The sequence below is a fragment of the Chelonia mydas genome, chromosome 15, assembly GCF_015237465.2.
Source record: "Chelonia mydas isolate rCheMyd1 chromosome 15, rCheMyd1.pri.v2, whole genome shotgun sequence".
Classification (NCBI taxonomy): Eukaryota; Metazoa; Chordata; order Testudines; family Cheloniidae; genus Chelonia; species Chelonia mydas.
The window spans coordinates 30,503,863-30,792,220 of NC_057856.1; the positions used below are offsets into that span (position 1 = coordinate 30,503,863).

Genomic DNA, 288,358 nt, shown 5'->3' on the forward strand with positions numbered 1-288,358 from the left:
GGGTGGACTTGGGGTGGCAGGTGGGGGACGATGTCCCCCTCCCTCATCTTGCCCCCATATAGAATTCCCCAAAGCTCTCCCGCCTGCCAGCTCATTTGGCTGTGGGCCTCGGAGCGGCCAGTCGCCTCACTCAGACCTGGAGCTGGCCTTTATTTTTAGCAATGACATGTGTCAACTCAGCTGCTGCTATCGCAGGGGGCGGGGGAAGGGGAGGGGCGGCCGGGGGGTGCTCTCTTGCTCTCTTTGCTTTTTCTGCTTGGTAGGATCCTTTAGCTGCTAATAGAGCCGGGCATCCGTCTAGGACTTTAACTCCCTGAATCCCGCAGCGCCGCTTGTACGAAAGGTAGAGTCTCTGCTTGGCTTGTTTGGTTGGCTGGTTTGGTTTGTGTCCCGAAGGAGACGTGTGTTGCTTTGGGATCCAAAATGTTCTTTTTTGGGTGTGCTTGTTGCTGGGCTCTTGACTCCCAAAAGCGGGTGGGGGGGCTATTTTTAGCCAGCTATGAAGGGCTACAGTAACAGGTTTGCCTTTGGTGGACTGCATCCATTGGCTGGTTTTTCTCTCCCAGCAAACAGAACTTGTGTGTGGGGGTGTGTGTGCACGCGCGTGGGGAGGTGGTGTGTGTGTGTGTGTGTGTGTGTAAGGACAGCACAGTGTGTGTCACTCTCTTGGTTTTTAGACTGCATGATTCATTCACCAGGACTGCTATTTTGGGTACTTGTCACCACTATCTGCCCTGCTCTCCTCCCCCTCCCAGAACCATCGATTGCAGTAACGCTGCAGGGGACTGAACTCGTGGAAAGCAGAAACACGCTGCTTTCTGGCCAGAATCTCATGTTGAGAACTCTTGCTCATATCTGTGATCCTTCTAGCCCTGTAGCCTGTCTCTGACAGTGGCAACACCGGCTACTTCAGAGGAAGGTGTAAGAGCCCGGCAGTAGCAGTTATGGGATCATTTGCCCCCCATATTAGGTCTCCAAAAGCCAGAGATTGGCTGAACCCCTAAAGCATGGGATTTAATAGCCCTTCTGCTTGTTATCCTTGATGGTAGCTTTGGAGAGAACTCTGCAGTGTGGCTGCTCTTAATAACAAGTTTAGTGTAAAACACCCGGGACCAAATGTCCTGCCTGGCGTAATTATTGCTTGTAGGGTTCGCAGTTCGAAGCCGCAGGACAGTTTCAGTGACTGTAGCACCTGGGTTTCATATGTTAGTTTTGGAAGCTGTTTCTCAACTTCCTGTGTGAGCTGTTTGCTTCCGAATGAAGTGTTAACTTCGCCAGTAGACGTGTGGCCATAACGTTGTGAAAACGTTTGTCGTGTGGAACCCTCGCTCATGTTCAGCCTCTCAGCAGAGTGATCAGCAGCTCAACTCACTAAGGCTCGCAGCTCAGTGGTGCTTTTCCAGAGCCACAGGATAAGGGAGGAAGAATTTTCATTTGCTCGGAGGTAACATAAATTGCTGTACTGAAATGTCCCCCCAAGGCGTGTGCCTGGTCTGCCTCTGGGTTACATTCTACTAACCTGTATTTAGAAGCTGCTGACGGTGCTGCCTTGAATATGAAATGCATAACAAAAGGGTTAAGGAAAGTTCTGACTGGGGAACCTGTCATGCCCAGATTTCAGTCTGTCAGTGGGGGCTGGGGGCATCTCCCATTCAAAAGTCTGTGGGACAATTCATCCCAATTTGCATATTAATAAGCTCCCAGTGCAGTAGGCATCAGGGGAGCAGCACAGAATCTTAACCTCCAGCACCCCTGTGCAGCTCCCGGCTGGGCATGCCACTCCTGCCAGCCGTGTGGGGAAATGTTAGCCAGGACTGCAGGAGTCCATGGGACGGACGCTGCGGAGGGGTGATGTGCGCGGCTCAATGTCCCATGGCGGGGGGAGCTGCTCTCCCCAGATTCAGAGCATCCCAGCTAGTACCACACTTTGTTGGAGCCCCTCCATGCCGATAGGCCTGGGAGGATTCATGGAAAACCTCAAAGCCACTGTTCTAGAGAGATCTCCATTGTTCTCCCCCTCGCTGTTCAGTGCAAAATGGACCCTGTGAGGCAGGGCACGACCTTCGCTGGCTGGGAGCTCACAGGGCCTCACCTGGCTCTCCATGCAGTCACGAGGAGCTCTTGTCACTGGCTTCAACGCAAGGCCAAACCTCGAGATGAACTGTTGAGAGCGGGGAGGGAGGGAGGGTCAGGAGCTGGTGGCAGATGAGATGGTGTTGCCCCTCCTCCTGGCAGGGGTGTCTGCTTTGAACAACCAGGGTGACCATGCTGGTGTGCAGTGACTGTGCTCCTCACACAGCTGAGGAAGTGGGGAGGGTGGTGCAGTGAGCCAGGACTCCTGGGTTCTGTTCCCAGCTCCCTTGCTAAGTGCTAACACAGCTGTAAAATGGGGATACTCTTCAGCTCGCTGCCATGTTGTGAGGCTAAAGTCATGTCTGTGCAGCCCAGAGAGAAGTGTTATGTCTGCCAGTTCCCCAGCCTCCCCTCCTGGCCGGGGAGCCCAGGGGAAGGCTTATGCCCGTGCTGCACCCGAACATTTAATGGACTCATTGGCAGCCCGGGGAAGACTGTTGGGATGGCTGGTGTAAGGCCCGCCCCTGCGCCAGAGGCCCTGCTCACACCAGCAAGCTGAGCCTGTGCTGGAAATGGCCCGGAGGGGGACAGCCTAGCGCCATGGCAGGGCGGAGTGAGGACAGGGCTGGCCAGGGATGTCTGTGTCACCCTTAATCAATTGTCAGTCCCGGTGCAGGCAGAGCTGATGCCAACAGCCATGTCCGGCCTTGGGCTACCCAGGCCCTTTATCTGCCTGCAAAGAGCCTGGGGATAATTCAGAGCCCCCAGGAGAATGGGAAAGACCCTGCTCTGCTCGCTGACTCCGAGCTCTGAGCTTGTAAAGAGCAGCCCGGCTCGAGTTCTGCCCTCCTGATCTACGCTGGTGTCAGTGCCAGGGGCCTCTTGCCATCCACTGCCCAGCACCCCCCGCCTCACTGAAAGCATGGACAGTGCCGAGAGCCGGGACTGGGAGTCAGGACGCCTGGGGTCTGCCCCCCATGCTAGGCGGCAGTGCTGCCGAGTGGTTAGAGCGGAGGGCGCTGGGTCAGGGCTCTGGGGCTCAGGCAGCCGCTGGCATCTTAACTACTGGTTTATCTAATGGTACACTGGGCAGGCCGAGCCTGTGTGTGTGTGTGTGAATGTCTGTCTGTCTGTGTGTGAATGTCTGTGTGCGAATGTCTGTGTGCATGTGTCGGTGCCTGTCTGTGTGGGTATCTGTGTCTGTGCCTGTGTGTGTCTGTGTCTATGCACGTGTGTAAGTGTGTGTGTGTTTGTGTGTGTGTGTCTGTGTCTGTGGGTGCCTGTCTCTGTGCGTGTGTCTGTGCATGTGTGTGTATGCGTGTGTGTGTCTGTGCCAGTCTGTGTGACTGTCTGTGTGTCTATGCATGTGTGTGTCTGTCTGTCTGTCTGTGCCTGTCTGTGTGGGTGCCTGTCTCTGTGCATGTGTCTATGCGGGTGTGTGTGTGTCTCTGTCTGTGCCTGTCTGTGTGGGTGTCTGTCTCTATGTGTGTCTGTGCGTGTGTGTGTGTGTGTGTGTGTGTGTGGATGTGGGTGCCTATCTCTGTGCGTGTGTCTGTGTGTCTGTGCGTGTGTGTGTGTGTGAGGGTGCCTGTCTCTGTGCGTGTGTCTGTGTGTCTGTGAGTGTGGGTGCCTGTCTGTGCGTGTGTCTGTGAGTGTGTCTGTGTGGGTGCCTGTCTCTGTGCGTGTGTCTGTGTGTGTGTCTGTGTGGGTGCCTGTCTCTGTGCGTGTGTGTGTGTGTGTGTGAATGTCTGTCTGTGTCTGTGCCTGTTTGTGTGGGTGCCAGTCTCTGTGCGTGCGTGTGTGTGTGTGTGTCTGTGCCTGTCCCTGTTTGTGTGGGTGTCTATGTGTGTGTGGCTGCCTGTCTGTGTGTGTGTGTCTGTGTGGGTGCCTTTCTGTGTCTGTGCCTGTCTGTGTGGGTGCCTGTCTCTGTGCATGTATCTATGCGTGTGTGTGTGTCTCTGTCTGTGCCTGTCTGTGTCTATGTGGGTCTGTGTCTCTGTGTGTGTGTGTCTATGCGTGTGTGTGCATGTGTCTGTGACTGTGTGTGTGTATCTGTGTCTATGCGTGTGTGTCAGTGACTGTGCCTTTCTGTGTGGGTGCCCGTCTCTGTGCGTGTGTCTGTGTGTGTGTCTATGCACATGTGTGTCTCTGTCTGTGCCTGTGCACGTGTGTGTGCCTGTGTGTGTGTGTGTGTGTGTGTGTCTGTCTGTCTGTGCCGGTGTCTGTCTCTGTTTGTGTGTGTGTGTGTTTGTCTGTGCCTGTCTGTGTGTGTGCCTGTCTCTGTCCGTGCCTCTGTGTGTGTGTGTGTGTGCGCGCGCTATAAACCCCAAACACTGGCAGCCACCTGTGCCCTCCCTATGCCGCTGCCCCCCTCCCCGCCCGCCGCAAGGCAGCTCCCGCGGTAGCAGCGGCGGAAGATTCCAGACGCGGCCTGTGACCCTCCGGCCCCCGAGGACTCCCTCACGCCTCCCCGCTGGGCTCGTTTCAGGCAGGCCTGGGGGCTGCCGCGGCAGCAGCAGAAATAGCAGCCAAGCTCAGGGAGCAGGAAGAGACGCCCCGGGCCCTCCCGGCGCACGGGAAAGTGACTTTCTCTCCTTGGTATTTGTGCTGCGGAGAGGCCAGGTGGCAGGGACAGGCAGTGAGCTCAGCTCGTCGAAATGTAACCAGGAAAGGTCAATGCCTCCCCTGGGGGCTGGGCTAATCCTCCCCCTTCTCCTCCGCCGATTGCGGGGTGCTGTGATTCCCGCAGCCCCGGCCCCTTGCAGGCTGGGTGTCTGCGCGCAGAGTGTGGCTGGCTCTAAGAATGGAGCGAGCGATTAAAAACCCACCCCGGAGAGCAGGGAGCCTGCCGCTGGCGAGGGACCCCCAGGGCGATCGGGAAGGGCCCGGCAGCCTGTACAGCGATCCTTGGGAGGAACCGAGTTACCGAGCCAGCTCTGCCCAGCGTGGTACGTTGCACCGAGCAGCCTAAGGTTAATCCGGAACTGGCACAAAGCAAAGGGATTCTCCTTCCGCATCACAGTGAAGCGGTTCAGCGGCTGTCTGGGGCTGGCCGGTGTGGTCCATGGCACTGGCTCACCCAGGACAAAGCTTCGGTCTCCAGTCCCCGGTCCCTGTAGAAGAACCGCATTGAGTCTGGCCTCACCCCGCGGGGGCTGCGGCTGCCGGGGTTCTGTCTCCAGCTGGCGGCGTGGGCCCTGCAGGCTGTTCTCTCTGCCAGGTGTGGAAACGTCCCATCTTCTAGCTCGTTGCTGTGAGCAAGGGGGGGGAGCAGCTGCCGCCCCATCCCGCAGCCCCGCTGGCTGGAGTTAGCATGCGCCAGCTCCAGCACCTGGGCGCCTCATGGTGCAGCGCTAATGCCAAGGTCACGGTGTTGGTTTGCTTTTAAAAGTTAACAGTTAAGCAGGAGGGCGGTTCCTCTTAGCACCAGGGCATCAGGGACCCGTGCAGGGAGTCTCTAGCCAAGGGCTTTGTCCCAGGCACCAGCACACCCTGCAGGGCAGAGAAGTGGATGGCTGGCTCTCTTCCTTGCCCCATCCAGTGCAGCCGAAAGACTCCCTTCTCCGCTGGCGTGGCTCAGTGCAGGCCCATGCCCTGTGCTGAGGGCGAGCCCCCGGGGTCTGGAAGCACTCTCTGTCACAGTGCTTGCCCGCCATAATGTTGTGCCCTGGCAGGCCTTGGAGAGGAGAGGCCCCCTCACAGCCTGTGTGCAGTTTGTAAAGTGCTTCGGGATCCGTTCTGTGCCAGGGCTGGTTGGGAATTTCACAGGAATGATTTTTGGACAGAAAATGCCGTTTCTACTCAATCAGATTGGTCCACAGGAAAATTTTCGATTTTGCCAAATCTTTTTCTTTTTGTGTTGGGAAAATCAAAACATTTTGTTTCGGGTCAGCTGGTGGCTCTGGATGTGCTTTTTGGACAGGCCAGCTGGGCACCAGAGCTGGGTGACAGGCAGCTCCTGGGTTTAGAAGAAGTAACTCCATTGCAGCATGTCTGTTCCTTAATTGGACCCTGGAATAAAATGAGGAACTTTTCTGCATCAGAAATATCTGCAACTCCCGCCCCCAAATATTAGCATGCTTTGGAAGTGGCATTGCCTCGCTCAGAAACCACGTCCTCCCCCCTTCCCCCTGTGTGTGTTTGCCTCTTGGGGGCAAAAAAGGTGGGAGAAACCCACAGTTGTGGACCTGTGTTTTTCTTCTGAAAGTTGATCACCCAGCAAAAACCTGGCCCTTAAGGCAGTGCTGGCGTCACTCATGTCAGCGTTGACTGAGAGGTTCCAGGTTCCTTTCTGAAATCTCCCCACCAGGCCAAATGCCAGAGGGAGGAGAATAAAAAGAATAGCCTAGGATCCAGATCTGTAAGGAGGCTTCTAGCAGTCGTGAGAGGCTCTGGACGTGGTTAGGGATAATGGGGCTTAAAACAGCTGAGTGGTCAAAGTGGAATCCAGAAGCATTTTGCAGCTGGTGTAAGTGGTTAGAACAGGTGTCTGGGAGCCTGGACTCCTGGGCTCTAGTCCCAATTCTGCCGCTGACTCACTGTGGGCCTGTGGGCAGGTGACTCACCCCCCCTCTACCTCGCTTTCCCCAGCTGTGGAAGGTGGCAAATAGTCACGAGCGCTCCACCGCCAAGGTACCTTGTGAGGCTTAATTCACGCATGCTTGGAGAGCCTCAGTGAAGAGGTGCTGTAAAGACGCAGAGAGTTACTTTGATTTGCTCTATGGAGAGGCTGTATGAGATGAGGGCAACAATTCTGTGTGGGAGGATGGGGTGTTTGTCTGAGCATTTGTATGAACGTGTCCATTGGATTCTGCTTCACACAGACAAACTCTTCTTGAAAAGTCTCTCTGAACCAAGCAGGAATTTCACCTGCACCTGGGATTCCCGAGGGTCTCTCAACTGCATTCACTGAGGCCAACACATGGGAGATGCAACTGCACAGATTCTTCAGTGCCTTTGTGCCCACCCTGGCGTGTCATGCCAAGGCGGTGGAGGGTGGCGTGTGGGATGTCAGTGCATTTTGGGATGGGGCTTTCCCTTTTACAAAACTAGGAAGGAAACCCATTCCTTGAGCTGTTTGAAAGCAGCCCTGGAGAGAACCCTGCACTGACAGTGTCATAGTCCTAGACAGGCCTTTTGGATACAAAGTCCCCATCTGAATCCCTCCAGCATGAAGGACTCCTCCACACTGCAGTGCTTTAGTTAGATCCACATCATAATTGCCAGACTGGATCAAAGACACTGTCCAACTAGCTCTGAATCCTGCCCTCACAGTGCCCAGACCCAGCTGCCTCTGAGGAAGGTGTAGGAACCCTGCAGTTGCTGATGTGGCATTATCTGCCCCCCACACTAGATTTCATCCTGGTGTCTGATTGTTAGAGGTTGCCCTGAAGCAGCAGATTTAATATCCCTGCCAAACTGCTAATGTTAGTTAAATAACTCTGCATATTCTTGATTTTCACAGAAATGCCCAATCCCTTTTTGAACCTTATTGACTTCTTACCCTGAACAGTGTCATGTGGCAGTGAGTTCCACAGCTTAATTACACATTGTGTGGGAACGGTATTTCTTTCTATCTGTTTTTAATTTTAATTTCACTGACTGTCCCCCTTGCTCGTGTGTTATGAGGGAGAGAGAACGGAGCTGCTGATCTCTCTTCTCTGGACCAGTCAGTATTTATAGACTTTTGTCATGTCCCCTCTGCTCCATCTTCTCTCTAAGTAACAGTGGTTTCAGTGTCTTTTCAGAGAGTTTTCCCAGGCTCTCACCCCCCTCTGAACCGCCTCCATTTCCGCCATGTCCTTTGTGAGCTGGGCTGCCTGGTGCTGGTCACTCAGAGGGGGCCACCCCATTGGCTAGTACAATGTAGGTATAATGTTCTCCATGTTTCAGAGTAGCAGCCGTGTTAGTCTGTATTCACAAAAAGAACAGGAGGACTTGTGGCACCTTAGAGACTAACCAATTTATTTGAGCATAAGCATTCGTGGGCTGCAGCCCACTTCATCCGATGCACAGAATGGAACATACAGTAAGAAGATATATATATACACATACAGAGAAGGTGGAAATTGCCATACAAACTGTAAGAGGCTAATTATTTAAGATGAGCTATTATCAGAAGGAGAAAAAAAACTTTAGTGATAATCAGCATGGCCCATTTAGACAGTTGACAAGAGGGTGTGAGGATACTTAACACAGGGAAATAGATTCAATATGTGTAACGACCCAGCCACTCCCAGTCTCTGTTCAGACCCAAGTTAGTGGGATCTAGTTTGCATATTAATTCAAGCTCAGCAGTTTCTCTTTGGAGTCTGTTTTGAAGCTTTTCTGTTCTCCATGTCATTCACCGCCCTGTTCCCTGGGCCTCCTCACACCTTGTTAGCTCGTTAGCCATAGCTGTGCACTGAGCAGAGGCCCACAGTCGGGCCCAGGTCCCTTCCCGGCACTGCCATGGTTAATTTAGACGCTGTGAGAGGAATGAGAAGTTTAACGTTTTCCCTCCCACGGTCACTACTTTGCTGTTGTTAACAGTGCAGTTCCTTTGCTGTGGTGTTGCCCATTCACCCAGCGTGTTGCCGTCTGTGAATTCCTCAAGCCCTCTCTGGCCCTGATTAACCTCGGGAACTTTGTGTCATCTGCCTGAGTCCTCTACACTCACGTCAGGGCTACTGGCTGCCACGGATTTGAGCTGACTGGGCAGAGACCTTCCAGGGTCTGCCTCTCCCCCCGATCTCCGGAGCGGCATCACTCATTGCCAGGCTATTTACTCCCAGCTGGGAGGGGCCTGCTCAGCCCGCTGGGTCGGACCCCGTGTAGCGGGTGAGGTGGGGCAGAGCAGCTTGTGTGTTTCATACATCTCTTGCTCATGGACTAACAACATCTCTGTTTTTTCTCTCCTCCCATCCTCCTATGTATGTGTGTCTGGTCCTGGGCCCAGGTCGATGTGTCATTTGTCTCCATAAAGCATCATTTCTTGTATCACACCCGAAGCACTCCAGCCCTCAGGCACTTTCACGGCAGAAGCATGGCCATCTCATCACGCCTGGCACTGTGGGAGCAAAAGGAAAGTGACGACACTCAGTGCTGCTGCAGGGGCAGGGTTCCCTCACTGAACGTGGCATGTCTCTCCTGGGTGCGGGGCCTCGGGCGCTTAGAGGGAGCAGATCATTGAAAGGAGCCAAGGGTTCCCAACTGTACAGTAGCGGCGCTTCCAGCAGGCGGGCAAGGAGCATGCCTGGCTTTAACCATTTGCTAGCCAGCGCGGTCCATTCCTTTGGATTCACTTTACCCATAAAGATTTGGCATCTCATTGTCAATGGCTCGCTTGTCGCTCCCTGTGCATGTCCCGCTGCCTTCCACGAATGCCCTTTCTGAGCATTCTAGCTCTTAGCACGTAGGGGGCCAGTTGTGTTTTGTTTTGTGAGCTATTTCTCTGCTGCCTTGGGAGCAGATGGCTCCTGCCAGTAAATTCCAGGTAGAAGAAGAGAGTTATAATATGCTTGAAAAGTAGACTGACTATCCTCACCCAAGGTAAAAGCCACGTGCGGGTGTGTGTGAGAGGAACACCGTGGGGTCTGAAGTTCCAGTCTTCTTTCGGACAAAAGTAAGAAGGTTCAAAGGGCCGAAACTGTCAGAGCTTTCCCTGCTTTCCAAGCTTTGAAAATGGGAATGTTCCTGTGCCTCTTTGCGACAGCCACATCCTCTGCAATATGCGGGGGGCCAGATCCGAAGCCCACTGAGGGCAGTGCAGGTCTTTCCATTGACTTCAGTCAGCTTTGGAAGAGGCCCTTAAACGTGTCCACTCTTGTAAGAGGAGGAGAGGACAATGGTTTATGGAGGCCTAGATCTGCTTCTGCAAGACATCCTTGGGGCTGCTTTGCCAGGGGACGCTAGAACGTTGTACAGCTGGTACTAGGCATAAACAGATGAAGCAATTGCTTAGGGCCTCAAGCAGCTCAAGGGGGCCCCCCATTAATTATTAGTATGTGTTGTGTGTGGGGGGAAGGCCCCCAAAATATTCCAGCTTAGAGCCCCCCATGGGCTTGCACCGGCACTTGTAAAGGTGCTGGATATGTATTCTGCCCTCCGCCTGCATAAAGGGGGACAGATTAAAACTCATCCAGCCCTTCTTTGTGTCCTGCTAAATAGCTGGTGGCTTTTAATCAACTGAAGGTAAAAAAAACCCCCAAAACAAAACCCAACTGCACATCTTGTTCAGCACAAGTGGGGACACGTGTAGGAAACGTTTGAAATGTCATAAGCAAAGGAGGGAGAGCTAGTTAATGGGGCACTGGTTAGGCTAGATGACCCCAAATTAGACCACTCCAGCAGAGTCCCCAGTGATTTTCAGAGGTGCAAGGGGGAGTTGCATTGGGGGATGTCACTTAACTGCCCTTGGTCCTTTGGAAATCTCGCCTGCAGTTCTATGTGGGGTATTTCCCTTAAATTTGCTTAGTTTTTTGGAAAGAAATTGGTGCTGCTAGTCTGGTCTTCATGAATGACCCTACGACTAAACAGCCATGTGCTCCAAGGCAACCCCACAACAACCCAGCAGGTGCAACCCCAAGACTCCCAAGCAACCCTACAATAACAAACCACATGCACAGCCCCATTGCTCACGGCAAACCTGTAGTAGACACAGCCAAGGGGAGGGAATGAATTCAGCAAGGGGAGGGTGCAGTTCCAGATCATGAGCGGTGGTGGTCTGATGAGCGATGAGAACGTCTGATTGCTGGAAAGAGCTCTGCAAGCCCCTGGCCACGTCTCTCTCACTTTGCTACTCCCGTGTGATGCTATAGCAGAGTGCGGGACTTGGCCTGCCATACATGAGCTTGGTTGCGTCATGTATGCCGACTAACTGCTCTCCGAGGGGTTTGTGATGCTGTCTGAGCCTGAAGAGCAGACCTCTGCCGGGGCCCATGAGGTGTGACATCGAATAATGTAGCCTCTGCTTGTGCAAACAGATCAGGGAAGAGGACCGGAGTCCGCCCCCTTCCTCACCACCTCCACTTTTCTCAGTGATTCCTGGGGGATTCATCAAACAGCTTGTTCGGGAAACAGAGAAAGAATCCAAGGTAGCTAAACGGAAAGAGAAAGGCACCTTGAACTCCAAAGAAGACGTAAGTATTGAACGAATTGTGCCCTGTGTTCAGTATCCTGGGGGTCAGCTGTTGGTGTAACCTCCATCATCGAATGTGTATGGCATGGCCCCCACAGTTGGCTGGGCCAGAGGATACCAGACTACTACAACTGCCAGTTAGAGGAGTTGCTCCTTTAGCTCAATGGCTGGTGCTTTTAGTGCTGGATGTCCCAGGTTCATTCCCCACTGAGAACCTGAAAGGGCCCCAATATCTGTGCATCTGGGATAATGAGTACATCCTGAAAATGCCCCTGTGCTAGAAAGGCAGAATGTTGTTGTCCATGATATTACGAGGGCTAAGATTTGGGTTTAGTGAGGGCTGCCAGGGGCAAGAGGGGAGAAACCACTAGTTTTCTTGTTTGCACAATTGTGTTTCTAACAGATCAAAAGTCTAGAGCCTCACTGCAGGGGCACCTTTTCATATGTGAGATAATCCTGGATGAAAACACTGGGAATGAATCTCGCTAACAGAGCTACTTGTTAATAGACAATAGTATCAAAGTGGTAGGTAAGCTTGCAAGGCTCCTCAAACCAGGTTTGTAGTTGGTCCACGAGCAATGCCAAACCCAAAGTCCCCAGTGTCTTTCTACAACGGCTGCTGTCACTGGAGTGAAGCTGGATGATATTTTGGTGCTAGTTGCAAAGTTTTTCACGTGAGATGCAGGAATCAGGATCAGGGCAGTGTCTTCAAATTGGTAATAAATGGATAAATTGGAGAGGGTTGAGAGAAGAGCCAAAAAATAATGAAAGCGTTGGAAAACATGCGATAGAGTGATCCATTCAGCTCCTTAAGTCTATGTATCTTAACAAAGGGAAGGTTAAGGGTGATCACAGTCTGTAAGTACCTACGTGGAGAACAGGAATTTGCTAAAGGGCTCTTCAGTCTAGCAGACAAATGTTTAACAAGATTTAATGGTTGGAAGTTGAAGCCAAACAAATTCGGACTGGGAATTAAGTACTGTACACATTTTTTACAGTGAGGGTAATTAACCACTGGAACATTTACTGAGCGTCGTGATGGATTCTGCACTGTTGGTCATTTTTAAAGCAGGATTGAGTGTGTTTCTGGAAGTTCTGATCTGTTTCAAACAGGACTGAATTCAGTGAAATCCTGCGGCCTGTGCTATGTAGGAGGTCAGATTAGAGTATCACAGTGGTCCCTTCTGGCCTTACAATCTATTAATCTAATCAAAGCTATTTGGGCAGGGGAGCCTGCGGGGGCCAAATGCTGGCCTGACTTACACTTTTTCCAGCCTTGGGACCTACCCCAGGAGGTCCGGCTTGCCGTTCAGACCAGCTGCCTTGATCCCAGCTAGATTCCCAGGGTTCTTAGCAGCCACGACTGTGGGAAAGGATCAGCCCCATCAATAAAACCACCCCCCAGATCCCAAAGAATCTCTACTGTTTCTAGTATGCAAAGCAACCTGTTTGGATGGGTGCCCTGGTGGCAGGGCCAGACCAGGTCAGTCAGGAGGCAGCCAGGGGACGTGTACATTGGAAGTAGCACTTCAAATGATGATACCAAGGGGAGGCTCCTCGGGAAGGTGCCAGGTGGCCTGTGGTCACCGGAAGGCCGTGCTGTCCTGGACTTTCCCTGGAAGTTTCTGGGCTGCCTGGCTCCGGTGTGGAGTTTGCTGGGTAGCTATGAAAACAGAGAATTAGTCTCAGCGAATGCCAGCAGACTCCATGGGCAGAGACTGAGCACCATTAATGTACAGCTGAGGCACCTGTGGCTTTGCTAATGCAATTAGCTGCCCTAGACACGCTTAACAGCCAGTCTAGAAATTAGGCAAAGTGAAAAATTCTCTGTGGTGCACATTGATCCCTTGGTCAGTGCCCAAAACGAATGGCTCAAAGGCATGACTAGCTGGCGAGGGAAGCGCAGAGTCTGTTCCACGGCAGCTCCATCCCCGAGCCAACAGACCTTCTTCTGGGGGAAGAATTCCGTTTTCCCCAGCTAGATATGACACCAAAGGGTAATGGATGGATAGGGCCAGGTGACAATGCCTTCCTCAGCCGGCTGTTGTTAATGTCCCCCGCCATCACCTCCACTGCCCGAGTCACGGACAAGCGGCGCAATTGTCGAAGGAATGGAGCTAGACCTCGCTGCTCAGTGTAAGCGTCTAGACTGGACATGCTAACAGGGAGTGCTTGGAAGGAGAAACAGACCCCTCTCTCAGGATGTGGGCAGCCGGGGATGCGACAGGCCTTTCTGCAGAGGGCCCGCTCAAAGCCTCTGTGCTATTTAAGCCCCAGGGGTTTGGGCTCCAACTCATATATTCACGTTAAAGCAAGAGCTGCGTGCGTCCCTGGGTCAGGGTGAGAGCCCTATGTCCCTTGCAGGGATGAGCCCTAGGTGTCCAGTCCTGCCAGGCATTCAGCATGCTCAGCTCCACTGGAGATGCTGGCACCGGGGCTGGATGAAAACAGCTTGCAGGATTAGGCCCTGGGTAACATTGTCAGAAGGGCCAGGTTTTCACAGGTATTTGGCACCTGAAGGAGCAGATGGACACCATGCGGGGTTTTCCAAAGCACCTGGGCACCTAACTTGAAAGTGAAATCAATGGGAGTCAGGAGCCGGGGGGCTTTTGCAAATCCCATGAGCTGCCCCTCTGCTCATTTAGGCACCTAAATAACTTCAGAAATCTGGCCCTAGGTCCCCCTAAATTAGGGGGCTAGGAGCCAACATCACTGCTGAAAATGGGACATAAGAACAAAGCTGCTTTTTAAAATGTTGCCCTGAGTGCATATTGCTGTTCCTGCGATTTGTGATCTGACCCTGCAGTTTATCCCTATAAATTGGAAGCTACTTTTAGTTGCTCCAAGTCTCTCTCTAAAATCAAACCCTCCTCGACCCCCAGGTGAGGAGAGCAACTCACCAACCCCCTGTAGCTCTGCACCTGAGGTGAAGCTAGGTCCAAGTTTCTGCAGAGACCCTGGTGCCTGTTGGCTGCCAAATCCAGGCTGATGGATTCACCGAGTGAGTTGTTTCTCTAGCATCACCAGGCTTAATGCTAACAGGCTCCGCTTCATCTTGATTTTGTTTTTAGCCTCCTGGGAAGGACAACCACCACGTGCAGCAGTTTGTGACAAAGGATGAGAACATCCTTGAAGTAGGAGGAGAAATGGCAAGTGAAGGGCAACTGCTGCAGAATGGCCTGAACGGAGAGCAGCACGAAGGGGAAGTGGCCGCGGAAATTGCACCGAGAAAGCCTCTTCCCTTCAAGAGAGTCGTGAAGAGGAGCAACATCATGAAAGCCACCTCCCCGGCACCTGAAAAGGCAGCGGCCACTCCCAAACCAGGGAAGACAATCCCACCAGATGAGTCCAAGGTTGCCAGACTTCCAAGTTCTGAGCAGAGCCCTAAGGAACAAAGTAAAGGGGAAAATGCCCCTGCTGGTGCTCCAACAACCGGTAAGGATTTTCAGCGCCACCGTGAAGATCCTGCAAAGGAGGGCGACGCATTGAGGAGAAAATGTCCTGAAAGTTCAGGGAGAGAGAAGGTGGTAACGAAGAAGCAGTGGGAGCCCCAGATCAAGGCTGAAATCAAGAAGGGGCAAGGGGAGATCAAGGAGAAGCCAGGGGAAATCAAGGCGGAACCAGTGGAAATCAATGAGGAACAAGGGGAGGTCAAGGAAGAACCAGTAGAAATCAAGGAGGAGCAAGGGGAAGTCAAGGAGAAGCCAGGAGAAATTGAGGAGGAACCAGTGGAAAACAAGAAGGAGCCTGGAGAAATCAAGGAGCCAGGGGAAAGCACAGACTCAGACAAGGTGATTTGGTGCCCTGTCCATGTGTCCTGCTGTACAGCTAGAGTATGGTGTACAGAGTCCTGCCCTATGGAGTTAGAGTAAAAACCCCTCTGATACAGGAGACCTGAAATAAAATAAAAGCTGTTTAAGGTCCCAGATCATTGTATTATGTAGACTTAAAAGTGACAATTTGATTAGAATGCATGCAGATGTTAAAATGTGTAAGAATGTGCTTAGTGTTTAAATGTCATGAAAACCGGGTGGGATGTTGCATGCATTGTTTTCATGTACCTGTACCGAGTTATAATGTACTAGCAGACATTTGCGTTGTCTGTACCCCTGTAACTAAGTAACCCAGCAAACGGGAAAGAAGCCTTGTGGAATGCAAATGAAGAACTTTAACAGGAAAGTGCTAATTCCTGTGGCTGGAAAGCAAATTGTCACTGTGTGTGAGATCAAAGGTCAAAGACTTTAAGAGATCAGATCAGAACTGCCTCTGCTTCCCTGTCTCCTGCTGCAGGAACATGACTCTCTTTTTGTCTCCAGGTTCATGACGACGTGTGGTATGAAACAGAGAAAGTTTGGCTTGTCCAGAAAGATGGATTTACACTGGGTAACTTTCATTTTCTCTGTCTCCACTCTGTGATGTCTAAGATGAGTAATTTGCTTTGGTGCTGTTTGGAAGGGAGATAAACCCTCCAGCTTTGGGTGCACCACTGGGGGCTAGGAGGAAACCTCCCCGGGGAAGCTAATCCAATCACTACAGGCTACAGGGCTTCTTCCTCTGAAGCAGCTGGCACTGGCCACAGCTGCAGCCAGGATGCTAGACTAGGTGGATCTCGGGTCTGATCCAGTCTGGCTATCCCTGTGTGGCCATTGCTGAGGCTCAGACAGGAGAGGAGCCTCTCCTACGAGCTGTGACCTCCTCCTAGTCTGGCAGTTACAGCAGGGGCCTGGGAGCGGGGCTCTGGTTCTGTGCTGGGCTCCGTCAGGACTCACTGTGTGGCTTGGCCAAGTCCTGCTGGCCAGGTCTCTAAAGTGCCAAATGCCTGCAGCTTGCATAGCCCCAGAAGGGTTAGTGGGAGCTCAGCCTGTCCAGAGACTCACCCATTAGGTTTGGATGACTTGCTTCTCTTGATCTGTGAAATGGGTTAAACCTTGTCTGGCTTTCTCACAGGCAGGAGGGTGTGAAACAGGATTATTGTATGCAAAGGGCCATGCAAGGTGCAAGTGCCACTAAGCCTGCAGCTGCTAGTGGGGAGAGGCAAAATATCACCCTTGAAGTACAAGAGCAAACCTAATGCCTGGTGGGATCTCTTTCCTGTTGGTCGCGCTCATTGAAGGCTTGCAAACACTGGAGCCCGTATTGCCCTCCCTTGTAACGTTCTTCCAGTACAGGCAGCGTTTGGTATTCGTTAAGGCAGTGTTTCCCAAACTTGGGACACCGCTTGTTCAGGGAAAGCCCCTGGCGGGCCCGGCCAATGGGGGCTGTTGGAAGCAGCGGCCAGCACGTCCCTTGGCCCGTGCCACTTCCCGCAGCCCCCATTGGCCGGGCACAGCGAACCGCGGCCAGTGGGAGCCGCGATCGGCCGAACCTGCGAACGCGGCAGGTAAACAAACCGGCCCGGCCTGCCAGGGGCTTTCCCTGCACAATTGGCATCCCGAGTTTGGGAAACACTGCTCTAAGGTATTTCCCATGATGCTTTTTCTGTGGACACTGTTGTTAACTCTCAGAGTTGGTTTTAGAAACCAGTCTGAATCTCTCGTTTGTACTGCGGCCCCTTTACCTCGCTCTGGCAGCGTGTGTACATAACGTCTCCTCTGCGAGTGGAGGTGTGGCTGCAACGTGGGGCGACTTATCTCTGCTAACTTGAATCTCGTTAGCATGGGTGACCACAGCGGTGCTGAACCGGCAGAACAGGCTTCGGCATGGACTAGCAGCCAGAGTACCAGCTGGCAGGGACCCTTCGTCTGTACTCTCGTGCTAGCCTGGGCTGCAGCCTGCTCTGCCACCTCTACACACACTGTTACCTGTGCTGGCTAGAACAAATGCGCACGCCTGCCCGTGCTGCCATTATGTCTACACTTGCAGTGTCGGCAGAGCCCTTCGGGCTGTGCGCACGACAGGGGTGTGAGTTCTAAAGCACGGGGCGCTGCTTGGACTGTGGAGACCCTGCCGGTGCGCACAAGAAGTTCCCGAGTGCACAGTCCTGGGGTGAGACCAGAATCAGCCCCTCTGTAGTTCTCTGAACAAGAACCACACCTTGGGCAGGCCTGTTCAGCTACCTCTGTAATTAGCTGCCCCTTATTTAGGGAAGAACTCATCTTTGGGCTTCCCTTGCAGCTACCGTGCTGAAGCCAGATGTGGGGACCCCGGAACTGCCAGCTGGGAGAGTGAGGATTCGCTTAGAAGCTGACAACACTGTCACTGAGGTGGACGAGGAGGACGTTCACCGGGTGAGTACCCAGAAATAAAACCCCACGGATGCTGTCAAACCTGCTGGGAAAGCCCCTTCCTGCATCCCAGCTGAAATGGTCTCTCTGCCCCAAGGCAAACCTCACTGTGAGGTGGGGGCAGCTCTGCTGAAGTCAATGGAACTGCACCAGCTTATGCTGATATACGCGGGCCCCCATCCCTAGTGGATGTCCTGTCTGGTGGCTGGAGATTCTCCTTGTGTTTACGAGACTTTTGGGCTGCTCAGTAATTGGCTCTCCTTTGCGACTGGCGGCAGTGCTTGGAATCTGTTGCACGTCAGGCTGCAGTTTGCAATAGCAGGGGTGGAGTAATGCTCTGGCTGCCACATGGCTCCTGACCTGCTGCAGCCCCGTCCCCTCCGTTCATGGACCTACTTTGCAAGACGCTACCGAGCTCTACAATGATTTTGGTTCCTGCTCGCAGTTAATTGTACTGTACTCAACCCTATTAAAATGTGAGCTCTTGGGGAAGGGCCTCCGATTGGTTTGGAAAGTGTCTAGCACATTTTGGATGGTATGTCCATATATATATATTAATTTAGCAGCACCAAAACTGACCTCTGCCCCAGGGAGTCACATCTTGTGAGGTCTCTAACTGGGCACCCTCCCCCCATTCCAAGGGTGATCACAGGAAACTCTGGATTGAGCTGGAGAAATGTTAGGTTTCCCAGGTTATCAGTGTTCTCAGCTGTGCACTGCGAGGAAGGAAATGAGTCTCTCCAGCACAGAGACTCATTATCACGCATTATCTTTTGTAGACCAATCCCTCCAAACTGGATTACACGGAAGATCTTGCTGCACTTCTCAGTCTGAATGAATCAAGCGTCATTAACACACTCCAGCACCGGTACCAGTCCCAGCTCTGCAACACGTACGCAGGGCCCAGCCTGATTGCACTCAAGCCCAGCTGGGCCACTACGAGCTACTCAGGAAAGGTAAGTGGTGGGCTGGCCCTGGGACATGTCTCATACAGAGGCTACGTGATGGTGTGATGTGGTAGATGGGTTCCCTGGCTTGGATTTAAGATGGCTGCAAATCTCACACCATTGAATGCTCAGTTTATGGCACGTATTTCACAGGGAGCTATTTTAGAAGCGCTGTAGAGGGTTTTATTTGTTTACTTTGGAAAGTGATCTTCTGTGAATGTCCTGTTCCCTGGCGGCCTTTCCGAGGAGAATTCCGTGGATTCCATCAGTGTCCAGTAGGTGGTGCCATGGACCCATCCTAACAACAGAGAAGGGGCTGGGAAGCAGAGTGTGCGGGAGCTGTGCTCAGCTCGTATAGGAGCTCCTGTATCGGCTGACAACAGCACACAGGGCTCCATTTTCTGATCAGCCCACATGGGATTTACACACCTGAGCCTCCTCTCTTCTTGTGGTGGGATCAGAACCTGGGTCCTTCTGTACGGCAGGGCAGAGCAAACTGAGTGGGGGTGAGACGTGTCCGTCGTGAAATGCAAAGCTGCATGAAAAATCAAGGGGGGAGGTTGTCTTGCATCAGGCACTTGAAACTAAGCCCAATTCACATGAACTTTTCAGATAAAAGCGGACCCATTTCGAAGCAAAAGCTGAGTGAGGCCGGCCTTTTCTTTCACCTTTCAGATGGTGGTTCTCATTAGACGAGTGTGCTTGCCTGGTTTGAGTGAGACAAGAGCTGTTTTGCTAGAATTGCAAAGAAAGCGATGTATTTTGGAGAGGTGTGTGCTGAAAAGGGAGAGGAAACTGTGAAATTCTGCAAAACAGGAATTGAGTTTCTCAGAGCTCTAGGAAATTGGGCCAGTGGGTGACGTGAAGGGGCAGAGAGGGGAGGAATCCCGTTAACGGCACAGCTGCTCATTAACAAATGGGCTCATTAACAGTGGGCTCTCTCTGCTTGCATGCTCCGATCCTGTGACCTGGAACTGTCCGTCCCTTCAGTCCGAGCGTCAGCCAGGCTCAAGGCAATGCGGGGGGTGCTTCAGGGAAGGAGGGTGAAAGGGCCTGCTGCTGGGAAGCCCAGTGGGGTTACAAAGCACAGCCTGAATGGAAACAGACAGGCTTGACGTTAAACCTTCAAAGTCTTTCATGTCTGAGAACCCCACCGGGCGACTCCGTGTTCAGCGAGATCATTAGAGCAGCTCCTTCACGCGGCCCTCCTGTCTCTAGGTGTTCAAAGGGAAGCGAGACAGCATGCCCCCTCACATCAGCTCCGTGGCACAGAGAGCCTACTGGAACCTGCTCATGCACCGGCAGGACCAGGCAATTGTGCCCCTGGGGAGAAGCGGTGCCGGGAAAACAACCTGCTGCCAGAGTGCTCTGGAATACCTGGTGGGCGCCGCCCGCAGCGTGGACAACAGAGTCTCAGGTACAGCTGGGGAGACTGCCAGCGGGTGGCTATGTCTGCAGATTATTGTTCTGGGTATTGCAGTTGCACCTAGGGAGCCCACTGATGGACCAAGACTCCACTGTGCTAGGCGCTGTACAAACACAGAACAAAGAGACAGTCCCTGCCCCAAACAGCTTCCAATCCAAGTGCAAGTCAAGAGACAACTGGTGGTGACAGACGAATGGCTGGGGGAGAACAATGAGACGACACTCTGCACTTGTGCTCCCCATCTGTCTGTCTACCTGTTGTGTCTTGTCCAATACATACATTGACCACTTAGAGAACTGGTCTGAAATCAAGATGAAATTCAATAAAGACAAGTGCAAAGTACTTCATGTAGGAAGGAAAAATCAAATGCACAAATGTTACAAAATGGGGAATTACTGGCTAGAGGGTAGCACCGCTGAAAAGGCTCTGGGGTCTGGATATGAGTCGGCAATGTGATGCAGCTGTGAAAAAAGCTAAGATCATTCTGGAGTGTATTAGCAGGAGTGTTGTATGTAAGACAGAGGAGGTAACTGTCCCACTCTGCTCGGCACTGGTGAGGTCTCCGCTGGAGTACTGTGTCCAGGTCTGGGTGCCACACTCTAGGAAAGATTTGGACAAATTGGAGAGAGTTCAGAGGAGAGCAACAAAAATGATACCAGATTTAGAAACCCTGAGTTATGGGGGAAGGCTGGGCAAGGGGTACCTGAGAACAGTCTTCACATGTGTTAAGGGATATTATACAGAGGAGAGTGATCAATTGTTCTCCCTGTCCACTGAAGGTAGGACAAGAAGTCATGGGCTTAATCTGCAGCCAGGGAGATTGAGGTTAGCTAGTAGAAAAAACTTCCTAGCTGTACGAGTAGTTAAGCTCTGGAACAGGCTTCCATAGGAGGCTGTGGAATTCCCATCACTGGAGATTTTTAAAGACACGTTGGACAAACCCCTGCCAGGGATGGTCTATTTACTCAATCCTGCCTCAGTGCCAGGGCCTGGACTTGATGAGCTCTGGAGGACCCTTTCAGCCCGACATTTCTACATTTCTGTGTAAGCTGTTGGGGGCAGGGGCCTCTCCTGTGTTTGTACAGTGGAGCCTGGTCTCTAACTGGGGCTGCTGGGTGCTGCCATAATACAGATTGTTATAATTAATTTTAGTTTGGCTCAGCATTGCAAGCAGTGGGCTCAGCATACTGCAAGAGTGAGTACAGGCCAGTTTTATGAATTTACCAAGGTGCTGATGATATTTTGTTAAAGCTGAAATCTAACAAACTATATTTTCCAACTGGATAAATGTGACAGCCACTATGTGAATGGAATGTAATAAGGATAATTCCTTTGTATTGAGTCCTGGGAGCAGTAGCTCATTAGTGTTAATACTAGGTTCTTTTTCAGGTCTACTTTTACCTTGGACAATATTTCCCAGATCAGGACACTTAGTTATTCTGAACCAATCACCAAGTTTATTACTTCAGTGAGAACCACATGGGTCTGTAAACGCCAAGGTTTTATAGACTTCAGGGCAGAGGAGCGTGTCAAGGAAGGATATGGAGGAGGGCAAGGAGGTGGCTCTGTGTGGATGTTTATGGGGAACTTCTCCCATGTGTGCACAGAACTGATCACAGATAGGAATGAAAAGGGCCGGACAGTCCTCTCCAGTTATGCGAGTGGAATCCCCCAACCTTTGTGTTCCTGTTCGGGCGAAGTCCTAGCACCATTCTGACGAACAGAGGTTCTCGGAGCCTGTGCTTCTGATACATGAGGTTCTGGGTGCTCTCCTGGCCGTTGACTGTGAAGTCGATGCAGCTGCAGTGTGATGGCTGTGGAATCTGACACTGTGTGGTTGCATTTTTTTTTTTAAATTTTTTTTTTGCACAAAGGGGAAAGGAAGAATATGTATTAATTTATCCCTTCTACATGTGTAATGTGCCTGTCTCCAATGCTCCAGGTGCAGTAACATTTTGGAATGATTTTAGAATTTGCTCCCACACCCCGTTTCCACAGAGCCTGGGTTTGCTAGGCTTTCCAGCATCTCTTCCCCTCCCTCTGGTAAGGCTGTGGAGGAGGGTGTGGATTGAGATGTCTCCATTTATGGATAGTCCCTGGTCTACATTTACATTGTATTGTTTGATTGCTGGGGCAGGAGACCACAGTCTGGATGGTGCTACAGATGACTTTTTAAAATCAAATAAATAAATAAATTAAACATTTTCTGATCTAGGTTTATCCAATGGCCTGGCATGCAAAAATGAAGGCCTTCCTAAGGGATAAACAGAATGATGAGCCAGCAACCTCCACTGTGTCATCACAGTCTTCCCTGCTAAGAGAGTCTGTGCCTTGCGGGCCCATCAGTGCAGGACCCAAAGAGATGGCCTTGGGAGTTGTGACTTGGAGGAGGGTCTGATTTTCAGTGAAGAACATGAATGCTTTTGGGATAGCAGCAGCCATGTATAGCTGTCGCACTGGGGCCCAGGGAGATGGAGAGCTGGGGTTCGAACAAGGCAAGCATGTTACAGTCAGCTTGTTGCAGACCAGATTGTTTGTGTTGATTTTTGCAGTGGAGAAGATTCAGGCCATGTTCACAATCCTCAAAGCCTTTGGGACAGTGACCACCTGTCACAACAGCACTTCCACTCGCTTCTCCATGGTCATGTCGCTGGATTTCAACGCCACAGGCCGAATAACAGCTGCTCACCTCCAGGTAACGCTGCGTGTCCCTGCCACGCACCCAGGTCAAGTGCTGCACAGTGCCAGGCTCTTCCACTGGCAAGGTGGGAGAGCTCAAGTGACCAAAGGAGACCTACTGCAATTCTTTGATGTCCTTGTATGCCAGGTGCAGGGTTGGTCCTCTCTGGCAGCACCACACAGTAATCCCCGTGGTCACCCAGCTGTCCAGCAGTTGTGGAAATGCACGGAGTTTCCTGCTGGGGGCATGAATGGGTGGAGGTTTATAGGAGGTAAAGGGGAATGCAAGTGCTGCCCAGTAAAGCATCTCTATAAAACTTCTCCCTTACTTGTGGTCTAACGGGGTGTGAGAATTCTGGGGGCTATTCCTGGACCATGTGCATGGCAGAGCGGTGGTCAGCTGCTTTTCATGCAGACCCCTTCACTCCATGGTTGGTACAGCCATCATCCGACTGAGTCCTTGCAGAGCACTCTTCTGGTGTCAGCTGCTTAACCCTGGCAAACCCCTGCATGGCGGGTCAGCATTGTCTGGAGGCCAAGGCAGAGGGGAGCAGCCTGCCCAAGGCCACTAGGACCATGGTTAGAACTCGAGTCCCTGCTTTGAGTCCAGTGCTTAGTGCCCGGCGATGCCGAGGGAGTGTTGCCAGACCCGGTTAACAAACCAGAAAGCGTTTGCATTGTCCTGTGGAATACGAACCCTGGAGAAAATAAGCTGATTAAAAAATGGATCTGAAAGCAAGGCCACCCCGGCCACAAGGAGTGTCCTGGTGGAACATTCAGTTAATGGGCAACAAGTAACATCTGCACCCGCTGTCCGCGGCTCTGGATTCTCCGCTGCTCTGCGACAAGCCAAAGCACCTCAGAACCTGGGGTGGCGGCGGCGGCCTGAGCGCTGACTGGCAGCTGGTTTCTGTGTATTTAATGGAAAATGGCTCTACCTATTTGCTGCCAGGAGGGACAATGGCCGCTGCGGCCCTGCATGTGTCCCCCGTCTCTCATCTGTCCAGCATTAGACTTAGGTCATCCAAATTCCTGCTAAGCAGGAGCTTTTCAGTGACGCCGCTGGGCCCCACAGCAGCCAGTAACCAGCCACCTCGTCTTGGGGAGACAAGCAGAGTGGGACTGGTGTGAAATATGCATAAGTAAATCTATAATTTGGCATTTAATTAGCAGCACCGTACATGTTGACCGTGAAATTAAACAGAAGCCTCTATCTGCTTTCATTATCACTGCCGTTAAGGGAAGCAAAGCTCTGCCCTTGTTCTCAGGAGCTGAGCTGCTTGGGTGGGAATCCCAGGGACCAAGAATCAAGCAGCAAATACTCCCTGCATGTCACTGGCACATGCTTCCTACGGCTCTGGCCCTGCCGCAGAGCTAGCAGACCTTGCCTCGGGGCTGGAACATTCCCGTGAGTGCACTGGCTGGGCCCCTCTGCTGAGCCGCAAGAAGGGAACCAGCCCTGCAGCTGCCTGGGGCGGGGAAGACTAGAAGAGACACCCCTGGTGCAGCTTAAGGCTGATTTTGGCTCTCTCACGAATTCCATTTCTAATGCTCCCGGAAACCCGCTGCATCAGTTCTTCTTCCGAGATTAAGTTCCCTGAATTTGAAAAAGGCCAGTTATTGTGTGCACGGAGAGACACTCCAGGTGATGGAGGCTTTTCTGTCTGTCTTTTCCCTTCAACTCACCAAGGTGTCCATGTAGCAACATAACCCCCCTTGGCTTCCTGCGTGTACAGGTCAGGTTGCCAGGGCTAACTGTGGATGAGTTGGGAAGTTAACGGCAGAGTGGAGAAGGCTGTTCCCAGCATAGAGGGGAGAGCAGCAAGGAGTCACTGACCAGGAGGGTCCCCGATTTCCAAGAGCAAGTCTTTGTAGTAAGCAGTGATGGCGAAGCTGCCAGGCTCCACCCCCGCTCTGCTGGCAGGATTGGCTTGGCTCGGCTCAGCACTGAATGTGTGGGGAGATGTGTCCAAGCCATCTGAACATGTGCCGCTCTCTGGCACTGCATAGCGGATAATCATCTGCAGCTCTACGGGGAAACCATCACAAGAATTGGCTCTTTGCAGTAGGTTGGCGCTTCAGCTGCCAGCTGCAAAGGCAGGAGCACTCAGCCATAAAAAATAATAAAGATCAAAGAGTTTGGTTCAGGCTCATTTCCAGTCCTGGAATGGTTTGCCTGTCCCTGGGATACAAAGGAAAGTATCATTTGAGTGGTCGTTAGCGTTTTCAACAGCGCCTAGGTGATGTAAAGCCCAAGTTCCACTGAAAGTCCCTTACATGCTATTGAAAGTTTTACCCCTTCATGCCTTGGGCTAAATCCTCCTCTCAGTTACACCAGTTACTTCGCAGGGGTGTTGGGCTGGTGTAACCCAGAGAAAAGTTTGGTCTCTCAAATAATCCATTTTCAAAAGCTTTAATCTTTTGTCCAAATACAAAATATGTAAAAAATCCAGGTGGCATCATCCTATCCCCAGGTCGGTGGGTCTGGCTCACTCCTCGGTGACTCTGATCTGGCCAGTGATGGGTGTTTGGCATAAAGCACCCCTGCCGTCACAATGTACGATGGTCATTTGGCTATTCCCAGCCAGTCTGGGTTTCACAGCCTCTGGGCTCGGCTGGCCCTGGGCGGGGATAGCAGGCTGGGGAGTGGGTGCTGACCTTCTCTTTCTTTCCTCTGCCAGACGATGCTGTTGGAAAGGGTCCGTGTCGCACAGCAACCAGAAGGAGAGAGCAACTTCAATGTCTTTTCCCAGATGCTGGCAGGCCTGGACATGGCTCACAGGTATAGCTGAGGCCATATGTGTGGGACGAAATCCGGTGTGTCTGTGTGCAATAGCTTTCTGCCATGCACTCATGGCTAGATGCCATGGTGATGGGCCCACTCGAAGTGACGCATCCAGCACAGACTGGTCTAACAAGATTGGATGGGGGTGAGGGAGTGAGACATGTTAATATCCACCCTCCCCAGGGGACGGGTTCATGAAGACAGACTAAGGGACAAACGGTTCCCTACAGCAATGGGACCAACCTCAGCAAGGTCATCGCGTGCAGCCAGGGAGATGGAGGTTTGATTTTAGGACACACTTTCTAGCTGTAAGGGTAGTCAAGCTCTGGAACGGGCTTCCAAAGGAGGTTGTGGAATCCCCGTTACTGGAGGTTTTTAAGAAAGGTTGGACAGGGATGGGCTAGATAATACTTGGTCCTGCTTCAGTGCAGGCGACTGGACTAGATGACCTCTTGAGGTCCCCTCTAGCCCCACATTTCTACGATCCTGAGTGCACCCAAGTAAGTCCCTGGAGGAGGTTTGCTGAGGACGGGATCGATCACGAACCCACAGGAATGCACGGGGGCTGCCAGAGAATGCGCAGCAGCAAAGCGAGGGGCGAGGAGGAGGCAGTGATGGGTGGGAGAGGACAGCAGGCAAGGAAAGGGCTAGTTAATTCTTGCATTGGAGGGGACTGTAGGGCGGGATACTAGGCTCTGTTCAGAGGCTTCCAGGCAAGAATGGAGCCTGTGAGAAACACATATGGACTACGGGGGATTCTAGCAATCTCTCTCCTGTCTGTTTCTGTTTGTGCTGAGAGCTATTGGTCTCTCTAGCTGGGTTACCAGTCAGGGAAAGATGAGCCTCTCTAAATAAATAGGCTCTGTTAGCACTTCCTGGCAAACAGTTCCTATTATGTGGTGAAAAACACCAGCCAAGGGACATCAGGATCTTGGTGCTAATAATCTGTTGCTGTGTCTTGTGCGGGGTAATAAACCTGTGTGAGAGAGGCACTGCTGGAGGAGACCCTGGGCTGGGGTCCTGTCAGGGCTGAGGTCTGCTAGCTCCTCAAGGAGCGCTGGGGTCCAGAGGTCAGACTAACCCGAAGGACTCCCTTTCTCCTGCGCTGGCAGCTGAATCCCAATGAAGAGGGCGATTTCTTTGCCATTGTGGGGCAGTGATGTGTGTGTTCAGCTCTCTCTTACAGTCAGTCCCTTTCCAGAGAGAGGAATGAAAAGCAGTTCAGTTCTTTCCTCCCAGCTCCTGCAGGAATATTCCACAGGTTGAGTCCAGGAGCCATTCTTCAGGGAATGTCAGGAAAATCCTTCCATGGCTGTGGGAGACAGAGGCCGAACTCATGTTCTCTAACCAGTAGCTGCCGGTTGAGTAACAATGTACAGAAGTTACGATCTTGCAGTATAGCAGGTCAGGAGGAGATCTTCACTGCATAGGTCCATTTAGACTCTTCTAGCCAATTGTGCAAGCCCCTCTGATTACACCCAGAGAATGGTTTTCAGGTATAAGTTGTAAAAAAAGGCTACAAACCACAGCATTTCAGTGTGCTGGTCACTTGGGTCATCCCTTGTGGAGGTGCAGTACTGTCTGTGAATATAACCTCACCACTGCAAACCTCAGCACACTAGACTGAGATCTTCCACCCGATCAATATTTCTTACAGCACATTTCCCCTCACTTGCTCCTCCGACATTCATTAGTAGTCAGCTGTACCATGACCCAGTGCCTTTGAAGGTACCAGTTCTCGGCTGGGTGATGGGCACTGTGGTTTCCATGTCCCTTTATTATTACAAAGAGTCCATTTCAATAATGAGATGTATCCCCTGGACAGAAGGGTGGATACATTAGACTCTTCAGCAGCTAGACGTGATGAGGTTTCAGCAGGGAGCTGTGTGTGTGTGTGTGGAGAGAGATGCTAGATAAAAGTGACGCACTTAGAAATATGGGTCAAAGGAGTGTTACACCAGTGAGAGAGTGGGTCTTATTCTCCTCTTGTGTACACGGGTGTAAATCGAGAATATAGCCAGCTAGGTCGATAGGCGCTTCCATGGCACAAAATGTGTACAGGCTTCAGAAGAGTCAAGCCAGCGATTCTGAGATGTTTCTCCTCAGTCACAGAGTTGCTAATGGACACAGTTGGCAGATCTGCATAGCCTTCTGTTCAATAACTGTTAGACCATTGGGATCTGCTTCCAGGCTCCCCTGTTCCCCCCACTATTTATACTCAAGAGCTGCTTTGTGAACAGTGTTTTCCAGTTCTCTGTGATGAGGGATGAATACAGAACAGAGACTCTTGGAACGTATAGTGCAGATCATCCTGGGTAGCTTGCACTAAGCACAACACTTCTGTGCTGATAAAGAAGGTGAAAAAAAAAATCTGTCTGGCAGAGGCTTTGTTGTAAAGGTCTTTTGACAGGATTGCCCTTGACCAGGCTATTGTTAGAGGTAGATGTATTGTTATGGGCTAATAAGGGAGACTTTAAACAAGAAATGTAGGATCAGACAAATCAACATGATATAGTCAGGGGATGGGAATTAGGCTCTGGAACCGTACTGAGGGACTCTGATTTCCCCAGCAGAGGGAGCAGAATACGTATGAAATGATTTCCCGACACAGCATTTGATTTTAGTTTTGGCCTGTTTGTTAATCTGTTGTCTGATAGAATGAGATTGGACAACAAAGACACATAAGCAACAGAAATCAGGGCATTGTATTATAGGGAGTTTGTTTTCGGGTGTCTTCTTAGGGGAAGTGGGCAAACGTCAAAGGTTCCGGGGTGTGGAGTGATCACTTTCAGAGATTCGAGTGTGCAATTGAGGGAGAAATCTTCAGAGAACAGGTTCGGGCAGGAGTCTTCTGGCACTTTTGCATCTTGGCTAAAACCACGATTGGGCGAATCAGAAGAAAATGAAAAATAATTCCCAAAAAATTCAGTTAACAGTTTAACACACACACAAATAATTGAATTCTGGATGCCAGTTTGGGTCACTTTTCATTTTATCTGAATGATTTCACCTCCCACCTAATAACTCTGGGCTGCACCCGACCCAAGTTAATTCGCCCTCTGCTACAGAAATAGTCCCACTGACTGTTAACTCCGCTGGCAGGGACATCTCCCCTCGTACCTGCAGCGCTCCATACACACCAAGGAACGAATGCCCTGGAACCCAGGAGGCCTGAGCTCTGTTTGCTTTAGTTGGCCCATGTGGTTCCTGGAATTCCCCATCTCCCTTTCACAGAACCATGTGGGCACCCTGGTTCGTATCTGCAAAGCTGGGTTGTGACTGCAATGCTGACCCTGTGCGATACCGTACAGCATGGTAGTGAATTCACACTACAACAGAATAGCTCACTAGCGTGTGATTTGTATTGTGGAGTTGGTAATTGCAGGACTGGAGGTATAAACCCGTACATGGCTAGGAGCCTTTATTAATCACCTCGCCTCCAAACCCAATGAGTTACTTATCAAAGGGAGGGAAAGGAAGTGTCAAGTATGTTTGTACATCTTGTGCATGCAGGATGGACTGCAAGGGGGGAACTAGCACTCAGAAATCAGGAAACAAAGACGGGAATTGGAGAGAATTTGTTTTGGTGAAAGGAGTTGAAACTGCTGGCCAGTGAAGCCCAATCCTTTGGGCTTGATGATCTCGAAAGGGGCACAGAGAAGCATTTCCAATAGCACGAGCCTTTAGAAAACACACCTGAAAACATGAGTTTAATATGCCCTCCTCCCTCGAGAGCGACATGCTCTCTCTCTCTCAGCGGAGCAATTGGATTATCCAAGCTCCTTTAGTGGCTTTGAACACTACTCAGTGCCATTGCATTGGGTCACATTTTCATGCACCAGATCCTGCTCCCTCTGGAGAGCAATAAGACCTATCAGGTAGCACTGAGATGTGGTTTAATTTTCATTTTTCATAACTGCTTTCAGGACGATGCTGCACTTGCACCAGATGGCTGAGAGCAACTCCTTTGGAATTGGGCCGTGTTCGAAGGTAGGGCATTACCTCCTGCTTTGCCTGTATTGCTTTTCCCTGGACTGCTCTGTACAGCGCTGTTTGGTGTGCATGGCTTTGTTCCGATGCACCAGGTGACAAGAGTGTTCTCCTGGGCATGAACCTTTGAAATGACACTTCCTCTGGTTTTAGAAATATGCTGCAGGTGGAGAGTTTGTCAGCTGTGCATTAGCAGAGGAATACCCCTCAGACGAAATTACCTGCCCAGCCGAGGTGGACCCTTCCCATGTAGTGTCATGGAGGTCTAAACAGGAAATTTAGGGGTCATCATGTGATGTATGGAATGCACAGACCCTGAACTTCCCTGAGACGTTTTGAAGCTAATGTGGCTCCTGAATAGGACCGGCTGGAAAACAAGAATTTGGCTTTGTGAAAAAAAAATTTAAGTTTCCATATTTGTTTTTGTTCCACGTTCCTATAAAAACCAGAGAGCGAGTGCTCCTGCTTCAGAGTCAGGACTTTCACTGGGCCTCTCACATCCCAGGGGAGTGCCCTCAAGGCTACTGGCCATTGTCTCTCTCTCTCTCTCTCTGACCAGAAATATCCTGGACCTGAGAAACCTCCCCAATGACATTTTCATTGACAATGACACTTTTCCATGGCAAGTTTTGTTTTTAGTGATTCAACATTTTCTGATGAAAAGACATTTCATTGAAAAATTTGGACTGGCTCTACTTCTCAATTTCAGAGTTAGGGTGCAGGGGTCTGAACCAAATCCTGGGAGCAAAAAACCTCTGAATTATTTGCACAGCACCTCCTTCCTTGAATGGACAGTTCATTTCAGGATGGATGGACTATACATTTTCTCTAAAATACAGCTGTCTCTCTTGGGAGGCTCAAGAACAAGTGCCTTCGTCACACCCACTGGCTCCCAGTTCAGATGGACTTTGCATTTCTCCTCAGTCATGGATGGCAAAGGGGGTGGTGTGTCATTAGCTTGGGCGCACAGGAGAGCAGGCGAGGAGCCAGGGAGTGCGTCAGAAGGAGCTGAGTTTATTTGTCAAATAGTGTGAAAATGGTTTTCTGGACTGCAAGACCCAATCTCTTCATACCGCTCTGTGGGAAGAGAGAGGGGTGACTATGGAGTCTCCAGTGGCCTGATTCGCTGCTGGCCTGTCCCAGGCCCATACCATGACACCAGAACGTCGACTCCCACCTCTGATCAGCCAGCGGTGGCAGCCTCCATCATCCACTTGGTACACTTCTCAACAGGCACCTTTGTGGTTGCTTCTACACGGCCCCTCGCACTTTGGAGGAGCTTCCCATAATCCCCTGCTAAGCTACCTGCTTCAAATCCCCCCGTAAAACTCTCCGTTACCAGGACGCGTACATAAAACCTGACAATGGCTAGCCCTGGGTGTGCTGAGAGCACTGGATATCGTGCTGACGGATACTGTGTCATTGGTTCTGAGTGCTCCCCTCGCAGTATCTATCTATCTATCTATCTATCCATCTATCTATCCATCTATCCATCTATCCATCCATCCATCCATCTATCTATCCATCTATCCATCCATCCATCCATCCATCTATCCATCGTCTCTTCTCTTGTAAGCTCCTTGAGACCGGCCCATCTGTTCACTCTGTCTGTACAGCACCTAGCACAACTGGGTCCTGGTCCTTGGCTGGGGCTCCTAGCCGCTCTGGTAATGTCAATAGTAAATACTAGCAGTAACAGCTGTAGTAACGCAGTGCGCCTTGGCATCCGGCTGGCTAGTTAGGTAGAAGACCTTGCAGTGATTGGGACCCCCCAGTCTGGAGCTGTCCCCTTGGTCCGAGCACACAGTGACTTTGACACACACTTCTCGTTTTGGCTCCCAGTGCTAGAGACTGCGACAGGCTCCAGAACGGCCCTTGTCTTGTGCTGGGTTATGCTGAGCTCTGTTGGGGTGGTGAGGGATGAGGCAGGGCAGTGGGACACAGTGCAAGTGAAGGAGCTGAAATTCCTTAGCACAGCTTTACAGTGGGTACCCGGGAGGCACTGCTAGCTGATCTGAGGGAGAGCTGGTGAAGGGAAGCAGAGGGAGCAGGCAGAGACTGGGGGATTGTGGGCCACTGGTTTCTTGGTGTCTGTAGTGGAGCAGTCTAGCATCCTGCTGGATTAGAGTTTGTCTCAACCTTGTATTTCAAAATTCAGGCACTCACTGCAGCACCTTTAAGGAAATATGTCGGCCTCTAACATCACTGATTCAGTTAAATCAGACAGAACGTACTGTTCTAAGTATGTGTGAATAATTCCTGATATTTCCTTGCGACAGTAGTTCTCAGATGGGTGAGATCATGCTTCGGAGAACATCAGAATAATATTTTTAGGGGCTAGAACTACACTTGGTTTTCATCATCTGCTCCTTATTAGTTTTAGCTGTTTGCGGGTATTAGGCATTTTACCAATGCACCAAAGCACTGGCATGAATCCACAGCAATTTACAGTTATATCAGCTTTTGGTACAATTCAATTTTCAGTCTTCATTATGTAGCTGTTAATCAAATCCAAGGGCCAGACAAATTAGCTGCTCTGCAATTGATCCGTTGGCCACAGGCTGGGTGGAGTTTCCAGGTTTGGCAGGGCACGGCCTGTTATTGATCACTGCTAATGCACCAGGCAACGAGCTCAGCTATCACAGGGTTAAAATGGAAGCTGCCTATTTCCCAGCGTAATGACCTTCTTTCATCATTCCTTCCTTCTGTTCCAGAGTGCCCAGATTTGGCTAGAACTGCAGATATCCTCCCCGGGGACAATTCCTCTTAATAGTGCTGCTGGCTCATTTTTTTCAGCCCCACAGTGCATAACAGGCAGATGTGAGTGACTGACCAGCTCCCTAGGTGCAGTGTATCTTTGGCAGCCCTGGGTGGGGAGAGCAGGATCCACCTGCATTTGTGAATCTGAAATTGACAAGGAAAGGACACAGGGTTGGGGTATTTCTTTTCTCCTTTCTTCATTGTTGCTCTGCTGCCCATGGGATTAACAGGGATTCAGGCTGTGATCTCTGAGACGCTGCACCAGGCAAAGGGCTTCTTGAGTTACATTTTAGTTGATGCCTGTGTCACAAAACCAATATATGATGCTCTTCACTGTGCTAGCTGAAGTCTTTCAGTACAAAGTGGGGGATTTTTTATTCCTTTCTCCCACTCACTGATCTCTCTAGGTTTCACTTCTTCCTCCCTAGCACTGTTAATGTGGCAAATATATGAAGGAAAGTGACCTAATTAACAGTCAGTATAGAAAAATGAAAATGGTGCATATTTAAGCCAGCCTGCTAATGTTGCCTCAATTCCGTCAGTGTACTCTTCAGTGTGCACATTTCTTTAGTCTTAGCAAATCAGCAAAGTGAAAAGAATTAAAATGCAAGGAATCTCCCTGGAAATGCAGGCAGGATTCTGACAATCTCTGGGCAATGCATCCAAGGAGTCTACTGGCTCCTTCAGAGCTCTAATGAGCCTCTCTGCCAGTCTGTGCTATCTGGGACAGTCAATCCGGGGATTAGTGGCTTGCTGGACTGCAGCGGCATTTGCAGATGCCTTGTGGTCCATGGTGTCAGTGCCTGTTTGAGAGCTTTAATCTGCAGATGGCTGACATGCTGCCCACCATGCAGTGGGAACTCGTGCACTGCAGAATGGGTTTTCTAATCTCTGACCCATTCCAGGTGCATGTGTGTAGGGGTCTGTGGTCTCCGATAACAGGCAAATGTGGCAAGACAAACAGAAATGCACGTCCTCTCCATCAGCTTTTCTTCCTGGTCAGTGAGATCAGTCGGGAAACTTTCCCTGCGTTGCAAAAGGCCCTTTTTAAACCAAATTGAGATGTTAGGCTTGGACTGGGCTGCAGGAGCATCCGCTGCCAAGCACCACCAGATGGCCCGTGTGATCTTTGGTTGGGTTTGGAGCTGGATCTGTTCCTGAAACGATATCGCCTTGTTCTACGCAGACAGAGCTCCCTGAGGCCTCTTCCAGCTGCTCAGCTCCTGGCTGCATAAAGAGTTAAGGCATGCCCAGGGGTGTGGAAAAGAAATTAGCAGGAAAGTCACAACAGCCATTTCCCCAGGCAGTTCCTGTTCCTTTCACAGTGGCTGAGCCACCAATACAAAGGCATGACTCAGACAGAGCGGTGACTTCCTAGGTACCAAGAACTTCCCGATTTCCAGTGGCCAGCCCAGTGGTTGGATGTGCTGGGTTGTGCTCTGCAATGGTGCATGCTGCGAGAGAGCTGGTGTCCTAATGTGGATGAAGCAAAGCCCAGCTGCATTTCTGGCTGTTGTTACAAGCCAGGGCGTATATTGTGCCTCCTATTCAGATTAGCACGGTCCTGGAGGAGAAGCAGACAGGACGTCTCCCTCAGTGATGCTTCATATTTCTCTGTGGTGGCTGTGAATACTGCCGTTGGGGTATCAAGGAAACAACACGGATTTATGCTGATTGCATACTACGTGTGGCAGACCCAGGGGCTAATAACAAAAAGGAAAAATCTTCACACCCACCCCTAGCAATTGAGGGCGGGGCAGGGTTATTTTTAGATTCTGCAGCAGGATGAGCTGAAAACAAATTGCACCATTCTAGACAGTGCAGCTTTATGATAGCGATGCAGTTGTTAGGGTTGGAAAGACACTTTCATTATAAGCTCTTATGCCAGGCATGTACCCTTTGGCCTGAAATCCTTCGTGCTTGTTCGCAATGTAAAGGTGACTCTTCCTCTGGGACAGATCCATTAGGCTGTTTTTGAATTAGCCAAGCATAAAAATGAAAATGTGCGTGACCTTGTTTTGTTGTGTGCTGTTTTATCAATGGAATAAAAACCTGGAGTCCTTTTTTGCTTGGAGATATCTCAGAAATGGCTTATGTCAAATGTGCTCTAGATTTGTAGGCTGGGTCTCCAATAGGCACCTTTGAAAGTCCTAATCTGAGGCCGTGTAGTGTGTGGGAATAGGGTAGCATCTCTTTAACTAGCTAGTGAGCCCTCTAGCGGTGCTCACCATGTTCTGGGTTTTAGCAGCCGCCAGAACCCTAATGGCAGAGCAATGTATATGCAGCTAAGTCATGCATGTTGTATATATCCAGTAAACACAGCTATTTGGAGCCCGCTGTGCTTGTGTGGGTCCTTCATGGTACGTTTGCCTAAAAAATAAAAGACACAGCTATCCTTACTGGGGGTAACCGGCTTTGACATGTTTGAAGTAAAAGGAGGATTGTATCAAGCTGGGTAATTGTGTCAAGGTGAGTTTCTCTGGGGAGACTGTAGGGAGGCAAAAGCTGGGCAAACTCTCGGGCAGTAAAACAGGAGTTCCATGTCTCGGAATTGTGCATAATTCGTGTTTTGGACGGGGTGGCACTCTGAGCCTACGTCAGGGATTATTTGTCAAGAGATTGAAATTGGGCACCAATTAGCGCTGGTTGATTTATTGTGTGTTGTGGTCAGTTTCCAAAATATTTGCTAAAACAAGGGAGGACTAGCTCCCTGGCTGCCACTTCCTGTTGAGATTATAGCTATGTGTATATATGTGGTGTATAGGTACGTATCCGTCTACAGCATACCTCTATGTCTTTATTAAATATATCTGTGAAAATCCCTTTCCACCTGTATATCCTCCTGTCCCTGGGACTGAACTGCAGTGACATTCAAAACACAGAGAAGCTTTTGCTTTGCTCTTGAGGTGCAGATGGAGAGAGACTAACGGGTGACATTGAAACAAGGAACTAGAGACACTGCAGCATGCACGTGGCACCATGCTACTTATCAGAGATTCCTGCAGAAACTGCAGCTCAGGGGAGGAAGCCCGGCAAGTATTCACAAGCTATCCCCTGGGACCAAGAACTAAATACCCCATGAAGTCAGGAGGAATCAGAGCTGTATCCTGCAACTGAGTTCCCCTCTGAGCCACCTGAAGGCTGGTTGTAACCCTTTCCCAACATGACCCAACCCTGAATCAATACGATGGTTTTATTAAGTGAACATAAAGACTGGCTAAGTCCCTAGGGCTGGTTTCTGATCTTGCCTGGTTGCCTGGTCTTGATTCCTGCATCCCAACCTGTTCTAATTCAAAGCAAAACTTCTGGTTGCAAACGAAACCCAAACTTCACCCCAGCCCCGGCAAAGTTACAGTGCAGCTCCATGGACGAGTGATGGGAACTGGTATGAAACAAAATGAGATCGGCTGCACATGGTCATATGGCATTAAACGCTCAGGGAACTTTGCATTTTCTCCAGGTAAAGCCCCCTAAAGTTAGCCTATACACTGCAGTCCCTTGCTGATTCCCTGGCCTCAGTGAGGGACCTGTGTCCATTGCAAGCCAAGCAGGGCTGCTTAGAAATTTTCAGGTGAAGCAGATTTTTGTCAACAAATGCCAGTTTGTCAAACCCAAAATGTTTTGTGAAAAAAGTTTGGGGAATTTTCATTGAAATGCAGGTAGAGGGGTGGCGGAGCCCTGTCTGCCTGGTTCCCTGCCAGCTTGCCTGGCAGGCTGCTGGGCACCCCAGGGCATTGAGGTTCAGGGCTCTGGGGTAGCCTGCCGTGCAAACTGAGTATTGCTTTCAGCAGCTGGGGGCCTGGGGAGCATAATTTTTTTCAGAATCACCATTCGTTGGTGTTTCTGAAACGTGACTTCTTTTGAAGTTCTGCTTTGTGGGAAATGTGGAAAAATTTGGTTTGGTTCTGAAACCAAGTGTCAAAATATTGAAACGCCCTGGGAACCAGAATCGCTGCCGTTGGCCAGCTGGCCTGGTGCTGTCGGGCTGTAACAGTGCCTGTGCTCACAGCTGCTTTCGAGAGCACAGCCAATGGGACGGGCAACCAAGCAAGCCAGCTTGAGGGGTTGTGTTGACCTCTGCTCTGAGGGAGAAGGAGCCCAGGGAAATGTCACTTGTAGAGAGGGCACTTAGTGTCATGGTGGCTTTCACAAAGTAAAATCACTTTGAATCAACTTCCACGCATCGGCTGCAGAGCAGCACTTCACAGCATGGCACAAGTCAGGTTTTTTTATGGCCAAGGTATAAACCCCTAGAAAAAAAAGGATTCGCTTCTGATGAGCCCAGCGCTGGCCATGCCCATGAAGCCACTCTAAGAAGGAGAGAGAAGAACCAGAACTGGTTGACTTTGCTTTTGTTTCTCTGCGCCGGCGGGGAAAGCTGCCGAGCTTGCTGATCTCGCAGAGCATGTAGGGCTTCTTAAGTGACTGAGCTGAGTGGGGAATGAGGGGAAGGTCCTCCAAGTTTCTTGCCTATTGAGAATAAACTCTTTTAAATCATTCGGCCTTATTAACGGGGAGAGAAAACCCCAGCTGTGCCACTCAGCCGGTCACTGCACCAAAGGACATGATGCGTTGCCATGCTATTGCAACATGCTATGCTAAACACAGCAGATTGAAAGAGAAATGAGGCATCAGGTATTTCAGAGGCATTGACTTGCATAAAATCCTGAAGATTGAGTCTGTTTCTGAAAACCGTGGTTGGGTTTAGGGGAAATGACACTACATTACAGGAATCTCGTAATAAAACAAAATAAGTCAATTAAAAAAAAACCACCAACAGCTCCCCGCCACTCCCTTTTTTCTAACTAAAGCCTTTCCTGCAGTTTATAGTTTGTACAATGAGAAAGCCAATGGCCAAGATTCCCAAAAGTGCCTGGTGATTTGGGGTATCTCAGGTTTTGAATGGCCAGTCTGAGACACCTTTCCGTGGGCCTGATTTTCAGAGGGTGGGTGCTTAGCCCGTTTTGAAAACCAGGCCCCTGTAAGTTGTCTCAAGGAGGGTATACACAATCACGGAGCGCTTTTGAAAATCTTGGCTAACCTGCTGGCTGATCATCACAGAGACATGTTGCCATCAGAACTGCAGAACTTTAAAGGCTGCATCTGGAGCACTGAAGAATTTTTCCCATTTTTTATCATAATTTGGATGATGGTCACCTCCAAAGTGTTACTTTGCATGAAATTTGCAGGGATCCATGATGGCTATTTTCATAAAGTTCACATGTGAATGTCCACGTGTCGGAAGCAAAGCCAGTGTCACTGCAACATGGATTTATTTAACTTGAAACTTATTTAATCCACAGAATGATTCACACAAGTGGTTCTACGTGTGCTTGAATTATTGTTCATCCTGCTGTTTGTTTATACCAGTCCCAGTGATGCTCTTTGCTGCAGTTTGTTTTCTCCCACAGTAATTTGTCTGTCTACTTCGTATTCTCTTCTCTGCTTTCAAGGCCTTGCATCCTTCTTCTTCTACCAGCTCCTTTGTCATATCACGGATTTCTCTCTAGCCAAGACAGCCCAGCTCCAGCCACATGTTTGGAAAAACGGCAGACTTTAACTGGGTTTTCTCATCAGTAGCCTTATCATAGGCAACAGCAGCACAAAGACCCATTAGATCAAACAGTCTATCCACTGCCAAGGCAGGGGCACTCCCTCTAGACGCTCCCAAGTGGGTTTTTTTTTTGCCTTTCGGCTGCATATGTCTGGATCGAAAATCCTCTTTAAAAGGAAAAGTTATGTGACATCACCAGCATCTGCATGGCTCTCCCAGGGGTTTGGTGGTGTTTTTTTTTTTTTTTTGTAACAAGAGAGAGGCACCAGCGAAATTCCTCCCTGGTGCAACTCTGTTGGTTTCAGCAGAGTTGCACTGGGATGAACCTGGCCTGACAGTCCAAGGTAAAGAAGAGTTTAGAAACTTAATAAGGACTGGAGCAAAGGAGGATTGCGACCAGCTGTGGGATGGTGGCAGCAAGGAGAAGTCTGCTCTCCTGCCCTTCTCTGGGGTTTGACATGAGACAGGCAGCCAATGGCTTTGCTCCCAGGATTTCCTTGCGGGGGCAGGCGGGAGTGGAGAATGATACTTACAGTGCCATGGGAAGCTTTTTGTAGGCTGACACAATGGAATTAATACACTAATGTGTAAGCTGCGGATGCCTGTGGTAGGCACTTTCTAGTAGATCGTCATATGGAAATAAAGGAAGCTCACAGAAGTTTTCCTGGTTAGCTTCTGTGACTGTATATGCGAGCTGCTATTCTTCCCATTGCCCGCACCCCCGCTTCCAGCAGCCTGCCTTTGTGCTTTGAGCCCCTGCAGCAGCCTTAGCGATCCCTAATTGGCTCCTTGATCCTATATCAGCTTATGGGGTGGACCAGAAAGTGTCTAGGCAATAACATGGCTCCCGAGCGAGCTGCTATGATGGCCCTGCTTCTCTGCTCCTGGAGCTCTGACTTGGATTCTGATCCCTGATCAACCTCCGGAACCCGAGCACAGGCCCTGATCCCTGGTATTGACCCTCGGCCCGACTCTGACTCCGGCTTGATCCTCAGTTTGATTCTTGACCCTGATACTGACTCTGACCCCTGTCTTCAGTTCCTGACTCCCAAGTGCCTGCCCACTTCCACCCAGGATCCTAACAACTAGGGACATGGGTCTGACAGCTACAAAGGGGTGAGAAAGAACGTAGGGGCTTCGTGCTCACGAATAGCTCACAATCTTTGCTTTATTTTAATGCTCACTGCTCACGAAGCTTCTCCCCAGTTTTCTGTTTGGGGGTTTGCTTCTCTAGCAGGGAGGTGGAGGTGGAAGAGGACAATACTGGGGTTGCTCCAAGCCAGTGAGCTGCTGCACCCTCTTGCTGCTCATGGCAGGGGAGCAGCTACCTCCCCTACAACTTGCCAGCACTGCCTGTTTTCCCAATTTTTTCTACTTGAAACCCATTTGCCTGCTGCCATTGGAAGCGGCCCTTGCAGGGAATCCAGTCCGTGCTTATCCTGGGTCATTGGCGTTTAGTTTTTCATTGTGGGTGGCAGGAGCTGGAGCCTGGTCATTCAGTTGCATGTGAACCCTGCCTGCTGCATCCATCGGGGGACCTCACCACCTCTGGGCAAGAAGTGACGAGGGGTGGGGTGGGGGGTTGTTCCTGTTTCCCTTCTAAATGGCTTTCCCAGCCTCTGCCGGTCCCTGAGGACTGCCTGGCTGACTTCTTGGACAGTGGACAGACCTGAACAGGGATATAAAATATGGTTCCCCATACAGCAATGCTGGCCCTGTCATGCTGAGATTTTGTGCCATTTTATTATTTTGATCTGGTCCCACGCTGCTACTATTTGGAATGAACTTTCCTTGGAAGTGTGTGTATAGATAGTGTCTCTTCTGTTTGCTAAAGCTATTTCATTTCTGCAAGAAGCCAACCCACCATTTATTTATATGCTTCTTTAATCTGCATTGGAAACTCACTCACTCAATCTTTCACTGACAACCAAGATTTATATCCTCAGTAGATTCTGTTATTTGGAGAAAGAGCCAGAATAACCTGGTGATGGCGTTAGAATGGGAACATTCTAACGGTCTCTCCTCCCGGTTCTGGGCATGGAATGCAGCTCGCACTGTGCCTCTGTGGCAGTCTCTGTTTTTCATCACAGTGTGGATTTTTTGCCATTCATCCCATCAGAAAAATAGAAATATAACTTTCTCTGAGGCTCTGGCATTCGTCCATTTCTCAGTTTGTGACAATAAAGCTCCTGCTTAGATTTAACTTCTGGAACAGGGAAAGGGAATTCAGGTTTGTCTTATTTGTTAATAGCGCATCATGGAAGTAAGATCTACAGGGCAAATAGCATATTGGAAATGAACGGATAAGGGTGTAGTTCAGGCTGCTGGGTAGGCTGAAGCAGGCTGGAGTATTTGGCAAGAAGAGAGAAGTCCAATGGTTAGATTCCAAATTGCTGTGGCAACATACAGAATTATATAAATTGTATGAAAATATAAATCAGCTGATTAAATCAGTAACCATCCCTCCTAAATACAGGGTTTAAAACAATCACACAAAACATTTAATTAAAATCTGTGACTAACTGTGCATTAAAATTACAATTTTTGTAGCATTGGAATTGGGTAACACATATATTTGACTAATAATAATTGTGTAACTAATCATAATAATTTTCACTTCTCTGCAAATCCCAGTTGCAGATACTTTGCTGAGAAGAGTCGATGATTCTTTTCCCCACAGATTCATGGCTTTTAAGGCCAGAAGGGACCACTGTGATCATGCAGTCGGCCCTTCTGCGTATCTCAGGCTGTTGGACTTCCCTGAATTAATTTCTGCGTCAAGCCCAATCGTTGTGAACCCATGCCTGGAATGAGGTGCCCAGGCCAGGTCAGATGGGGGTGGAGGTGCTGCCCCCTTAGACTCAGCAGACAAGAGGTTAGGGCACTCAGCTGGGAGGTGAGAGACCTGGTTCGAGTTTCTGCTTTGAATAAAGCAGAGTGGGGATTTGAACCTGCCGCCCTCACCCCAGGTGAGTACCTTCACCACTGGGCTATTGGGTATAAGAGGAGCAGCTGCAGCACCGCCTCCCCCAGGAGTGGACTTGCAGCCTGCATAGGGCATCGGGCCCCACAATGAGCTAGCGAGGAGAACGCCTCACTTGTGAATCTGTCTGGGGCTTAGACCCGCGCTACGTGGTGAGCAGGTCAGTGGTGTCAGAACCTAGATACCTTTGCACATGCCCCTTGGCAGAAACAGGTGCCTACAGGATTTCACTGGTGGACACTTAAGCACCAAGGGAATTTAGGGTGAGGTGGCAGCTGAGAGGTGGTTTTGTGAATGCCAGTGACACCTAAGGGGGCCGTTAGGCGGCTCAGTCCCTCTTGTGAATCTAGCCCCAAGTACGGATATTACTGGTTGGGACTTTGTTTTGTTTGCCCATCACAACCGTCATCAAGTCACGGTCGCTTACCTCTCAGCAATCACTACTTGTTAGTTCTCAAGCCCCCAGTGCTGAGGCAGAACCAAGTATACCCAGACCAGTGGTGGGCAACCTGCGGCCCGTCTGGGTAATCCGCTGGCGGGCTGGGAGACAGTTTGTTTACAATGACCGTCTGCAGGCACTGCCGCCTGCAGCTCCCAGTGGCCGCGGTTCACCATTCCCGACCAATGAGAGCTGCGGGAAGCGGCGTGGGCTGCAGGTTGCCCACCACTGACCTAGACCATCCCTGGACAGGTGTTCATCTAACCTATAAAACCTCCAGTGACGGGATTCCACAAGGATACCACACCTCTCATTGACTTCAGTGGGTCCTCAGCACCACTCAAAATCAAATCTATGGTTTTTAATCATGTATAGCAACCAGGAGCCTTTCAAAAAAGATTGTACAGCAGTTTCTTTCTCTGTGAAGAGCATAAGTAGGATTAGCTGCGTATAAGGAGGGTAGTTGGATTCTGAAGGGTCTAATAACCGTGGTGAAGATTCCTGTACTAAAGAGGCAATGGTGCTGGGTTCAAAGGTGTCTGGCCAGTCCCAGGCACTGTCTTAGCACAGCTATGAGTGCGGTTGGCTGGAGGACTGAGTAGAGAAGGGCAAGGATAAAAACCTTACAGCTTCATTCCCCTGAGCGGCAGAAGTGCATTTTGGAGTCCAGATCCGGATCTGACACTTGTAACTGTTTTCTCACTCTCCTGCTGTGATGGGCTGCAGCCAAACCCTGGCTGAGGCCTGTCCTGGTCTTTGGTGGGGCTGGAATTGAGATTCAGAACGGCAATGTGCAGCCCATCCCTCTCCATGGCAGATGGGAGTTTTTGGCAATGTCTCCCCACAAAACACGCCGCATGTGCTTTCCCATGCTCTGAACATTAGCAAACTGACAGTGCAGCAGTGAAGCCAGCCAGCCCAGTGCCACCAGGGCCTCTGCTACATGCCTAGTGTTCGAGGTGCCAGCTTGAATCGGCACAGACATCTTCCGGCTCTAGGGGGAATCACTAACATGCTGAGCTTGGTGCTTGCGGCAAAGTTCCGTTCAAACGCTCGGGCCCAGTTTGCGCTGTGTTTGGCAGCAGAGCCAGTCTGAGGTGAAGACCAAAACGACGACAAAATCCAAGTCGGCAGGAATTGCCCTGGGCTTGCCACTGTTCCTGCCTGTCCCGCCTGCACTGAATGAGACCTGACTGCCCAAGGCAGGACTAAATGTGCAGTCGCATTAGCAGGCAAAGTGCTGGGTACGTGAAACCTCCTTCAGCCTGGGAAGGAGAATGAGCACAGGTTCCTTCGGCACCAGGGCAGGTTTACTCAGATGGCATCTCTGCACATACCAGGCTAATTGCGATCTTTAGAGCTTGCCAAAACGTGGAATTTCCACTTTGAAATTGGTTTTCATTCTGATTCAGAATGAAATAAAAACAATTCAAAATTTCCCCAAAATTTCATTTTGGATCGATTGAAACATTTTGTTTAGATAACATTGAAATGTTTTGTTCCAATTCCAACTTTTAAAATATTTATATTATAATTTATACTATTTATAAAATAAATTTTGAAATGGAAAGTCATTTCAAAGTGAAAAATCAAAATGCTCTCTCTCAAACTTATCAAAATTCTTTTTTTCAGTTTTTTTGTCCCAGAACAAAATTTTCTCCAAAACAACACGTTCCCATAAAAAGCTTCATTTAGGACATTTTCTGAAGGAAAAATGTTTGGATGGGAAATTTTCGAGCATCGCTAGTAATTTTCCATCATTTCCTCTCTTGGCATTCTTGGTGCCTTTTTTAATTTCCCACCAGGGTTGACTCTGAGTATTTGTGTTTTCAAGAATCCCCTGCTCTAACTTTAGAGACAATTACATTTCTCTTGTTGTTTCTTTCCCCTCCCCCCCCCCCCTTTAGACTGAAGAGAAGCAGAAGGCTTCTGTGGCATTTGTCCAGCTTCAAGCTGCTATGGAGACTTTGGGAATCACGGTGGATGAGCAGACTGCCATTTGGCGTGTGTTAGCAGGGATCTATCACCTGGGAGCAGCAGGGGCATGTAAAGGTAAAGGAGTGCTTGCACCTCTCATCTTCCTTGTTTTCCTACAACTCTTACCAGGCTGCTACTTGTGCAGCGGGAAGAGGAGGGGGAAGGCAGCCCAGACAGATACAAAATTTGACCTGAGAGAAAAAGCTGTAATTAGATTGCATAGACCACACCTTACAGTCTAACTAGATTTCAGTTCATTCCTCCTCTGCTTCTGTGTGCTGGTCTTTCTGTGAGTTTCCTGCTTTTTAATTGTGAGGTCACAATGACAGGAATACAAGGTGGAGGTGGGAGTTCTGTCACCTGAACTGAGACAGACTGCAGCTCTCAGTTACATGATCATCCTGCCATCTCCCTGACTTCATTGGCTACCAGGGGGTTGAACAGGTGTTACTGTCTCAAAGTAAAGAAATAAAGGGCTACGGGCTGGGCCGGGGTGATAAGGCTCAACACAAACTGCATGCTACAGATTATAGATAACAAGAAGAATGAGGAGTACTTGTGGCACCTTAGAGACTAAAAAATTTATTAGGGCATAAGCTTTTGTGGGCTAAAACCCACTTCATCGGATGCATGCAGTGGAAAATACAGTAGGAAGACATATATATATATATATATATATATATATATATACACACACACACAGACACACAGAGAACATGAAGAAATGGGTGTTGCCATACCAACTCATCAATTAAGTTGGGCTATTATCAGCAGGAGAAAAAAAACTTTTGCAGTGATAATCAGGATGGCCCATTTCAAACAGTTGACAAGAAGGTGTGAGTAACAGTAGGGGAAAAGGTTTCAGAGTAGCAGCTGTGTTAGTCTGTATCAGCAAAAAGAACAGGAGGACTTGTGGCACCTTAGAGACTAACCAATTTATTTGGGCATAAGCTTTCGTGAGCTAGATACAGCCTAATGCAGCTACCACTCTGAAACCTGTCACCATAGATAAAAAAGGCATTTCTTTTGTAGATCTCCATAGCAACTCCTAGATAACAGTGCCCTCAGCCACATTGTGGTGTTAGTTAGCAGGTTTTGGTACAGGGCCCAACTCTCCCCTCACACAGTTTAAATCCATGGCATCATGCTGGTGTACAACTTGTGTGAGTGAAGAGTCAGGCCTAAAGAGTCCATTGTACTGTGTCCTGGCTTCAGAGACTTTATGTTCTGGATAGTAGTATAGCCTATACCCTAGACAGTTACTTCTAGTCCCATCATTCATCCCTTTCCTAGGCATGTTCAAAAGTATACGTTACTTTTCGCCAGAAACATGCCATTCCCAAAGCAATGGGAGTATGAAATATGTGCTGCCTTCTGTTACAAACCTGTGACATGCTCAGAACCAAGAGCCCAAGTCCTCAGCTGCTGTGAATCGGCAAAGCCCCACTGAAGTTCAGTACTGGAGTCAATGGAGCGACACAGATTTACACCTGCTGAGGACTTGACCCGTATATCTCCAGCCGTTTGCCACATCACGTGACTTAAGCATTCAGGAAGTAACACCTGCTAGGAAGCCTTTGCCACTGGTTCATCATTTGTGGGAGTTCCTTGTTAATTATTTGGGACCTGAATGTTGATTGTGGGGCTGGGGAGGGGAAGACACAAAGACAGGCTACTGGAGGAATTCTCTGGAATGTGTTACTTCCTTGTGCACCCTACCAAACACAGCCATCAGTACCATCAAGTGGTCCAGAGAAATCCCATTTATTTCTCTCAGCCAGGTTTTGCCAGACCCACCCATTATACTAACCCCACTGCCTCTTGTCTCCCTTCCAGTGTTCTGCCAAGTTTGGGAGGATCGGTATACATGTATGGAAATGAATTGTCTTTATTGAGCTTGTTCACATTCATGGCCTTTGTCTTTGACAATGAAGGTAGCTGTTTCTCCTCACCCCAAATTGCTGTGCCTGTCATTCCTTAGCATTTTACCAGTGCTCCAGGGAGAGAAGAGGCATGGTCACTGAAGGAATTATCCATCCTGGCTCGTAGTATCCTACGGTGGTTGTGTGGAGCTGCAGGTTCAGTTAGCGATTATTTTAGCTTCTCTAGAATGTCTCATGTAATTGAATTATAACGGTAACAGTGTGAAGGAAGATTATAAAGACATCATTACTACTTGCATACAGAAATTGTCTTTTCCCTAATGAAGTATTTAAGCTGTGTTCTAACCTATTCTAGAGACAGCCACACATGATTTACACACTTCAATTTATAGGGGTTTAATAATGGGTTGCTTTAAAATCAGCCATAGGTGTCAGTAGAAGTCTCTGCAACATATCATAACACATCTCAGGGTAATTTATGCCATTCATCATTTATTAATTATTTTAAAAGGATGAACTTTTTCATCTCAAGTGTGTTCTCTCTCCCTCTCCCCACTCCTTTCCCACTTGGTAAATCTGTTAGCTCTATTTCTCTACAGTGCAGCAAAGTCTAGTCAGCAAGGACACGTGTCTGACATTGATTTGAGCTCTCCCTGTCCTTTGGGACTAGGATCCTCCAGCCTCAGAGTTCCCAGCAAAAGACAAAATTGGAAACAGTGACCTCTCATTTAAAAACTAAAGAACTTAGCACAAAGCTACACAGGCAGATAGGTGACAGCACTGCCCAGGGAGTCAGATAGTGATAGAAACATTGCAGTCTCATTGTATTAGAGCTGACCAATGGTCCATCTAGCACTGTACCTTGTCTCTGCTTCAGAGGAAGCTTCTCTGTAACCCTGGGGAACTACTGGATGAAGTATGCACTGAACCTTGAGGGTTTCTATCACTTGCACCTTTATAGTCTTCTGAAGAAATGGTGGGCGGCTCTTATTGTCCATCTAATTGGCTGCTCCTGAAGACGTCCTGTTTAAAAAATACTGCCCATCCATTCACAGTTCTGAGTAACAGCTGTAGAGTAGGGAGGGGTGCAGTCTCTGTTTTAATCGAGTGACTATTGTTTGGGAAGGGGGAAGGGAAGGTTTGCAACCGTCAGGACCTTGGGGGAAACTCACCCTGACTTTTTAAAATGCTCTCAGTTTGGAACTGAAAATCACTTAATGCCAACACAGCAGACTCAGAATGGCCTTGTCTTCCACTTTAGTTCTTGAGGGTCACAGCTCTTGAGCCAACTACGCATCCCTGTCAGAATATACAGAGCAGCATATCTACTTTATGAGGATGGGAAAGGCTTTAAAATTCCCTCCTATCATAGCTGGAGTTGATTTACTCAAACTTATTGAACTTTCAGCAGGGGCCTTTTGTTCCCTGTGTCCTGTGAGTCAGTTTAAGGTCAAGGGACTCCTGTGTTTGAAAAATCTTGTAGCTACTTGGGCAAGAATTGGAGTATTTAATAACAGTCCCAGACAGGGCTTGTGACTTCTCACAGAAGTGACTCAGATACAGGATTAAAACCCAGAGCATGTCTCAGCTCCACTCACTCTGGTATCGATTCCCCTGTCATGTGTCAACAAAAGGAGAGAAATGAAAGGAAATGTGGATAAAAAATGGATCAAAGCTGGTTGGAGGAGGAGTCTCTGAGGGGCACTCTTTTAATGTGGTTAAACCTATCACCCTGATAGCCATCTTTTCCCTCCCCCTTCTCATGAACTTTGAAGTTATGTATTCGAAATCCTTTGCTTTTGGAAACGTCACCAAAGAGAGCTCATCCACGCCTTTTCCATTCACGTTCCTGAACGCAGCCAGGCACTGCAGCCTTGTGGAACTGCAGGAGCAGCGGCAGCCTCCCTTATCTCAGAAACAAAGGCGCTTAACTTGTGGCACACACTGTAGTCACCACAGGGGGATGCGGGATAAATCATTTGCTTTGCAGATTGTCACAAATTCAGTTTGCCCAGGAATATACAAGAATAGACAAGTGGCATCTATTGCTGCTTGAGAATGAGAAACTAGTTTGTAGCTCTAAAGACAACAACAAAAGTAGGACTTCAAATGCCTGCACCATTTGGTGTCAGCTCTTCTTGTTGCCTTTGAAATACTGTGACATTCCCTTTGTGGGAAACGAGCATGACATCCAGAGGCCAGCAGGCCTCCCAGAGGCCCATTCACCTAGGCATTTTCAGTCCCCTTTGTGTGTCCCAGTCTCTTACATGTTTTCGTGTATTCATTATGCTTTAAGCAGGAAGGAGGTTTCAGGTGCAGTTGGAGGTCTGGAGTCAGCCCATTCTCAGTCTGTCTGTTTTGCTGACTGGTATAAAAATCACAGCCTCAATGTTCTCTGAGCTAGGGCTTCCCACAGCTTACTATTAATAAACATGGCTGTGTTTCCAAGGGCTGTCTCTGAGGGGAAGTCCAGGGGGTATCTCTGAGATGAAATCTTTCTTGAGGTGTTTCTGTCCCTGTTGCAGCATACTGGGCATTGTTCTCTACCCTGGGCACTCTCTATCTCCCGGAGGTGCTGAGGGTGCTCGTCTCGAGCACTCTTAAAGCTGCATCCTTTGTGGTTGCTAAGCACTGAATTTAAACTTCAGGTGCTGAAGAAAGGGATTAGGGAGCCCTCTGAGGCAGGGATTATTAGGTGGCATTGTACAAAGGCAGTCCATTTTCAGTTTGTCTGCCAGGTTCCATGGCCTTGGTTGGTGTCTGTAACAGGATGTTCTGCTTCTTTACGGGCAGAGGCCTGGGGCCAGCCCACCCTGTTCATTCATTCAATGCTGCTACAGCGGGGACAGATGTCCCCTATAAAGAGTGGGGCTGTCATTAAGGTGCAGGAGAGAGGAGTTTCCCTGGAGTGACTGCCTGGGTCTCCTTGGGAGGGGCGCATTGGGAACCTGCTGGGGAAAGGGGACTGCAGCTCTGGGAAGCAGGACTCAGCCTAAGGAATCCTGCAGATCCTGGGAGAAGGTGCAGAAAGCATGCAGAAGGGGTGCCCAGGAAAGGGGCTGGATCGATGTCTTCCTGTGGTTAGTAAGGACACGGAGAGCCCATTGTTGAAGATCAGCATGGAAAGGAGTAAATGACCCAAGTTTTTCCAGCAGACTGATCCTGTTTGAGACTGCTGCCTCAGTTGCTCCCACCACTTCCCCTTTGGAAAAGTGAGCTGGCCCAGATCTGCATGGGACAGAACATTACTGAACACCAGGAAGGAAAATCTCTGCATCTGTCTTTTCAGTGTGTTTATTCACTTTTTTAAATATTAAGAAAAGTTATTTTTACGCCTGGAACAGCCCGTCATGGCAGGACTTCGCTACAGGTTTACTTTTTAGTCTTTGATAGAAGCAGTTTATTTTCAGAGGAGTATATTCTGCACAGAATTGCACTCCACTGAAGTAAGCAAGGCATTATGGACTGCTGTTTGATCTCTTCCTTTCTGTCTATGAATGCTTTGAGAACATCCCCAGACATCCATGCCTGGCACATGTCAGTTAACAGAGTGTATTTCACTCTTTGTTCTGGGAGAGCTGGAAACTGTTCAGTGCCATCCTGTACGTCAAGTGCAGCTCTGTGTAGAAAAGTGATTAACATTTCCACTTTATTACTGCCCTAGCCTGCTTTCTGCAATTACTCTGGGTCATAGCCGCATGGTTTCATGAGAAAACATTTCTACCACCAGCCCTGTAGAACTCAGTGGGGCTATGGAAGAGTGAGCTGGTTTCCACACTTTCTTGTGTATCACAGAGAATATTGCCAGTAAAATTCTGCTCCCAGAACTATCTATTGGACATGAGGAGGAGGAGGATGTGCAAATCGGGAGGAACCCAACGTGGTTTTCAGGTACGAGATTGGAGGTGCCCGTAATGAGAAAAATCTTGCTTTGTCTTATCCAGGAGTTTTGGGATCTCCACCTAAGTGCTGCAGAAGTTAGAATTCAGGGCTTAGAATTGTATCTGCATCTTAATAGCAGTTCGGGTCTCGTGTCTGAATCAAACTGTTTTTGTGCTATGTCTATCAGGGGAAGGGAAAGGAAACCTGTGATTAGTTCTCCTGAATACATCCATTGGAGGTACAGTCCTAGATTATATATTGAAATCTAGGCTTTAGATTATCTACCTAGGTACGTACTTATTGTCCTAGTCCCATTGCTGTAGTATCTGAACACCTCCTGTCTGAGGCAGGGAAGGATTATTATCCCCATTTTATAAATGGGAAACTGAGGCACGAAGAGATTATGTGACTTGCTTCCGGCCACACTGGAGGCATGATGCAGAGCCCCCCACACCTGGATCCATTGATGTGAAATAATCTCTCAAATGCCTAAAGGGAGAAGTGACTGGCAGTGAAAATGAGCTATAGAAACCCCACCTGAATACCTCTTTTAGCTTTTTAAAATGGAAAGTTTCCAGAGTCTCTCAGAGCCATTTAGATGAGTAGGGTAATGGGGATGTCAATCAGAATGTTAGAATGAGGGCAGCTTGCAGAATCAGGCAGGCACTAATTACCCAATTTCCTGTGAGCACGAATGCCAATCAGGAATGGCCCAGTCTTACTTATCTCATCCTCACCAGTAGTAAGAAAATCCTTAAACTTGCATTACAGCTGCTGTTTTACGGCGGCGGAGATGTAGTGACCTTTCAATAATTGATGTGGAAATGACACTTTCTTAATTCCACCAAGGCTCAAAACCCACATTTACCCAAATTTGTCATTATTGTGGGTTGCTAAAAGGATGAGGTCTCCTGAATTATCACGGCTCAGAGGCTGCCCTTTTGTGATAAATGCAATATCAGATGTATCCCCAGGAGGGTGGTAAGGGAAGAAATCCAGCATGTTTTGGTGTCATCTTTAGCATGTTTCAGAACGTTTATCGTTGTCCCAGCTAAAGTTTGGCACCGGCTGTCATCTATGCAATGGGTGGGAAACTCCAAATGAAGAGAAGAGCCCAGTATGTGAGAGGCTGGGTTTTGCATGTAACTTCATAAGACTTTACACAGAGACAATTCTTCTCCTACCAATGTTTTCAAAGAAATGTTTAAGGCTTAAAATCTTGTTTTAAAAACAGTTTTAATCCTGTTTGCTGGAAAGCCAGTGCCAGGTTAATTCTCTGCCAGCTGAATTTCAGGAAAGGGAGAGGAGAGCCACTGACTTGCTAGGAAGCATGAATAATCTCTAGCTTTCTCTGACTCCCTGAGCTTCTTGCACAAGCGCCAGGGCGTTGAGTGGGGCCCAGATCAGAACAGTGCTGGAGTGGAGAGGACAGATTAGGGTCTCAGGTCCAACCACACCTGGCCTTGCAGTTTTCATTCTGACTCAAATGCAGCCTCAGTGAGCAGAAGTCTAGTGAGGGCAGACAGCTGATACAGTGAGATTTTTTTTTTTTTTTTTTTTTACCAAAGTCAAAATCTTTATAGAACAGCAAGAGCGTTTTCATCACCATCAAGATCCATCAGCCTTCAACTGTGGGAGGGTGGGGTTTTTTTTGTTTTGTTCTGTTTCTGTAGAGCTCGCTCTCCTGATGGTGATGCTAGAACATTAACATTTGGCTCAGCTAAATCATATTCTGCTGTGTCTCATCCCATTGCAACGTCAGTGAAAAGGCTAGCTACCTCTCTGGCTGGGGAAGGGTTCTCCCTGCTTCCTGGCATCACTCATGAAGAGGCTGCTTTGAAAAATTCCATCTAGGCCTGGTGTTTGAATCTATGAATCTCTCCATACGTTCTCACATATTCCTCTCTTCAGCACCTGGGCTTTCTTCCTTATGTTTTTTAAAGGACAGGAGCATGTTGTGTCTCATCTACAGGGTGCAGCGAGATCATTCCTGTCTTATACGTTGCAAGCTCTGAAATAACAAATCCACACAGGCTTCATGGGAAAGGTCTTAAAAACCACCTGAGAACAATCTTAGTGGATTTGTGGAAACCTGCCGAGCGCAGCGCTGAAAGGAAGGGGGTTCTGAGCTTAGTTAACTTCCATTTGTTTGTTCACCTTGGAGCCAGGTTAAATTTGGCAGGGGGAAAGTGCCAAGAGAGAGCCGGTTGCTGTGGGGTGTTTAGGTATGTAATAGCTCTCCTGATGCTGCCCTGTTGAGTGATGATAAACACCTGGTTTGTTGGGATTGCCACACAAAGAGACAGGGTGGGCAGCAGCTTTTCCTCCAACATCAAATGATCGGTCACTAGGTCACAAGTGACATGAGTTTTATGTTCTCAACCCTTGTCCCTAATGGATATTCGTCCCTATCACAAAAGCCATGTGGTCTGCCTGGCCTGGTAGCACCTTGGCGGAGCTGTGTAGCACAGAGATCTCCAAAGAGCATGGCAAGGAAACTCACTATGTTTTAGGTTTTTCATGGCAATCCCGAATCTCAGCTTGGATTAGTGGAAAAGTTTGCTGAGGTATGTGAACCTGGGCCTCATTCTGGGTCAAATGTGCACTGCCTTTCCCACCTGTGGCAGAGGTGGGGTTGGTTGTTTAAGATTTTGAGTGGGAACCATGCAAAACTCCAGGACTTGGGTGGAGTTTGTGCTTTGAGTCATTTGAAACTTAAAGTCCAACTCAGGAGGTGGAAGGCCCATATAAACAAAAGCCAAAATACAAGTATGGGTCAGAAACCGTGGTTAGACAATAGCTATAGATTGGATAAAGGGTTTTATTTGAACCTGCCACCTTGAGTGCCCTTATTCTGCCCTGCCTGCTATCCAGAGAGAGGGCACCTGGAGACAGTGTCACTGCGGGGAGCATACAGGTCATTGTGGTAGTGGGTCTCTCACATTCCTCTGCTGTGTTTGCACCAAGGGCGGGTACTGGTTATACCTGAACCTCTCCTAAGGGGGCACCTTAGTGTTTCAGAGCATGAGAACAAAAGCAGAGAAGTATAGGAGCAGTTGGAGAATTGACAAATCTGCTGGTTTGCAAATAGCTCTGATAGATTAGAGCTCACTCAAGCCCTGGACTGGTGTTTACTGATCAGATCTGCACTCGCCAGATGTATTATCATCTGGGTGAGAAATATATCAAAGCTGGAAATCAGAGAGTGTGCAGGAAGGGAATGCAGCCGGAAGCTCCCCCTGATCCAGTGTACGCCCTCAGCTACCTCTGCTGGCATGGCTCTTGGAAAGCCTCTGACTGTGACTTAAAGCATCTCCCTCTGCTGAGACCTCACACAAAGGGGAGGTGACAACAGCTCCACCTGCCCTCCCTCGCAGTGCATCCCCCTACACAGGTATGGAGTACTCTGTGGGTCAGACTGTGGCCACACCTTGGGCCGATGCAGCTCTGCACTCATCCTTGAGTCCTCCGCGCTGGGTGAGCTGCAGCAGCAGCCCTGGTGCTGTTCCCTCCTGAAAGGGGCAGGGAAGGGGAAAGAACGGTGAGTGGATGCTCCCCTCTCCTCCATACAAGCTGGAGCAGCAGGGATGCTCCTCAGGAGCAGAGGCCCAGGGCTGGTGTAGCTGCACCTGCCCAGGGCTGGTGTAGCTCCTGCAAGGTCTGTAACTTTGCCACAATGTCGCCCGACACAAATATTTTTTCCCAGTCCAAACAATATCGTTGGTGGCCCCGGCTTGGCCAGGCCTGAGGATTCCCACCGTGATGCAGTCAGAATACGTTCTCATTTCCTGGGCTGTTGTAGCCGATGCGATGAGCTCTACCCCGGCCCTCAGCTTCACTGGCTTTCTCCTTGTCTCTGAAAGACTTTAGCTGCCTTTCCTTCATCCATTCCCCTTTAGTCCTACAGCCTGGCCGTTCCTATTGCCGAGGTACTGGCGGTGTGGAGGGGTCCGACTCCAAAGGCTTGTTACTATTGACATTGTTTCTCCTTCCTGTGATTGTTTTTTTTTATTGTTATCATGGCTCCTCAGCGGGGGCAAGCTCTCTCTCCTCACCCGGAGACTTGGCATTATCCCTTCAGCACACTGACATCTTCATTACAAACTGTCTGCGAAATGCAGCCCTAATGGCAGATTTCTTTCATTATGCCATTACACGGCTCTTCCCATTGTTCTATATGTGCGTTAATGGGTCATACATTAGCCCCAGGGTCAACAGAGAATAGGCTGCAGAATTTAGTGGAAGACAAATAAATTAAACATCCAAGCAGGGATCAACCCTCCCTGTCCTCCCCCACCCCCCCAAAGCCATGAAAATGGACATCTGGGTTAGTCCCATTATCAGTAATAAACAGAAAAGTTGTTATAAAATCGGTGGAGAAAGTGGCCGAGGTGACAAACTGGCTCAGCTGCTCACGGGGCACTGTGGCTGAACTCTCCTTTCACAGAGCTGTGGAGTCCTACAGCATAGATGAGTGCTATGTACAGCGAGAGAGACATTATACCAATAGCTGGAGGTTTGAAACAATAGCGAGCACCCCTTACAGGCTGCAGGTCCCTCTTAATGTTATGTAATGTTTAGAATGAGATGACCCCATGGACTGCCAGTCCCACTCTAGCCATGAGTATAGAAGCAGAATAGTAAAATAAACCCATCCCTCCGCAGGAGCCATCCTATCTCTGCTCCATCCCCAAATTCCTGTGATGGGCATTGCAGTCTGGCCTGTGAGCTACCAGAGTCCATCTCCCAGACTATGGGAGTGGAGTGGGTTCCAGGGTCAAGGACCCCACCCCGTGAATGCCAGGCCAGCACCTCCCTCTCTCCTACGTGGAGGATGCTCCATCTCAAACACCTCTGTGGATCCTATCCATGGATTATGGCACAGGGAGGAAAGTGTCTCTCATATAACTAACTCCTGGGTTTCCTCATGGGAAGCCAGGGCAGGTCCTGGAGCACTGGGAGTTGCTCTTGGTATGAAATTCCACTTAATGAGCAGCAGCTGCAACCCTCAGTTTCTGGATGGTCTCAAGGTGCAGCACAGAGATCCCAGCTTGAGGGGGCAAAGCTCCTGAATGAGCAAGAAAAGGCTGCACCATTCTTAACTGGCACTGCCGAGTAAAGGGCTCTTGGGTACAGAAGCTACCTGGACATCCAGCAGCAGTGCAGGGTCTGGCAGTGTCCCCCACGCTCCACGCCTGTGCCACGAAGGGCTGTCACAACCCCCGAGTCAGGAGCACTGATATATGTCCTGGTGACTGCTCTGGCTGCTTCTCCCAACTCACTGGTGCCTGAGTCTCATCGGGATTGAGCCCCATCCAAGTCCCAAGATCATCTAGATGCTAGGTTACACAGTCTGCTGGACCAGACAAGTCAGGCCGTGTTCCCTCACTGCCCCTCCCAGCACCCTCCTATGGGGCAGGTGGCAAAGCAGCCCCCCATGACACCTAAAAGCAAAGGGGCAATTGCCCAGTTACCCTCTGAGCCCTCTCAGAACCAGAAGTTTTATTGTCATGAATGGCCAGCCAGGGGAGTGAGTGAAGCAGCTTATTCCACACAGGGGCTGATAAAATCTCCACCACTCCCCTGCCACACTCTGGCGTTGCTTGTCTTTTCAGTTACTGTTCTTTGCAATGGCTTCTAAGTGCAGCCAGCAGAACAAATGCAGCAACCATGAGCCATCGCAGAGGAAACCGGTTGACATGTACAAACTATGGCCCTGTCTACGCAGCAAAACAATGTGTTTTCCACTCCAGTTAGCTCAATGAACACTCCGCCCCACAATGCCTCAGGTACATGAGTTATCACCTTTAAGATCATCTAAGCTGGCCATGGGTGCAGCCTTGCTGGATGCTCAGGGGGGTTTCAGTCCAGTTAAGCCAACTTGATTGGAATAGACACCATTTCTGCCCATAGGCCAGTCAGGCACAGTGTTTAATCAAAACCCTTCAGAGTCTAGCATGCAGTGCATGCTGCCCAAAGTGCCCTGATGCAGGGCTCTGGAAGGCTGCTGGGTGTGGGGATGGGGACTCATGCAGGCAGCAGCTGTCTGCTGGGAATGTCATACTGCCTCTGCGGTGTACACGCACACGCTTTTGCTGGCCTGGCTACGGCCCAGCCCCAGCGACCAGAATTCCATTTATCGAGACCCTACTCCTTACCGTTCATTTTCAGATACGTCTCCCGCCCTCGCTTTCCCTCATCCACATAGCGAGCCAGATCTCCAGCTGGTGTAAATCGGCATTGAATTCAATGGGGCTGTGGTGATTTATACCAGCTGGGGATCTAGCCCTGTTAATGTCAGTGGAGTTGTGGCTGATTTGCACCAGCTGGGCATGTCGCCCCTTGGCATCGCATCCCGACAGCATCATAGAAGTGGAAGGGACCTCTAGAAGTCATCTAGTCCAGTCTCAGGGCAGGACTAAGTATTATCTAGACCATCCCTGACAGGTGTTTGTGTAGGCTGCTCTTAACAATCTCCAATGACCATGATTAACCACCTTGACAGTTAGGAAGTTTTTCCTAATGTCTAACCTAACCTGCCCTTGCTGCAATTTAAGCCCACAGCCTCTTGTCTTAACCTCAGAATTTAAGGAGAACAATTTTTCTCCCCTCTCCTTGTAACAACCTTTTATGTACTTGGTGGATGGGGGTGTGGGAAGTGATAGACATGGTATATCTTGACTTTAGTAAGGCTTTTGATGCTATCGCACATGACCGTCTCATAAACGCAAATGGCCTTCTCAAACTGGGGAAATACATCCTAGATGGAGCTGCTATAAGGTGGGTGCATAAATGGTTGGAAAACAGTAGTTATTAGTGGTTCCCCATCAAGCTGGAAAGGCATATCGAGTGGGGTCCCCCAGGGATCGGTTCTGGATCTGGTTCTATTTAATATCTTCATCAGTGATTTGATGATGGTATAGACAGTACACTTACAAAGTTTGCTGACAATACCAAGCTAGGAGGGGTTGCAAGTGCAAGTGAAATTCAATAAGGACAAATGCAAAGTACTCCACTTAAAAAGGAACAATCAGATGCACACATATAAAATGGGAAATGACTGCGTAGGAAGGAGTACTGCAGAATGGGGTCTGGGGGTCATAGTGGATCACAAGCTAAATATGAGTCAACAGTGTAACACTTGCAAAAAAAACCGCAAACATCATTCTGGGGTGTGTTAGCAGGAGTGTTGTAAGCAAGGCACGAGAAGTAATTCTTCCACTCTACTCTGCCCTGATATGGTGTCAGCTGGAGTATTGTGTCCAGTTCTGGACACCACATTTTAGGAAAGATGTGGACAAATTAGAAAAAGTTCAGAGAAGAGCCACAAAAGTAATGAAAGGTCTAGAGAACGTGACCTGTGGGAGATCATTGAAAAAACTGGGTTTGTTTAGTCTGCAGAAGAGAAGTAGTACTGTAGTCTGCCTGACCTTCCCTAGGTATGGGGAGTTAAGGAAAAGTTATGTCCACAAAGCAGATGTTTCACTGGGCAGCAGCTTCTCAGAGCTCTCCCTGCTTTTTTGGTTCTCAGTGGGATTCCCATCTCCCACTTGCTGTCTCTGCTCTTAATTAGTCTGCGTCTCCTCTAATAGCCTGGTAGCTAGGTGTTTCGTTCCCCAAGCACGTTCTAATTTCCCTTAATTGTTTCCCACATGCACTGATTAGAGTCGAAATGTTAAGCATGCATGTTCGTGACTAACTCCTGATGTCTCCGGGCTCTTAATAATTATTAAGTCAATACATTGTTGGTGGGGTGAACTTCAGGAACTGCAGGGGGTATAAGGCAGGTGGCTGGGAAGGCTGATGTTTTCACCACTGAACAAAGTGATGCAGCTCTGCGTAGTTACTTCTGATGTAATTATCCACTTCCATTATAGAAACACCAAGTACAGTTTAAAATACCCAATTGCTGCCTACCCCATCCCGGCCAGGCTGCCTATGGAATTAAGATGAACTCGGTGTATGCAGAGGCTTCTGAGTATGTGTGACAATGAGAGCAGCGAAACAATTGGCTTTAAGACAGCTGGTCTCATCCGTCAAGAGCCCTGTCTAAGGAACAGACGTTGCCTTTGAACTTGCAGTGCTGCTCCATGGGTTTTCACAGGCGGTTTGAGCGGCGTAGGGTGTTAAATCAGACTTGAGTGGTAGATGCTTGAGGTGCACTCTCTATTAATATGTTTCTCTTGGATTTACATCTCAAAATTCCTGCTCTTGTCCCCGGACTGGTCACAGTTTGTTCCATTTTCGTTGTCTTCAAGAGTAACTCACCACACGCCAGCGGCATGAACTGGCAGGATACTGCTGTGAGACGAGAATCAGAGTCATCCTGATTCCAGGGATGTGAAGGAAGAAGGTAGTGAGTAACAAGCCTGGCCTTGGGGATGGAACCACTGGGTTTAGGCTTCTCCCAGGAATACATGGAATGACTTCGCTGCAATGCTATAGAAATACCACCCTATCAGTGCTCCAGAAATCTGCCCAGATTAGCGCCATCGTTTTGCTACTCCACCATGTGTTGTTAATGCCAGAGCTCGTTGCAATGGGGATTTAACATTAAGGAAAGGTTAAAAGCAATGGAAATCTTATTAGACAATTCCCACTTGCATAAGGCAGAAAAAATAACTCCATGTCTGGTCACCTCTGAATCATCTGGCTTTTCCCCGTAACTTTGCCATATGGTCTTCTAGGTTACCTGGAGACCACTGGGTTATGCTGTTATTACGTGACCAATGAAGTGCCAGTCCCGTGATTTAATAATAACAACAACAACATTTTCAAACAACAGAAACAAACAAAGCTCACATTCAAAGAATGAGTCAGGGGCCTCAATTTTATACTATGGGAATGTCCTATGGCCTGTTCTATGGAATATGGTAGAATTTAACTGATATTTTACCATGTTGGCGTGCATGCTGTGTGCACGCCTGCATGTAAACGAGCATCATACTGACAGCATCGCTTCCTATTGCCTCTCTCAAATATTAAACAGGCTGAAATAATTACCTTTTACGTGCTGAAGTTCAGATGTTGTACAATAGGCAGATGACATACCAAGGCGACTGCACATTGCTGTTTTTATTTATAATTTATGAAAAAGCCTGCTTAGCCCTACACACAGAACAGGCTGAAAATAGAAAAGAAAATTGCTTCACAAATCAATAGGCACAACACATGGAAAAAGTACCAAGCAAAGCAGGATTTCTATGAGGATTTTTTCGTGAATGTTAATTTGCTTATTCAGGGTATGTCAATCAAGTAAAGTTGACGTGCCATTTAAGGAACATCTTTCAGTGTGAAAAGTAATAGCAGTATGAAGAGTATCTCAGAAATCATTTACCGTTTATTCAGATATGTTCCTAGAACAGCCTCCAGAGAGAGAATCTGAGGCATGAAGTAGAGAGTGGCTGGTGTATATTAATAACTTAGTAACATTTCCCTAACCTCAAACAATGTGTACATTATAGAGCAACAGCTTTTGTCTCATTTTAATAAGGTTTAGTGTTCTCCCTCTTAGGGTAGCTGCAAGACCTTACCAGATGAAGTAGCAGAAAGCAGGCCTAGAAAGAAGTCCAAATACTTCCAAAGTATCTCACGTGAGCTAGCCATCTTGTTATGTCAAGATAAACATTGTACTTATCTGTCCTGGGACCAGCACGGCTACAACAACACTGCCTGTGGTACGTCATTGTGCTTATCTGTCCGTTTCCCCCTTCGTTTCCAGAAGAGGACACTAAGCAGAACTGCACAGAGTTTGCAGGTTTCAGTTTGAAAGAGAGATTTATCTGGCGCTTGGCTTGTGAGGGAATAGGTGTGAACAGCCTCCTCAAGCTTCCTTGGACGTTCAAGTCTGATAAACTCAGGCATCCTGGGAAGCAAGCCTTGTACATTGCAGTGTTGTTACGCAAGGGTGTTTGTGCCAGAAAGGATGTTTGAAAGAGGAACTGACATATGGGACGAAGGATGCCTTGCGGTTAAGGCACTGCATGTGGAGTTAGAAGGCCTGGCTCCAATTGAGGAAGTCACGTAGACCTGATAGTTAAAGGTATTTAGATGTTGTGCCGTTCAGTGTTGCGACTCCTAACTGATGTAGCCTAAGTCTCACTGAAAGTCCTTGTCACAGATCCTAGCGAGTGTCCCTTCCTAGGTCGGCTGTGAAGGGAACCCAGGCCTCTGTGTGCCGGATCCCCTGGGCAGAGTTAAAATTCTACAGCTTGAACAGAGGCCAGCCACTGCCCTCATCTTGGGGTCCCGCAACACACTCAGAGTGCACGCCTTGATGTCTGAAGCTCTTCATCAGAATCAAAAATAAGGGAGAAAGAAATGTGCACAGAGAAGAGTGGAGAGATCCTCTTGACTGTGCTTTGCTAATTGTTCACACTGTATCTTGGACCCAGCACTTCTACCTGGTCTGAGTCATTCCTTCACTTCCCTTTTGCATTCACTTTCTGGCCACAGATGACGGAAAAGCCTAGTCTAATCTATCCTTTACGGCAACGATAAGTCCCTGTGGGACTTTGTCTCTTTCCTTTTCTGTTCATTTCAGCGCAGCTTTGCTGTTTTTCTGCCAGCTTGCTGTCACAGACGCATATATTTTCCGTCAGTTATGAAGGGAGGTATTCTGTATTTTGCCTCCTTATGGATTTTAATCATTAAGATGGAATCACTGTTGTTGCATATAAATAATTGTCATTGAAAATATATGTCAGCTTAATTTGCTGTGGGAGACAACAGCACTCTGCCCTCCAGGGCTGTGGGGACTGCAATCATTGTTGAGCTTGAATAAGACAATCCTAAATTTGAAGGGATTGATCGTGAGCTCATCAGCGTCCATAAACACATCTGTTAGCTCAGTCTTCTGAAGCTCTTAAGCTATGCAAGAAAAAGCTATTTTAGCCTTTGCCACCAGCAACTATTAGATCGTTACAATCGCAATTCAACCCCCCCCCCCCCCTTCTTCACTCACTCTGAACTTTTGGAAAATAATTTCCTTTGGGCTTGACATTTTCCTTGCTTCGTCTCTGCCCAAAGGCAGAATCTCTCTGGAAGGTTTGAGCCAACTGCATGCATATTGTTGAGTTGCTGTCTATGTGGTATGCTTAAGCAGGGCGATGGACTAGATGACCCCTTGAGGCTCTTCAGACCCACGTTTCTATGATTCTGTGGTTCTGTTCTATGATTCCTTGAAATCAATGGGACCATTCACAGTGCCAAAAGGACAGGCCGATGTCTTTGCAGGGTTGAGGCTGTAGCTTGCAGCCAGCTGTGCTGAAGGCAAAAGATGTCTTTGCTAGACTTGAAAAGTTAGTGGTTTTAAATTAGTAAAAGTGTGAACCGTCTGAAAAAAACATCAGGAGCATGACCAGCCAGAGAAATCACTTACATCTAGAAGTTGTGTAATTACAATGCACCATTAACTAAACCAAATCCTGCAATCCTTACTCAACCCAAACTTCCATTAATGCCAATGGAAATTTTCAAATGATTAAGGAAAAACGCTATACTGTTTATTATTTTATTTATTTATTTATTGTTATCGCTGTCAGAGGTAAAATTAATGGATATAGGGCTCTAAATATAGACAATATTCTGCATATATTCATATTGTAAGCTTTTTGGGGCAGGGACCATCTCTTGATCAAAGAAAGACAAGATGCTTGGCAGCTAAATGGAGGTGTGGGATTATTACTGAGAGGGGAGAGGTGTTGCTTGGAGAGGTTGGTTATAAGGAGGACTTTAAGGGCTAACTAACTTCTTGGCTGGCACACAGACCCATTGGCATTACTCTGCAATGGGAGTGCAATCCTAGCCCCTAGAGTCACTGTGAACATCTGGGCACTGGAATGAGAATAGAAAGGATTGGCTTTAAATGAATTGCCTAAAGCTGAGGGATACCTCAGTAAAACTGCTAATGTTAGAAATTGAGAACACTTTGGTTGCAGTCTTAATAAATGCACAAGATCTGCTGTAATTGGTGGCTATTAAACAAGCTGTGAACTTTAAAAAGCAAATTCTAGTTTTGATGTAGTTTATATATTTTATTTTATTTTTAGCAGTGATGGCCTCCAAGTTCAGCTCCAGATCGGAGGTGACAGGGTTTCGTTCTGTCTTTCCAGTCTGGGCCCAGGACTAGTATTCTAGATCCCTTCCAATGTACCCAGCAGAAAGCTTTCTGGGTGAAATTAGCTCCTGTGCAGAGGGGCCAGCACAAGCTCTGTGTGCCTATTAAGTCCCACTTAAGACCTGAAAATATTGGTGAGCGGGGACAGAAGTAATGCATAGTCCTAGTGCTGGCCCATTCCCACGGAATGAGGGGATGTCAGGATTCATATGGAATATGCATATGGAATAACTGAAGGCAGTAATGCAAATGACATTCTAGCATCTGCCAGGTCTGAGGTTAACTCACACAGAGCTAGTGTTCGTGGGAAACTCACCATCTCCTGGGCTATTGACATTCAGCAGCACCCAGGCTCACCCGGCAGCTGTGTATTATTTCTGTTTGTGGGCACCTGTGCTCCGCACTTCAGAGATAGTCAACGGCTGGGTCAGATTTCATATTGTGGTGACTGTGTGCATCTCCAAAACCTGTTCAGAGCGGAGACCTGTATTGCTGAAACATTTTTTTTAAGGAGGCTGGGGACTGGAAAATGAAATATTAACCTTGACATTAAAAACCATACAAAATAGATGAAAAAGATGCTTAAAATGTCTAACTTGGATTTCTGTCAGTTTTGCTGGTCTCCATCTCACTGGCACAGTTTAAATAGGGGAAGGTCTTCGGTTTCCAGCCAATATCCTACTTTCATTGTTCAGATTTCTCATGAACTATCTGGCAAACAGAATTCAGAACCACACCTACCCCTGTTATTTTTGCAATGGCAGTCCTACTCTGTGTGTGTGTGTTTTTTTTTAAAACCAGCCTTGTAATTGAAACTGGCTGGGTTGCAATAGGGAAGGGATTTAAACAGCTTTCATGAAAGATCTGATTTGACAAGAAAGAGAGCATCCAGATGTTTTACTAGAACTCTGACTATCATGTAGAATTGCATAGACAAACCCCACTGAGTCAAAGCGCCTTTTGCCCAGTTCTCCCAGACCTCCCTGTCAAGGCTGCACTTAGAGCAGGAAACACATTTTGCTTATTATCAATGCTAAGGGCTCTTCTCCCCATGAAACGTTAGTGTTGTGTCATTGGAAGTGATGCGTAGGGACCTTCCTGGGCCCTGTTCAACCGGTCATCTTGCTTTGCCTTCCGAGAGATGCTTGTCACATCCTCAGCGGGACTCTGCTTTCAGTGCCATCCGAGAAGCTGGAACTTGGGTTTTATTTTTTGCAAGATGTGACCATTTTTTTTAAAACGCCTCAGTGCTCATTACAATCTTTGAACAAGATTTAAGTAATTAAAACCATTTAAATGAGCTTGTAATTAATAACCAGCTTGGGGTCAAAGTCTTCTCCCAGTTAGTTATGCTGGTGTAAATCCAGAGTAACTCTACTGAAATCAGTGGAATGACTTCTGAGTTACACCAGTGCAACCTACCCTGGCAATTCACTGAGCTACTCACTGGATTTGCTTGAGTCCATGATCCTTGGCAGAGATTGTTTTACTGATGCTATAGAATGGGCCTGGCTGATGGCCACTTTAGGTGATGCCAGCCACTACCCTTGCATTGGATCATGATGCCCTGGTAGCTTGGTCCTCTTTGCCTCCCCCAGCCATTGGATCCCACTCAATCCTTGCTGAAGAGACTGATCTAATAATTTTTTTAAAGCCTGGCCCAGTTCCTCCCTGGTATAATTCTATTGGTTTCTCTTTGGACTTTCCCCAGAGAGGAATTTGGCGTCGCATACTGCAGTGTAAGGTAAATGCACAACTGCCGTCTACTGGACAGAGTTGGACTTGCTCAGCTGGGTGTCGTAGATTCTAGACAGCTATTACAAAGGAACTTCTTCAGTAGCTCAAAGGAAACAGGGCTGGAGAAGCGAGGCCTGAGTCTAATCCCAGCTGCCTCTGTGACATTCCAAGCAGCTACGACGTGTGGCATAGTGACCGAAAGCAACCTGGGTTGCCACTGGCTTGCTACGGTATCCTCTCTAACTGCCTCCAGTGCCACGTTCCTCCCTAGTCACCATGGCAGAGCTCGTGCTCCCAGCTTGTTCCCGGAGCCCAGGCCCTTGCCACTGAGCTGGAACAGGAACTTGAGTACTGAGACGTAAATATGAAGAACAAGCAGCCTGCTGTTCTTTAGCATTGCTATCTGCTGTGCTGAGCTGAGGAAGGCTCCTGAGAGAGGCTCTGGGACACTTTGCTCCTCTCCAATTCCCTTTCCTCCCCCTCTCCTAAGCCTTTTCAAGTGCCACATTTGCCCCCAGTGCAGAGACCTATTTAACCCTTTTACATCACAAACACACAGTCCGTGATTCTTCCCAGACTGAATGGTGCTGCCCTTTGCAGTTGTCACACATGCCCCTCTGCAAGCCCTGGGGAGCAGATCGAAGGGCGGTTTCTCCACTAGAGGTGAGGCTACAGGGAGAACTGCAGGGAGTGCTGTAGCTTGGGGGGGGGGTGCTTCTTTCCAGCATTTAAAATAGGAGTGGGTTTGCTGCAGCTCCAACTATAAATACAGGTTCTAAAATATAAAGCACTGCGCGGAGGTGAAATTAAACCTAATTATAGCAATCAGTTTTATTCTACTCTGTATTCTTTATGAATGGGTTCCATCATGTTGTAACTAATTAGCTCTGCCATATTACACCTGAGCAGCCATTTGTTTTAAAGTACTTTCTGTCGAAAAATCATTTCCAGATCACACGACCTTGCATTTGCAGATTTTTCCCAATCTTTGTTTAGTGTGCCAATGTTATAGCCTATGACCATCTGCCCCATTTCTTTTGTTACTTGGTCACCGCTAAAATCTTTACCATTGTAATTTGTGAGTAATTAATATTACCATGGTATCTATAGTGTTCCCTCCACTGGGTGCAGGGAATAACAAGATAATGGTAATTAGGCAAAAGGTAAAATTATTAATGGCAACCACTGTTTCAAGGTGAAAACAAGAACATTTATTTATAGCCTTTACCTGAGCATTTGTCACCATAATGTATCTCAGAACATGAATGTGAGGTAGGCAGACTCTCATTCCACGCTCATAAAACATTCAGGTCAGAGGGTCGGGATTTGTTTTGATTTTTTTTTTGCCGGTTTCCATCTGGATGAATTCTTTCCAGCACCTTCCCTTGCATGTGAGGAACAATTTATGTATGCAGGGAAGGATGAAATCAAACATTTCTTTCCTTGGTGGGGAAAAAGTAAATAGGTCTCACCCGGAGGATGACCCAGGATGTTCTTCCACCCCATTCCACCCTTTCCATGGTAAATGGTAGGTTTGCTTTCTGTATCTATGGTCGGACATGAGTTGGGAATGGAAGGCAGTCAGATGCAGCTGTTCGTGATCTTCTGGCTTGTTTTGTGTGATTCCATTTTCTTTTCTCCTCTCTTGTCAGTTGGCAGGAAGCAGTTCATGAAATTTGAGTGGGCTAACAATGCTGCAGATGTACTGGGCTGTGATTTTGAGGAGCTCACAACAGCAGTCTTCAAGCACCATCTGAAACAGATAATAGAACAGGTCACATCTGGAACGAGTCGGCTGAGCAAAGATGAGGAACGAAATGCTGGTATCAGACTTTTCCACCCTTTTCTTATGTATAAGTGATGTGGAAATACTGCCCTGTGTGTTGTTCTTGACTTTGATCAAGGAATAGTTAGAGTATTTGTGGAGCATTCTTGAGAGAGATACTTCAGCCATCTCTCACCAGTGCTGTGATCCTTTAAACATAGTTATATTAAAGAATTTTTTAAAGATAATTAATGTAACTGTCCCCAGTTTATAATACAGATCATACATGTCACTTCTTCAGAGCATCTTAAGGTAATTAATCCTGACAATCCCACTGCAAGGAAAGTCAAGTAACATGGTCTAAAAATGAACCTATTTGCAAAGCGAAGACACATTTGTCAGAGAGACCCTGTTCCAGTGAGACCCTGCTGGAGCCCAGCTAGCAAGGGCACACGCTACTTCTCCTCTTCTCCTGTAAATTAGGGTGAGTTAGATGATATTTGTTCCGCCATCTGCATTATCGGATGTGTTGAACATCTCCAAAGTCGTTAGAATCTCTTGGACTAGGCTCTGTCCTTGCCATCTGCATGATCGGCATGTCATTCACACTTTTCTTTGTATGTCACAAGAAGAAACCTCACGACCTGAACAGAACAGGCAAACGAGCCCCCAGAAGAGGCAGGGACACTCCAACACAGGCTAAAGCCTTTCCCAAGCCCAGCAAGCTGCCACACTTCCGTCATTTCTTTTGTAACTCACAGGGCAATTTGTGTGTTTTTGTAACAATTTTGCATTGTGCTGAGACCAACAGGAGAACTATTGAACGTGCACTTGCCAGCTATTTCCTGCAAGGAGGCTGAAAAGCAGCAGAGGAGGAGGGGAGCATCAGTCCTAACAAACTGTTATTTGAATTGTAAATGTCAAATATTTTTAAGTAGCAAGTGGAAATCATTTGGCTGAGAAGCCAAGAATGTTTTGCTCCCTGCTGACATCTGGGCACTGAGTGTAATTCACAGCCAGCATCTCTCTGATTTCAATGTGTCTGTTTTATTTTTCTCCCTTCTTTTGGTGATATTTTCCTTTTGAAAGTTATTTTTCCCCTTTGTGTGTTTGCAGCCAGTGTTCACGGTTCTCAGACTCTGACATCTGCCATGGAAAGGACTGTCATATTTGAGAAAGGTGCTAGGAGGCTATTTGTTTCCTAGCAACCAGCTCAGGTTCCAGGGTTAAGGGAAGAATGTAAAATGTTTTAAGAGCTATCCAAAAAAAAAAATCCGTATGTAAAGAGAGCCTCTTTTCATCATGCTGCAGCATGAAACAGCACTGCAGATTTGTTGCAAATGCCTGTGTCTTTCTAGAGAAAATTTGGGTAAATTGTATTTACAGAGCAAGCTCAATGAAGAGCAAGTACAAATATGTGGTCTGATAGCATTAATGAACCAGTGCATAATTGGAATGAATGGAAGAATGAATGGAGCTAATTTGGGAAGGCAGGTTTAGAGTGTGTGTGTGTGTGTCGCTCTCTGATTTCATGCAGATTAAGAACCAGCCCATACTCATATGAGTAGTCCTTACTGACTGGAGTGTAGTCTGTTGACTCCAGTAGGATGTACTTGTGTGAGTAAGAGTTTGCGAGATCAGTCCCTATATTGTAAAGCCTTTATTACAAAATATAAATCAGGTCAGAGACATTGGAGCAGTTCAGGGCAACTCATGTGAATATTTATTCCTCATGTAAATGGATTTATATAGTGCTTTGGACATAGGAATTAGGATTGGTGCAAATTATACTCTACAGGGAGCAGGTGATGTAGTTATTATCAATTCTGCCTATGGAAGATCAAAAAGGATTGAAAATAAATCATTCACTGTCTTTGCTCTGCTGTCCTCTCTTCTCTTTGTATCCTCTAGGGCCCAAGATGACAGGGGTGGAATGTGTGGAGGGGATGGCTGCAGGTCTCTATGAAGAACTGTTTGCTGCTGTTGTCTCTCTAATCAACAGGTATTGAGTTTTCCGAAGCCAGGCAATTAAAAGAACAAACAAAGAAGTCTCTCATGGGCTAGTAGAGAGTGGAAGGCTGTAAATACATAGAAATGATTCGTGTCCATTATGTTTGTCCCTTATGTCCCCCATCCCTGACATCAGTAAAGAGAAATCTTCACTTAATGCAATCTGAAGAGATGTATGTGGCATGTAGCCCCTGGTTGCTGCAGAAAGGTTATCTGAAGAATATCTCTGTAACAGAAGAAAGTTATCAGAAAGTCAAAGAATGAACTTCTTAAAGGATACTGCAGCATGCTCAATGGATGGTTCTGCGCATCACCAGCCCGGATGTGTTTGGCCACCTAGCGAAGAAGCAGGCGGAAAGTCTCCTGGAGCACAATGGAGCAGCTACTTGCTCACGGCCGTTTTTGGTTCCTTTCCATGCAGGATGTTCTGTAGCTAGGGTCGGATTTTCAAAAATAGCTACGCAACTTCATCATTTTCGTATCTATTTGTTTGGATTTAAATGATAAAAGATGGTACCTGAACATCATGGCACTTAACTAACATTACAACTCCATACCCCAGCCACATTTACAGGACAAACGTTCAGACTGGAATACAGTGCCGCTCAGCCAGCCAGCGATAAATAGCTCCTTTCCACACCCCCATCAGTCCAGGGCCTGACTCTCAACGGTCCTCAAATGGCTGTCAAACAGATGGCTCCTCCGGCATGCTCAGCAGGTCACCAAGGCTCTGGGACAAGGGGGGGACAAATTCCAGCGTCCTGGGGCCCCGACAGAGAAGGTTGTGCTGGCAGCCCTTTGTAGCATGAAGGATTCAGTTGAAGGGCTTGTGCTGATCACCGCTTTGGCCAGGCTCTCCTCCAACAGGAAAGGTGCCAGCCTCTGGACCAGATGCCAATGGTAAAGTGTCTGGATTATTGCTGGGATGTGATCATCCAACAGCAGCTGGGCATCTAAAATCACCCCTCAATTGTGAGCCCTGGTAACTAACGGCGGCACATTCCCCCATACAAAGGGATCCGCCGTCTCCTCCTAGGAGCATAAGTCCTACTAAAAGTCATTGGAACTCTTTCTCCTCGGTCATGTCAGTGCTTTCAAAAATCCCACCCTGAGTCCAGAATTTTCAGAAGGACTCAGCCCCCAGAATTGGAGTCAGATTTTCCCAAGAGCTCAGTGCGCTGGAAAGTCTGGCCATAAGTGTCACGTTGAGGGGTGCCGGGAACTGAGTGCTTTGGCAGATCTGCTCGCAACTGTGGATATGGAGCACCTGAAAATCCGACACAGAGCTTGTGTGGTCCTTAGCAGGTAGGAAGCTGCAGTGCCATGGGCTGACAGTGAGTAGAAGGGATGTTTCGCTAGGTTAGGCAAGCGCCCCAAATGTTCAGAGGTTTCTCTGATTCTTATTTGGACTCTATGGGTCTTTTGAGTCCTTTCCTCGGCTCCTCAGGCTCCCAGTTGTGCTGATCAGCCTAGCACTCACTGCTTATTACTTGTATTTTGCATCGTGGTAGTTGGTGGGAGCCCCAGTCCCGGACCAGGACCCTGCTTTGTTAGGTGCTGTGCTACTTCTGTGCGACCTCTCTCTTCTCTTCAACTTACTAGCGCTTACTAGTTTTGCAGAGTCAGCCTGAGACGTTTCATGATTTTTCTTGCTTTTCCAAAGCTTTCTTCATAAGCCTAGGTGGAAAGAACTCCCTTTCTCAGTACTACAGGAGACCAGCTCTGACTTCAGGATCTTGTGTTGCCTTCTGATGCCCCATTATGAGTCCCACTTTGTAGATCATTTGCCCTTTTTCAGCTACATTGCGTCCTTTCTATTTTAAAATATTTCATTTTATTAAAACTGAAAGGGCAAGTTGTCAAGATCACAAACCACGGCCTACAGAACTGACTATTTTACAAGTGACATGAAATTAAAATTAAGATTTTACCAGTTTACCCATACTCACACCCACCTTTAGTTCAAAGCTTTCCAAACCTTCCTAATCCCGGTGATGTGAAATTGCCTCTTCGATGGTCATGTTTATGTGGATTTTGGTCTCCAGAGGATGGTAATCAGATTATTTTTTTCTATGACAAAAGTACATTCAGTTCTGTTTCTTATCCAGTGTGCATCTTGGAGAATGGAATGACCAATTAGCACATTTTCTGCTGAGGTGAAGTATTCTCTACAGTCAGATGGGCCTGTTCCACTTGCCTTATTTCCCTGTAGATCACACAGTCATTGGAGCACTGCGGTGTTGAGAACTGGCTTGTTTACTTGTTAATAATCGCTGTGACTTTGCAGGATTGAAATCAAGGTTACCAGTATGTATGGAGTAATAAACTGGTTGAAGAATCAAAGACTGAGCCATACAGATTGCTTGGTAGGATTCATTCTCTACTAAAAAGCTTGCCTGCGAGCTAGCTCTCAGGAATGATAGCGTTTGTATCCAAACTCCAAAAGTAGCTGATGATTACTGGACATTTAATCAGCCTCTTGTCTGGGGCTTCTAACAGTTATAATGCTGCCTTCTGGCCTGGAAACCCCAGCTGCACTATCCCAACATCTCCCACTTGCTTAGAATCATAGAATCATAGAATATCAGGGTTGGAAGGGACCTCAGGAGGTCATCTAGTCCAACCCCCTGCTCAAAGCAGGACCAATCCCCAAGTTTTCCCCCAGATCCCTAAATGGCCCCCTCAAGGATTGAACTCACAACCCTGGGTTTAGCAGGCCAATGCTCAAACCACTGAGCTATCCCTCCCCTCTTGAGCTATCCCTCCCCTCTTATGATGCTACAGTTGCTATAAAAGAAGGAATCCTGGGAACGGGTTCCTGTCTTTCCTATCCTGGTGTAAATCAAGGCCAACTCTAGTCAAGACAATAGAGAAAAGAATCAGGCCACTGAAGTCTCATTGTTTTTCATTCTGATTTACAGCTCAAGTTGTCAAATCCAGAATCTAGATTCAATCGTGTGACTGGAAATACTCCAGATTGTTGCTTCTGATTTATTTCAGCCTGTCCAAAGATGATTCTCTGAGATCTCATGGAAGAGCAAAATGCCACTGGCTGTCTAAAATCCTGAATAATGAAGCATTAGCTCAGAGAATGTGTCTTGTATTCCTCCGTTCCCTTTAACACCAGCTTTGTTTCGCTTGTTTTTGTTTTTCAAACCAGCCCATCAAAGCCTTTTAAGCCATTCCAACAATGATACAGTATGTCACAGTGGAAAACGTATGTTGCAATGTAGTCAAGAAAATTTTGCTGACTCTCAGTGAGTTGATGAGGTACCATGAATTTAAATCACTTTCAACTTGTACTACAATTTTGGAATCACAGGACATGTCAGTGGTGCTAGGGGAAGGTGCTGATAGGAAATTCTTTAAGTGAATTCTAAAAATACTTTTGTTTCTTCCTGCAAACTTGTATTTTTCAGGGAGACTTCAGGATGCTAATACCTGGCATTTTTCCTTCCAATTATTTTCAGCCAATTTCTTCAGTTGGCATTTGCCATCTGACAGAAGTACATGCTCTTACATCTCACCCATGTGCAGAACATGCAGCTCCACAAGTCATGTTGTATCATGCCATGGGAGGAGGAGATGGGAAATGACATAAAACAATGCATCTGAGGAGAGCAGAGTAACTCAACCTTTTCAGAAATAGATATTTGAAAAAACCACAGAGCTTTCTCCAGGTCATGTTCCCCAGTTATTTTTAATTGAAGTATTTGGCATGGATGGAAGCAAAACTTGGAAGAAGTTGTTGGAAAGATGGTTCCTCTCCCAGCGATCTACAGTGTGGCTCTCCCTCAGAACATGCTTGCCGCGCTCTGCGTTTGCGGTTCTACATTTTCCCAGCATTCTTTCACAGGAGCAATATCACACTCTTTATTTTCCTACAATCGATATTTTGGAACTTAAAACTGTCATTAACATAGTCAGTGTGGATCAATTAACCATCTTTTAGGACCAGCTCTGCCACCCAAAGTTAAGACGACTTAGGTCTGAGGACGCCATATTTCAGGTATGGTGCCTAAGAAGAAGCATCTCATCCCATCATCAGTGAAATGTTTATTCGTCCAGGTCAGGAACAAGCTATGCCAGATCTTCTGTTCTAGGCTGGAAGCACTCACAGAAATAAATAAAACAGGGGGGACTTGGATAAAGTTCAAATTCTAAAGGACAGGAAAATATCACTAGCTTTATGTGGTTATTAGCACTCTGTTTGAAAGACACAAACATTTGCCAACCAAATAGTCATTGTTGAGTTATTAAATGTGTTGTGGTTATTGCTCAGGGTCATAGGACTGTAATGATTAAAAGTGCCTCCTGGAATGATAGTTACAGGAGGAAAGAATATTTACGTTTGGGGAAGGAAATAATTTCAATAAACCAAATAGGACTCAGATATGTTCTTGTCTAAAGCTTCCATGCTATTTTTACTGTGTTTTCTCAGGTCTTTTTCATCCAGTCACCTCTCCATGGCTTCCATCATGGTGGTGGACACCCCTGGTTTCCACAACCCTCGACACCAGAAGAAGGAGCGAGCCGCTACTTTTGAAGAACTTTGTCACAACTATGTGCATGAGCAGCTGCAGGCACTGTTCTACAAGAGAACATTCATGTCCGAGCTGGAGAGGTACAGGGAGGTGAGGCCCCTGCTCTGACCCTCACTAGGATCTGAACTGCTGTTCCACTTGCTGCATATCAGCTAGAGAGTCCATGGCTTTTTAAACACTGGCTTTTAATGAGAGAAGTACTGCTAAAGCATCCCGAAGTCTGAATAGAGATCGAAGTCTTAAGCAGTGTCCCCCTCCCACCTTGTTAGTGTGGTACTCCTTCCCCATCAGCTCCTTGTGGTCCCAACAGAAATCCCGTTAGAGTTCATCACTGGCTTGGACTTCCCTTTGAGTCCCTTTGTCACACCGGAGGTGGCTTGAGGAGGCCCTGCTAGTGACATAGCTGAGCACTTCCCTTTGTATCCCTTTGTGCCAGGTAGAGAAAATAAAATAAAATGTTCAATTATCTAGGAAACAAGTTGATGTAAAATCCATAAACAATTGCAGCAAGTCAAAAATGAATCTGCATTTAGATTCTGAAGTTACTTGCCTCGCTCACAGAGTTCAGGCACAATTTGTCTTGATATCAGCCTGCGGTTTTAGTGTCCATTTAAATCTGGGAGCCCACATTGGAACTGGTTCCATCTCAGTGTGTGGATGCAGGTCCCGTATCTGAAATCGCAGTCAGCTGCCTCACTCAGTTCTCATGGAAAGACATTAGACCTGAATTCTGCTGAACACCCCCCGAGTCCTCTGCTGCTGGGGCCAGGAGCCACTTAACTCCCGGCTGCCCTGAGCATGAAATGGTTACATTAGCTGCGCAAAGTCAAAGCTTGTGTGTAAAATGATGTTTTTCAGAAGTGCTGAAATCCCCTTTGGGGAGCGGCATAATCCGATGATGTAGCACAAGGAAGACACTGTCACTGATGAATGGCTGGCTCCTGCCTATGTGGGGCAGTGAGGCTGAGAAAGTCAACAGCTGTAGAAACAGGCACCTGATAACATGGGTTTGTTGGCTTAGAATTCTCAGCTCAAGAGGAAAACTGAATAAAAACAATAAAAAGCCTGCAAGCTGCAAATTAAATAACTGATTGTTTTCAAGATGCCCCCCTTTATTATCACAGCCATTATTTATGCAACTTCTCTGACATTCACCCGAGCCACTGCAAAAGCCTTGTAAGCACCCTCATCGGGACAGCATTACCCAGTCATGTCAGCTGAGGGTTTGACAGTGCAGTCCGTTCAAAGGCTTCTGATACAGGAGCTTTGGTCAGCCAAATTCAGGCTGTCACTCGGCAAAGGTGGAGAAGGAGCAGACACAGTTTTTCTTCTTGCAAGTTTATTTCCTCTTGGATTTCAAATGTCAGTTCCCCAATGAAGCAAACTTCTCACTAATGTTTTCCAGGAAAATGTCAAGGTGCCTTTTGATCTGCCAGAGCTCTCTCCGATGGCCACGGTGTCTGTCGTGGATCAGAACTCCTCGCAGGTAACACGGCCGGGAAGCAGTAGCGACAGCTGGTTGCTCTCTGTCCATCTCCATGCTGGCGGGGAAGGGAGTAAGTGCTGGGAATGCTGCTGGTTGTGGATCTTGCATTTCATGAGGATTAGTCTCCCTTTCTCGATGGACAAAGGATTTCCTGAGGCAATGTGCAAACATGAGGTGCGCTGACTTTGGGGTGACCGGAACGGAATGGTGACTCGGGAGGCTGGAGCAAAGGCTGCAGTTACGTTCTTAACGTTTCACGATGTGTTTCCTGTGGCTGCTTTCTTAAGCTATGGGCTAGTGCTAGCGAAGGGTCCAAATAACAACCAGATACTTCATTCTGTGTAGCTATCCCTAAAGCACATACAGCGTGGGGGGCAGCAGTGCCTGCTTCCCCACACACACTACCTGGTCCATGCTCCTCAGCCCTCACCTGGATGGACACCGTGACCAAACTTCACAGGGACCTCAGTCTCGATGGTCCATTCAGTTGGCCTGAGACAGCAAACAGACTGAGCAGCAGGGCTCATTAGTGCCTGCTGAGTTTTTGGGGATATAGATACATAATCCCAATTCATTTTACATAAGTGACCGAAGAGCCATCACTAGAGGGTAATGTAATGCCTCATTTAACAGGGCCAGCTGAGCTCGCATCTCCGCTTGCCTCCCCTGCTCTCCTCACTCCATGTGGGAGATGATCTGATGGGTTGTATCATTGTACCAGCTGCAGGTGCCGCCTGGGGGCCAGGCGGAAGAGCCCAAGGGCTTGCTCTGGATCCTGGACGAGGAGGTTCTGATTCCGGGCTCCAGCGACAGCGTGGTGCTCAACCGCCTGTGCTCGTACTTTGCCAAGAAGGGCACGGCGAGTGAGGGTAAGGCACAGGGGGCTCTGCTTGTAGAATCTGCAGAGGCGCTGGGCGCTGCCCCTCCGTTGGCACCTCCCTTGGGCTTGGGAAGGTTCAGAAATCATCTGGCCAATCAGATGCCTCAGTGGGCTGCACTCTGCTTGGGGACCAGGGGTGATCGTTTCGTGGCAGCAAAGGGCCGGGCTCAGCCTGGGTGTGACTCTGTTGGCTACCACGAGCAAATGTGACTCTCGGGATTTTATCTGGGGGGGAACGACCGTTGTTGAGCTGGGGGAGACGCTCTGTCCAGTGGCTGTTACCTGCAGAACACCTAGGGTGACCAGACAGCAAGTGTGAAAAATCGGGACGGGGGGTGGGGGGTAATAGGAGCCTAAGTAAGAAAAAGCCCCAAATATTGGGACTGTCCCTATAAAATTGGGACATCTGGTCACCCTAAGTACACCCTTCCCCTGTCCTCTCAGCTTTCTGCCAGATCTCTGGGCGTTTGGTGTCAGAATGCATCCTCGGAAGTACCCTGTGAAAGGGCACAGGGAGGAGCGGAGGCCTCCGAGTCTCTGACTGTGCATTCATTCTAGACTTTCTCCAGTTGGTGCTATAACCTCTTCAGGGGCCTCTCGCTGCACTTGATCAAACCTGAGCTATCTGTGGCAGACTAGAGTCATTTCCAGCTGCCTTTGCATCTCTTGAATACGATTAATAGCAACTGTTAACCAAAGGTCAATATTTACAAAGGAGGGTGTAATGGGGGAGCCACAAAAATGCACATAGACCCACTGGGCTCGCAACACACACATTAGTGAGTAGAAGCAGGCACCTCTTTATGTTGGGTTGGGTTTTGTGGGTGCACATGCATTTTTGTGGGCTCACCCATCGTATTCTCTGACAAAGTGGCCCTAGGAGCCTGTGAAGCTACTGTGATAGCATTTTGGACTCAACATATAACCTCTTAATATTATACTGCCTGGCCTAACGTCTCGCCCATACATGGGAACCAACAATCTCTCCATCCCTAGTGACCAGCCAGCTTGCCAGGCTGCAGTGTCATTCCTGGTGCTCTCGAGCAGACATGGGATGGGATGGGCTTGACTTTAATGGAAGTTCCAGATTTTGATGCATGAACAGTATTTACCTTTGCATCATTGAAGAAATCCTCAACAGTGGAACTGGTGATGAAATTTTGTGTGAGTAGATGTACAGTGCCAGCTAAGTGCATTTACTCTAATCAGTGGATGCTTTGCCATTCACTTCCAGGGGAGCTGGAGCAGACTAGAGTCAAATGAAATGATTAAGGTTGGTGTCCGAGTGATGGTGCATCTAGAGAAAAGTCAGTTTCCATACCCAGTACCCAAATTATTTCTGGGTAGGTCAAGTATAGAAAGGATTACCATGTGTTCAGGACATCTGTAGTCACCCCGTTGATATGACAATCATACAGTGCAGAACAGTCTGGCAGTGCTAAACCAGACAACAAGACTGAAAAATTCCCAACGTTCTCATCTTGTGAAACTGCCCAGGTCAATGGTGGTAGAAGAGTTTGTGTCAAATATCAACACCGCTGAGAAAATACTTTTAGTTCCAGCACAGCAGCCTGCTGGATTCCTTCGGTTAGCTGCAGCATGCGCCTCTGACAGCGCCTTTGGAGGTGGGAACAAGAAGTTCTTGCTCTCAATAGTGTTTCAGACCCAGCTCCAAAATAACTTAAAATCCAGGCAGCAAACTTAAACGTATCGAGCCAGAGCCTCAGCTGGTGTGGGCTGGCGTTGAAGTCAGAGGAGCTGGGCTGATTCACATGAACTGAGGAGCTGGCCCATAAACGCTGTCGTCTCTGCAGTGTGCAGGGCTTAAAGAAACCTTAGTGCTGCTAACCCCAATGACCCAGAGAAGAGACCTCTTATATAATACGTGCAACTGGCACCATTTATAAATAGACAGGAAGCTGGAGTCTGCCCAGGCAACAAGCATGAGACCGTGAGCATCTCCACCTCCCTGTCTGCTGGCTTGGTCGGGGCCACATTGTCAGCAGAGGCTATGCCTGGGCATGCTATGCCCTAAGGAAAGGCAGCAGCATGCAGGGATGGAGAATGGCACAGGTGGCTGAGTTTTTCCAGGCTTCACAGCTGCTTTCCAGCTCTATCGTTTTCCAGAAGTCAGCAGAATTGCACCATGGGAAAGGCCAGTGTGGTACCTGCTTGAGTATTTTAATTTAATGTGCATCCGTATGACACTGCACTTCACTAATCTGGCTACCTTCTCTGTTGGGACAGGGTTTGGGAGGGGTGCAGGACAAGGTCAGGGATACAGGAACACACAACCTGCAGACAGAGTCTCTGCCCCTGCTTCTCTTGGACAGGTGCAGCTTCCGGCACATAAAGGAGGTACAATATACGTTAGCTGAAAGGAGCACTGGTATGTCAGTGCCACCCTTCACCAGCCTAACGCTACAGGGTTTCTTCCTATACCGGGCTACCTCAGCTTTGTGCTAATGGACACAGCCCATAGAAACCCCATTCATATTAGCTGGACAATCGGCCCCCTGTGTGTAGCTTTGCTGACTTCACCCCATTGACCTTGAATAACCGCTGCTTGCTGGTGTATCGACATTCCAGAGGAAGGCTTCCTTCGCAAGTGTGAGCAGATGCTGCAGTTTGAGATCTTCCACCAGCTGGGCAAAGACCCTGTTCGCTACGATCTCACTGGCTGGATGAATAAAGCCAAGCTGAACCTGTCAGCCCAAAACTCCATTGAAGTCCTGCAGCAATCCAAAATGTAAGTATCAGGAGCAGACGCCCTGGGCAGTGTGCAATAGAGAAGCAGATAGCTCAAGCAGGGCATCTTGTGACAAGGTAAATCAGAGCTAGGAAGCAGGGTACATCCGCAGTGCGCTCTCTGTCACTGCAGCAATAACAATAATAAACTTTGACAATGAGAACTGCTCTGGGGATAACATCCGTCCTTAATGAAACAAAGTGCTTTAACTGGGACTGGAACTTGCAAAACTTTTCCCTGGGGCTAAAGCAAAGTTAGCGGAGGGGAAAGCGATTCCCTTTTGGAGGCAAGAAATTCTGCTTGTGGTTTTTCCTCCCATCTTGCGTTAAGCCTAAGAGAAGATGGTGAAGCTCAAAACACTTTTATGGGTATTTCTGAACCAACTGGGGATCATAAACTGGAAATTATACCTTTTGTAGCATTTATAAAGATACCCCAAAGTGGTTGGCAGGTCGTCCTCGCTGCTGTTTGGGTAAGGCTGGAGAAACAGGTGCCAAATTATTTGAGGTTCACTCATTGGTAGTCTGCAATGACATCAAACACCCTAAGATTAATCAGCAGCTGGGTCCATTAATTTGGATGACATACAATATAGAATGAATAGACGTGTATAGAGCTGGTCGCAAGTTTTCCATCAGAACATGCTGATTCAATGAAATGGGTACGTTTCACGGGAACGTTTCAGTTTCACCTACATTTTCAAAGGGAAGCTATCAAAATGTTTCATTTCATTGAGGTTGAAAAGTTTTGTGTCAATAAGATTGAAATGCTTCATTTAGATGTTATCATTTTGATGATATATGATAAGATCTAGTATTATATATTACATTTCAGATCCTGCAGTCCTGAGGCAAAACTCCCATTGGTCTTTGGCCCAAACTGAGTGCCCAGGCCGGGATTTCGGCACCGAATGAAATTCATTGGGTCTTGGGCATCTGACTCTCTTCAGGCCCTTTGAAAGTCCCAGCCTGAGTCCCCACTGTGAGCTGAGGTCATTAGTGTCTTCAACAGCAGTTTCAAAATGTAAACATCCTTTCCAGGAATGGATCTTGGTCTCCCTGACTGCCCCTGACCAGGGGTGATTGATTCCCGACTAGTGTAGAGAATGGATGAGTGTGAACATCTCCAGATTCCTAGGGGCACCGGGAGCAGCTACTACACACAGGACTGTGTCAGACACCAGGAGTCAGATGACTAACACCATTCCTTCTGTCTCAAAACCACTGGGATTTGTATTGTTTCCTCTAGCACCCTGGTACACTAAATTGAAATATAATCAAATAGTTATTCATGTCTTTACATAGGCAGTAACTTTAACCTGCTATTAAGCCCCCTTCAGCTCATTGTGTTTGGGGTTCATTTCAGTGAGGAGGTTAATGGCCATTAGCCATGATGGATAAGACACAGAGATTAATAGAATGTGCTCTGTTCACAGCCAGGTTTGTCTTATGTAGGCCGTGTTCGATGTGAGCCCTGTAACACATTCCCTTTACCTGGAGTAGAAAAGATTCAGCTTCTAGAGGAGGGGGAAGTTTGCTGTTGAGATACCCTGTGCCTGCCTCTAGCATATGTGCTGGGATACAATTCCTGGTTAAACATCCAGAAGGAAACTCAGGTTCTTGGCACATCATTCCAGGAAATACTGAATTTCAGACAATACTGAATTTCAGAATGGCGCAATGTGGCAGCTTGCCCATGGGTAAGGAAGCTACAGTATTGAAACGCTTCCCTTAGCAATGTGCTAGCCAGAGCACAGTCACGGTTTTTATTCCGTTTTGCAGTAAGTTGAAAGGAAAAGGTTTTCCATTCACCTTTGGGCCATTATGATGGCATCTCTGTGAATCAGCCCATTTGTGACAATAGCTGATTCATTTCACTGTTTCATTTCTGACAGAGATGCTCTGAAGAAGCTGTTTCTGCTTCGGTCCAAAATGCCCCTGATTTGCCGATCAGTGGCAGGTCTGGAGGGAAATTCCCAGCAAGCTTTGCAGCGTACCGGTTGTGTGAGGAAGACCTTCACCAGCAGCTTTGCAGCTGTGAAGAAGAAATCTGTGTGTGCTCAGATCAAACTTCAGATGGTGAGTAACAGAGCTGTCTTGATACCCTCACGTATCGTAAGGGGTGGGTCAAAGTGCCGTTATAACATAGAGCCCATTGCTCCTTATATCGTGATAGTCTCCTGACGCTCTGGCTGGCTCCTTGTCTCTATTGCACTGGCATTGTACAAACACCATAACTGACAGCTCCTGCCTCATGCAGCTGACAGGTCAATCAAACAGTGACACTGATTTGCTGCCATTTTTCTCCACTGGCTAGTTCAGTTTCTGTTTCCTAGTTATTTGAAGAAACTCCTTGTATGTGGCTGAAAAGCCCATCAAGAGGTGGAAAGGGAATTCCTGTTCTTCTGTTACGTCTGAGTTGGGGATTGAAGTATCTAATTCATCTTTTATTTATACCGCAGGATGCTCTCACAAATCTGGTAAAACGATCCCAGATACACTTTGTCCATTGTCTTGTTCCAAGAGTGGGAGCAGAAGGGAAGCCCTCCCAGCCCTGCGTCACAGGAGAAGTAGGGCTGACTTTGGACGTACCAACTCTGAGAGTTCAGTTGTCTGGGGCCCAGCTGTTAGATGCATTACGCCTGTACAGGATCGGTATGGCAAGCCTACGCTGTGCGATAGTTTTTAAGCATGTGTTTGTCCCACCCTCCCTTAGCCGCTGTCCTCCAAAGCAGTTCAAGTTTGCAGTTACTAATACGTGGAGGGCTGCTAAACTCCTCACTCCTCCTGATTAGCCACTTCTCAGCATGTCCTGTCTTTGTCTGTCAGAGTGCAGTGATTGCCCACTTGTCTTTACTTTGGCCACGGGAAGGAGGTGGATTTATCCTGGTTTCTAGCTCCTTCACCACAGGCTGAGGTTCTTCAGGACCTCTCCACCCCCGGACAGCAGTGCTGCCTACTCCGGAACGGCAGTCCCCTCTGCCAGTTTACAGTCATGGAGCTGTGCCCGCTGAATTGTCCATAACCTCGTCAGTCCTAATGGCTGCTTCTCCCTTATTCCCCCACTGAGATGGATGAACGTGACATGCTCCCAGCTGAGCAATTGGCAACACAGATGTGTCAGAGGGGAAAGTAAATCAGGCCAGGCCCTGCCTGTTCAGATTCTCCTGCTGAGCAGAGCTCTCCTTATTGAGCTTTTACTTTAAAAATTGGATCTCCTGTCATTTAAACAGTCAGAACCAAGGCACAAAAACTGCCAATTCCATCCACGCGTCAAAACCGGCACTCCCTTGGCTCTGCAGTAATGGAGGGCTCCAGCCAATGCCTGCAAGAACTGCAACCTAGAAGGCTTGCAAACATTTTCCCCACAACACTAGGCAGTTGTGCCAAGGGGAGCCACTAAAGAGCTGAGGTCTGTGTAGATTGTCCCGGTTTTGAGGCTGCATAGTGCTGAGACCAACTTCCACTCAGTTCTGGTGACTGTTCTATTTATCTGGATGCATCTTTCATCTCCCCTAGAATGTGCCTGGACTGGCTTCCAGTGGGGCTGGATTCCAGGGGCAAGTAACTGTTTCTGAGTGAGTCCCCTGCTTCTTCTGACTCATGCTAGTGTTATCCAGCAGTGTCCCTTCCAAGAGCAGTCGCCATGGTGGAGGCTAAAGGGGCAAGGACAGCAGGGGGCCCAGGCTATTTAGTGCATTGTAGAGCTTCCCCTGGCAATGAAACGGCTTGCAGTGGAGAGTACAGAGCATAGACCGTCTATGTTCTTGGTGCCCTGCTGTGCCCACAAGGTGGGGGGCACGTGCTGCATTAGATGTAGTTTGTGCATGGCCTTGAGAGCTGGGCACAGGTGGGGAACCTCGCAGTGGTCTAGATTTGAGGTGTCCAGGGATAATCATCCTTATAATCATCTCTTCCCACGAGCCAGGCAGTGTTATTGACTTCCAAACCACTGCAGTGTCTTTAGCGACAGAGGTGTGGACAGCAGAATGCAGAGACTATTTGAAGGATATTATTCACTGCTCCGGGTACATGTTTGTTAGAATTATTGGGCTAGGTGGAGAGTTTCTGATGCCGAGTAAATCCTGGCTCTGCAAGCTGTGCGGATACCTCTCTCCTGCTTGTTAATAATAAATATAACTGGATTCGAAAGCACTTGTGAGAGCGAGCGTGAGCATTTGGTATAATCAGGAACAAAGAGAAATTATTCCTACTTTGGTGCCTTATTGATTACTGTTTTGCTGTCTTTGACATCAAGCAGAATGAGCCGGGAGCTGCCACAGGGAAATATTTCTAGCTGAGATGGCAGGCTGACCTGCTGGGTGACAGTCCGTTTCAGATCAGGAGCTGGGACTCTGTTACACTCTCTCTCTCGGCCAATACGGCGCAGTGAAAAGCTTTGGCATATATTTTAAATTGGCACCTCATCGTGTTAGCACAGCTGTGGAGTGGAGATTTGGCGGGGTGAAGATGGTTTGTATTACGATACTCCCTAGAGGTCCCACACGACACCTGTTGTGCTTGGTGTTGTAGGAGGAGACAGTCCCTGGTCCTGTGAGCTTACAGTCAAACAGACGAGACTGACAAAATAAGGGAGAGAAAGAAGCTCTGATCAGTCCCTACCTAATGTGTGGCGGGCCGGAGGCACAGAGAGAGTCAGTGACTTGTCTGTGGGCAGATCAATTGTGGCAGAGCTCAGAATCTCCTGAGTCCCAGTGCAGAACGTTAACCAAATGGCCAGCCTTCCTTTCCGGGGCTATGGCTTCTGTGCACTAAGGAGGAAGGATGGCCCAGTGTTTAGGGCACTGACCTAGCACTCAGGAGACCCAGGGTTATTTCCCTGCTCTGCCAAAGGCTTCCTCTGTGACTCTGGGAAAACCACTTATATTCTCTGTGCCTCAATTTCCCATCTGTAAAAGGGGGATAAGCATCACACTTTCCCACCTCATCACTTGATTGTGAGGTGCTGAGATGCCCCAGCGATGGGGGCCATAAAGGTCTCTTTAGTAGCTGGCGGTAAGGTTGTTGCTACCTTTTAGAATGGACAATAAGGTCTATGCATCTGTAGATAGAAGGTGAGCAACGCTGGCTGTCACTCCATTGACAGGTTGTGGTGATGAGGTAGCATAATATGCTTGCAAGCCCATGGCCCTTCTTGTCACCCAGACTTGCTTCATGGGGAGTATCTCCAGGCCTTGTTTTCTCTCTTACCATTTCAGTCCCTTGCACTAGCATGTTCTTCCCTGCGCTCCCCCCTCCCTCTGCTTTTTGGAAGGCTTTCTGTAAAACAGAAAGAAAGTTGTGTTATTCTCCACCAGCCACCCCAGCATAGCCCGTCACCCCAGGTGGAAGAGAATTTGCTCCCAGTTTTTTGTTTTCTGTAGAGATTGATGGAATTGCTCCCATTCTGATTCACTGATTAGCTAACGTGCAGCACCCCCCTCTGAAATCTGTACCCTATCTCCTCTCTGTCTCTCCCAGGTTACGTGGATCGCATGGTGCTGACTCAGTTCCGACGCCGCTTCCAGGTGCTGGCTCAGCCAGTGATGAAAAAATACACATCAGCATATGAAATACCAGATGAGAATAAGGTGTGTGGATTGCCCACAGTGTGTTGCTGGGGAGGGAATGACCCGCAGCCAGATCCATTCTCATGCAGTGTTCCCAGCTGCAAGCAGTCAGTCACCAGGTGGAAAAAAGAGTCAATTTGGGGTTCTTGTTATTTCTCTCCTGGCTTCTGAGCCTTTCAGCTTGAACTCACAAAAGTGTTCAATCTTCTCTCTGCAGCCACCAGGGCTGGGAGCTTGCTTTTATTACACAGATGAAAGCTGAGATTCTCAAGTAAGGACTTGACTGCAGGAGCTGGGGCTTTAAGAAAACACCAAATACAGCAAGACTGACTATAAAGTCACAAGAGCTGGCAACACTGCGAGTGAAGTGACAGGCCCATGGATCTGCCGAGCCAGCCCATGTGTTGTACAGGCAATGACCTGTCAGAGCCCAGTATTCGTAAACAAAACTTGTGGAGGCTGCATATGGGCTGGTGATGGCTTACTGGGGTGTGGCTGATTTTGATAAACAATGGGCACCGTAGCGAAGGAACCGAGATTCATCTGCTAGCTTCCTCTTAGCCAGCCATTGATTCAGCCAGAGTATTCATCTCAGAAGCCTGAGACGTTCTAATTTCCCCCTGTAGTTCTCAGCTGAGGATTAATCACAGGGAGAAGAGCGCCTGAGTTCACGCTGCTTTCGTGTACTGAAATCTAGATACTCCGTGCAACGCTCTGGCATGTTTCACATGGCGCAATGCAGAGATGGGGATTAAATTGCCCTCTCTGGCTCGTGGAGGGCAGCTCTCCATTCTTCTTGGCTTCATCCTTCCCTTTTGTTAATGAGGTTGTAGTGACCTGGGTACTTTAGCATCTGTCTGAACTTGACTGGAACAGCAGCAAGGATCCTGGCTAGTCCTAGTGCTTCTCCTCACTAGAACTGGGTTTTCACAAATGCAATAGACAATCTGAGTACTGGTCATGCTGTCAGCATTTGCCCCTGTTATTGCACAGTGGAGAGGCCTTGGAGAAACCAACTTGGAAATGTAACTTGCTTTGTTCGTCCTTAAATACCAGAGAGCAGTGTTAACTGATTTAAAAGTCCTGCTTATGGGGGGCTGGCTGGTGCCCTATTCTGCAGTGGTCTGGGCTGAAATCTCCTTACATTACAGTGTAACTTTATTTTGTACAGCAAGTTCCATACGCTCTGTGGAAGGAGAAACGGGTGGGTGGGTGGCTGGATGGTCTCAGCTTGCTTTCTGCACCAGTTTCAGCAAACAGCCTCAGCATGGAGCGGGCAGAGGGGGTAGACCAAAGCTCCCAGTTTGTCTGCCAGAAATAAGCTTAAAGGGTCACTGTCAGGGAACCCCTGAGTGCAGAGGGACTTGTTTTGTTAGCCCTCAGCCAAAGAGCAGCCTGTGAAGAGACCCACAACTGCCTCCGAGATTGTATTGAGAGAGCCATAAAACTACAGTGGCATAAGCTTCATCGAGGTGATGCTTCCTCCATCCACCTCCCCAGCCTGGCCTGTGCAGGAGTGTTGTATTGACTGACGGTAGCACCGCCTGTCTCTTTAGCGTTGTGACAAATCACCGCAGATTCCCATTCTCCCTGCAGTGATTGGGCCTGGCACCCTTTCCCTCTGCCTTCACCCAACACAGAAGGAGAAATCACCCATGGATTCCCTCCAGCTGTGGGTGTCTCAGAAGAAAATAAGATAGCGTTTATAGAAGGGAAGGTGGATAATTTAATCATCAACGTCTCTCTCCATTTGTTCTCATTAATGGACATGTCAGTCACACACTTGCCTTTTGCGTAGCCCAGACTTCACCAAAACACTTCTCGTGGGGTTCATCAGTTTTAGAAGTGTTATGGGATGGGGCTGGGGTCTGATCTGATGGAAAATGATAAAACAAGGTCAGCCTGTCGCCACGTGCAATAAACACAGCAGAAAAGTGAAGCTGCTGCTCTCTGTATAACCAGAGCGGCTTATCAGCTGAGGATGGGGACTTCCAAGGATGTGCCCAAAGCCCATTAAAATTCTGTGGCCGTTGGAGCCAAACTGTCTTAGGAGCCTATGAAAATCCCAGCTCCAACCAACTCTTTCCCTTCCCTTAAGAGGTATGAAAGGAGAAGGATGCTCATGAATAAAACCTACTGGTTTATTTGCTTGCAGGTTTCATTTGCTCCCACATAGATTTTGAGTGAAAATGGGGGGTGAGGGAATGTAACTTGTTATGAAAAAGCTGATAAATATTCAAAGTCTGGAAAGGCCGATAGGAGATAAATTATACATAGCCATGTGCTCTGTTGTGCAAACTGTCAGTCTGCAAAGTCAGTTCAGACCTCTGGATTTTATCAGACAAGTTTGACGGCTGGAAATGGTCAATATTGTTATTAAATGCTGTAAGAAGACAGAGGCTGATGAGTCAGCAGAACGTAAGCAGGGGATTGGAAAAATTCATCCTCCCTAGTGCTGGCTGTAATGACATTGTGTTATAGGAAGTCTGCATTAAGCTGCAATTAGTTGCATTAACTGAGCCACTGGAGCAGAAGAGATGTTTTTCCTTATTCTTGAGTCTTGAGTTCAGTGTACACACACACACTCTCACTCTCTCTCTCTCTCTGTAGGACCCAATCCTTCACGAACTGAAGTTAACGGGAGTTTTATTGTTGATTCAGGGAGCGCAGCATTGGGCCTTTGCAATAGAAATGTGTATTCTGATTCCATCTCTAAACTATTCCCACCATGCAGTAACTAGAGCTTGGCAAATAGCCGAAGTGCATTGGCAATTCCAAAAAATTGGGGGAAAAAAGTTGTGTTGAAATTTAAAAAAAACTGTTTTGGGTTGAATTTAACATTTTGGTTGGGTTTTGAGCATTTTGAATCATGTGTATTGTTTTTTAAATATGGACATTTTGAACCAAAAAATCATTTTGATTTTTTTTTAATTTATATTTACGGAAACAATTAAGTGAACCAACGCAAATTTGCAGAACATTGGGGGGTCACCTAATCTGTGTTTTTCTCTGAAAACATGTTTTGTACAAAAACTTTGCCCAGCTCTACCCATAGTACAGTATTCACTCAGCTCTAGGTTATTGATTCCCAGGCGCGGTCCCCCCTGGCAGTCTCGGTCCCTCACTGTCATTGTTATTAGTTCTGTATGTATTTGTTTTACAGCAGCTCCTAGAAGAGTTGCCCAGGCTGGGTCCCTGCTGTGCTAGGTGCTGTATAGACACAGAAGACAAGACAGTCCCTGGCTCAAAGCGCTGACAGTCTTAGACAGTTTGACTCTCACGCTTGGCCACAGTTAATAATCACTTACGCATTTAAAACTCACTTGTGAGTGTACCACTAAACACAAAGTCTCTCCCGCCCCCACACTTCCCAGCCCCAACAGCTTGGAATGGAAGGAGGTTGCATTTGCTGAGCATGTCCTGGTCTCCATGCCTGACCTCAGTCAGATATCTTGTAGCCATGTTTCAGTGTTGTCTCATTCAGCTTAAGAATGGGCTTAATGAGGAAGAGGAAGCAAGGATGTGTACTTCAGAGAATCCCCCGGAAAATTCAGAAACTAGCACCAAAGAAAACATGCCCTCTTGCTTTTCTCTGAGATTTTATACATCCTGGCTCCACATGGAAATTTGCGTTGTTGCATCCTCAGAAATGAATAATATGGTATCTAATTGCATTACATAGTGGGTCTGACATCGCCCAGAAAGCTTATGTCAGACTTTCATGGGCAAATCTGCTTAGCTCTTCACAGAACTCCATACAGATAGATCAAAGCAATGCAGATTTCAACAAAACACCATGCTGGAATGGCTTTGTTAGACTTTGACACGTTGCCTTAACAAAGATAGGATCTCACACACATACAGGCCATGTGCGCACTCACATACACGCTAGGTCGGTAAGATGATGTCATTTTTATACGTGAATGAAAAATGATGGCACACATAGGAGTCCCACATAAATCTGCAGGGCCTCAGAAGAAGTGTCAGTTAAGTACTGATATGAAACCTTCAGTGATGCAAGATAGTATTTTTTGCCAGCTGTGCTAGAGAAGAGGTATTGAAAATACAGGATACGTTATGACTGAAGGCAAAGGGCATCACTGAGAATTAACCAGGCTTTTATATCTGTATCAACTGTGAAAGCTCTTTGAAATACTGAGCAGTTCAGCGGTGCAAGTACCTGCAGGAAAGGTGTTAGGATTAACTAGTGATGTCATCATGGATGTTGGGTGGGATTTTCAAAATCACCTACGTGACTCAGCAGCACAAATTGTATTGACGTCTGGTGGTGCCTCAAGGAAATTAGCAGTTCGGATTCGACCTTTGACCTCGGTGTGTTCTTTGGTTCCCATGTCCGTTGGCAGGTTTTTCTGCTGCTGGTGGTTTCAATTCAAGGTCACTTGTATCACTCAAGGACCATTTCTGCTCCTAATAGAAAGATACGTTTTGTCCTGTGTATGCAAGTCAGGCCCTGATCCCATGTCCGCTGAAATCCATGGGAGTATTTTCATTGTCAATCAGACCCTGGAAGACTGGAGTAAAATATGGAGAGATCTATAGACAAAGAGCAATTTCCACCCAAGATACACCCAGCATAACAAGTTTAGGCTCCCTGTCGCTTATCTGGGAATGCTCTCTCGTAGTTCTCCAACAAGCACTCTGGCAGATCTTTCAATACTCTCTTCTGCTCACATGAATGAGAGACTGCAGCCACAGAAACATTACACATCAGTGTTGGGTCCGAACTCCTTGAGCCTTTATACTCCCTCTCTACTCTTCTTGTTCTTTTTAAATAACTTTACTGCCGGATTCAGTTCAGTTCACAATGTTGTAATGGTGCCTAAATTAAATCAATAGCCATTTTTATGGGCTTTTGACGTTTTCATGAATGACTGATGAAACCTTGGCTTTGTCTGTGATCTTGCAGATTGCAGAGCATTTCAAAGGAGTGAGCCAAAGGTGTGACTTTTGTATTTTTTATATTTTGGGAACCAGATTCTCAGTGATGTTGTTTTGTCTTCAACCAGTCTTTAACGAACATAAGAACGGCCCTGTATACCAGAAGGCTATGGAGCGTTCCAGAGAGGTCACATATAATGCTGTGGCTTTTAAATATTTCTCATACAGATGTGTTTTTCTAGTGAAAGAGGGGTGCATGTCTGAATTTAAACAAGGAGGGAGACTATTCTGGGAAGGTTTTATGTGGAACGTTGTTTTACTGACGGTTTTATAGTTAAAAACTCCCTGAGGTCTGGGATTTTCAAGCAGCCCCTCTTTTAGATCATATTCATCCTCATCAGGATGTGCACTATGTTTTTTGGCCCTTTGTTTTTCACTAGTTTATTATCTTGACTCAAAGACCAGAGCATCTGAGTTCCATGCTTTTGATAATACGTGAATATCGGTATTATTGAGAGGTGCTCTGATCTGCACTAACCAGGAAATCCTCCATCCTCCTCCTTTTATGGGATTTGTGAAAAATATGGAGCTGTCTCCTCAGACTCCCTGCAGCTCTTCCTAAATGTGTAGGTTTTTGGTAAACAAAGAGACGAGCGTCCTTGGAGCGTCCTTGGAGAGTTCTTCTAAAGACTGTAATTAAAAGCTGTCAATCTAGCCTCTGAAAGTCCTCCTGCTTTCCCTCTGAAGAATATGTCACATTTTTCAATTGCCAGCATGTCAAGGAGCCTTTCTGTACTGCAGAAAACAACAAAAACTTGAAGACACCTTTTAAGACAGTGCAGAGCTCCATCCCCTGATATTTTCAAATAGCTCTCTCCCTCCGAGGTGGCTGAGTGGTCTCATCTTACTTTGCCTCGTTATTACAGAAGTCAGCTTCAGAGGCGCCTTTCTTGCTTTGGTCTTTCTGCTCTCCGGGGAGTGGAAGTGGAATCAGTTATCAATTCTCATTTCATGTCAAAGGAACTCAGAGACACGATCCAGGAAAGCCCATCTACAATGGCCCTGTGTGAACAGCGTTGGGGGCCTTTCTTTCACTTTTTAGGGAAAGGGTTTCTGAGTAAAAAGAAGTATAAAGTACTCAGATACATCCCTCATCTCCCGACTGCACATCACAGAAGGCAGAACAGAAATAGTGGCTTGTGGGTGCCCAGTCACTGGGACGTTTGCAGAATTCCCGAGACACACTACTAGCATGTTCTTACTGGATTCCATTTACATTTTCACAACCAAATTTCAAACCACTGAAGCCTCCTGGGTTGAGGGCTTGTTACAAACCCAAATCGTGAGTTAGGTTCACTGCAGGATTTGTTAACATATGTGAGCCTGAGCAAACTTGGCCCTGTTTATTAGAAATAGTCACAAATCCATTCGAAGTCACTGGGAGCCCAGGTTGGTCATCCCAGCTGAAAATCAAAGCCGTTGAGTTTCGGGGTGAAATCGTACAAACTTCAGTTGTTTGGGCTGCATTCTGCATGATGTTTGGGGTTCGTTTAAACTCCAAACTGAATGGAAAGGGGAGGTGGAGGGAGCTTTTCCTGAAATCTCATAAACCCAGCCCACCGAGCTTTGCATGGCATTAATTTCTACACATTTCAACTGTAATGAGACACCGTCTTCTCTTTGATAAGACTAGCTTGGGTTTGTAAAAGTTCCCCAACAAGCCGTGATTATGATTTTCATAGTGGAAGCCCTAAACCTAAAATAAGTTCAGTTACTGCTCTTCTCATTCTTGTACCTTGTGATTAATAAGTAATGTGAGCAGACACAGGGAGCAAAAACGCCTAAAACCAAACTGCTTATTTTTTCCCTGGACAGGGACATGTATTGTTTGATGCATTATACTGTAGCGGCAGTAATAACAGCATGGTTGAGATTGCACAGCATAGCCAGAGCTGAGAGGTAATGAGAAAGGAAAGGGCATGTTCCTGGTGCATTGAGTACTGGGGTCATTTCTGCTTGCATTGCTTTGGAAATATTTTTAATAAATGTTTTGCAAGTCTGTGAAGCCAAAGCCCAGCAGGGGTGAGAGGATGAAATCCATCTAAGAAGTTGCTGTGAGACCGTCAGCCTTTTTTTTCTTTTTTTTGCAAAGAACTAACAATTATTTTTCTGACAGGTTAAATTTTAAAATAAAAGGTTGTTTAAAGTGCATCCTTGCCAGAGACCTAAGGAAGAATTCCCTCTTTGATATTTGCATGGTGGGGCCAGGGTGCGTCTAACGGAATCATTTCAAGTCGCCCAGGGCTAGAGTGGACTGTAGTTCTGGGTCTCGCTTTCTCTAATGTGCAGTTGTGCTGTACTTTGATGGGGAACTGTCAAGGTTCCTTCCCCACTCAGAACTCTAAGATACAGATGTGGGGACCTGCATGAAAACCCCCTAAGCTTATTTTTACCAGCTTAGGTTAAAACTTCCCCAAGGTACAAACTATTTTACCTTTTGCCCTTGGACTTTATTGCTGCCACCACCAACCGTCTAACAAATATATAAAAGGGAAAGAGCCTGCTTGGAAACGTCTTTCCCCCCAAAATCCTCCCCAAACCCTACACCCCCTTTCCTGGGGAAGGCTTGATAAAAATCCTCACCAATTTGCATCGGTGAACACAGACCCAAACCCTTGGATCTTAAGAACAATGAAAAAGCAATCAGGTTCTTAAAAGAAGAATTTTAATTGAAGAAAAAGTAAAAGAATCACCTCTGTAAAATCAGGATGGTAAATAATTTACAGGGTAATCGGATTCAAAACATAGAGAATCCCTCTAGGCAAAACCTTAAGTTACAAAAAGACACAAAAACAGGAATATACATTCCATTCAGCACAGCTTATTTTATCAGCCATTTAAAAAAAACAGAATACAACGCATATATAACTAGATTATTTACTAAGTTCTAAGACTCCATTTCTTTTCTGTTCCTGGCAAAAACCAACACACAGACAGAGAGAACCTTTGTTTCTCCCCCCTCCAGCTTTGAAAGTATCTTGTCTCCTCATTGGTCATTTTGGTCAGGTGCCAGCGAGGTTATCCTAGCTTCTTAACCCTTTACAGGTGAAAGGGTTTTTCCTCTGGCCAGGAGGGATTTAAAGGTGTTTACCCTTCCCTTTATATTTATGACAGGAACATTTAGCTCTTCGCTTCTAAGGACCAGTCCTGAAGGGCTCTGAGCATCTCCAGGCCCAAAGCACTACGGAGTTGATTCTGCTCTCCCCTGAATCAAAGGCAAAACACCTGTTCACGTTGTGGTGAGCAGGAGGGGTCCCAACCTTTGGGAGCAACCCTGAAAGAGGCTAAGCACCCCTAGATTTCAGAAGGAATTGTGGGTGCTCAGCATCCCTCATGTGGGACACTGGTTGTCCTCTAGTGCTTATGCACCAAAACTGTGCACCCTGTAGACTAACACCATTAATCTGGCCACACCCGTCCCCTCAGCACGACACTGTAGGCCTGTTATAATTGCAGCTCTCTGTCAGTTTTAGTGGAGGGTAACTTGGGTCTGATTTGGCCTGAAGAGTATAATATATGCCAATCCCCTGTTGTTTCAATACAAGTCAAACCCAGGTCTCTGTGGTCAATGAATTCACCAGTCCAGTCCGTAATGTGCTCTTTCTCTACAGGCAATAGAAGAGCTCTTCCAGGTACTTGATCTGGAAAAGAAAAGTGTAGCAGTGGGACACAGTCAGGTATGTTGTCCACAGTCCTTGTGTCGTAACAGTGTAAAATCTAGGCTTGTGACCAGGAGCACTTTAGATTCAGAACTTATTCTCTAGTAACCTAATACAGTGAAAGACATTTTTCTTGCTTCCATGTTGAAACCTGGGAGTCTAAGTCCCGATGGAAATCAATGAGACTTAGGCTCCTAACTCACTCAGTCACTTCTGACAATGTTACTTGATGTGAACTATACATCAAGCCATTAAGATCCTACAAGCAGGACATTTCCAGATGAATAGTTGCCATAGTAACACTTTCAAACTTAAAGCTAATCACAGAGATAAATTAATTATATATACACTGCTGCCTCTATCTCAGGGATGCTATAGAGAAAAAATGTAATTCATTGAATTATTCTCAGGAGAAGAATAACCTTCTTTCGTCCTGCATACAATAGTTTGCAATGATCTCTTCTGTGAACCCCTCTTATTTTATCAATAAGCACGATAGCAGCACCAGTCAAATCTTGTTATATCGGAGTTCATATTTTCGTCACTCTGAACATTGATTTTGTACTGGATTGTGAAGTTAATATAGCCATTAATGAGAAAATCAAATGGGGTGAAGCAATCATAGCATTATCTCAAGAAAGCCAGGTTTCTTGGAAATGCTCTCTTATACCATTTTGGTTCTTTTAAAATATAGATTTCAATTATATTATAAGGCTCACAAATACAGTTTTATTTTAATTTAATTAGTTTTCAATATAAAAAGGGTAATATGGAATATTTAAACCATATTGGTCAAAGCACTGAGCATTTTGCTTGACTAAGGAGTGGAACAGGATCTCTGAATTTAGCCTTCTATTGATCTTTCAAAATACAAATACATCAGCACAATCTATATTGTTTGAGGCATGTTTGTAACAAGCTCAGGTAAAGTAAATGACATAATTGTTTCTTCCTGACCTGCGTTGGTACGTGGGTTCCATTGTTACCGCATCATGCATACACTATTGCAAATGCATTTTGCAACAGAGAGTCCAATGTCATCTGCCCATAAAGCAGGTAATGACCAATGATCCATAGTCAATGTCTCAACCCCATGCAGCTTTGAGTAGGAGTTAGGGCATGAACCTGTAAAAGAAAGGGCGGTGTAGACAGTAGAAATGGTGAGTGAACTGCAAGTTTGAATACAATGGGGTCCATTAAGGCTCCCGCAACCAGAGCTGGGAGGGCAGGTTCACTGCCCTACTGACAGTGGTGGAGATGTTATGTCTGGAGAGAGCAAGAACAATGCCTTGAAGTGGGGTGGGAGTGGGCCCTCATTCTTAGTCACTGAAAAAACATAGCTTGTGCTTCCCTCCGACAGCATCCATCTGGGGTGAGGATTTGCTGGGCCCTGAGGGGCCATCAGGACATGACCATGGCTACAGCATGCTCAGCTCTGAGGGGTTCACTGCTGCCCTTTCCCTTTGTGCTGGGGGGACAATGACGGCAGAACCATGGCACACCAGCCCTGGGCAGAGGGGGGACTCTTCCCACCCACTGTATATGGACCATTAATTGTTATAGACATAGGGATAGAGTCTGGAGACCCACGTGTGGAACTCCTGCAGATCTCAGAGGAAGGCTGGCGGGCGGGGATCAGAAGCCAGAATATGGCCTATTGGCTTTAGCGGGGTGGTCACTAAGCCACAGTTAAAAGAAAAGCTCTTATTTCCTTCTGGACAAATGCTGGTGAGAGGCCACATTTCTGGCAGTGAACGATTTCCATCCATTGCCCCCAGGTTTTCCTGAAGCCGGGCATAGTCTCCAGGCTGGAGAAGCAGCGGGAGAAGCTGATATCCCAGAACATGATTCTGCTCCAGGCAGCTTGCAAGGGCTTCCTCTCCCGCCAGAAATTCAAGAGATTAAAGGTAACCGCCTTCCTGTGCTCCTTTGCTTCAACCATGCTACAGGGGTCGCCCACCTCTTTGGGAGAACCCAGCTGGGCCGGAGGTGACCCGTGGATCTGCTGCTTCACGGCTGGGCTGGGCATTCCTGTATTCTCTCCTGTTGCCCTAGGTCACCCTGGGCAGGAGAGAGGTCTCATTTCCCCAGGCAGTACGTTGTCGGTACCTCTGGAAAAGCTTGAAATGATCCTATTGAATAGGAGATGGAACAAACGTTTGCCCATTGATCATGGGCCATATTATGACCCCTGTACTTCTGTTGAATAGCACCGTGAGCAGCCCCAGTGATACTGGGGGGGCAGCTCCTGGCATAAGGTACTGCTTAGCGTGAGTAGGGTATCCCATGCTGGCTCCTATATTTCAGAATTCCTGGGTCTTGTGTAACGTTAACAACAGCCTCTCGACATGCATGCACACACATGCATGCACATTGTATTTAAAAACACAGCTCATTATATTTAAAAAGTTTGCAGGGTTCATTTTTAATTTGTACATTCTAGTTTTCAAGCTAAATCTTGCAAAGCCAAATGAAACTGAGCAACTAGGCACAGGCAGGTCAAACCACGGCTCAGGGCCATGTGTACTGACTTTCGGAAGTCAAGCAGCACAGTCCTGTGCAGCCTGGAAAATGAACAATCCATTCCCTAAACCACGTATTGATGTTAGTTGGTAACACCCTTCAGATCTTCTTTAATACCAAGCTCTTTGGCCTTGTCTCTGCTGGAAGCGGCACGGTCCTATGCCCTGTTTCGATTCTGGCGAAGTGCTCCATTTTAGCACTCATCTGGAACTCTTGCTCATATCTCACTATACTGGAGTGAGACTGATGTCATTGTTGGAAGAGTGCCATTGTTTTTGATGCTCTAATTTCAGATTCAGCGCTTAGCCATTCGGTGCATCCAGAAGAATCTGGCGGTGTTCCACGTGGTGAAGGACTGGCCGTGGTGGCAGCTGATGAGCTATGTTCGGCCATTGCTTAGTGTGAACATAGTGGAAGACCAGCTCCGAGTCAAAAACGTATGTAACAGTAGAGCAAAGACACTGAATGGGATGCTCAGCATGCCAGCCAGACAGGAAGTAGGTTTTACTGCCAGAAGAAAGACACATTTTGTTGGTCATACCCAATTTTTAAATCCTGTTTCCAGTCCTGCACTGTGTGAGCTGGGTAATGTGTTTTCAGCTTGTCCGAGAAATAAGAATAAGGCTTTTCAGGGACACCTGGGGAAAGTGGGAATCTGAACCTCAGCTTAGAATAAAACGAAACACACAGGTGACAAGTCGGTCTGTGAAATTAAATTCAAGCCCATTACAAAGGCAAGACCAGCTGTTTGGCTGCAAATACAGGCACTGTATCCCATCCCAGTCCTGGCTCTGGACAAGAGGCCCTTTCTGGCTTTGGTTTAGACATGGCCCCATCACTGGGACGTGAGAGGGTCCAGATATAAAGTTCTGGAACAGGCCCCTCTCTAACATATCCGAATGGAGAAGTGGGAAGCAGCCCTCAGCTTGCCTGGAGAAGGGGCATTTAAAGAGGGGGACTTTTCTATGCGCCACATTCATGGAGGTTCTTTTCCAGGGGCCCTAAACAATCTAGCATGGAGCCCAGACTCCATACCATGAAAATGTACTTTCCCGGGACCCCCCCGCCCCCATGCTCTTTCCAACTCCAAAGGCTCCTGAGGAACCACTGAAATATCGGCCTTCTGGTAAGCAGACCACCTAGTCCAGGGAGGGACCATGTACAGCAGCTGATTTCTGGCTGCCAAACACTGGGCTCTGCAGTGATGAACAGGGCTAGCAGGCCAGATTCACCCCTGGCAGACCAGGCTCAGCTCTCTGATGTCAGTGGAATGATGCCTGCTCCAACCATAGTTCCATTTAGAATCATAGAATCATAGACTATCAGGGTTGGCAGGGACCTCAGGAGGTCATCTAGTCCAACCCCCTGCTCAAAGCAGGACCGATCCCCAATTAAATCATCCCAGCCAGGGCTTTGTCAAGCCTGACCTTAAAAACTTCTAAGGAAGGAGATTCCACTACCTCCCTAGGTAACGCATTCCAGTGTTTCACCACCCTCCTAGTGAAAAAGTTTTTCCTAATATCCAACCTAAACCTCCCCCACTGCAACTTGAGACCACTACTCCTTGTTCTGTCATCTGCTACCACTGAGAACAGTCTAGAGCCATCCTCTTTGGAACCCCCTTTCAGGTAGTTGAAAGCAGCTATCAAATCCCCCCTCATTCTTCTCTTTCACAGACTAAACAATCCCAGTTCCCTCAGCCTCTCCTCATAAGTCATGTGTTCCAGTCCCCTAATCATTTTTGTTGCCCTCCGCTGGACATTTTCCAATTTTTCCACATCCTTCTTGTAGTGTGGTGCCCAAAACTGGACACAGTACTCCAGATGAGGCCTCACCAGTGTCGAATAGAGGGGAATGATCACGTCCCTCGATCTGCTGGCAATGCCCCTACTTATACATCCCAAAATGCCATTGGCCTTCTTGGCAACAAGGGCACACTGTTGACTCATATCCAGCTTCTCGTCCATTGTAACCCCTAGGTCCTATTCTGCAGAACTGCTACTGAGCCATTCGGTCCCTAGCCTGTAGCTGTGCATTGGATTCTTCCGTCCTAAGTGCAGGACTCTGCACTTATCCTTGTTGAACCTCATCAGATTTCTTTTGGCCCAATCCTCTAATTTGTCTAGGTCCCTCTGTATCCTATCCCTACCCTCCAGCGTATCTACCTCTCCTCCCAATTTAGTGTCATCTGCAAACTTGCTGAGAGTGCAATCCACACCACCCTCCAGATCATTTATGAAGATATTGAACAAAACCGGCCCCAGGACCGACCCCTGGGGCACTCCACTTGATACCGGCTGCCAGCTAGACACGGAGCCATTGATCACTACTCGTTGAGCCCGACAATCTAGCCAGCTTTCTATCCACCTTATAGTCCATTCATCCAGCCCATACTTCTTTAACTTGCTGGCAAGAATACTGTGGAAGACCGTGTCAAAAGCTTTGCTAAAGTCAAGGAACAACACGTCCACTGCTTTCCCTTCATCCACAGAACCAGTTATCTTATCATAGAAGGCAATTAGATTAGTCAGGCATGACCTACCCTTGGTGAATCCATGCTGACTGTTCCTGATCACTTTCCTCTCCTGTAAGTGCTTCAGAATTGATTCCTTGAGGACCTGCTCCATGATTTTTCCAGGGACTGAGGTGAGGCTGACTGGCCTGTAGTTCCCAGGATCCTCCTCCTTCCCTTTTTTAAAGATGGGCACTACATTAGCCTTTTTCCAGTCATCCGGGACCTCCCCCGATCGCCATGAGTTTTCAAAGATAATGGCCAATGGCTCTGCAATCACATCCGCCAACTCCTTTAGCACTCTCAGATGCAACGCATCCGGCCCCATGGACTTGTGCTCGTCCAGCTTTTCTAAATAGTCCCGAACCACTTCTTTCTCAACAGGGGGCTGGTTACCTTCTCCCCATGCTGTGCTGCCCAGTGCAGCAGTCTGGGAGCTGACCTTGTTCGTGAAGACAGAGGCAAAAAAAGCATTGAGTACATTAGCTTTTTCCACATCCTCTGTCACTAGTGAGTCTATTTCAACAGGGACTCACTGCCCCGGTAAAACTAGCTTTTAGTCTTTCTCACAGTTTGTGGCTTGTGCTAAGTCCTCAGCATATCTTCCTTGGCTTTGGCTGTTCCTCCTCCTCCCTTAGTGGGTTTTAACTGGGGATGTGTGAGCTGGATCAGATAAAACGAAAACTGACCCCAGCCTTTGCTTATCTCTCAAAACTTGTTGGAGGTTCCAAAAGGCCCTGCCACCCTTTGGTGTCTGCATTTAACCATGTCTCTGCACACTCTGGTTCTGTTCAGCATCGGACATCAAATGGTCAAGACACTGCAAGGCAAAGTTCTTCTTTCAATATTGTTAACCTGCCTGGCAAGAGGAAAGGCTGGGATCTCACAAGTGTGTGTGCGTCTTCGCAGCTGTTCCTGCCTGATAGCTGGCCAGGGTTTCAAGAATATTTATTTGATAAGCAGCATTCAGGCACTTGGATGCTCATCCAATGCGTCTGAGGTTTGCTTCTTTCTAATTAAATGTGTGCTGTGCATACACCAAAGCTGATGTTCCCTCCATTTAAATTAGTGTCAGAAACCACATTCCAAGCAATTAACAGCGATCAGCCCTTAAACTCGCCCAGTAAATTTTCTTAATAAGGTAATTATGTCTCTCCCACTTATTTTTAACAGAAAAACTAGATTTATAAATAAACAAAGGAGGCTAGAACTCTAAGTTTGTGTTTGGCAATTTTATTTAGGAGGAGCTTGCAGTGCTAAGAAGAAAGCTCGAAAAATCAGAGCAGTCACGTAGTGAGCTTCGGCAGAACACAGAACTGCTGGAAAGCAAGGTAAACCCTGACAAATTAACTCTTTGTGCCTCTTTCCTATATGGTTTTATTAAATCACAATTACAAATTAAGGTGTGTCCCAAAAGATTGAAGTTGAATTGTATTGGCTATATGAGGAGTCAGACAAGTCTAAAACCTGCTGGTGTATTCAACACAAGTCTGGGCTCGAGCCAGTTGTCTCCCTGTCATTATCTTGCAGATTGTTTAGAGAGAATACTGTGATGCCTGTCCACATCCATCTCCTCTCCACTGTACTCCTCTCCAGCCCGACTGGGAGTCGAGAGCTGGGTTCTGAAAACCTTCATGTTGTCATTTTTGTACATGGGTTAACAATCCTTGAAGAGCTGATTTTATATTTAATCTACCAAGAAAATTACCCACTGATTAATTTTATCAGGTCAGGTACATGCAATGGGCCATTTGGGAAGCCGGCAGCTTTTAGATTCATAGATTCATAGATATTTAGGTCAGAAGGGACCATTATGATCATCTAGTCTGACCTCCTGCACAACGCAGGCCACAGAATTTCACCCACCACTCCTACAAAAAAACCTCACACCTATATCTGTGCTATTGAAGTCCTCAAATTGTAGTTTAAAGACCTCAAGGAGCAGAGAATCCTCCAGCAAGTGACTCGTGCCCCATGCTACAGAGGAAGGCGAAAAACCTCCAGGGCCTTCCAATCTGCCCTGGAGGAAAATTCCTTCCCGACCCCAAATATGGCGATCAGCTAAACCCTGAGCATATGGGCAAGATTCATCAGCCAGATACTACAGAAAATTCTTTCCCGGGTAACTTGGATCTTACCCCATCTAAAACCCATCACAGGCCATTGGGCCTATTTACCATGAATATTTAATTACCAAAACCATGTTATCCCATCATACCATCTCCTCCATAAACTTATCGAGTTTAATCTTAAAGCAAGATAGATCTTTTGCCCCCACTACTTCCCTCGGAAGGCTATTCCAAAACTTCACTCCTCTGATGGTTAGAAACCTTCGTCTAATTTCTAATCTAAATTTCCTAGTGGCCAGTTTATATCCATTGCTGTTCTCTATTAGGATGTCTGCGTACGGATGGGTGTTTTCACTCCTAGCAGATGGAGGAATCGTTGTACGCTGCCTGCCATTATTTTGGCTGCTGAGCAATTTTAGAGGCTCCCTGTTATTTTGAGGGACTGGCACTGATGCCAGCTGACAGACCATGAGATTAGAAGTAACTAGCAGGTAACCAGTTCATGTAAGAGGAATGGGCCGTGTGCTGCTGGGGCCCCAGGGGCCAACACAATGAGCATGACCAGTGTTAACAGAGTTCTCTGGTACCATCCAGCTCATAGGGCCAGTGTCTCAAAAGGAGCTTCATCATGGGCCACTTTGATGCCCCTTTAATAAATGCCATCACAAATCTACATCTCAGCATTGAATGCTCTGTTGGCATTTCCTCTCGTGTCTGCTTTAGTGCTCACACATCTCTGGGCCCGGCCCCTTTACCTTCCCCCTGCTCCCCCCACACCGTCACACAGATCTCCCCCTGGTTTGCAACCTCAGTGCCTGGCTGCCGGGGGCAGCCTAACAGCTACGCACCCAAAGTGAAGGATAGTGAGGAAGTGGCAGCATCCCCCTGTAGTCACAGCTCACCAAAGACACGGGGTATTCGCGTGCTGAAAAACGGCTGGAATCCAGCCCCCTGACAAGGACTCTGATCAGACTAGAAATTGTACACAAATCTAACATGTTCTCATGTCACTCTTCAGACAGCAGTCTCAGCAACCTCTGCAGACAGCAGGGCTGGAACAGTTTGTGTCGTGGGGAGCCATCGAACCAAACTGTAAACCCTGCGTATGGTGGAAACCACTGAGAGCCAGGGGGTGTGGCAGCCCCCCCTAGTTCCAGCACCTCTGTCTGCAGATACCAGAAGTAGCTTCGTTTAATGGAACAAATGCTGACAAGGAGAAGAGGAGGCAGGCTGTAAAATAGCCCACCAACCTGTGGGCACAGTGAGTGACCCCATTGTGAGCTGTGGGTGTTAAAAGCATTGGAGCAGATATCAGGATTCTGGAGACAGCAGCTGGGGGCAGGGTTATGCTGCTTCAGAAAGAAGGGGCTGGGAGATGTACTCAGGACAAAACAAGCCTTGGCTTGGGCAGCATGTAGGAGTCTGCACTCTGGTCCCAGACTCGGCTCCACATTGGGAGTGTGTGAGATGAATAAACACCTGGCCCTTGCTACTCGCCGGGTCTCTGAGCTGCTTATCTATAGATTCTGCGTTGTCACAGATTGAATTCACTTCCCGAAACTACACTTGTTCCACTGCCGGAGCCACGTGTACAGCCCTCCTGCAAGCTGTAAAGTGCCTTAAAAGGTTTTCCAGGAGGCTGTCAAATAGGGGAAGGAAATGGTTTTAAGCCTGCATGTTTCCATCTTTTCTGATTTTCTGGACAGTTTGTAAGAGTCAATGATCTGTTTGGAACTTCTACTTCTGGAGCCTTCCAGCTGCCTCCAAGGGAGCCAGCCAGCCAGGTCTGGTTGCAGGGCCAGATGCTGGTCAGATAGACATTGCAGAAAGGGGAAATCACGCTTTCAGTTAATGTCTTAGTCCTGTAGCCACATGCTGATTATTTCAACTGGAATTTAACACTGGTCAGTCTGAGCAGTGAGAGCAGTGTGGAACCCTGATTAACCCTAATCGCAGCGCCCAGTCGATGTCGTATGGTTTCCGCAACGGGCAAATTGTATGAAAATCTTTGCTCCAACAGTTACTTGCTTTCCAGTGTGTAACTGCATGACCGTGTGTAGCCTCAGTCCTCAGCTGTTCTCAGCATCCACTGGGCGCAGCTCAAGGGCCGGAAGGGAAGGGGTCGTTTGCAGTTGGAGCTGGTTCAGCCCCAGAACTGCTCTATATGAGGCCTATCTGGCTGTGGTCCCGAAGGCCAGCTTGGGGATAATCCGATCACAGTGAACTCCAGCCTGTCCTCCTCTTCCTGGCAGAATTCCTGGCATGTCCCTTTGCAGGGGAGAGGGGAGTTACATAAGAGTCAGCTACAGAGCTCTATGCCAGCAGGGGAGCGAGGTCTGGGAGAAACCTGGGCTCCACTGAAGTCAGTTAGAGTTTGACTATTGACTTCAGCGGAGCCAGGGTTTCATGCTAATGACCGCAGTAGAGCTCAGGCTGAGGTCATGGCACGTGTGCACACGTGCATGCACATAACACTGTAATGCAGCGTATTGCAATGCTCAGAGGCTGAGGAAGCATCAGTAAATTGGCCAGGCAGATAATGAGTATTCGCTTCGGGGATGACAGTGTTTTCATGTGAGCAGCAAAGAACAATTTAGCTCTCTCGGCAGAGATGTTTTTCTGTCATTATTTACACAGATCCCCACTGTCCCCTAGGAACGGGCTGAAGGTTTTGTTTGGAGGCTGACACAAGTTTGCTGTCCCTAGGCTCCCACCAGTGTAATTACCATGTTAATGAATTAATTGCTCCAAAGTGGCGTTTGTGTGAAGTAGAGAGAAGCTGCCCAATTTATGGCAAGTCGTTTTGTAGAAGCAGGGTCTTTTCCTCCACTGCCTGGCACCTAGTGCTGTCCTCTACGTCTTTGCAAAGGGTGTGAAACACAGCCACAAGGAGCAAAACAGAGGAGGCTCAGACTTAAACCTTGGCCAATGCTTTCCCCTCTTCTCTACAATCCCTGTGGAGGAGCAGCCAAGTGCATTTCATGGTGGAAAATCCTTTATCGACTGCTCCTTCCCTTCCCCCCTTCCCCTTGGTGGTGAATTGGATTGTTGATCACAACCATCCACCCCGTGTTGATTTAGTCATTAATGGCTCGTGGGAACGTTCATGGGCGTACACACACTAATCCAAACAAAAGATGTGGCACTAATGGGCCATGTGCCAGTCACTAAACCAATCACATTGCTTGTACGCCATATCCTTTGCTCCTGCTTTTTTTCTGTTTTTGCAATCGGTACATTGTTTTTCTGTCTGCGTAGGGCCGTGCACATTTTAGGGGTTACTGTAATATAAATAACTGGTTGCACACATAAGCCTACATTAAAAGAACATTATTAAAATTGCCATTTTCTAGGTTTAGAAAACAAACTGAAAAAATAGAAATTCCATCAGGTGGGATCACATTGGCACCCATGTGCGTCATCAGCTGGGTTGGAACCTTCAGCTCCTTCATACAGACCTCTGCCATTTGAACTAACAGAGTAAGCATTAGTGGTAGTAAGTTGTCATCCTCTGTGTGGACCGGCACTAGAGGGGATGGGACATTTTGCCAGTGGGTTTCACAGATATTTGCTGATGGCAGAGGGATGGTGAGACTCAGGGATCTTGGATTCAGGCTGTGAAAGGGAGTGTGCTCTAGTGGGCACAGACTCTTCTGCTCATTTCCACCAAGCCGGACCCTTCTGCCCCATCCTCTCCAACCTGTCCCATCTCTTCTGCTTCCCTGGATGGTCATCGCAGTCCCATTCTCCTCTCCGAGCCAGTCCTAGTCCCACTTCTCCCTCCACACCCAGATCCTTGTCAGATCTCTCTCTTCTTGTCCCTCTCCTACTTTTCCCATAGGAATAGCCAAAGGCACCTCCCTGACACAAGATCCACCCACCTGCCAAATTTCATATCACTGCTCCGAAGGATGGAGATGCTAGAGCTTCCCAAAGAGAAGGTTGCCAGATTTTTTTTAACGTGGGCAAAACATGTTTTCCCCAGCTTTGTTCTTGGAAATGGCTGAACTGTTTTGGCTGAAAAATTCTAGTAAAATTCAGCGTGAGGCAGATACGTGGCATAGAAAATTTCAGCTCAAACAGTTGTAGTTTGGCAAAGTTATAAGCTACTGAAAACAGGGTCTTATGAAGGGAAGTGTCCGGCAACACTGATAATAAGTGATGTTCCCAGCCCCGCCTGTAATAATCATTGTATGTCAATAAAATACTTTCCTGACACAGTCTGCAGTACAACTAACTGGGGGACTGAAAGGGAGCTAAGAACATGAGACCAAGGTGCTAAAGTACAGATTGGATTAACTGGGCTCGACCCAGTGGGTTTGTAGGGCGTATGGGAGGATAGACTGAACTGTTATTGCGTCTTTCAGGACAAGGGAAGGTGAAAATATAACCTAGTGCAGTCAGCAGAGTTCTGAGCATGGGCACATAAAAGAGGCAGCAGGTGGTACAGCAAATGCACAAATGAATATTACCGCAGGGAGCTTCTGCACTCAGACAATGCCAGCTACTGCGCTTTCCAGCTCGTCAGCACAAGGCAGTCTTCGGTTCTAGCCAGGCTTCCAGAGGAGGTAACAAGCATGTTTCCAGGAGGAGAACGAGAGTCAGTCAATACTGTGCATTGATCCTGTCTGCAGAGAACAGGCGGGGAAGCTTCAGAAACCAAATCAGCTGTTAGTACAAGTCAGTAGCTCGTCGTCCCCATGTCAGTTATGCAGCCCCTGCCCCCACCCCCCCGAGCATGTTCAGCTGCCCAGATAAACCCAGTTCAGCCAGGGCTCTGTTAGTAGTCGGAGAGGGACCACATGTGACTGGAAGTGACTCTTGTTCCAATCCAGGCACCTCTGTTGGCTTCCCATAGAAGAGCGCTGGTGTGCTTGGCCAGCTCCGACTTCACTTTGTGTTACACTCCCCCAGATCTTAGACTTGACAACTGAACTCTCGGATGAGCGGTTCAAAGGCGAAGTGGCCTGCCAGGTCCTAGAAGGTGAACGGGCTGAGCGGCTCCGGGGGTCACGAGAGATAAAAGAACTGCAGGTGAGTGTCAGGCTTGACGAGCTTGGCATGTTTGTGCTCTCCCCAGACAGAGCAGCTCCTAGCTGAGGGCAGCCCAGCACACACCTCCGGCACTGAGCAGTGCGGCCCCCTTTCACTTGGACCAGGAGAGCTATCACTGTGTAGAGGGAGCCCAGCCATGGGGCTCAAGTCTGCGCTAATGGGGAAGTGCACTCTGGGGGCTGGTTATTAGGGCAAACACAGTACCAGCCATTGTGTACCGAGATGTGTGAGAAACATTTGAAAACCTTCACTTCTTTGGGGTGAGCAGCCTAATGCAAGCATGGCCTGAGAGGAAGGAGACCTGAGTTTTGTATGCATCTCTGCCACTAACTCACTGGGACCTTGGTCAAGTCACTTCTCCCCTCTGTGGCTCGTGCTCCCCACCTGTAATATGAAGACAGCACTTGCCCATGTCTGTGAAACACTTGGAAATCCTGGAGAAAAGGCACTGGGGATGAGTGCATATGATATCATTATTATTTATTTCAGTTTCATACTCGGTTTCACTCAGACTGCTGAGTGTATGAATCCAGCTGCCAGGGCTGGAATCTCTTATTTCTGATTAAGCCAGATATAGTGAAAAAGCGGGCAGTAGTGTGACCTTTCCTGTCAGGATCACAGCTGGAAGTGTGGCTGCCCTGGGGGAAGACAGTTTTGGTTCCATTTGGTCTGTGCAGTTTGCTTGCAGCTGGTAGGAGCTGACCCACTTCTTCCTTTCAGAGTAAATACGACCAAGTGCAGAAGAAATTGGAGTCAGTGGAAAAGCAGCTGGAAGAAGCTCAGCAGCAAATTCAGTTGCGTGAAATTGGGATAAGTGGTGCTGCTGGAGGTAGGGAGCACTAACCTTCAAGAGCAGTGATGTGCTTCAGAGACAAACTCAGACTGGCTGTAAATGGCTGCACCCCTGTTGTGTTCAGTGGGATGTCACCTCTGTAACCCAGGTCTGAATGGGGCCCCCAGTGTCCTGTCAGTTTTACCCCATTTGCATCCGTCTGGTTGTTGGCAGTTTCAGGACACCCCAGTGCTATTCCCTTCCTAGAACTTTGCCACCAACCACCTTTAACCCATCTGCATATTTACCACCATCTGTCACTCTAGATTGCCCGGTCTGACATAGCTTGGGAGTGACACCTCTTTTCTCCCGTCACTGCTGCTACGGCTTCGGAATGCAGGATGAGCGAGGATGGAGATCGAGTGCCTCGGCCCAAGTAGCTGTTGGTACTTCTCTTTGCTGCCCTGGAGACTCCACACTCCAAAAGTGTGAGGAGTATTTAAACCAGAGGGTTTTACAGACAGTCACATCACTTGTGACGTGGTGAGGGTACAGTTAAGGTTACTGGATGGGGAAGGCTTAGCTCCTCTAATCCTGCCAATGGTGCTGAGTGCGGTAAAAGAACCTATCTAGACTAGACTGGGATGTCCAAGGACTAAAGACTGTGTGTATGGGCGGGGGGGTCATGGGGCTGGTTTGTGTTTTACTTCAGCTACTGAGGATGAAATAAAGTGAAGGGTCCCAGAGTCAGGGCTCCAACCTGAGCCCGAATGTCTACACCCAATTTTACAGCCTTGTAGCCCAAGACTGAGTCAGCTGATACAGGCCAGCTGCAGGTGTTTAATTGCAGTGTCACATACCCGGAGAGTTTAGTGATACACATGAACTCCAGGAGAGACATGTTTTTATGTCCTTGATGGGTCAGCACTGCGCAGTGCACCTGCATCGTGCCAGTGTTCTCAGTCTGGCTTGTCTAGCTGACTTGTTGAATACAACCCTTTACTCATGTTAAAAGGGAATTAGCCTTCTTAGAGTGCTTGCTGCCTGGTTCCAGGCTGCTACCTGGGCATGCTTTCTGTTTACAGAAGAGGAGTGGCATATGCGATTTGACTGTGCTCAGATGGAAATCACGTTTCTCAGAAAACGCCTTGCACAGTTTGAAGAGAGGCTGGAGTCTGAACTGAACTGTAGGAAAGAGCTGGAGCAAAAGGTAAGTGCTGAGAGGTCAGCGCTGTTCCTGTTCTGTTCTGTACGTGAGTGGGGAGCTGCACGGGTCGGGCGAGCAGAGAGGTTAACATCCTGAATGTCCTGATCTGGAAGAAATCTGTTGTCGTGGTAAAACCATTGCCACTAGTGATGGGGGTTGACACAGTCTCTAGAATTTGTTTGCAGAGCTTTGGAGCCGCCTCTGTGCCTATCTGACTCCATGGGGCTAGTTGCATGAGCAAGGATTTCTTCTGCCAGTAAGGGTTTGTAGGGTTGTGCTCTTCAGTGTGTAATAATAACATCTCTCCAGTCGCACTCTTGCCCCCCAAGAAAAATAACCAAGTCTTTGTTAATCTGAGAAAAAAACAGCCATTTTGTAAAGTTGCATTTACACAAGAATACGTCAGAATTCAGCACGGGTCAAATGTGAGAATATGCATAAAAAGATGCACGTACATACCTGCAGGGCCTTAAATTCTCCGTGAGTACTGGTTGCGTTTGGAAAATGTGGCCCCGGTTTTAAAAAAATGACAAGTGGTTTTGTGTGTGCTTGTCACGATTTGTGGGTGCTTGTCTTGAAGAATCTAGAAGGCCCTGATTTTCAGGGGGTGGGAGACAGCCTGCACCGCCTCTCAAGTGGAGCACCCCAAAATGAAGGCAGTCAAAATTACTGTCCACTTTTGTACGTTTTGGCTTATGCTGATCAAGAAAGTACAGCAAAGAATTGAAACCTGAACATAGCAATGTCCTGGGGCAACGGAACTAGAGTCCTCTTCTTCATGCAGCCCTGAGCCCATGGCCAAGCTTCCGCACATCTCTAAATGTATCAGCTCCTTGATGCAGCTCATCGCCACATCTTCTTAGAAACTGGAATGACATTTGACGTGCTAAACTACATTAAAAACCAAACCCACAACTCTTCAATGTTTGATCGGGGCATATTCATTGCCATAGGCCTCGCGGACAGATGTTAGCTCCAAGAAGAGTTCACAACGCCATAGAAGCATTCTGAGAGTGTGGTTCTCGCTTTACAACAGCCTAGAAAATCAGCTCCCTTGCCATTAGTAGCAACATAAAGAAATAAATACCTTCACGGTACATTAAAAAGTTATAATATTGCAACAAATTCTTAGGAGCTAGGGTAAAAGAAAATAGCCCATTTGCTTTCCAATACTTAGTTCAGAATTACAGGCTTCATTAACTCAACATTTTACTTATTTAAAGTTATTCTTTAATGACTCCACTTCATCTGTGAGTGCTCTGGGTTTCTCTCCTTCCCAAGCCCAATGCGGATCCTTAGTGGAAACGTTTTTCCACTTTAGTAAGTTAAAAGGCTCCCTTTCACATCAAAGGTGGGGTTCGATGATCTTAAATGTCACAGACATGAGGGGACTGGGTCCAAACTGGCATTTATGCCACCCTGAACTCACCCTGATAGACACACAGAGTGGCAAGGGTTAAATCATTTTGAATCACTGCTGCTGGAAAAGAGCCCTCAGTGCAGTGAAATGCAGCCCTAGATAGAGCGCTAGCACAAGGCCTAGCACCACATAAGTCCCACTTCAGCCCACAGGGATGTGGTGTCTTGGCCTTGTTGGATTTAAGTGGCACCTAGTTAGCCCTTATACTGGGTCTCTGCACAGGATGCATGTCAGCCTGGGAGAGCTTTGCCAGGAGAAATAGGTCTGAGCTGCAAAAAAAAGCTCTGAATTTCTCACCAAATCTAGAGGGTGTTTTGTCCTGAGGTTCAGGTTCAGCCCATCTGAGAGGTTGGTGAGCCGGCTGCAAAGTTCAGAGCAGAGATCCAACCTTCCCACAAAGACTGAGTGCTTTTGGACTGGGGTGTTTGGTTCAGGCTTCTCTCTCTCTCTGATGGACTGAGGCCTTAGTCAGGTTGCATGTTGGGAATCCCCTAAATGGTGAATTTCACACACCCCCTCCCCGGTTATCACCGTGCAGAAATTTCAGCTTGATATGTCTCATTGCTGTTTGCCCTGCAGCTCAGTGAAGTGCAAAGCACCTATGAGGTTGCCAAGAAGGTGGCACAGCAGATGAAGAGGAAGTGCAAACACTTGGCCTGTGATCTGGAGGACACACGGGTCCTGATGGAAAGTCTGCAGAGCCGCAATCATGAACTGGAGAAGAAGCAGAAAAAGTAAGATAGTGGGGACCCACCTTTGGGGTCTGCCAGCAGAGGCAGCTCTGGCTTTAGAGCTGGCCTAGAGATACCTTATCCCCTTGAGCTCCACAATGCCCGGAGGTGCCCCAAAAAGCTTCTCCCCAAGTGATTCTGCAGGGTTAGAAACGTATTGTGTCCATGGCCTTTGGAACCATCACTTCCCTGTCTGTCAGTTGTCCCACATTTCCTTTTCCAGCTCTGCACCAGCCTGGAAGAAGCCCTAAATTGTACCATTGTTTTAAACTTCTCTGACTGTGTTTGCTGGTGAAAGATTAGTCCTTCATCTGGGGGCTAGTGTCTGCTTCCCCAGCCCAGTGCTGAGAGCACGCACAGAATTGGTCCTGCTTTGAGCAGGGGGTTGGACTAGATGACCTCCTGAGGTCCCTTCCAACCCTGATATTCTATGATTCTATGAATCCAGACTCTTCCCTTTCAGCAGCCAGACAGCCTGTGCCCAGCCTGCTGCTAGAGGGAACAGGAGACCCCATTTCTCAGAGTGCAATGGTTTTCTCCACTGAAGCAATAAGGAAGTGTGTGTGTGTGTGTGGGGGGGGGGACTTTGTGCCAAATCCTGGGATCGAGACCTTCCCAGCAATCTCAGCGCTAGCCAACAACCTGAGGAGGTCAGAACATTTCAACAACCTACCACTTGTCCCCTCTTGGGGACCCCAGATCTCTGATCTATATACTGGGCTCCGCTCCTAGAGCAATCGGTGTTAAGCAGAAGCAAAACCAGCCATCCAGCCACTAAAAATGGGGCTGGAGCCTACGAAGTGGATAGTGGATAGCAAGACGCCCTCACACAAAAAGCCTTCCAAGCAAGAGTTACTTTGATCTCTGAAGATATGACAGCTGTTTACCCAGTGAGGCAATCACTGTCTTTTCTGAGAAGAATAGTAATGAGGCGACAACATGTAAGTTCATGTATAGCCAAAGGCTGCTAGTCATATGAGGTCAGGAACATCTTCTTAAGGGAACCCCATGGAAGGCAGAGGCTGCTGCTGTGATTCCTCTGATACCCAGAGTTTAAATATTATCTCCATTAAAGGGCACCAGGCAACAACCCTGTAGCATGTAGCAAGCGAATTGTGAATCCTAAAGTAGGCCTCAGACACTGGTTTTTCTTTTGGGGGCTGACATTCCTGTTTATTTTCACCTGCTTTGAATGTTGGATATTGTGCCAGGCAATACGTTCTGTTGCTGTATAACTGTAACACATTTCCATTATAAAAATTGTTCTGTAAGGAAAAATTCAGAGAGCTGCATACTACATTTTAAAGTTCATGGGGAAGGTGAGGCAGGATAGGCACACCCTTCCCTCAAAGGCGGTGACTACTTCCTGAGATGCAGCAAATAGAATTTGCATTTCAGAGGAAGTGGCCAGGACCTGGAGATCTGCGTGTGTTAAAGATCCATCATTAGTGAAGATCCCTGGGTTTGCCCCTAGCTGTGTAAGTCCCCCAGGCTGGAAGCAAAATACTGTATGTCCTTGAGTGGGATGAAGGAAGCCCTGGAGCTCATGTTCCAACTCCTGAACCACTGGCACTGTTTTCTCGCCAAGAAATGGGTGCAAAGCAGTTTAGTGTTGCTACTTATTGTTTGGCCAAAGAGGTGTCTGTGAAGGAAGGGGGGGGGGCACTGCCTCCTCCCAAGGAAGTGAGAGACCAAGACTGAGTCTTCTGCATCACAGCACAGAGAAAAAGAGAATGTCCTTCGGCTGCAGTATCAGCTCCCTCTGTGTTCTTTTCAAAACACTGCACTGCCACTATCCTTCATTTTACCATCTCCATGGAGCTCAGATCCTGAGTTTAGACCTGAGGGGTTTGGGTCAGACCCATATCTACTAACAAGTCAAGAAGGTTTAATCACCTAATTATGGCTGTGAAATCCCAAGGTTCGTAGCACGGAAAGGGCAGCGCGGAGTCCGAGGGTCAGCGCGAGAGGCTGATCTCTGAGCTGCCTGCAACGTTGTGTGAGTTCAGGGCAGGCTCCACACACAGGCTTACTCTGAGTGTCTGAGTGTTTTAAAGTGTTTTACATCAGTAATGGCCACGTAGAGCTCTTGTTAATGTTCTGCTCTTTGCTGAGTGCCGCTGTAGGTGCGTATGTGCAAAGGGCTAAATGTGCAGTGCTGCTGTTCAGGAACCTTCAATTTCATGAGGCCAGCACTTGAATGGAGTAATTAGCCGTTCACCAAATGACTGCAAGACTTTGCAGATTCTAGATCCATTATATAGCCCCTGATGAGTTGAGTTCACCTTGGAAGCACTTGGCAAGTCCAAGGCCAAGTGGATGCTAATTGCCACCTTCTTGCCCTCTCCTTTGGAGCTGTTCCCCTGCTAATGCTCACTTGTGGTTGTCCGGGCTGTTGTCCGCAGAGCAGTAATGCGGATGTGTCACGTGTGGCAGGTTTGACATGCAGCTCGCCCAGGCCTTGGGAGAGTCAGCGTTTGAAAAGAGCCTCCGCGAAAAAGTGACCCAGGAGAACACCACCATCAGATGGGAGCTGGGTAAACTTCAGCAGAGATTAGAGGTAAGAGGAAAATATCCCACTTTACCCTTGCCTAGATGGCTCCTCTGGAGAACTGGCATCTTCCAGCAAAGCTCTTATAGTTGTAATTACAGTCATGATAATTAGACACCAATCACTCTGCTAGAGACATCTTTATTCTGTGATTTCTTCCAGCACATAGCAGGATGCATAGGGCTCTCTCATATCAGGCTCCTCTGAAAGACAAGGAACCCAACTGCTACACAGAAACGCACTGAAGTAAATAGAGCTCTGCCCAGATTTCAGGGTCTGTCCGTAAGTCTGTCTGTAACAAGCGGCAGGACTGGGGCCCCAACGCATTGTGGGAATGAACTCAGGACCAAAATCAGCACGTCATTGTTCCAGTTTTATGCTGGCGTAACTCCGAGTTTGAAGACTGTGTAGAATGGGAGCGACCTACTGTTAAATCAGCCCCGGTTGGTGTAAAGAGAGAAGTAGAAGAAGGGTATTTTCAACCTGAAGTTGCCCTTATTTACTTGGAATGGGGTGTAAATATTGGGGCTGCCCAGTAATGCAGTACCCCAAGCCCCGAGGCTGCCAGGTGTACCGTGAATTGGAGGCACGCTCTGTAGGTGCTCCAGCTGCTAGACCTGGTAGATTCTAGCCTTGGTGGGTTCCAATAACCACTCAGGCACATGGCTAAGGGAAGGGTATTTTGCTAGGGCTGGCAGAAAAGGGGAAGGTTGCAGATACCCTAGGTAAGAGGCGTAGACAGAGTTCAAAGTGAGAGATAGTAGTTCTGGTTCGGGTCCTGGGGGCCATCCAACTGATGGCTCTTCAAAGCTCTTCAGGACTGCTGCCCTGGGGTACCCTCTCCAGTCTATTCAAGCAAATAGCAGCTTGCAGTTTCTCAGACCAGACTCACTGGGGCTCCTCTGCCCTGGCTTCTTGCCCAGCCACTGCTGCTTCCCCATAAGTCCCATGCAGACTTGCCTCCAGTTGAAATGTCTGTCAGTCACAGCCGGTTCCACAAGCAGCTCTGCACACAGTTCCTGGAGAATATTTTTTATTTTGTCTCTAGCTTCTCTGCAGCTCCTGGCTTGCCATGTGGCTGCCACTTCCAAACAGAGCCTGGCCTCCACCTGGTTCATGATCTTTGCCCTTACCCAGCCAGGAGGAAAGGGACATACAGTGGGGACGGGGCTGATGGGAGCTGTAATCCTTTATTAGCAGATCCATGATAGGGGTCTCTCTAAAAAGATCTCTAGCTTTAGTCAAGGGTGTTGGTAGTGTTTGTTGATACGACGTATCTCTTATTCTGGAATCTCAGAGATGCGATAGCTGCTTGGAAACTTTTGCAGTAAATGAGGGTATTCAGAGTGCCAGTTAATCAATGAGGCAGGTCCATCAAAGCTTGTGATAATGCAACACAGCTTTATTTTGTTAGAGAAACTTTCATACCCCTCATGTCCCAAAATTCCTTACAGAGCTGAGAACTACAACGACGGAGTTAGAGAACAAAGACCAGCAGAGGGAGAAGGGAATTAAGAGAACTAGGCAAGGGAAAGAGGGCACGCTTTCAGTGGAGAGCTGAAATGAGATGCAGGTCCAGCAATGGAGAGAAGTTAGCACCAGATGGCAGATGCTAGGAAGGCGCTGTCACACCCACAACAGTGACCTCCTGTGGGAGTAAGAGAAGAGGTGAGTGGTGGGCGGCCGGAGGGAGTTAGAGAGGAGTAGAGAGAAAGAGACAAAAGGGCTGTTCAGATGAACTGGTATGAGTTAGGTGCTGTGGGTTCCTGGAGGGGGTCTTAAAACGAGAAGTAGATCCTGCAATGAGTGGGGGCCAATGGAGGAGTCTGAAGAAGTGATTGTTATTTTCATTGAGTGAAACTGCTGCATCAGATAAGCTCCGAGTCCACCTCCCATCCCTTGCAAAGGCCACTGTGTCATGAGTTGAATCCCGAGGGTATCTGTAGCAGATCGCAAAAGTAAGGTTAACGGCGATCATTATTGTTGTTTAGATGCTGCATGAGAGAGAATGCCTCGTCCCTTCGCTGTATCCTCCTTCATTGTGTGTCACTAAAAGGGAAGTGTCAAGAGGCTCCTAACAAGCCAGGTTGCAAATTTTCCAAATTTCAGTGAAAGCTATTTTTTCACATTTTCATTTAAATTATCCACACACCCGCAGCATGTTCTGACCAGTTCTGGTTTCTCAACTGGGAGGTTGTTTTCTTGGGGAAGCAGATGGCTTCATTGCTAATGGGGCTAACGAGACTACCTGGACCCTCTACATTTGTGAACTTTCTTTTTTCCCCCCCTGCACAGCAAAAGGACTTGGAAACTTCCGATCTGAATCAGCGAATTGCAGTGCTGGCCGTCCGAGTGCAGGAGCTCACCTCACCGGAGGCCTGGGACAAGGATGCTGTGGCTGCCCTAAGGAAGAAGCTTTGGGAGCTTGAGTCCAGTGCTGCTGAGCAGCAAAAAGCACTGAGCCGACATGCAAATGCTGTTGAGCAGCTGGAACAGGTAAGATTTCCTCCTCCTGACGCTAGTCTATCCAGGAGGTCCAAAGTCAGTGCCGTGGTCTCCAGCCAGCCTGAGACGCACAGAACAAGTAATCAGCTCCCCAGCTTGAGAGTGATTGTTAGGGTCTTCTGCAGCCTCTCGCCTTATTGAAACTCAGTGTTCAGCTTATTGATTCTTCTCCTTGTTTAACAATTTTAATATGGTTCACTTGTTTCATTGTCAAGCCTTAGGCTCAGAACCCCCTTCCATTGATGGGTAACAGGTGTTTTGCATTGCAGTGGCTGAGTCTTGCAAGGTGATAGCAGCTCATCCCTGTGAAAGGCTGACAGCCTGCAGGTGGTAACTTCATCAGCTTGCTGCTTGGAAATGTTTTGCTCCTGGCAGGTTCTGTCATTCGAAGTCCCCTGGCAGTGAGGCCTGGGATCTGAGATATTTTTTAGGATGTGATAGGTCGTTGTGCCCCTCCCATGCATTTGAGCTGCATGGGCTGCCCATCTGGCATCCTTCTGAAATCTTCAGAGGAAATGTGCTGCAGTTTCCTTCCTGGTCAGTAAGCTGGGGAAGCTCTGGGAGAGTTTGTAACAATTCCCCCAGCTGACCTAGAGCTCTTTGTCTTGGGCCTCCTCAGCTCCACATGCGGCTTGAAATGGAAATAGAACGGATGAAGCAGATGCACCAGAAGGAGCTGGAAGACAAGGAAGAGGAGCTAGAGGATGTTCGCCAGTCCTGTCAGAGGAGGGTAAGTCGGCAAAGTATTAATTGGGATGGGATTCGCTGAAGGGTGTGACCAAGGGACTCAGGGTGGGATGCGTTATTAACCCGCCTTTGGGGAGGAGATTTAGAATTCTCTTCTGCATGTGGCTTTGACTGGGGAACAAATAAGGAATTAGGCCCAGATTTTTACAAGTATTTAGACATTGCACTGCTCAGTGTTGCAAGGCCTAATTGATTCAGACAGAAAATGGGACAGAGCAAATATAGCTTGTAATCTAAGTGCAATATTCGGAAAGGTGCAAACCCCTATGTTTAACATTGTGTTGACATGCTGCTTTCAAGCAGATAGTGTGAGCCATGCATCTTGAACACCCTGTTGTCAATAGCAAATGATCTCTGTTGAGGGTGAATGTATCTGTGCTTTTGCATAAAACAAAAAAGAGGAGTATGTGTGTCAGGACACAACAGGAAGCAAACACAAGCGGCCTCCATCAGTTCCACAGCCAGACATTTGTGGAGGAGTCGCATGTGAAGGATGTTTGGGTCACTGACGCATGTATGACTCCATTATTGTCAGGGACATGGTCCCTGCAGAGAGACCCCCACCCCGGCATATTACAATCTGCTGGTGGAGAACCACGGACAGCGTCATAGAATCATAGAATATCAGGGTTGGAAGGGACCCCAGAAGGTCATCTAGTCCAACCCCCTGCTCAAAGCAGGACCAATCCCCAATCAAATCATCCCAGCCAAGGCTTTGTCAAGCCTGACCTTAAAAACTTCCAAGGAAGGAGATTCTACCACCTCCCTAGGTATCACATTCCAGTGTTTCACCACCCTCTTGGTGAAAAAGTTTTTCCTAATATCCAACCTAAACCTCCCCCACTGCAACTTGAGACCATTACTCCTTGTCCTGTCCTCTTCTACCACTGAGAATAGTCTAGAACCATCCTCTCTGGAACCACCTCTCAGGTAGTTGAAAGCAGCTATCAAATCCCCCCTCATTCTTCTCTTCCGCAGACTAAACAATCCCAGTTCCCTCAGCCTCTCCTCATAAGTCATGTGTTCCAGACCCCTAATCATTTTTGTTGCCCTTCGCTGGACTCTCTCCAATTTGTCCACGTCCTTCTTGTAGTGTGGGGCCCAAAACTGGACACAGTAGAATCATAGAATCATAGAATATCAGGGTTGGAAGGGACCCCAGAAGGTCATCTAGTCCAACCCCCTGCTCAAAGCAGGACCAAGTCCCAGTTAAATCATCCCAGCCAGGGCTTTGTCAAGCCTGACCTTAAAAACCTGTAAGGAAGGAGATTCTACCACCTCCCTAGGTAACGCATTCCAGTGTTTCACCACCCTCTTAGTGAAAAAGTTTTTCCTAATATCCAATCTAAACCTCCCCCATTGCAACTTGAGACCATTACTCCTCGTTCTGTCATCTGCTACCATTGAGAACAGTCTAGAGCCATCCTCTTTGGAACCCCCTTTCAGGTAGTTGAAAGCAGCTATCAAATCTCCCCTCATTCTTCTCTTCTGCAGACTAAACAATCCCAGTTCCCTCAGCCTCTCCTCATAAGTCATGTGCTCTAGACCCCTAATCATTTTTGTTGCCCTTCGCTGGACTCTTTCCAATTTATCCACATCCTTCTTGTAGTGTGGGGCCCAAAACTGGACACAGTACTCCAGATGAGGCCTCACCAATGTCGAATAGAGGGGAACGATCACGTCCCTCGATCTGCTCGCTATGCCCCTACTTATACATCCCAAAATGCCATTGGCCTTCTTGGCAACAAGGGCACACTGCTGACTCATATCCAGCTTCTCGTCCACTGTCACCCCTAGGTCCTTTTCCGCAGAACTGCTGCCTAGCCATTCGGTCCCTAGTCTGTAGCGGTGCATTGGGTTCTTCCGTCCTAAGTGCAGGACCCTGCACTTATCCTTATTGAACCGCATCAGGTTTCTTTTGGCCCAATCCTCCAATTTGTCTAGGTCCCTCTGTATCCTATCCCTGCCCTCCAGCGTATCTACCACTCCTCCCAGTTTAGTATCATCCGCAAATTTGCTGAGAGTGCAATCCACACCATCCTCCAGATCATTTATGAAGATATTGAACAAAACCGGCCCCAGGACCGACCCCTGGGGCACTCCACTTGACACCGCCTGCCAACTAGACATGGAGCCATTGATCACTACCCGTTGAGCCCGACAATCTAGCCAACTTTCTACCCACCTTATAGTGCATTCATCCAGCCCATACTTCTTTAACTTGCTGACAAGAATACTGTGGGAGACCATGTCAAAAGCTTTGCTAAAGTCAAGAAACAATACATCCACTGCTTTCCCTTCATCCACAGAATCAGTAATCTCATCATAGAAGGCTATTAGATTAGTCAGGCATGACCTACCCTTGGTGAATCCATGCTGACTGTTCCTGATCACTTTCCTCTCGTGTAAGTGCTTCAGGATTGATTCCTTGAGGACCTGCTCCATGATTTTTCCGGGGACTGAGGTGAGGCTGACGGGCCTGTAGTTCCCAGGATCCTCCTTCTTCCCTTTTTTAAAGATTGGCACTACATTAGCCTTTTTCCAGTCATCTGGGACTTCCCCCGTTCGCCACGAGTTTTCAAAGATAATGGCCAATGGCTCTGCAATCACATCCGCCAATTCCTTTAGCACTCTCGGATGCAACTCGTCCGGCCCCATGGACTTGTGCACGTCTAGCTTTTCTAAATAGTCCCTAACCACCTCTTTCTCCACAGAGGGCTGTCATCATTCTGTCCAGGAAAATTAATACAGGGAGGTTCAACGGTTGGCCACACTCATCACATTTTATATGATTCTCTCTACACACATCCCCTCTTTTTCTATTCCTTTCTACTTATTCTTGGGCCCAATGGCTTTCAATTGCTGGGCATTATCACATTGTATTCCACTCGGGAATCCGGTAGTCATAGTTCCCAGGCTTTGTCTGTGTTTGTTTTGTTAATTGCCCTCCATGAAGGGGTAAGATAGTGTCAATTTCACTGAAAAAATTTTGAACAGGTTCCAAGGCTGCTCTCAGCTGAAGAGAGATTTTTCTTCTTTTCCCTCCCTTGCCCCAAATAGACTGAATGTTTCTTTTCTAAATGAGTAAATGGCAGAGACTCTCAAGAGGGGAATCAATATTTAGTATCTCGCTTGCTCACTTTTCCCTTTTAAACCCAGCTGATGAGCAGCTTTTCAGAGATGCAGAAGGAGGCTGGTGCTGACTTGAGAGAGCTCTGATGAGCCCTGCCAGCCACTGACAGGTTCAGAGATGGAGTCTTCTTGGCAAGTTTGCTGCTCTAGGCCAGGTCCTTCCAGTGGCTTGAAGGAGCAAAAACCATGCTGTGAAATAAACCATTCTGATTTTGATTTCCCCACCCCATTTAGGGTCTAGCTGGTCCTCTGTCAGTCATGCAGCAAAGCTCTGAACTGCTCATCAGGATCTTGTTTCGTTGTCTCAACAAGAGGTGATAAGTGGTGCCTAGAGAGGGGCCAGATAAATGAGCCCAGTTCGGTTCCCCTGACACTTGCCACTTCTTCAAGCCTCTCCCTCCTCCATCGGCTGTACAAACATGGCCTGATTAGTCCTCACAATACCTCTGTGAGCTCACTGTTGTGACCTCTTCACAGATGGGAAAACTGAGGCACGCAGGTTACGTGACTCGGGCCGAGGTCACACGGCAAGTCCTTGTCAGAAGCGCAGGGAATATGGCCCCCTTTTCTCTGGCCACAGTCAAACTAATTCTCAGGAGCTGCTGTGGCATCTCTAGGCCACCTGAGGATTACCTTGCTGGGGGGAATCCCCTGTTGTCAGGGTAGGCTCTCACTAGAGCTGGGCAGAGCAGCCATGAGGAACTGGAGCATCTGGTCTGTCTGCCTCTCCCAAAGCATGAGGAAGCAGAGCAGACACTGATGTTTGCAAAAGAGGGTTGAGGCAACAATAATTATAGGCATGAAAGGTGCTTCTGGCCATGCACTTCAAGTGCACTCTGGGTGGCATCACGGACCAAGCTGGAAGTGGCCCCTGGAAAGCTTTGTGGGTTGGGAGGAGGCCTCCACGTCTCCCTCTCCTTAGCCAGAAGTGGTTGCGTTGCCAAGAAGACACTGGGGCCATCTCCCCAATACACAGAAGGTACGTCTACACAGCCCCAAACCCCTGTGGCAGTGAGTCTCAGAAAAGCCCAGGTTGAAGGACTCAGGCTTGTGGGGCTCGCCCTACAGGGCTGAAAATAGCAGTGTAGACATTCCTGCTCAGCTGGATCCCGGGCTCTGAGATCCTCGCTGGGTGGGAATGTCTACACTGGTCATTTTAGCCCCTGAGTGTGAGCCCCATGAGCCCCAGTCAGTTGACCCAGGCTCTGAGACTTTGCTGCTGCAGGGTTTCTTAGCAGTGTAGACATATCCAGTGTGTCTTTAAAGGGCAACAAGTCTCCCATCCCTACTAGCATTGATGGGAGTGTTCAGCTGGCTGCCAAGCTGCTGTATGTGTGCCAGCAGGAGCCATTACTTAGCTGCTGCTTTGGCCATGCCCTGGCAGGCCGCACCATTGGGCCATATTATTATATTTTCAATCAGAAATAAGAGACTTCATGTAAAATGGGACTGTGATTGCCTTCACCTTTTTAAACGGAAAGGTGCAAACCGTTCAGAGACCGCTGGAAGGAGCAAGCAAAGTAGTGTCCGGGAAGTAGTTATTAAGTTGGAAGCAATCCCCGTGGCCATCTGCCGGCCTCTGCTGGGGCAGGAGATTGCATTCTGAGCAGTCTGTGTGCTTCTCACCTGTGTGCAGCTTCGTCAGCTGGAGATGCAGTTGGAGCAGGAATTTGAGGAGAAGCAGATGGTGCTCCACGAGAAGCAGGATCTGGAAGGGCTCATTGCGACCCTCTGTGAGCAGGTAGGAAACTGGAATCCATCAGTCAACTTATTTTACCAGCTCCTGGGAGATGGCTTATGAAACTGCTAGCCAGACGAATGTGTGTGTCTCCAATCCTTGGCATTCCCACCTTGCACTCGGCATGCCCCCACCCAAACCACTATTGCCTTTTTTTATTAATATGGGACAAGTTACAAAAAAACAAATGAAGCCAGAACCAGAACACAATGAGCCCCTTGCTATCAAACATGTTGCCAAGGGGCAAATCCCAGCTTTTCTTCCACTAAATATTACCCTGCCTATTGGAGCAGTATCATTTGCCATAGCAGTTCGAGTGCTGGGGTCCCAATATAGTCTCAGAACAAAGGGGCTGGTCCCATAACGGGATCTTGGAGGTGCAGCTTTATAGTTTTTCTCAGAATAAGTGTCTGGATAACTAACCATTGGAAAGAAATGCTTTCCTTGTACTATTTTTGTGCGAGAAGCAAACAAACCAAAACAAATGCTGGACCAACTCCTTCTGCCCAGAGAAGCCATTATCAGATTGTTATTTACTGTAGATGTCTGTCCCTACCACATTCATTCAAACAAATCTTTTGTCACCATCTAATGTGTGTAGGGCGGTGATTGAAGAGCATGTGCTGGAAAAAGCATACACAGCTCTTTCATGTTAAATTATACGATAAGGAACTTGAACGTGGCTTCATTAGACGAAATTTCGATGAGATGACATACAAACCTAGCCATGTTTGGAAACTCTCTCATGCACCATGTCCTTACCTGGGTGTGCAGGGTAAGGGCCAGACAGAAGAGCAGCCTCACTGGACATTTAGACATGCTGTCTCATCACTTCTGTGTGGAAAGACAGCGAGACTCAGGGCTGTAGCCCAGTGAGCTGAGTCTTTTATGCTGATGTTTTCAAACTGCCTGTGGACAGCTCAGCATTATATTGCAATTAAAATAGCTTTAAAACAAGGGCACGCCGAGGAGAGTGGGAACTACTTATTTGGAGTTATGGTCATAGGCTAGCATAACTCCTGGTCATTGGAATAATCTGGCTGGGGTTCATGAGGTCTGGCACTTACTATGTTCATTACGTTTTGGAGAGAAGATGAAGAATTTTGGAGTCTAACAACACTGTGCAATGGTGGGGAGATTTCAGGATAGATGTAAAATTGTGTAATGGGGCCTATCCAGAACTTCCCATAGGCTTTCAGCTCGTAAAATGCTTGGTAACTGGCAGAATAAACACTGCTATATAAATGCAGGGTATTGTTATTACTACCACCAGTCAATTCAGTGTGTTCCTTCTGTTTGATAGTTTACAAAAATTAACACAGATGAATGAATATAGTATATGAGCTGTAGAGAGAATTCAGTGCATGGGAGTTAGGTAGTGTCAGATTGTCCTTACCAGAGGATGCTGCCCTGCTGGTACCCCACACAAGGTATTGCCAGGACTGTATAATCTCTCTCTCTCCGTGCCCTGCACCAAATGACCACGTTCACTGTTGGGATTCTTCATTTCCTATTGTGATTAGCGGAAAGGAAGAGCAAACGTGGGCACGAAAAACACTGTATTAGTCAGCTTTTCTGGCCCTGATTGCAAGTGAAAAGGCACCTGTCGGTGATGACAGAGGGGGCAGGCGGAGACTGGCGTTCTCTGTGCACTGAGAATGGCAAAGTCAATAAACCCAATTTGTATTTATGACACAGAATTCATCTGCTGTGGCAGATGAGCGCTGAGATAGGACAAACAGTACAGTACAGCGTCCAGGAGAGAGCCTGCCCGTGTGGGGAGGGGCGGGGAGAGAGAATGGGAGAAAAGCGCATCTGCTCTGCTTTCGAGTTATTAGCGCTACAGTCTGATTTGCAGTGGACAGTATGCTGCAGACCTTCTTATCAAACAGCTGAAAGCCAATTAAGGAAGCGGAGACGCCACCAGTGTTTTCAGGTTACAGAAAAATGCCAAGCAGCTTTAAAACAGGTTCCAAGGTCAAGTCTGCATAATGAATTTTAACCAGTGAACAGATGATAGGAGGCTAGATCTGAGAGTAGAGGAGACACATAAAGGAATATTTAGAAGCACAGAGTGCAAGAGCTGTCGTATTCCAATTAGTATGAAATCAAACACTGGGACCATGTCCTTGTTTGCTTTTTTTTTCTCTAATTCTCTTATCTTGTGTCCGTGGATACTCACAAATTCATTTGGGTGTCGAATATTTTAAACTCACTACTTCTTTAAAGGGCTTCAGGGTAATACACTGGCACAAAATTAACTGGTGAGGAGCCCCCATAATAACACAAACCTCTACCTACAGAGCAAGGGACACAACTGAATAACTGTCATTTGCAAACAGTCCTTTCGCTATAAAAACAGATGCTCTGCATTAGCGCTGTGGGAATAATTCATACTGAACATTTATTTGGTGGGGTTTTTCCCTGGTTTTTTTTTTTTCCGATGTGGAATTTTCCAGATAAAATTGTATGTTTTCTTGATCTTTTTTTTTAATTCTTCAATAACTTGTGATAACTTTTTAATTTAAGCTGTTCAATATTTGAGATTTGAGATGTTGCTTAATCATGATTGGGTCATAAAGCACAGTGGGTAGTTTCTGTTCCCTGATTGGATGAGTGTAATCCTAGTAACCAGGTTTTAGGTGTGAATGCCTGTAGAAATCAGAGATTCAATTTCCGTGAGTCTCCATGTTAGTAATTCTCAATTGCACCAGTATTAACAGAAGGCCAGTGTGCAAGGGGCAGAGATCCAGGCAAGGCCAATCCATTTCAACATTCAAACCAGGATTTGCAGGACTTTCCCCTCACTGTTGTTGGAATTCACCCCTGATGCCAGCACAAAGCCTTGCAGAGAGGCTGCATGGATGATCTGCAGCCTGTCTTATGGGGTGGGGAATTCACCTCCCAGTTGGTTCATGTTCCAAGGGTGTAAAGCCTGAATGGTCAAATCTGCAGTAATGACAGTGACAATGAAAAATACATTTTACAGTCCTCCATGATCCCAGACTGATATTCTGCTGCATTGCTGTCTTGTTCTTCCTTGAGCCACACTGGTTTTTCTGTATTAGTATCCTTGGTAAAAATGTTTTCTAGCTCTGAGAGTGGGATAATGTTGCTGTAGGCCTCTTCCTACTGCAGAGGAGCGATAGCTCGTGCCTGGTGCAGGGTTTACTCCGATGTTTGTCTGGGTAGGAAGCAGGGCATTGGAGAGCAGCACCTGGTGTTTCAGATCTGCAAGCTCTAAGTGAGGGCAAGGGTTATAGCCGTCTTTTGATGGGCGAGCAGTTCAGATGGCAAAGCCTGTCACGTTCCGATGGAAGATACCCATAGAGCTTTCGCTGGCATCCGTCACTGCTGAGTGGGGTCAACAGTAAAGATGAAATCACTTAAGGGCGGCGAGATGGTGGATAAAGTCCGGACTCGCTGTGGATCTCAATAACCACTGTGCACACGTGTTATATATAGGGAATACCACAGAATAAAGAAATTTTAAAGCACCTGGGTCCTAGACTTTGTCGTTAGTTATTCATTTGAACTGTTGGATCACTACAGAAAGTTTCTTTGCTGCTCCTTTGAAATCTGTTGTTTGACTGGAGACTGAGGCAGACTGCATCTAACAGAAACTAGATCTGGTCACAGATTTTCTAACGCAACAGTTTTCTACTGGGAAATGTAATTTCATCAAACTCAAAACGTTTTGTGAGGGCAAGTTGATTCTGACAAAGTTTTGTTGAACAACATGTTGAAGTGAAACATTTCAACAGTCCAGTTTGAAATGTTCCTGAGGTTTGGTTCCATGGGAAATTTTGAAATGTCACCTTTTCATTTGATTCTAAATAAAAAACCCTGAAATGTTGGAATTTCCTGCAGAATGGGGGACTGACTCTAATGAAAACCTTTCTGCCCCCAGATTGGTCATCGGGACTTTGACGTAGAGAAGCGGCTTCGGCGGGACCTGAAGAGGACACACGCTCTTCTCGCAGATGTGCAGCTCCTGCTGGTGACAGCGGGAGAGCCCAGTCCGTCTGTCAGCAAAGAGGAGCTTGAGAACGTTCGCAGTCAGGTCAGAGACCTTAGACACATTTGGTTTTCTTTTCTTTTCATTTGGCACCTCTCTCTTTGTTATGCTGGGATGCTGGAAACGCTCTAGCACCTCTACACGCACAGAAGTAAGACGCTTGTTACAGGCCTATCCCAAATACATGATGACATCACTACACCCAACTGACCAAGCAGTCATGGACCCTCTTCTGTAAACATGCGCAGACATTTGGCCAGTGCCCTGCCTTAATGATTTTGGTGTGCATTAATCAGGGCTAGGAAAAAACAAGCTTCAGCTCCAGTAGGACTAGACTTTTGTAGAGTCATTAATGGAGTTATATCCCAGCTGTTTTTCCACAGACATGCACCCTACTGACCCTGTTAATTCTGATATTTTACAGCTCCCCTTAATATCTAAAATCTTGTGACCTGTGTATTCTTGGCCTCCCTGCTTTCAAACTGAGGTAGCAGAAGTAAGAAAGGGAGCTGGAATTGTGCTCCAAAAAGTAATGTTTTGTTATGAGGAGTTTAGTCAGGAAAGCAAAGCGAGGAGTGCAGTTGCTGTCTTCCCAGGTTCTGTTTGCTGCCAGGAGCTCTAGAGGAAAGATGGGAAGTGTGTTTGCATGTCGGACACAGAGTGAGCTCCAGCCAAATTCTTGTGTTTCAAAGCACTGTACCTTTTACTTTCGGGGAGATCTCCCCGCTGAGACTAAAGTGCCCTCTGGGATTGACCCTCTAAGTGGGCATCTTTAAAGACAGCGTACCTCTTTGTGTGACAGGCTTTTCACAAGCACCCCTCAAAACCCTCAGTAACACAAACCTCTCACGGCCTCAGAAAATCTCTGGGCTTGAAACTCCTTTTCCATCTCTCTCCCATCTGAAATAATACAAGCTGTCCCATGATGCTTGGGCTCACTCTGTGGGCACTTACAATTCAAATCAACAGGCATGAATGTGACTTTATGTAATGGGGCACCTCTGATTTTAGGGTTCCTACTCATGGTTCTCATGAGGGGCCCAATCCAAAGCCCACAGAAGTCAGTGGAATGACTGTCAAAGGGCTCCAGCTCATGCCCAGAACCTGGATTTGGTTCTGTGGGATTTCCAAAGTAAAGAAGGAATCTAGTCAATTCCACAGTCATTCCTCTGTCTCTCGACACTTACTAGTTACTAGTCACATCTACAATGGAAAAAATTGTGAAGAAATAGAAAACTTATTGAAATCAGCCTGAGAACCGCTTCCAGCAAACTTCATTCACGGTGCACAAGATGGAGGCTAATGGCTGTTTTAGGCTGTCCATCGTCTGTCTAATGAACAGCACTATCCTGACACGGCAAAGCCTTTCTAGCATTTCCTGGGGACATGATTTATTTACCTGACCCAAAGTGAAACTGCAAGATTATATGAGTTTTTACAGAACTTTCCTTGTTAATTGTGCAGCAAGATAACGGCAGCCTCTACACACATGCCTGAGCACAAAGAGCGTTTCCCTCAGACCTTTTCTCCCCTCTCCAGCGCAGACTGGCATCTAGTCTTGGGAACAACGGGTATCTAAGTAAGGCAACTACAATTAAATAAAATGTTCCATCTTTCTTTTTACAGCCCATGTTCATTACCTTCTCCGCAATGTGTTTTTCTACCGTTCTTGCAAATGAAATCCCTTTCCATATCTGTTGTCATGGAAATGGTGATAAGTATTGTGTGTTGTATTCTAATCTGTGCAAGAATCAGAGTTTAATTTGCTTCTGTTTTAAGCACAGACATCCTGCATTCCATAACTAGCGTAGAGCAGAACAGAGGTTAAATATACACACACACCTTTCTTTATTCATTTTTGACTGCTCCCAAAGAATTGAAAATGGTGGTGAGGGGGAAGAGAATGAAAGGATGGATAAGAGTCTTTCTAACAAACTTCACCCAAGGTCTGTCAGCAGAGTCTGAACACTGGACCTCCAGCACTGAAAGCATTAACTTCGACTACAGAAACTCAAGGAGTAGCTCTTTTACCTGGTGGCCATAGTAGGTTCTTATCCTCTATAGAGATTAGCCACTGGAAGGGAATATGACACACACAGCCTGTGTGTTGCAGCTTTGCAATGATATAGGGGTTGCTGCTTTCGAGAAATTGATCTCATTGTTATAGAAATGGAAAAGACCTGTTAGGTCATCTAGTCCAGCTGCTGCAGCCGGTGCAAACCTGTTTCCTATAGTGCATTGGATAGTGTTTGCCTCAGTATCTTTTTAAAGGTTCCAAGTGATGGGGTTTTCACCACTTCTCCTGGGAGACTATTTCCCCATGCTCACAAATCTCCCCGGGAGGAAGTTCTTCTTGAGGTGCTGCTCCCATTTCCCCAGGCTCATTCCTAGCCTCTCCCCTGGTTATGTGATGCTCAGAGCCCCCTGGGGCTGATGCAGAGAGACAGAAAGGAAGCTCCTCACCCCAGAAAAAAATTAAAAGCCTGGTGGAGCAGCCCACTAGCCCATGGAGCACTCTGCTTATATGGGTGTGACTTTTGGCATCTGTCTCTCTTGGTGTAGCTGCACCCAAGGAGCAGATGCAGAGCAAGTGCCCTGGATGTTCTGCTCTTTCAGAGGTGGCTGCTTGCCATGCCGAGAGGCTGGAGCAGTTAGTGCAAGGAGCTGGGAGACAGCTTGAGAAAATGGCAGATCCGAGTGAATGGGCTGGTGTGAAAAGCCTTGGCACCCTGGCTAGACTGCTTGACTATACCAGTAAGAAGATAAGGGCTTCCTGGCCTTGTGCTGTCATTGGAGACAATGGAAATGCCATTGGAAATGCGTTGGCTTCAACTCCAAAAAACCCAGCAAAGCAGGTATAACAAGTTGTGCCGTTGGGGCGTGGAACCTCACCCTAACTATCACCTGCGCGGAGCTTGCTAATGCCGCGTTGGTATCTGTTCAAGAAAACAACGCAGAAAGGAGAGGCAAGAGAATAATGATGATTTAATGACACCAATCTTCAGAAGCCATTTAGTAATTAATCCATGCTGTACATTTCCACTGGAAACAGACTAAGCTGGAGACATAAGCGATTCCAGCAACATACATACATAATTGAGCTAATAGTTCTGCATAAATAACATCTGTGAGCTGCAGCTGTTTCCACCTGGGGGAATGGAAGGCGATCTTGGTTTAAAGCGGTTCTCTGTTGGCTGAAGAGAAACATCTCTAATAAAGCAACTCATCAATTTCTGGTCAGCAGCAGGGAGCAGAGTGAGCATCAGCGGAATGATTTCTAGTGGTACTCAGTTCCCCCACTACATCCTGCTCCATGGGTGACGGTACTAGCTGTTATCGTGGGGTTTGGGAGGACACAGGTGGAGTTTGAAATGACGCCCACGGGTGCTTGAGACCGTGAACAGCCCACGCCAGTTGATGCTGAATCAGAAAAGCCAACGGAAGCTCAGCCCGTATCATTCAGCACCTCTTTCTCTTTTTGACCCGGAAGGTCCTTGTTTTAGCTGACAAAGGGGATTAGAAACAATTGAGAGAAATGCCCCCTGTGAGCAGATGTGCAGACCCTGCACGCTGCATGCCTGAGTTACTGTGCTAGCTGTGTGAGTTACAGCCGTTAAGACCTGTCTCTTGGTTAAAGATCAAATATCCCCCAAGCTTCTTCAGCCACGTCTGGGAGACAAGCCTGGGACTCTCCCCACTCTTCTGGTGCGCAGTGTCTTTTCTAGTCTTCCTAGTAGCCATTGCTCTTTACTATTGGTGCCTTTTGTCTTGGAAATAACACACTATGGAGCATGCTGCTCAGCTCTGTCTTCCTGGATCCATCACCAGGGTCCATCTGTGTGGATTGCACACGAGACCTCCCGCTTTGTGAGCATAACCTCTATCCTTGTGGTGAAGGGGGGAGTCCATTACCTGCTATTGATAGTAGCCTTTCGGAGCGGGTGGACATATAACACAGACTGAGCCAATGGGTCCCGCACATGTTCATCCCAGTCCTAATTCCCCAGAACTCCCTTAGTTAGAGTATCAACCGAGGGACACCCATCGTTACCAGTCCTCGGAGTGACTGGCCTCTGGATACAGCTCTGCTACACTCGCACTGTACAGCCCACACAGTGTCCATCAGCATCACTCGTTATTGTACAGCCCCCAGACGTGTGCTGGCTGCCTGCGGCAAGGGGAAGGAGGCACAATCCCTGCCTCACACAAGCCAACATTTGGACATGATTTGGGGGCAGATAATTTGTGGCTGGTTGGTGAATCTAACTAGTGTTAACAACCAGTGATAGGAAAAGCTGCTCTCCTTTTTGCAGCCTGCCCTGCCCTTGGCATTTTCAGTGTGGGCGACCTGAGGCACCTCGGGTCACAGTAGTAACAAACCACTAAAAAAAAATTGCTATCCAGTGCGTAGAGATTCTCTTTCTCTCCTGTGTCTGTATGGACCCAATGCTGCTGGAGGTGGGGCAGGGTGGGGTGGGGGTAAATGTTTGGCTGATGCTGATTATTAAAATATGGGTGTTCATGATTTTTAATGTTTCATGAAATTTGCCCTGAAAAACAAAGCTTTCCCCTATTAAAAAAACAAGCCGGAACAGTGTGCTTCTCCTAATGCTACATCAGAGCCTCCCTTGGTGGGGAATGTCGTCCTGCCCTCTTTTTGCTGGTCCCCCCACCCTGCCCCTCCTCACAGGGGTTAATGGTGGCCGGCTATCAAATTAGTGGCAGGCCTGAACTGCAGCTAATAGTCTTCAGGGCCTGTGTGTTTTCCTCCCCGTGTGCACACATGCGGCTGCTCTCACTCAGACGTACATTAATTCTGTCACATCATTTATTGATCCCAAGATGCAGCTGTTTCTTTCGGATTTGTGGGGAACGGGCTGGCTGCTCGTTTCAGAAATATTCAACCAGCTGCTCATTTCCACGTAAAACAGAATAAAAGATGAAAAGTAACATAGGCGCTCAGGGAATGTGGCGGTTGGAGAAGGTGCTGAGGCATAAACAAACAGAACTGGAGGAGACCTGTGGCTCTTTACGCATGTGCTGTCATGTTCTCGTCCCCGTATTTGCCAAGGAACCCTGGGAAAATGCACACATGCCTGACCCTATGCTGTGACAGTCCTACACTCTTCATCAGGGATTGTCAATGGCCAGAAGTTTTAGATACATCTTACTTAGTACGCAGCCATATTCCGAAGTGAGAGATACCAATTGCATTGTGGACAGAGCAGTTAATACAGAATAAAGCACTTTCCCCACAAAATTGGCTGGGTCTGTCCTGCACAGAATGTAAAGCTCCTTTGAGTATTGTTCTTCTCATGTTGTATCATAAATGAATCCAGTCTTTGCTTTCCATGCCTCCCAGTCCTTTCTGAAGGCAAGCTGTGTCGGTGGTCTAATCTGGCCTGCTTTGGGCACTCAGGATTCCTGTTGATTGCAAAGGGGGCAGCGTGGTTTCCTTGCTTGGTCGTACAAAGTGCTCGGGCTGACACAGCACAGCCTGGCACTGCTGTTCATTAGGACTGGCGTTGATTTCATGCCAAAAGAAGTACTTCAGAGTGGCAGCTGGAAGGAGTTTGTAAGGAGTTGACACCTGTGGGTTAGCTCTCGCGGTACGTGATATTGTTCACTTAGGAGGAAATCACATGAAAGCAAAGGGCTCTTGAGTCAATGGCTGCAGATCAGATATAGCTGCTCTGCTCAGGAAAACTCACTGTTCAATATTCTCAATGGATCCCTTTCTTTTAACTAATAAGTTCTTTCCCCCAGACATTCACAAGCTATTTTTCTACCATTTTTCCCTGTTGTAACACCATATTTAAAAATGAATCCCTAGTAGTCTCTTATATCCACTTCAGTGCTGAAGATAGATGATGGTCATTGACTTGCTTCCCCCGCCCCCACCTCTAGTGTTCTTAATTGGGCAATTTGTCACCATTTTGACAAAGACTTATATATAGCATTTTAAAGAATGAATCACAGTAACCTGAGTAACTGACCCTTACACAGAATCCTTTCACATGCAGAGGGAATAAATAACCAGGCAAAAATGGAGATTGCTGACTGCAAGAGGGACTGAAATGTGCCACTTAACTCTTTATTTGTGCATAATTGTTGTACCACCCCTTCAAATAAATCGATTCAGTATTACCCTGGGTAGAGGGGTTCCCATGCAGTAGATAAATATATCATATATAGCTGGTTAAACCCAGGATTCCTTCCAAATCCTCTAATTTAAGTAATGACATTTAAAACCACCAGTAAATAAGAAAAGATGCAGTGATATTAAGGGTATGTAAGAAAACTGTATTTCTGAATGAAAGGGTTTTTAGTACCAAGAACATGCCTGCTAGACAATACAGTAGCGACTGGTTGGGATTTATGGATTTGTTGAGGGAGTAGGAAATGCTAATGTTTATATCAACGCTTCAACAAACCCCAGGGACTCACTTTGCAATTCAGAAGTAATGTCTGCACCCAGGATCACCTACAGACTGTTGCTCATACTCTGAGGGCCACTGGCAACTGACAGATAATTACATGAAGTACCTTTGAACTGTGAAAATACCTTTGGCTCAGTGGGAATACAAAGCACAGAGAAAGGAAGAGAAGAATCCTGTGTAAGAATTCTACAGGACATCCTCAGGGACAAACCAGGCACCTTTCAGCTTGACAGGATTATGTGACAGTGCTGGACTGACAATGAAGACATTGTGCTAACCTCCCACTGTGCCCAGGGAGACACTTCAGCGTTCTCCAAATGGAACTGAGAGGGCAGAAGGGTAAACTAGCAGTGTATGTGAGCGATTTCAAACTTGCAAAGGACTTACCTTTGCTGAAGCAGCTGGAAGCTGGTTTTCTGATTGAAGCATCAAGCCGGATATGGAAGGACTCCGTGGTGTACACGTGGGGTGGAATGTCTGTGATGGATGGAGTTTTCTAAGTTCCATTCGGTGTTATGAAAGGAGGATGGTCGGTAGAAGTTATGCAGCGGCTGGGGAGAAGTATGTCTACCAGAGTCAAGGGGTCCTTGCTATGCTGGACTAGAGAGGAAGAGCCAGACATAACCGTCTGCTCTAATACTGTCAGTGCGGTTTTTCCTGTCTTTTTTGTGCTGCTGAGCTAGCTTTTACAGTGTACCAGTCGGTAGCTCCCACCTCTCCTCCTACTGGCAGTGCCAAACACCCTTCGCCCACTGCCAAGACAACTTCACCCTCCAATGGGGGTTGGCACTTGCAATATAGAATGGGGGGTGGCCAGTAGTGATGCATCCTGGCCTCGTTAAAGTGAGGAAGGGAATCGCAGAGTATGTCAAGGTTCCTTCCCCACTCTGAACTCTAGGGTACGGTTGTGGGCACCTGCATGAAAGACCCCCTACGCTTATTTTTACCAGCTTAGGTTAAAAACTTCCCCAAGGTACAAACTTTGCCTTGTCCTTGAACCCTATGCTGCCACCACCAAGCGTGTTAAACAAAGACCAGGGAAAGAGCCCACTTGGAGACGTCTTCCTCCAAATATCCCCCCAAGCCCTACACCCCCTTTCCTGAAAATCCAGAAGTTCAAGTATTTGGGAGCCATTCTCATGAATGTGCAGAGACCTTTCCGGCTATTGATGCAGATACAGTCCTCCTGCGATAGCTGTTCTCTTAGGGTTTGCATCATGGCCCCTCTTCATTGTTTGCCTTTACTTTAGGGGCTGGTGCCTGCCCTGGAGACTAATGTTCTTGAGAGAGAGACTTGATACTGTGAATATTGACTCCTTAATGTTCTGATAACACTGTGAGGCAATGCATGTATTAAAACAGCCTCATGATTACCCCTTTCCTCAGATTTCTAATGTCATGCATGGCAAGGCTTTTGAAATCTAATAAATTCTACGACCAGCTCCACAAATCACTGGTAGAACAAAAACTTGGAACAAAAATGCAATATTTTAGCAAAACCTTGCATGGTCTTGGAGTGTAGTTTGGTATCTTAATAAGTCTGAAGCATCCATTTTACACAGGTATTTAACAGATGGCTTAGCATAGCAAACTAATGTTATTCATCAGTTCATACATAATGCATTTGTGACGGGAATTTCAATTTACTTTCCCCAAGTGGGAAAATTCCATCGCAGAGAGAACAAGGGAGTTGGGTATTTAATGAGAGACAGTGGAGACAGTCGAGTTCAGATAGAATGAAATCTATGTTCATAACCTGAATTCAGGATGGGGAGGAAGCCTTCTGGAGAATTTCTAACCTATTTAATTTGCCTGGGATTGGACACTTTCAGCAAATCAGAACCCGTGAAAGCTGAAATGCCATTAGAAACACCACTGCCTCCTTTAGGCGGGGTAGTAGGGCAAGAGAAAGCAAGCCTGAAATATGGGACAAGAAGAGGTTGTGGAGGAAGAGCAATGAAGGAAAGCCAGGCCTCTGTGAAAGAGCAAGTTAATAACAGTGAGCAGAAGACGAGGAAATACACCTCAGCAGCCCAGTTGCCAGAAAAGTGTAACACTGATATTGTATGGGCCAGCAGACACAGAGAAATCATGCTGCCCAAGGCAATGTCTTCACGGAGTTTGAGGACTTTCCCATGGAAATCGGGGTGACTTCATGAAAAGTGCTGACGTGTGTCTGTGAGCACTGAGATTGTGTTTGAACATCACATGCTGTCACAGGGGTGAGCCATCTTTTGCCTGTGAGATCTTCCAGGGCACACCCGGCACTACATACAGGAGGAATGGTCTGTCAGGAGTGCAGAGAGCAATAAGACACACGTACACCATGGTTTTAGAGAGAGGGGAAGAATACCTCCTATTGCTACCATGAAATACTTCTTGGCCCTCCCTAGGAACTTAAGGACTCCACACTCTCGCATCATCTCCTGTTCCCATCGGCTTGCTTTACTGTACGCTTAGAGGCAGGAGAATGAAGCATGAAGTAGGAATGGTGTGTTTTGCACAGCAAAGGCGAAGAGCTGTTATTGCGAGCTCCAGACACACAGCACAGACGCAGGGAATGTAATGCGCATGCAGCCCTAGTACAGGAACTTGGTCTGTAACCAATGAGCGACCCCCACGTCCCGATGCTGGGTCACCCGTGGCACAATTTCAGATGTTTCTATTTTCTAAAGAAATTAGTGCTATACCCTAGGCATCCTGGTACTTCCATCCCTGAACTGAAACTCATTAGAATATGGAACCACCTATTATGCCATGAATATGTTATAACGCTGTTAAAGGAATGCCAGGAGGAACGGGCTGGGTATCTTCGCATTCCCTTGTGCAAAGGAGAGCCAAGCAGCTGAGAAAACGAATTCCTTTCAGAGAACATAATCTCTCTAGCAGAAACCCAAGTTCACCAAACCTGTATTACTTTCACCAGACTTCTGATCTTTGATTTTTTTTTTGGTAGTACAAGTAGTAATTGAAATTTGAAATGAATGATGTTTAACTCCTTCCAGGGTCCTTCACTTAGGTAATTTCAGTAATTTATTGCCCAAGCTGTATGCAAAATGTAGACACTATCTTGAGTTGTGGGGGAAAGGAAATTCACAGAGCCTCACTGTGAGACTTCCTCAGCAATAACTCTTTGCAGACACATGCTTGGACTGATTGTAGACTATTAGACAGTTCATCAAATTGGACTGACTTTAGACACGGGAATATTGTTTTAAGAAGAGTTTCACGGGACTTGAACCAGTAAGTGCCTGGGCCACTCATTTCCCGTTGTATTTCTAGCTGGTATACATGCCTGGAGGGAATCCCAAGGAAGTTTTTTTATTTTACTGGAATGATGAAGATGTTACGGCTGCGACTGTGAAGGATTTGGTCAGTGTCCCAGCATAGCGGGCTGTATTACTTCATACAAGTGTCAGCCCAGCCCTTTCCGTAGGGAAGGGAGATTTGGTGTGCTCTATTTACAGCACTTTGCGCAGAAGGAAAGGATCAGCTGGAGATGACTGATTTTAGATAAATGTGGTGACCCTGAAGCACCAGAAATTGAGATTTTGAAGGCAGGAAAATGCCAGGCCAAATCTGTTGATGAAATTCCAGGGCTGAGTGTGCCCCATGAAGACTGCAACAGCAATGCCATCACCAAAAACTGGTGAACCATCTGGTCCCCTACTTGAAATGTCTCCTGAAAACCCACCTCTGCAGTGATGCCCACTAGAAATGCACCAATCAATGATGGCTCCAGGGGGCAGATAGGGAAAGCTGAGAGTTATTGTTGGTTTTGCAGTCGGACTTGGTGCCCAGTCAAGGATCAGAGCTGCAAAGACACTCACTGCCCCAGAGAGCTGTGAATCTAGGTGTGTGACAAGATGCAATGCATAAATGAAACAGAAAAAGGGATGTGTGGAGGGGAAGAAGATGGCTTTGTGCCACAAGCACACCTCTCTGCTCAGTTACTTTTTTTAATAAAAACTATAGTTCAAAAATGCAAATGTGTACCGAAATTTTACCCCTCTTCCCCGTCCTCCTTCTCTCACTTGCCTTCTTACATTGCAGTCTCCTTGAGGTATGGACTGTGTCTTCCTAGGTCTTAGTATAAAGAGTCCTAGATCCTGATTGAGGTCTCTAGGCACCATTGCAATGTGTGTCACAAAATTAACAATAATGTGGTACCCCAAAAGGGAAAAGAGATGAAGGTTTTTTGATTTCTACGAGGAGAAAGCTCAGCAGGTGATGCATGTTAGCAGCACTATTAGAGAGATTAACACAACATTCTGGATACCTTTGGATTTGCTGTGGCTTTAAGTAGTAGGAGTCCAACCTTGTGTTTGCAAGTAGGAGAGGAGGGTTTTTTTCAGGTTGAAGGAGCTAGAAATAGGAGGAAAGGGATGCAATTAAGTAAATGCAAATGTAGAATGAATATCAGGACCGTGAGTCCCCTCTGAGTGTGGAAATGGTGGTGGAATCTCAGCGCCTGGGACGCTGAAAACAAGACTGAACATGGCATCGAAGCATTCAGGATTGTGGCGGAAGGAACAGTCCTCCAGCAGGGGGATGAACTGAATAAACTGATAGATGAGTTTCATCATTAATTTCCTTTGCATCTCACAAGCAGTTTAAATCCAGGCCTGCAGAGTTTATGAATTACTGTGACACCTGGCTGCTGCAACCTATCAAGACATTTGCATCTCTCAGATTCATTCTGAAAGCTCAGGGGTCTATTCAATCAACACTTCTCTGGCATAGGCAGATCTTAATGGTTTGACGTGGTATTTCTAGGGGCCCAGTAGACATAATCAAGAAACTTCCAGTGTGTGTGGGTACTCTTCTGAATGCATTTCACACGCTGTGCAAATATCGCATGGACTTGATCCCTCGGAAAGACGGGAAGCCGCTATGAAAATCATAATGCGGGATTGGTGCTATGGGTGCCCCCAGACAGTGGAATAGCACTGACCGACAATGCACTGCCATTTCATCTCACTATGTTGCAGCGTGTTCGAAATCACGCTGGTGCTAGTTATGTGAAAAGAATGAGAGACTTTAAGGGGAGGGAACAACAACTGGCATTCAATTTCCTCTGAAGATTAGGCCCTAAGGAAGCAAATTACCTATTTCTGCCTTCAATCCCTTTTCCAAGTATGTCTCCATCACCCAGGATTATTGAGCAAAATGAACTGAGAAAAGCTGTCGTCCCAATACTTTATCATTCTCCTTTTTGTGTTAGAAGAAGAAAAAAAATTAAAACGTTTTTGCATTTTGAAAAAATCAAGATGTTTCTCTTTCTTTAGCTGTTATAAAACCATTGGCTCCTGGCACAGGAGTTTTCACGCATTAAACAGGGTGGTCCTTACGTCAGTACTAGAAAGAGGAACTGCCAAAGGAAGCCTACCTGTAGCAGGAAAAACAAGGGGGCAGTTCAGTAGGTGGTGTTCTTATCTCTGAAGCAGTGTTGAAGCAAGGCCTCTGCATGATGCTAGGGAACCCTGATATAGGAGCTACCATCTTTTGGAGGAGATCCAGACTGCTGCTGCCATAAGACATCCCATGGTATTTTTTACAATAATTTTTGTGTTAACTGGTCTGAATAGGGCCATCACTGTGCGTTTAATACATTCTGCCCTTCTACAGTTTCATCTGTGGTGTGAATTGGGATGTCATTTTTCTTCCCTTTCTTTCCTACACTGTTGGGTGGTGGTATCATTCATTGTTCCTAGCTGCTGTGGTTCTGCCCACAATATCACAGGATGTGTAGATGTGTTTTCATAAAACAGGCGCTAGGTTCCGACTGGATCGGCGGAAGGAGAGTGGGATCAAACATGGTTACACAGTAGCTTCCTCTTTGCTGCAGAAGACAAGTATGGTCATGCCAAACTCCACTTCTTGACAGCTAACTGAAACAATGAGCACACGTATGTGTGGACAGAGAGGATGGGCTTTTCAAAAGCTCCCAGTATTGACTTAACTCTGCTGACATTGAAGTCAGCAGTAAAACTCCTACTGACTTCAAAGGAAGCAGAGTTAAGTCAATGATAACACCCTTTCACATCCAAGCCGGAGTGTGCTACTGACTTAACATGGCATTAGTAGTTCTAAAAACATTTCCAGAAGAATCTGCCAATGTCAGTGCCAAATGGTAGGATCAGCCAAGCCAGAGAATGCAGCAATGGGCAGGAAGGTGCATGCAGCAGGAGATAATCTCTTTAGACACAAAATAAGCAAAGAAACAAAAGGAAAAAAGAAAGAAAAACCCAAACATAAAAGGTGACAGGGAAGCTGGACTTTACCCTTACTGTACTGGGAGCTGGTCATATACCCTGCCCTGAACTGCAATTGTCTTTTGAAAGATTTTAGAATGACATTATGTCTTCCAGATGTCTGTAGCACATTTAAGATCATTGTGGTTTTAATAGCTGAGCAATAAAAATCACGAGCAAATTAGCATTTGTAAATGTGATCTTTCATGTGTATTTGCAAATGCAATTTACACTACATGAAAAGCCCATTTGCATACTCCAAATCATGAATTGCTCTAATCACAAATTAAATGTAATTCACATAATTTTGCAAATTAATGATCCCAGCTCTACCTTACTACACAACTGCAGAGACAGACAGTAGAATTTCAGTATGAGGCGCTTGCTTCACTACTCAGCAAGATGGGGATTTATTTGAAGGCTTTCCACTTATGAAGGGAATCGAATGACACCTGAAGCAAGTGGTACCGCCGAGAGAGAGTAGCATCGCACATGTTATTCTGGAATCTTATTTCATGGCACTATAACCAATAGAAAGGAGCCATTTTTAGTGTAAAATAGAAACTGAATGCCTCAAGAGCCACATACATTTGAAAAGGCTGAGTACAATGTATTCAGTGGGTGAAAACACTCTGGGAGTAAAATGTAAATAAACATTGCTGTGCAGCGAAAGGGGAAGACCGATCAGTGAAATGACGTCTGGCTGTTAGTGCAATCTGATGTAATTAGGGTCTTCCTCAATTCTTCACAGTGGGAAGAGAGCAAAGCCCAGTGTGCAGAGGCCCAGAAGTCCCAGACGGGGATGGCTCTGGAGCTGGAGAACCTACATGTGGAGCTGGAGACAATCAGCAGGAACAAGAACTTGGTACGTGCCCTGAATAACAGACATTACTGAAACTGCTTATTACCCACCCAGCACCCCAGGGCACTATGGTGCTTTTGGATAGTTTTACATGTTTTATGGACTTCGTTATTTAGACTCTGAGAGCCTCAGAGCTTGGACTTGCCCATGTCGTTTCCTTGTAAATTACTTTAAATTGTCCAGCCTTTCAGGGGGACCCAGCCCAGGGGCCTTTACTGTCTCCAGGGACATGTAAAAGTGGCGCCAATTATCGAGAACACACAACATGCCGTAAGCTGTCTGCAGAGATGTGGTGAACACCATTAAAGGCTTTTTTGCCTCTCCCTGCCAGCATTCGAAGCACACGGACTTTCAACAGTGGAGTGGAAATGGAAAAGGCCTTTAGTGAAGTGCCACCGCTGAACGCGGCACGCCTGCATGCGAGGCAGAGAATTACAGCACTAAAAGCCCACCACTTCCACCGGCAGTATTTGCAACTTGTCTGCACCCCAGTGTAATCTCTGAGTGAGCAGCGCCCTGTTTGTCCTCCGCAGGTTGACGAGCAGCTATATCAGCTGCAGCACGAGAAAGCTGATCTCCTGAAACGCATTGATGAGGACCAGGAGGATCTGAACGAACTTATGACAAAGCACAAGGCTCTGATTGCACAGGTAAAGCGTGTGATGAGGAGGAAATGTATGTGCATAAATACACACAGGCACATCGGGTGAAAAAGGGATTGCTAGAAAGATATCCAGAGGGCATCATGGCTTTACACCACAAGGGAGGGTTAGAAAGATAACGTGCCACCTGCTGGAATCGCATAGACATATTGCTAATACTTTTCAAACAAGTAATTCTAATGAGCAGTGTGAACATGCGTACCCAGACACACGTGGAGAGTCATTCCAATATGGTTTGCACCAGCTAGTTGATTACTCTACTGAAATCATGGTTTTTAATAGAAATGGCAGCTAGGGATCCTTTATCCAGTGTTAAACCTTGGGTGTCTATGCAAGTAATCAAAGTAACACCTCAAATCCATCCATAAAAGTTGCTGATTAGAAGAACAAACTGGCTCGGAGTTTGTTGGTCATGAAATTATTACTTTTTCACCATGAAAAATGTCAACAAAATTGAAAAAAATTCAGGTTTCCATTGAAAACCTCAACACTGGTCGTTTTTCTCGTTTTCAGTATCCAAACTGCAAAGTTGTTTAAAACTGAAAAAGTTTAAAACTGAAAAGGTTGTTTTCCATTTTCACTGGAAATTGTGTGATTTTCACTGAAAAATTTTCTTGGAAAAATTTCAATTTAAAAAAACTTGCAGAAAAAAAAATTCAAATAAAAATGTTGACAAGCTGTGTTTGGAGGTCCTTTCTGGGTCCTCAGCCTTTAACCCGGGAGAGACTGGAAGAGGACATTGATGTGTTGAGGATACTGGCTATGTGCTGCCAGTCTGTATGGCTTTTATTTGAATAGCTTAAACATATTTTGACAGCACCAGTGATCCGACCTGTCTCAGTGTAGAAAAGATCAGAGACTTCAAAGGTATAGAAGGGGCCCCATTTGGCCAGAGGTCCAGTATTTTCCAGAAATTTCCTGGACCATGAAAGGTCCATAGTAGCTTTGTGGGAGGAAAAAGACTAAGGACTTACAGAATCAGCATTTGGGGATGACCCTGGTGATGTCATGGCTGATCAGCTCTGCAAAGAGTTGTTCCCAGAAGCTGAGAAATCGGGTGCGGTCAGTAGATTTATGCTTGATTAATTCAGGACAGGAGCAGCTGCCAATTCAGATGTACTAGAAATTGCCTTTCCCTTGCCAGTCTTCAAAACAGAACTTCCTTGTGCATTTCCAGTTCTGCTCCAAGTTCTTTGTTTTGTCGCTATTGTTGGGGTTTCTGTTTTCATAGTCTGCAGTGGACATTACTCAGATTCGAGAGCTACAGACGCAGCTGGAGGAAGTGAAGAAAGAGAAACAAAGTCTTCAAGAGAAAGTAAGTCCTCCCCCTTCCCTTTAAGGCTCCAAATATCTGGCAATAAGGTACATCTGCCCAGTTACTAACTCAGACCTGGAGCAGACAGGCAGTGAAGGGCTTCAAGAATCACTCTGTCCTTTGGCATCTCATTGCCAATCCCTTTATTGCCATAGATCACTGGACTTAGTGAGTATCAGAGGGGTAGCTGTGTTAGTCTGTATCCACAAAAACTTAGTGAGATACTCCGATCCCCTGGAATACTCTCATACGTAGGCATGTATAAGAATCCACTGACATTCTGAGTGTCAGTCCTGAAATATAGGCTCTTTGGTGAGCTCATGTCCTTGGGGTGAATTCAAATGAAATGTTTACTTACTTATTGTCAGGAAATATCTCCTCTGTACAATACGACGGTCCCACTCCTCTTCCTAACACACTGTCTACGTCTGTAAGAGCAATAAAACAAGCACAAATGTAAAAGCCTCCTTTTAGCTGCTGTAAACACTGCTTAGTATTGACTTTCCTCAGGGCAAAGGTGGGAAACTGGGTCAAACTGCATGTTCAGGAAATCTATGGAAACCTGCAAGTGAACTTTCCTTGGGACTGGGGAAAATTCACACTTAAAAGATTTTTGGAGAGTTGCAGAATTTACTGCACATTCTCTTTGCTGTTGCAGTTTCTTGAGTTATGATGTTCTCTGCGCAAGATGACAAGCCAGCCTCGTGCTGGGCACCACACCAGGGACAGAGGGAATATACCTCCTTCCACAACCTGAGTTGGGGACTGTTCTTCCCTGGTCATGGCACCATGGCTCCAGGCCTGTACAGCGAGTCTTTAATAGTAGTCACTCGAGGAGTGCCATTGACTGAGTGCTTTGCTATCCCAGGCATCAGGAGTCGGACTCACTCACTGTAAGACAGAGTGGTGGGTTTGACAGGCAGTTGGAGAAAATAAGAACTATTTCCCCTGTCTGGGCCCAAAATAAATTTTAAACCAAACTTTTACTGAGGTTTGAAAAGGGCTGGTTAATTTCCCCCCTCGTTGTTTCTGAGCCTTGGTCTAATCGTCTTTCCAAGGCTGCCTCTGCAGTTCCAGGTGCCAGCCAAAATCCTGCCCTGGGACCAAGTGCACAATTTCACACATGCACTGTCCTCGAAAGATGTGAGAGGAGAAAACCCCCACCCAGCTGGGTGAAAATTTGCCAACATTTTTCTGTTTGTAAAACCACAGAATGTAATGAATTGTTTTCACGATCTTCACACAAACAATACCACAGGAAGCTTGGGAGTATGGCTGCCATCTCCGAAGTACAAAAAAAGCGGGACATCAGGGATAATCCTGAGCCCATAAAACTGGACAGCTGGCAGAGTGTAGTGAGGGCCCTTACAGATTTTCCAGGTCAGTTACCTCAAAAAAGTGATGTTCCTGGGAAACCCTGGACAGGTGCCGACCCCACTTGGGCAGCAGCATCTTTCTGTACAGCGTGGCACCTAAATGCAGCCCTTGCACTTCCAGTGTGCTCTGAGAAGGAACTGTTGGAATCTCTCTACCCCTAGTGGATCTGGTGCAGTCATGAGAAGTCTGCAGGGCAGACAATAGGGCAGAGCGGAATTATGAGCCCTGCCTTTCCCCCACCCTCTTCTCTAAAATAGCTGCAGGCGGCTCGGGCCCGGATTGCGTACGTGGAGCAGTCGATGGTCGAACGCTCCATCGTCAGTCGACAGGAAGCGCTGATCTGCGACCTGGAGAACAAGCTGGAGTTTCAGAGTGTGCAGATCAAGCGGTTTGAGGTAGGGCGTATTTCTTAGCCTCTTGCTTGCCTCTGACACACAACGGGAAAATCCCTGTGGGAAAAAAGGGGCTGCCTTTGGGACAGGCATGTGCGCTGGGAGTGCTTCCTCCCGTCCCTCTCCTGCAATGGCCTGTCCTGGGGATCGATTGGCCTGCACCACGGTGTGCTCCAAAGCCAGGCAGCCCCATCTGGTGTGGAGGGAAGAGGCCAAGTGGCTCACAGCATCGTGCAAAACAGTAGGGCGAGAAGCTTTGGATCCAGAGCAGACTCCTAGCCTTATGAAAGTTGCAGTGGGATCTTTCCTACCCAGAGCAGAAAGCAGCTCATGTGGTCACATCTGTAATGCCCCCAAAGCATGGAACCCTCTGCATTGCCCTTGGAAGGGTGAGAGCCCGAGTCAGCTCAGGCCTTCGCTTTTGGAATCTGTGGCTCTGACCAGTCTGGGTATTTCATACCAGTGAGGTTAACTATTCATGCTTTATTTTACTGACGTATTTACCGCAAGCCAGCAGCATGCTCAGTGCTATAAAAGCATGGAAGGAAATACGGCCCTGCCCCAAGGTGTATAGCAATATACTTATTTACTACGTAGCACGTTGATCAAAGTGCCTTTCAGAAGGTGTCACAGGACTGTATGGCATAGTCCAAAATCCAGCACATTAAAACCGGTCAAGGTATGGTAGGTACATCAATATACATATAGACCAATCTAGGCGCTTAAAACCCGGGACTATATTTGTTTATGCTCACTTCCTTTCATGTCATGAGATAAAATATAAATACCCATTCCCTCCCACCACCCACTTACATGTGACTAATTGAGGGGAGGCCAAGAACGTGTAGTAGGGTCACTTCACAACGATGGCAGACTAAGACAGCCCTGAGCAGCTGAGCATGGCCCAGCGGGAGAGCTGTCTCTAAAGGAAAGGCATTTCTGAGTTACCCAGGAGGCACTGGTGGCTCTTTATTTCCTTCATGCTGCTTAACCCTTTGTGTCTGTGAACCCCAAAGCTCATTCTCTGGCAGCCTCCTGTGAGGCCATTGCCATCACTAGGGTGTCCTTGGTGCGGATCCCCTCCCATCACCTCCTCTTTGGTCCCATCCGTCCTCTGACACCTAAGCTGAGATACAGACACCAAGAGGCCTCGGGAAATGACAGGCCGCTTCTATATGGGAGCCTTTCTGGTCACATTGCCACAAGCCTTGCTTTTATCCTCCCTTCAGTTCCTGCCTATCTGATCCAGAGTAGCAGAGTCCATCAGCTGCTCTGTGGTGAGATGTAGCTAGAACAGGCTCTGTGACCTGGACTCCACTGAGAGTTCCTGGAGCGATTCTTCAGAGATCATGCCTTCCATCATTCTGCATTTGCCAGTTACACTGCGCAGTGCCAGCTTCCAGTTAGTCCTGTCATGGGTGCTGTGATTGATCCTGGAGCTGAAGGCTGGGAATGCTAATGTGAGCTGTTGTTTTAAATGAAGGATAGCTGAGAGATCAAAATATTTGTACAGTACCATGTGTTTATCTCAGTCTGGTGAGTTCTAATGTGTCTGCTTTAAACATGGAGTGGGGTGGAGGGGAAGGGAAATATACCAGCAGGATGGGAAAGGAGAGAGGAAATGTAATGCAATGCGGCGCTTGCCTCCCAAATTGTTTCGCTGCTCTAGGCGTTGGGTAATGAATGATGGGACACTGGGTCTACCCTGCATTCCACACAAGATTGCAATGTGATTGGAGCACTGCTGAAGCTCTCAGGGTTCTTAAAACTGCCCCCAATAAGTGCAGTGGGCTGTGCAATGAAATTAAAGAGCCATCATTTTAAAGCCAACCGAAGGAAACAGTGCTTTGAGTAGTTCACAGTCAGCCTGTATGGGATTCATTGCATCGCAGGGTCACTGAGACAAGCACGGGCTGCTTAATATCATGACCATTATGAGCATTGGTGGCAATGTCTGATACAATAAGTAGTATATATAAACTTCATGCTTCAAGGCATCAGCTGACTTTCTGTAGGGGTCAGAAAGGGAGAGCATTCCTCCAAGTACCTCACTATAAAAGATTAAAGAAGGGGAAAAAACTCTTTGTAATCCTTTATTTAAGAAAACCCCTTTGCCTTTTGTCCCCCTCCCTATCACTCCAGATGCTTGTCCTTCGGTTGCGGGACAGTGTAATAAAGATGGGAGAGGAGTTGGAGAAGGCTGCAGAGTCGGAGGCTCGAGAGAAGGAGAACACCAAGTATTACCAGATGCGCATGGAGGAGATGAAAGCAGATATGAATGAGCTGGTGCAGAGAGAGCTGGAAGCCAGTCGCAGGCGTATGGAGCTGGTAAGAAGAGGAGTGGGCTATCATATAAGAGAGGGTATTGCCTTGTGTCAGATGCCAATGGACTCTCCTGGGCTGGGGTGCTGGGAAGGGCGCATTGCGGCATCAGTAGCTCTTTACCCCTCATGGATATGGCCCATTTTTTTCAGATGGTCATGTATGGTTATCACTTGACCAGGTCTGCATTGTTCTGAGGTATCCATCACTTGGGTGCTTAGTTACTTGGCTGGATTTATTCTGGACTTGTGTTGCCTTTTAGTGGTTAGTTAGAACATAATTGCCAGAGTGCGTGTACGGTCTGGTGCATGGGAAGCAGAGACATGCATGAGCTGCCATGGCAGATGCAGGTTTAAAATTCATGCTGCCTCACATCTTGGGGCCTTCTAGATATAAACCGATTTCTATCCAGCAGTCTTTCAAGTGAGTGCTGCTCTATGAAATCTGATAGTTGGCACATATAACAACATACACTGGGGGGATGCTGTGATGCTGGAAAATAAATTATGTCCTGAGCTGTGCTACCTAATTGGCCTAGACTAGCCAGTTTGCTCTCAGTCACAGCATGCAGGGGGTGTGTGGGGGGGTCCTGTAGAGTTTGCAGCACCCATTGCTGTCTGTTGCACACAGTTTTTTCTTTGGAAGCCTCCCAGTAACCTGCAGATTGGCCCAAGGGTCCCGGAACAACAGGTAATTTTCTGCTTGATGTTCTGTGTGCTCAATATTTCGAGATAGGTCTAACCAATTTATTGTTAGAGTTAGCCCTCAAGCAGGATAAGTCATGTTTTACGGGCCACTTCCTCCCACTGCTTGTCCTGGATTTCTCTAATGTCAGCCACATCAGGTTAGGTTTTGACAAGCAGAGCGCTGCGAGCAGTCAGCGCAGCTCGCTGGTGGTGCTGTATATCGCTGTCCCTCCCCTCTCGTCCCCAAATCATTTAACTGAACCTGTTGTTCTGGCTCCCTAGCATCCCACTCTTCATGTAGGTTTGGCCAGTGCAGCTAGGGCAGTCCCTGTACTCACTGGTTTGATCAGATAAAGGAATTGCTTTGCTTGCTCAGCTCCAATAAATACTGAGAACGTTAGCCAGATGAGTGCAGGTTGGGAATTTTCCAGCAACACAGAGTTTTTTCAGACAACGCCGATCTGTCAGACCTGAAATGTTTTATGGAAGTGTCCAGTTTCGATGAACTTTCATTGACTCGCAGGCAGGATTTCAGGTGGACTACAAGGTTTTGCAGCTCCAGATCATCCCTGCTGTGCAGACTGGGGCCTGCTGGCCTGAGAGTCTGCAAGCCCTGGGATAGTCTGCGTGGCGGAGCTGCCCTGAGGCCATGGGCTCTGGGTGCCCTGGCATCTGCTGACTGAAACTGATAATGATTCTTGTCTGTTTACCGGCTGCCAGTGGTGAAACTGAGCAGAATACGGACGATCTCCATCAGGAGCTGCCAGGGCCCCGGGAACACATTTTGTTTCAGAAACACTGTGTATCAGTGTTTCCAAAATGAAAAGTTTTCAGAATTTCCAGTTCACAAGAAATTTTTTAAGAATGTGGTTTATTGGACGAGGACCGAGAAACGGATGTTGCAGCCTTAGGCCAGCACGTGTGTAATCATGAGTGCGGTGCCCTCGGCCATCCACCAGCAGAGGAGCTGGGAGTAGCTGTGTTTCTGCCATCACCCTGCAGATCCTGAACGTTCGTGCATTTGCAGTATCATAGAGGATGTAACACATCATTTCCTGTGTTAATTTTCAAGGGAAGGGGCGGATTTGGGGGATGTTACTTCATGAGTGATTATTATTGATGTAATATTTTATTACAGGCTTTCAGTAATAGAGTGTGACTTGTTGCCTGGTGTGACTTGTTGCGTGGTATTCCCTTCTCCTCTATGCGAGGGGGGGATGCTTTCTCATCCTATTCATAACTGTGAACCCCACATACTCTCCTGTTCCTCACTGCATTGCATCCCTGGCAACCAGAGCAATTGCTTACATAGAAGAGTAGACCTCCATTCGTCACTCTCCCAGCATGTGTTCTGTTGTAACATGAGGTCACAGTATGGAAAAGGTTGCAAACCGCTGATCCAGAATGATCTATAGTAAACTGTTCTATTCACCCAGCTGCCCTATCCCTCCTTCCCCATCTCGTGGTGTTGAACAGAGACACAACTAGGAGCCATCCACAATGGCCAGTGTGTCTTTGTGCATTGAGAGAGGAAGGGAGAAATTTGAATGGAAAGAGACTTAACTCATGTCACAAGTTTCCCTTTTGCAACCGTTCATCTGAACTGTACAGCCCGCAAAAGAGAGGACTTTCTCCATCCAAGTAGCACATTAATCAGTTGTGATGAACAATTCACCTGCTCTAAATTTACAAAATCATGGCCAGATTTAGACTGAAGCTAAAAAGAGAAAATCAGGGCAACACTGATTCATTTTCACTTTTCAGTCTCCTTCAAGCTTTTATTTAACAGTGAGTGACAAACCCACCAGGACAGGAAAAGGCATTCATAAAATACCTGCTTCTAATATGGCTGTCATCCCAGCAACTTTTGATACCTGCCAGACAGCAACGGTTCCCTTTGTTTTCTAAAACAACAAAGTAGATTTCATCATTTATTTTAGCAAAAGTGCCATCCCTGATGCCCCCAGGAAAAGGTATTTTAGTCTGAGTGATTTTTGTTGCGGGGGGCTCAAACACACTTTGTCTTAGGTATGTTTGTAGGCAAATTTTGTATAGATGGCCAGAAAATTCTGTCTAGAAAGGACCCACTTTCCCCCAGGAATGAAAGGAAATCTATCAAATGTTCCGATCAATTCCTTAACTGTATCTGAACCAGCTCTAGGCTGCACTCACAATTAAAGAGCATTGGATACTTGGCTAATTCCAAGAATGTGTATTTGCCATTTTTGCAGACTCTAGTGGTTCAGCTAATTCAGAAGGGCAGTCAGTAGAAATGCATCATTTTTGAAACCTTGGATGTTGTCTTTTAGAAGAGTGCGCAGATTCTGTTAATTGCATTTGGAAAATATAAGCATAAACATAAACAAAGGATTTTTGAATGCTTCATGGGGACATTTATGGGGCTGATGTAACACAATACCTGATACTTTAATTTATAGGGCTCGGTTTTGAAGATCCTAAGTCATCGGAGAGAATCCTAGTTTAGATGTCTCCCTGAGGCAACACAAAAATCCCGTAAAAATAACAGAGCCATAAGCAAAGGCTAAAGACATGTAGGTTGATTTAAATTTACCCAGATACCAAGATATCTGAGTTTGTCTGACATCAGCTGCACAAATGTATGAGCCTAAAGGAAAGCAGTTAAGGAACACTGCTATGCTGGGAGGTAAGGCCCTTCAGAAAGCATTTAGGCATATCCAATGCCCATTGCCCAGGCTAGTGAAATGAGCCAAAAAAAATTCTCTTCTTCTGGTGGAGGTGGGGATGGACCATCGTGTGTGGAGGGGTTGGATGAAGACCTTCTAGTGAGTTATGTTGGAATCCAGTGAGTATTTTGAGCAAACACTAATTCCCTGAGAGCAAGAGGCTTTATGGCAGCAGAGTCTAATATTCCCTGAAAGTGAAGACATTCCTTAGGACTGTGTGTACTTTTAATAATGTTTAAATAAAACATTGCAGGAGAGCTGTGATCTCAGTGCCCAGCCATGCTTGTCAACTGGTGGTGAGAACATAAATAGTGAATAGACAACCACGTATGGCTCTGCTCCTGCTAAATCCAACATAAATTATAAATCCTGCATGAATTTTTCACTTAACAGTACTTAAGCCCTAGTCTGCACCAACCAAAATAAATAAATGAAATAAACACATTTCTTCCTTTGTCCTATGTCACGTTTGGCCCCTCATTCCACTAAGTGAATTGGAGAAATGGATGGAAGAGACTTACTTGTTGTGCAGGTGGATTTTCAAAATTCATTGTTCCTTCTAAGAGTGCTAAACAGTGCATTTGCCATGCTCAGATATGTGTGAATACATAAAATGTCAATAGCTCACGTCTCGCAGTGGGGAAGCCATATGAAAACATTTACGTGTAAAGGGAAATTGTTTTCCATCATTCTACTAACTTAAACCAGTGGCAAACTTGCCCAAACTCACTGTTTCCTCATGGAGATTTTTTGTAAAAGGTCTGTACAGTGGAACAAAACTGATGCTCTGTGCGCAGAAGTGCAGGCTGGGAATGTGCTGCTTTATTCCAACTGCATCATAAAAAAAACAAAGTAAGATTGAATGTGCTGGGGGTGCGGGAGGGGGAATGGCTCCCACTGACAAAGAGGACGTAGGGAGGACTGGAACATAGATACATCCTCCTAATACTTTGGGTAATCCAGTTTTCCCTATGGTGACCACTTTACTACAGAGTTCAGATTAAGAAAAGGAGGACATGACCCTTAGGGACTAACAGATTTATTTGAGCATAAGTTTTCGTGAGCTACCGCTGCTACTCTGAAAAGAGTTCAGATTGGTATCAGTGCCCTTAGTACTGACTTGTGCTTTGTGGGGGTGCTACCTTGGCATCTGAGCTGGGCCGAAGGGCTGGAATTTCAGTCTGAATCCACAGGCTCTTGGTGGGTGACTCAAACCTGGACATTTCGGGGATAAGAGCCTCCAGGTCCCTATTCCATTATCCATTGTGGAAAATTCAGGCAATGCGCAAGGATTTGTTGGCCCCAAGGCAAAAGGGCCAGGAGTCATAACATTTGCTTTGCTTTATTAATCCTCCACACGAGAGGGCCTTATTTACAAGAGCCCACTCTGACTTTAGTTTTTGGTGCTTGCTTCCTCGTGGAGTGAGTGGCATGTGCTCAGGGGCCTCTTGCTCTCGTCTTCTGTTGTGTGGAGGAAAAGTATCCTCCCAGAAGCTATGTCTCCTCCTCCTGAAAGATGGGGATCTGCAGGACGTGCTCAGGGCTGCTGGCTGCTTCTCTTCTCTCCGCCGCAGTGCTGAGCACCCAGAGGTTAAAAGGGTTAGTCCCAGCCACCTGCTCTCTCTGTGCTACAGCGGAAACTGAAATCCTCTTCTCTTTTTTGACATGACCCTAAGTTATCTGACTATTTAGAATAAACTCTTGGGAGCTTAAAAGCCAACCCAGCTCTCTTCTAATCTTATGTGCACGCTCGTTCATTAGGGGCTTGACAGGGGAATTACAGGGTGAAATTCTTTGGGCTGTGTTATACAGGAGAGGTCAGAGACTAGACAATCATAAGGGTTCCTTCTGGCCTTAAATGTTATCGGGCAGATCTTCAGCTGGGTTAAACTGTCATAGCTGCAATTGAGGCCCCAGTAGAGCTATGACAGTTTACATCAGCTAAGGACCTGCCCCGTACATCTATTAGTGACTGCAGGTTACCAGGCGCATGGTGGTCAGGTTCCACGCTGTGCTGTTACACAGGGGGATGCGTGAGTAGGGGTCGGCTGTAAGCGTGCCACGAGCCTTAGAGAGGCAGTGATGATTTTCAGGACGCCTATTCCCAGCTACCCCACTCTGAAGGTGGGTGCGAAGAAGCCCGCAGTGCCCGAGCATCCCAGGAGCAGCTGCAGGTGTCAGCTCTTGTCTCAGTAGCCATCTTTGAAAGGGCAGGGTCCTCTGGCAACTGCTGCGGGGCGTCTTCATTGCGTGCCTTGTCCTGGCCCTGCAGTTTTCAGGGCTAGTTTGTGCAGTGCTGGCAGGGCATTCCCCTTTGCAACTGCAGATTTTCTAGCACAGAGATGGCTAAATGCATGACAGTGAGACTTTAATTATAATAACTACAGGTTTCCTAGATCCGCGTTTAATTATTCATCCTATCACTACAAAGGTCATGTTAACACGCAGTGAATGCAAAGCATTTGTTGAAAGCACACCAGAGCGGATGCCTTGCAGTAGAGGTCCTCTTGTGCTTCACGTGGTTACTGACTGAACTATTTACAGCTGCTTGTCTTTTAAGAGGGGAAAAAAATCTCCCTGCGGGCTGGGATTACAGCTTGAAGTGCAAAGAGGCCAACAGCACCAGTGGGAGTTTTCCACACGCTAAAATGCCCTCAGAGGCCACGCCGTGCCATGAAATTCCCTAGCGGAACAATCAGTAGCCATACAACATGCCCAGCTGACGTAACTAGGGCCCTACCAAATTCATGGTCCATTTTGGTCAATTTCACGGACATAGGATTTTAAAAATCGTAAATTTCATGATTTCAGCTATTTAAATCTGAAATGTCAGGGTGTTGTAATTGTAGGGGTCCCGATGCAAAAAGGAGTTGTGTGTGTGTGGGGGGATCACCAGGGTATTGTCGGGGGCGGAGGGGGGGTTGTGGTACTGCTACCCTTACTTCTCTGCTGCTTCTGGCGGCGGGGGAGACTTCAGAGCTGGGCGGCTGGAGAGCGGCGGCTGCTGCCCGGGATCCCGGCTCTGAAGGCAGAGCCACGGCCAGCAGCAGCTCAGAAGGAAGGACGACATGGTCTGGTATTTCCACCCTGCAGAGCTGGGCGCCCGGCCAACGGATGCCGCTCTCCAGCCGCCCAGCTCTGAAGGCAGCGCAACACCCCTAAAATAACCCTGTGACCCCTCTGCTACTCTACTTTGGGTCAGGACCCCCAATTTGGGAAATGCTGGTCTCCTCCATGAAATTGGTAGAGGATAGGGTAAAAGCCCCCAAAAGACCAGATTTCATTGTCTGTGACGCGTTTTTCATGGCCGTGAATTTCGTAGGGCCCTAGACATAATAGGCACACTTTCTTTCCCTAGGCTGGGCTCTCACCATGGTCCTGCCTCTTCCCAGGAGTGTGGAGGTACCCCTATGTTTGGGAGGGGTAGCAATGAGAGAGAAGGGGCACCCTTTTCAGAGTTCATGCAGGACATTGCCTCTCTGTAAGCTGACAAGTGTCTGGCAGTCAAGGGTAATGGTGCAATCAGATAGAGGCATCCTGGAAGCATTTGTGTAACTGTAGTATCTGTTTCAGAGTAGCAGCCGTGTTAGTCTGTATCCGCAAAAAGAACAGGAGGACTTGTGGCACCTTAGAGACTACAGCTTATGCTCAAATAAATTTGTTAGTCTCTAAGGTGCCACAAGTCCTCCTGTTCTTTTTGTAGCACCTGTGAAGTTCAGTGGAAAGCCTCCAGTTTTTCACAGCTAAGAGTCAGACCTAAGCAGGACCATTCTGCACATGCTGGATGTGTTGCTAACACGGCCCTTGTAAATAAGGAATATGGTAAGCTGTGATCTGCAGGAGAACTCGTCTGACCTGCACATCCCGGGCCACTGAACCCCACCTACCCCCTTGCACTGAACCCAATAACCTGAATTAGACGAGAGTATTACAGTCGTTAGGCGACTGCATTATTGTGTGCTATGGACAGACAATACCGTCAGTGCCTGAGGCCCCTGCAATGGCAGGGAACTTCTTTGGTGAGGTATACCCAGATGATCCCAGCAGTGCTAGCAATCTCCTGCCCTGCTTCATCATCCCGGGCCCAGACTTCCATGGAGCACCCGCAGAAGGGCCTCAGACGGGAGCCTGGGATAGGAGTCAGGGATGGTGCTGACTGATAGCAAGCTTCCCATTCTCCCTGGGTAAGGGATATCTTGGGTCAGGATCAGGGAATCAAAGAGAACGACAGCTGGCAAGAGTGTTCTCCAAGATGCCGTGTGTGCTGTGGCGGGGGAATGACTTGCTAAGTTAGAACCATCTAGACCTGCACTGAGGCTAAAGCTTCCAGGCTGTAATGTGGATTCCTGGTGTAATAATTAGTCCTCTGCCTCAGGACCTGGTTAGCAATGTCAGCCACTGCGTAGCCTTCCCCTGGCTTTCAACAAGTTCAGCAGCATGCAGGTGGCCAGATTCTGATCTCAGTTAAGGTGCTTCTGAGATGCTGTTGCTCCCACATCACACAATGTGGCAGAGACGAGAATCTGACCTTTATCTTAAAACCAAGCATGTACAAGTTTACTTTAATGTTTCTAAATGTTTCTTCTATTAATAGATGTGAAACTTTGAGCACTGTTAACTATTTTAAGTGAGATCTCAAGTATTTCTTCAAAAAATCCCATCTGGAAGGTATTTTAGGCTACAGTCACAGTGTAAATAACACCTTTTACGGTTCTCATGACAGAAGATAGCCTTCCTAATTACAGTAGTGTTATCAGTGTGCTATCCAGAACGGCTTAGCACATTATAGCCTTGGTGTTTACAAACTGTTTTCATTTGCAGGGCTTAATGATTTCTCAGTCTTTGCTGGGAGCTTGATAGAAGAAATACAGGATATTTATACTTGTAGTGAGGTGTATGAACTGCTCCTGGATTCTCAAAGGGGTTGCCCTATAAAGCAAATTAAAGGACATCAACAGAATTTTAACTAAATGCTTTGAACAGCCAATGACCAGCTTACAGTCCCCATCTCTGAACATTTCTGGCACAGGTCTGTTGGAGTTGTGCCTTTCCCTAAAAGCTAATGACTTTAGCTAAATTTAACCACAGATGATATCCAGCAAAGTCAAACTCTCTAAGCCTCACTGTGAGATGGGAGAGCATGATACGAAAAGCTTTTATTGGGCAATCTACCTTAGCATAATTAGATCCATTGCATATAAGACGTGCGATTTTGTTTCGTCACTGGGGAAAAAATTTCTATAGCACTTAGTCGGCCTTTGCAGTTGCTAGTACCAATTGCAAATAAAGCCTGTGTTTGAGAGGTTAGAAACAGATACTCATCTTGTCTCCCTTGAGACTTAGACGGGAAATTTTGTCACGTCAAACTTGCTGAAAACCTCAAAGTTAATTACTTAATTAAAAATAATATTGATTAATGAATGCTGCAGGTGTACATTAAATTATTCAAATAGAGCTGATCCAAATATCTTTAATTAGATTACACTTCACTTAAAAGTGGATGGGAAATTTGACAAAGTTTATGTTGCGACAGCAGAATACACACAAAAACAACAGAGAGACATGAAGGAACCGTAATGCATTTTCCAAGTCTTCTGACCACAAATCCATTATAGACTAAGCCACACAAAATTATTTCACTTTGGCTAATCTCTGGTTTGCTTTATCTTGAAATGATTTTGAGGCCAATTAAACACCATTTGAGTTGTAAGAAAGAAAGGCTTGTAAGTCCCTTTTCAGAGCCTTGGAGCTGGCTTAGGATGATGAGGCAGCAAGTGGGATGGGCCGGTAGGATGTTGTTCTTCGCCATTGCCTGGGTGGGTTATTCCCATGCAGGTGACTGGAGACTCCCAGTGGAGAATTGCCCCTGTGTAGGGAGAATCTGCACTGGTGTGGAGCAGACATAGTCTGGGGTAAGAGTGGCTGTGCCATGGATGGGGGGGAAAAGACAGTTTGGGGGTGCCAAAGTTGAGCCCCACTCCACCCACCCTCCCCCAGCAAAAGGGACCTGTCTCCAGCGCTGTCAGCAGCCTGCCTCAGAGCGGGCCCCTCCTGCTGGCCCGGGTGGCTCTGAATAAGGAAGCTGGAACCTCCTCCCATTTTTCACTGCACCTGAGCCTGGCTTTGACCGAGCAGAGAGCCTGTGAGCCAGCACTTGCAGCTTCCTTTTGATCGTATCCTGGGGGCGCTGCCCACACACCCTGCCCGAGGGGGCCTTGCCAACGTTAACTTTCTGGAATTGCCACCAAAGTCAGCGTGAGCTCCCTCTCTGGGTGTGAGCAGGCTGAAGCTATGGAGAGTGACTGCCTCTCTGGCCCCAACTCCTACCACGGCTTCCCCAGGCCCAGGTGGTTTCCCAGCCCTTCCACCCGGTCTCTGCCTGGATCCATCCGATTTTCATCTCTTCTTTCCACAGAGGCAGAGGGGGAGGATCTGTCCTCCTGCTACAAACATACCTGTATCTGGGGTCTGGCAGGTCGAGCCACAGTCAGGCCTCAGCGTGGCTCAAATCTAAACATGACCCAACACCACGGGTGGTTCTCACCACAGAAAAAACATCTCGCTGTCTAGCAACAACTCTACGCGAGGCTTGAGCTTGACAGGATTGTTGGCCCGGCCCTCCCACTCCCACTGAGAAACAGACTTCCAAGGGGGGCTCTCTGTGCCAAGAGGATGCTATCTCGCATCCAGGTCTTGACGACCACAGTGAATGGGTGTAACTCAGTCCAACACAAGCAAAGGAAATGCAGAATAGGCTTGTGATTTGGATTTTCTCCTGCATGTCTGTCAAAACTGCCATCAGGTGTCAGTAAATAAATGTCTTATTAGTTTCCTGATGCCTTGACAGATCCAAGCAACTCCATTTGCAGGCTCAGCAGGATTCTGTCATTCCCTATTTATGGTTTCATCTGCAAGTGACCTTTAGCATTGGACAGTCCAGTCCAAACTTTGGTTTTAGGTACGGAGTGGGCCCTTTGGCTGGTGTTCTCCCAGCCCACTGCAGAGCAGAGAGCTTTGAGGGAGCATTTGAGCAGTGGGCATGTCAGAGTTATAAACATTCATCTGGTGTACCCAGCCCAGGAGTGACAGGCTTCCTTTTATGGAATTTGTATGTTTCTAAACCATTTCTCCCCAATAATTTTTAAACACCTTGTTGCTGTCCATTTGTTATATTTGTTAGAGCTGTGCAAATACTGCAAAAAACCTAAATATTTGTTCATGTTTTTAAAGGAATGTGTTTTGTCTGAGTTTTGCCTTAGTAGTGTTTTCTTTCTGTGATTATTTCAGCTGTTGATAAATTGTATAGTCAATTGCTTGACCACACTTTGGGCCATTATGAAATATACTCTAGAGCCCAAATAACCAGTGTCAGTAAGGTTTATTAATATGGTGCAGGAAAAAGATTCTACCAGTCTACGAAGAGCAATACCGTGGAGTGATGGTGCTTTCACCTTTCATAGAAGGTGTGATTCCCAAAGTTACAGCCCTAAAGCCATCTTTATATACCCTATTTGTGTACCAGTAAAAGGTACTATATATGTGACCTGAAACTAGATTCAATTAATCAGCTTTTTACCTTGTTCATTACCAGTACCATGGTGTACTGCCCATTCATCTTTTGTTCTGAACCCATGCATGGCAGGTAATGGTGCAGCCTTATCTTTGTTCTGGGTACAAGCATTCCAGGCGCTAAGGGGTGTGAAGGCAGCTCCTAGGCTGGTACCAGGATAAAAAGATTTGTGAGAGTGACTTCCTATCCGTTGTAACGAGGAAACAATTATGCATCCTGATACTGACAGTTTTCCTTTCTTAAGACAAAGCTTACTTCAGCTACTGCAAGGTATTATGGGATACTTAGCATAAGTGAACATGATTATAATAAAGATACAGACCAGTCTGGGCTATATAACTGCTATATTAATGCTTAATAGCATGTATGCTTAAATGCTTGGAAATATATATTGTGGGTAGTATTATCAGATAATATATGTGTATGCTAGCCAGCATATAGTAGTCAACATAGCCACTGTGTTCACTGGCAGGAATGTTCTTGGAGAGAACATGTGTTTAAGTGAATATTGGAGACTGTGGAAAGCAAATTCTGAATCTGCAGTCTTTGCTATTCACACCAGAAACCTGACTCTAAAAGTTATGCTCCTCCAGTGGGAGGAGCAGAAACAATACCATGTGACCTACGTATCCAATCAAACCTGAACATAGTTTGAATTTCAAATATGGAACATTTGCAGCGAACTGCCAACAGACAGTTGACTCCCCAAGAAGATTTTGTTGAAATAATTTCAAATGACCTTGAGAACGTCAGGTGCTCGTCGATAGGCCATGAACCATTAAATGTGGCAAATTGTATAAATTATCCACCGCGAACTATTCACTGTGCTCTGATCATGCTCTTCTTGTCATCCAACCCATTGCAGCTGAGGGCATGAGCAGTTCTCCCCCTTTTATTTGCAGATGCCTTGGTCACTGCTGGCCTTGCTTTGCCTTCCCATTTCCAACACATAGAGGAGATTCTGCTCAGCTCTTGTCTTAGCTGGATTCAGTCGTGATTGCAAAAAGAAACCCAAAGCACAAAGCACCTTCATTTGGCCAAGTCAGGAGCACGCTGTGTTCTAACAAATTGCACAGCCTGGAAAGAGGCTTATCACACAGCTTTAAATCATGTCGTCTTCTAGGCACTGGAGGTAATGCTGCATAATGTTATCAAACTCTAGAGCAAAAGCGCCAGATTCTGATCTCCATGACACCAGTAAAGGCAATGTAGTTACTGCTCTGGATTTACACTGGAGTAACTGAGAACAGAACCTGACCCACAATCAATAATTAAAGACTTCAAGAACCTCCAGCCTGGAAAGCGTTTGACACTGACAGTGTTTCAAGCATGTTATCATGCATAATAAAACCCCATTGTCCTCGCATTCTCTCACTGCCTGTTGTACACAATGCACTTGTCTGTGACGTCACTGCTTGCTGCCGAATGGAAGGAAATCGCTGGTTGATCACTGGTTTGCTTTCACGGGTTTCCAGTGAAGCTAAACAGAGTGTGCTGCGTGACTTCCACTCATTGAACCTCGCGTCCCTATTTTTTTTCTGGAGCATTCACAAAGCGGAAACAATATTTTCCCAGCACAGCGTCTCTCTTTCTCTATGCCACACTGGGAGATGCGTGGCGGATCAGTCTGGGAATCGCAGTGCCCACAAAGGACAATATGAAAGGGGACGTTCAAAGGAGTATTTGAGGCGAAGGGCGATCTCAGGGGAAAAGCATTGGGCTCATTTTCATAACTGAGCAGCATTGACAATTGCATTAGAAGGGCAGAGTTCCTTGCTTTGCTGATGACATATATTGCCAGAATTTTGATAATGTTTAATTAGATCAGCAGTAAATGGTCTTATATGAAATCTTATTTGGAAAATGTCACGGCTGGGAACTTTAAGCATGTGACTACAGTCACAGACCCACCAGATTGGAATGAATTGCAAAATTTTCTATACAGATTTTGAAGACAAGGTTTCCTCACTGAGACACATAGCTTTTTGCTACATATGGCTTTTGTTATACAATAACAATGGCAGCCTGAATTCTCTTCCCTGTTATCTTGGAAGACTTTAATTCATATTCCAAGTCGGGTAATATTAACCTCGGCTTTCTAAAATAAATGCTTTTGAACTATTGACTGTACAGTATTGTACAGGTTTTTTTTGACAGTGCTGTACATTAAGGCAATTTATCCACCCACGTAGTTGGTAGGAAAATCCAATTTGGGCCACTTTGCATAAATAGATGGTATATCTATCAAACAAAGTATATTTTAGCAGGAATTACAGTAATAATCGGGGTGATTTCCATAATTAGAGGGTAAATACACATGAGATTAGTACAAACAGGAGACAGATTTTTAGAAAAGCTGCAAATATGGAACGGTTCCTGCATCCCTTTAGCATCTCAAGTCATCTATAGACCAACCCACTACAGGCTAGTGCCACCTTGTCAGTGAACACCCAGCATCTGTCCTGTGCTTTACTGCAACAATTCTGTCCTCCATACACCTTCAACAAACTCCTTCTCTCCGCTTCCCCTGTTAGCTCAGCCAGCTCCCCGGATCCATCGCCCTTTGCAATCCCAGCAGCCTTGCCTGCTTCCTGAGGTTCCAGTGGCCCTCTCCAACTAAACTGGTCACCCTTTGGCACCAGATAGGGTGCTGCATGGGACAGTTCTGTCCTGAATGAGAGGATGGACAGACAGGAGCTGATTGGCCATCTCCCCTTCTAACCCTCTGTGAAGCGGGAAACACAGCCAAAGGCAGAAAGAGCTAAGCTAATAACAAAACAACTGTCAAGCAGCAGAGCCTTGTTCGTCTTTGCCAGGGTGTGGCTGATCTGTGACTAGCCATTGGCTGGTTTCAGGAGTGTCTGGGCTCCGTGCGGCTGCACCGTCTGTTATCTACAGCTTCCTGCCGTGGCAGGGGATCGTCTTTGCTTTTGTTGGAAAGAGAGAGGGAGAGAGCGTTTCCCCTGGCAGGCATGGTGCGCTGATAGAGAAGGGCATGGGCATAACAATCCCACAGCTCAAGTCCTTCCAACCCAGAGCCCCATGAGTTATTTCCTCGTGTCTGATAAGTGTGGTGATACGCACTAGAGCAAATGGTCCTTTCAGCTGCGATATTCGTTCCGTCTGTGCTCCTTGGTGTGACTTGAGGTGACTGAATTGCAACGCAAACCACTGGGGGCCATGCAGGCAGCGGGAGCGGCTGATTAGCGCAACACGCATGCGCTCTAAATAGCCCGGGGTTCTCAGCGTCGCCTCTCGGAGTTTTTGAATGGAGAGGGTTGATCCGTCTTCATCAGTCTTGCTTGCAGAACAGTAGGTGATAAGAGTTTCCAGCCTACATCGCTCTGGAGAAGTGTTTCTCAACCAGGGCTACGCATACCCCTGGGTACTCAGAGGTCTGCCAGGGGGTACATCAACTCATCTCGATATTTGCCTTGTTTTACAACAGACCACATAAAACGCCCTAGCGAAGTCAGTACAAACTAAAATTTCATACAGACAATGACTGGTTTACACTGCTCTATAGACCATACACTGAAATGTAAGTACAATATTTATATTCCAGTCGATTTATTTTATAACTGTATGGTAAAAATGAGAAAGCAAGCCATGTTTCAGTAGCAGTGTGCTCTGACACTTCTGTATTTTTATGCTGATTTTGTAAGCAAGTAGTTTTTAAGTGAGGTGAAACTTGGGGGGTACACAAGACAAATCAGACTCCTGAAAGGGGTACAGTAGTCCGGAAAGGCTGACAGCCACGGCTCGGGAGGCCTCTGCCCTGTAAAGTGCTGTGCTGAATTACACTCAAGCCAAATTGTTCTTCAGATCGAGAATAGCACTTCCTACCTGAAAGCGCTACAGCCGTGCTTCTCCACCTCTTTACCATTGTGGACCAATACGACCCGTATGGCCCTGAGGATGTCACGTGGGCCGCAGCTCTGTGCTGATCAGGCTGCAAGCGGCCTGCGGGCCGCAGGTCGAGAACCTCTGTGCTACAGGAACGTCCTGCAGGAGCACTGCCGTCTCACACTAGGACACACTAGGACTATGTCTGCATCGAAGTGAAGCGGTTGGGCCTGATGCGAGCAGATGGAACTGAGCCTCCTGTCGGAGACCCTGGCCCGAAATCAGCCAGGAAACCCGGAGAAAGTGTCAGAGACATTGCCCACCCCTGGGGGTGTGTATTGGGGTGGAGTAAAGAGCTACAGGTGAGCGTAAGAGGGAGGGAACCGACAGCTCGACGAGAACAGCTGCCATGAGATTTCCCAAAGGAATGGGTGGAGGAGGTGCCCACACTCGGGCTGCCAGCCAGAAAGGTAGAACAACAGCGCCAGGCTCTGGCATCCTTCAGACTGATGCTCGGTCTGCCAGGCTTTATTTTTAAAGTGAATTCACTGGAGATGGAAGGAGCTGGCCTGGCAGCCTGGGGAAGCAGAGAGGTGATCTATGCCTAGGACAGGTACCACATGGGCCATGGCAGGGCACACATTTTACCCTGCTCGCCGATGAGCCCTGGAGGCAGTGACTGCCGTCCATGTCCAGTCAGACCTTGGCCTGTCTTCTGGGAGCCATTGTGCATCACCCCAATTCTATCCACACTGCACAGCCTCGCTTGCATCCTCTCTTTCGGCTTCGCACCCGATTTCTCACACAGCGTGCAGAGCTTTTACGGGCTGACAGGACAGTTTAAATACGCTTGAATGGTGAGATACGTAAGAAAGAGACACCCCCGCGCACGAGCTAGCCAAGCTGGCTGTGCTCCCTGACTGTTGGGGTACAGCTAAGGTCACCAGGAAGGGACGGCATGTTTTGCTGGGGGCAGTGTTAAGGTCACGGCGGAAAAACTGAGTGCCATGCTGAGAGCATGGATGGGGTGTTTCAGAAGTAACTGGGTGCCCTGCATAACTGCCCAAGTTGTGCAGAAGAGAGGGCTGTTGTTGGGCTTTGTTGTCTGTTTAGTAAAATGCTCCGTGTCCCACACTGACCTCCTGCTGGTGGTATTTGTTCTGTCTCACCCACCTCTCTGACTGAGATGTTACAGGGGCAGCTTTCTCCCCACCCGTTTCTCTTAGATGCCATGCTGATAGGTGCTGTTAACCCACAGAGCGCTTGCTCCATGAAGAATGCAACAAGAACGAGTCATGTTGAGATGTGTCTGGAGGTGCAGAAAGGCCACAAGCAAAACACAGAATCAAAATGATGCTGGAGAAAGGAGGATGGTGTGGCTGTTTTACATCTCTCCGCTGGTGAGATCCAGCTTTGGGGCCAGCAGATCTGGCCCCAGGAGGATCACCCTGCTGGCACAGAAGGTCCTAAGCTATCTCCTCTCCCTGCCAGAAGGGTCTGAGGATTTCCTAGTCGGCTGGCTGTGAGCTCCTCCTGGCTGCTGCTGCTCATCTCCTTGGATCTTTCTTCCTTTGTTTCATGACCATGAAGGATTTGTCAGAACAATATAAGTGGGTGCTCGCTGCATTTCTCAACAAACATGTTTCTAAGTTTCTTTGTGTTTCTTCTCAATAGGAAAGTCAGAACCTCTCTACAGTCCATTCTCAATGAGTATTTTAAAATTAATGGGGGTTAGTGTATTAAAAGGAAAATGCTTCTTGCATTTACATTCAAATTTGAAACATGATGTGTCAAAGGTGTCTTTCTAATTGCTACCTGGAATAATGGTGTTCTGATGTTGGGAACTTTATTGTCAGTTTATGCAAAGAAGATAATTTTTGCATTTGAAATTTAATTATGTTGATATAATTATTCCTTTCCTCGAGAAAATTGTGTGGTACAGATATGCCATGTTTGAATTTAAGTAGAAGGGCAAAATAGGTACAATTGTTGCAGGCACCAATTATGTTGATAGTAGCTGAAATCCCAGGCATATGCTAATTGGAAAGCCCAGTATATGCTATGAATAGCAGTTTTAGGATAGCATCATCCATTTGTGGCTTAAGGAAAGATTGTCCTGCTTGAATCATCTGGAACTTGTTTCCTATAGAATGTACTTAACTCCATTCCTGTGGACTGGAGAGAGAAATTATGCCATAAATGTTGAGCTTTGACCTGCTAAACTAGGGCTACTCTCAAATCCACTCTGCAGACCTCTTATCCATCCAGATCACTTCCGTGCTCTGTGCATGGAACTCCCAAGGGTGCAGCTGGAGAGCAGAGTGTACACTAGAGACTCACCATGTGCAGTATACAGCATTTGGCTGTGTCTGCTTCTACCATAGCTTGTCTCTAAAAGCAAAGGTCTTGATTCTGGGCAATTGAAGGTAATGGGAGATTTGCTATTGACTTCAGTGAAGGATCAGGCCCTCAATGTATGTACAACATGGGATAAACTAACAACTTATTAACTTGTAGGATGGAAAGCTATGAGTGTTACAATCTCTGAAACCTTCCCCAATCCATCATGTCTTCTTTTACATGGTTTATTTACAAATTCAGCTGTCCCCGTGTAAGGATGTGTGAATCAGTAGGGATAAAATAAGACCAAACCTAGACCTTTGCTCAATCCATAAACAGCAGATCTTCTGTTTACGCTTATTTGGTTCTGTTCAAGCTGAGCCAATCGTTTACTTGACAAATTTCTTCTTGTTTTCTGTTTACAAATTGCCTACTGACTGGTCATGAAATTCTCAAATTCCTTTGTTAATTCTTCAGAAAGTGCTGAATATTCTCAATTCATGCTGAGTGACAGGTTCCATAAATCATGTAGTATTGTTCTGTTCCCACCGCACATTTCTGTAAGTGAATGTAAAATTCAGAGTTAACTTTCAGTGAAAGGTGGAGCATTCAGACTTAAAATTCACTTTTCACGTGGATTTGCACAAGTGAATTACTTGAAGGTTAATGAAGAGCGAACACAAATTTGCATGAAATTTTTTCGCAGTATTGGAAGAGTTCCAGTGCCTCTAATAATAACAATAACTTGACAGCTCTTGACTGTTAACCCATCTGTTTTAGGGACAACGGTATTGTTAAGCCCTGCTGCCAGCATTCATTAGAAATCTCTGTTTTCCAGCCTACCATTAAATAACCACTCTGGCCAGAAGCTGCGAATAGAATCCCAAGCTCATCGATAGCATTAGCACGGTGGCAGTATAATGTATTAAGTCACCTGCTCAATACCATCCAATGTTAACCCCCACTCCCCACAAAATGATTGGTAACTTTGCACGTCTCTGGTGCCTTCGGCCACTGGCTCTCAGAGCTCTTTACTAACATGAATTCCTCCTCGCACAGCACCTGCTTGGAAGGTGAATTGCATTGGCCTCTCTGGGTTTCCCCAACAGTAAAAGTGACCTTCCTAAAATCACCCCCAGAGCAAAGTCTGGCAAGGTGCTGAATCCTCCCCTTCCACTGAAGTCTCTGGGAGTGGAGTTCATTCAGCACCTTGTAGGATGAGGCCCAGAGTCCTTTAGAAACCAGCTCTCCAGCCCTGCAATGGAACCATTTGAACGTGCAGGCCTAAGATGTCAGAGGAAGGACCAATTTCAGCCCCACGTAGAGAGCCAGCGCAAGACCTAGGCACCACTTAAGTTCTACCTTACCCACCAGGCAAGATTGTGTCCTGGTCCTACACAACCTTGCAGGGGACCCAAGGGGGCATAGAACCGATCGACTTTGTATGCAGCTCAGTAATGGGGTGGGAGACGGGTAGAGCCATGGGTCTTCCCTCCTGTCTGCCAACCAGCAGAGCCAACCAGCTGCAAGGAGAGAGGTAAGCAGTACTCCAAAAAGGAGTTTAAAAAAGGGAAGAAGGAGGATCCTGGGAACTACAGGCCAGTCAGCCTCACCTCAGTCCCTGGAAAAATCATGGAGCAGGTCCTCAAAGAATCAATCCTGAAGCACTTAGAGGAGAGGAAAGTGATCAGGAACAGTCAGCATGGATTCACCAAGGGAAGGTCATGCCTGACTAATCTAATCGCCTTTTATGATGAGATTACTGGTTCTGTGGATGAAGGGAAAGCAGTGGATGTATTGTTTCTCGACTTTAGCAAAGCTTTTGACACGGTCTCCCACAGCATTCTTGTCAGCAAGTTAAGGAAGTATGGGCTGGATGAATGCACTATAAGGTGGGTAGAAAGCTGGCTAGATTGTCGGGCTCAACGGGTAGTGATCAATGGCTCCATGTCTAGTTGGCAGGCGGTGTCAAGTGGAGTGCCCCATGGGGTCGGTCCTGGGGCCGGTTTTGTTCAATATCTTCATAAATGATCTGGAGGATGGTGTGGATTGCTCTCTCAGCAAATTTGCGGATGATACTAAACTGGGAGGAGTGGTAGATACGCTGGAGGGGAGGGATAGGATACAGAAGGACCTAGACAAATTGGAGGATTGGGCCAAAAGAAATCTGATGAGGTTCAATAAGGATAAGTGCAGGGTCCTGCACTTAGGATGGAAGAATCCAATGCACCGCTACAGACTAGGGACCGAATGGCTAGGCAGCAGTTCTGCGGAAAAGGACCTAGGGGTGACAGTAGACGAGAAGCTGGATATGAGTCAGCAGTGTGCCCTTGTTGCCAAGAAGGCCAATGGCATTTTGGGATGTATAAGTAGGGGCATAGCGAGCAGATCGAGGGACGTGATCGTTCCCCTCTATTCGACACTGGTGAGGCCTCATCTGGAGTACTGTGTCCAGTTTTGGGCCCCACACTACAAGAAGGATGTGGATAAATTGGAAAGAGTCCAGCGAAGGGCAACAAAAATGATTAGGGGTCTAGAGCACATGACTTATGAGGAGAGGCTGAGGGAGCTGGGATTGTTTAGTCTACAGAAGAGAAGAACGAGGGGGGATTTGATAGCTGCTTTCAACTACCTGAAAGGGGGTTCCAAAGAGGATGGCTCTAGACTGTTCTCAATGGTAGCAGATGACAGAACGAGGAGTAATGGTCTCAAGTTGCAATGGGGGAGGTTTAGATTGGATATTAGGAAAAACTTTTTCACTAAGAGGGTGGTGAAACACTGGAATGCGTTACCTAGGGAGGTGGTAGAATCTCCTTCCTTACAGGTTTTTAAGGTCAGGCTTGACAAAGCCCTGGCTGGGATGATTTAACTGGGACTTGGTCCTGCTTTGAGCAGGGGGTTGGACTAGATGACCTTCTGGGGTCCCTTCCAACCCCTGATATTCTATGATTCTATGATTCTAAGGGTACAAAAACTTACTTCCCCCTCCTAGAGCCTGAGCTGAGCACAGGGGAGACTGTGACTTGGGGTGAGTTTTGTCCCACTACTTCTGCAAGGAACTGCCCCCTCCCAGGCTGACCCAAGGTTCAGTCGACCTCTACAGCTCTGAGTGGGACTTATGCAGTCGCCTTGTGCTGGCCTTGGTATATGGATGAATTTCACTCAATGGTCTCACTTCCTTTCTGCGTGCCTCACTAGCATTTCTTTTAATGGGAACGGGGGGCCAGATCCCTGAGAAGCGGCACTGAAAATTGCAGCCTTCACATTTTATAGACGCTCATTAGAACATGTGAACGCAATGTAAAACAAGCTGATATACACGGCAGCTGCCCAAGGAGAGAGAGCGTCCTCACAATGCAAGCTGCCGAAATTACGTTATTTCTTAATATTTCACCTCTATAGAAGACTCCGGGGCCTTTCATTTTCACCAACTTGAGTAAGAAAGCAGCTGAATTCCCAGACAGGGAGAAGCAATTTCATCCCACTGGGCTGGGGGGGAGCGCAGTCCCCCATCGGTATGTCATGAAAATAATAGAATACAGCAAAACCAGAACGCAGCCAGTGACCTACATGTAATCGAGTCGCATCTTCCCGGAGCTGAGGAATTATTTTAATTAGGGCTGTTATCGGGATATCTGCGGGTTTGCTTTTTTATCAATAGGTTGTTTTACTGCTGGTTTTATATTTACAAATAGCTGATTACAGACGTGGTCGCGAAAGCTCTGCGTTTTCTCCCCGTGTGATTTAACACTTCACTGCCTGTCTTCCCAGCCTTTTTCATTTGGCTGCATCTCCCACCTCAGTTGTGTAGTGTCTGCTACTGTGTGGCCTACAACACCACAGGACGGGAGCAGAAAGCCATGTCCCGGAGCCCTTTCCATACCCCGCTGACCTGCATCGGCACGAGGATGAACAAAATGACCTGCTATGTCCTTTCCCACTCTAACTCCTAGGCTGGGGAGTTCCCTGAAGGGAACCAGTCAGACATCCACTTACATTTCCCCCCTAATAGATGGGGAATAAAAGGCCTGGAAATACTAGATTTGAAAAAGATCTGGGTGGCGTTAAAGTCCCTACAAGTATCGGAGCATTCCCAAAAGCAACTATGATTGTGTGCAGTCCAAACTCAGACATTTCTTTGCATGTTTTATGAACTGAAATGCTATTCCCCTTGGGGCTGCTCACCCTGTGATACCAAGGCTTTCATTATTTACTCTGACAGGCGGCTGGCTCCTGCACTGAGGCCTGTCGCTGCCTGCACTACAAATCATCTCTCACCTTGTCACCACAAAGACGGCAATTTTACAGCTGGCACCTTCCATCAAGTTAAATTTGCAGCTTGCGCGCTCTGTCTCTGTCATGTGATGGTTTAGGAAAGCGGGCTGAAGAATGCCTTTCCAGCTGTGATCTGAAAAGACTCAAAAGCAAATTAAAACTGCAAAGTTAAGACTGTGAGTGGTTAAAGAGTGAAATTCCCCATGTGATGAGCGCCAGCTCAGGTGGCCATTATTGCAATTATGATGGGAAAATCTCAGCTGCGGCTTGTTGCTGATGTTGACGGTGAACAATAGAACCCAGGATTGCGACACTTTTCCAACCCGTGGTTTAAATTGAACTCCTGATTTTTTTATAAGCTGGCAATGTTTCGGAAAAGAGCTTCATCTTTAAGCAGTTTGTACCATGTTATGTAAGTGGATAAGCAACCCAGAAATACACAAAAAATGTCCCTTTGGCTCCTGCACTCTCAGCAGGTCTGTTCCCAGATTAGTCTTATGAATGAGCTGCTTCCTTCCTCACATCTCGCCTGGATAAAGCACAATTTAACTGAATCTTAAAACCTGAGCGTTAAGAGAGTTGTGGTGGAACCAAATCCAATGAGTCAAAGACTGAAAAGGTGGGAAAGGCATCCTAGATCATGGACTCTACCCTCTGGCCAGACCAGTGTAACACCGCCATAAAGAGAGCGCAGGTACAACTGCCAGCTGCACCCAGGAGGTAGAGAGAATCCTGCATTTGTTTAATTTTATTTTGGGGGATAGAAATATGGTCAGTTAATGCAGTTCTAAAGGCTGTTTCAGCAAAACCAGAAAAGAACATGAGGCCAAAACCCAAGTCAAAAGCCATCAGAGGACGTAGCTCTGTTAGCATTCAAAACAAGAGGAAATGTTCAGGAGTTTGGGGGTCTCCTTACAGGATTTGGGGTGCACTGTAACCTCTGCCATAACACCGCTGCTCTTGAAGGAAAGAGGAGATAGACTAATGGTTAAAATCATTAGACTCGGCAGATCTGGGTACAGTCCCCAGGTCTTCTACCGACTTCCTGAGTGACCTTGGGGAAGTCACTTCACCTCCCTGTGCCTCAGTTTCCCATCTGCACATCAGATACTCGTGCTTCCTTTCTTCCACCCTTTGTCTGGTTTATCTTGTCCATTCAGATGGTAAGCTCTTTGAAGCGGTGACGGCCTCTTATCATGTGTTTGCACCTGACTTAGCACAATGGGGCCATTATCTTGGTTGGCACCTCTAGGTGCTACTGGAATAATAACAAATACATTCTATAAGAAAATACATCAGTTAAGTGAATGGTTTGTTACCCATCTCAGACATTTAGGTCCATGGCTGAATGTCTGCAACTTTCCTGAACAAAACCTAATCTTAACGTATGTTTTTCCTAGGAGAAGCAGGTGGATGAGCTGTCTGCAGTGAGGCAGACCTTGCAAGCTGACCTGGAAACCTCGATCAGACGCATTGCGGATCTGCAGGTCGCCCTTGAAGAGGTGCAATCCAGTGATGAAAGTGATACAGAAAGGTATCTAGACTAAAACCAAAGAAACAAGACAAAACAAAGAAGGCCAGGTTCATTCCTGGGGGAAGCATTCTACAGCTGGTGCAGATACACTAGCGACCACTGGGCCTGATGTCTCTAATTGTGACGGAAATAGTCTAATCACAAAAATCATTGGTCCATTTTCTACGCTCATGTAAATCATCCCACTTAGCATAGTTTGTGAGTGCCACCTATTATGCAAAATTTTCCGTTAAAAAAAAAAGAGACCGTTTATCAATGAAAAAAGACTTTGGGTTCCAAAAATCCCTGTTCAGTTTTTCACCAGATGCATGGTTCCCCTCAGGGAGGGGATTCTAATCCCTTGTGTTTGGTGTCATAAATATAGCTGTGAGTTGTGTTTTTTCAGAACATGAGGGCCTGCTGCTCTGTGGCTCATGGCTCTTCACCTTGTGCAGTCATTTGAATCAGTGCAAAATAGGGGTTGAATGCTCCCAATGCAGCAGGGCAGTGTTTTAACACAAGTGGAATTGGCTACACAAGGTGCAGGGTAATGGGAAAACCAGGCCCTAATTTTGCCTCTGTCTTTCAGCCTTTTCCAAAAGAGCTGGTCGAGTTAGTGGATAACTTCCTTTTACTGTGTCACAGCTGAAGTGGATTTAGGCCAGGATTGAAGGGGGTTAAACTTAGTTTTAACTATTCAACACTGATATTTTTATCATTATGTGCTTAATTTTTAAAGTTTTCCTCCTGTTTGTTAATCAGATATTAAAGCCACTGGGAAAAGCATTTCCAGTCTCGGGTGGGATAATCGTTTTAGTGCCAGTGTCACAAAATGATCTCACTTTTCAGAAAAACGCATGTTCCCAGCAGGAGGCTCAGAATTGCCAGTTGGAATTGAAATCTTTATTCTCCAACACATTTCACATTTCCTTCCTGCAGAGAAGTGCTTGTGACCTTGTGCTTTCAGACTGTTGGGCAAAATGAGTCCAGTGCAAGTCAAATTTACCACCTAAAACCCTTGACAATGAGCCTTTAAAAAGGCTGTCATCAGATAAATTTAAAAATATAATTCTCTTACAAATTAATTAAAATTAAAATTACAAGGCAAAATAATTCCAGCAGTAAATTTTGTGCTCAACAAAACAAGTGACCGAATAATCTCCAAATCAGGGGAATTTCCCCCAAAACCCATGATGCCCTGCTGTCTCTCCAGTGCTAATTGTCTAACTACTCTTCCCAGATCTGTTTTTGAGAGACCTGTTCTTACTCAGCTAAAGTCATTCTTTTCCCCATAGTTTTCACAGATACAGTCAAATATCTGAAATGTTAGTCTGAAACCTCCCTTCTGTTACTCATCTTCAGACAACTCTTAAATATTTGTTCTTTAATGGTAAATCAATCCATTGCCATCTGTCTTTCTAACTGCTTTTTAGTCTCTTTGACTGCTTCGGCGTGTCTCTTTCCCAGACAGCCTCCAGACAAGGCCATTGCTCCTGCAGCAGCAGATCTAATAGGATGGTCTTCCTGAAAATAAATCTGCTTTGTCTCCTCCTGGCTCTCCTTGCAGTGAATACAGGGCTGCTCTCTCTTTGTAAGAGGAATTCTCCTGGAAAGCCTCAGTCTTAAAGGGGAACGCACTGGGCTACACCAGCCATAGCTGCTAATGTGAGAGAAGGATGTTTCCACAGATCATCTAATTATCAGACTTCTGACAACTAGATGCTCAATAAATTGAAGTTATTGATTTAAAAAACCAGACAGCCCTGTCACGTTTACTTGCCTTCAAAATCGAGGTTGGATGGGGAGAGAGAATCCGTTTTTGCAGTAGAGCTGGTTGAAAAATTTTGACAAGAAAAAATTTCCATTCAATTGCCATTCCCCGTTTCTGGACTTGCTTCATTCTGATGACTGTTGTTCCCTCCTTTCCCTCATTGCTAAGAGGGCATTATGACAAAGAGAGAGAGGGGTTATATATACACACACGCACACACTCCATTCTTTGAAAAGATATACTTATTCAATATTATGTAAATATTATATATTTTAAAAGAATGGGGCATGTGTGTATATATACATATATTTTGACACCATTCTTTGAAAAGATGCAGTTCTTTCCCCAGTTATTAAATGGGGTAAAACAGGGTGAAACCCAAGAGCTCAGAAATGCTCTTTCTAATCAAAACTGATTTCAGATACAATTCATGCTTTACTTCGAGATGAGAAGTACTTCTCAGTAGGAACTCTCCACGCTGCTGTGCTGAGGAAAATGGTGTTCTGCCTTTTTACAGTTATTTACCCCTCCTCTACATCCATGGCTTCAGATTTTCTCATTTCCCTGCAGTCTTTAACTTCTAACCAGTGGGTCCTAAAAACAAGCCCAACCTGTTACTAAGTTGAATTAGTAAATTCAGTCCTTCTGGATCTATAACAAAAGGCTTATGATGCATTCCAGGGGGCTCAGATTTACAACTGATCAATGCCTGATGATGTGTGTCACCTCTGACTTCAGTGGAGTTAATTCTGATGCACAGAGGCGTGAGAAACAGCATCAAGCCACAAACATATTGCATTAAGTAAATCCTAGGAAAACCCATATGTTCTGATGCAGAAGAACTGCAAATAGCATTGTGGCTCACAGCAGGCATACCATGTGCTTGTCACATCAGTCCCTGTAGTCAGCCTACAGATCTGGGCTATGTGTTTGAGCATGTTACAGGATAGTTAGCCATCCAGCTGGCACAACTTGCATTACCATCAGTGGGCTCTGGACTGGCATACATCACTCTACCAATATACCACCCCCCAGTGTGCACAATGGTGGTGTGTGTGTGTGCGCGTGCACACGAGTGTGCATGCACGCATACCCATGTACCTTTCTTCTCTGGTGTGTCTGATTTTTAGGACATATTTTGGACAGAAAGAAAAACGCCCTGGTAGCTCTGCTCCTCCTTGTAATGACAGCTGGAGGAGAAAGTTGTGTTACAATGAATCTGAAATGTTTTTGATCTCCTCAAACAGAAGCTGATCCTCTGACTTCCACTGTGGTTTAGTAAAGACAGCACAATCCATCGCCAAGTGTAATGATCTTTTCTTCCTTCATTACAGTGTCCAGACAGCCCTGGAATCTGCCTGTTTAAGAATAGATATGTAAGTGAACCCTAAGATTTGCTGGCTGGTTAAAGCTTTTCACCTTTTTTGTGATATTGACTCATAGTTGTCAAAATCTCGTTTGCCAAGGAGATGTCAATACCTGGTGAAAATGTGACCATGTTCCCATTAGATGTGCTTTGATTAGTATCAGATGGAATTTCAGATGTATTGCCTTTACATACGCTGCAGCTACATTGATCTTCCACATTTTCCCTAGATATTCTGCCTGTTAATTCAAGTTAGATGGTCTCAATTTTTTTTTCTTTGCCGGGTCTGATGTGAGAATATTAAACTGGCTTGTACTTTTAAAGGAAGTGAATCTCTTAAAGGGAATCAACCTATCACCATATCAGGAGTGGACACTAATCATAAATGAACACAAACCCCTAACATAGTGTGAAACCCTTTTGGAAGGTTTGTGCCCACCTCTGATACAGACCTGGAGGACTGGTTCAAATGTGTTTTACGATGAAAGCCACCATCCCAGAGCTGAAGATCCAGTGAATCAGATGGGGATTGTGTTTGCACACCACCAATCCAGGGTACAGAGCATTTCCCCAGCATACGGAGAAACAGCCAGCTGAAGGGGCACTTGCGTGAAAATCAGGGTGCCTGGAAAAGTTTGTTCCATGTGCACTGCAAGCAGACTCTGAGCCAATCTGAGCTGACGATGTGAAAGACCAGAACAGATTCTGTCCTCTAAAGGTGTAAAAAAAAAAAATGATTAGGGATGAAGGGACCAATACAGATCAAACAAAAGCCACCCCAAATTACCACCCTAAGAGAACCCATCTAGGTTTTAGTCATCTTTGCCCCGCTTCATTTTTCATGTGCATGGCTTGGTTTGACCTGGGTCTGGAGTACAAATTCTACCACACAGTGAGAGAGGCTGGCCATGTGGTTCTTTCAAGTCAAGGGAACCTGCGAAGACAGGTGAGATAACCCTGTCAGGATAAGATTTTCAAATACCCCGTTTGCCAGCTTACCTCAGATTTCTTTGCTGTCTTTGGGGAACGAGGGCATGCCAGAGTGAATACAAAGTAAAATGGTGGTGTGTTCTGCTTACAGGGACAATCAGTCTAGCTTAGGCTCCACTCTAAGTCTGGAGCCAGAAGAAAGCATCAAATCCTGGATGGGGTCTTCAGTGGGCTGGTCATCACCTTCAGTTCCCAGTGTGGCTGGAAGTCTCTCAAGGCAATCCCTGGACAGCCACAGCACCCTGAGCCTGAGGTAAGAGCTGTCCAGAACTTTCTTAGACTAAAAAAACATCTGTGGTAATGGATGGTATGTGCTGCAGGTCGAGTTGTGAGAAACAGAGAGCTCACACCAAACATATCCTCTGTAGAAACTTTAAACAGTAAATGCCAAGTGCAACACACAGCAGGATGTATAGGGCACAGGAGCCAAGAAAACATAGCCTTCCTAGGGCCTTCAGGAGCTACTTTTTTTAAAAAAAAAAGCCATCCAGATTTCTGATTTTGCGTGCTTTTAAACTTGGCAGATTGCAACAAGACAGCAAGGCACTATTAGGCTAATGGTATTTTAAAGGTACAGTATTTCCTGTGTAAAGCTGCATTTCTGCATCTTTCCCTCTTAGAATTATAAAAGAGGCAGGTACAAAGCCAAACCATGTCACCAGCCAACATCAGCTCTTCCACACCAGTACCCCTTCACTTGACCAGACCTCCAAAGCAATGACATTTAGTTGTGACATTGGTTACTATCTGATGTCTATTTCTGATGATTGTTCATTGCCCTTTTAAATATAAGGGACTGCATTCAGCTGGGTAAGAACTACTGACTGGTGAACATTAAAAAGCTTTGGACTTTGTGTTCGGATCAATATCCAGAACTTTGAGTCACAATAAGTTTGGGAAAACTGAAGAATAGTATTCAGAGTTCCCCGTTTCATGCAGTCTTAGTCACATCTTTATCTTTAGTACTCCCTTCATTACTGCCGTATCATGTTAGGACAGTGGCTCTCAGCCTTTCCAGACTGCGGTACCCTTTCAGGAGTCAGATTTGTCTTGTGTACCCCCAAGTTTCACATCACTTAAAAACTACTTGCTTATAAAATCAGACATAAAAAATACAAAAATATCAGAGTACACTATTGCTGAAAAATTGCATATGTTCTCATTTTTACCATATAATTATAAAATAAATCTATTAGAATATAAATATTGTACTTACATTTCAGTGTATAGTATATAGAGCAGTATAAATCAGTCATTGTCTGTAGGAAATTTTAGTTTGTACTGACTTCACTAGTGCTTTTTATGTAGCCTGTTGTAAAACTAGGGAAATATCTAGATGAGTTGGTGTACCCCGGGAAGACCTCTGAGAACCACTGTGTTAGGAAGTACTCCATGAATTCTCTAAATTTATGCTCCTATTGCAATTGGTAGCTGCCTTAGCACTATTAGCAATGGGAATGTTATGCAGAGCAACAGAAAATGGTGATGTTAAAGAGAGACAGTAGCAGATACTGAATGAATTGGAAAACCATGAACTAACATGAGAGGATTTCACATTACTTGTATTGGACACTGTAATACCCACACCTAGATGTTCTCAGATGTATTTACAGTAACTGTGTGGCTACTCTCCTTCAAAGAAGTAATGGAATCATGGGGTGAAATCCTGGTCTCATTGAGGTTAATGGGACTTTTGCCACTGACTTCAGTGGGGTCAGGATTTCACCCATAGAACCTGTGTTCAGAAGCTTGGTGCAGGTGGAGATTGTGGCACGAAGGAAATGTGTGTGAATCATTGGATGGGCAGGCCATTTTTGGTCAGATCACCAAGCACGTCACAATACTACTGATCCATTCCACAAAAGGGAAAATAGGAATTGTGGCCTACAGCACACACCAAACTGCATTTTTTAATTTAGACTTCCTCCACGGTGCATTTCACCTCGTACCTGAGCACTTCACCAGCGTGCCAGGGAGGGGAATATTATTGTCTCTGTTTTACAGATGTGGAACTGGGGCACAGAGAGTCTAAGTGATTTATCCAGCTCTCCTGAATCCCAGTCTACTGCTTTAACCACAAGATCTTTCTTCTACTCTTGAAGGAGTTCAGTGGCTGTTTGACAGCCCTTGCAATGTAGGGCATGCTTATTCCAAGCCCTTTCATTGTGGATACTTGGTCAGATTTGCAGCAGAATGAAGTCGGCAATGGAAACCATATCTGGCAGCTGCCACTGAAATTTCTCTCTGTTTGACAGGACAAGGTAGGCTACATGGACATCTCTCAGTGTCACAGACCATGTATGCTTTGCTGGATGCTAATGAGGGGGGGCGCTGCCAAGCTCAGACTACTGCTGTACCTTCTGTCAATGCAAAATATCTGTCAAGTGTGTACAGACAGAACGGGCCCCATAGGAGAATATAGGAAGGAAAACTCAAAATCAGAAGTGCCACTCTGTTCTCAGTGTGGATTGTTAGGTCTGGACTGGAGTGTGGTGCAAACACCGAATAGAATACATGGGATGAACCAGCTGTCTAAAAAGACAAATGTTATCTGTAGCTGGAAGGTAAATCCATGTCACGGACAGGCTTAACATTGCAGCAAGCCATGCAGCTCCAGAAGTTGTATCCATAATAGTGTCCCAGCGCTTGTGACAAACAAACGAACAAGACAGACTTTGAGCAAGAACCACGGAAATGTCTACCACGGCTTTTTTAAACCACATTTTGGAACAAGCAAGCTATTGTTTTTCTTCTTTGAGAAAACTTTAAAAGTTCTACTGAGTAACAGAGAAGAACAAATAGTAAATACATGGTTTTGTTACTGGATCTGGCTGAGGTCCATTTAATTGTTTCCTACTGGGCTTTTTCCTCTAGGTCTCACAAATAGTGGTAGCTGTCTATTGTCTCGTACGGGGCTTAGTGAACAATCGAAGAGCTAGAAGAAGAAGAGACGCTGTGATCGCACTTGTTGCAACCTTGGAGGAAGAAGCATGATATCTTCTAGAGAAGTTGCCTCCGCTTCTGTGGCTGATCTCAGCCCTGGCTTCACATGAGCACCCATACTCAGGAGCCCCTGCACCTTCTGTTTGGCTGCAAGCTGCCTATTCTGATGGAGTGGATATTGCCTCTGACTGACACAATCATGCCACTGAAGCTCAGCGGAGCTCAAGGCTCTCAGAGCAGGCGCACACTGAAGACACCTGGCCCAGACTCTGATATTCTGGTGACACCAACACGTTCTGCAGTCCCCTAAAGAGCTGGTTCAGGTCTAACATTCTGCACCTGTTGGGAAGTGTGCAGCAGCCATTCACAATTTGCTTCAGGAACAGCTTGTTGTTTGTGGAGGCATCAGGGATGGCGATATAGCCACAGCTGTGAAGCAAGGAGTAGGGAGAGATGCTTGGGTCTCTGTCTGCGATTCAGACTAGTGCTGTGATGCCAGTGGCTTGTGTTTGGCCTTTAGCAATCATATGCCTTGTCAAAAGCTTTAGCTACAACGGGAGACACATGCAAACTCACCCATCTAGGCAGAGAAAAATGACACTCTGAATTATGTGCCATTGTACATGCAGTTATGGTCTGCATGACTCCATCTACGCCCCCTTTGGCGGTGGGAAAGTAAAAGGCTTAGGGTCAGAGTGCTGTCTACTGCTGCTCCCAGAGACTCTAATGCCTGTTCCCACCATTTAATGGAGAGAAAAGAGGGAATGAACAGCTCCTTCCATCTCACAACTGCTTCGACCAACATGTCACAAGAGCAGCCTACCAGACCTTTTCCTGAGCAATGAACCAATATCTCAGCCAGAACCATTGTCGCCCATTTGATGTGGACACTGGAGGGCAAACCCTCGGGAGATGTGATTCTAATCTGAATGCAAAAGCAACTGCAGGTCCAAGTAAGAACCAAAACATAACTGCTGCAGGTGGCTTATTGCATGTTGATTGTCATTCAGTAATAAAACCGCACCAATGATTACTGGGCGCCATGATTGCCTTTTGAATCAGTCCCAGTCACCACAGGTGGTGACATCTACTGGTTTCATGTTTATTTTTCTTTCAAGCCAGTGTATTTTTAAAACAGTAGGGGGAAAAAATCAATCAATTTGCAAACATTGCTGATGGATTCATCAAAGTGGCTTGTCTGGCGAAGATATTTTATTACATTTTCAATACTTGCTGTCTAATTAAAATATAATTAAAATATACACAATTTCATGTTTTGTTCAGTTTGCATAACACACCAATTAATGAACTATTTTAGTCTGCTAAACTGCTCAGAAGCAGCCTTTAGCGAGCACTCTTGGAAAGTTTTTTCCAATCTTGTCTAGTTTGCAAGTACATGGAGGGGAACAGAGGAGACACCTGTAGTTATTATTACACATGAATGTTAAAAATGGGGAGTTATCACACAATGGCCAAAGAGTACCAAAGATTACGAAGAATGTCTTATCAAGTATGCATTTTACGAATATGTCTTGGTTTGACCGATCGCACCATCATTTAAGGTAGCTGCCATTTTATAGACTGAAGAGTAGAGAAAAGAGGTGGAGATAGGAAAGTTACATTGTGGAGCATAATTGAGAGGTTAATACTGTCGTGTCATTAATTTTAATACATTATTTAAAACCTCTGTAGAAAAATGACTGCCTATTCAGGTCAGGTACTGTACAGTCATTGGCCCAGAGATGTTTCAGGCTACATTCTTTTCAACGTGTGGAGAAGGAAGCTCAGTGGGGGAGCATGGTATTTAAGGTCAAACCATCAAATCAAAGGAGGTAGTCGGTTCCAAACCAGGATCAGTGGAATGTTAGATGAAAGCCGCTACTTCAAAACCACACTTCAAGCAGGATAATATTCCTTGATGTATTCTCTAGAGATGATTTAAAGAGATAATGCAGTCTCTCTGTGGATTTGTATGCCATACGCTCACACGTTTACCACTGAGGGAAGATTTTATATTAAGGTGTATAAATGTATGACATGTTAATTTTTGAAGAAAATGTTAACAAGCTGTAAGCAAGTTGGACAATGGCATATATAAGCAGCCAGACAGGTAGATACTTAACGTGGCTCAGCTTGGGTCACAGCTGTGAGGCACTAGAAACTGAGGAAATTAGCCCCGAAAGAGGGTCAGAACATAAAACACACACAAAATGACATTAGCACAGAGGCCAAGTGTGCAGCCTTTGCTTGCAGGGATAGAATTTATTCCTGAGAACAGGCCAGTTGAAACCAGAGAGAATCCTGACATGAGGAAATGCTACTCTGCATGAGGAAGGGTTCAGAATTGGGCACGTAAGTGCTAAGGATTTGACTGAAACCCTCCAAATAGACCTGGAAATGAAGACACAAGGCGGGCATCTTATTTGAAATTCTGCCCTGGTATTATGGGGGTCTTCAGACAGACAGTGACTCTACATCCCAGATGTGAAGCACTTACATGGGCTGGATTTTCAGAAGTCCTCAAATCAAGGTCCGTGTCATCGTTCTGCCAGGAGCCCTGTGTGGAAGAAGGTACATAGCTCCACTGGCCAGGGGCTGTGCAGGGAAGGGAATCTCTCCACTGTCCCACTATTTATTTGCAGTAGCAAATAAACTACTCCTCTCCCCAGATCAGCTGCACCAGCCAAGTCTCTGCCCACTCGCCACCCGCCTGCTTTCTCCAGCGTACCCCGAACCAAGGCCAGGGAGGCTATACAGGAGCATAAGAGGTTTATGTGTGTGGTGGGGCAAGAGGGGAGGTTACCCCCTTGCACGTCTCATGCCCACACAATCCATGGCACAATCTAGCTCCAAGTCATTTTTGCTTGTATTGTGCACATATCTTTTTCGTTTCTGTATACAAAATTCCTGACTTTCAGACTGCAGTCCTTGCAAAGTGGGGTTTAGTGCCTACCTGATGTATAGTCACCCTGTAGTGTGTGCAGTCAGATTCTGATCTGTAGCCACACTGAATTTGTGTGATTTTTCAAGATTAATACTAGGGTCTTCCCTATAATGTTAAACACTCCATTCTTATTGTGCAGTGGTCTGAGCCCTGTGAAGTCAGGTTTACATGGTAAAATAAATACAAACCAGAATTATTTTGCTGAAGAGCAAGTCCCCACACAGCTACTATTCTAAATACCTTTTGTTGTAGTTTGAAAATGCCTTTCGGAGCCTTGTCTGTTGCTGGTACGAAATGGAATTTAAAACCAATAAAAGCAATGGTTAGACTTAGGCATAGGTAATTGACACAAGTCCTTCGTCAGAGAGCAGAGCATCCTTAGTGTGCAGAATTCTACTCTAGCATTGCATTTAGGAATGCTTTTATCTTAATTCTTATGGTTGTCTTAGGTCTTTGGTCCAAATTACTTAGGTGTAACTGTAAGTGAATGGCAATAAATCAGAAATTATGGATTAAGCTACATCATTGAGATGAACTGTGCTGGATTTATAATAAATAGGCAGCATTGTAGACTGTGGGCAGCACAGTATTTATCTCTATAAGGAGATAAATAAAAGCCACCTATTGGTCCAGCCATGGCCTAATTTCAGAACCATCCTTTGCATTCAGGCTGGAAGAGATGTCACAATCTAGAGTCGTTCTCAAGTCTATGGAATGGCAAATTCCAAACCCTAACCTTATAACTGAAAATGGCCTCAAATAATCTAAGACTGAAGTACTAGGCAGGAAGCTGTATCAAATGAAAACAAACGGAAGATAATGAATCTAGTTAGTTAATGAGAAAAAGCCTATGTGTCTTTTATCAGTTGATCTCAGTTTTATTAAGATTTCACTTACACAAACCCCCAGTAATGAGAAACAAATCTACCTAGCTTTCACTTCTTGCTAATATATGTGGGATAAAAAGAAAAGGAGTACTTGTGGCACCTTAGAGACTAACCAGTTTATTTGAGCATGAGCTTTCGTGAGCTACAGCTCACTTCATCGGATGCATAGCATATCGTGGAAACTGCAGAAGACATTATATACACACAGAGACCATGAAGCAAAACTTCCTCCCACCCCACTCTCCTGCTGGTAACAGCTTATCTAAAGTGATCATCAAGTAGGGCCATTTCCAGCACAAATCCAGGTTTTCTCACCCTTTCCCCCCCCCCCCCCACACACACATACAAACTCACTCTCCTGCTGGTAATAGCCCATCCCTCTTTGAAACCTCTCTTTATAATGCGCATGATAATCAAGGTGGGTCATTTCCAGCACTAATCCAGGTTTTCTCACCCCCCCCCAACACACACCCCCCTCCAAAAACACACACACAAACAGCAGGAGAGTGAGTTTGTGTGTGTGGTTTTTGGAGGGGGGTGTGGGGGGGTGTGAGAAAACCTGGATTAGTGCTGGAAATGACCCACCTTGATTATCATGCGCATTATAAAGAGAGGTTTCAGAGTAACAGCCGTGTTAGTCTGTATTCGTAAAAAGAAAAGGAGTACTTGTGGCACCTTAGAGACTAACCAGTTTATTTGAGCATGAGCTTTCGTGAGCTACAGCTCACTTCATCGGATGCATAGCATATGCATATGCATCCGATGAAGTGAGCTGTAGCTCACGAAAGCTCATGCTCAAATAAACTGGTTAGTCTCTAAGGTGCCACAAGTACTCCTTTTCTTACTATAAAGAGAGGTTTCAAAGAGGGATGGGCTATTACCAGCAGGAGAGTGAGTTTGTATGTGTGTGTGTGGGGGGGGGGGGAAAGGGTGAGAAAACCTGGATTTGTGCTGGAAATGGCCCTACTTGATGATCACTTTAGATAAGCTGTTACCAGCAGGAGAGTGGGGTGGGAGGAAGTTTTGCTTCATGGTCTCTGTGTGTATATAATGTCTTCTGCAGTTTCCACGATATGCTATGCATCCGATGAAGTGAGCTGTAGCTCACGAAAGCTCATGCTCAAATAAACTGGTTAGTCTCTAAGGTGCCACAAGTACTCCTTTTCTTTTTACGAATACAGACTAACATGGCTGTTACTCTGAAATATGTGGGATAGTTTTCCTTTCCTGAGCTAGCAGCTGCCAAAAGGGAGTGATATAAGGCTATGATATTCAGCCCAGTGTAGAGAGATCAGGAATTTGATTAACTTTTTCTGTAATTCTCTGATATTAAGTATTTGGACAAAAATGGCTGTCAACTCTGAATCCCAGTAAATAAGAGACACCACACAGTCAGAATAAAATGTCAACTTTTTATTAGAAAGTGAATTCAAAACTATATGAATTTACTGCATCCTTGGGTAACAAGGTTGAAATTGCTGAACTACAGAGCTACTAAGCCCAGTATGCAGGAGATAGGGGACTATTCAGGGGGCCTTCACTTGGAGGGATCAGTATCCAAACACTTCTGAACAGTCCCAGAGTGACTGGACACACATATAAAGATCATAACGGTTTTGGGTATTCGTCACATCCCTGCTAGACTTAGGTTATACTATAGCAGTCATCTCTTACATGCTGGGTTCTGTGCAGATACTCTTCTGTGGGATGAAGGGTCTGTCCTTCCTCTAGGCCCATTGATATGGTAACAAGCCCACTGCACCCTACAAACTTCATGGTTCTCACAATGATGCATACTTGAAGCTTCATGGTGATGGTGGAGACAGAACCTTGACTGTCCTGCTGCAAAAGGAGCAGCTCCATTAGCTGTTACTAGCGTGCGGCCAGTGATGTGTGGTTCTAATTTCATGTGGTAGAGGGCAGCAGTGTTCAGTCATGCTCATTGCAATATTACTATAGACTCTTCCAAGAGGAGTGATGACAAAATGGCACAATGTTTACATTTGTCTACAGTGGAAATTTTGGCTCGATTGGCATCTGTGCTGATAACCTGGTAGTAAATATTTACGTTGCTCAAGCTTTCAGTGTCTCTCTGCAAGTGCTAAAGATGAGTGCCGTCCAGCACTGGTGGTTTGGAATCTTCAAAGACTTTCTGCAGACCTTGTTACAACGGGTGAGTGAAGCTACCTTCAGGAGCGAAGGGGAGGAGTAAGAGACACAGCTTCACTCAATCTCTTTTCATGCCATAGGACAATGAAGAATGAGAGCTACTTGCTCTGGTCCCTCTGTTGCTAGTCTTCCTGCAGGGTCTTGTTTGGAAGCTGTCCGTTGCCTCTCTTGAAGCTGAGGGCCCCGGTCCCCAGATAATCTCAATGAGCTGTTACTAGTTTACAAGACAGCAGGAGTAGAAGACAGACAGACAGACATTTGTGACACTTAGCACATGCGATCTCACCTTGGGAATCTTGTGGTACTATTCACTGCAGCTGTGCTGCCCTTGTGAATGCAAAGCATCCAAGGATTTCAATTCCAAGCCAATGGCCGATGAACATCACTAGCTATTCTTCCCCCCGGTACCTCCTTAGCATTGTTAGACCCTGCCGTCCAAGGGAGCTCTTGGAAGCAAAGCTTAGTCTCTCTCAGATGTGGTAGCACATATGGCAGCAACACTGACCACGCAGAGCCATCAGCACAGCTCTCAAGTGTAGCTCTTGAGTCTTGAGAAGACTGCGTCACGCTTTCTTGTCCATGAAAACAGATCAGGATACATCCAATTGTTCTTAAGATCTTGTGGGTGCTCGTTGTTTGTATCTGATGATAGTCAGAACCTAATCCCAGATAATAAATTACTTTGAACTTTATAATTTACTTATATGTTTACTATCATAGGGAAAGAACCGCTTGCAGACAGGAAAAAAAAGGGAGATCACCTACGTTTGGATTTCAGTATCTGAATATTCTTATGATATTAGAACTGGAGGTCTGGGAGCATTCAGGAACTGGCCATGTTACTTATTTTATTTTAAAACATTATATTATCAAAAACAAATTATTTCTATTAAAAACCTCAGAACTGCCTTGCATTGATAACATGACAGGAAAATTTCTTAGAGAAATCTGGACAAATTCTTCTCTCTTACTGCCTTGGAGCTGTACTGGTTTTCATGCATGCAGAACCAAGAGCCTAATTTGGTTGATATTCTTTTTTCTCTGGACATGCATTGTATTGCAATGCAAGTGTGGATATTATGGTATAAATTATTTCAACTAGCATAATCATAATCATGTTAATTGCTGTGTAATCTGCACTAATTATTGTTGTATGTCATTTGCTTTGGTGTGGATCGCACACTACAGAATTCTATTTGGCTTGCAAATGCTTTTAGATTTTTTGTATCAGGTCTTAGTTTGCCTCTAATTTAGGAAAAGCATTTTCTGTGATGTTTACAATATTTTGCTTTGCAATTATAATATGCTTACAAATTGCGCTTCTTCTAGCACTGCCCATAGCCCTAATTGAAACAATAGAGAAACACACACACTAAGCTTAACTGACATTCAGGAAGAAGCTGACACCAGACAAATATGAGGAAATACATGGCTAAGGCCAACATTCCAAACCTCTGTGAGTTACTGATGGCACTTCAGTCTTAAGCTTTGAATTTACATACTAACGGGGTAACATTTCAGAATGGGACATGACTGTCTGTCTAGTGCTTCTGCACTGTCATGCAAAGTTTCCTCTAACTCAGTGGTTCTCAGCCAGAGGTACATGTACCCCTGGGGGTACGCAGAGGTCTGCCCAGGGTACACCAACTCATCTACCTATTTGCCTAGTTTTACAACAGGCTACATAAACAACATTAGCGAAGTCAGTGCAAACTAACGTTCATACGGACAATGACTGGTTTACACTGCTCTATAGACCATACGCTGAAATGTAAGTACAATATTTATATTCCAGTTGATGTATTTGATAATTATATGGTAAAAATGAGAACATAGCAATTTTTCAGTAACAGGGTGCTGTGACACTTTTGGATTTTTTTGTCTGATTTTGTAAGCAAGCAGTTTTTAAGTGAGGTGAAACTTGGGGGTACACAAGACAAATTAGACTCCTGCAAGTGGTACAGTGGTCTGGAAAGGTCGAGAGCCACGGCTCTAACTCCTTGCTTAGATTTGGTTGGGCGAGCATTTCTGGGGGGTGATTTTTCTTTTTGTCATGGCCAGAAATGTATGGCTAGAATGGAAAGTTTAAAAACAGCAGGAATGACTCTTCTCAGTTACATATGAGTGTACGCTTGAACCATTGAAATAGGGATTCAGGCTTTTAAAAAATGTTTATTTTATTCAGTTTAAAACATGTTTGGCTTAACAGTGTGTCTTCTGTCTTTGATTAGTTAGTGTGCCTATCTGTCAGGCTTCCATGGCTCTTAAGAGAAGGTGGCTCGTTTATGTTATGTAACTGTATAAAAAGAAGGTTATGGGATTACACTGTTTTCATTGCTTCTGCAAATCTCATGCTGTTTGTAGGCTGAAATGCGGTGTGGCCGCGATCCCAGGTTAATGGGCTAAATTTGACTTGGTAACGTCCTATTGCTTCCTCTTCTGGGCCTTAACGATACATGCCCAATGGCTGTTCATAGTCTGTGGCCACAGTGAGAATAAATGCCTTTGCTATATTTACTTCTCAAATACCAAAGGCCCCAGCTGTGCATTGGCATGCGTTCCTGGGGACGGTGCTGAGAGACAGCACAGTGCGACCAGCGTATTGACTCTCTGAAAAGCTTGGCGGTGGGGATGAGATTTGTCAGAGTGATGATAGCAATTCACACGCCTCTTCCGTTTTCAGTCCTGGCTTTGCAACTCCCACAAACAGCCGGGCAAGCTCTGGCTGCACTGCCCCGTAATCAGATAGCCTGTGGTGAGGAGCATCTTGGGTGAAATCTCAGCTCATCCCTTGATGAGTGTGAATTTCACATGGGTCACCCCATATTTCAGACAGACGTGGGATTTACTGCAGAGAGGGGTGCTTTTACAACAGACGTTTTACACAGTTTCCATGCTTGGCTTGCATGCTTCTAAAGCAGCCGCTGTGACATGAAAGCTCACCATCATGGTCCACCCATTCCAATCCCTCATGGGTCTAGTGCACTCTTAGACCATCTGTCCAGCCACTCGTGTCACTCCCTTTACAAAGGAAGCAAGCGTTTAATTGCAGGCCCTTGGCATCGCTGCATTCACAATCATGTTTATTCTGTGCGGAGCAAAGCCAAGCAACAGGAGCAGAAGATCATTGCACAACTCTTTATTAAACGAGCTTCCAGGATACACAGCATATGGACCCTTTGAGTGAAATATATTTAGAACTGTGCTGAATTGTCTATCTTCATGAGATACTCATCTCATTAACATGAGGGTCTCAGTGCTCATCCCCTCTCTTCTCTGGCACATTTCCAAACACTCATCTGAACTGGCCTACGTGATCCTTGCTTTGTCTCTTGTGAGGTGAATCAGGCACACACACAGACATCCAGGGATGTACTTCCCATTGGCCTAGCTCTGCTCCCGTTGCCATCAGAGGGAGGTTTCACTTTGATTTCAGTGCAGCTAGGTCCGTGCTGAGGACTTCTGAAAATGACACTCCTTGCTGCAAAGTTTTCAGTCTGAAAGTGGATTTTTGGGAAGGCAGCATGGTGTGTGGAGGGGAGATTTCCCTTTCCATGGATTTTGAAGATAAGGCTAGGAAGGCTGAGAAATGAATTGAACCCAGAGCCGCTACCTGACTCTGCATTTTCAGAGTAGGGTCACTGGGTCTATAGTGTCAGGCTAGACAGAATTTCAAACTGGCTGTTCTTTGGCCCAGGCAGGAAAATAGAGAGGATATGACATCACTATCAGTGGGAATGATCCCAGAGACAGTATATCAACCCAGCAATCAGAAACTTGTTACAAAGGAGAAATTAGCCTCTGCTATGCAAAGTGCTTTCTCAGAATGTAATTAATTGCAAATGAAATTTACTTTCAGTCTCTGTGTGTGGCTAGAGAGTCAGGGTTGAAGCCTCTTTTCATAGTCACTACATCATATCAAGATAGCAGATAATACAGCGAACCGCTTCAGAGCAGGAGAAACGTCAGCGTAGCACAGAACTTCTCAGTGTTGGATGGCGGCAAGAACTGAGGGATATTTCATTCAAGAGGAAAGGACCTCTTTGGCATGCAGACCTTTGTAACTGCTTGCTAAAGGCATGTCAGCTTCCCCTCTGCTTTTCTCTGGATAAAATGCAGTGCAACGTACTAATGTCAGATACAAACATAGCTAGATTGCGCGACATAATATTAAGCACTGTCACGGTATGAAAGAGGCCATTGGATTCCTTTACAGTAGCTATGCGAAAGGATCAAGGTATAGTAGGAGGTGGTAATCTGTCTTGGTTGCATTCCAACTCCGAACAGTTTGTTTACAGATAAATTCAGAGGTGCAGCAGATGGTTGTAGTCGACCTGCAGGGATATTCAGCACGTGGACAGATCAAAAGTTTTAACTTATGTCATTATAATTTGATAAAATTTCTGGCAATTGAAACCAACGTCCTAGAGAAGACTTGTCATAATGCAGGACTGGGTAGGAAAATACAGGCTGATTCTGCCACTTGTGCTCAAAATAAAGACGCCTGCAGCATGCAGAGCAGCAAGCCTGATGCTGACCAGGTTTACAGAAGTCTCTCCTCCCACACTTCCATCATGCCCTCCCAATGGCGCACACTTTCTAATTGAAAATCTGTTTAGATTAAATCAGTGGAGGAACTGACTGACTGCCGCACATGTAGGCTGCTAATTCTTTAAGGGTACTGGCTCTTTTTTTTTTTTTTCCAGACTTAGTGCAAAACTATTAAGACAGCTGAATTCCTGCAGTGCCCACACTCATTACACTCCAGGGAGTCAAACTCTTCTAATCTAACACCTTTGTCCTTGTCCTTGTCCTTGTCTAACACCTTGAGCTGGAAGGCCCTTGAGAGGTCATCAAGTCCAGCACTGAGGCAGGACCAAGTATACCTAGGCCAGCCCTGACAGGTGTTTGTCCAGCCTGTTCTTAAAAACCTCCAGTGACGGGGATCCCACACCCGCCTTTGGTAGCCTGTTCCAGAGTTTAACTACCCTGAGAGCTAGAAAGTTTTTCCTACTATTTAACCTAAATCTCCCTTGCTGCCGATTAAGCCCATTACTTCTTGTCCTGTCTTCAGCGGACATGGAGAACAATTGACCACTGTCCTCTTTATAACAGCCCTCAACGTATTTGAAGACTGTACTCAGGTCCCTCTTGTGTCTCATCTTTCAAGACTGAACAGGCCCTGTTTTTTTAAACCGTTCCTCATAGGTCATTTCATCATTTTTGTTGCTCTCCTCTGGACCCTCAACCGTTTGTCCAAATCTTTCTTAAAGTGTGGAACCCAGAACTGGACACAGAACTTCAGCTGAGGCCCCACCAGTGCTGAGTGGGACAATTATCTCCTGTGTCTTACTTATGATGCTGCTGTTAACATACCCCAGAATGATATGAGCTTTTTTTCACATCTACATCACATTGCTGACACATATTCAATTTGTGATCCACCATTATCCCCAGGTCCTTTTTAGCAATACTGCCATCTAGCTAGTTATTCCCCACTTTGTAGCTGTGTATTTGATTTTTCCTCCCTAAGTGCACTACTTTGCATTTGTCTTTATTGAATTTCATCTTGTTGAATTCCAGTCAATTCTCCAATTGGTCAGGGTTGTTTGAATTCCTCCAAAGTGCTTGCAAGCCTTCCCAACTTGGTGTCCTCTGCAAATTTTATAAACATGCTCTCCACTCCATTATCCAAGTCATTAAATATGCACTAGGGCAATCTGATGCCATAGTTTGCATTTCCCCATGTCTGCAGCACCATCTGTATTCCTCATAGATAGGGGCATACTTGTGAGCTGTTCCATTACTAGGCACTCTTGCCTGAAATGCCAGGGTTTTAAGGGCAGTAATGTTAACGAGGCTTTCTTTAATCCATGTGAGCACCCTGTCTAACCTTCCAACTATCACAGCAGGACAATCTGTGCAATTGGTGAGAGGTTGCTCATGGGGTTGAGCTCCTGGCATTCATGGTGGAGAGACAGATTGGGCTGGAGGTGGCTGCTGGGTGTGAGCTGGGTGCTTCCTGCGAGGCGAGTGATAACGACTGTTCCCTGGGAGGAAAGGTGACACACCTGGGCAGTGTTTCCTTACTGCACAAGGCCTTGCTGCTGTTGCGCTAAAACACATTCGTTATTTGCATTTTAATGTAAAAACCAATCAGGCCCTATGCTTACGCACCAAGCAGCGGATGCTTCTCCGAGTTCATAGCGCTTTTGCTCCTTTGGTTTACGTACCATGCCGGGCAGCCCCGTCACTGCTCCCAGCTGGCACAGCACTTTATGTGACAAATGGAAATACTAGTCACTGGTCTGGGTGTCTTTGCTTTGGAGTTGTGTAGCTCTTGGTGCCTTGCTACACTGATGATTGTTTCGTAAGCAAAAATATGACGTCCGAGTCCGAGGTCACGGTGCAGAGCATTGTGAGGGTGATCCTCGTGCACCTCCATTGTCTTGACTTGGCACTGCCTAGATAGGCCTAGCCCAGAGGTGGGCAAACTTTTTGGCCCGAGGGCCACATTGGGGAATAGAAATTGTATGGCGGGCCATGAATGGTCACAAAATTTGGGTTGGGCTGTGGGAAGGGGTGCGGGCTCTGGGGTGAGGCTGGGGATGAGGAGTTTAGGGTGTAGGAGGGTGCTCTGGGCTGGGACTGAGGGGTTCGGAGGGTGGGAGGGGGATCAGGGCTCGGGCAGGGGTGTGGGAAGGGGTGCAGATTCCGGCTGGGGTGCAGGCTCTGGGGTGGGGCTAGGGATGAGGGGTTTGGGGTGCAGGAGGGGGATCAGGGCTGGGACAGGGGGCTGGGGCGTGGGGAGAGGCTCAGGAGTGCAGGCTCCAAGCAGTGCTTACCTCAAGCGGCTCCCAGAAGCAGTGGCATGTCCCTTCTCCAGCTCCTACGCGGAGGTGTGGCCAGGCAGCTCTGCACGTTGCCCCACCCTTAGGCACTGCCCCTGCAGCTCCCATTGGAGCACATAGGAGCCAGAGCGGGGCCATGCTGTTGCTTCCGGGAGCTGCGTGGTGCGGCCTCGACCCTGTGCCCCGGCCGGAGCGGGGCTGAGCCGCGTGGTGCGGCTTGCGGGCTGTAGTTTGCCCACCCCGGCCTAGCCTGTGAGCCGGGCTGCCTGGGAGCCCAGCCACTATTTGCAATGAGTTGCTTTGTTTTTAAACACATAGAACACAGTTTGGATATGAGCTCCCAGGCAGAACGTTCTTTTCCCAGTCCCATTTGCCCACTCATAGACTTTAAGGCCACAAGGCACCATCCTGATCATCTAGCCTGCCCTCCTGTATAACACAGGCTGCAGAGCCTCACCCAGCCACTCCTGTAACAGACCCCTGACCTCTGGCTGAGTTACAGAGAATCCACCGTTTACACTAGGTCAAACCAACAGGGACTCATGTCCCACCCTGCAGAGGAAGGTGAAGCGCCCCCCTCCCCCCCCCGCCCCCCCCAGGTCTCTGCCAATCTGACCTGATGGAAAATTCCTTCCCAACCCCAAATATGATGGTTAGTTAGAGCCTGAGCATGTGGGCGACACCCATCTCCAAACATCTGGGGAAAAATTCTCTGTCCAAACTCAGAGCCCTCCCCATCTCGTGTCCCATCTCTAGCTGTTGGAGAGATTTGCTAACAGCTGTCATGGTTGGGCCATATGCCATTGGAGGCAACCTCATCATACCGTCCCCTCCAAAAACGTATCCCTTTCGGTCGAGGGTCTTTTGCCCCAGTTCTCTTCTTGGAAGAAGAACTTCCCAGGGCTTCACTCCTCTGATGGCTAGAAACCTTCATCTAATTTCAAGTCTAAATTGTTGGTGGCCAGTTTATATCCATTTGTTCTTGTGCCAGCATTGGCCCTTAACTTAAATAACTCCTCTCCTTCCCTGGTGGTTATCCCTTTGCTGTATCTGTGGAGAGCAATCATATCTCCCCTCAGCCTTTGGCTGGTTGGTTGGACTAAACAAGCCAAACTCCTTAAGTCTGCTCTCTTGAGGCAGGTTCTCCATTCCTCTGACCATCACTGTAGCCCTTCTCACTGATCAGGGTCTTCCTCACAAGGAGGTCACAAACCAGAAGGCTTTGTGTGAGGGAGCTGCTGCAGGAGCAGCGTTATAAATGAGCCAGGCGCACCTAGAGAGCGGGAGCGCACAGACCGTTTCACAGAGGCCGTTTTAAAAGCTCGCTTAGCTCTTCCGTACACAAGGTGGGATGGTTCCTCTGTGTCTGGCAGAAGCTATGTTTATTCATCAGGAAAAGAGGCACAGATGTTGCTGTTGCCAGCACGGGGTTTTGAAGCACATTGATTATTCCATGGTGCATCTATAAATATGAAGGTTTGAACAGTACGTGCTTTTAATGCAGTCGTTTTTTTCAGGATCTCAGCAGAACAGCTCCCGGCCTTGGAGTGACACTGGCAGGGAAGATGCATTCAGTCATCAGACAGTCACTCTCTCACATATGTGGGCTTCAGGGCAGAGTCTTACGAATGGGGCCTTTATCCGCTTCTGGAGTAGAGGGAAGGGAGACTATTGGTGGCTCTGGATCCCGTTTAGTTTAAAGCCGCTTGTTATAAGGACCTGTGTCTGCAGCTAGGTGTGCGGAGCTGCACCTGAAGGGGTTAATTTGAAACCTAGAGCAGAGCCCAGTACACTGTTCCTTGGACATTTGGCTTCAGACCTAGGCTCACCCCTCCCTGTTAAGTGCTCTTGTGTGAGGTTCAATGCAGCGCTAAGAATGAAAGCCGTGCTGGGGATTCGCGTCCCTCAGCAGTGACTCACGGCCAGGGGCGATGCACGGTTCATTCTCCCCAGCGGGGGCTGTGTTTTCTTCAACCAGTAGGTGCTGTCACTCTGCAGGCACCTACACGCCAGGGCCGTGCCTCGGCCCCCCGTGTCACCCTCACCCACTCACTGACGGGGCCTGTGGGGCAACTGTCCAAAGCCAGGACTCAGCCCGGGGCAGCAGTAGTAGGCAGCTGCGGAGCTCTCTGTTTCTCCTAAGTGAAAGGTCTCCGAGAGCGGCTGTGCTTGGAGGCTCCATGTGGGAGCCCCTGCTTTTCTGCTCCTCCACAATTCAAGCCTTGGGCTCACCCCACACAATCCAGTCCAGGAATCCCAGTTCTTCTCTGAGCGCTCATGGGAGCAGTTTGCAGGTCATTCTGTCTTCTCGTTACCAGCCATAGCAAGAGGCATTTTCAGGCTCCCAGTGAAAAGCGAGCCGGCCTGAGAACAGACGGCAGGCAGGCTTCTCTGCACTGCAGCTCCCTGCTGGCCAAAGCGCTCTGTGGCGAGCTAGCGTGAGCTGAAGAAGGGGAAACTCCAAACCACTCTGATTCGGGATAAAACACGGAGCTTGAGCAAGAGGGCCAAAGCAGGCAGGGTGGAAGGGTAAGCCCTTTACAACAGCTGGCCTAGACTCCACCAAGCTTGGGAAGGACCAGAGTTGCCGTCCTTTAAAGCACAGCTCAGTAGCCATACTAATGGGCCAAACAGTCTGAGTTTAAAGGACTCCCAGTCTCTGGAATACAGCTGTGCCCTGCCAGTTGTCTTCTGACCGCAGGCCCAGTTGTACACCACACTGTAGGGCCTGTGTGCAGGAATGAATAGGGCAGACGGTCACCGCAGGGGAAGGTGCACTGTGCAAGTGGCACAAGCCGATGGATTTAAACAAAGAATGTCATTTCCACCCAGTTCTGTGCGGGGAGCTGGGAGCGATGGGCACTGCATCCTAGCAGGATGGGTGTGTGGTGTTTGCTTTTACTTTTCAAGCTGCCAGAATCTGGTCACTTGGCTATTTTTAGATGCCCAGTAAGTGGGGGAGAAAAAGTAGAGCCATATGTCAGGAGTGCTGTTATGAGGAGAGGACAAAGCCCTGGGAATTTGCCGTGTTGTGAGGAGCACTGCTACGGCGACTTGCCAAAAAGCTTGCAGACCTTGAGCAACCTGCTCATTTCCCATCGGAAAAGACTGTCTGGGTAGAAAATCCACACAGGTCACCACTGTGTGAAGAGAAGACATGACAAGTGTTTTCTCAATATAGTCCTTGCTGTTTCCTTACTTTAGAAACTCACTTGCCGCTTAAACTGATTTCCACGTACAGCGTGACTTGTCAAAAATGTCACAATGGACCGACTCAAGGGTTTGCAGAAGAAAGAGCCGATGTTTGTTTCCTAGTAAGTGCAGCATGATAAATGTTGAGCCCTCCTTGAGAAGAGTGTACCTGCTGGATAGACTGAAGTGCAAGGCATGATTTTGTTAATCCAGTCCGTACAAGGTCTGGCTCATTCTCTCTTCCCACTGATCCTTAAACCAGCTACATCCTCAGTGCGAATCTTCCCAAGGACAGATCTGTGAGCAGGAGATGCTACATGTGCTTGCTCGCTTGCTGGATTCGTCCTGGTCTAAGCTGTTTCCTTACAGTGTCTCTGGTTCCTGATGTGACTCTGGTTTCTCCTTTCCCCACACTGTGGCATTACCCAGGGTGCACTCTGGACAGACGGACAGCTGTGCTTCCTCAGTTCTCCAACCTGAGGTGCCTTTTACATTGTGAGAGCCACCACTCCTGGTCCTGCTCACACACAGCCTCTAGCATGTAAATTATTCCAGCTGAATTACATGAAAGCTCTGACTAGTCAGTCATAATTACATGACACAAGCAAATTCCCAGTCCTAGACTTTCCCCTAGAAATGTGTGTCTTGTACTGCCCAGCACTCTCTTTCTGGATAATACAAGCTCATAGAAAGTCCGTCATTTCATCAATGGAAAATGCCATGCACAAACCCTATTATTTCAAGTGGAGGTTCCCAAACAAGTCAGTCCAAACATACTGGTTTAGATAAACAATAAAACAAGTTTATTAACTACAAAAGAGATTTTAAGTGATTACAAGTAATGAGGCATAAAAGTCAGAACTGGGTAAAAGATAAAATGTAAACTAATACCTAATTTATCAAGCCAAATGAATTCAAAGCAAAGGTTTTTCTTTGCTCTTTGCAGTCTTTTACTGGCTGGAAGCCTCCAAACCAGGACCCATCAGCCAGTTCAGTGTTCTTTAAGTGCTGTTGATGGCATGAGCAGAGAGAAAGGGAGAAGAGAGAGGTAATTTTTGTTGTGTGTTCTCTATTCTTATATCGTTTCCTCCTCTTTGAGGATTATCTCCAGCTGGACTTCAGGTGACAGGAGGTCTGTGGGATGGGACCCACACCTGTTTCTTTGCCAATATTTAAATTTCTTGCTTATACCCTTCTTCCTTTCAAAGAATGGCCGCTTAACTAGGTGATAGTCCACTTGGCTTTGTTGACGCCTGGCTTGGGTGTTGGTTCATCTTTTGTTTTTGAGGGACTGGTTTGTGCCTCTAAACTTGGAGCATGGTTACAGCAATGTTATACAATAGAATCTTATAACTTACATACAATGTCGATACACGTATTTTACCAGGACAATAATGTTCAGCAGATTATGAGTTTTCAAATGATACATCACAAGGCACACTTTGTACAAAGTTTCTCATAGTCCTGTAAAAAGGGTGAACATAAAAGTATAGCCTGTCACACCCTCCCAAAGCCCATTGCATGTATTTGCAGCTGGGTTTTCTTTGGAGGTGTTTGCATGGAATTACTTCACTTCTGTTGTCTGAGGGCACATGTTGTTATAAAATTCTGCAGGACAAAACACAGGGCAACTGTTGCTGCCCCCAGATTAAAGTACAGAAGCAGAGTGCATAGGTTTGCTCCATGTGCAATCACTTAACAGACACTGAAATGCAGACAGACCACTCCTCTTCCACACAGAGCAGTTAATTTGGGAGGCATGTTCCTGTCTGTGCTCAAAGAATGATTTCCCTTCATTTTAGCGTGTGTGAAACCCAGAATTCTTTCTGAGAGTGCTTTGGAGGTATGGGAAGAAGCTGAGCATGTCCACCCCATGGTAAGGAGCAGGGAAGAGACAGGAAACAGGGCCCTGTTGTGCTCTGGGAGGAGTGGAAATGCTGTTAATAAAGCTGGAGTAATGAAATTCTGCCCGTCTCACTCACATGGCTGTTCTGACTACGTTGTTGCTTGTGCCCAGACTCAGGTAACTAAGCTAGCTATTCTGTTACAGCCAGCAGTCAGCATCTGACCTATGGCATGGGGCTTGTTTTCGAATACTTTCCACAGGTTACAGGCATTCCGGCTGCCGCTGTTCCTGGTCCGGAATGAAATTCACTCTAGCAGGACAGGTCAGGCCTGAGGCCTGGGCGCTGCTTAAGGCACTGGCTGCAGCGGTGGATTTCACTCTTGCTCATTAGTGCGAAGTGCTGAAGCTGCTGTTTTCAGGCAGTTTTGGCCTACACAGAGCTTAGACTACAGCACTTGCTATCACAGAGATCGCAGCACAGAGAAGTTAAGTCGTTTTGAGAGGCAGAACTCAGAATTCGCTCTCTATCCCTTCACCCCCTGAATCCCATTTACACAGTCTCTGCGCTGCTCTCACTCACAACTCTTATTAAGATGTACAACGGTGACTGATTTAGCCTCAGATCTCTTAACTCATCCCATCACCCCCTGGATGGCATAAAGTAATGATTGTCACTGAATGTTGGTAGGTTTTAGCTTAACCTCCGATGACACAACCCCCAGAGCAGAAATGTTTATATTCTCTACGATTGGCAGTTCGGGCTAGTGGAGCAGCAAATGCTCAGATCGGGTTCCCTATCGGCTGTGGAATGCCTACAGAGAGCAACAGGGTTTTTCTCAAAGGGTGCAGATTAGTAGGATTTGGGACTGTTTTGTCAGTGTGATGATATGATGGGATTGCTTGTGATAAGGGGCAGGACTCAGCAGCCCTGGGGCTCACTTCCGGGTTTTGTTTTATGGTCCTAAAATCTCATGCTTCAGAGTTTCAGCTGGCCACCTGCAGGGGTCAGGAAGTGACCCCCCCGCCCCCCACGCAAGCATCAGGGATAGCCACAGCTGGTGATGGGATATTGGGCTGGGCAGACCAGGCCTCTGAGGTGGCACGGAGCATTCTCTCTCTTGGGTGGTTGGCTGGCTGGCTTGCCAGCCACATGTGGGGTCACAAAGAAATTTTGTCCCAGGTCAGCTGGCAGTGACCCTGGGGTTTATTTTGGATTTTGGGGGGGGTTTTTGTTTTTGTTTTGTTTTGGGGGGGGGTTTTTTTTGCTTTCCTCTGCAGCATGTGGGTGCAAGTCCCTTGCCAGGATTCTCTGGGTCTATCTCACGTAATCATTTCCCTGCCATTAGAGAGGCCTCAAGCACTAGTGCATCTCAGTCCCTCCTGTTTTCTTCCTGTGGCACATAACAATCTAATCTGGGCTGTGATACTTCGGGCTAATTTTGGTTCCTAGGCTTAGTACGAGAATGCTGGGTGGTGGTGGTGGCTGGTGATGCGCAGGAGGCTAGACTAGATGATCTGGCAGTTCCTTCTAGCCTTAAACCCTGTGACCCTGGTTGGGAGACAGTAACAGCCGGAGTCTCTGCTTTCCGGCCCTGCTTGCATTGCAGGATGATTGTCAAAATATTGCGGCTGAGGGGCAGACAAGCCATGGAAAATCACAGACAAGTAACAACGGACCTTTTTATTTGCCGCAGTGCGGTCTATTATTGCTTTTCCATGGTTTTCCACTGCCGGCTGCCCGAGGCTGAGAGCGAAGGCCAAGGGCTCTCAGCCCTAGGGTGGCTGGGGTTCCCACTTTCAGCCCCACACACGACGGGATTACTGCTGACAAAATTGCGGTGAAAGCCTAATATTGCGGAATCCACAATTTCCACAATATTGCAAGTGAAGTAGGGCCTTAGGTGTGATTTCATTTCTTCTCCTTAAACAAAGGGAAAGCAGCAGCTGATGTTGCACATGAACCAAATAAGAAGAATTCTCACAACTGCTCTTTGGACAAGGTCTAAAAGCAGCATGGTTCCTGTTGGTTGAATTTATAATATCACAGATAGCAAAAACAATAAACAAGTGAGCGGTTCATTAAGTTTCAGGCTCCAAACACTTTCGTAAGATAATGAGTCTGCTACGTTGAACAATGCAGTGAATATCAGATTCTAACCCTTTCATGTTCACAGTCTGTTAGAGGTTCTTGCCTCTTTAGTGCAGTTTTATCTAAGCCTTGAAAACCAGAAAGAAAATTGAAGCTGCTGTCTGAAAAGCTGGCTGTTTAAATGATGAAATCCAGTGGTGCTGCAATTTACAACTTTGCTTTGAATCATAGAAATGGACAGGGGCAATTCCCATGTAAATCCTCTTGGAAGGATTACACCAGCTTTTCTGTAGGATACAATTTATGATTCCAAGAGATGACGTGAATGGTTTGGGACCTTCCATGAATTGGCTTTAAGTGAAAATTGCATGAAAGCCAGGACTACAGCAATAGTCTGCTCAGCATACTAGTTTAGTCTTGTCACGTGTTCCCCAGAATTTTATTGTATGCTAGTAAAATTGAAGTTTTTATGGCTCAATTTGTCTAGTGCAGGAAAGTCCAGCAGCTTGGGACCATTCTGGCTGAAAGCAGAGCTGTGTTTCTATCTGACTCATGGCTAGCCCTCTCCATCACTTGCTAGCCCCAGGTGTCAGGAGAGTTCTTAGGGCCTAATCCAAGGCTCACCGACGTCAATCGGAGACTATCCATTGACCCAAAGGGCTGGTGGAGTGAGACCACGAGATGCTCATGAATCGATCAGAGGGGTGGGGAGGCCAGTGCATTTTAGGAGCCTCTCCCCTCCCTTCTCAGTTTGCTCAGGCCTCCTCCTGCTGCAGAACCTTGGTGCACCTTGTCTTACGTTGCTGGCTTTGGGAAATCACAAGCCCACAACTGCACGGAGCAGCAGATGTTGTACAGAGGCTCAGCCCTCCCACACCATTTGATTTTGTGTATTGATGTCACGCAATAAGGAAAGTAGCTCGAATGCGCCGTTATCCTGTGACTTCTTCAGTTGCTTTTGGATGCCAGTTTGTTATCAACATGTCTCAAAATTTAAATTACTTTATGGTCAGTAGAGCCAGGTCTCAAGTTGCCCGGCATTGTCTCTGCAATTATTCGCTACCATAATGTTACCATAGCAACTAGAACGCTTCCCTGGTCAGGATGGTTTATTATTGTCAAGGTAAAACTCCACTAGTGGTTTTGAAAACATCAGCCCTTCCATCACACACGGGTATTTATTTATATTTAGGTTCCTCTGGTCTAATCGACTATCCACACATTTTCTTCTTTTTGTTGTCAGACAAATTCAAAAGCAAGACATTTTTTCATGATAGAAAATTATAGGTCCTAAGTGATGATGTCTGACTGCAGTGATGCAGTACAAAATATAGTTTTGTGTTAGAAAATTCTAGGCTTCCTTTACAGCAGTATCTCCAGCTTCAAAACGCTGGAAAAAATTCTTTACAGGCAAATACATTTTGACAAATTCCATTCATAGTTTCACAGGCAAGAATCTGAGGGAGAGCACCCTATAGATTGTTACTTGATATTATTGATCCAAAATTATATACCATGAAGAAACATACAATAACTCCTCAAAATCTCTGTCATGCTGCCTACAAGAAACAAAGCGAACTCCCCCCTTCAGATATTGTTAAAATTAAATGGGGGGGGAATGTGTTTTCAGGCCTTCAGATGAATGTGTGCGATCTTTTTTGAAGAATTTCACATGGAACTTTGTGGCACAAAGGCTAACAATGATCGCAATCAATTTTCGCAGTCTCTCTGCAGCAGACAGGAGAGGAAGGAGTGTGTGTGGTGGTGGTGGGGTGCTTCTTAAACTGATTGCCTTTCTGTAGTTGTTTTGCATCGCGGGCACTTCTGGAGTTATGCTGCAGCCTGTTCTGCAAAGGCAAAGACCCACCAGCTCAAAAAGGACTTTTCTTAAATCACAACTAATTTGAAATGGTGGCTAGGCCACACCTCACAGCCTACACGTCCATGCGATCCCACAGCCAAAAGGAAGGTTCATAACCTCACCAGGCACAAATGGGATAAAACTTTCCTGGTCTGTGGTGTTGTAACATCGTCCAGATTGGGAACACGAGTCTCAAGGGGTGGGCACAAACCCTCAGGTAAAGATAGGGCACAAATACTTTCCATCACTTTACTTTTCCATTTTTACCATCACCCAATAACTTCCCCCAGCCTACCAGCCTCATCTCATTCTTATCTGGATTGAGCCGCCGGCAGTTCACTCATCTGCGCACCTCATCAGCCTCCTCATCCACCCTCCCAACAGCCCCAGACATCCATCAAACCGGCATGGAGACAAGGTGGGTCTCTGCAGAGCACCACATTATAGTAAGAGCTCCCTCCTTGTACTGCCATCTCAGAACACTCAGCCAGGAAAGAGCAGACACAGTATCTGCATAGGAACTTGGTCTTCCTTCATCACTGAGGGGAGATCGCCCTAGTGGTGTCTCGGACTCAGGGCTGTACCCAAATGGCCCAGAGTCAAAGAGATGTGTCATGGCGTGAGTTCTCTCGCCATCACCTTCCATAGGCTCCTAACCAGAAATGCTGGTTCACAGCTAGCCAGGCTGTCAGTGTCAAGCCTTGGTTTTTTGAGCCGCTCCTTTCAGAGCAGCCGGCATCTGCCATCCCTAGTGAAGGCACGGAGACTCTCCACTGACAGTGGGAACTGATACTTTGCCAATAGCCTTTCTCAATGACGCATGGCACCTTATTATTGCATTTCCTCCTGCTCAATGTGTCTGCCCTTAAAAAAAAGCTCCAGTGAGTCAACAACAATAATGTTCCATTCAAATACTTGCTGATACTGTTTACCAAAAAACATGTCCTTGTTAAGAGAATGGTAGGGAATTCTAAAGACACACTGTATTCCTTTTCTAGGGAAAGCTGCAAGCTTTAAGAGCATCATCCCATTAATAATAGCTACGACAACGATAGCTATCAGTTGACAGGGATTAATTAGCAGAGCCTGCATCACTCCTTTCATTAAAAATCAGCATTTGTGGTTGTTTGCAGAAGGAATTCCCATACCCCCTCCATCCCTGCCCTCAGGTCTCTGCGGCACCTTCTGCCAGCGCTGCTCAAGTCTTCCATTTGCTGGTGAATGGATTCTCCCCAAATTGCACTGATTTTAAAAGGGCAATAGATGACGTTCGATAAAGCAAAGGTTAACTAGCTCCACTTGCTTTGCTCTTTCATTGGAGTCTAATTTTACATCACAGCTAGGTTCCTGTTTCCTGGGAGCAGGTTTTTGGTTTTGGCCTATGTTCCATTCTAAAAAGCTGTTTTCATCAAGGCAAATCCTGAAATACCCCCGAATGGAAGGAGTTTGTCCCGTTGTGTGTGCTGTTCATATCCAGCCCATAGCCAGGCGTTTATTTTGCTCTTAGAGATCATAATTAGTTCCTCCTACTAAAGGAAGCAGTGGAGAAACATACCATGCAGTAACACTGGGATAGTGCGCTATAATTCAGCTTCATGAAGAGTCAGTGTATCATCTTTGGGTAGTGACAGAAATCAAATAAATCCCATGTATTGCTAAAATCTATTGAGAAAGCAACCCATTTTGAGGCATGTCTTGGTATGTCAGATTGATGAAGTACACTGTCTGTGATGTGATCTACCTTGAGTCAATCATTTTAGCTTCTCTAGTTTACTCAGAGACATTTATGTTGAGTTCAGTTATGCTCAAAAGTGTCATTTAATGAAACAGCTAGAGTTCATTTACCTGCAATAAGCAATTCCTACTTAGAGTCAATGGTTCAGTTGAGACGAGAAGGTAAGAACAGGTTTCTGGATACCAGGACATGGCCTTTCTCACTGACATTGTGGCTACATCAAGTCATGTAACTTAAACTAAAATGTATCTCTTTCCGTTGTTGCTTAGGATGAACAAAGAAATCAAAGATCAAGAAATGAGCCGACCAGCTTCTGCACTGAGTGCTCGGAAAGGGGAATACGGAAGAACTATGGGTGAGACAGATTTTGTCAAGGATGTGAGCCATTTGGTTGGCACTCAAAGATGGGAATTAGGAAGAATTGTGGATAAGGAGGAAACTGACAGTCAGAAAAAAGCTATGGATAAATTAGGAGCTATATCTCCATCTGTGATGAGAAGGAGGTCAACTCCTACAGCAGAAGAGAAGTTTCCAAGCTCTTCATCTGCACTTTCTGAATATGTAGAAGAGCTGAGGAGGAAAAGGGCAACAGAGAAAGAGCAGGGAACATTAGGATTAGAGGACACCTCTCCCCTGCCAATCTACCAAACAACTGGTGCCTCCTCCCTGAGAAGATGCAGGACTTTCAAAGAGGATGATGAGTTCCCAATAAAGTTTGGAGTCAATGAATGTACAGAAAGTACAGGAGTGCCTACAGGAGCTAGCCTAGTGCGTTCATCCAGTTTAAAATGCATATCATCTGAGAACACAGAGCCAGCGCGCTCCCCAGCTCTCAAAAGAATATCAAAGTTTGGCTCTTGTGACTCACTCCTACACAATATTGATAATTCCAGCTTAACACTGAGTTCACCAGCTGTGGGAGCAGATGCATTCAATATATCAAGACTTAAGCCATGGAGAAGTTACCTTGAGCCATCATTAGAGGACACAGCCAATGCTGATCTGGAGAAAGATTCTCTGGTATTTCAGAATAAGCAGTTCCGTGATGTTATGGCTGAAGGAAAGGAAAGCGACCCGTTCACTTGGAAAATACCAGTTCTCAACTATGAAAGGAGAACAAATGTTGATTTTGATGACTTCCTTCCAGCAATTCGAAAATCCCAGTCAACAAGCAGTTTGTCCAGACCTGCCAAGGACAGGAGAGAAGGCCAGAGGCCAGTGAGCGTTCATTTTGAAGACCAGGCTACGGCAGGCAGCACTGTTTTGTCTGAAATAAAGACCATTTCAAAGGCCAAAGAGGACGCTGGAAACCTCTCTGACTCATCTTCATCCTCTGGCTCGATCATTTCTTTTAAAAGTGCTGACAGCGTCAAGAGCCGACCAAAGATTCAAAGACCAGAAGGTGAAGGATGCGTCGGAAAACTAATCACTGAAGGTGCTAAAGATGAAAGGCGATGGGAGGCAGAAGGGAAAGAGGATGACGTAAATAGCATTATGATGAAATATCTAGGAAAAGATTAAGGTAAACTTGCCGATTTTCTAACCACGACCCGTCTGTACGGTTAACTGAGGCCAGCGGTTACAGGTTTGCTATTTGTGCCCCTGAGCTAGAGGCTCTGCCAGTATTTCCACTGCAAATTCTTCTCTCCAGAGGCTTCTAGTCTGGAATAGCCTAGTCCTGGCTACTAAGCAAAACTCTGACCAGAATCTACCTTTTTACTTGGCTTTATTGATAAATAATGTTAACATAATGAATAATCATCCCTTGGTGGTCCCTCCATACCAAATTAGGGCTACATTCTGGCCAGAGCAGAAGTAGCCCCAAGACAGCATACGCCTCCCCTCTCCCATGTGCTGCTCCTGCTCCAGGGGCCAGTGTGCAGAAGGGAGGGACCAAGGCTCCCCCCCACAGCCCCATTTGCGAGGTGTTGAGAGAGCAGGCCGTGCAGCTGCCCTGCGCACACGGAGTGCCATTGTGCTTGGCCCTGACACAGGTTGTGCAAGGGATAAAGGGAGGCTCCTTGCCCTTTCCTGACCCTTGCACTGCCTATGGACCAAGCAGGATCTGGTCCCAAGTGAGCAGTTTAAGAACCTGGTCTTTGCTTTGCACCCGGCTAGAGGAGGAAGTGTCCTGCAGGGAGCCCAATTCCCCATTGACGCCAGTGCACGGTGGGCATGAAGCACCACCATTTGGAGCTAGCTGCGTTTTACACTCCCTTCGCACTGCTGTCAGTGATGGGAGAGCAAGGGAATCTCTTCTGAACAGACTGCTTTGAGCCTCCCCTAGCCCCTCGCCCTTACCTATTCACTGGAATATCATCACCTAGCTCTTCTCACATTTTATTACATCAAGTGTCTCTGGAACGTTTCTGAGACTGCACCTCTACCATTTTACTTGTTTTATTAATCTAAAACATTGACGAGTCTGGGCCCCGAAACTCACCCCTCCAGAGAATGTAGGTTTTGCTTCTAGTCACTCTTACATCCTGTATTCAGCGTTTGATTCTGACAACCAGTTGGATACAATTCTCTTACTGCCTTTGATGCTTCCAGGTTTGAAAGCAGACTCTCTAATGAATGCATCATAACCGGAACTGTGTTTAAAATAGATTAGAAAAATGTTTTGTAAAAATGCAGCCTTTAGACAAACTTATTGGATGTCAAGCTGTGACCAAATCTGTTCAACACAGGAGCGGAGGAGGTCTTAATAAAATATTTCTTTATGGGAAGCTGCATTTGCATAATAAGATGTCCCACTTTCCCCCAGACTTCATTTTAATAAAGCAAGTGGCATCTATAAACTATGAAGCCCACTAACATCAACCAGCCAAAAAAGCATGCCCTTTGCTCGGAAATGAGAGTAGGAGTGCCCAAAAGGAGAAACGTAACTTAAATGAATGAGCCCGCGATGCTGTCAGCTAGCACAGAAAGGACAGGTGTTTGTTCGCATTAGGAAACTCTACAGAATAACCAGGGAGCGGCTCTCAGTATGGCCAAGCCCACACGGGAGTCGTCCTCTCTGAACGGACTGTGGCATCAGTAGCTGCAGTTACATTTCAACTGGTAGCTTAAGCATTGTTCTGTCCTGAATCCACGGTATGAACCGTGTCACTGAACATGCCTCTTCATACATCTTTTTCATTTTTTAGTTCCCAGAAGTTGAGCCCTTGTTTGAAGCATTCATAATTTTGTGGTTATTAGAAGACAGATATGTAGGTGGCTTTCATTGGCTCCTTCTTGTCTGCAGCATGCTATTCTTCCTGACCAAAAGCACAATGACATGAGAGACAGAGATTCGATGTGCACTACAATGGGAAGCTGTGTTCTGACCTCTGCTTGCTTTATACAAAATAAAATATTTGCTTCTTTGACTTAAGTCTCTTCTCTTCTTTCCTTTCCTTGCAGTGAGAACAGGCAGCTGAAAACAAAATGCATGTATTGAAAAGTTCACCAATACGTAAGTGCAGCCCGCTGCCGCGGGGAGCTTTAGGAGACATTTCTCAGTGTATACACAGTCCTTAGCGTCATCTGCACTTAAGTCTTAATAAACAAAGTTTCTGGCAACTTTTACTTCAAATAGATTTTTGCTCTGTCATTGAATCTGTGCATTCTAATGATCCCACTCAAAATTCTAGCTTCCCAGGAAAGGGCAAAACTTCCAGGGTTTATTTTACTAGGTGTTTGTAGCAAAACTGTGAAGCTCTTCAGAAAATGTCTTTCACTGCCAATGTCTAAGACACTTTTTCAATCTGCTGGCACGTTGACTGGCTCTTGTAAGGTTGAATTAGGTGGGTGTTCTAACTCATTTGCTAAATACTTTTTGGCATCACCAGAAATTTTGCACTTAGGCAATTTTCAGCGTTTCAGCCTTTAGAATTCCTCACACTCTTTTTCTGCTGCATTTTTAGTTTAAATTAAACCTTTGTAGCAAGAAGCATTTTCTTTCTCACAGATGGCTGCAAAACTTTCATATTAGGGTTCATTTAAGCAGTTACACAAAGATGTTTACAATATGCACAAAACTAGGTAAACTTTTCCATCTCCTTTCTGGCTTTGTGCAGTCCTTAGCACCGCCTCTCTGCCGGCAGAGAACACCTGATATGTTCGGGTTTCCTCAGGCCTGTGTCTGGGCCCAGGGTAACTTTTCCTGAGTTCTGGTGCATTTTTCTAAAGGAAATAATGGAAGAATTGTGCAGTGCCATAGATTATCTCTGATTACTGCCACACAATTTTAATACACCTGGTTAATGTCCCCCCCATTATTGGAAGCAAAACCAATCCATTGTGTAGGTTTTCCACTTATAAAAATGATCTAAATGAGATACTTGCCATTAACCTTCCAAAATGGCTCTAAAAAAGCTCATCTGTAAGGGCTGAAGTTCAATCATGATCATGGTAGTGTCATGGGCTCATCTCCAACTGTACGGTCTAGTGGACCATGCGGCTTATTTTAACCTGTGCTTTGTGTGCTGCAAGCTTTGTGAATGCTCTGACTATCCTGGCTTGTGTCTTGTCTGACGTGGCTTGATGGCAATTCCTCTGTTTGGCAAACTCCTGCTCCTCGCTCGGCGAGAGCAGCCCCGTTCATGATGCACCCCGAGGTATTCGCGGGAACGTCAGTTTGTCACCACCACGGACTGGAGAAGAATCATGTCTTTCTGTCTTGCAATCTAGCAGAGAACGAATGCCTGGCTGATTTTATACTTATCAAGTAAGAATATTATTAGAGTCAGATTGAACAACAAATAACAGTACGGAGAGCCTACAGCAGCGCGTGTAGGAATACACTCCCCCCTTCGCCATTCTGCACACAGCCTTGTGAGTAGTACATGAAAGTGTGAAAGGGAAAGGCCAGCAAAACTCATGTGTTAGAGCAAAGAACATAGATGCACAAGGACATGTTCCCCTGGTGAAAAGCAGGTGCTACTAGCCCCCTCCAGGCCAAGGCCGGTGGATGCTCAGTGTGGAGTTTACGGTGCAATGCTGAAACATTTCTTGCCAGCTCACCCCCAGCATGGCGCTGCACCTACTTTTGACACAAGCTGGACAGCAATCATATGCTGTCACTTCCTAGCAGTCTGCTTTTTAATGACTTTGGCAGCTGGCCCAGCTCGTTTCTGAGCACAGATCGATTCCCAGTCCAGGTAAAATGGTTATGTGAGGGAGTTCAGAGGAGGACCTTGTTGGACACTTTGCCTTTAGTGGAAGGAAACACTGACGCGTATTTGATTTGAAATGCATGGTAACGCAATGCTTGGGATTTGCACAGGCTGCCCAGAATGGTCAAGGACTCCAAAGGAACATTGCAGCCAAGCCACCTGGCACCATTGCTTGTTCCATTCATAGTAACTACTATTCCTTGTTTAGAATTTAAGCTCCTCAGAGCAGGAACCATCTCTGTCCCTTTGTCGCATTCAAACCCGTGCAAATTTTCAGTGTTTAGCCGAGGATCAACAGTAAGAAGAGCATTAAACTCCAGCGTGGCCAGGGTATAGGGGCTATTATATACACTGCTATTACTACGAGTGAGAGCTTTCCACATTCACAGTGCTTTCCAAATATTAAGAAATTCTTACCACACCCCTGGGAGTTGGGGTAAGTAGGTCTCATGGCCTGCACAATTAGAATGATTTCAGGCTGTGGAGCAGTTTATCAGGTGCGTATGTTACCTTCGGAAAAAAAGGTCCTGCTTTCAAAGCCGAAATGTATTCAAAGTGTTCCTGGCAGAGTTCTTCATTAAAAGGGTTTTTTACGGGCATATTAAATTCCTCCAGAGTTCTCAGTGCAATACCATTAAGAAATCATGGCTTTTTTTTTTAAGATCCTTTTCCCCTGAAAACTGACAAAATGGATCCCCACAATACGCTGCACACTCATTATAGCCTTTGCAATTTCTGAAATGGAACCATGTCTTTTTTCAGTTCTCACTCTATAAGAAAAAAGAAAGAAGCAAATGAAAAAATGATTTAAAAAAACCTCAACCCCTCCTCCTCCTCCTCTTCATTCATATATTACAAAAAGAAAAATCACAGATTGTGTATTTCAGAACAGAGAAATCTGTGTAGCCTATCCTTCAAACCAGCCTGAACCTCTGGGCAGCTTTTATAGCTAATAGCTCTCTGGGGAAAAAACACAACAGGACAGAATAGACTGAACATGTCAAGATCCCTGTGTTTGCCTGGGACTTTCGCCTAATGAAATTCAACATCTGCATAAAATTTATGAGGAGAGGGGGTTCTCATGCAATTTTTCAGTGCGAATTAGATTAAGTGGCTCCCACTTCCACACATGCCTGCACATATTGGACGATGCCACAGAGTTCCCTGGTGCTGGGGATGCAAAAGGAAGAACAGAGGCTGAAGCAATGGAGATGGCTGCAGTACCTCATTCGAGGGAGTTATTGAGGTAGCATTCTGAAAGGAGTTTGTTTTGGGTTTTTACTCTCTCCGATGTATTCACCCAGCTTTCCTGCCTGCATTTTGAGTTCTGCCGCACGTTTATTATGGCTGCAGGCAGGAGCAGGGCTTGGTGATTCCATGCAGACAAAAGCAGACCTACACTTCCAGGCAAAGCTGAAAATGAGCCTCTGAAACTTTTGAAGTTTGGGACGTATTTTGCTTTGTAAGCCAAATCCTAGCTCATCCCTTCCCTGCATGGATTAGGGAGTGCCGAACTGGGCATAGTGATACCTCCTGAGGCACGGCCCCTTGCGCTGCCATCTCGTGGGCCACGGAGGGCAGCCTCCAGCGCACACCTGCATGCTTTGGTATTCGTGCTGGCCAAGCAGTGGCTAGCACTCTGCACTCTAACGCAATACAAAATGGCCATCCCAGCACAGGATTGAGAGAGCACTTTGCTGCTACAAGGTGCCACACTCTGGTGAGAGTAAAACCGATGAAAGGTCCCACTGCACTTGTCCCTGGGACAGGACTACGAACCCCAGTGGTTACATTCTGCCTTCGCACACTGTCCCAGGGAGCTGCAGTTGGAGAGGGTATTATATTTCCACAGAGCGTGGCGCTGCAGTGTTACCTGCTACTGAATTCCCCCACCCCACCCCACCCCACCCCAGAGGCTGCTGCATTTCAGGGGCAAGGAAAATATATCTCTTACCTACCACACAGTGTAGTGTGATGTCTAATTAATTAACGTCTGTACAGAGCATCGAATGAAAGGTGCTAGAAAAGTGCCGAGATCTCAAAGTATTGTATTATTAGTGTAGGTTGGAACCCATTGGCCCATTCATATAGGGCACCGTAACATTCACCTAAGAGCATGGCTAATGGCCAAGTGTACAGCTCACTTTGCCCAATCTATACTCATGTTCAATCTTAGCACCTATTCAGTCCTTCATCACAGCTGAAAGAAGCTGAGCCTCAGACCGGCCCCCACATTTCTCCCATACATTATGTACAAGGAATATCCTGACACATTATAATGTACCTTATAAATAACGCTGAGAAGAGGCACTGCATAGTCATACACTGCCCATGTCACTGCTTTTAGTCATAATAGGACCCTGTGAGAAACTACTTCAGCTTGTCACCACCGTTACTTTCATTTGTCGAGCCAGGCAGACGACACTAACATCAGTCATCTTGAATCAAACGCTGAGAAAACTTGCAAGTGCTCATGGTCTGAGAAGTGAGTCAGTCCCCTTGGATATATATTTCCTATTTTAACCCTTCCAGACTGGAAGGATCCCGGGCACCAGGACATCTGCAGTTAGGGCCCCATTCAGCAAAGTCCTTAAACCATATGTTTCAAGTTCTGTGCATTGACATCCAAGTCAAGCACATGCTTCACTGGTTTGCTGAATAGGGCTAGACGGAGGCATGTGCTTGAAGGTAGATATGTGGGTGCTGAACCAGGGCCTTGGGGCTAAATAGAAAGTGAGGAGCGGAGGCAAGATGATCCCCCAAAAGAAGGGTGTTGTTACCAGTGAACCAAGATGTCCTGCCCTTCAAAGAAGTGCTGGCAAAAGGAAGACAGAGATGGAGTTGTTCATTACAGGCGCTGATTCATCAAATCATATTCAACCCCAGTTCCCCCATGAGTACATAGTACTCAGTGCATCTGAAGACTTTCCCTCTCCAGCGGCCATAGGCTCTTTCAGTGAGCAGACCCCTCCCAGCACAGTGGGGTCCTGGTTCATGACTAGGGTTCCTAGGGGCTACAGTAATACAAATAAATAATATTAATATGAATCTCTGCTCTGCTACAGGCTTTCTGTGTGACTTTGGGTGAGTCACTTAGCCGCTCTGTGCCTTGGTTCCCCATCTGTACAATGACCTAGACCTGGCAGTCCAGGTATCCACCAGTGCCGATAGAAGTTGGTCCTACACAATCGTGGGGTTAGAAAACGAGCAATGATGATGAATAATAACATGTCCAATGTTCTAGGCACAGTACCTGCTCCTTGTACTCCTGTGCTGTCTCTCCTCTCCTCATCCTCCCAGCACATCGTTCTCCGCTGTTGCCTATCCTAGCAGTGACTGAGAAATAGAAGAGCTTGTGTTATATAGGCCCCAGACTCTTCCCACTCCCAGCATGCTTTGCTAAAAGGTTGCTAATAGTCAGACCCTCCCCGCCCCCCCCCCCCCCCCCACACCTTTCCCCTGCCCTACGAGGCAGCAAAACCAGCTGGTCTAATTGCAAGGCAGGACCAAACCTTCCTGATTATTCCTTAAAAAAAAAAAATACCAGAGTAAAGACGAGGAAGAATAAAACCCACTTCTTAAAGAGTAAAAACATGCTATTATTCAATATTTTCAAACAATACTTTTTTCACAAGCATTTGTATATAGTTTGGAAAAGGCATTTTTGGTCACAATAATGACTGCTGTAATATTATATCTGCCAGCCCATCTGCTGGACAAAACAGGATTGGTTCTACTGGACAGTCACTAATGTTTGGTCCAGGCTAGGTATAAATGTTCCAGGTGACAGCATTTGCATTGCTTTCCTTGGAACCACTGCTTCAGTGCAGGGAGTGTAGAAAACCACATCCTCTGGAGAAAAAGGGGGTGGGAAGGAAGAAATAGCAAATGGCTTTTTTGGCAGGATGTCAGTTGTACACAGGCATCAAAAAATGGAGATAAAAGGCACTTTACCAGCAGGACTATTGACTGGATTTGTTACTCCTCCAGAGTTCTAATATGCTCTCCTGTGAGCTAGCAAAGAAGGCCCCATGGCAGTCCAAGCTGATGGAATATTGTTTGTGATCTTCTTACAAACAGAACTGCATTTTTGGTTAACAGTTTTTTTAATACAAAAATGACATTAATTTATTCTGTTATGTTAAACCCTGGGAACAAACAAGTGAAAGATGTTTTAATAGAAAGACTACACAGGAAATAAAGGGCCCAGTTCATCCCAGATCTCCAGGGAGCTGCGCCACACAGGACACACAATTGGATGAATATTCTCGACTAATCTGGACCCGGAATGAGGTTTTGCTCTTAATGCATAGGATACGAGTGTGCCGTATTAACACTTCTCATGAGCAAAGAGGCTGGTGATGACTAGGTTAGGCAAAAGTGGGATATGCAGCCCTGGGAGAAACACTTACTGGAAAGTGATGGGAGAAGGGATTAAGGCAGCTGGTATTACGATCAGTCAATCCCAGGCTCATAGAAATCAGAGCTGGAGAGGCTGATAAGGAGGTGTCTGCTCACTTTACACTGGCCCAGGAGCGTAGAGCCAGGCTAGCAGCATTGGCAGGGAGGCCTGAGACTCAGAACCCTGCCCTATTTCCCAAAGTACCGTCTAGAGCCGAGTATAGTTCAGCATCTCACATGCAGTCCAATTTCCCGTGGAATCCAAGCGCTAATGTTTGTCAGTTTAGCTGTATTCCCCTTAGGAGCAGGGCCCTTAGCGTCCCAGCTCTCTCTGCTCTTGGGAACGTTCCATTAGCAGATCAGCTTTCTCTTTGATTCGGAGCAGGAGGCCTGGGAGCGCTTTCTTACTGGAATCAGCCACAAAAAGCCAATTCAATTATATCCCCTGCGCCGAGATCCTGATGTGAAGGCCCTGGTAATTATAGAACAGGTGAAAGGCAACATCTTAACGAAAGCCCCCACAGAAGAACAATTAGGTGGAAGCACATGGTTCTGTGCCTGGACGGCAGCTGCTTTCAGGCATTCACTTTCTAATCAAACCTCCAGTCCCTGGCTGTGGGCTTAGCCCGCACCGCTGCAGCCCCCAGAGAAATAAAGCAGTTAAAAGAGCTGGTACAATGGTGAGCCAAACCCGCATTTCAGTTTCTTTGGCCATTAGTTAGCTACTCCCTGCAGCCACATTTACACGGTTGGCCTCCACAGGCTCCGCAATCCCTGTGCAGCCGGTGGGGCATCCTGCTCCGTGGTTAGAGCACCGTGCTGTGACAGCGGCCCCCTGTGCTCGGGCAGCGGGCTGCTGGGAACAGCTGTCCTCTTGGCCTGTTGCCAGGAGGACGCATGGCTCAATAGTGCTAGTGTGGACAGAATATTTTTGCAATAGAGTGGAAAAGACGCCACTCAACAAGCTGTTTATTGCGAGGACTTTTCATGCACATGCACAGAATGAGTGCTGCCCTGGGAGGTTCATTACATCGATTGATCCAACAACCTTTAGCTCTGCATGCAAATACAATCTGATCAAACTTTAATGAGACCAGGCTCACCTCTGTGGCAATGCAGGATATTGCATAAACCAGCAAAGGTGCTGCGCAAATGACACGGGCGGTGGGTGTGAGGACCCCACAAGGCAGGTATGCAGTGGGAGGGGATGGTAGATAAATGGGGAGCTGAGTTGTGTCTGAGAGGAAGGATGGACCAGTGGTTAGGACACAACCCTCAGATTTGGGAGGGGCTAATTCCCAGATCTGCCACAGACTTCCTGTGTTACCTTGGGCACACAGCGAATCACAGAAATGTCGGGCAGGAAGGGACCTTGAGAGGGCCTTACATCCAGCCCCCTGCGCTGAGGCAGGGCCAAGTAAACAGACCATCCCTGACAGGGGTTTGTCCAACCTGTTCTTAAAAACCGCCAGGGATGGGGATTCCACAACCTCCCTTGGAGGCCTGTTCCAGAGCTTAGCCACCCTTAGAGTCAGGAAGTTTTTGTAATATCTCATCTAAATCTCCCTTGCTGCAGATTAAGCCCATCACTTCCTGTCCTACCTTCAGTGGACATGGAGAACAAATGATCACCCTCCTCTTTATTACAGGCCTTAACGTATCTGAAGACTATTCTCAGGTTCCCTCCTGTGGCTTCTTTTCTCAAGACTAACCATGCTCAGGTCTTTTTAATCTTTCCTCACAGGTCAGGTTTTCTAAACCTTTGATCCTTTTTGTTGCTCTCCTCTGTTTGTCCACATCTCTCTCAAAGTGTCATGCCCAGTACTAGACACAGAACTCTACCCGAGGCCTCACCGGCGCCAAGTAGAGTGGGACACTTACTCCCTGTGTCGTATGTATGATACACCTGGTGATACACCCCAGAATTAAATCAGCCTTTTTTTGCAACTACATCATGTTGTTGGTGCTTGTTCAGTCTGTGATCCACTGTAACCCCCAGATCCTTTTCAGCAGTGCTATGACCTAGCCAGTTATTTCCCATTTTGTAGTGCTCCGTTTCATTTTTCCTTCCTAAGTGCAGTGCTTTACAGTTGAATTTCATTTTGTTGATTTCAGACCAATTTTTCAAGGTTGTTTTGAACTCCTCCAAGGTGCTAGCAACCCTTCCCAGCTCAGTGTCCTCTGAACATTTTATAAGCATATGCTTCTGTCATAAATATAAAGGGAAGGGTAAACACCTTTAAATCCCTCCTGGCCAGAGTTAAAAACCCTTTCACCTGTAAAGGGTTAAGAAGCTAGGATAACCTCGCTGGCACCTGACCAAAATGACCAATGAGGAGACAAGATACTTTCAAAGCTGGAGGGGGGGAGAAACAAAGGTTCTCTCTGTCTGTGTGATGTTTTTGCCGGGACCAGAGCAGGAATGCAGGTCAGAACTCCTGTAAAGGGCTAATAAGCAATCTAGTTAGAGATGCGGTAGATTCTGTTTTGTTTAAATGGCTGATAAAATAAGCTGTGCTGAATGGAATGTATATTCCTGTTTTTGTGTCTTTTTGTAACTTAAAGTTTTGCCTAGAGGGATACTCTGTGTTTTGAATCTGATTACCCTGTAAGATATTTACCATCCTGATTTTACAGAGATGATTCTTTTACTTTTTCTTTAATTTTAATGATTTAATTGGGGATCGGTCCTGCTTTGAGCAGGGGGTTGGACTAGATGACCTCCTGAGGTCCCTTCCAACCCTGATATTCTATGATTCTATGATTCTAATTAAATTCTTCTTTTAAGAACCTGATTGCTTTTTCATTGTTCTTAAGACCAAGGGTTTGGGTCTGTGTCCACCGATGCAAATTGGTGAGGATTTTTATCAGGCCTTCCCCAGGAAAGGGGGTGTAGTGCTTGGGGGGATATTATGCGGGGGGAGACGTTTCCAAGTGAGCACTTCCCCTGTTCTTAGTGTAACACTTTGGTGGTGGCAGCTTTTAACCTAAGCTGGTAGGAATAAGCTTAGGGGATGTTTCATGCAGGTCCCCACATCTGTACCCTGGAGTCCAGAGTGGGGAAGGAACCTTGAGAGCTTCACTCTATTATCCAAGTCATTAATGACAGCATTGAATAGTACCAGATCCCGGACAGATCCCTGTGGAAGCCCACTAGTTACAACCCCCACCCCCTAGTTTGACAGCAAACCATTGATAACTAGACAGCTACAGCTTTTCAACCAGTTATGCACCCACTTTGCAGTAATTAACCTACACCACATTTCCCTTGATTGCTTATGAGAATGTCATGTGGACTTGTCTAAAAAGTCTTACTAAAATCAAGATATGTCTATTGCTTCTCCCCACCCTGTAACTCTGTCAAAGAAGGAAATTAAGCTGCTTTGGCTATCATTTATAACTCTGTTATCCTCTAGGTACTTACCAACTGATTGTTTAATCATTTGTTCCAGTATCCTTCCAGGTATCCTGGTCTATAATTCCCTAGGACCTCTTGTTTCTCTTTTTAAAGCTATGTTTGCTCTTCTCCAGTCCTTTGGGACCACACCTGTCCTCCATGAGTTCTCAAAGATAATTGCTAACAGTTATGAGATTGCTTCAGCTAGGGCCTTCAGTACCTAGGATTAATTTCATCAGACCTGCCGACTTGAAGACATCCAACTTATCTATATATTTTTAACCTTTTCTTTCCCTGTTTTCGCTTGCATTCCTTTCCCCCTTGTTGTTCATAGTACTTGTGTTAAGTATCTGCTAACCATTGACCTTTTTAGTGAAAACTGAAGCAAAATAGGCATTAAACACCTGAGCCTTCTTGATGTCATCAGTTATTAGCTCTCCATCCCATGTAAGCAGGGGACCTACACTTTCCATTGCCTTTCTCTTGCTCCTAATGTATGTAAAGAACCTCTTCTTCTTGCCTTTTATGTCCCTTGCTAGGTGTAACTCATTTTGTGCCTTAGCGTTTCTGATTTTGTCCCTATATGCTTGTGCTAGTCTTCCATGTTCCTTCTTAGCCATTTGTCCATGTTTCCACTTTTTGTAGGATTCCGTTTTTGATTTTTCACATCGTTAAAGAGCTCCTGATGGAGCCATATTGGCCCCTGTCTGTTCTTCCGATCTTTCCTTCTCACCAGAATAGCTGGCAGTTGTGCTTTTAATATTGTCTCCTCGAGAAACTGCCAGCAATCCTGAACTCCTTTGTCTCTTGGAGAACTGGTAGATAAGGTCCCATGGGAAGAAAATCTGAGTTTGTCGGCTTTTTTAAAGTTCATTGTCCCTAGTCTGCTGTTCTCATTCCTGCTTTTACTTAGACTAGTGAAATCTACCATTTCATGATCACTTTCACCCAAATTGCCTTCAACCTTCAGATTAACAACCTATTCCTCCCTGTTACAACCAAATCTAACAAGGCTGTGCCCCTGGTTATGTCCTCCAGCTTCGGAAGCAAAAAATTGTCCCCAATACATTCCAAGAACCTATTGGACATTTTGTGTTTTGCTGTATTACAGCAGATGTTTGGGTAGTTAAGGGCCCCCATTACTATTAAATCTTGTATTTCTTTTACATGTTCTAGAAATACCTCATCCGCCTCCTCTTCCTGACCAGGTAGTCTATCCCTTGATAGCCCATTCCCCCTCCCTGTTTATCTTCACCCACAGACTTTCAATTGGCCTGCCTCATACCTCCTTCTGGGCCTCAGAACAAGTGTGTATATTCTTGACGTATAATAAACACCTTCTCCCTTGTGTCTTTGCCTGTCCTGTTGAGCAAGTGATATCCCTCTAGACGGATATTCCAGTCATGATCTTCATCCCACCCTGTCTCAGGGATGACAATTAAGACATAATTTAGCTTATGGCCTAATAACTCTAATTCTTACGGTTGAGTCCCCATACTCCTTGCATTTGTATATAGGCATCTAAGACACTGAGCAGATTCCCCCACTGTTATCCCCTCTATACCCCTCCTGTGACCCTTGGGTAATTTTCCATCCCTCGCACCCCAACATACAGCCCTTTGTTAAAGTAAGGTCACTTTTTTTTAAAACATACCGACCCATGGGCTTTTATTACCGGCCCCTTTGAACCTAGTTTAAAACCCTTCTCACTAGGTTTCTGAGTTGGTGTTCAAAGATGCGCTGCCCTTTCTTGGGCTGGTGGCCCCCCAGCTCTTGCCAGCAGACCTCCTTCCCAGAGCAGCAGCTCGTGGCTGAGGAAAGCCCTCCTGTCGACATGTCCGTGCAGCCATGTGTTCATCCCCAGAGTGTGCAAGTTTCTGCCTGGGCCCTTACGCTCAACCAGGAGACATTTAGCCTCTGTACGATGGGGATAGTTGAGCTGCCCTATCTCAGCGGGGTGGTGTGAGGCTAAATACATTGAATGTTGCTTTGGTGCTGGGAGTAATACCTGTGATAGATGGGGAGGCTACACACTGATATACAGAGCTGGAACCAATTTGTTCCCTCCTCCTTTTAGTTAAGCCATTTGCTATGGTAATGTCACAGCCACACCTGATGGAATGACATGGGATCGCTCAGAGGCATGACACACACAAATATGGGAGCTCAGAATGTTGCCCGCTCTATCGCTAGAGTGATGATGATCAGTGTTTGTCTTAAAGTCCTAGCTCCCGGAGCCAAGTGACCGCACAGGCAGCTCCTGTATCGGCCTGGACGTGCACACACCATGGCAGGGTGGCAGAGGCTGGGTAGGGCTTTCTCTGCAATTGCTCCTCTTGCCCAGTGGATGCTATGGCACCCGGCACAGGTACTGAGAGCAGGGAGAGTGTCTCCCCTGTGCTCTCAGTGCCCCATTGCTGGCACTGACTGAGGCAGGGATCCTGTGTAAAAGCTCATGTGTGAGCCTGGAATCACAGGGTGTCTCATACGGCACATGCACTGGGTGGGGGGACCTGAAGTTGCAAGGGCAATCTGAGCTCTGGCTTTTCCTAACACATGAATGCCTGACTTTGTGTTTAATACGTATTTAAAAGAACATGGTTACGGTTACAAAAAAGCTACACGAATGGCACATTTACGTCGCCACATGTCGGAATGCTGATTTTGGAGGTATTGTACAGCAGCATCATTCACTCTTGTTACCATGTCTGATGATAGCAACCAACTGAGCCCAAGGCTCTATTCTGCTAATCACTGTACAAGAAAAGTGAGAATTAATCCTTGCCCCAGGGATTTACAATCTAAACAAACAGGCCAGAAAAAGGCGGGAACAGAGACATGCTCAAGGTCACACAAGTCAGTGGCAAAGCAGCCCGGATCTCCAGCGTGTTAGTTCAATGCCCTATCCAATGAACCCTGCTGCAGCTTTACATTAAGCACCTTCGCAGTGTTAAAGGACTAGGCCAGCCATTTGGCTCATTCTTGTTCCTGCTATTTGTGCCTGGCTGGAAGCACATTTCCCCTGTAGCAAATTGGCTGGGCCACAGGAGACGTGACCCTGTTTTGCATAATCACCAAAGTTAGTGGTAAAAGAAAATCTTCACACAGAGCCCCAGTTTACAGTTAATTTTAATCCAAAATTGCTGTGTGCAAATAACTAAATGACCTCAAAACCTTACCTAAATTGCTTGTTCTTTAGTGGCAGTAGCAAAGCATGATTCCTTAGACATTGAGCTTGTTATTTGGAATCAATACAACATCGCACTGCTGCAGTAGATTCACTGCACAATAAAATGTAAATATTTACACTTGCAAAGGAAAAGTAGATCTGAGCCTAATATGAAGACATTTTAATTTATTTATGTATTTTGGCTTTGCAGGACACAAAGGAAATTGCTCAATCAGGAGAAAAAGCTTTGCACATCATCTAACAACCACCCAGGGGGAAATGAGGTTTATGATAGCACGTTTCAGCCTCAGGCCACTGAGTTGCATGCCTTTGAAACACCCAGACCATAAGGAGGTCTATGCTTATGGAGCTGACAAAGACTGTTGATCAGTCACTAAGCTCTGGCTAGGAATAAATACTGTCATCATATTGTGTAAATGATATAAACACATTTTTTTAACTTTGCGCACTCTTTAATGCACAGGAGGCAAACGGGTGGTGGGTTGGTTAAGTCACAGTAGGAAATACAGGACGGTGGCAGTTTATGGCCTTGCGTGGGAAAACAGTTCTTCTGGTTCCTATTGTGTTTTAGCTACACTTACTAGCATTCACCACGACAACATTTTGTAGTTTGTCAGTATCAATGACAGCATGTTACAGCATTACTTTTCTTGTCTTGGAATGCAATGTCCTATCACCTCCATCTCTTGTGGGGCTCCCATCTCCCTTTCCTGAACTGACCAAGATGCTCACAGCAGGCTAGTAATACCCTGTGTTGCTAGTAAAAAGCTGGAGGGGAGCAGGTCCTCAGCTGCTACAAATCGGCATAGCAACATTGACTTCATCGGGGTTAGTCACATGCTTACTGCTAGGCACATACTTAAGTGTTTTGCTGGATCATGACCAGAGGCTCTGCACCATGCAGGGTCTAGCCCGCTCTGAATCAAAGCTAAATTTGTAATTTTACCAGTGACAGCATTTAGACACGGTGCTCGGATGTTTAAAGGCAGCCACAAACAGGCCATAGCGGATGGAAGAGTGTGGGAGGAGTAGCCTGCTGGAAGCCCAGGGGGCGAGAGGGTGACTTCTGGAGCAGCATGCTCAGGAATTCAGGCTTCAGTGATGCACCTCACTGGGTGTGAGCAAGGAAACTAGTTTGCTGGGCACGGAATGCTGCAAGTTCAGAAATAGCCATCCTGTGCCTCGGGGTGCTGTGCTGTCAAATTGCTTTTTTGGTACATTAGCCTCCATGAGACCATCATGCAGGGCCAGGCTCACAGCTGCTGCCAGAAGAGTTACTGCCTTCGACTAGTTATTAGATCAGCTGCTTAGTGGTTTTTATTTCTACCTGTATTTAGAATGTGTCAGACCAGCTTTAGGCACTTTGGGCACTTTTTCAATTGTTACCTCCTGGTTTTATGACTCCCCATATTTTGTAAGGCTCTGTTGAGATGGAATCTGTCCCTGCTAACCAAGAGTCTGACCAGTTCCCAGGCAAGTCAGTGAGATTGTTTTCTTTTGACTGTAATGGAAGCTGGAGGAAGCCCAGTTACTATAAGGAATATCCTTCCATGCATCGGTTTGCGTCTCCAGTGCTTTTATAACTGCCAATGATGCAACATTAAAACCATCTCTCTTTGAGTAAGGCAGACGTTTGAGAAGGGAATGTCTCCATATGAGACTGCAAAAGGCCAAGTGGTGGCATTTGCCAAGTCTCTAATTAAGGTAATTAAAGTGTGCTTTCTTTTCCAGTGGCTACGTCTTCTGAGAGCGTCCATCAGGGCAACGATTTCTGTAAAGAGCGCCTTAGTTTGCAAGGCATTCAGAAAGTCAGCTAGGATGATTTGGCCGTCACTTGTTCTAATATTGCACCCAATAATGGATTTTGTATATAGGAATTCATTTGGCTTTTCTTCCCACATACCTGTTTTATTCAACACCATGACTGCTTTTTGCCGTATACTAATAATGCTACAATAATTCTCTATCTCGTTTTATAAATGAAAACGGCTGTGAACACGCCAAACATTCACAGCTGTCCAAGCATGAGGGAGCGTTGACTTCATGGCCCTTGGAATGTCGGCTTGCAAGCATGATGCTGATGGGGGGAAATATGGATTTGGGTGTGGAAGTTTAGGAACCCAGCTTTGAAAACTTCAGCCTAAACTTCTACCACATAACTGTGTGTGTGTGTGTGTGAGAGAGAGAGAGAGAGAGAGGCTGACTAGTAGCCTGAAGAAATCAGTGGATTCTTTTTATCTCCCCAGTGCTCACCCATACCTCACTGCAGAACTATTTTAATTATATGGATCCCTTTAGCTTGGCCTTCCTGACAAACTTGCTGTGATGCTTGAAAGGCTGTTGTGTTTATGACAGCTTCAGGCAATGGAAACACAGCCACTGGCTTGATTGAAACAGTATTTTTAAATCATGCTGCCCCCTTAACATTGGTCCTTTCTTGTAGGATGGGAGGGTCTTTGGTTTAACTAGGATTTTAAAGAGCCCAGAATGAGACAGAACATACAAGAATGGGTAGAGAAGTAGTGTTTGCAAGCCAGCAGAAATCCCTACCTGTCAATGAGTTACCGGAACCTCTGCTTCATACGTGGGTCAACCAGCAACACTGGAGACTGTCTGGTGGACTTCTGTTCTCAGCATCGTATCCTCTGAGTACTGAGCCAGCAAGCTCCAAGAGGGGCAAAACGAAACAGAGCAGCTCCAGGAGCATGGCTTGCCCAGGAATGGGTAGGATACCCAGAGGATACTTGCATGTACCTTGGCCAACCCTGGCCTGGTCAGCCCCATAGCCTTTCCTTTTAGTTTACAGCAGCCCCGCTCTTCCGCACGCCGAATGTCTGAGTGAGAGGCTGCTTGCTGTGCTGCCGAGCAAACCAGGGCTCACGAACTAGGTCACTGACGGTATTGCTGAAAACTGAGGGGTCTCGCGCCTCTGAGAAGAAGAATGACTGCACACCCCAACACCAAGTGAAGCTATTTAAATGACAGCCCTGTCCGGCTGCACTAGTAACCGGCGTGCGGTGTTGGACCCAGTGTTCATTGGTGCTTGACTCCCCCATGCTGGCAGGACTCTTTGCACCCATCGTCATTTGCGGGAGCTGTAAGTGTTGCAGACACTCGCCATCAGCCGATGGGCTGCAACCCGAGCTACACAATGTGTACAGCAAAAGCAGGGCTAACTGCCTGCCAGGCACAACGGGTCAATATCTTATTGGATCAGACTCTTATCGTCCGGTGTTTACATCACAGCCGTTCCCAGCCTTGGCCTCTTCGTGAAAGCCCCCTTTCCAAACGCAGGCCACCCCCCAAAAATGCACACACAGACCCGCACCCCGTTTGGAGTCTGTATCAGGAGATGCAGGTATCGCTGTGGGAAGCTGAAAGCGCATTAAACAAAGTGCCACACAGCCTCTCCTCAGTGGGATTGATCCATTTCTCAATGTCCATATGTCCTGCATGAGGGAACGGGAACCACCGTGCAGCCTGGATTTCACTCGTAACTCAGAAAACCACTGGTCAGGATAGGGAAGGGCCTTCCTCTGCCATCTGCAAGGAGCTAAAACCTAATCAACGCCAAGGCTTCCCATGGCCTCCCTCCTTCTTTCCTGTATTTGATGGGATTGAGTTTCATGCCTATTGGATACAGTGAGTGAACACGCAATTGCTGTGGTGCATGGAGCCTCTTGGCCATTTAGATGTGTTCTTTCTATAAAGGGTGATGTAACTGAAATTATTCTCCCTGCAGGAGGTTCAATAGGCCTGGAGCCCTCCTCATGCTATTCTCAATGTTTGCCATTGTGACTGGCCTCATGCTTCAGGGTCTAATTCCCTGACAGCAGTTAAATCCACATCCAGTATATCGGTGTTTTGGGAACCTTCAAACCGGTGTGGGCATGGAGGATTCCCTCGGTACGTAGAGGGGCCGAGGCTGAGCTGGTATCCAAATGGGAGGACTGCGGGGGAGAAGAAATTAGTTCTTGTCCTGTAAAAACAGTAACACGATGGGAAATCTGCCCTTTCACGTGAGTCAGCCTTGGCAGTCATCGCAACCGGGAGGAGGCCGAGCCTTATGCTGGGAGAAGCTACACCGCGACTATGAATGAGGCAGAAATGTACCATGTGCACACCTCCACAGGCTCCCCGGCCCCAGTGCCCACGTGGTCCTTCAGGGTTGGCCCAACCAAGTGCCATTTTTCTCCCTGACTGCCCCCCAAAGGTCAGGATGTCACCGCCTCACACAGCTTTACCTTAGCACAACCGAAGGCTCAAATTGTCCCATTCTAGACCAGATCTACGAAGACAGGAAACCAGCTGGGGCCTGGGACACAGACCGTGTTCTGCGCTTCAGTCTGACACATGATGAGAAGTAGGTAGATACATGGGTGCATCTTGATCTGGTAACGGTGAAACAAACAATAGACTTCTTCTCCTCTGCCCCTTGCCCTGCGAGCCTCCCCCCATCCCCACCGTGGGCACGCCTCCGGCTAGGATTCCAGCCCTGACATGCCGCCGGCCAGTTCCGCTATGAAAGGCATGACAGGATCCGGTAACATATGGGAGGCGAGCTCAGTCCAGGGATTGCTCAGGCGTGTGCCGCGAGTGGGGAAGTGGAGAAGTTCTTGGTTCTCCCGACCTTGGCTAGTGCCCTGTATCGTCTAGCTCTGGAGTCTTTGCCCAGTTTCCGCTCTCAAAAGCCTGACATTTCAAAAATCCCTTTGAGGTCACCTGCCTACGGGCTCAAGGTGCCTGGATCCTGGCTTGTTAGTCAACGGGCCACAGCTGAAGGTGAATGAGTCAAGCTCAGACGGGTGCTTTTTGTACAGCTCCCGCTTACTAGCCTGTCAGCTACATGTTAGCAGCCGATTAAAGCCCCGCTGTCACGGACTCAGTTCGGATAGGCTGGTTTTTATTCTGTTTGAAACCCTGGTGTATTTTCCGCACACACAATAACTCTCCCAGCCCCCTCACCCCCGGACTCAGCACTATCTCCAGGCATTCTCATGCCCATTCGGAGCGCCCGGCACTGCCAGTCGGACACCTTCGCACAGAGCTGCCCTGGGCTGGAGTGGCTAATGTTACACAGGTTTCATGCAGTGCCATGGGATTACCTCCAGCAGAGTGAATGGGCCTCAGCTGGGAGGGCTCTCGCCCCTGAGCCCAGCCCAGCCGCTTGCTGCTTTGGGTTGCTGCTCTGAGGCTGCACCGATGGAGTCTGTTGCTTCCCCCCATCCCGGGGTATCCACTGCAGAGTCTCTGCCGCAGCTTCGGGCCTCTCTGAATAGAGAACTGGTAAAGATGTGCTAAAACCACAAAGGGGAAACTCCCTGGAAGTGCTTCACTCCAGCAAAGCCCCACTGGGGCTGCTTGGCTGACGAGTACCCAGCATCACTGACGCCAGGGGGAGTTAGTGCTGTCACTGGCTTCTATGGGGGCAGGATCAGGCCTGATCTGTAACTCATTCCTGCTGCGGGATTGGCCATCTCAGACACGTGATATTGACTGGGTGACTCCCAAGCATAGGTGCTGGACCTAGGGGTGCTGTGGGTGCTGCTGCACCCCTGGCTTGAAGGGGATTCCTTTATATCCAGGGTTTACAGTTTGGTTGAGTGGTTCTCAGCACCCCCCACGATACACATTGTTCCAGCAGCCCTCCGCCTAAGATGGGAGCCGGGATGCTGCCAGCCTGGTTAGCTGTAGGGTATTTGCACAAGTGGACACAACAGCTCCTCTGTGAGTCTGAACAGATTTGTACAAGCGACCTTGGGTTCCCAACTGTCTGGGAAAAGGGTCTGAAATGGAATGAATCCAGTGACGTGGTTGCTGTGAATCGGTCCCCCAGCTCTGCTCATCACTACTTGAAACTCAGCTACCTACCTACCTCTGACTAGACAATACTGAGAGCTAAGGCCTCTGGGCTCCTCCCCTGAGAGGAACAAATTAATTCCCAACCCTGCATCCCAGGCTGCAGGGCTCTCACAGCCGCTGGTCTGGCCAGGGTGCGGGTTATTTCACAGTTGGTGGCCATCAGTGTCTGGGTCTCCAGCCTCATGAGTCCCTGCCTAGCTGTGTACAGGAACGAATTGATTATTTACTCAGCATATCCTCACTCACACAAGCACCTGATTAAAGCCCTGAGTAAGGACCCTCGGGTTTGTCCCTGCATTATTAAATCCAAAGGGGACCCTTTTGGAGACCCTGCGGAAGCTGTGTGTGACTTTCAGCCCAGCCAAATGATGCTAACCTCCGTACTTCGGGCATGATACTTGTGGGAAACGAGTTGTTTCTTTACTCATCGCAGGTGAGCTGCTCAGATGACTTGAAAGCGAGCCATTGCTTTGAATGGAAACCCTGAAAGAATAGCTTGAGCTTAATTCCAGTGAGCGAACCCTGCGTTTGCAGCAGCCGCACATTGCAAACCAGCTGGTGGGCGAAAAGTTTCTACAGCAGGAACGGTTCCAGAGAGCAGCACACCAGTGTGAGGAGACTTTAGTGAAAACAGAATTTATTTTTAATGGAAATAACAAGTGAGAGGTTCATTTGCATTCATATTGCAAAGCTTAGGCATTGAGGGTACAAATTCAGTCCACCCAGACATCACTTATGCTGAACAAGTGCACAATCTAAAACTGGGGCAAGCTGTTGATGCTGCAAATGCTATGCCTAGGGAATATTAACGCTCCATTCCACTGGCCTATGCCTGTGTCTTGGTAGTGGATGGGGCCATAGCGGCAGTGATAGTCCAGTGGTTGTTGCAGAAGGACAGGAGCAATAATGTGAACGGCGGTGTTCTTTTTGCTGAAATGTAGAATATAAAATAATTCATAAAAAACGTGGATTTTTAATATACATCCATTTGATCCAACTGGGAACGTAACCTCTGGCTTGGAGTCACCGGCCTGAGCTGGATGTGACTTTTATTGCCATCCAAATGAAAGAAAAACCTTTTCTAACCAAGGCCAAGAAGGAAAGTCCTGCAGTTTATTCCAGATGGGGAAATTCAGAATGTTTTGAAAGACTGGGTGAAATTCATCCCTGCGCACGGGTTGGCAAAAAGGCCAGACACCTTCTGTTTTGGAGTTAATTTTAACCCATATTAATAAAGCAGTTCAGCAGGTATTTTTTAATGTCCTAATTAACACACCGTAAAGAGATTTTATTTTGTAAAAAGTTCAGACTCCTAAATGTCACAAGTGACCATTTTGGGACTCGAGCTATGAACAGTGTTTGAATTCTGTTTGAGCTTATGAATTCTCTATGTTTAACAATAATCCTATTCAGAATCAGACACTCAGACACCTTTCCCTGTCTCCATAGCACAAGTATACAGGCTAGCTAGCCAGGGAGGTTTAAACACCATCAACACCTGAATAGATCTTGCCCAAACAAAACAACCACATGGCTGCATCCTAGGGGAAACCAGTTTTCTCCAGCTTGTCTGCAGAGAGTGAGGGTTCTAAGGAGTGGAAAATTTCCAGAGAGGGCAAAGAGCAGGGACTTAAAAGCACACAGAAGACTGCAAAGTTGAGGTGCGATTCAAAGGGGCAGGTTTCCTGGTGGCTGCGGGACCAGCCTAAGCTAAAGGAAGCTGGCTGCAGCAGCTGAAAGGCGAGCCATGATTCAGAAGAGAAGTCTGACCTGGAGTAGTGATGTTTTGGAGAGGGGAACCTGGAACCCTGAAAGGATGCTGACCCAAATCCTAATGAATGCTCCAGAGTGGCGAGGCAACAAAAGCAGGGAATGGCATATACAGGTATTGTGTATCTAGATCTGTATTGCTCTTGCTCTAACATAAAGAGTCATTATTTTAGAAATCCTTTTGCAAAGTTTCTGTCTATTTATGTCAACTATCACGTATCCCTCAAGTATAAACCAGAGTGCCAATGAGGGTCAAGCTACTGGGTGTCTTGCGGGAGGGAGGGAGCCTTCGTCCTAGGTGTCTGGGCCCTGCTTCCTGAAGGGGCACCGGACAGAGCACCTGCCCAAACCGTTTGGCTGAGAGACTAGAGTCAGAGACGGTGGCTGAAGTCTCCCCGGTGACGAAGGGGAGGTGAAAAGGACATGGGGCCATCCTGTGGGTCCGAACACAGTGACCTGGTAATGTCTAGCAGGGGACCTTGGCCAGGTCAGTGACTTCAGGAATGGCAGTGTTGTAATTATTATTTAATATTAATACTGCTGCCATGCCCAACAGCCCCTCTCAAGATCAAGGCCTCATTGTGTCAGGTGCTGTACAACACACCTCGGACATGGCCAGTCTGTTCCAAGGAAAGTGACTTTGGATAGGAATCAAACGACTGTCAGCGATGGCTCTGCTACACCCTGTGTCTAGGGACTGTCTGGTGTGGGAAGGAGATGAAGTCGATGCCCTAGTAGCTCTTTTCCAGTTCTAACTTTGATACTTTATAGAATTCCTTAGAATGTCTGTGAAGCTGTAGTTTAACTGGGAGGGATAAATGGTACCAAGTTCTGCTTTGTGGGAGGCTTCCTTCCAGTGCTGACCCTGCCTGGAGAGGGAGGGAGTGCTGTCTAATGGGGAGAGTAATGGGGAACCAGGAGCTGAGCTCTGCTGCTGACTTGCTTGGTCACAATGGGGCTGACTCGCTGAGCTGAAAGGGGTCACTCCAGTGTGAGTGAGCGGAGAATCAGGACTTTCTCCTCTCTGGGCTTCAGCGGGTCCTGCCTGATAGGGGGGTGGTAGGAAGCAGAAGAGTGCAAAGTTCCCCTCAAAACCACTCGGCATTCAAGGTCTCTTCTCATGTTGTTAAGTCAAATGTAGCTCCGAAGTTGGGCAGGATCCAAGCTGATAAAGATCCTGCATCGAAAACACGTGAGCTTTATGGAAAGCGCCCATAAAGCAACATTTGGAGATTAAGAAATGGCGTAAAGCAGCCAGATTCTTCATGTGCAATTTTAGTGAAGGATAACGGTGAATTTCACAGAGCCCAAGCTGTGCAGCTTTGCTAATTAATTAATATTTGTACAGGGCTTTGGAATCCTCCGATGAAAGGGGGTCAAGTATTATCATCACGAGAGCTGGCCTGTCACGGAGCAGGAGAATTAACATGCAGCCGAAAAGAAGCTAAAGGGCCTGGAGATGAGCTGACCCAAAGAGGGTCAAGACAGCTATCAGACCAAGCTCATCCATTTAAGGGCAGCTTGAGAAGGTGCTGTTAGAGACCAAGGGCAAGGCTCAGAGGTTAGAGTGCAGCGAATAGGCTCTCAGGAGAAACGAGTTCCCTGTGAGTAATTCCTTTATCATTGTCATGGTTTCCATCGGACCGTTTGACCATCTTGAGTCACACTGGCCCCTTGCTGACCAAAATCACTAACTGACTTTCCTCTGGAGGGCAGGGCCTCATCCTCCACTGGAGAGGCAATGCTAATCTGAACTGAGAAATGACATTCAGCAGCCAGGCAAATTGCAAACTCTGAGCTCTCTCTGGGAGCGAAGGACACATTAATAATAAGCTCTTGCTTCCAAGCAGGGCTGTGAGCTGTGCACCCTTGAAACGTTTGTGAATTAACATTGCCAATTGCAATTTGGAGCCCCAAACACCTCACAAATTAAATTATTTATTCATACGAAATGTGCTTACAATTGCAAAAGGGAGTTGCTTAATTGAAAGTGCAGCTAGCATTTTAATAGAGCTATAAAAGGATGAAACATGGGCATAAAAGGAAGAAAAGTGTTTAAAATGATTGGTTACGGTTAGTGAATATATTGAGGATCCAAAATATCTAAGCAAAGAGCGTAGAGCTCCCATGAGCACGGAGGTATTTTATCTTTTATGTACAAGCCCTAGGTTTAAATTTCACATACTTCACAATTATGACGTTAGTTCATTACTATAGCTTCAGAAGGCTTTGACCAACTAGCAGATCATATTAATATCATCTGTCCCAGGCTGAGTAAACTTGTGTTTACATTACAGTAATCCATTCACATGCATATCGGGATAAGAAACCATTTCTCAATGTACGCGACGGATCACTGAATCCAATAGTAACAGCACAAGACATTGTGGGGAAATTGTGCGTGCAGGGCCAGCAGCAGAAATAGCCAGGCTTAAAGTTCAATCAACTTAGATTGTGTCTCTCATGATCTATTTGAATTCATGCAGATAATGTCAACTATTTGGCACTGTCCACATGGCATGTCGGTGTCTTGTGCTGGCCGCACATTCAGGGGACTCTGAAGCGAAGATGGGAGCAGACACCACAAATGGCAGAAAGCCCCACCAGGCACTTTTTTCATCAGCACCTAGAGAGCATGACCCTGAAAGAAAGAGGTTTTACAATAACATTTTTTGAAATTGCAAAACACTTTGCAAGCGACTAGGGGACAGCCCCAGGCAGCAAAGAATCAGGCCCCACCTGGAAAGCTGCCCACCTAAAGGACAAAGTTCTGTTCTAAGTCAGCCCATTGTGGTACTGCAGTGACTCGGGGTGGTGTTAGGCCCCCAGTCTGCCTCTAGTAAAATCTGTGTGGTTGTAGGCATGCCCGTCACAGGATATTGGAGAGACAAGGTGGGGGCGTATTACTTTTTATTGGACCAACTTCTGTTGGTAAGAGAGGCAGTGTATCTCTCTCACCAGCAGAAATTGGTCCAGTAACAGCTATTACCTCGCCCACCTGGTCTCTCTAATAAAATCATACATCAGTTGAGGGGCCAGGGGTTGTTTGCACAACAGACCAGAGAAACAAAGACTTGGTGTACTTACACTGGGTTCAAAATCGTGTTACACCCAGCTCCAGTGTTACCCCTAGGACAAGGACCCTCTGGGCTGGCCAGCCGCCTGGTGGTTGGAGAATTCATTCCCATCTAGGGGTCCGAGACACCTGAGGGAGGTGCGCCCAGCTGGAAGCAGTGTGCAGCTAAGTCTTTATAGGCTCAATACCTTAAAATAAGGGAAGGAGGACTTGTGGCACCTTAGAGACTAACAAATTTATTAGAGCATCCGATGAAGTGAGCTGTAGCTCACGAAAGCTTATGATCTAATACATTTGTTAGTCTCTAAGGTGCCACAAGTCCTCCTTTTCTTTTTGCAGATACAGACTAACACAGCTGCTACTCTGAAACTTAAAATAAGGGGGGTCCCCCTCTGGGTGGGAGACAAGGGGGTTGTGCTGGCCAGAAGCCAGGCGGGGCGCTCGGGAGCCCTCGGGGTGACCCGGCCTGGCTTGCGGTTGCTGTGTGGGTTTTTTGCAGGCTGCTCGTACCTCTGCAGGGAGGGGGGAAATGTGCAGCTGGGGACACTGGCCAAGCAGGTGTCAGTCTGGGTGAAGCCAGAGCCCCTGCAATTAAACCCCACGGGTGTGGGGGGGCAAACCAGAGCTTCAGAAAACGTTCTCTCTCTCAGTTCTCACCCCAAGCTCCGACTCCAGAGTAACCCGGAGCTACCCCAGGGCTGCACTTGGCCCAGGGCGAATCCCTCAAACACGATCCTGATTTCACTCAGAGGGTCTCTCCCACGTGACCAAGCAACAGTCCCCACTCCCCCAGAGCCACGTTCCCAGAGCTGCACACCCGGCCCTCCCCGAGTCCAGGGAATCGTCATGTTTTTTAAAAGGCTGCATGTCAGGCCATCTGCTCCCTCGTAGGAAGGGTCCAATGTGCTCAGAGATGTCTCTTCCTTGGCTGTGTCGTGGCTCAGTCCCTTAGTGGCGCTTACCGGAAGTGGAGAGCCAGGTGGCGGCTGATGCAAACTGATTTGTGGCACAGATCTGAGAGTGGTGAACGAACACACACACACTCTCTCTCTCTCTCTCTCTGACCAGGGAGGTAAGGAAAATCCAGCGGGCAGGCCACGGGGAGGCACTGCAGAGCTGTGAAAGGGCAGCTGCCGGAGTGGCAGGGATGTGATCACCGACTAGACCTTTTCATTCTGTCAGCTCTGCAAACAGTGACTCCATCTGCAATTCCCTTGGCTCGCATAGGGGGATTCATTTAGAATATGGGCAGTAGGGTGGGGTGAGCTCTGGAAGTAGGGGAATTGGTTCAGTTCCAAGTCAATGAGGAATGCAACAGCTGAAAGATAGACAATATGTAAACTGGAAACAAGTTGCGTCATTAATGTGGTGCCTACATGGTGCATCACTGTTGCTGTTGTTAATTTGAGCCCTATGGTAAATGGTCCCAGTCAGGACTGGGCACTACATAGTCACAGAGAAGAAGCAGTCTCTGCCCCAAACAGCATACAATCTAGTCTGTGTGTGTGTTACAAACAGTGGGAACAGAAAGCAGGCCAGGGCAGCAATGAAATATTTGTACAGCCCCAGTACAATGCGGGGGCTGGTTCATGACTGGGGCTCCTAGGTCATATCACAACAAAGCAATAAATGCCCCATTAACAGGTTGCAGATCAACTCATACGGCTGGTGTAATTACACCTGCAAACAGAGTTCTCTCAGTGGGCCCAGCAGCATTCTAGCGCAGTGGGGGCTGCTCTCAAAGCAATGCTGCAGCTCTCAGCCAGCACAATTCCTCCTTTGCTGGGGGTTCGCTGCAAAAAACGAGCTGGGGGTGGATGAGCCGGTTTAGCATGAACGAGACCTAACCAGTGCCAGTGTGCTCAGATACGGCTGGGAACGTAGCTCTGGGATCGTACAGCAAGGGTCATGGGATTGAAGCTGAGAAGCAAGGAGGAACGGGGCAATGCTTGCTCCAAACCCAGAGCTGGACAAGCTCCAGGGCCTTTTATCCCATTGTTGTTCATTTAAGGGTGAGGTTCACCCCTGTGCTAGGGCCGCACCGCCGTGCACCACTGAAGTCTGTGTTTGGACCCGTGCACTGGGCCTCTGTGCTTGGAAGTTCCCCTCTAGTCTGGGTAGGCTCAAAGCATTATCTCCTTTTTGGCCGCAAGGCTCACTCCCTGGGCACAGACGCTTTGTCTGGCAGCCCTTTTCAGGAGTGGGAGGCCGCAGACAAACCATCCCAAAAGTCCCTTATCAGATGATCTACTATTAGGTCACCACCCACCTAGAGTACAAACTTGAATAACTGGTTTGCCCTTGGCTAGCTCTTTATCCAAGGGTGCCTCCATGTGAATGGATGATCATCAAGGTTTAATGACTTTCAGTTGTTAGCCCTCTGGTAGGTGAGAGCATTTCTCCTGATACCTCCCGTGTGTTTCAGCTCATTTTAGAGCCTAACAGAGCCAATGTGAAGACATAGAAGAGTATTCTAATCAAAACGGGGCTAAGACACCAAAATGAAGCTGGTAGTTTGATGTAGATACATACAGAGAGAGAGAGTACAAAATATCCATCTGAGTTCATACACTGGACATAGATCACTCAAGCCGTCACACCTTCCACCCCGTTTTAGGGATGGACAAGCTGTAATTAGATGGCTGGTGCATTCATATACTTTCCTCTTTGAGCCTGCATCCTGCTATTCCAAATTAAACAACTCATTTAATGCAGTGTAGAAGCTTCTCAGATACCATGCTAGCGACAGGCATGATAATTGGAGGGAGGGATAGCTCAGTGGTTTGAGCATTAGCCTGCTAAACCCAAGGTTGTGAGTTCCTTGAGGTGGCCATTTAGGGATCTGGGGCAAAAATTGGGGATTCTTCCTGCTTTCAGTAGGGGGTTGGACTAGATGACCCTGAGGTCCCTTCCAACCCTGATATTCTATGATTAATTGAACCCCTTTTTTGCCTTCCCATTATAAAATTGTGTCATTGCTTTTCTAACACAACACTTTTAATCTCACAGTATAAAGCAAAAATGTATTTGCTCAGATGCTTTCTCCATTACATAGCCATGTTTACGTGGCTTTCATAACAGACAGAACATTTCAATTTTCTCAGTTTTGCTTCACTTGCTCAGTTTAATATCCAAAGCTGGCCTGATTCTCATCTGACTCACATGAGGGCAGACCAGGAAGGAGATGCTCCACTCAAGGGACTGCAGCTGTAAAGCTGATGTAGAGATAAGAACAGAATCAGGGCCTTCTGATTTCATTTATGTGGTGCTATCACATCTCCTCCTCCCTTTCTATACCTGCATATAGCGTACATGTCACTGTACACGCTCACACATGTGCTTCTTTGTAATTTCCTGGCACGTTCTTTATATAGGGTTTCCTAGAAAAATGATTCCGACAATCTTTGTCAACTTCTTTGGTTTAGGGAAATAGCGTCAAGAAGCCATTTGCTGTGCTAGACTCTTGGCAACTATTATTATCCAGAATCCACACCCAAGGCATTGGGTATTTCCCCATTACTGTCACTAGCAAGTCTCTAGTCCATTAAAGCAAAATTATTGTTGTCAGAGCCATAGAGAGGAAAGCCACAGAAGAACAGCTAGCGGGAATTTGTGCCTCATTTCTCCAAAAGAACTGAATTCCCTCTGACTCTCTGCTCACACCTGTAACTGTCTGTAGAGGTGCCTCTGTGGCCCTGTCATTGTCCTAGCTGAGCACCTCCAAGTACTGACAACAGAAATCATGATCATGCTTTATAGTAATGCTCCATTAATAACTAACCCAGTTATTTGCTGACCCTTTATAAACTGTTTATAAAAGCATCTATTTATTGTTATAGATTCCAGCATAGGTTGCATATAACCATCAATAACACCTTCTTCTGCTGTGCTTTTAGTTATTGAAAACACATACTACTCTGTCTGCAAGGTTTATAAGAGCTAATAGTCATTTATTAATCTGCTATATACTATTTATAACTATAATAAATTAAGTTTGCTGTTATTATTCTGGTCACATTTTATACTAAGTAATCTGCCTCTCTTTCTTCCTTACCAGCCTGTATGAGAAATGGCTTTTTAATAGTTGATAAATGTCCTTTTGTGAGTATTTTGTATGTGTGGGTAAAAGAGGCGAGTCAGTGCAGGAATGCTAACTCAAAGCAATGAGTTTTGTATTTAGTTCTGAGCATGGTGGCTGTCTTGTGGCAGTGAGTTCCACAGTCCAGCTCTTGTGAAAGTTCTGTCTTCTGCATTCATGACACTTCCCCTACTGGCAAAGGTTACATTTTGATGGACTGTAGCTGTAGTGGGTTTTAACAGTCACAAATGGAGACGCTCAGATAGCCAGGGCCGGTGCATGAAAGTCTTTGCATATCAGGACAGTGATTGTGAGTTGGACTTTCTTTTTTCTGGGGAGCTCACGCAGAGAGAAGCCCTGGGAAGTTGTTCGTCCTGACCAGTGTTACTAAGCAGATGGCGTGGTGCATTTCATACCATTTGCAGTTTTTTGTGGCTATAATGAGTTGCAATAATCCACCCTGGAGCTCATGAATGGATGGGTCACTGTGGCCAAGCCGGTGACTGATGGGATGGAGAATTACAGGTATAACTTTGTATGTGAGGGGGTGTTTTGCCTGTTGGCCATTTAGGAATGCAAATACCATATTTACGTGGAACTTACACACTAATAACCTCCAGAAGAGGGCCAGGAGAGGTCTCCTCAGGACACGCTGGCTGCGCTTTCCTATCCAGCTTTGAGTCAGATGCACTATGATCTCTGCTTGCTCCTTTGGACTGATGCTGAGTGGCATTTTTAACACACGTCTCTCGCCTGATGACCTTGAGATATAACTCACAGGCTATGGTTCACTGTTCATTAGAATCACTTCTCCAGCGATAAAGGGCAAAGGGCTAAGGGTGGGAAGATGCCACTCTGGCTCAAAACAAACACCCTCTCATACTATCTGCCAAGTGTCTCCCAGGAGGGGATTTGGCCAGGCTGGGCTGTTGATGGAACCAGTAAAGGAGATTTAGTGGGAATGGTGCCTCAGTGTCCCATCTGTACAATCACCCCACTGCCCTCCCTCATGGGAGGCGGGGGTTAAGAAGTGCACAGATCCTACATTACCATTAGTAATCAGAAACTAACCCTAGCACCTCCTAGCAATGCCATTCTTAGTATCAGGAATGTAACAAGCAAGACCCTTCATTCTCCAGCCCCAGCACAGTTTGGAAAACACAAGCGGTTCAGGGGAGGTCAGAAGAAGCGTTTGAACTACCGGATGCTCATCCGAACCGCAGCATTTTGAGGTTTGCCAGTCACTGAAAGTAACCAGCCTTTTATGTGGTTACTTAGAGGGTACATGCTGGTGTATCTGAAACTGACAACAAACAAGTTTAACTCGGATGGCAGGCGTGAATGCCGTCTTCAGTTCTTGTCGCTTGGCTCTGGGACTGTCTGCTTCAGAGTATTTAATAGACAGTCATTACGTGCGGCTGTCAGAGGGCTCAGTCTTAGGGCCCCAGGTGTGCAGCCGACATCCACTGGTTCCGCTGAGCTCAATGCAGCACAGTGGGTCATGTGACCTTAGTAATTGCTCTATGGTGGTACCTCAGGGGTTGCATGGGCACAGGGTGACTGTGGGGCTAGCCTGAGCCTTCCCCACCCCCGTCCCCACGTGGGGCTGGTCCGAGCCGTTCACCTGAGCCCCCCTGCCCCCAGCTCCAGCCGGCGAGGCTGGCATCGCCACTCGCCCCCTGCACATTCCTCCGGCCCACACTTCTTTAACAAACGCCCATTTTTGTCAAAAAAGTTGGGACAGCCAGGACAGGGCTTAAAAAAGACTCTGTCCTGCAGGAAAGGGGACATATGGTCACCCTAGCTGGGCAGAATGAAACAGATTAGTCGCCAAACCAATTGCTTTAGTCCAGTGCATGGTACCCCCTGCAATGCTGGGGGGGGAGGCCCTTCTCTCTGCCTTTGGCTGCTAGCTGCAGCCAATTCATCCATTCTGTGGGTAATAGTCTAGAGCAGCTTGCCCAGGTTCTGAGAGCCTGCCTGCCTCTGCTCTAGAATAACGTGGCCCAGCGGGGAGATTGCTTTGGAATTACAGGGCAAATATAATGAATGGAACAAATGGAGAAGTGAGGCATTGACGGGCTGTTCTTCTGGAGGCTTGGGATGGTAAGCAAGGCAGAGACATCACAGGCACACTGCGTACAAAACACTGCCCCATGTGCACTAGTGTTATGCTTCCATAGTGTGCGTGGCACAGTCTGTTCTCCTGGTCACCATGTGCGAATCCAAGGGGATTCCACAGCAATTAAAAGGCATTAATAACACCTGTGCAAAGCGACCAGCTTGGCTTTGCGAGTCCTCCCCTGGGAACTTCTCACAGGACCACACTGGGCTATTTCTGCCACTAAACATGACCTTAAACCTCAGCCCAGCCGTGTAGGCATGGCCCGTGAGAACGCCAGAGGAGGGACAAAGAACTTTGTGGGTTTTTCACCAAAACCCCTAAAATGTGTTTCCCCACTGGATTTTCCAAGCCGAGCTCGAGTGCATAGCTAGGGGAACGGGGTTGTCCACGCAGGAACGTTTGAGTGCCAGTGAATAGGAAATATCAGGCCAGGTTCTCTGGGGGTGTAAACCAGCTTAGGTATGATGGTTTCAATGGAGCTGCGCCAACTGACACCAGCTGAGGATCTGGCCCGTGTGGCATATTACCCAGCAATACAGATGGACATTCAGGGGCAATATGTGAAATATTCACGCTCCACCACTTAACTCCTGCTTTGTTCCAAGCCTTGCTACTGCTGCAAGAGAGGGCCTCCCGGTCCCTCGGGAGTGATCAGGGAGCTTGTTGCAAAGTGATGTGCCCTGTAGGTTGGGAGAAATGGAGGGGAACAGGCAGACTCTCCCAGGAACACGTTACGGAGGTCATCCCTCTGCACATCACTACGTGTGAAGTAGGAGCAACTTCCAGGTGCAACGAGCTTTAGTCTGGCTCTACTTAGATGGCCAGAGAGAGGCTCCCTCTCCCTCGCCCTGTAGAGTTGCTATCTTTGACCACATGGACCCTGGTTTGAGTTCTGGACACACTAACATGCAGGAGATGCACAGTCCCTGGCCCGTGTTTATCATTCAAAGCGGCTTAGTTCTGTTTGCACAAACCAGGGTGCGTCTGGGCTTGTCTGGCACTGCTGCCCCACCCGCGCAGGGAGTGAATCAAGCCCAGCTGTCGCTGTTTTTTAAGAATTCCCTCCTTCTACAGTTTGTTATGGGCAGAAGATTGTATTCCCTCTTCTCCCAGTACATTCAGCCTGGTATAATCCCAGGGACTGCACGTGTCTCTCTTTTCATGGCAGTGGTTCTGACTGAAAGAGAGGCAAGAGAAAAAAGCTCTCTAGCGTTTTCTAAAGGGAAGGTCATGCCAGGGCTGGCAAAGTTGCTGTGGAAGAAGAAATCTAAGACCAGAGATTGGTAGGCTGATCCCCAAGTAGCTTGACTACTCTATTATTGATCTCTGCCTGATGGACATAAGAGTTCTCAGGGGGGAGGTGTCTGTTCACATGAACGTGTGTGCTGCAGAGAGAATGCCACCATACAGGGGGCCATGGCTGGCCGCTATCGCTCCAGTGCCACTCAGAACCGTGGGTGCCTGAAGGTCACTGGGAGAGCCCTGTTGCTGTTCTGCCTGTAAGAGGAATCAGGCTGACCCTCGGGGTGCCAGCATTGCAATCCCTTATTTCACCATCCCTAGGTGCGGCCACTGCTTCCCAGCCTCAGAGATGCCAGAGAAGCCAAGCAGAGAAACAAGCAAAGCAGCAAGCCAAGTTTGCCTTCCTCCTTGCTCTCTGCTTTGGAGAATTAAATCCCTCCCGCACAAAGCTGCCAAGGGGTTCTTTGATGTCTTATTGTGAAAGCTGCCACTTGAGATGGACAATTGTGGTTGGCCCAAAGGGGCTGATAACAAACAAAGGGACATTTCTAGTGTGCTCATGGTTCTTCTGCATACGTCATTATCCAGGAAACCACCAAACATGCAACGATGTCTGTTCCTAACGAGGTGGTAAATAGAATGTGGGGCACGTGGGGAGGATTTAAAGAGTCCTATTCCCTCCGCCCCCAAAGACTCTGTCCTTCTAACGCTGCTGGCCTTGGTGCGCTAAGAAAATCAGTCATGTCGCAATGCTGTCAGATAGTTTTCCATGCACCGAGTCCTTGGAGCTATGACCAAGAGCCCCCAGGAGTGCCCCTTGCTCCCCTTTGTAGGCAGCGTCAGCAGAGAGGCTAGAAAGGGCTCAGCCCAGGGAAGTGACCTGCCCTTTAACTACTAGAGGGGGTCTCTGCAGCTTGGACTTGAGTTATCCCATGTCACACCAACATACGTGGCCAGCTTGTCCTACCACTGCCCACGTTGTACCTTTTCTGGGGAATACATTGGTGGCTTTGTCCCTTTCGCCACCTCCTAATTCACTGGAGAAATTTTAGACTCCCTGAAGAAATCCAGCATCCACTGCTGGCATCCCTTGGTTTTATTGCATTCCCCTTCGAAACACTAGCTGCCTCCAGGTCTGCAGAGCCCCAGCACACAATGTCTGAAGCCAGGGACGTGACAGGAGCTGCAGGAGTCTGCGAACGCTCACCTCCGCCCGTGCCGGTGCTGGGACTTCAGCTCATTCTGACCTATGTCACGCTCCACCGTGCTAAACCTGGTGATTTAATTGAGAGTCTCCCACTAACTGGTGTTTTTCTTGAAGCCCCAGCTCCAGAGGTCTGTGGATAATAGGAGACGCTCCCCTTTCATTTAAAAGAAAAATTAAATTGCTAGCTCTTGTGGTTGTGGCTAAGAGCTTGAAAACATGAACCCAAGAGGCTCAGAAATGAGGCAGCCAATAAAAAGAACCCAACGTTTATTAGTGTTTAAAATCTCACGATTTTTAATCCAGTCTCATGATTCTGGGGAACCTAACTCCTGATTTTGGAATGTTTGTGAATTAATAACACACCAGGAGACAGAGATTAGTCTCGTACCTGGACATCATATATTGATTACACTGGCCTTGGGTGGTGTTGGGTGTTATCTGGGTAGTGTTACTTGTGTCAGACAGCACCGTGTATGTGCGTGACGCTTCGCCTGTCTCTTAAAAGATGGTGGGCGCATGCTGAGCCGCTCACAAGGTAGTGGGGAAGTGCGATGGAAACTCTGCACCCAGTAATAGGGGTGAGAGTCAGGGCAGCAAAGCAGGGAGACAAGGACATCTCAGAAAAGGATAAGTTTCATCAAAATCTATTGAAAGAAAGAAAGGAAGGGCTGTTAACCAGAAATTCAGTCACTTGAAAAGCAGCAGGTAGGGAGAATGAGACTGATTTTAAATAACTCATTGTGTTAATTGGGGAACGAGAGGGGAAACTCTCTGCTCTTTTTAAACTCACACAGAGTCATCATTTGATCTTCACAAGGGCTTTGGTTACCCCTTGCCATGGAAACTGCTACACCATTGTCACACTTCACTGTCTAACAGCCTTCATTCACCATTCATGCCATTGCAAAGAATCTGATGCACTTATATGGCTCCCTAGTGAGAACTAAAGACTGTAGCTGGAGTGAGCGAATCCTCCATAAACAGCATGTGGAAAATGAGCCTATTGCTTCCTGCTGAAGAAACTCATATGGTTTCAAAATAGAGCCAAATTTTTCACTTTCCTTTAATGGTTATTGGAGCTGTTGTATCTGCTAGTGGGGTAAAGAGGCCAAGGAAGCAAGGCACAAAATAAAAAAGGATCTAAGAATAACTAGACCCTGATGCTACAGGTGATTTGGAGCCTTTGTGTATAACTTTAACCGATTTATTTTTAATTTCCTTTTGGAGACAGAGATATCACTGACTTTGTATTCCAGAAGCCCATTATGCATCTGAGCAAGCTGTTCCAATATGCATTACCTACCCACAATGCATCTGCAGGCTCTGAGGGCTTGCATGTAAATGCATCTATATGAGTGTTTTAAACTGTGCCAGATAATTAGTGCACTTGGATTTTGAGTATTACAGGCACACTTCTCCTGTCCAGGGCGAAAGACAGATGATCCATGGCAATTAGTTTAGGTTCTCATTGCCAGCCCCAAGCACTGGACAATGTGCCCCATCTGTGTGTGATGTCTCTTTACATGTCTTTGGATGAACACCATGGTATCATGCAATCCAGACCAGTAAATGGTTGTGTCACACTTGCCTTGTAACCTTGCTCTGTTGCTGTAGCTCCCTGCCTAGGATGCTCACAGTCAGCAACAAGCATGCACTCTGTCTGCATGGTGTGCAGCCCTGACCCCGTACTCTGACATAAGCAGTTTGCCTCTTGCAAAAACACAGTCACTCCCTGGTTTCCACCTGCCTGGTTACACCTGGCAAGATGACCCCAACACTCCCCAGCCCTGAATTTTCCCTGAACCATGTACTCTGCAATGTCCAGCCCTGCCCTGGGCCATGCAGAGGAATAATAAGGTTCATTTGCTCCTCTAAAGAGAAACGTGCAGAATTTATCACTTTAACTGGAGTTAACAATCACTTTGATTCAAACACAGCACTGGCTGGCATTAGAGTAAAAGTAAAACAAGTGTATTTAATTGCAAAGAGGTCAGTTTTAAGTGAGATGGGTAAAGATTGAAATAGTTACAAAGACATAGGAGTGAAAAACACTTTACTGTGCTCAGACTTTAACAAACTACTGTCTAGGTATCGGGTAAGATTCTTACCACACCCTTTATCCAGCAAGATGGCTGACCACCCCTTGGGCCAGGATCTCTCCCCAAAGAAAAAATGCTCACTTTCTTTGTCTTCTTAGGTGAAAAGATGCTTTCCAAAGGTTAACTGGGTGATAACAGAGGGGAAGTGAACACATAATATCAGAAGACATCCATAACTCCCCAGGCAATGTTGTCACATAGATTCCACAGTGATATTATTGATCAATATGTTGTTAGTTTTCAGACAATACCTCCCATGGTATAATTTAGCCAAATATCATTGCAGTAGTGTGGGGTGTGAACACAGGGGCTCTTAGCATCACAGATGGTCGCAATCCATCAAACACACCAAGTGGAAGTGGCAGGCTGTGGATTGTGAAGATATTAGAAGCCTGTCTAGACAAGGCTAGTGACAAGCCCACAGGCTGTGAAGAATGGGCAAGGTCTTGGAGCAGGTTTTGTTGGCAGTTCACTTGCAGCATTCAGTGTCATTTGACAGTGTCACATGTGACTGACACCACGGGCAGTTTAACCATTCGCCCACATGTTAATCATGCCTGCGATTGCTCAGGGGCAATGGTCTGAGGACAGGAATGTAGTAACGAGCCTGTCCACGCTGAGTGCTCCAGGTGGAAGGAGCTCAGCCCATAACTCAAGACTAAGCTTGATAAGTTTATGGAGGGGATGATATGATGGGATAGTCTAATTTTGGCAATTAATTGATCTTCAGCTATTAGCGGTAGATATGCCCAATGGCCTGTGATGGGATGTTGGATGGGGTAGGATCTGAGTTACTACAGAGAATTCTTTCCTGGGTGTCTGGCTGGTGAGTCTTGCCCACATGCTCAGGGTTCAGCTGATCGCCACATTTGGGGTCAGGAAGGAATTTTCCTCCAGGGCAGATTGGCATAGGCCCTGGGTTTTTTTTGCTTTCCTCTGCAGCGTGGTGCACCGGTCACTTGCTGGAGGATTCTCTGTACCTCAAAGTCTTTAAACCATGATTTGAGGACTTCAGTAGCTCAGACATAGGTTAGAGGTTTGTTACAGGAGAGGGTGGGTGAGATTCTGTGGCCTGCGTTGTGCAGGAGGTCAGACTAGACGATCATAATGTCCCTTCTGACCTTAAAGTCTATGATTCTAACTCATGGTGACTTTCCAGGCAGTGCATAGTAAGTCAGACTCCAGAGTGAAGTACAGTGGAGCCTCACTGCTCGAATTCTACCAGACACAGGGAGTCAGCTTTGAATAAGGCTGAAACCTGACCTCCATCAATCCCCTAGCACAATAGTTCCATTTAAATCCAAGTGTGCAAAGTACACTGATTCTGCTCTCTCTTGCACTGGTGTAAGTCACTGAACTCAGTGTAGTTACACCCAGGTAAAACTAGCATGAGAGGAGAATTAGCATTTATATGGCACCTTTCACATACAGAGTGATTCACAAACACCAGCATTAGTCCTCATAGGTGCCTTGCAAAGTGGCAAACTGAGGTAGAGAGATTAAGTGTCTCACCCAAAGTCATATGAGGAGTCACTATCAGAGCTGGAACAAGAACTCTCCAGTTTCAGATCCCCTGGCCTCCGCTCAGACCACTAGAGTACATGGGCCTCTCAGAAACTGTTTGCACTGAATGTCGGGCTGGCATCGCTGGTAATCAAGGAGACTGGGAAAGGGTAGAAATTGCTTCTTCCAGTTATAAGGGGCCTTTCCTCGTCTCTGTTATTGCACACAGTTATGACTGTATAAATAAAACTATGGCAAACTCTGCAACCCTTTGCAGACACTGAATATCCTCCCCCAGGGGCCACTCTCTTTCCCCCCATCCTGTGCTCAACTGGTAACAGCTGATTTCAAGGACAGACAGTGTTGGAAATTGGCATGACAAATGCAACTAAATCCCTGCGTAGTAACCTAGGTCCACGTATGGGACTAACATATCCCGTGCAGAAATTATAGGTCAGAGCCAAAGCTGGTGTAAACTGGTATGGCACCAGCACCATCAAGTTACACCAGATGAGGATCTGGCCCTCAACGTTGCCATGGAAGGCTTTGTTTGGGAACACGGGTTACTGTTCGTTACTGTGACTTAGATACTTTGTAGTAAAATGCTCTTGCTGTAACTCACCAGATTTAAGCAGAGTCAACGTCACTCAGACAAGGGCCCTGGGGAGACTCACACTCAGTTCCGGTAAGGACACAGCCCTAGGTTACAAAGTATAATCTGCAGACAGAATTTAAATAAGGCCAGGCTCCGAATTGGAAAGTTTCCCCCACCTAATGCACAGACATGCTGCATCCTGGCTGTACAAGGAGAGCAGAACACAGACATCATCTGATTAGACACAAGTACCTCAAACTGGCCTTGCTGTATTCATCAGGCAAATCTGGCCTGATTCTTCCTGGGACACTGTGATCAAAATGTCTAGCAACTCGGAGTGGATTAGGATTGTTCCTGCCATTAGCCTTGCATTACTTTCTAACGAGTCTGTCCCCACTGTGATGAGAAGGCAGCTTGGTGCTGAGACATGGCCCGGATCTTGAGTGGAGGGATTGTAAGAGACAAGCACCTAACCAGAGACTTGGTGCCTTAGCTGTGAAAAGGGCTAGCTTCTAGGGCCACAGTCTGCTCTCAGAAACACCAATGCCAGGCCTGCTCTGGGTGTAACCAAGGGCAGATCTGATCCCTCCTCTTCCCAAGGGAATTAGGGAGTCCTTCTCATTTGACTCAGCCCCATCTGCAAGTGCTGCAGCCAAATGCTGCCCCACACTTACCTGTGCTCCTACCTCCCCCCGCCCCCCCAGCAGCTGCTCGTCGCACCGGCAGTGTGCTGCGATTGGGGCCTGCTAGCCTGGTCATTAACGAGCTGTCAAACAGGAGGTAACCGTTATGTCAGGTGGCAGCCCAGAAGCGCACAGCAGTCAGTAGAGGAGTGGGGATGGACTCTCACTGCGGTGATACAGAGGGGACCTGACACTCCTGCCGCCCACGGTAAGGACACTGCTGCTGGACTTTGGCTCCAGGAGACCCTGCCTTTGCGGTTGTCACGTCTGTTTCCTCTGCAGCTACAGCTGCCGTGAAGCGTCCATCACAGGCCTTGGGGGTGGGAGTGGGCCTGAGCTGGGTAAGAGTGGGAGAGGGGGCTAACTCCGCACGAAGTGATTGAGGAGACACCAAATCTGCAGGGACGGTTGTGCTGGACACTGCTCGGCCCAGACATCTAAAGCTCATGGAGTTCTGAGGGGAGCAAGGGGGCAGCAAAGGCTGGACTGTTACCCTGGAACGAAGCAGCAGCTTCAGGTGGTCACGAGTCTGTCAAAGCTGCTGACTCCCCAATGCCAGGGCTGCGTGGCCTTCGGAAGCCTGCTGGAGGCACTCGGCTCACACACTGCACCATGGTTAGGAAGTTAGATGTTCATCCTCAAGGTCTCTTCTCCAGCTAACGCTGAGGGAAGACTCTGCCCCACGGTGTCACGCACCAGGACACAGCTGACTTGGGGCAAGTTCACAGTTACGCAGAGCTACGTTTCCAGCGGAGCTGAAAGGGACCTCAGTGCACTGCCCAAAGATCAGGATTAAAAGGTCTCCAACCTGAGGCCGTGCAAAGGGCAAGAAGATGGTCAGAAGGGCCAGGAGGGAGTAATTAAGAATATGACCTCTGGGCGCTAACACGCTGAGGTTATTAGCTGTTATTGGTGTAGGAATCCCAGTGTGCCAGGCTCTTCACAATAACAGCCCGCCGCTAAAACAAAGTCCCAGCCCTGGCGAGTTTCCCACGTGCAGAGAGAATGTGCTGGGTTCCTTAATTTCCAGATTTGACTGAAAATCTCTTAGCACATGAGGTGCAGTCCAATAAGACCCCAGAGGAGCCTGCAACTTGCTTTAGACCTGCTCTCCGAGGGTGCTCATACAATGAGCTGTGCATTGGCACACAAAAGTAATGAGATTAATAGCATTCCCCGTCTTAATCTGTGTTTCTTTTCTGGAGTCTGCTACCAGGGAGGGAAGGGCTTGTTTAAACATTAATTTGTTGTGTGGGTGCTGCTGTAGTGCACGCGTAGCGGGGAGGTGCTCAAGGAATTGCTTTTTTATTTAATCACAGAGTAATTACAGGAACACAGCTTCAGGGCATCACTAAGCGATGGACTTGGCCACCCGGAGCAGCTCCCATTTGCATGCAGGTAACTATGGGGTTGTTTTTGAGAGAGACGCAATGTCCATTTCTGACGTGCATGTTACAGGGAAATTTTAATGTCAGGCACCGGCTCTTTAACTGTATTAAACGAGCCTCAGCTGAGCCAGAACCGTCTCCAGCCTTTTCCTTGCAGAGTGGTGGGTTCCAGTACGAAGCTGAGAGTGCCGTTCTCCCGGGGCTGTGCTGTCCCACATTGTCCCAGGGGGCCCAGTTCTGACACGCCGACCCACACTGAGTAACACTGGGGTTCCCATGGGATGACACACACAGTAGGGCAGATTCAGCCCCTCGACGGTTATTAACTCCTTTGCTGTGTCTTGCAATGGCACCGTCGTGGTCCCTTTGTGGACAGCAGAGTGGAGCTAGGTGGAGTCATGCGGCTTGAGGAAGGAGGGGTTTCTGAGAGGGGCAGACTCAGCCAGCAGGAGCAGAGACAAGCAGCTGCGGCCGGACCGGCATCCTCAGCACCCGGCTGATCTTTACAGCTCACTGAGGCTCCCTCCTGCCCCCTCCCTCAGCGTCTCGCCACTTCTGCCTCCCTCACTGCTCCCCTGCTTGTCCCCTCTGCCCTCCCTGGTTTGTCTGGGTAGCTCCCAGCACAACCCAGCCAAGGCGTTAAAACAAAGGCCAAACCGTGGCCCCAAAGCGTTGTTAATGCCCATCACTCTGCTCGCTGTGCTGGGCCCTTCCCCTCAGGCCTGGGCTCTCTTGGCTACGTGAACCAGAGCTCTTGGGGCAGCATTCGCCTGGTGCCAGAGTCAAATGCCCGTCAGGAAGGGCGGGGGACAATGGCTGTGTCCAGAGAGACAAAAAGGGATGCAGCTGCCAGCTGGTAGGCATAGCATGAGTTGATGGGGTGGAGGGGGGAGGTAACTAGCGCCTGAAAGTGGTTGGGATCCCAAGAGAGACGTGGCTGTGACATACCAGCACCAGATGGGGATGATTACGCACGTGTGGGTGCAATTCCTGACGCACCCCTTCCCTGTTCCATCCTGGGGGCGGCTGAGGCACGGGACAGCTTCCAAGTGGCCGTGCAACTTCCTGAAGGCACAAGGCAAGTGAACTTTGTCCCATATTTCCTTTGGATTTGGAAAACCAGCTCATTGCGATTTCCCTGGGCTGGGTGGCCGGAGCTGTGTCCTGCGCTGCACAGCCTCAGAGGACAGGCCAGTGCCACCAGGCAGTGAAGCCAGCCCGCTGCAGGAGCGCAGCACCTCTGACAATCAAGCTGCTTTGGTTTAGGTGCCCAACTCTGGGTTTAGGAGCCTCCTGTTGGGAACCCAGGTGAAAATGTTGGCTGGGGCCTGTTGAAGATAGTTTGTTTAAATGTAGAATGATAGAAACATAGAGTATCAGGGTTGGAAGGGACCTCAGGAGGTCATCTAGACCAACCCCCTGCTGAAAGCAGGACCAATCCCCAATTTTTGCCCCAGATACCTAAATGGCCCCCTCAAGCTCACCGCCCTTTTCAAAGGGGCAATAACTAGCAGACTTCTGTCACCTGTTTATGTTGCACTCTCCAGAGTCATTCTCAGATAAACAGATTCATCAGCCTGCTGGGGACATGTAACCTTGATCTCCAGTTACAGAGTGTGAATCATTCAGCAGTGGCTCAGAAAACCCTGTAAATACCCCAGAATCACAGTTAAAGATGGAAGATGCTAATGTCAGTCTCCAGGGGGCATGTTGACCGGTAATATACACTCTGTCTGAATGAGAACTGACTGGTGGTGTGGCAGGGGGCAGGAAATTCAGCCCTCTATCAGCTAAATAGTATGGCTAATCTCCTCCAGCTTCAGCCTGGGATCTCCTTCCCAGTGAGGAAGGAAATCTCTCTCCCTTCCCCAGCCTACTCTGCCAAAACGTCCTTCCCCATCTCTAGCACGGGGGTTCTAAGGAAGACTTGCCTAAGCCCCTGGGGCTTGGTGCATGGACCACATTTCCCTGCCATCCTGCTGAGCCCAAAGAAAACATCACGTCTCACGGCTGAAACACCAGAGAGAGCAAAGACTCCGAGGAGACCAGTTGTATCATTTATGCAGCAATAGTGTATTCAGTATCTGAGGATGGAATAATGCCAGCTGCAGCCCTGCCCCACATCTCGTCCGGCAGATAACACAAGGGTGCGTCTCACACCTGAACTCCCAGGCTGTGGCATTACTATGCAGCTAACAGGAAACGATCCCTCAGGGGCGGGATTTCAGTAGAGTCCAGATCATTCAGGTACTGCCCCACATTTGAGACATTACTGCATTAGCTACAGCCCATGGGGTGATAAACCCACTGGCAGAGCAGCCTACTTCTGGGCATGCGGCTGGTCAGTTCTGCGGGCAGGACCCAGTCAAAGTGCTGGGACTTGAACAATCACCTGTCATTATTAACAGTGTGCTGCTAAGCTGGTGCAGGGTTCCACCCCAGCAGGGACTGCAATTATGTAGTTCAGAGGGAAAGATGGGCCTGCGGCACCAAGTTCAGATCTGGATTCCAGCTTCCCAAGCTCAGGGGGGCTGGGATGTGGCGTGACGGCTCAACCCCATCTCTAGCGCAGACGGTGAGGTGCCTGGGGCAGGAGAGGCACTCGACATACATGAGACTGTTTTTACTTAGACTAAGGGGCAGCTCTGGGACAACTAGTTATTGTAAGACTAAAACCAGGGACAGAACTAAAGACTGAGCCATGACGTGGGGTCAGGAATAGAAGTGCATTCTGATTGGCCCTTACTAAGCTCAGCCTCCGCTGAGGTTTGCCAAGGGGGTGGGGATAAGAGTTTTCAGAAATGGGAAAGGAGCAGAAGCAAAAAGTCTTTCCTTGGGGCCTTCTGTTGGGGGGGCGCGAGTTTCGCTGCACACCCTGTCCTTTTGGTTTCCTCCTGTTTTGTTAGGGGGAGAGGAAAGCAGAGAGAAATCGCATGTGCAATCGCAAAAGTGTGTGTGTGTGTGTGTTTGTGCAGGGGTCGGGGGGGGTCAATGTTATGTGTGTGCCAAGGTGCCAGTTAGATTTTCAAAGCTGAAATCTAACCAATTAGGTTTGCCATTTGGATAAGTGTGATAGTCAGTATTAGAATGGAATCTAACGAGAGAACCCCTTTTTATTGTGTCCATGGAGCAGTAGCTTACTAATTTAAAGCTAGGTTCTTTTCAGGTCAACTTTTCTAAGGTCCGTGTTTCTGAACTCAGGACAGTTGGTTACTGTTAACCAATCCAGAAATTGTTAATCCACACAGAGCCACATCAGCATAAAATCAACAGTTCCCCAATCAAGGGTAGACACAACCAGTGTTCTTGGAATGTATTGAACACACCAAGAGAGTCCTGCAAGCAATCGTCATAGACTATGGTTGAGTCTTAGTGTTTACACCAAGAACAATACGAATCACCAAGATCTCTTGCAATCTTTACTTATGATCATCAATCATCACTTATTTTAGTGCATAACACATTTATCACCTTTCCAGTATTTCTCCAATGAGTAAGGATGCCCTTGTCTTTAAGACACTCTTAAGAGTATGGCCCCTGCTATTTGAATAGATTGGTTCAAAAGGAACAAGTTTAAAATATCAAAAGCAATTGCTTAAAGTTATGGTTCTGGGTGACTGTAGTGCTAGTAAAAATCTATAATATGGTTATTTGAGATCTCACTAACAAGTGCAGACTCAGCAAGATAACCTTCCATTATTATATTAAAGACTAGAAGGGGAAATACAATCTTTGAAATGAAATCTTGCCACTTCTTACCTGTTAATACTTCCCACATGGCTGGTCCAGGCATTGGTCGCACTGGGAATTCTGCAGCTTCCTCATGGGTTCACTCAACTCTTGGTCCCATGACTCTGGACAAGGACAGAGTCTTTCCCACACAGGGGTTCAGTGAGCTCTGGGGTCCCTCAGTTTTATGTACCCTGATTTGAGGACTCTTTGTCCATTTCTTATTGGAGGTTTTTGACATTTGCTTCATTTCAAGGATTGTATTTCAATATTAACCCACATTGTTAATTGGAATTTTCCACTTTTTAAGAAATTTCTTGTAATAATTGAAAGTTACATGCTGGTTTATATCTTTCAACAGTCCTTCTTCCTGTTACAATCCAATTCCTATTACTTCTAGAATGCAACAATTATTTACAATGAAAATCAACAAAATCTCCTGTAATCTTCCAAATCTAATGGGCATACTTCATATATTCATATATACTTCATATATTCCTTGTTACACAAGCATTTCATGTTATTTAGGGCTTGCAACAAAACGAGAGACACTATCCACATATAGAAAGATGTCTGACTCACGAGGCAAACAAAAGTGGAGATTTTAATCTGGGGAGGAAGACATATTGCTGGGACAAAACAAATTATCCACGGTATATTTGATTTGTAGGGGACAAACATATAGTTTATAATTTGGGGTGAAAATGTGTGGTTTAGATTTTTAAGGGTACCAGGTAGTTTGCCCCCTTTCAATCTCACACCAAATTCTTTTTTTTTTTTTTAATTCATGGTTTCCCCATCTGTCTCTTGATCCACTCACAATATGCAATGGGCCACTTTGCATAGGAAAGCAGGGTGTTACATTGCTTGGTAACTTTCTGAAGTTCTTTTTAGCTCGGTTGGGATGGAAGAAGAGGTTTTATCCATGTGTAAATTAAGGGAGATTCTTGCCTCAGCGGTTAAAAACACTCTCATTTAGCCATTTTAGTTTCTATTCTTGGGGAGTGGGAACTCTTAACGTAAGCTGACCTGTAGATTCTTAGGCAAACCCTGATGTGAACTATTTTCTTATTGTCTTCACTTCCTTGGTGGATCCTATTTTGGAATGAACAGAGGTGCATAGGTTTTCTAATTTTGAGGGCCAAGAGGAATTAATAATTATTAAGCAGTCAAGACATGTCCTGTTCTCTGTATCCCTTACATATGATTTAGGGCAATCAGTGGAACAGTTCATAGCCTTAAAACCTCATCCGGTCTCATCAAAACATGGTGTCAGAGATTAATAGATTTTAATGCCAGCCCAAGAGATCATCTAGTCTAACCTTCTGTATAACAGGTCATTAAAAATTTCACCCAGTTACACTTCACTTGAGCTCAGAAACTTGTATTTGGCTTAAGCAGAACTGCCAGAAAGGCATCCAGTCTTGACCTGAAGACTTCAAGAAATGACTAGACTTGAAGACTTCCCTAACTAGTTTGTCCGGATGGTTAATCACCCTCACTGTGAAAAGATTTGTGCCTTGTTCCTCATTTGAATTTGTCTGGCTTCCACTTCCAGCCACTGGTTCTTGTTCTGCCTTTCTCGGCTAGATTAAAGAGCCCTTTAGTGCCTGGTATTTTCTCCCCATGACGTTCTTTATACATCATTACCGAGTTGCCTCTCAATCTCCTTTACAATAAACTTACTAGACTGAACTCTTTACGTCTCTCTCTCTCTCTGAGGCATTTTCTCCAGCACTCGAATCACTTTTGTGGCTTTTTTCTGACCCCCTCCCATTTTTCAACATGCTTTTCAAAACCTGGACAGCAGAACTGCATGCAGCATTCCAGTATCGGTCACACCAGTGTGCGTGCAGAGGTAAAATCACCTCCCCGCTCCCACACACGGCTCCCCGGTGTACGCCGCCAAGGAGCGAGTTAGTCCTGTTGCCACAGCATCACAGTGCGGGGCTCGTGTAGAACTGTTTATCCACTATGACCCCTAAATCCTTTTCAGGCTCATGGCTTTCCAGGATACTATGCCCCATTCTGTAGGTCAGGCCTGCGTTCTTTGTTTCTAGCTGTATGATCTTGCACCTGGCTGTATTAAAATGCATTTTATTTGAATAAGCCCCGTTTACCAAGTGATTCAGATCACTGACTGGCTGCCCTGGTTTCATCAAGTACCATTGCACCGATCTGTGTGTTGTCCGCTTGTTTTACCAGCAGTGATTTTATATTTACTCCCAGCTCACTGACGAAAATGTGAAATAATGTTGGACCTATTACCTAGCTGGGCAGAGTACCATTAGAAACACCCCTATTTGGTGACGATTCCCCATTGCCAACTGTTTTTGAGATCTGTCAGTTAGCTAGTTCTTAGTCAATTGAACATGTGCTTTACTGATATTGTCGAATGCTTTCTTTTTTATCAGACACACTTGCAGTACTATGTCAAATGCCTTACAAAGATCTGAGTATATTATTTCTACAGAGTTACCATGCTCAAGCTCTCTATTTCTCTGTAGATTTTATGAAGTGATTCAGGCTCATATCCACACATCAAGATTTCTTAGGTTCATCTGTCTCCTGCACGCCTGTTGAGATCAGTGTTCATTAGATAGCAAGCCAGGATTTTCAGAGAGGAAGAAAACGGTGATAGATACAGCCAGCTCGCAGGAAATCCACTGGGGTTTTAAAGTCTGCTAATTATGTTTGTCCTGACCACTGAGAGAGTGAGCTCTGTATCAGAAACAGATGGTGCACCAGAGTGCTTCAGGATTCGCACAGAGAGCATTGAAAGAATCTGGCCTGAGCTAACAGAATTTTATTTAAAACCTGGACCCAGTTTCCCTTTGTAGTTGGTGTAGGGGTTCCATGAACAGATGCCAAGACTGTAGATGTGATTTAAAGGTGTTAACTACAGTTGGAGAGGTTATTCTCAAATCTTACACCAAGGTTAAAAAAAAACTTTTAGGGGAGATTAATCATCCTTTTCAGCGACTTCCAGGGCCGTAGCTTGAAATTCACCAGCATTGAGAGGGAACCACAGAAGAGCCAGCAAGTAGTGGAGAAACCTACTTACGAATGTCTTATCCCAATCTGGTTTGACAGCAATTAGCCCCAAGCATGTGTGTCCCAGCTTTAGTTAGCTTTTCCAAGAACAATCCAGAGCCAGGTTTTGGTCTGCAGCAAGTAGAGTGAGGAGGCCACACTGGAAGCAGAAAGTTGGACAATAGCAGCTGCAATGTGCTACCCTAAAATTTCCTAGGTCTGCTCATGTCCTGCTCTCCATCTTTAATGAGGTCCCCATCCTCGCCGTCAGTGACCCAATGCCCCAAAGATTTTTGAAGGCCCTGATCCTGTTAGTAAAGGTGGAGTCATCCAATCAGGGAGTGAAAACAACACCAGATGATTCTGAATATTGAATGGCTGAAAGAGCACTTGGATTAAACAGTTTGCAAAGCACAGGGTAGAAAGATGTCTGAGAAAAGTCTTCATCACACAGTGACCATGACAAACACATTTGCCAGGCCAGGGTCATGGTCATGGACACAGGGCCAACCTGTTCACAATAAACAGCTCCCTTCCTGGGCATTCCTGGCTTGGAAAAAGTACCGCAAACTCTGCTGTGCAAAGTTTCTGCTTCAAGGCAGCTGGATCCCCAGAGAGTTCATTGTGAAGGAAAGAATTTTGGGCTGAGTTTTCTGTCCACTCTTAGAGCACTTCTAGCCTCTCCTGCTGAAACCCAGGGCATTTACCATAGCCGGGCTTCTCTGGTTTTGTGCTCTGTGTAAAGGTCATAGTCTCCAAACAGACCCAGAAATGACATCCTGCATATGGAATCTCTCAGCAGAAGGCAGTGGGAGAGGAGAAATGTCAGCATTATGCCCTTTTCACCAGAGCACTGGATAAACATGACACCCTGGATTAGAATCAGCACTGCTGGCTGGACAGCTCTGTTCCTCAATCAAATCCATCCCCTCCGCGCATACTGTCAAAGGGAAGCCTGGACAGGACTAACAGGGAGTCATTTGTCTGCTAAGAACACTCCCTCCTTCACCCCGAAGCGGGGCATTTGTAATCCTCTCAAGCAAACTTTACAGAATTCAGGGTCTAAAATCATTGTGCAATTGATTTCTGGATGATCAAGTGGGAGAACTGCTGGCTGATTAGGGGGAGAGCTGTCGAAGGATCTGAGCCGTTAGCATGTGGTTAAACTGGGAGGGGCACAAGGCATGACTGCAAAACACAGGACCAGCAGAGAGGTTCTACAAAGTATGGCTTCTCATTTGGCTTTGGAAGCTAACAGAAACCCACATCAATGCAGCCAACATCCCCATGAGAATCAGAGCAGGAGCCTGTGGAGCTGAGCTTTCCCTAGGGAGTGTTTGCAATAGGAATGTGGAAGGTCCATGTGCACTAAAAAACAGAGCGGATTGAAGGCGAAAATTTAGCCCTGCTTCACCTCCGCTGTGTTGAGGACTGGGAACTAGTCAGTGCGCGACTAAGGCTAGTGACCAGTGGAATGGCCTGCGGCGACCTAGCCCCACATTGCCCCCGCCTTGGGAAAGCTGAGCCCCCTTCCAGGGAAATGAAATCAGCCCTGACGCCCCGGGAGAGCTGCTGGGTTCTGTTAAATACCCTGCTTCCGACATGCCCTGCAGCACCGTGTGAGTCGCCCACAAGCCACCCGTAAAAAATCAGCGTCTAGTCTGGACAGGGCACGGCTGCCACTCGGGCCTTGCGCCAGGCAGCAGAGGCCCTGCAGTTACAGCATTCTCCTCTTGTTCACTTTTGTCCGAGCTGGAGGGCTCAGGGCTGCTGTATAATCTCCCTCCTGGTCATTACAAGCTTCTCTTTGGGAACCTTGATGTTGCTCCATTTCCCCTTTTCTTACCTATTTCAGCCCCAGGCCAGCTGGGATGTCTTTCCAGCCAAACACCAACCCATCCAGTGAGGCATTTTCCCTGTGCCTGCCGCTGTGATTGCTCAATGATTCGGACAAGGCTGCTGAGGGCCCCTGTGAAGGGAGCTGGCCCTGGCCCACGCGGTGCCTCCGCAGTCCTAGGCGCCCCCCGGCCGGATGGCTGACCAGACGCATCTCCGGTGTGGAGCAAGTTGTGTTACCACATGGCCGCTGGGCTGGCCGCACTCTGACTACTTCTCATTTTCACTTGGGAGCCTGTCAGTAGCACGGAGCCAGTGTCACTTGACATCACAGAAGTTGTGAGCCTGAGGTATTTTCTCTAATTATCTGTCACCCCTAACAATGTCTCCAGTCAATTACAGTATCATTAACAGCTCAAAGCACACTCCAAACAATACAGCTTCATTCCCCAGCTTCCAACGTAGTCGGTGCATCCTAAGGGAAGGAGAGCCCACAGGGCATTATTAGCACCATCACCCTGTTGGTGGTTATCCCATCTGCTAATAGACAGCGATCGCGCTGTATACTCAGTGCTTGCCTTAATTACTGAGTTTCCCTCTTTATCTCCGGGCCTATCGTTATTATTGCTGAATGAACTATTCATTTCAAATACTCTGTGGGTTTTGTCCCTTGTTGATTAGCACAATATTCACCAGTCAATCCCCATTGCTCTGAATGGCTTTGACATTTATCAGTATACACCACATTGTTTCAGCAGCTAATTTCCAGCTCACGGGGGGCTCATGAGCTGTTCACTTAGGCTAGTCATGATTTATGACCTGTGTTGTGGTGAGTGGTATCTAAATCACCTCGTATCGTTCCTGCTACCTGACTGGATGGCTGAAACTTTTAGACAGGAAAATCAACAACACACAATGAAAAATGTACTTGTAGCTTTTGGTTGGTTTTACCATAAACAAAACACGTTTCTGTCCATTTCCCCCACAAGTGCCTATGCACTTGCCTCCAGGCTGCCCCTTAGGCACACGACACCTTCTCCAACCTATACCGGACAGCCACTAGCCAGCCCTGCAACCCACCTCAAGGATCCTGGGTAATGGTGAGCCGTTGCCCAGTGGAGGCTCATAGAATCAGAGAATATCGGGGCTGGAAGGGACCTCAGGAGGTCATCTAGTCCCAGCCCCTGCTCAAAGCAGGACCAATCCCCAATTTCTGCCCTAGATCCCTAAATGGCCCCCTCAAGGATTGAACTCACAACCCTGGCTTTAGCAGGCCAATGCTCAAACCACTGACCTGTCCCTCCTCCCGCCCCCTTGCCCCAGTACTGGAGTATTTCACTGGTATCTGTCAGTTATTTCTTACACCATCTCGACATGGCATTTGTCTTACCTGTAAGATTCCCTATGCAGTGCGGACCTCCTGCAGTGTAAAGAAGGTGTCAGCACCCTGGACAGCACACACTGCCTTACCCATGTCCCTCTCCAACAGGTTTGACTCCTATAAAGGGGATGTTGTGCAAAGGACATGCAGTATGTGCCATAAGTACCAAACCCGTTACAGACCGGTGTCCATGTGCCTGGAGAGGCTATCTTCCTCTGTGAGGCAACAGGAGCTGTTAAATACAGACTGAACGGACACTCCAGAGACCTGGGTTCTAGTCCTACCTCTGTCACTTCCCCTCCCTGTGCCTCAGTTTCTCCTGTAAAATGGAGCTAGTGATACTTTGTAAGGTGCTTTCAGATCTGCAGAGGAAAAGTACTAGAAAGAGGTGTGTGTGTTCTTATTGCTATTTCCTGTGGAGCGTGGGGTGAGCTCTGACTTAGAGAAAGACGCCAGGAATCCCTGCCAGCAGGACAAAGCAACATTCAACCAAAAAGTCCTTCTCCTACCGTCCATTCTACTCTTCTTTTACGAGCATCCGCTGGGGGGCTGGCTGGCTCAGGGAACTGGCAATGACTTCTGGTTCCAGTTCCACTCGGGAAATAGAGCTAACAGTAAACTGTACCTGGACACTTGCTAACCTACTGCTTTTGAAATGAGCTGAGGGTCTCGGCCTAATTCCCAAGGGCCATCAGAACCTGGAGAAACTGTTCCCTCTCGTTGGCAGCTGCAGCAGAGGGCTGCTGGTCGTTATTGCATGGGGTGAGAGAGGAAGCCTAAAGCTTCCAAACTTGGGTTGGACTTCAAATCCCCTCCTAAGAATGTGGGTTTGGGCTTGTGCCCATGTCTCCTGAAATCCTTAGACCATGTGTTCCATGGTATTCTGGGCTCCAACCCAGGAGGAAAAGACCGGTGGTACCTGAGGTCTGTGTACATGTCTTGGGTGCTGGACACCGAGGTAACTTCTCCCTTCCAACTAGAGATTCTGAATGAATGGTGCCGCAGACTTTAACAGAGCCTGTCCTGAAGTCAGTGAGTCAAAGCACCCACCATACGCAGTGCACCGCAGCCTAAGGAGACCACCCATCCCTGGGTTGTTTAAAATATAGGCACTGCATGAGGTGAACAACTAGGCCCTCATTCATGAGCATCTTTGAGAGAGACTCTGCAGGGAAAGAAAGGGAATGCCAAACGTTTCCCAGTGCTCAACACTAGACCAAAATGCCCTCTCTTTCTTCCTTGCCTCCCTCCTCCCAGTGAAACAATGTTCACCTGGACAGCTTGTGTTAGCACACAGAGCAAGCTGCAAGCTGATGGCCAGTGGAGAGTCCTACTCGCAACCCTTCAGTGGCAGCAAGTGGCAGAGTGATCTCTGGGAGCTGAAAGAAAGATACCAATAAATAGCTACAAAGAGCAGGCCAGATTCAGGTATCAGCTGAATTTCAGTGCGTTTAGTCAGGGCTGAATCTGGCCTAGTTTCTTGCTAGAGATTTCACCTGTATGATAAAGAGACACAGTCAGGGTGCTTTAGTCCTAAGGGATTTACAAAACCAAAGAGACAGTGTGGAGCCTAATCCAACAGGAGATGACGGAATGGACTGGACATACTCCGGGGGTATTTCCTGTTCTCTTGTCTCCTGAGGAGGTGTTTGTGTGTAGAACACATGGTAAGTGTTGTCATTGCCATTCCACGGATGGAAGAGTGAGGAACAGGGCTTTTAAAACCCCTATTCCAGTGCTGGAAGGCTGAGTGCTGGTTCAAGGGGAACCAACACATGAAAGGAATTATCAGCAGAAAGTGAAACTGACCAGATAAAAGAAAAGGAGGACTTGTGGCACCTTAGAGACTAACCAATTTATTTGAGCATGAGCTTTCGTGAGCTACAGCTCACTTCATCGGATGCATACTGTGGAAATCGCAGAAGACGTTATATACACAGACACCATGAAACAATACCTCCTCCCACCCCACTCTCCTGCTGGTAATAGCTTATCTAAAGTGATCATCAAGTTGGGCCATTTCCAGCACAAATCCAGGTTTTCTCACCCTCCGCCCCCCCACAAACAAACTCACTCTCTTGCTGGTAATAGCCCATCCAAAGTTACCACTGTCTTCACAATGCGTATGATAATCAAGGTGGGCCATTTCCTGCAGAAATCCAGGTTCTCTCACCCCCTCACCCCCCTCCAAAAACAAAATCCAGGTGAGAGAACCTGGATTTCTGCAGGAAATGGCCCACCTTGATTATCATATGCATTGTGAAGACAGTGGTCGCTTTGGATGGGCTATTACCAGCAAGAGAGTGAGTTTGTTTGTGGGGGGGGCGGAGGGTGAGAAAACCTGGATTTGTGCTGGAAATGGCCCAACTTGATGATCACTTTAGATAAGCTATTACCAGCAGGAGAGTGGGGTGGGAGGAGGTATTGTTTCATGGTGTCTGTGTATATAATGTCTTCTGCGATTTCCACAGTATGCATCCGATGAAGTGAGCTGTAGCTCACGAAAGCTCATGCTCAAATAAATTGGTTAGTCTCTAAGGTGCCACAAGTCCTCCTTTTCTTTTTGCGAATACAGACTAACACGGCTGTTACTCTGAAACCTGACCAGATAAATCAGTCTGGTTTTACTGTCCAGTCTCATTGCAAGCAGTACACGTAAATGTGTTTATTAAAATTCTGTCAGTGGTAATAATCTCAGATGCTGTTAGTTACAGGACTCAAAAACTCACCAGAAAATGAACCTGCCGTGGACACAATCTGCCCTAAGAGATTTAAGCCAGCATGATACTCAGCACCTCTATTGCACTGCACAGCACACAGTCAAATCCTCCTTACAGTCTCCCCACTTTACAGGCAGGAAATGGGGACACACAGTTCCTACGTAGCAAACCAACCAGGGTAAGTCATGTGAGGAATCAGGACTAGAACTCCCAGCTCCCAGCTGCATTCTCAGCCTCTGAGACACACCTGGACAGAGACTGCTGAGAGCTGGTATCTTAATCTCAACCTATATGCACTGCAAGGAACAGCTCTTTAAACCAGGAGCACTTTAATAGCGCAATTGCACTAATTAAAGAGACGATAAACCAGTTCCCTGTGTTGAAAAAACCATGTGGGCAGAAGCCAAGTACTTAATTCCAACAGGGAAACTGCATTAATGGCTCATAAAAGCGTGGCAGAACTATTGCCACTGTGCGTTACAAGTCTGCACAAGCATAACTGACAGACATTAGCGGCGCCTATCCCTGGCAGGTCAACTAGTTTTCCTCCACTCAGTATGCAAGTGAGTCCTGCTAAATATTTAAAGATTCCTCAGCTAGTTTCATGGGACCATCTCCAAAGCCCCACAGCTTATTCTGAATGACTGTTCAGAGTATGACGGTCTTGGCAGAACCATCGTCCCTCCGTGCACCAGCTGACCTCAGCCATCTCGTCTTTGAGGTTACGCTCTTTCTGGTATTATTGTGAAACACTGACCTAGCCCCTCTGAGCTTCCCAGTGTCACCCATCTGCCCACAGCAAATTCCATTGCCTCAGAAGGATGCTTCTCCAGCTGTAACTAAGTTGTCACTGAAATGGCTATTGGGGAAACTGAGGGCATGCTCCGATGGTGAGGTCACCGTAGGGAGATACCACCACAGCCCAGCTGCACGCAAGGCAGCTCGCTAGCTGCAGACATGTCTGGGATGTAATGGGGCAGGAAGGAAGCGTTGATGGGAAAATCACATGACAAGTGAGACTGATTCCCATATTTTGTCCTCGGTAGCAGCTGTGGAAGTAGAGAAAAGGATGAAGGGAATTTGAACGCAGATATCTTAAGTTCTAGGAATAGAGCAAGAGTCAGGCTAACACTAGCTCTGATAAAGCGAGACTTTAAGGCAGGGCCTGAGAAGTGAGTGGGAAAGACCTGTAAGAGATACTGTTTTTTGACCTTGTGTTAGATAAGAATGGAACACAGACTGTAGCAGGAACTGCTGAGAAAAGTAAGAAAGCAGGAAGGTGTATGTATAAACAAGATGCGGTTGTTGATCATTACTGTCTGTAACAAAGGAATAAATGCTTGCCCCACTTGTTTATCTAACGGAGACCTGCCTGGGATGGGGGGAACCCCTGTCCGGGTGTACTCTCCCCTTGCAAGTGCTAGAAAAATAAACTGTCTCTTATTTGTTGCAATCAGCCTGAGAGAGAAGACTGTGTTTTCTTCCACACAGCTAACCTCACTGATGTGCGGAGAAGGACTTCTCCCATAAACCTGTGATCTGGAGGATGAGTCAGAGAGCAACCCAGCCAGCTTTGTTAGTGCGCTAAGGCCCTCCCTGACACGCTGCTCCGTGGCGGTGGGATATGCACTATGGCAGAAAGGCACCTGTTCTCATCCCAGTGATAGGATCTGAACAGGTGTCTGCACACCCTGTCTGTCCAGTTACCATTGGGGATAGCCAAGCTCAGGGATACCTGGATGTCTTGGGGTACCCCATGGCAGCCTATCACTCCATTATACAGTCACACGTATATCGTTTAATGACAAGAGTATTCAGAACAGTTCATTCTACTTGCCCCACGTTCCAGGGCTGACTGCAGTGCTGCCAATCAGAAACCAGGCCACAGAACTGGGGAGGGAGTAGCGAGACAGCCTGGAGGCATTTCCAGACCCTGCAATGCTCTCTCGAAACCCAGCTGTCGGTTAGTCTGGGTGGCTCGATGTGTTTTGTTAAATATAATCAAATCACACCGATAAACTTGTACTGTGGAAGGTTTTCCTTGCCCGAACACAAGACAAGGTGATCTCAACAACTTTGGTGTAGAAGCCCCGGCCTGCTCCCTCTGGTCACATGTGACACCAACTGCAGGTCCCGAGGGGAGGCTGCTAAGAAATGCCTGTGCATGAAAAGGTGGTGACACACTGACCTAACCGCCAAGGTTATTTGTCCATTAATAAGTAACCCCAGAGTCACCTGTTGGAGTTCCTGTGCTCCGATGCAGTATTAAGAGCTCCCAAATGCCGCATGCTCTCAGCGCTACGACTTCTACGGCTAAAACTTGCACAGACCAGCTGATCCCAGCACTCGCTGCACCAGGAAGGAGGTGGGGAGCATTTCCTGATCAGTAAACATACTGCCATCTGCCAGCCCTCCCCGCCAGCTGCATAGCTTGATGGGACCGAAAGCCGGTATGCAGACGTAAATGCGTGAATCTTACGGATCTGTGGGCTACAGTAAGAACCAGAGCTGCTTCCTTGTCACAGTGTCTGATCAGCCTGTGGAATTCCTTGACACAGGAGGCTCTGAACCTACGGAGACAAATCCCTGGGCTGGATTTGTAAAGGACCAGGTGACTCGAACACCAGCCTGCTGGTAAGGAGTCTGGAAAAAAAAGAGAGGCGGGGTGCAGTTGAACAAACAATTCCCCGTGCAATTAAATAACTCAACCAGCTGGAAGAAAGAAATCTGAAAGTGGTGACAGAGCAGGGAGGGAGGGAGACAAATCAAAGTGCACCAGGTGTGGGGATTGGAAGAGGGCACAATATCACGCCAGGGCAGAAAATCCATTTCTATAAGCGCATTAGGACATTGTGGGTATTATTTGCCAGCCTGTTCCTTATGCACCCTAGCGTTGTTTGCTGGCCTTGACCTTTGCTGTGCGTTGTCTTCATTGCGGTGCCCAGGACTTTTGCCTGAATGGAGACGGCTAATTCGAGCCCCCGTATCAGCCTTAATTGCTGACTGTAAAAGGAAGCAAATGGAAAATACATTCCAGGAAAGGGCTGCATCCAGCAAAACGCAGCCTCTGCCAGCCAAGCTAAGTACTGAATATTGAAAAGGTCAGACTGCCGCAGCAGTGTCTCTCCATAAACAATCCCAGGTCTCTGGAGTGTAACCAGCCCAATCCCCTTGGCCTGCTGGGTTATTCTTTGGGCTGGAAAATGTCCCAAAAGAGAAGTTTCTCTGAAATGCAGGAGAAGTGTTAAGAGCCACAGAGCAAGGCAGTGAAAACAGACAGCAAGGTGGTTATACAGCAGCACCGCACCCCGTGTCCCCCAAAGGCTGGAGCTGCAGAGAATTAGCCTAATACATCAACACATGTTGTTATGACAATGCGACACACAGGGGTTATTTTAGTACAGGCAGAATTTACGCTCTGGTTGATTTCTGCAACACGGAGGCCATCTCTGGGCAATTAATGATTAGAGACCACACAGTCAAAATAGCTGTTAAGAATGCAGGTATTTCTTTCAGGAGTAGTCATTTGCTCCATTGAGAATACTTCCCGTCTCTCATTAATCTGCCAGTCTAATCACCGCCCACTTCTTGAAGCAAAGACAAGAGCAAAATCCAAAACATTATGACGAGAGCTTTTCTGGAGAAACCTATGGTAACGAAGCTGGGAAAGCACAAGGAAGGACTAGGCTCCAGTGAAACATGGGTCAGGAGCCTGAGAGGGATTTTATTCAGGCCATGACTAGGGCTGCAAGGCACTCCCGCAATACAGAAGAATAATAGAAAGCAAAAGCACTGCGAATCCTAGTGCAAACAATGCTGGGAGAGCGCTCACGCAAACCGATTTCCTGACAAACACTGCTGACTATTTACACCCTGGATTGGTCCAGCGTGAGTGCTGATATTCACGGGAAGTTTATGAACAGGACAAAGATCTTCTAGGAGACAGAAACGATACCACATGGCACAGACGGCCGATCGTATGGAACAAGTCGTGGGTAATGCGTGGAGAGTTCTCACAACAACAAACCAGGGGGGTTTATTGAGACAAATGCTTCACTGAAAAATTGTGAACAATGAACCATTTCATAGACTCAGGAGCTATTAATCTGCAAACAGAAGGAACCATAAAATTCAGCAGGGTGGTTATTTGCAACAAATAATGTTACCAGCTCTAAGCAGCATCACTGTACTGTTTCCTTCTCCCAGGGCCCTCTCTGTGTGGTCAGAAATGAGAGAGAGGATCAACATAGCTTCTATATGACAACAACACACAGATGCTAACTGCTATGCTAAAATAGACCAATGGCCTATCTAATCTGAGCTCTTGTCTCCAACAGTGGCCAAGAAACCATTGGTGTGATTAAGAACTGGATCAAATCAGCACTTTCCCTGAGACTCAAGACAGTTCGTTATAGGCATTTTCACAAACACCAGGGCTTCTTGGCTTCCACAGGCTAGGAATTCTGCGAGATGGGGAGTATTTCAAATTAGATCAAAACCAGGAGGTGTGGAGTCCCAGGAGAAATTAAACCTCATGTAATAAGTTCTGGCATAGAGCAGCCAGTCTGAAAGCTGCCCTTTAGGAACTCAACACAACTCCAGGGCCGCTGTCACAAAACAATGTAGTTACGCTGTCTGTCAAAGTGTGAGAGGAACATTCAGAGACACTGCCCTCACGGGACTGTTCAGAGCTGTAATTGTGCATCTAGAACAGTGTCTAGCTTGCGCTCTGCAACGTTCCCTTCCTACCCCTCAACAAAGGCCATCCAGTGTCTTCTTTGACTATTAGATGAGTGAAATTAACAAATGGTTGGGATGCCAGCTACGTGCCTCACCAAGGTGATGGTTTCACCCTGATTAGAAAGGATCTACAAAGATACAGCTCTATAGAAGTCAGTATTCACCATACTCAGACCCTTATGCAGGAGACAGTGTTCGATGGTAACAGGTGGATTACAGCCAGAGAAAACACAGCCATGTATTCAGGGTGTGGGGACTGCGCAGAGGCACACACCACATGTATACAGCCATACACACCACTGTGTGTGTGAAAAAGGAAGCGAGCACAAGGGAGAAATCATTGCCTACGGGTTACAAAAACTACCTTATTGGTGCACTATCCCCTCAGCCTTTGGCTTCAGGCACTAGGGCTTATAAAACTGTCTGTCTGTCTTGTAAACCTCAGGCACTATTACTGACCTCAAATCATGCATGAGAGCTCAACTCTGGAAGGTGTGCCAGCATCCTGGCAGTCTCTCCATGCGCATGCCGACAGCCTGCGTCTCTCTCTGCGTGCACGTAGCAGAGTGGGCTTGCCACTAATGCACCCACATGGCATAACAGTTCTCCCTTGCATAGCGCCCCCGACAGGTGCTCTGGTCTCACGGTGGTTCGCCTCTTTTTGTGACTCAGCCCTCCAGCCAGGTCACCTTCAGTCCCATCCCTTCCAGGGTAAACAGAGAGTGCAATAAACTCAAATACAGAAAACTTTTCACCCTTACCCAGGCACTGTAGGGTGATGCCTCGCAGGGCTTTCACCTCAAGCCCCATCTCCAAATTCCACTGTCCTTCTGCCTCTGGTGGCAGGGTGTTTCCATGCCACCTTTCCCAGCAGCTGGTAGATGAACCCAGACCTTACCACCACCCTGGGCTCCTGTCCAGGGTCCCCAGGATGAACTGTCATTGTGTGTTCAGTCAGACCCCTTGCTGCTACCTCCCTGGATTCCTTCCTACCACAGGCCTTTCCTCAGGGCTTTTCCCCAGGCCTGTCCTGGGCTCTTTGGCTCCTGCAGGAACCTCCTTGTTCCCCTCAGATCTCTCCACACCAGAGCGTCACTGCAGAGTTCTCCCCTCTCTCCTCTTTCTAGTAACTACCCAGCTCCACTTCCATTGGGCCTGGCCCACCCTCCAGGTGTGATGTTAACCCTTTCTCTGCCTGCGTGGGGTAGACACCCCGTCACAGTTCACTGGTGCATGCTTGCACTCTGTGTGTGGCTCTGCTTGGCATGGTGTATGCACCTGTGTGTCCACATGCTTTGTGTACACGTCTCTCTGTTAGTGCCCACGCAGTGTGTGTACTGTCTGTGTGAGTCTGTGCAGGTGTAACTGTGGTCCATGCATCGTGTGAGTCTGTGTGGACACACCAACCCCCTCTATGTTTAGTATAGTGCTTTGCAAATCACGGCTGTCGGGGTTTTACACACACATACACCGAGAGAGAGAGAGAGAGAGACACACACACACACACACACTTGTAATTAAAATGCCCTGGTGCCATTTTAAGCAGGAGTTGCGTCACCCTCCAAGTCCACTCCTCTCCAGTAGGTGCCAGCTGACGTGCAGCGGGACTGGGCATATTTCCCACGCCTGGCTCTCTCTGTACCAAGAAACACAGAGATTTCCCACTTAAAATATGATTCTCCCCTCTCCATCTGCAGAATCCCAGGCTGCTCTGTGTGTGGAGCCAGGGCTGATATGTCCCCCAAAGCCACAGACAATCTTCTCCCCTGCCACCATTAGCTCCAGGTCACATCAATATTGCTTATGTCCAGCCTCCCCCAGAGCATCTCCCCAGCTGACTGATGATCCTTGGCAATGATCTGAGTGAGGGGGGTTGGAGCAGCATGTCTCTGTCCCACCTGGCTGCCAGCACACCTATAGCCCAGAGGAAGGGGCAAGTCCCCAACCCCAGGTGAGCTGGCAGGGGCTTGTTTGACTCTCTTCGCAATGGCCCCCTGGCTCCTGCACGCAGAGCCTTTCGCTGCTCCTGCAATAGCTGCTTGGATTGTACACTGGAGTCACTGAGTTTTTGGAGGATTAAGTCATTTCCTCCTTGCAGTGAGAGTTTGAGAGCATAACAGAAGCTTGCGTGGGGTGTGTTGCTTGTGAATCTACCAGCCTGGAGAGTGGGTGGGGGGTGGGGGGCACCAGTGCCGTGGAGGGCGATGATGGGGAGCATACATCTCCGTAGCACTCAAAGGGTTAATGTCTGTGCAGAACCCTGCAAACAGCCAAGTGCATCGCACACCTGCCTTACTCAACGGGAGAACACAGCCAACACAGGAGAACAGCCAGCCGGCTACAATGCTTGCAACAGAGTCCGGCTGAGCTCACTCATTGCTCTGCCTAATGCCTCCCCTGAGAGCGTGCACAGTGCTTACAACGGGGAAACATAACCATCAGAAAGAAACGTCCTGATGCTAATGAATGTAAAACACTTACATCTAGCGAGCGGCGTGCTGGCTGCAGCGGGATCCCGAGTGCTTTGGACTGGGCTGGCTAGAGAAACCACCGCTCAAATTGACCCTGGGGTTTGTACCCTTCTTGGTGCACGTGTCCTGGCTAATCCTCCCCAGGGTAACTGTTAACCCACATCCATCCCCCTGGTTTCTGAGTGCCCAGGTGAGATCTGTACAGTAACTGGGAATTACACACACACACACCAAGAGCCAAGGAAGTATCAATCAGGTCACGTTTTGGCCTCCATGCACTGTCCCTTTGAGTTAGTTCCCACAAAGGAGACTGATTCCAAAGTCTATTTGATTGTCTCAGACTCCCTCCTCTGATCCCCTCTGTACACTAACCCCCTGCCACACTGGATAGGTTCCCTTATCTGCCATGAGGCTGATCGGTTTGGGCTGTAATTTCATGCAGTTGTAAGCAATCACACTTGCAAAGCATAAACTGCAGCTCTGGGTTTCTCAGCACAGAATGTAAAGTCTCACTATTAACAGTCCTGTAATGCAGCACCCTTGCCCTGATCCTCTGGGCCAGAGGATCCAGGGAAAAGGCACGAGCAGTTTCACATCGCTTGGACGGAATTGCTCATTGAGCTCATTGCAGTTTTTGGCCACGCCCCAGGAAAGTGCTTACAGACTCATCCCACCTTCCTAAGCCCCTTGCTGGGTGTTCACAGAATCTCTCCACCCTTTTCCCAAACCTCATGTTTCTCCCAGCAGACGCAATTCCCAACGTCCTGAAAATACATCCCACTCTACTAGCTACTCTGAAGCCTTGCAACGTATTATCACCGTCAGGAACAATAACACAGCGACTTCTATTGCATAGCAGGAAGAGAACGGTGAACTAACCATTGAGCAGCAATACCAGAGGGCCCCTCGGTGCCTTCACAGAAAGAAACTACAGAGGTATTTTGCCATAATAATTAGGCCATGTGCCCATTATCCCAGAGCAATAAGAAAATGAAATGCAGGAAGCCCTGGGGAGGAGCATGGATTCCAGCACAATAGCAGGCAGGAAAAAGAAGGAATTTAGGCCAAGGAATTGGGGCAAATCCTTTCTCTTCCAAAACTTGGGATAAAAGGGGACGGCAGCGGTACCCAGGCCTGGGGCTAGCTGTGTGCGTGGGGGGGTGACGGGAGGGCAGTGGTACCCAGGCCTGGGGCTAGCTGTGTGCGCGGGGGGGTGACGGGAGGGCAGTGGTACCCAGGCCTGGGGCTAGCTGTGTGCGCGGGGGGGTGACGGGAGGGCAGTGGTACCCAGGCCTGGGGCTAGCTGTGTGCGCGGGGGGGTGACGGGAGGGCAGTGGTACCCAGGCCTGGGGCTAGCTGTGTGCGCGGGGGGGGTGACGGGAGGGCAGCGGTACCCAGGCCTGGGGCTAGCTCTGTGCGCGGGGGGGTGATGGGAGGACACTGGTACCCAGGCCTGGGGCCAGCTGTGTGCGCGGGGGGGTGATGGGAGGACACTGGTACCCAGGCCTGGGGCCAGCTGTGTGTGCGGGGGGGTGACGGGAGGGCATTGGTACCCAGGCCTGGGGCTAGCTGTGTGCGCGGGGGGGTGACGGGAGGGCAGGGGTACCCAGGCCTGGGGCCAGCTGTGTGCGCGGGGGGGGTGACGGGAGGGCAGCGGTACCCAGGCCTGGGGCTAGCTGTGTGCGCGGGGGGGTGACGGGAGGGCAGGGGTACCCAGGCCTGGGGCCAGCTGTGTGCGCGGGGGGGTGACGGGAGGGCAGGGGTACCCAGGCCTGGGGCTAGCTGTGTGCGCGGGGGGGTGACGGGAGGGCAGGGGTACCCAGGCCTGGGGCCAGCTCTGTGCGCGGTGGGGGGGGGGGTGACGGGAGGGCAGTGGTACCCAGGCCTGGGGGCTGTGTGCGCGGGGAGGTGACGGGAGGGCAGGGGTACCCAGACATCGCAGATAGGAACAGAAACGTTTGGGTTCCCTCTGAAAGCTGCCGCCGAAGGCTGCGCGTAGGGCTCCGAGCTGTTGCACGGTATGGCTGCTGTTATTGCTCGGTGACTGTAACCATCCTTGGCCTCAGGAACCTGCTCTTCAGCTCTCTCAGCCGTCTGGATCTCTCTACCCCTGGGTCTCGAGCGCATGGCAACAGCAGGCAAGTCTCATCCAAACATGCCAAAGTCCTGAGCACTTTTCCTTCTCGGGGGGCCCCGACAGGAGCAGCCGAACCTTGGCTGAACACGGGGGAGCCACCTCCCCACAGAAGCAGCCAGTAAAGAGCCCCAGGCCTCGATCCCTTTGGAAGAAGCTGCCGTCTCCAGCGCGCCCTTCCCCTCTCGTTTGTCTTCTGGCGGCAACGGTGTGTTGCCAGAGCAGCACCCTGCTGAGGGCTGGGGCTCGTTTTAGAAACGAAGGGGAGGCTTTGAGAATTACAGCTGCACTTTGGAACAATTCATTTGAAAAAGTAATTAGATAGATAACACACACTATTACATTCATCGTTTATTTTTTAACTGACTGTATCCCTGGTGTATGCTGAAAAATGCTTCACTAATTACTGATGCCACGGAAATGCTGCCTCGCTGGGCCCTGGGTCTCCTTGGGTTACCTTATAAACACGAAAGCTGTGTGTGTGGTGATGGGGGCATGTTCTCCCTCCTTCTCGGGCTAACCAGTATCATCTCATTGCTTCCTTGCTTTCTCCCTGGCTGGTTGCTGCATCCACCCATGGCCTCTCCCACCTTGTTCTGCAAAGGTACGCCCTGTGAGGCAGGGGGCATCTCTTTGTTCTGTGTCTGTACAGTGCCTGGCGTACTGGGGCCTGGTCCATGAATGGGGCACTACCATAGTACACATAAAAAATGAGAAAGAAGTACATTGGGGGGGCGCATATATAAATTTAGGGCTGGTGGGGAGGTAGCACTACAAACCAAAATCTATTTGGCCAGTGAACATGAACAGCATCTGTGCTCACTACCCTCCTACTGTCCCCTACCAACAGGCCTCTGCACTGACCCAGAGGGACCAACTGCTCCAGAAGTGAAAGGGGAAATTCAGTCTCTCTTTGGTCAGTTGGCTGCAAAAGCTGGGAGGCGCGGTGGAGGTGCAGGAGACCTGGACGCCGTTTCACCCAGCACCTGTTTGAAACCAAGGGGCCCAGACCCTCCCCCCAAGGGGATGAGTCACTTCAAAGGGGTTCTTGCTGAAAAAAATCTCATGTCTTCTAGCTTAGGGTAGAGGCATAGGGTGTGTCTATACAGCAAAGCAAAACCAGCGGCTGGCCCATGCCAGCCGGCTCAGGGTCATGGGGCTCAGGCAGTGGGGCGGTCTCTCTGCTGGGTATACTTCGGGGCTGGGTCTGCAGCCTGACTCTGGGACCCTCCCACCCCGCAGAGTCCTAGAACCCGGATTCCAGCCGGAGCCTGCAAGTCTCCACTGCAATTAAACTGCCCCCCAGCCTGAGCCCCGCGAGCCCGAGTCAGCAGGCACAGGTCAGCCATGGGTGTCTAGTTGCTGTGTACACATACCCTCCGTCTCTTCTTTCCACCACCCCTGCCCACAACGCATAGACCTCTTAGCCTCCTCCCCAGAGGCTGGGATGGCAGGGAGAGGCTTTAGAGCAAGGCAGTAGAGCCCCTAAATGTTACGGCTTAGTCCGGAGTGGAAGCATTTATGGGGTGTCAGGGGTATACAGAAGAGCAAGAGGCAGCCAAGCCTCTGTTCAGGCCAGTGGGAAATTGATTAAGTTGGAAGGAAAATATCTTTGTTGGCCTGTTCTCCGGGCCAGCCAAGGACAGGAGCCGCCTGGGAAAATCCACCTCCGTGATGGACAAACACTGCTTTAGAGAGCAACATCCCCACAGACCCAGAGTCCCATTCTGCTCCCCATGGCAAAGTTCCCTAACACTTCAGTATCAGGCCCAAGGTTACACACGTCGTGCAGCAGAACCATTGCCGGGTGCTTCCTGATCCTGCCAAACACTGGAGAGGGAGGTCGGAGAGAAGGTGGGGACATGGAGTGAGAGGAGGCTGCCCTGAGAGACGCATGCCTCGATTCCAGGGGCAACGTAAAGGTGTCAGGGGAACAAGCTGCATTGGCCTCACACTGCTTCCTTCACCAGCCTTCACAACATGACTTTAGCTGGCACCCCTGCCTGCTGGAAACTAGCCCATTGCGCAATGAGCGAGATGATGCCGCTCAAGCAGATGGCCACGAGGGTAGAGATGCCAGAGACCCAGTATGTGCACCACGCTGAAGTATTGTGTCAAACGTGGAATCTGACGCCTGGCCGAGAATATCGGAAGAGCAGCTCCCAGTGGTCCCTGCACAAGGAGAGATGGACATGAGAACTGGAGGTTACTGCACACGTTAAAATACCTTCCGTGGAAACACAGGCCAGGATTTCCAGGGTGGCTCAGTGCTAGGAGCTGCACATCTTTGGAGAGTGGGCTCTGAGGTAGGTGCCTCTGGGGGAGCTGAACCAGAACCCAGCTCAGGATGGAAATGTGACTGAGGCCTAGGGAGGAGCGACACTGCACCAGCCTCCGGAAAGTCGGGGTGGGGGAGGCAGCCCCAAACCTCGGCCTTTGTGTTGTTATGAACCCAGAACCCCTCGCTTAGGAATCAGGGAATTTCTCTTACACTGTGAACTGTTCAGATCAGTTGCCCCTTGGGCCCTTACCATAGTGAGCCAGGAGCTATTGGAATCCCGGCTCCTGCCATTGACATTAGCAGCAGAGACCCGGGTGCCAGGTGCTCTGTTTGAGAGACTTTTTGGGGGCAAAAACAATTATGATTCCTTAACAAACTGTTTACTCAAGAAAAACCAGGGTCTGTCCCCAGGGGCCACTCAGAGACTCCCCAAGGATTTCATCCTGCAGCCTCCTTCCCCTGCCCAACAGCATCAGTGCAGGGAGAGCAGCGGGGGGAAGTAGCCTACAAGCCAGCCAAGGAGCCCAGCTTTGCTAACGAAGCAGGCCCTCGCTCTCTTCCCCACCATGAAACGCTGTGCTGGGATTTGACTGAAGCTGGGCCCAGCTGTCACCAGGGCCAGTGATGGGCCAGGGTCTGTGCAGCTCAACAGGACGCTCACAGGGCCGGCGTGGCTTTACGGAGTTACGTGCGCGAGACCCTCAGGAAACCAAAGGAACAATCCATTTAAATAGGGAGCCTGTGGCCACACTCCCTTCATGCGGCTTGTCTCCCTGAACATGGAACCGGATCAGAGCTGCCGCCTGCCCTGCCCACCAGCAAGCTGCCAGCCCAGCCCGGCGTCTCTCCCTGGAACCCACTGAGCCTCTTCTCTAGATTCTGCCCCCAACTAGGCTCAGCTGCAAGTGACTATGGCCCCACCAGGAGGCCTGACCAGGGCCTGTGCAGAATAGCCCCTTGCCTGCACGAGAGAGACCGAGCTAGCTAATCTGACCTTAACACCGGCTGCTCTGGAGAGGGATTTGAGCACAAGGCTCCCTCAGCACCCCCTCGCCTTCCCTCGCAGCAAGCCGTGTATTTCACTGCACGCGGGGCGTCTCCCTGAGAGGCCTCTGGAGGGAAATAGCAGACAGCTGAGAACCCAGGGTTGTGTGTGTACACGAACCCATTCCCAGTGCAATGCAGGCCTGTCTCCCATATGTAAAGGACTCCACGTCCCTTCCTGTAATTTACCCAGCAGCAGGTTACACTGTGGGCCAGCAGAGACGGCCTGCAAGATAGTACAGGCTCAGGGCTATTCATAGCTACTTTGCTATCAATTTGTATAACTACGGGAAGGCCCATCATTGCGACAGTAACACCTGTGAGCGGCCTGTCACTGCAATCTCCTCACTCTTACAGCCCCCGGCACTATACGGTCTGAGCACCTGCCACGCAGGACTGAATTTATCCTCCAAGTCCCAGCTGGGGAGGTAGGGAGGAGCCACTCCCCCCTTTTTACAGATGGGGAGCTGACGCACGGGGAGAGCAAATGACTTGTCCAAATTTGCACAGGGAGCCTGGGCAGAGCCTGAGATTGAATCCAGATCTCCTGAGTCCCATCCCTAACCACAGAGCAGCCTGACTCACTTCCGACCATCCTGTTTGACAGGTTAGTTTCCATTCTGTCTGTTCTCCGACAATATCCATCCCCAATCAGTTAAACCAAACATTATCATCCCGAATATTATTGCTATTACAGCCATGAGTGATGAAAACAAATTGATGTGGCTGAGACTAATCCATCAATGGGCCCAGAATGTGCCACAAATCTCCGAAATGTCCCCGGGTGCTGGACACGGTGTTCAGAGCTCTGATTCTGTTGAAAGCTGCATAAAAACCCATGAAGCCAGACTGCTGCCTCTTGACTCCACATCTGAGGAGACTCAGGGAGAACATAAATTATTCCTTCCCAAGTCAGTTGTAACTTGCACTTAGCAAATCATCCCTAGGTAGGATCCCTGGTGCCCCGGCAAGGCAAGTGGAATAAGTGATGTGTTTTGGGAAGAGAGACTCCTTCTGGAGTTCCCACAGCCCAAATGCAGAGAAAGCCTTGGTAAGGAGGATGGTCTAGTGGGTAAACACAGGTTCAGTTCCTAGCTCAGCCTTCCTTGGGCAAGTCTGTAATCTACCCGGTGCCTCTGTTTCCTGCCATTCCAAACGGAGACAGAATTCCCTTCCTCGTGGCGGTGGTTCCATACAAGTAGAGGAACACCGGCAAAGTCAGGCTTAAATATTAGATCTTCAGGCATTTTAAATGTCTGCTCTGCTGCATGGCTCTTGGAGGAGAGGAGAATTTCCCTCTAATCACAGACAGAAAAATAATGCCCCTTACAAAGATGTGTATTTTACTTGCCACTAATAAGAAGAAAGAGCCTTGCTAATGTGGTGTTATTAAATACGAACATGTTGGATGCCAATTACATCCCATTCGTCAGCTGGGGCAGGAGTTTTCCTGCCAGGCCCTTGGCCGGTAGGTCGTGTTGTTGGCATTTGATTTATTCTCTGGAATCAGACTGGCTGTGGACCCTGGTCTGGCACTGGGACACAGGCAAGCCCAGCCCCTGGAGCCTAGGTGGTAGATACAAGGGGATAACGGCTTAGAAGAGATGTGATGGTGAGAGTCTGGGAACTGGCTGGGTGTGGCTGCTCGGAGTTATGGCTGGGCAGGATGCTGACCCTCAGGGGGGTTGGAGTGTCAAGCCAGAGCCTGAGTCGCAGAAGTTCCAGGCATCCATAGCTCCATTTGGACTTGTGGGCATAGGTGGTGAGTAATATGGGCCCGTGGTGCCCGTGCTCCACCAATATTCAGGAACGTGGGCCCGGCTCCACCAATGTTTGGGTTTATATTTTCAGAGCTGTCCTGTCCATAGGATGGACCGGGGCAACCGCCATAGGGCCCCATGTTTTGGGGGGGCCCCGCTTCAGGGGGACATGGGGTCCAGGGCACCCTGGGGGGCTAGCGGGGGGCCTGGTGCCAGCAGCAGTGAGTGACCCGGCCCCAGCCCGCCCCGCCCTGCTCCACCCTCACCCCGCCCACACGCCACCCCTCCCCCAAGCCCCACCCGCCTCTTTCTGGCTTCTGCCCCCACCCCAAGCGACCCCGGGAGCTGGCGGGGTGGAGCGGAGCAGGGCAGGCTGGGGCCGGGTCGCTCGTTGCTGCCAGCACCAGCGTCCTGCTAACCCCCCAGGCCGCCCTGGACCCCGCGTCCTCCTGCTTGGACCCGTTCTGGGCACCACCAAAAATTATATAAACCTGGCGCCCAAGCTTGTGGGAGCTCATCACCGCTGGACGTCTGGTCCCTAGCAGGTAGAGAGCCTGATTCTCCTCTCATCTGCACCAGGGGACAGCTTCTCCGCCTGATGCAGCCACTTTGACAGTGCCCGAACCGGACAGTGAGGATTCCCCGCAGTAAGGCCTACGCTGGTGTAACCCCACTGACTTCACGGCAGTTGGTCCTGTTTTACACCACGTAGTGGGGAGGAAGATTCATTGGCTGGGGGTTGATTTGGCAGGGACAGACTCCTCATTATGTGTCCCATGTGTTTTATTCATTGCGGTCATCATTTGTCCCATCCTATTGTTTTTCTCCATTGGCTTTAATTAAATCCACGGTAGCCTTGGCAAGCCAGGCCCTATTTTACAATGTGCTGATTTGCCAGGCTATTATTTTCCTAGCAGCTGTCGTCGCTCTAAGACTGATGGGCTGATATTTCTGGGGAGCACTCTGCCTTCGGATATGGATACAGCCCTGGGAGAAATATGTGTTACTAAGGGCATAACTAGATCCATAATATTCAGGGTCACTGAGCAGTAAACACGGGTATTTGGAGCAGCCAAACACTTGCTTGTGTTGTGAGCTTGTACCCAGGATGCATTTGATCTCTGGGAGAGAAACAAGGATAGCATTTAAGTGACTCTGTAGGATTGTCTAGCTGAGCTTTGCTACCTGAAGGAATATTTTAAGGGGTGCAGGGCTGATTCTGCAGGGGACTGGAGTTCAGGGAACTCAGCACCTCTCCTGCAGGTGATCAGCACCTTACAAGGGCAGGCCCTACAACTGGATGAGCTGTACAGTCTTGTGATCACCTGTATGTCTGAGAAGTCTGATCTCCTTGATTTGAATGTATAACTCCCAACAGAGTGCACAGCTCCCTTGGAAACTACGGGCCATTCCTACAACCCCCACTCATGTGTGTAGCCCAGATTCATGTGAACAAGGATTGCTCTCACAAGTAAAGGCCTGCATGATCGGGTCCCATGTGAACTCTAGACAAAGGAGAACAAAGAGGCTTCAAAACTGGTTTGGTTTCATTATAGCTACAGCTGCTCTGCTCATTCCTAGCATTGTCCACTGCCTTCCATGTTCGCTCTGTGATTTCTGGGCATGCCACGCCAATGCCACCCTGCTGATTGTCCGATTTCACGGTCATCTCTCGGTTACTGAGTCGGAAAGGGCTCAGCAAGCCAATGTGCAGGCCTGGCTTTGAAGCAGTGGACATGCTGGGTTCCCTGGGTGAGCGTCTTCTCTTGACAGGTGTGTGTCCTTTTAATTACTAGTTCACCTGCCAATGGGGTTGCCATAGTAACAGAGACCCTGATCAGTCCTCGTCCCTTTCACAGACGTTCCAGCCTTGGAGGGGAATGTTTGACGTCAGCATCCCCAGGTCACCCCAAGCTGCAGGCACCAGTTGGGTCATTTGTCTGAACCTTTCCAGCTTCCCCTGGTGTCTGTTCTCTGCCCAGCCATCAAGGGCAGGGTGATTTGTTAGGATGCCAAAGAGAGTCCAACCGAACAGGCCCAGTAAAGACTTGGAGAGACAAACCTGAAACTGGATGTTTTCCCATCGTTGTGGTAACTGAGACAAACGCACCTTGCTGGTGCCTGGAAACCAGCAATTTTCCATTTCTTTTTCCATGAAGCGGAATTGCTGCCTTCGATCTTCTTCCTCGTTACAAACCTGAAACTGCCACCCCAGCAGCCTGTTTATTAAAGGGCCATAGACAATCTATGCTAATAGCAATGGGCTTCTTCCAGGACTTGTCGGAACTGGCTGCAATTTGTGTTGTGCCTGAAGCATTTGAAATAAACAACCTGAGTTGCAAAGCGAGTGTAAAACCCTCACCGTGCTTTCAGCCTCATATTTGATCCCCAACCATCTGATGCTGCCTGTAAAGATCACTCTGCAAATAGGCAGGAATTCAGTAAACTCATTTGAAATGCAAGGGCTGAAACCACCACCAGTCTGTAGTCAGCAAAAATATTTAGAAATTAATTTGCTAGAGTTTCACTGTATTTGGAGATGCTAACACTGATCACAGAGGCTGAGAGGGGTTTGGCCGGCATCTATGCAAACTCCCGAAAGTGATACTTCCAGAGACAGCAGTTCTGTGTTAGCCAAAGCCTTTGCAGAAGCCCCTGGAGAGGCAGCATATCATGGAACCGTGCTCAGGCCTGCAGGAGATGAGCCGAAGCCGGGGGAGTGGAGGATGAAGTCACAATGTGATCTATAAACTGGGGCCACTGAAAAACTGCAGGGATGGCTGGGCAGAAATGGTAGGATTGTGGTTTATATCTTGCAAAATGATACAGGAGAAAAAAGTCATGGATTATCCTTGATACTTGCTCCCATCCACTGTGCCCTTTACCAGGGACAAACAGCAGAAATGCAGAAACACACATTAGCCCAGTTTAGATAAACCCCAAGTTGATAGTGGGGTTTATGGGTCTCCATCTAGTTTCTACTGGCCAGGTGTCCACATTACCAAAAATCACCAGCACACTTCTTGCCCTTGATGGCAAAAAAAGCCAAGGACTAACATCTCTCTCTGCAGTTCTTACCTGCCCCCATCACTCTTGTAACTGAACGTCCCCATTGGACAGATGGTGAGCTGAGGCACAGAGAGATGACATGACTGGTCCAAAGTCACACACAGCAAGTCTGCTTGCAAGTCCCAGGCTAGCACTGTAGTACTGGGCCTCCCTTCCCCTCTCTCCCAGAGAGGAGGTCGCTCTGCAGCAGGACCCATTGGTGTGGTGGCGTGGAAGGAGGAAAGAAGCTTGCACTGCTGGTGTCCTGTGGCTGAAAAGAGGACGTCTGCCATCAGGGCTCTTAACCCAGCTCAGTTCAGCAGCAATAAAGTCACTGTTAAATGCTTTTAAATTTAAAAAGAAAAGAAAAGATGAAAAGCCCCAACCACTTCATCTTTAACAGGGCTTAGAGCTCAAACTCGCAAACCCATTCAAAGTTCATTCAGGGTCTGAAGCTCCCAGGCCGTGATTCCAGGCAGCAGTTCCTAACTCACGGTTGCCAAACTCACTCCATGAGTTAGATGCACACGGAGAAGCAGTCACACGCAGCCACTTGCATTCTGTTATTTTTAACTTGCTGCCAAGATAAAGCTTGTGGGCATTTCACACTGGCTCCCAATCCTCCTTGGATCAGCGCTTAGCCTGCTCCCCAGACAAGCTCAGGAAATGAAATGCTATCCAATTACAAAGCAAACCCAGGGATCCCTCTAAGTTCACTTAGAAAACAGCAGGCCAGCGAAACAAGGTTGGGGCAGTTTGTAGCCTACTTTATCCCAGACACACACATCTCAGTGAGTCATTGCAAAAGCTTTTTCTTTAACATGCATCTTCTTCTAAAAAGTCAATCCCTTTGCGCTAGAGGTATTAATGTGGCAAGCTGCAGCTGCCTGGTGCTGAGACCCATTTCAATGCACACATTCCGCGTGCCCAGGCATTGGTCAGACTTGGCTTGGAGATCACCTCGTGCCGCAGGAAGTGGGCTTGGTGATCCAACATACGACTTTCTTCCCTGTGAATCCCACAAGTAGCTGCTGTAGATTGTGGGGAGGGGGAGCCGTTCTCCTGGGGAGGGCTGTATTACAGATGAGTCATATAGGTAAGATCCTGACCCCTTGTGGTCATCCAGGGCTGCATGGCACCTTCTGGAAGGGCAATACCCTTAGCAAGTTTGTAAACGCGGGTAATATTCCACCTCCCTGCATTTCTCCTCTAGTGCCTTCAGTGTCCTTTTATACTGCTGCTTGGAGCTGCCTCTTAGAGACACATTCAGCCCCCTATTTAATGTCATCTCCTAGGAGCGGCTGCACAGCTCGGGACTTGGCATCTCACCGGCAGCAGAGTCCCTCCATGCCAGCCTTGTTCCCTCACTTGCTGGCAGTGGGGCTCCCAGGACAGGCAGAGGCCGGTGTGACAGATGGCCTGCGGTGGGGGGGAGGCAGTCCTTGTGTATGTTTCATAAAATAATGGCAACAATGTGTATGGAGATAAGAGATACCTGAATTCTGGCTGCAAACTCTAAACCAGCTTTCGAACGACCCTCTCAGGAAGTGCCACCGATGTGCACTAGAGACCTGCGTTGCCAGGGAGAGCTAGCTAGGTACCTGCACGGCCCTCATCACCATAGTATCTGAGCACCTCACAGTCATGACTGGATGTTGTCCTCATGGCACCCCTGGGAGGTGGGGCACTGCTAGCCCCATGGGACAGAGGGGGATACAAGCCACCAGGCAGATTAAATGATTTGGCCAAGGGCACACAGGGAGTCTGTGGTTGAGTCAGGAAGTGAATCCAGGTCTCCTGAGCCCCAGTCCAGTGCTCAGTCCCCCTCTACATCTGCACTGCAAGGAGTCAAGAGAACGTCAGCATTTCCTAGCTCATTTTTTAAAATACCCCTGCCTAGGGGCCCTCTAGGTGACTTTTGTCATGTGCAATTAGCGTCTAGTCATGTAAATTAAGGGGAATCGTTTTCTTCTTGCTAGACAAATTCTATAAGTTCTTGAAATACATGAAATGTGGTTTTCAGTGGGGGTATTGAAGCAAAGGTAAATTGTCAGCAGCACCCTGTGCTGAAATTCAACCGCCCTTCAGCGCCTTTGGCATTCCCAGCCTTATGCACATCTGGGTTGTTGGGGGGCCGCTTACATTTTAAATCTCTCCAGTCCTGTTAACTCATTCAGCTCACATCAGATCCGGGTGTCATCACATTCAGAAGCTTGCAGCAAGCAGGAATTGTCAGCCTTTTGTTTGCTAAGCTCAGCATCTTGGGAAGGCCCATTGGAGTGGTGCCCTGTTCCTCAGGGGCTACATTTGTTTTTTGGGCATATTAAAGATATGTGGTGGCTGGCAACGTTCCAGTCTGGTTTTCTGAAAGTCAGCACTGTGCTTCTGAGCCGTGCTGTGGGTGATGTCACACTGGGATATCAGCTGGAGACAATTATTCGTACAGATACTCACAAGTAGACATTTGCTGTTGTGTTCCTCGTGAACAGAGGTTGGTTTATTGCCTGTCACAGGCATTGGCCACAATTCCGTTAGAATATGGCCTCTTTCTGAATGGATGCTGAGGAATATTTCCTAGAAGAGGAACAGGTAGGTCCAAAAAACTCTTGACCAAAGCAGTGCTGTAGCTAAATGAGAAGATCAGATAGCTCCTACTTTCACCACCTTGAAGGAAGATTCCTACAAAATGAAGGTAACGTCCAAGGGTCAGATGCAGCCCTGGACTAATAGGGGAAAGTAAATTAACTTCACTGGAGTTGGCTAAGGCTCCATCAGCTCAGGATCTGCTGGGTTTGCTCTCAGACCCTGTTCACACTATCCCATACCATACACCAGGAGATCCTCTAGTCCTGGACTTTTGCAGACAGGAGCTTGGGCAGTGAAGATGAAAACACGCGTTTGGAGGTGGGGCTAGATAGGTTCATGATGTTCGAAATGCTAGACGTTTGTTCTGAATGGCAATTGCTTTGTTTTCATTGAATCCAAACCAGTCTGGAGCCTGGGGTATTTAGCATTCCCAGTCTTGGTCCTGAGCTCACTTCTATGCAAAGTCACGTTTAATAGATATTATTCACATTTTTATTGAGCTAAAAGGGACTGAAGATAATGATAACCAGGCTGCCTCAGGTCTGTCCAGTCATGTAGGAGCAAACCCAGACCTTCCTGCCCTGAGCCGCTGTCTCCAGCCCACGTGCTTTCATAACGATTTTTCAAGCTTAAGCTTTACAGAAAAGTTTTGTAAAACTTTTGGGGCCAGAAGAGGGAAAAATCCGCCGGCAGAAGCCTCCATAGCCAGCCCAGAGGGAAAGAGCGAGGAGGATACCGCTCCTGCGCCTGGCTGCCGAGCAGCACGAGCTAAACACGCCTTTAGCTTATTCAGCTCCCGCAGTTATCTCACTCTGACCTAAGTGGGCTGTGGGCTAAAGTGATTTCTGGTGTAACTCCAATGACCACTGGGGAGTTACATCAGGGATAAATTTGGCCCCTTGTTACAAACTGACACCCACACCCTCCACCTCTAGAAATCCTTTCCACCCCCTTCCACTCTCTCAGACGCCTCTAACTCAGCGTTTCTCAACCCCCAGAGGGGTCGTGGGACGGGTTTAGGGAGGTCAAAAATAGGGTGACCAGATGTCCTGATTTTATAGGGACAGTACCGATATTTGGGGCTTTTTCTTATACAGGTGCCTATTACCCCCCACCCCCTGTCCCGCTTTTTCACACTTGCTATCTGCTCACCCTAGTCGCAAACAGGGCCAGCATTAAGCGGGGGTAGGAAGCAGGGCAATTGCCTGGGGTTCAATGCCACAGAGGGCCCCGAGAAGCTATTTTACATGTTTCAGCCGCAAGCCGTGTAGGGCTGAAGCCCTGAGCCATGTGGGGCTGAAGCCTGAGCCCTGAGCTGATGAGTTTTTTTAAGTCCAAAGGGAGTCGGCAGCACCCCAAGGTTGAGAAACACCTGCTCTAACACGTTTTTCCTCTTCACGTATAGCCAGATCCCTGAGTTCCAGCTTCAGCAACAACCTCATCCAGATCATTGCACTTTATCTTGGCCCAGAACGGTGGCTGTACAGGATTTCTCTTTAGAGTAAAAAAAAAATCGAATTGTCATTAAGCGTGCTCGTGTCATTCAGCGAACAATTACACGAGGTGCGCTGGTTTGTAGAGTGATTAGCTGCAGCAGGAAACAGCTTTTGTGGCATTCACAATCGGATCAGAGCGGCAGGGAGATACTGAGCCTCGCAGGGCAGCACACCACGGAGCGAGTCTGAAACATTGCTTAATAACAGTGTGTTATGCTGATGGGCAACGCAGCCCTCCAACGTCACCAGGCTGCCGGCGTCATTAACTGGGCTGCGTCACGACACTTCCCTTCGGCAGCACAGAGGTGCCAGCTTTGGAAGCATAAACTGAAAGTTCAAATGTTTCCCTTGCTAGGGCTTGTCAGCCTAGGAGCTCCCAGCACTTCACAACCCATTTGAATTTGGCTTCCCAGCACCCCATGGGTCTGGGACATGTTACACTCCCCGTTGTACAGAGGGCGAGTCTGCGGAACAGAGTGGGGATGTGACTTTCCCCATGGTGAGTTAGCAACAGAGCGAATTCCTGGCTCTCCCTCCATGTTCTCCAGTCAACACTCTCTGCCTTAGCTGGGAATGGAATCCAGCGAGCCATTAGTTCCCACTCGCCCGCAAAACTCCCAGCCACCGGAAAACAACACAAAGTCTTACTTAAAAAGACATTGTCCTTCTCTCTCTTCCCCTGGCTGGAGAAAGCCAGTCCCCAAAGGATCTCATTAAGGCCCGGCTATCAGGTAAGCTACATCCTTGCTTTCAAAGCCCCCTAAACAGCTGAGTACAAAGGATGAATTTCACCCCTTCACAGGGTGTTTGCCAGGCCCATGAGACCACTTGCCTACATGGTGCCCTGAGGGTGCACCAAGTGTGTGAGTGTGTGTGTGTGGGGGGGTCTGGATTGTCAGTCGTGGCACTGCAAGCTGTTACACTCAATGCACCCTGTAGAGGTGGGGTCTGTGCTCATCAGGATAGGCTGGAACAGAGGGGTGGGGGCCAAGAACAGACCCCTAGATCTGAGCTTATGTGGCTCCAGCAGCCAGTGACCCCTGCATATAAGCTGCCATCTCCAGAGGTTAGGTAGCGTGGGTATGGAAGAGCATTATTCCATCAGGCAATCCCCACTGCGTTTCCTTCCCAAACGTTGTCTGCTCAGTGTGTGTATGTGTCTGAGGGGGCACGTGACACCCTAACTACAATCATTTATTATTATTGCAACTGCTCAGTATTATTTGTGGGAAGAGACCCTTCTGGTTGCATGCATTTCTGTATTCAGTGTGGGAAACCAATGCCCCAGCCCACTCAGCCTCATTCCATGAGGGTCGTTTCTCCCTCTGAAACATCCTTTGTATGTGGCCAAAAAAGTCCTCTGACAATATGCCACTTCGCACTGATTGCATTTCAGGGGCCAACGCAGGGATCACTGTTTAATGCCAGACGTCCCCAGAGGCACTGGAGTTGCTGCCCTGGCACACCGGTTCTCATCAGTGGGTTATGGGAGAAGGCTGTGTTGCCCTGATGGTGTCTGCAGTGCTGGCCAAGCACCATGAACTTGCCCAGGGAGGTAAGACCGTGCATCTAATGAAAATGGTGCATGCTCCATCCAGGCCAACAGCGAATGTGGGAGAGGAAATCTCTGTCTGGGGTCAAGTCACCCCACCATCTGCAACTGCCAGGTCTGTTGTTCCAAGAAGTGAGTGGGAGATATGTCACCCCTCCGGGGTGTGCACCCACGTTCTGGGGTTAATGTGCAACAGCAGGAGACTATGACTTGGCGCTTGTATCTATTTAAACCCTGTTCCCAAATCCTTCTCCCGACACAAACGTTTCCTGAAAGCCTCATTCCCGAACCTCCCCAGTGTCTGGGAAGCAGGCAGAGGAGAAAGGTTAATGGTTAACAGTAAACGGTAAACTCGGCATAAAGATTTACATTGGCTAGAGAGAGAGATTTCCTTAGTAGACGGTTTGTGTTTTCAGTACATTGACTAAATTCCTGTCAGCTTGCTTTATATTTCCCATCACACACACGCTCCAGCAGCTGCCGGAGCCTGCACACGTGTGCTCTCCAGGCTGCCCACTTGTGCTGCTTTGAACAATCCCCAGTCTCATGTCTGACTCACACCCTGCTCTGTCTCCCTCTAACAGGCAACTGTGGAGATTCCCAGACCCCGGAGGCCTGCTGCCATTACATGCATCGTAAGAACAGACCCTTCCTGTGGGCCCAGCCGAAGCGCGCAGCTACTTGCAGCGAGGGGCTGCCTTTCCCAGAGGCACAGGGTCCGAGAACCAGCCCTAATGTTACCTCACGTTTCTCTCCCCTGTTTATAACTCTTCATTGACAGACTGGTGCCTGGATCTGTTTTCTTAGCAAAATAATGTTTCTTCTGTCATGTGAAAAGTGGCCTGTTTTTGTAGGGTTAGCCCATGAGCCCTGGGATGCACACATGGGCCTATAATGGTATAGGTGTCCCCTGGGCACTGGGATGCTAGTAGTGATGTTTTAAGAGCCCTAAGCATTTATTTTGAGAAAAACCCGATAGAAAGGATGGTTTGAAGCGCGTACTCAGCTGCATTAAATAAGGCAGGGCAAATTTTGGGCTTCCAAATCTTGACAGATCCCTTTTAATAGGACTTTAAATAGGTGCTGGAGGGCTAAAGTACTGTTATTTCAGAAGAGCCGTTTATATAGCAGCACTTAGTGAATGCGGCTTGGTTTATTATCAGCGTCTAATCATAGTGACACATTGTGCAGCGTGAGGTTAGAGGAAGCTTTAATAATAATCTTCCACAAGTGAAATGTTGTTATTTTGCTGAAAATGTCTGGTACTAAATAGAATTGTAGCCTTGTAATGCTATGGTTCTACAGGGACTGCCATCACTAAAATGGTCCATACAGATGACTTCCTGAGCGTGCAGCCAGAGATTGCTGGTTAAACAAAACTATCAACCTTGCAAAGGGCATGAATCCAGGCAAGCCGCAGGCCTGTGTTTGAATGCATGGCAGTGGGGGCCAGGCAGGTCACGCTTACTGGAAAGGAGAATTGTTTTGGTTTTCCAATTCCAAATTAAAACCATTGAGAGGTACCCTTTGCAGGAAGAAATGGTCAGGCCTGAAGACTGCTAAAGTGGCTTTGTGTCTGGGGGAGGAAGTAGGGAGGTTGCAGACAATCTACAAACAAAATATTGGCTTTGTTGTCAAGTGCTTATGAGTGAATCAATGAAGTTATCAAAGCCTGAAAGACATGCAGTCACTGAGCGTCAGGGAGGCAGACAAGGCTGGGGATTGTCTTCATAAAAAGAATTTTGTGATCAAACAAAACACTCAACAATGTAATTATTCATTTTGGAGAAAAACGGTGTTATGGGGGCAGAGCCCTGATGCTTCCACTGCAGAGTCCAAGCCACAAAACTCCCCATCCAACTAATCCCTGCCCATGTACCAGACACTGGCTAAGCTTGACCTCGGGGGCAGGGGGGCACCCTATGTGAATGTACCGGCTTGGAATGGCTGGTGACCCAGTTCAAATCTCTCCTGGGTCACAAGTGAAAATGAATCCAATGGTCTCAGCTTTTGCCTGGGGGATCTGTGCCCAGTGCTGCAGGCTGGCTAGTGTCGGCTCGGAGACAGGCCAGTGACCGGCCGGCATCTTGCAGTCCAGAAGGGCGAGGGGTGGTGCTGGCAGGTACAGCCAGCGCTAACCAGACACTGAAGATCATCCCCAAAAATACAGCTCACGTTTCAAGCAAACTCTTTTGCTGTCTGCACATTACATGGAAAAAGAGACTTGCTGGGCTTATTCATCCCCTCTCCTGTGGAATGAGGGCAGATCTGACAGGCAGAGTTCTGGTTTTATGGGAGCGGATTCTCACAGGCGGATACTCACAGCCATAGTCACTCAAGCAGCCACGGACCTGACAACACCTGCACATCAGGAGGCAGGTACACATCTAACCGACCTGATTTGTACCCTGTGATGGCTCTGTCTGGAGACCAGCCCTCCCGCCGACGGAGCCAACCCTTGAAGAGGCTATGTGTTTGCCTCTCATGCCTAAGCCCCAGCTCCTAGAGGAGCAGGCCATTCTGCCTGGACTCCCAAACAAGTCCTGCTCCCCACAAGCAGTGCTGTGTTTGGCACATCACAGTCAAGACCCACAACAGCTGTCAGGACACAGCCACCCCTACTGCACACAGTCTGTTCTCAGGAGGGGATGCTGGGGAGAGCAGCCTTTGCTGGCTCAGAGCATCATATGCTGCTATGGTTCATACAGGACTAAGCCCTTCGCCTCGGGCTCTCAGGGAAAGCTGCCTCCCCGATTGGAGTCCGTTCTCCTGGGAGAAACCATTTCATTCTCTTGCCACCCCCCTGGAGTACTGCTGTCTCCTTTGGCCCTGCCTTACCCCCTTCCCTGCTATTCCTCAGACAAGCTTTTAGTCACTCCATAAGACACTGTGATCAAGATTTTCAAAAGTGATAAGTGATTTCAGAGGCTGCAGGTTTTGGGTGCCCGGTTTGAGACACCTTCAAGGGGCTGTTTTTCAGAAACTGCTGAGCACCTGCGCTCTGAGAGACAGGCCCCTTTGGGGTGTCTCAGGTTGGACACCCCAAGTCACGAGTTGCTTTGAAAAGATCTTGGTCTGTGGGTGCAACACCTGATGAGCAGTTAAGGCAAAACCTGGCCTGTGAATTCTAATGCTAGGACGGAATTGACAATGGAATTGGCTGGGCTGGGAAGCCTCCCACCTGATGAGCTCAATGCTGCAATTAGACTGGTAGGGGTTCGTTGTGTGTAAAAGAAGTCACTACCTTTTTGAAACATGGTGGCTGAAATGGATAAGGAGCCCCTCCTAGCTCCCTTTGGCTTAATAAGAGGATATCTCAGCCTTTGCAGGAGCGCCATCTCTAAGTAATTTGCTTCATGACAGATGCTAAATTACCTTTTTTAAAACCATGGAGAGATTTCATAGAAGCTGAGCTCTCTTTACCTTGCTAATGTATTTTCTGGAATAAATAACTCCAGTCATTCTCTTGAAGGTAATGAAGCTGGCTGCACCATTGTGTCAGGCTGAAACCCTGAGATATATTCAATCTGTGGATGGCCAGGAATGAAAAATGGAACCTTAAAAACATCTCCTGCACTTGTAGAGTGCTTCTGGGTAATAACAAGGGTGCCTAACTTGCAGCCGTACCAGTCAATGTGATGTATCATTTATCGGCTTTGGATTCAAGGTGAGCAGTGTTCTCGTAACCTGGGTGACGAGAATTATTGTTGGACACAGCCCTTTAAACCTGGTCTCCAAGACACAAAACCCAATAATCATGGAAGAGAAAGAGGCAGTGGCAAAGCAGTGCTTTGAACCAGAAATGGACATGATTCATCTGAACGTAGTATGCTTTCAAGGGGAAATGTTGTCTGGCATGCTTTGGAAGGCAGCCTTTGGTCATCTCCAAGGAGAGAGCAGGATAAGACCTATGTGGGAGCAGATTATCCAACACCTACTGCTGTGAGGTTCTCACACCTTCCCCTGAGTAGCTGCTGCTGGTCACTGTTGGAGCCAGGATATTGGACTAGCTAGACCCTGGCTTTAACCCAGTCTGGCAGTTCCTGTGTTCCTGACTCTAGCTTAGCCACTGGATTAGATGATCTACTGGTCCCGTCTCTCCTTTATGAATCTATGAAGATCATCCTCCTAACTGAACCTACTCTGCATTTTGCTGTTGTCAGTGCTGAAAACCTGGGTGGCATTCAACCTTCCCAGACCACTGTACCCCTTTTTGGAGTCTGATTTGTCTTGTGTACCCCCAAATTTCACCATATTTAAAAATTACTCACAAAATCAGACATAAAAATACGATAGTGTCACAGCACCCTGTTACTGACAAATGGCTGACTTTCTCGTTTTGCCACACAATTATAAAATACATCAATGGGAATATAAATCTTGTACTTACATTTCAGTGTATACTGTGTGGAGCAGTGTAAACCAGTCATTGTATGAAGTGTTAGTTTGTACTGACCATGCTAGTGCTTTTTATGTAGCCTGTTGTAAAACTAGGCAAATGTCTAGGTAAGTTGATGTACCCCTTGGAAGACCTCTGCGTACCCCCAGAGGTACGTGTATCCCTGGTTGAGAACCACTGCTCTAGTCTGACTGTCTCTAGATCACAGACCATTGGATTTCATACAGTTACCCCTGTGTTGAGCCCAGTGACTTGTGTCTGGCTAATGCATCTTCCAGAATGGCATCAAGTCCGGATCTGAAGACATCAAGTGTGGGAGAATCCACCACTTCTCTTGGTAGTTTGTTCCAGTGGTCAGTCACCCTCACCGATAAAAACTGTGCCTAATTTCCAGTGTAATTTGTCTGGCTTCAGCTTCCAGCCATTGGTTCTTGTTCCATCTTTCTCCACTAGATGAAAGATCCTTTAGAACTCAGTATTCTCTGACTGAGAAGGTTCTGACACACTGTAATCAAGTCACCGCTCTTTTTGATAAACTCCACAGCTTGAGCTCTTTAAGGAGGCATTTTTTTCAGCCCGCCAATCACTTTTGTGGCTCTTTTCTGTGCCCTCTCCAATTTTTCAACATTCTTTGTAAAATGTGGACACCAGGACAGAGTATTCCAGTATCTGTCTCACCAATGACATATACAGAGGTATTCCCACCTCTTTTGTCTGTACATCCAAGGGTTGTATTACCCTTTTTGCCACAGCATCACACTGGAAGCTCATGTTGAGTGACTTGTCCACTATAATCCCTAGATCCTTATCAGATCCACTGCTTCCCAGGATACAGTCCCCCATTCTGTAGATCTGGCCTGCACTCTTTGTTCCTAGATGTCTAACTCTGCATTTGACTGTATTAAAATGCATTTTGTTGGAACGGACCCAGTTACCAGGTGATCCGGATTGCTGCATATGGCGGCGTTCTCCCTGTCATCATTTACCACTCTGCCAGTCTTTGTGTCATCCACAATATTTAATCAGCAGTGATTTTATATTTAGTTCCTGATCACTGAAGAAAATGCGGAACAGCATTGGGTCTTCCACTCTGTGAATCCTAATAACACCCCATTCAATGATGTTTCCCCATTGATGATTACTTTTAGAGATCTGCCAATTAGCCAGTTCTTAATCCATTTAATGTGTGCTCTTTGCTGATATTATATATGCCACTTTTTAAATCAGAATGTCATGTGGTACTAAATCAAACACATTGCAAAAGTCTAAGTCTAAAATATCTACACACTTACCTTTTTCATCCAAACCTGAAATTGTCTCAAAGAATGAAAGCAGGTTTGTTTGGTAACACTTGTTGCCACTAAAACCATGTTGAGTGGCATTAATTATATTCCAACGCTTTAATTCCCCATCAATTGACCCAGGTATCAGCTTTTCCATTGCTCTGCTTGTGACTTATGTCAGACTAACTGATCTGTCGTCACCTGGGTCATCCCACTGGCCCTTGCTGAATACTGGCACAATGTAAGCCCTCTTCCAGTCTGCTGGGATTTCCCCAGTATTCCAAGATGTGGGAAACTGCAGGGTGGGATTTTCAAAAAGTGTCTAAGTGTTTTAGGAGCACAAGTCCCAGTGAAAGTCAATGAGACCTATGCTCCTAAGACACTTAGGTGCTGTGTAAATCATAGTGTTAGCCTCCTGTGCTCAGTGCTTAATTTGTGCCAGGGCTTGTCAGGGCTGAGCCCCGGCACCTCTGGGTTTGCTGCATCAGTTATGGAAGTAAAAAAATTGTTTGAGCCCTGGCATCTCTTTTTGTACAAATTAAGCCCTTAACAGTGCTGAATGCCCAGGGGGAAGGTGATGTTTGGAAACCACTTGCTGCTGGATCGCTCTGAAGCAGACCACCTGGGAGACATTGGCAGAACAGATCATACTGCCGACAGGTCTCTAAAAGCAAATGGTTTTATAGTTTTCATTAGACACATGGTCAGTTACTACAGCTCTAAGGGACTCAGGCTTGGGACTGGAAATTCACCTAGCAAACAATGTCCAGCATCCAGTGGCTTATTCAATACACAGGAACCTGGCACTGGCTGTTCATTGCGCTAACATGTCGATTGACAGGTGTACCCCCACATGCCTCCCCTTCTGTCACCCACCTCCCTCCAGCCCTTTGGTCTCTCTACCATCTTTGTCTGTGCAAACTGGCCTGAGCTCCTTTTCTCCATCTCTCTCCTCGGTCCCCCTTCATTTGGTTTCTGCCTTCTGCACTTCACTCGAGCAGCTTCACCATGGTAACTAGCAACCTAGTTAAGTGAACGGAAAACTTCTCCATACTCTTTTTTCTTGATCTCTCGGCAGCTTTTGACAATGCTGATCACTCTGAACTCCTCCGCGTCACTTCCTCTCTCTGTGCCCTCCTGGTTCCTCCCCCTCCTTTCTTGCTGAGTGCTCCTTCATCATCTCCTCTTATGGCTCCTCATCCTACTTTCTCCCTGAGCTGCTGGCAGACCCCGGAGCTCTGTCAACATCTCCATCTCGTCTCTCTGTTTCTGCATCCTCAGCAGCTCCCATCGATGTGCTAATGACTCCCAAATCTCTCTTCCACTCAGTTTTGCCTCCTTGCCCCATCCCATGTCTCTGGTATCTTTTCTTCAGGCATGTCTCACCACCCTCTCACACTTAATCTCTCTGACACCTGGTGCATCTCTGCACAGATCCTTCCTCTACATCTGTCTCTTGCCTTTGATCTCTCTCCAGACCCGCCCCCCACAACGGCGGCCCTGCGCTGCCTTGCCTGTCTTAGATAGTAAGCTCCCTGGGACAAGGAGTGTGGCTTTCTGAAGCAATATAAAGCACCAGGCACACTTATGTTGCCCTAGAAATGTTTATTAATAACAAATCTGCAATAGTGGGAATGATGTACTTGCAAAGAGGAGTTATGAATATTCATCAAGGCCATCCCATTTAAATTAGCAGTTATATATTTGCATGAAGTTTTCCAAACCAATGAACACATGGGATCCTAATCCGCCTTAGAGAACAATCAGCCTTTAGCTTGACAGCAAAGCAGAGAATGGCAGAAGGGACTGCCTGGCTTTTTGTCTGAATCACAGGTGAGCTGCTGCACACTGCCAATGATTGTCTGCTGCACGTGTGCACAGAAGAGAAGAATTCAGAACGAGGTGTCCCTGAGCATGGAATTCAGACCTTAAAGTGACGCTGCATGAGATGCACGCACACTCTAGAAATCTGTCTGCTCATATACTGTGGCCTCTTCTAAGGCAGACTGGACTGCTGCATCCTAATTCAAACCTGCTTCAGGACTGTTCCTGTTAGACTTGCTCTGAAGGAAGAGAGCTCCCTACAGCATCACCAAAGCCACTCCTTCCATTGCAATGTGGTATTGGCCAGAGAAGAGCAGGGGGGTGGACTAGATGACCTCCTGAGGACTCTTCCAACCCTAGTCTTCTATGAAGAGCATACATTACTGATTACCAAGACAACTTCCTGCAGGACCTGAATTTTTGTTTGGGATCCCCCATCGACATACTGAGCAGGTCCAGTTGTGCTTAGCCAGAGACATACAGTACCAGGAAGAAGTCAGTCCCTTTGCATTACTTTACAATTTATTAGGTAAATAATGTGTGACATATTGGGTTGGATCACAGAAACCACCTTGGGACTGCCATCTGATGTGTTGAGACTACCTCTGAGCCCATTTTCCCTGCCAGCTTGGGACTCCAGAAACTTGCCTTGTTTGAGCCAGACATGCTTGCCTGCTGCAAACACAGACCCAGGTCTGAACCACGTCCCCTAAAAGCTGCAGGCTTAACTGAAAACAGCTTAAGAAGTGTTCCTGTCTCCAACACTCTGATGCCCAGCTCTCAATGGGGTCCAAACCCCAAATAAATCCATTTTACCCTGTATAAAACTTATACAGGATAAACTCATAAATTGTTCGCCCTCTATAACACTGATAGAGAGATATGCACAGCTGTTTGCTCCCCCCCCCCCCCAGTATTAATACCTACTCTGGGTTAATTAATAAGTAAAAAGTTATTTTATTAAATACAAAAAGTAGGATTTAAGTGGTTCCAAGTAACAGACAGAACAAAGTAAATTACCAAACAAAATAAAATAAAACATGCAAGTCTAAATGTAATATAGTAAGAAAATGATTACAGATGAAATCTCATCCTCAGAGATGGTCCAGTAAGCTTCTTTTGCAGACTAGGCTCCTTCTAGTCTGGGTCCAGCAATCACTCACACCCCTGTGGTTACTGTCCTTTGTTCCAGTTTCTTTCAGGTATTCCTTGGGGGTGGAGAGGCTATCTCTTGAGCCAGCTGAAGACAAAATGGAGGGGTCTCCCAGGGGCTTAAATAGACTTTCTCTTGTGGGTGGAGACCCCCTCCTCTCTCCTATCCAGAATTCAGCTCCAAGATGGAGTTTTGGAGTCACATGGGCAAGTTACATGTCCATGCATGGCTGAGTTCCTTACCAGCCAGGCCACATTCCTGGGAAAGCTCAGATGTGGACTGGCATCTCCAAGTTCATTGTTAGCTTAAGTGTTTCTTTATTGGGCACTTACTGAGAATAGTCTTTTCTCAGGAAGTTGACCAACTGCTTCACTGAAGGTTTCAGAATAGCAGCTGTGTTAGTCTGTATCTGCAAAAAGAAAAGGAGTACTTGTGGCACCTTAGAGACTAACCAATTTATTTGAACATAAGCTTTCGTGAGCTACAGCTCACTTCATTGGATGCATTCAGTGGAAAATACAGTGGGGATATTTATATACACAGAGAACATGAAACAATGGGTGTTACCATACACACTGTAACAAGAGTGATCAGGTAAGGTGAGCTATTACCAGCAGCTTACTATCACTGAAGCGTCTTAAAATTAAACAAGTACATAGCCAATATTCATAACTTCGGAAACAATAATGATACATGCATACAAATTGGATGAATATATCCAGTAGATCATAACCTTTGCAGAGATATGTTACATGGCATATCAAGCATAAAACATATTCCAGTTATGTCATATTTACTTTCATAAGCACATTTCCATAAAGCATTATGGGGTGCAACGTCACAACATAGATTCACAGATTACAATGCCTCAAAGGACCATGAGCTCTTCAGTCTGACCTTCTGCACAGCACAGGCCAGAGAATTTCATCCAGTTACCCCTGTTGCCTAGTGACGTACTGAAAAGCCACAGTGTGTTCATCCAAGGCAGACATCTGACTTTTGTACAGTTCTAACTCTCAAACTTTATTGATTTAACATTGTTTTATGCAATGACATATCAAACACTGGAGTAAACTTGGTACAACCCTATGATCCAACATGGTCCAGTGTGCACTAGCAGTAAAGAGAGCCCATAGGAGCTTGGCTTAAATCAAGAGAGGTATATCATGTTTTGGGATATTGTGAGCTTATAAGGAAATGATTAGACAGTGGTATCAAGTGCCAAAACAAGTCACCTTTCTTGAGGAAAACTAGAGCGAAGCCAGAGAAAGTACAGCATTGGGCCACGTGGATGCTAAATGCAGTCAAGATGTTTACAAGTGTGAGAGTGGCAAGACTTTTGACGAAGTCCTGCCATGGTTCGGCTCATATTTTTTAACTTAATAAAAACCCTTTAAATAAAAAAGGAAAATTTATCAGATAACACAGCTCATGAAAATATATAAATTCTGTGCACTTATGAATTCCACAAACTCGGTCTCTTATGCAGTGACACAGTATCTGGTGCAGAGTTTATCTTGAGCTTATCTTGCAATTTTTAAGGGATGCAATAAGTAAAAGCCTGCAGTGTCCTGCCATACATATCAATTTTGGAATAAATGCAGAAAACTTAGACACAGCTAGGAAAGTCATAATAAAAAGGGTATTTTACTGACAGCAGGGATTGTGCAAAATGGCGTATTCTTCATGCATCAGTGCAGAAGGGTCAATATTTTGGCGAACTTGCCTTCACCAAAAAAGAAACACAGTAAGATTAAGTAACCATTTAAGGGCTCAAATCAGCAAACCTCAGGCTGAAGGAACTGGTCCTAAAACAATGAATTCCTTGAAGAAGAGAAGTCCCATCCTCCTCTGGGAGTTTTGCCATTGGCTAGAATGAGAATAGGATCAAGTCTAAAATGAAAAAATAACACTGCTGCAGAAAGACTGAGGGATACTGAAACGTCATAAGCCCGAGGTTCTAAATACAAAGCCAAAGAAACATATCAGATTTGTAAATAAGAGCTGTTGCTGCCTGCCATTCTTGATGCTGTGCAGGATTATAAACCCTACAGGACGTAAGACCGAACTCCCAACTAAAAGTATTTAATAACTTCTGTACAGTAAAATGCACACTGGTTTACAATCATTGTTACCAATCAATGCCACCAATCTGGCATAGAGTTTATTAAACTTAACCCACATACAGTGGGCTTGAATATACTGCATCCTGACTGCAAGGCCTAAAGTCAGATATTAAAGCATGCAATACTGTATGTTATAGTAACGAATGCCATGCCTTCCCAAAGAGCTGGGGACAGGAAATCAATTGTCAGCGATTATTGCTACATGAAAGAAGCTAGAAACGTTAGTTTCATTGAGAACATGGGAAGCCCAACTTAAATATTTTATTATTGGCATCTTCTCCATATTTTCAGTTTGAGCGGTTCTATTTTAGCCGTTTGAACAGCAGAGAGCTACTGCTCGTGGTGCTGACACCTAGCTCAAAGGGACTAGAACTAAGGAGCAGAATGCATCATTTATTTGACATACATAATGCTTTAAACAAAACCAACGAATATTACAACATTCCCAGACCAGACAGGATCAAGGCTTGGGTCAGAGAATAATTATCATAAAAACATACAGATAAATAATAAGAGATAATGAATTAAGCACCCCTTGGAGACAAAGTAAGTCTTGCAGCACACCTGAGAGATAAATCAGTAGTAGGACCCAGGAGTCCTGGCCTTTTGCTCTAACTACATGAACCTACGACAAAACTATCCCAGCATGACCTTCACATCCGAGGATGGTGTTCGGAGTGGACTGACTGCAGAATAGTAGTTCAAAGCTGCAATGGCTAAGTGGGACGATAGTGTGGATTTCACTGGGAATGCTCAAGCACGGCTATTTTTGGCACATATTGGGAGTCTCCTGACTCCGATAATGGGCTGGATCTTCAGCTGGTGTAGATCGGCAAGGCGACCGGCCCTGGAGCTGCATCAAATTACCCTCCTGGCAATGTGTCCCAGTATGCTTCTGGCCAGTTTCCTCCAGGACCTTCTGGACGTTCGCCCCCGCAGCAATGTCCCTGCACTCTCATCCCTGCAGCATTTGTTTGTATCAGCCCCCAAACACTGGGCAGCATTTGAGAGCCTATTTTTAAACCTTGAAAATAATCTTCTGGTGCTGACAAGGAACAAGGACTCCCCTCCTGACAAGGCCCCGAGCTGTGCCCATAGACGGACACGAAAGGGGGCTGGAACAAACCTGGCACTAGGTTCAAATCCCTCATTCAATGGTGGGTATTTATTAGGCAAATCATGGACACGGCTCCTTCTGAAAGCAAAGCGCTGGAGTGGCTGAGGCCTTTCTAAAGCAGCGTTGAAACACAAAGGCCTTGTCTCCTGTAGTACAATAGTGCTGTTCCCCAGAGCTGCCCCCATCAGGCTTTCTTCAGAGATGGGGTTCAGCTTCATTAAAAGCCCTCTGCAGCAAAATCTACAGCCAAGGTTAACGTCCGCACTTCCTCCCCCCATGGAAGCCAGTGTGTCTGTGAATTGGCGGGAGTATCTCGTGGAGGAAGGGCTGGGGCTGTCTCCGAGCTCCGGGAGCACCTCACCGTGTGGCAATATCCATCCCTTCAGGCATGTCCAGTTCTACGCAAGGCACGGTGTTCCAAGGCTGTTTTCACACACACAGACCCAGGCCTGTGCCGGTGCAGCTCATAGCAGGTGTGGAGCCCAGAGTCTTGGACATGGTTCGGGAGTCGCGAAGCCTGGGCTCCGTCGTCCCCCCAGCCCCCTCGCTGGCTGCTGCTGCACTCTGTAACCTTGGGTGATCACCTTCCCTCCTAGAGCTTGGGTTTGCCCTGCTGTAAAATGTACTCAGACACCTCAGAGGTGGGGTGTGAGGGCTCCTTAAGCCAGGATGCTGACTTGCTTTGGGGACAGTGTGGCGCTGCCCAGCCCCCAGGGCTCCAAGAGGCTGGGCCCTACAGCATGGGGTCACCACTGAGACACGAATCGGGGAGAGAGAACCAGTCTCAGCTCTGAATCCCTGCCCCCTCTTCTCACTGCCTTCGTGTAAATAGAGTGTGGGAGGAGGTTCTATTTAATTTATAATCCAGCCCCATTAGATTCCTCCTCAACTAAACATGAAGGGTTTCTGGGGATCTCAAAAGGAGCTGCCAGAGGTGGAAAGCAGAGGGTGTTAGAGCCAGTGCATGTTCACCTTATACCCAGCCCAAAACTCGACTGAGTCATCCCTTCCCTTGAGACTTGCCCATTACTAGTGGGGTTCTAGCATCTCCGGCTTGTGCCTTGGACTGGGCCCTCTCTGCAGGGCCAAACACAAATCACCTCTTCTGGGGCCAAAGTTATAACTGGGTTCAAAAACAAATTAGATAAGTTCATGGTGGATAAGTCCGTCAGTGGCCAAGATGGGCAGAGATGCAACCCCATGCTCTGGGTGTCCCTAGCCTCTGACTGACAGAAGTTGGGACTGGACAACAGGGGATGGATCACTCGATAACAGCCCTGTCTCTCTGAAGCATCTGGCACCGGTCACTGTCAGAAGACAGGATCCTGGGCCAGATGGTCACTGTGGCCGTCCCTTATGTTCTGTATCTGTGTTCTAATCCCAGCAGGGGGGTCTTGAAGTGCACACAGCCCAGCAGCCCTCAAAGGTGTTTCTGCCTCGGAACTGGACAGACTTGGCCAGGGTTGCTGGACGATTCCCTCAAGGTTTCGGTCACGGGCCCCCAAGACCTGCCAATCTGCATAAACCCCAGAGTTCCCAGCCTATTTAAATAAAGGGAGTCAGCTTGTTAGGTTCTCTCCGGGCTGGACAGTCAGCCGGTTTCATATTATTATTAGGACACAATTTCTGCAAGCCCTTCTTTGGCAGCGGCCTGTCCTCTCCTGGCTCTGGGCAGTGGTACAACCCCCAGCACTGCAAGTGCCTCACAAGCAAAACTGCCATGGACTTCTTAACTCCCGCTGACTGGACCGGTCGCTATCTCCTGGGCCCCATGCCCTCCCAAGGGATAACGCAGCAATGCATCCTGGTTTCCTCCCTACAAACCCCCAGGCCAGCTCGGGCTGTGGGAAACCAAGTTCTCCGAGCTGCTGCCTGCGGACTGGAGAGGGGAGGGAGGAGAGCTTCCCTGCATTTCCAGTGGTCAGGGCTAGGGGAGGAGGTGCTGTCTTAACAGAAGGCCAGTGGCTTACAATCTCATACTAGGGAGAGGAGAGAAAGGGAAACCATGGGGCTAGTCCTGCTCCCATTGGTCACAATGGCAAAACAGCCCATTTCATGTGGCTTTTCCTACAGGTCCATACATTGTAAACTCATTTCTATTCTAACCGGGTCAGATCCTGGCTCCAACCCTGAACACCATCCTCAGGTCAGTTCCCACTGACTCCCAGGGATGATGGGCCTGGGACGGGAGTGCAGCCCTGGGTCCCTGCACTCAGAAATCTGACTGACATCATCCCTACCACTGGGAAAAGAGACAAGCTTTTGATCTTGCTCTGTGGAGCTCGTAAGCTTGTCTCTCTCACCACCAAATGCTGGTCCAGTAAAAGATATTACCTCATCCAGCTTGTCTCTCTAATATCCTGGGACCGACATACCCACAACAACACTGCAAACATCATCCCTCCTATATATTGTCTATATTCCCTGGTGCTTTGTCTGATCTGGCATTAAAGGTCCCAACCACTGAGCTTCCACTAATTCCCTCAGGTGACTCTTCTGCCGTCACTGTAGAGAAGCGGGAAGAGCTATGTACTTAGTTTTGGCAGTAGTGGATTACAAATTGGCACCAAGTAAAGAGAGATTTTCCAAAGTATTTCCATCATGCCCAGTTTCAGACCAAAGCAAATGAACACAACTGAGTTACTTCCGAGCATGGAGTTTGGAATGGAGGTTCCAGTAGACCTGGAGGCTGTAGAGACTATATGTGACATTTCTGTCTGCTGCATTCGGCTGGCCACGTAAGTCCACTAATTCTGTTCTCTCTCTCATCTTGGGCCTCTCAGTCTCCACGTTCCCTAGCAAATTCCCCAGTAGGGCACAGAAAAGGAATGTCAGGGGTGGGAACTGTCTTTGGTTCTAATCTGTAGGTCATTGATTTGTGGTCTTTGTTGGGAGCTTGTGTGCATGGTGTTTGTCTGTTGGGGTGTGGGTGGGGGTTTACCCTAGTCTGGCTGATTCTCTTTTGTTTGGAATTGTTTTATCCTGTGGTTCCGGCTCCTTTACTCTTTCAGTCAAAGCTCCAATCACCTAAAATGAAATAAGGCCACCAGATGAGTTTGGGAGAATGTGCTCTTCTGTTGTGTCCTCTGCATCATGACCGCTCATCACAGGCTTCCCTGAGCCCAGGTATACGGTGGCAGATTAAACACAGCACTTGTGCTGTGAATCCTTGCTCCCTCCCCAGTGCCCCAGCAGACAGAGCTCTCTCCACCTGCAAGCTCCTGTACATAGGAAGTCAAGCTGGAGCTGCCTCTTTTTGTTACCCAAAGGCCCTCGCTCCCGCTCGTGGATCAGCTAAATTAACACAACTGGGTAATGACCCTGTACCAGCCTTACTCTATCTGTGTCGTGTTAAGAGACAGCACGTTTAAAAGCATGATACCCTGCAGCATATTAAAGATCGTGACTCTACTCACAGAGCAGGGACTGTAACGATGCGCATAGCAGAGCCATGGTTAGATGTTCTTTGCTGTACCATTATGGTCCATGTGGCGTGACCGTGTAGATTAGCGGCTGGAAACCCGCTGGGGAAGCTGAAAGGGAGAATGGCCAATTGTCTGCACACATCATTCATCTTTTGCTGCTTGCTGAAAGCTGGATATGTAAATCTCCAAGCGTGTTTCCTACACTCCCAGCCTCCTCCTGTGTAGTCAGAAGGCCAGCTGCTAACCCTACTGATGGGCACTAAGAAGGGGCCCATGAAAGGACTGGGCACCCAGGAGCCTCCAGTCATTCATTCATGGCCGAGGGAATTGCTCACAACGCTTGCCTGGAGGAATGCTACAGCTCAGCTCAGCCTGGTGGAGCAGGTGTCCTGTGACCTCCCCGTGGGCTTTCAGCATCTAGCAAGCTGAAGGAAGGTTAAGAATGCACCTGCCAAGACCTAGGGGTGATGCGTGCACTGGTTCAGATGAAATAAGTGTGAACCAAAAGCTTTAACCAGAGCTCAGGCCAAACCCGAACCTTTGAGGAGGTTGGAAAAAGTTTGTTTAACCTTCCCTCCTCCCTGTTGTTTCTCATTTTCACCTTCCTCTGCACTTCCTTCTGCTCAGGAGAAGAGCTGAACTCACAGGAGAAAGCCTGTTCTTGAAAGATTCCCAGCCTGAGTTTGTAAATCAAAGGGGCTTGAATAGTTAGATGCAGAATGGAAAATGCCTCAGTGGGGCCCAGGTCTCCAGGAACTATCACAATACAAACACAAACACTCCAGCCCTCCTCAGAACCAAACGCCCAGCCCTTTCAGGGGGAGCTACTCATCACTCTTTCTTAGAATGTCCTTATCTACAAGCTACTCTGAGGTGGTCACATCTGATTTAATTATGGTAATTAAGATTAACATTAATAAAAGATGATCATGTAAAATTACAGTTAACTGAAACATCTGAATTTCTCAGTGCACGTATTGATTTTTTTCCGTCAAGCAAAGGTCTGAGGTAAATGCAATTGAACATGGTGCTAACGAAAGCCTTGCCCGCTAACGCTGCCGCAGTT

The 288,358-nt window shown here is 47.4% G+C and overlaps 1 protein-coding gene and 1 long non-coding RNA gene across 2 annotated transcripts; both read left to right on the forward strand.

The window, feature by feature from the left end:
- The first annotated feature begins 224 nt into the window (after window positions 1-224).
- On the forward strand, window positions 225-197,665 carry MYO18B (myosin XVIIIB). The gene is made up of 43 exons (XM_037878962.1): window positions 225-343; window positions 11,037-11,192; window positions 14,263-14,982; window positions 15,508-15,574; window positions 17,306-17,418; window positions 18,195-18,371; window positions 19,581-19,779; window positions 22,341-22,483; window positions 25,149-25,249; window positions 29,179-29,242; window positions 42,886-43,030; window positions 64,228-64,398; window positions 66,252-66,342; window positions 70,792-70,984; window positions 72,300-72,380; window positions 73,102-73,249; window positions 75,850-76,009; window positions 77,904-78,087; window positions 78,471-78,663; window positions 81,490-81,599; window positions 90,149-90,214; window positions 91,975-92,103; window positions 93,013-93,156; window positions 96,473-96,562; window positions 102,215-102,334; window positions 103,076-103,184; window positions 104,213-104,337; window positions 106,334-106,488; window positions 108,922-109,045; window positions 111,332-111,532; window positions 112,161-112,271; window positions 117,057-117,161; window positions 121,069-121,221; window positions 134,622-134,735; window positions 135,266-135,382; window positions 136,626-136,709; window positions 138,344-138,481; window positions 140,621-140,806; window positions 163,623-163,756; window positions 166,841-166,882; window positions 167,954-168,115; window positions 194,649-195,901; window positions 197,627-197,665. Exons 3-42 carry the CDS (start codon window positions 14,338-14,340, stop codon window positions 195,898-195,900), a joined length of 6,846 nt encoding a protein of 2,281 aa, XP_037734890.1. The 5' UTR covers window positions 225-343; window positions 11,037-11,192; window positions 14,263-14,337; the 3' UTR covers window position 195,901; window positions 197,627-197,665.
- Window positions 197,666-270,045: 72,380 nt separating this feature from the next.
- On the forward strand, window positions 270,046-275,094 carry LOC122463041. The gene is made up of 3 exons (XR_006286004.1): window positions 270,046-271,144; window positions 271,810-271,968; window positions 272,550-275,094. It is a non-coding gene; the product is annotated as an uncharacterized LOC122463041 (long non-coding RNA).
- Window positions 275,095-288,358: the final 13,264 nt, after the last annotated feature.

Coding starts and splice junctions, on each gene's coding strand:
- MYO18B (XM_037878962.1), top strand. CDS start 14,338: ATGGCAAGTGAAGGGCAACTGCTGCAGAATGGCCTGAACGGAGAGCAG. Junction 90,215..91,974: donor TAGCAGTGGGACACAGTCAG/GTATGTTGTCCA, acceptor CATTGCCCCCAG/GTTTTCCTGAAGCCGGGCAT. Junction 138,482..140,620: donor TGCAGATCAAGCGGTTTGAG/GTAGGGCGTATT, acceptor CTATCACTCCAG/ATGCTTGTCCTTCGGTTGCG.